Here is a 248764-nt window from a genome sequence, read left to right on the forward strand (position 1 = left end):
CTTGGAGACCAGGAGAGGGAAACTTACATTGCAACAAGAATAAGACGAGCAATGATGTCTACAAAGGAGTTCAAACTGTAAACATCGAAGGAACGATAATAAACAGTAGCGACTCCTGAACTGAATTTTAAAAACTTAAAACTCGAAACCTGGTCATAAATATAAGCACCAATTCTGTGAATTGGCCATATTTTTACTGTTACTTGTAGCACAATACTACTCTTAATGTCATATTTTATAAATTGCTTCCTGGTCATTGACCGTATTAAAGATATTTGATTTGATTTGATTTTGATCTCTGGATTCTTCAATATTCCATTGACCTCCTTCCTCTGTTTCAGCCTTAGAGTCTGAACTGCTCCCTGTCACAGGCTCTTCCTGCTCACTAAACCCTGTTGCCCCTTTGGCATGCAGCATCTCCTCCCACTCTCCTCCCCCTGACCTCTTCTTGGTGTCCCATCACCAACCCCTAAGCTCTGAGCTTTCCTCCTCTGGGGTTTCCCTTGGCAGTTCCCCAGCTGGTGTCATCCAGCCAGTCCCTGGCAGATAATGGGTTCATATCCGGAGGAAGCAATTTGGACACCGGGCCTCTATTGAGGCCCTAAATAAGAATTCAGTTATTGGTCTTAACATGAAACCATGGGCTAGCTAAATCGTTATTTGTTTCGACGTTCATACCCAAACCTGCTTACAAACCAGAGATTTATTGGGGGCAGGGGGTAGCAACCAGGATCTGAAATAATGCTTTGAAGTTGGTTTACAAATCCGTTCTAGGTGTGGATTCCAGTTACTGTAAGTGCAAACTCAAAACATTAGAGTCCGGAAGCTCAGACCCTTGCAAGCATATAAATACAATGCCACAATCACAACCGCTTTCAATAAGTAACTTTTAAAAAGACAAACAGAAGTACCAATTTTGCGCAGACGTTTTAAGGAACAGGAACAGAGAGACTGAGCTCCCGGTGGTATCATGCACACCCCAGGCATGTTTGACATTAAGGGAGTTGGTTGTTGTAGAAACCAAGTCCCATAGACTCATTAATTTTCAGCAGTAAGCACCATCCATCCCTCTTGTTGTTGTTTAAAAACTATGAGCTGTGCATATTACACTTATTATACAACAAAACACTCTTCCCTCTTAAGCCGAAAGAGGTGGAATACGTTGTTTCGCCTCTCAGTGCTAAATGGCTTGCATTTCATATTGTTCTCCCAGGAGAGGGTTTTGCTTAAATTTAAAATAGAATGAGGAGATCAGGAGTGGACTGAGGATTGTGAGTCCCCTTTTTCTCAACTTTCAGTGTCAATGCATTCTGTCACAGCCCTCCTGCCTCCTTCCCAAAACCAGTTCTGCCACACTTGACTCTGCTTCCTTGCCCTTACATCACTATTTTCTTGGAACAACTTTTGTCTGTAAGATTATACTGGTTTGGAGTCTCCCAAAGAGCTCTTGCACTGCTTGAAAAAGAATTCAGTGAAACCCCACAGATTGCACATTATTGATTAAAGAGTCCACTTCAAGGCTTCCCTCTGTTACTTTCTCTAGAGCCAACAGCACAGCAACATCCTGTAGTTACAGCTAACATTGCACACAAACCAGCTACCTGAATTTAAAAACCAAGAACCAAATCACTAATAACAAATAAAGTTTCTTCTTTCTCTTTCTCACAAAACCAATGCATGCTGCTTGATCTGCTAAACCGAACTTCATTGATTTAAGCCAGTTTGATCTCTTTGACATGAATTAGACTAAATCGTTTAAGTCCAAGTATGCCAGCTTATTTTAATTGTAAATTAGGTTAGCGTTATGAGAGATTTCCCCTTGAATACAGAAAAGTAATTTAAGTGCAGGATGTATCCTCTTCTGCGCAAGCCCCTTTGGAACACAATTTTTGCACAATTCCCATTTATTTTAATGGGGTATGTGCAAAAGAAGTTCCCTGTGTTTTGCGCCAAATGTCCTTTCGCTTCACAGTATACCAAAGTACTGAATTAATCACTCAGTGAATCAAAGAGTTCAGAGCAAGCACATTCCTGGACTTAAAAAAACACACCAAAAAACCACTCTCCACCTGGATTACATTTTAACCACAATTTTGGCCCAATCTGCAGCTGAACACTTCTTTAATTCAAGTAAACAAGGTTACCTTGGAGATGATTAATGGTTCCCCATGCTCCAGTCCACCTTTCAAAGTAAATCCCCATGGAGGACCTCCTTGTAGCAAAACCTCCAAATAAATGTATCTTCCTTTATGGGTTAAGTTTGCTTCCGAAGAAGAAATAATAGTCCTGTTTATATTGTCCAGCATCCTCATGTTTATGTTCTCAAGCACTCACTGAAGCCAAAAGCAGGGACTGGAAGAGTCTGGGGAGGAGGAAGAGGAGAGAGTAGAAGATTAAAATCCCTCACGTCCATGATGAATTGTCTCATAGTCTACAGGATCGCAGGCTGCTAGGATTGCCAGGAGGTTATGTTTTCCTTCTCAGCAGAAGTCCAGAAGGCAGAGCTCAATTTGCCCATCATTTCTATCTCAGAACTTCCAACTTTTTGGATGCAGCTTTTTGAAAACGAAGCATTTCTTCCCGTGCAAACATTGGTCCCGTGCAAGATCCTTCCTTTCACCTCTTCATTCTTTCCCTTAACATTTGCAATCGGTGGCTTTTCAGCATAAAAAGGGGAAAAAAAGAGATATTTAAATGCTTTGGGTAGCAAGCTCCTCAAATGCACACCAGCTCTTCATTATTATTTTTTTATATTGATTATCAGCCCTTTCTCCCCTTCTGTGAGCAATTTACCATTACAATGGCCGTTTTTTCCTCAGTTCATTGCATCCAAAGAATGAAAGCATCTCCCACCCCCTGTCTGCCAGCTCGCTTTTCTGCTAACTTCACAATTTTGTGACTTGTCAAAAGTAGCAGGGGGAAGGGAGTAAAAGCCTGGACCTTAAACAACTTGTTCCCTCGAGCTGGGGACTTGAAATAGTTTCCCAGCTGAGTTTATAAAGGGGGAAAGAGAGCGTGCCAGGAAAACAGGAAAGGCAGGTGAAATTAATCCCTTGAAAAAATGTTAAGGAGATAGCTTAGCTCTTTTCAGCAGTTTCTCACTGCACTCGCTTGCCCGTGTTGTCATGCCTGCTGCTAAATGAGAGTGTTCAACTGGGGGAAGGAGGGAGAGAGAAGAAGAAAACTTGTCTGCTTTTGCCACTGCATGCCCCAAAAAACTGTGTGGTGCCTCATAACTGAGGTTTCCATATTTATAAGGACCCCAGAGGCTGCTGCCGTCATGGAGTTTCTTCTGCCTTCTGGGGAAAACATCACTTTGCTAATTATTTGTTGGAAAATGCTTCAGAATCTCCACTCCAATTCAGTATTTGTTGGCCACAAATATAATCATGTGTTAGGCACCGGGTGATTTATGGGGGATCCCGCCCCAAAACGCTCCATGGATGTCATCGATTCATAGCATCACAGAACTGCAGAGTTGGAAGGGACCGCAAGGATCATCTAGTCCAACCCCCTGCGATGCAGAAATCTTTTTTTTTAATAATATTTATTAAAAGTTTAAAGATTACAGAAAAAAGAAAAAAGAACAACAACAAGGAAATTAACAGAACATACATTACAATACATAAAAAGAAAAACATAAAAAAATACAACAATACAACGAAAAGAAACAAAAACACTAAAACACACATCCAATATTCCATATCTTTGCCTTTCATTTATTTGTTTCATCGACCTCCTCGCACCTCCCTTTTTTGTATTCTAATTCAATTTTAGCTATTTCAGCAAATCCTTTCCATCTTACTCAATTTTTGTTCTATAATTTACCTTAACCCAATCTGACCTTAAATTTTACACTTTAGCCCATTAACAATCCATTTTTACTTAATTCTTTATAACATTTCTGCTAAAGCCATGTAACTTCATTCCAGCATCCTTCTAACATTCATTAATTTTGCTATATTTTTGTAAATATGCTTTAATTTTTTTCCAATCTTCTTCCACCGACTCTTCTCCCTGGTCTCGGATTCTGCCAGTCATTTCCGCCAATTCCATGTAATCCATGCAATGCAGAAATCTTTTGCCCAACGTGGGGCTCGAACCCACGACTGTGAAATTAAAAGTCTCAGGCTCTGTCCCAGCATCACATGAAGCATAACGTTAAGATATTGCTGACACTAAAATACCAGTACATTCAGCTCCAGCAATCTTTACACATAATCAAGTGACTGGGAGTGGCCGCCAAGACCATATAACCACATAACTCCGGTCTTGAAAGACCTACATTGGCTCCCAGTAAGTTTCCAAGCACAATTCAAAGTGTTGGTGCTGACAAGACAGAAGTACTGTTTTTGGGGGACAGGAGGCGGGCAGGTGTGGAGGACTCCCTGGTCCTGAATGGGGTAACTGTGCGCCTGAAGGACCAGGTGCGCAGCCTGGGAGTCATTCTGAACTCACAGCTGTCTATGGAGGCGCAGGTCAATTCTGTGTCCAGGGCAGCTGTTTATCAGCTCCATCTGGTATGCAGGCTGAGACCCTACCTGCCCGCAGACTGTCTCGCCAGAGTGGTGCATGCTCTGGTTATCTCCTGCTTGGACTACTGCAATGCGCTCTATGTGGGGCTACCTTTGAAGGTGACCCAGAAACTACAACTAATCCAGAACACAGCAGCTAGACTGGTGACTGGGAGCGGCTGCCGAGACCACATAGCACGGGTCTTGAAAGACCTACACTGGCTCCCAGTACGTTTCTGAGCACAATTCAAAGTGTTGGTGCTGACCTTTAAAGCCCTAAACGGCCTCGGCCCAGTATATCTGAAGGAGCATCTCCACCCCCATCGTTCAGCCTGAGGTCCAGCACCAAGGGCCTTCTGGCAGTTCCCTCGCTGCGAGAAGCCAAGTTACAGGGCAGAGGGCCTTCTCGGTGGTGGCACCTGCCCTGTGGAATACCCTCCCACCAGATGTCAAAAAGAAAAACAACTACCAGACTTTTAGAAGACATCTGAAGGCAGCCTTTTTTAGGGAACCTTTTAATGTTTAATAGACTATTGTATTTTAATATTCTGTTGGAAGCTGCCCAGAGTGGCTGGGGAAACCCAGCCAGATGGGCGGGGTATAAATAGTATACTATTATTGTTATTATTATTATTATTATTATTATTATTACTACTACTACTACTACTACCACCACCACCATGTCTTAAGCACCTCCTTATCCTGACCCTCAGAGCTCCTCTAAAAAAGCAAGCACCACAAAACTCAACATACACCAGCAAATACCACTTCAGGGAATCTATATCCTGAGATTCTTACAGGGGGTTGGTCTAGATCAGGGGTGGCCAGCTCCCAAGAGGCTGCGATCTGAATTAAAATCTGGCAGTGATCTACCCCCGTTTTTGGGGGGTTCAGGTCAGAGTTGTTGAGCTTCTGTGTGGGGAGCCAGTGATCTACCAGTGATCTACCACAGATGTCCAGTGATCTGCCGGTAGATCACGATCTACCTGTTGGACGCGCCTGGTCTAGATGACGCATGGGATCCCTTCCAACTCTCCAATTCAACGACAAATCAAAGGAGCAGCTCCCAATGTCAATATGAATGGAGTGCTTTCTTAAAATTCTTTTCTTACAGAGCCATTAAAGGGCCTCCATCTTGTGGTCATTTCTGCTCATCCTCCAAACTCCTCCCCCTGCTTTTGCTGGCTTAACTTCTGTTATGTACTGAGTTGAATAGGATCCAAAAGGCAGCAGTCTGATTGGTCCTAGAACAATAGGATTCAGAATGCAGCAGTCTGATTGGTCCACAGGAGCCACCCAATCCAGCTCCAGGTGGAAGTGAATCCGCAACCTGATTGGCCTACAGGTGAATTAGCCAATCACGTGGGGCCCATTGTGTAAATAATGTATATAAGGCAGACATTCTGGGGGAACTTCCATTCCTCCTCACTACTATGAGCTGAATAAAGAGCATGAAATCCACTCTCTTTTTTTTTTTTTTTTTTAGTTCTATAAATCATCTATTTTATTTTTTTTTGAAAAATATTTATTGGGGTTTACAATAAAAATGAACATAATCAACAATATAGCAAATCTTAACATAATTTCACATTTTCTTTGGACTTCCTCACATCTCCCGCTCCCACTTTCATCATTATAACTTTTTACCAGCAATTTATTATCTTATTTGCATTCTTATATCTCATTTATATCTTTATAATCTTATAATTCTCAATAAAATTTATATTTTCTCAATCTCACTTATTATCTTAACTCATCTAGGTTGGTGGTGCTCCATTGTTTATGATCTAGCATCCTGCTTAACATTCACTCAAATTACAATGCTTTTGTAAATAATTCTTGAATTTCTTCCAATCCTCCTCCATCTTCTCTTCTCCCAGGTCACGAATTCTGCCGGTCATCTCAGCCAGTTCCATGTAGTCTATCAGTTGCATCTGCCATTCTTCCAGTGTGGGTAGATCTTGAACTTTCCAGTGTTTTGCAAGTAGTATCCTTGCTGCTGTTGTTGCATACATAAAAAATGTCCGGTCCTTCTTTACCACCCCTTGGCCGACAATACCCAAAAGAAAGGCCTCTGGTTTCTTAGTGAAGGTATATTTAAATACCTTTTTCAGTTCATTATAAATCATTTCCCAGAACGCCTTCACTTTAGGGCAAGTCCACCAGAGGTGGAAAAATGTTCCTTCACACTCTTTACATTTCCAACACTTATTATCAGACAGGTGGTAAATTTTTGCAAATGGACTTCCGGGGGCGGCGCGAACGGCAATGGCGGTCCTCTTCTAACCGGGAGAGGAGGCTCCGCAGACATCGGGTCGTCCGCTACGGCAAAGCGGAGACCCACTTCGGAAAACCACAGGCGGCAAGAGCCTGTGGCCTTGAGGCTCGGTGGGCGCCAAAAGCGACCCTCCAAACGTCAAAGGAACCCCGTAAGGGGCTCCGGAGCGTGGAGGGGGGTGGCGGCGCTGTGAGCCGTTTCGCAATCTGCGGAGCGAAGCCGCGCTGCTGCTGCCGGTGAGCGCTGATCCCTTTTCCTGTGAAATTTGGATCCGGATTTAAAACCAACCAATTCGTGAGTAAAGACTGAATCACTTTAAATTAGAGGCTAAAAGCTGAATTAAAAGATTTGAACTTGGCCGAGAGCGGAGAGACGTGGAAACAGGAAGTCCGTCTTCCGCTGCCATTGAACTTGAAAAAGCAAAGAGCTGGAGGAGTGGAGGCTGAAAAAAGAACTTTTAAACTTTACTGATCTAAGCATCCACTGAACCTGCAATCTAAAGTAAAGACTTTAAGTTAATGATTTGGAATTACCATTTGTATTTGACTTTCCTTCTTTTATTGGATTACAATTAAAAGGTGAAACCCAGGGTCCGGAGCTGCCTGAGCTTTGAGAGACTGAGCTGTCAGTACTGCAGATTTGGATACTGTATATTGGAATTTGCAACAATCTGAGGGTATTTAGATTTTCTAACTTGAAACATTTTTTTTTTTTGGAGACCAGTAAGCACTGTTTGCAACAAAGTGATTATTAATATCAACTCTGCTAAATATTTGTACTTGAAGGTTCTTGGACATTAAATTAGATTCTGAAAGACATTTTAAGCTCCCTCTAGAGGATTGGATTAAAACAGTGACTTTACATTTACTTTCGATTCCCTGGCTGCTTGCTTTCTTTGGGCCTTTCTATTCCCATGGGAAATAACTCAGCGTGACCTTGACTGATAGATAACGTTGGAATGAGTGGCACAAGAAGAAGAGGAAGAGTTAGACAAACAACTTTGACAACTCTAACCTCAGCCCCACAGACACGCAGATCATCTGTACCTACTTTACCTTCAGAAGCAGAAGAAGTTGCCTTGTCACTGGCAAAAGAGGGAGAAATAGAGCAGTTACAATTGGAAGATATGGCCTCAGGAGCATCTGCTTCTGTTTTAGATAAAATTTTTGAAAAATTGGAAGCCTTGGACAAGAAAGCAGATGAGCAAACAGCAAAGATTGACCAAAATACAGAGTGCCTAAATAAATTAACTGTACAAGTGGCACTGAACACACAGGCAATTGGACAGTTGACGGAGGCCACAGCAGAAAATCGGAAATTGGCTGAGGACACCAGACAAAAATTAGAAAATTTAGAACAAGAGGTAAGACCACTCACCAAACAAGTTGGGGAACATCAGATTTATCTTTCTATGATAGAACTGCGAAATCGTGAGAATAATCTGAGGATTAGGTCGCTACAAGAGGCAGAAGAAGGAAATCTAGCTGAGTTCTTGACCAAAGAATTCTCCAAGTTCTGGAATTTGGAGGAAAAGGACTTTAAAATTGTGTCAGCTTTCAGACTTGGAAGATTCATAAAGAAGGAGAGGCCCAGAGACTGTTTGATAACATTGAGATCAAAGGAGGAAAGGGACAAGATTTTGGGCCTACACTACGGAAAGTCACTGGATATTTTGGACAGAAGAATTGAAATTTACAAAGATATTCCTAGACAATTGTTGGACCTTAGAGCCGCCTATTCTGAACTTGCCAAATTATTAAGGAGCAACGCAATTCCATTCAGGTGGGAATTCCCCCAAGGAATATCCTTTACCTTTAGAGGGAGAAAGGTCAAAATTAGAACATCGGAAGAGAGAGATAAATTTCTGTCTTCATACGGAGAGGACCTTCAAAAAGGAATTGAATTACCGCCTGAGCTTGGGGCAACGCCAGTACCAGTACCAGCACCTGTGGAACCTGAAGATTCTGTGAACAAGATACCACCCCTTGAAAAATAACCAGATTAATTCAGGATGTCTCTGCAACTGTTGAGTTGGAATATAAATGGCTGTAACATTCCGGAAAAAAGGAAGAAAATATTTCATATACTAAAAAAAGAACAATTGGACATTATATGCCTACAGGAAACACACGTGACAAGGCTCCACAGAAAAGTGTTAATAAATAAAAGATTGGGCCAGGAATTTATATCTTCGGACAAAGTCAAGAAGAGAGGCGTGGTGATATATGCGAAAGAGAGCCTGTCACCCAAATTTTTATTTAAAGATGAACATGGAAGAATTTTGGCAATTGAGATACAACACCAAGGAGAGAAATTGTTGATATTAGGAATCTACGCACCTAACGAAGGGAAATCGGAATTTTACAAGAAGCTGCATGAGACTATGCTGGATTATCTGGACTACAACAACATCATAATGATGGGAGATATGAATGGGGTCGTATCAACTAACATGGACAAGTCACAAAGTCAAAATGTTACAAAAGACGGCAGACTACCTAAAACTTTTTTTGAAATGACAGACAATATGGACCTGATTGACATTTGATGGACAAAGAACCCACTAGGAAGATTTATGGTATGACAAAGTTAAAGCAAATAAGGCCTTTAAGAACCATATTGTCAGAAAATCACTGTTTAATGTCTGGATAAAATATAAAGACTTGCTGGAAAATAAAACTCCAAGGTGGCTTTCACCTTTGGAAGCTAAGGCCCGAAAAAGACCCAATATGGAGGCTAAATGGCCTAAATATTGGGAAATACTAGAAAAAGATGGAGACAATTGGAAATTGCAGAGTTTGGAGAAAATGAAGGACAAAGTGCGAGACTGGTTACACTACGCTCAGATTAAAGAAGTTTTTAAAAATGACAAGAAATTAGGGTTCCAGGTGGAGAAATCGAAACTAGAAACAGAACTGTTAGAACCAAAGACTAAGGTACTTTCAAGGATGTATAACTTGCTGTTAAAATGGAATACACAAGATGAAATGGTCAAATCGGCTATGATAAGGTGGGCACAGGACATTGGGTATAATATTATGTTTGAGGACTGGGAAAGGTTGTGGAATACTGGATTGAAATTTACTGCATGTAATGCTTTGAAAGAAAATGTAATGAAAATGATATATAGATGGTATATGACCCCAGTCAAACTTGCAAAAATTTACCGCATGAAATCCACTCTCAATTCCAAGTATATTTCACTGATCAACAAACCTAGGTTACCGTTGCCACTATTTACTTGGATCAAACACCACAATGGAATGTCTGGTGGACTTTTATTTTTTTTAATCAGTGAAATTTACTCTTCTTCATTTCATTTCTATACCGTTCTATATTGTAAAGAAAAAATCTCAAAGCGGTTCACAACACATTAAAGCATCAAATCCAGAATAATAATAAAAAAATCAAGGTTCAAGGAGAATATTTCAGATCCTTCTCTAAGCAAAATTTTACTTTCCCCATATTTTTTTACCTACTTCAACACGGAGGAAGGGGTCTATTTTTGGTCTCCCTATCTCCATTTTTGAATGGGGGAGCCTTGGAGGTTGCAAGCCTTTTGGAGGGCATATTGCATGATTTTCCTTCTATTTTATAATCATTAATATTTATCATTATTAATTGTAAATACATTTTATTATCAAGCACCCATCTCATAGGAACAGATCTTTACCAGCTGGTTTCTGTATTGGAATATATATATATATATATATATATATATATATATATGCGCTCTGGTTGTTGTTTTAAAATGTGGATAGATAGATAGATTGTTGTTGTTTTAAAAATTGTTTCTATGTGTTTTATTGCATTTTAAGTCATCGTAATACCTTCTTATGCCTTATGAGGAACGGCTAAGAGAGCTGGGCATGTTTAGCCTGGAGAAGAGGAGGTTAAGGGGTGATATGATAGCCATGTTCAAATATATAAAAGGATGTCACATAGAGGAGGGAGAAAGGTTGTTTTCTGCTGCTCCAGAGAAGCGGACACGGAGCAATGGATCCAAACTACAAGAAAGAAGATTCCACCTAAACATTAGGAAGAACTTCCTGACAGTAAGAGCTGTTCGACAGTGGAATTTGCTGCCAAGGAGTGTGGTGGAGTCTCCTTCTTTGGAGGTCTTTAAGCAGAGGCTTGACAACCATATGTCAGGAGTGCTCTGATGGTGTTCCTGCTTGGCAGGGGGTTGGACTCGATGGCCCTTGTGGTCTCTTCCAACTCTATGATTCCATGATTCTATGATTCTATGATTCTTGTTTCTCTGTGGAAAGGGATGGATGAGATTTATTTTATGAAATTCTTATCATGTTCTTGTACTGCTAAACCATGGAACACGCTTCTATCTTTGATCATAAATATTTCAGTTTAAGATTGTGTATCGTCAAAGTTTTCCCCAGTTCCATAAAATGCAAGACAGTGATGCGCTTCTTCAGCAAAGAGCGACAATATATTTTTTTAGTGCCATGAAATCCATATACCAAGCTGAAACTCCTTGTAAAATAGGTTCCTCTTTCAGAGAATAATATGTAACACTTGAGATGTTCAAAAAGTAAGAAGTGGTGACAATATCTGCAGCAGTTTCTCATTTCAGCTTCCCATATGACATGATTGAAGACGATATGACAAATATCTCTTCCTTAAGGGGTTTCAAGCATATACGGTATATAAGCACCTTATTCCTGCTATTCAAATTAACACAATTACTTAATCTAACTGTATTTTGCTCTTTCTGTCGCTGCACTTTCAGGATCTGAAAAAGAACCCTCTTAGTTGTGGACTGAACACGATCAGTTTCTGTTACAGTAGGTGAAATACAAGCAAAGCATCAAGACAGATAAGTCTGCTACAATTAATGCTTGGCTGCATGCTTGATAGAACAGCTCTTCCCAACCATAAACATGAAAAATCTATGAACCTTCAAATGTGGTTTGACGCCAGTTGTCATCAGCTTTAGATGGTATGGTGCATGGGTAGGCAAATTAAGGCCCGGGGGCCTGATCCCGCCCAATCGCCTTCTAAATCCGGCCTGTGGACGGTCCAGGAATCAGCGTGTTTTGTGTGTGTTTTCAAAATTTTTATTAATTTCCCAAAGATTTTTTAAACAAACAAACATAAATCTCAACCGTATTTAAACCAAACTTAATAACATTGTTAGGTGACTTCCTCGTATCCCCTTGGTTGAATTTCAGTGTATATCATTTTAACGGTTTTCCAAAACCACTATTCTTATAAAATTAACTTAATCACTTAACATCATCATATTTTCCTTTCCAATTCAGTATTAAACATATTAATTCATCCCATTACCTAGTTATGTCCTAAGCCTATCTGTTATTTGCAAATGTCTCCAATTAATTTAACTTAACATATTTAACTAAATAGTTTCGTCCATTCTTCCTGATAATCCTCCTCCTTCTGGTCACGGACTCTTCCAGTCAGGTTGGCTAGCTCCGAAAAGTCCATCATATTCATCTGCCAATCTTCCACTGTTGGTACTTCTTGTGTTTTCCAATTCTTAGCTAATAAAATTCCACCAGCAGCTGTGACATACAAAAATAATTTAACATCCTTCTTGGGCAATTCCAAACCTGTTATTCCAAGAAGTTTCTTACTGAATGTATCTTACTGAATGTATATTTCAACATTTTTTTCAGTTCATTATAAATCTTCTCCCAGAAGTCTTTCACCTTGGGGCAGGTCCACCACATGTGATAAAAAGTACCCTCTTTATCTTTACATTTCCAACATAAATTATCACTGTTATGGTAAATCTTTGCTAATTTTAGGAATCAGCGTGTTTTTACATGAGTAGAATGTGTGCTTTTATTTAAAATGCATCTCTAGGTTATTTGTGGGTGTTATGTACTGAGTTGAATAGGATCCAAAATGCAGCAGTCTGATTGGTCCTAGAACAATAGAATTCAGAATGCAGCAGTCTGATTGGTCCTAGAACAATAGAATTCAGAATGCAGCAGTCTGATTGGTCCTAGAACAATAGGATTCAGAATGCAGCAGCCTGATTGGTCCTAGAACAATAGGCTCCAGAATGCAGCAGTCTGATTGGTCCACAGGAGCCACCCAATCCAGCTCCAGGTGGAAGTGAATCCGCGACCTGATTGGCCTACAGGAGAATCCCAGAATTAGCCAATCACGTGAGGCCCATTGTGTAAATAATGTACATAAAGCAGACATTCTGGGGGAACTTCCATTCCTCCTCACCACTATGAGCTGAATAAAGAGCATGAAATCCACTCTCTACTCCGAGTACATTTCAGTGAAGCATAGGAATTTGTTCTTTTTTTCTTTTCCCCAAAATATAGTCCGGCCCCCCACAAGGTCTGAGGGACAGTGGAGCAGCCCTCTACTGAAAAAGTTTGCTGACTCCTGGTATGGTGTATGGACAATGGTCAGGGGTGATGGGAGGCATAGTCCAGCAATATCAAATGCCACAGATTTCTTATACTGTACCAGTGATGGCCAAACTTGGCCCTCCAGCTGTTTTGGGACTAGAATTCCCATCATCCCTGACCACTGGTCCTGTTAGCTAGAGATGATGGGAGTTGTAGTCCCAAAACAGCTGGAGGGCCAAGTTTGGTCATCACTGCCTTATACAGTGGTACCTCTGGTTACATACTTAATTCGTTCCGGAGGTCCGTTCTTAACCTGAAACTGTTCTTAATCTGAGGCACTACTTTAGCTAATGGGGCCTACTGCTGCTGCTGTGCGATTTCTGTTCTCATCCTGAAGCAAAGTCCTTGACTCTAGGATGTAGAGTCAAGAGGTAATACTAGTATAGAGTTATTGTACATCTATTGTTATTAAAGTGTCACTATCATCCGCTTCTATTACGTTGCTCTTATTTATAGTCCATGGAATCTTGTATGTAAGAGGGAATCAAAGGAACAAATGGCTTACAAAGTTAATCCACAAATGTAGAAAAAATGCTAAAGAATGAAATTGTACCCTGAGGTACTTATTCCCTTTATGGATTTTAGGTAAGCTGTAAAAGAAAAGAAAAAAAAAGAGTTTTATTGGAAATTTATTATGCAAATATATTTGTTTCTCCTTTGTGATTTTCCTGAAATTCAGTCCTTCTTCTAAAACAAACCTTATTTCTATTACTGGCTTAATTTGCAGGATTTACTGAACCTACGTGATATGCTGGCTGACTTCTAAATGACATTTAACTTCAGTGTCAAAACAGAAGTGGTTTACCACAGCTTCCTCTGCTGTGACTAAGCTTGAACAATGTGATGATCCTCATGATTTAAATCAGACCAAGGATGCACTGCTGAGAGCTACGCACATCAACCCTTGTAAGTTGTTACCAATCCGTCTGTTCGACACTAATTCTAATACGAATCAAACTGTCCGATTTTGTTGAAAAGTCCTTACTGACCAAATTCTTGCAGCTGATAGTTATTTATATCTAGAAATTTCATCCGTGTAGATTTTGTGCTTGCAAGTTTTCCATTGGCATCTGGTTGGCCACTGTGAAAACAGGATGGCAGAAGCAAAAATGGGCGTGCAATGGACTCCGAAATTTGCATCGTAGGCTACATTCCAAAAGGTTTCTACACACAGAGCTGCACTTCTCTATCCAGGCAACCAAGAAGGATTATCACAGTCAAGGATATATCCTAGCCAGGCAAAAATGACTGAGGTGGGTTGGTGAAGGAAATTGCTTGGGGAGAGGAAATAGCCTATGCGGAGTCCTGAAAACTAAACAGAAAAGCGTGGAGGGCGACATTTGATGCTTAGGCCTGAGGTTCCTTGCTGCTGTAGATGCTTCAGCAATAAATTCAGGATTCTCCAGGGGTGGACAACTCCCAAGAGACTGCGATCTACTCACAGAGTTAAAAACTGGCAGTCATCTACCTTTTGGAGGGTTCAGGTCAAGGTTGTTGTGCTTTTTTAAGGAAGGAAAGTCCCATTTTGGGGGTGTGCAGGGTAAATGTGGCACTTTTTTTAGGGGAGCAAAAGTTGTTGAGCTTCTTTGGGGGGGAACCAGTGAGCTACCACAGACGTCCACTGATCTACCGTATTTTTCGCTCTATACGACGCACCGGACCATAGGAGGGGGAGAACAGGGGGAAAATTTTTTTTCTTGTTCTCCCCCTCTAAAACAACGTGCGTTCTGTGCGTTCAAGGTGCGTTCACCCAAAGCCTCCGGAGGCTTTGGGTTCCTTTCGACCTGCTCTTTGGGGCTGGCGGGGGGGAAGCGCTGCTTTCCCCCACCGCCAGCCCCAAAGACCAGGTCGGGGAGCAGCAGGAAGGCGGCGCTCCGCCTTACCGCTGCCCCCCGAGCTTGTGGGGCTGGTGGTGGAGGGAAGCGCTGCTTCCCCCCACCGCCAGCCTCAAAACCAGGTCACGGAGCAGCGCAGAGGCGACGCGGCACCTTCCCGCTGCCCCCAAGCTTGTGGGGCTGGCAGTGGGGGGCAGTGTTGCAGCCTTTCCCCCACCTTCGTACAGCCTTCGTAGCCTCCGCAGGGCAGCAGGGCTTTGCGCAGCCGTCCGCAAGCTAGAACAGCGAGACGGAGCGCTCCGCAGCACTCCGTCTCGCTGTTCTGGCTGCGGGGACAGCCTTTGTAGCCTCCGCAGGGCAGCGGGGTGAAGGCAGCTGCGCAGCACTCCGTCTCCCTGTTCTGGCTTTGGGCTTAGCCGCGCAGCCTGCATTCGCTCTATAGGACGCACACACATTTCGCTCTATAGGACGCACACCCTTAATTTTTGGAGGGGAAAAAGTGTGTCCTATAGAGCGAAAAATACGGTACCTGTTGGACATGCCTGCGAGAGGCTTACAACATGATGCAAACTCCGGATTTCAGAGGGACATTCCTGGAATTACGAAAGTCACCCCAGCTTCTGATTTGAACCTGGAATTTCTCCCACCAGTGCTGCCACCACCAAGCTTGGGGGGGGGGGGGAAGGGTGAGCCACAGTTTGTCCCAAGCAGTGGTGGCTGCAATGGAGCATCCCATTGCCCTTGGACTTTACTGCCTATAAAACCCAATTGAGAGAATGGATCCTGATCAAAACCTGGAAGGAGTCAAAGTTGCAGCCCACCTGTGAAAAGCCTCCTGAATAAAGATTCTGGATGTGGTGTCAGAGCCAGTTGGGGGTTGGATTTTACATTCCAATAGGTGGACGCGATAGGTATGAACTTCAGCAACTTTGCCCAGCCTTTATTATTTCAAAGGGGTCCAGGACCTAAGTCCTGGGGACCAGCATTTATATCTCACGGGGTGGGGGTAGGGAGTAAGAAATGTCCCTACTTTCATCTAAGTAACGTTGGAGAGTATGCAGTTTACAGATTAGTACTCCACCTCTTCAGATCAGCTTGGTAGTTCTTTTCCTATTCATGGATATTTTCCTTGCTGGAGTACTAAGATGGGAGCTATCTACTCTCTGACTGTTTTACTTTCAATGCCATCCTGAACATGTTGGTTTATAAGCAGCCGAGGCACTTTTCTTATTTGCCTTTGCATTTCTTAGTGCAGGAAGTATTGATCTGATGTGTAGGGATCTTTCCTATTCTACTTAATTCAAGAGGGTTCTGAAAGCTTCTCTGTGTGAAAGAAAGAAGCAGAAGCTTCCTTCAGAGAAGCTGAGTACAGCTGGTTTAAACTGGTTCTGTTATCTCTTCTGCCAAGGTCATGCTGACCATAAGAGGCCAGAAGGAGCCCGGGTTTCACTTTCTCTTTCTATCTCTTTTCCTTCTGGTGGTGTTCTGCACATAGTATGCTTAGTGTTAAGGTTTGGACTTACTATAAGTTATTGTAAGTTTAAGTTAAGTCTGCTGCAACTGGATTTCTTATGGATAGTGCCAATCCTGAATGTACTGGATATGTGACCATTATGCTCATTTGCCTTCACTAGCAGTAAAGTTCTGCTGGATGAAATACAATTGCCTCTGATCTATTCTATAACCATGTTTATAGAATACAATCTTACTCGGCTACAAGTGATTGCCAAAGAAAATGAAGAAGATGCTTGCAAAACATGCACCACTTATAAACGCCATTTCCAACTCCTCAAAAGATTCCATCAACGGTGTATCTGAAAAATTTTGCACATCACTTGGGAAGACAGGCGAACTAAAGCCAGTGTAGCGGAAGAAGCAAAGATCACCTGTGTTGAAGCAATGATTCATCAACATCAACTTGGTTGGACTGGTCATGTTGTGTGGATGCCTGATGATCGTCTTCCAAAGCAACTATTCTATTCCAAACTTAAAAATGGAAAGCATAATGCTGGTGGTCAACAAAATAGGTTTAAAGACTGTCTCAAGGCAAATCTAAAAAAATGTAGTATAAACACCGACAACTGGGTCACCAACACTGGCCTGCAAGCGCTCCAATTGGAGAACAGCCTTTACCAAAGGCGTCATGGGTTTTGAAGACACTCAAACTCAGTATTAAAGGGAGAAACGTGCTAAGAGGAGGGCACGCTTGGCAAACCCACACCGTGATCAACTCCCACCCGGAAACATGTGTCCCCACTGTGGAAGGATGTGTGGATCCAAAATTGGCCTCCACAGTCACTTATGGACTCACTGTTAATACCGTGTTTATGGAAGAAGAAGAAGAGTTTGGATTTGATATCCCACTTTATCACTACCTGAAGGAGTCTCTAAGTGGCTAACATTCTCCTTTCCCTTCCTCCCCCACAACAAACACTGTGTGAAGTGAGTGAGGCTGAGAGACTTCAAAGAAGTGTGACTAGCCCAAGGTCACCCAGCAGCTGCATGTGGAGGAGCAGGGAAGTGAACCCGGTTCACCAGATTATGAGTCCACCGCTCTTAACCACTAAACCACACTTACAATCTTACTCAGCTATGAGTGATCGCCAAAGAAGAAGATAAGAGAACAAGGGAGGTGATTTCCAGGGAAAATAGCACCAGCAGAGACATCACCTTGCCAACAAAGGTCCTTATAGTTAAAGCTCTGGTTTTCCCATTAGTGATGTATGGAAGTAAGAGCTGGACCATAAAGAAAGGCTGCTCGCCGAAGAATTGATGCTTTTGAATTATGGTGCTGGAGGAGACTCTTGAGAGTCCCATGGACTGCAAGAAGATCAAACCGATCTATTCTTAAGGAAATCAGCCCTGAGTGCTCACTGGAAGGACAGATCCTGAAGCTGAGGCTCCAATACTTTGGCCATCTCATGAGAAGAGAAGACTCCCGGGAAAAGACCCTGATGTTGGGAAAGATGGAGAGCACAAGGAGAAGAGGACGAGATGGTTGGACAGTGTTCTCGAAGCTACCAGCATGAGTTTGACCAAACTGCGGGAGGCAGTGGAAGACAGGAGTGCCTGGCGTGCTCTGGTCCATGGGGTCACGAAGAGTCGGGCATGACTAAGCGACTAAACAACAGCAACAAATACTTGTTCAACAATGAAGAGGGTGGGAAATCCTTTCAGAGAAAGATGTTTGGACAAGGCAGGCTAGTGGCAGTTGGGGGGGGTGTTTTTTATTATTTCCCCATCGGCTGTTCTTCTGAATGTGGTGGGGGATGTGATAGGAATTTTATGGTCTTAAGATATATGGTAATGTTCATAAGTGTACCAACCAAGCACGCACAGGAAGACCGACCTGGAACCATTTTGATTCCCAAACTGAGCAAATGTTTTCTCTGCAAGGTCAAAGTGGGAAACCTCCCATTGTCTCTTTCCTCACAAATCCTGTCTTAAGGGCACATTTAAGATATGAATAGGGTGTGAGCCTGTGACCTGGCCCAGGAACTAAGTATTTATCATTACAAAAGACTGGCCAGGCTCCCCAGGCAATCCAACCAAGTAACCTGCCAGACAGGAGATAAACAATAACAGGAGAAAAACAACATTCAAATTTTCTGTTTTAGACCGCCTTTTCTGTGATGTAGGTGTGATGTATCTGAGAGGTGGTTACACCCCTTCTGTGATGTATGTATGATGTTTCTGGGGGTGGTCTTGATCTACAGGGTGGCAATTTCAAAAGTCTTTATAAGGCCTCGCACGCCATTTTTCGGGGTTCCTCCTCTCTTCTGCGTGTGAGGGGAGACCCTGTTGCAACAGTTCAATAAAGATCAAGCTTACTAGCTGCTTTGCTTCTCAATATTCTCTGGTTGGCCTCTGTTATTTTCTCCTACCAATAGGGAACCTGTGGAAGGACTCTATATGGGCTCTTGGATACCCCATAAGGGAAAAGGGCAATTTTTGTTTACAACAGGGACAATTAAAAAAAAAAAAAAAGCTCCTATCTGAATAAGAAGGGGGGGGGACTCCAACGAAAAGTATAAATAAAAAAAGCTCCTTCAGAAAGGGCTCGAGCGTGTCGCTCTGCATCATTCCTAGCTCTGTGGGCTGCTTCTTGGTCACCCATTCCCTCTCGCTCTCCCTCTTTCGCTGCCAGCTATTGGCTGGCCCTGGGCCACGTGCTCGGTGACGGGCCCGGCTGTCCACCATCCCGCTGCCCGCTGCGTGCCAGCGTCCCGGCTTTCGCCCTGGGCGCCTCTCTCGCCGATGGGACTTTGTCGCTCACCAGGCCCAGCGCGGAGGGAGAAGCAGGGCCGGGTTCGGTTCGCAGAAGCAGCGTATCCCTCCGCACATAAAGCGCGGAGTCGTCGCCCGGCCGTGCAGAGGTAACGGGCAGGTACAGGCGGCGGTGATTGGCCCGGCTTGCTGCGGAGGCGGGCCCGCACGGTCGCCAAGTAACGGGAGGGCTCCCTGGTTCGGAGAGGGAGAGCAGCATCGGCAGCTGCGTTAGGCTGAGCCAGGTCATTGGCCCGCCTGGGTCAGCGTTGGCTGCACTGACTGGCAGGTGGGCACTGCAGGGTTTTCTCGGGTGGGAGGCGCAGCGTTTGGGGATCGAACCAGGGACTTTCTGCATGCGGAGCAGGCGCTCTTTCCCGCTGGGCTACGGCCCGCACCCGGGTAAGTTCTCCCGAGCAAAGCCTTATTGGCATTTTCTTGGGTGATTGATTGATTATTTGGTTGGTTGGTTGGTTGGTTGGTTGATTGGGTTATTTATTGCATTTGTTTATTTATTGCATTTTATTGCATTTGTTTATTTATGTATTGCGTTTTAATGTATTTATTGCATTTTAATGCATTTATTTATTTATTGCATTTCGTTGCATATATTGCATTTTCTCTACGGTGCTCAGGTGGTGCGCATGGTTCTCTTCTTAACCACCCAGCTGCTCCCCCTCATTTAATCCCCCACAACATTTGTTTATTTATTGCATTTTACTGCATTTATTTATGCATTGCATTTTAATATATTTATTTTTTATTGCATTTATTTACTGAATTTTAATGCATTTATTTATTTATGGTTCTCTTCCTAACCACCCAGCTGCTCCCCCTCGTTTAATCCCCCACAACAACCTTGTGAGGTGGGTTAGGCTGAGACGCCCAAGGTCAAACCAATGAGTTTCATGTGGTGGAGCAGGGATTTGAACCCTGGTCTCCCAGGTCCCAGCCTGTGTGACACCGACTCTCCTTGCCAGAAAAAGGAAAGTTCCCATTCACTTCTATAAGGTTTCCGGGTGGGTTGTGCCCTCATTGTTGTGGATTGGCACTCTCAGTCTCCTGCTCATCCTGATGCCCCCAAACTGCTCAGCTCTTAGTTAGGTTCGCCATTATGGACACCTGGGGTTGTGCCCCAAAAGTTCTGCTCAGAGTAGATCCATTGCATCTAATGGACCTAAATTAGCCATGTCTGTGAACTTCAGTAGGTGTACTCTGAGTAGGGCTGGTGTTGCTTACAGTCTCCTGTATTCGGCTGGTAAATGGCCAGTGATACAGATCTATGATCTCCTTTCATGCCCATCTGGCCTCTGTCTTTTTTTCTTTCCAATCTGCTGACCCTTTCCCTCACTTGCTTTGCAACTATTTCCCCCCATTAATATGCACAATCAGAAATTTCAGTATTTTTTATGTAATTACATCGACAAAGCAATATCATAATGATGGTGATGGTTCGTGAAAATAAAATTCCAGAAAAAGAAAGTGTGGCTTAGTGAATGCAGCTATCCTATTCAGTGTTTTGCCCTGGAGAATTGTAACAGGTTTGTGTGAATTGGATAATAGTTTTGGAGTAGTTGGAGACTAAATCAGGCTTTCCGAACCTCTGTATTTAGATACAGTACAATATTTTTGGCCCCTCTTCCAGATTCTAGGGGGTGAGAAGTTTGAGAGAAGAGGAGGGTTACAGATCTCCTTTTCCACCAGAAAGCACGAGGTAGAAAAAATAAGCAGCACTATTCCATCTCTTGCTGCCTTTGGTTGCATGTAAGTTGTCATTCTTTCATGTTATAGTTATTCCATCAGGCTACCTAATTGTTTCCATCCCAGCCAGTTTTCGAATTTTTAGATTTCTGGCCCTGCCTCTCCTATACATACTGTTCCCCCCCCCCCAAAAAAAATTTTCTTCTTTGCCTGCTGTAAGCAGCTCTATGTGTTGTTGTTGTTGTTGTTGTTGTTGTTGTTGTTGTTCTTCTTCTTCTTCTTCTTCTTCTTCTTCTTCTTCTTCTTCTTCTTCTTCTTCATCGTAATCTACCTTTTTCCCTTACAGGGACTCAAGGTGGCTTGCAGATAAAAATAAGAACAGTTAAAAACATGGGGGGAGGGAAGCAAACATTAAAAACCAATTAAACATTGTTAGAATTAAAACTCTTTATTAGAATCACAGAGTTGGAAGGGACTCTGAAGTCCAACTGCCTGCAATGCAGGAATGTCATCTAAAGTATGCATGACAGATGGCCATCCACCTCCTTTCAGAATACTGTACACTCAACGTACACTTTGCCCTGGTTCAGAATGAAAATCATAAATTCCACCCTGTTAAAAATGGGCTTCCTGGTGAATTTTGAACACTGGTTCCAAATACCACCTTCCACTCACAAGCCCTTGTGACCTTTTAAACACCCATTTTATTAATTAAAAGAACAGTTGCCTGTGAGTGGAGTGTTGCATTTGCTTAAGATGATGACTAGATTAGCATTGTGGAACATGGTTCAGGAAAAAATTGGCCGTTCATACAAGCCTCTTATGCCAATTTCTACCACGAGTGAGGTTTTTAAAACTGCAGAAGAGAAGTGTACAGGTGAAACTCGAAAAATTAGAATATTGTGTATTTATTTGTTATAATTGTGATGATCATGGCGTACAGCTGATGAAAACCCCAAAGGCTTGCCGTATCTATCTCATACATTAGTTTCACCTTTTAAGTTGAATTACTGAAATAAATGAACTTTTCCACAATATTCTAATTTTTCAAGTTTCAACTGTATATTGACAGTGCTGACAGTCACAGTCTTAACAGTGGTAGAACAATATATCTGTTAAAGCTATTAAAACCCTACAAATAATTACAGTAAAAACAACACAGCACCAACCCTTTCATTATACGTGCGCTATAGATGTGCAAACAAACAAACTGGAACCTTTAAGAACTGGTGCCCGAACTTGCCTCTTTCTTCCTCCCTCACCCCCATCCCTTTTTCGCGTGTCTTCTGTCTTTTAGATTTGTAAGGCTGAAGACAAGAACTGACTACTGGCTTTCGTACGCCACTCGAGCCTTTTCTAATAAAGCCCATTGGGACTCAAATGGCGGACAGTAATTGGAACTGGAGCTAATGAGTCAACAAATGAGGCAGAGTCAACTACAGTAGTACCTCGGGTTAAGTACTTAATTCGTTCCGGAGCTCCGTACTTAACCTGAAACTGTTCTTAACCTGAAGCACCACTTTAGCTGATGGGGCCTCCCGCTGCCGCCACGCAGTTTCTGTTCTCATCCTGAAGCAAAGTTCTTAACCCGAGGTACTATTTCTGGGTTAGCGGAATATGTAACCTGAAGCGTATGTAACCCGAGGCACCACTGTAATTTTAGTTTTCTCCCCATCTTCCTCTCTGTTGAAGTTCTTTGAGGGCAGCACTGAGGCTGAGGAAGAGAAAACCAATAGGCAGTGCTACCCCCTGGACTTGGGTGTAAGAAAGAAGGCAGGTATGGGCAGGCTGAGATGATGATGATGATGATGATGATGATTTTTTTTGTTTGTTTATACCTCACCCATCTGGCTGGGTTTCCCCAGCCACTCTGGGTGGCTTCCAACACAATATTAAAATACAGGAATTCATCAAACATTAAAAGCTTCCCTGAACCCTAAAGATGGGTGAGGTAGTGGCTCCTTCATTTTGGTGGACCAGCCTCTACTGGGTAAAAATGCTTTAAGTAGGTTAGGGCACCTGGCCATTATTATTATTATTATTATTATTAATTAAATTAATTAAGTTTGTATACCCTCCTTCATCTGTAGATCTCAGCTTAAAAATACAAGGGAAAAAACACAAAATACATAATAAAAACAAGAACAAAACAATATTCCCCGTCCCACCAAATGCATGTAAAAGGATATAGGATGTTATTCGGCCTGGTTGAAGAGGAACGTTTTCGCCTGGTGCCTAAAGGTGTGTAATGAAGGCGCCAGGCGAACCTCCCTGGGGAGAGCATCCCACAAGCAGGGAGCCACTGCAGAAAAGGCCCTATTCTCGTGTTGCCATCATCTGGACCTCTCGTGGAGGAGGCACACAAAGAAGGCCCTCAGATTATTATCTGTCCAGGACGGTTTATATGGAGAGAGTTGGTCCTTGAGGCATTGCAGTCCTGAGCCGTTTAAGGCTTTATAGGTCAAATCCAGTACTTTGAATTGGGCCCGGAAGCTAATTGGCAGTGAGTGCAGTTGGGCCAGGATAGGTATAATATACTCAAACCATGAGCAGCCTGGCCTCCGAATTCAGCAAAAAAACGGGGGGTGGGGAGGACACCAAAAACAGCTATTAAAATAACAGTAGACCAAACAAACAAACAAAAACAGCTTCAAAGTTTTGAAGTTTTCATGAAGGAATAAATATGAATGTTTTCCCCTTGATAAAGATATATCTGAAACACACAGTGAACATTTCACTCTTCGTAGCTGCTTTTTGTGTGAGTAAAACCTGCAATTAAATGGATGCTGTGTGTGTATTTAGTTCTTTTGAAGTACAATTCCTTTCTCGTTTTATAAAATGGTATTCTTCCACCATTCTGTTCTGAAGAAATGCACTTCTGATCTAAAAGAGTTCACATTTTAAAGGAAAGTGGTGGTTGTGCACATTAAAGTATTGTTAGATATGTAGATAAAACAAAAATAAATAATAGGTGTATCCAAAACTGGTGATGTTTGATATAACCACAAGCATGACTGTGAGACGAAATCATTGGAGAAAAAACAGTCTTTTAGAGCATTGAGCCTAAATGCTTTATTGTGGTGTAAAGCTATGAGGGGCAGAGACCACATTATCTGATACTTTACAAATCTTGCACATACTGTATGAGGAGACCCACAAGATGTATTTGCTCGTTTATTGCTTTCCTAGTCAGTAGCAGCAAAGACTGCTCACTGCAACATTTTGGTGGAACAGCAGAGCTATCTCACTTTTGCAGTCTGGCCACACACAGCAGAAGGTGAGCTGGCAGATTATGCCCAGCTCAGCCCCACCCTAAGAACACCCCATTTTGGAGCTTTCTGCCAGGCACTGCCAGCAGGAATATTAATTTTATTTATTTATTTCATAAAAATTATACACTGCTTAGTTGTAAAATACCATATTTTCCCGCTCTATAAGACACACTTTTCTCCTCCTAAAAAGTAAGGGGAAATGTGTGTGTGTGTTATGGAGCGAATGCAGACGGGAGGCTCTGCTCAGCGCTCCGTTTAAAGAGCCGTCTGGAGCGTGTGTGCGGCTCTTGGGGGCTTTTTCCCGAGGAGGGAGAAGGGCAGCCCGTCAGTCCCTTCTCCCTCCTTGGGGAAAAGCCCCCAAGAGCTGCGCACACACTCCGCACGCTTTTTAAAGGGAGAGCGGCTCTTGGGGGAGCCTTAGCCGCAAGCAGCCTCTCCCGGGCAGGGGATGAAGGCTCCCTTTGACTGGGAGAGGCTATGCGCAGCTAAGCAAGAAGCCAGGACAGCCAGCGGGATCGCAGCACAGCAATCGCGCTGGCTGTCCTGACTTCTGGGATTCAGAATCATCCCCCCCCTTGTTTTCCTCTTCCAAAAACTAGATACGTCTTATGGTCTGGTGCATCTTATGGAGCGAAAAGTATGGTAATACAGTGGTACCTCGGGTTACATACGCTTCAGGCTACATACGCTTCAGGTTACAGACTCTGCTAACCCAGAAATAGTGCTTCAGGTTAAGAACTTTGCTTCAGGATAAGAACAGAAATTGTGCTCTGGCAGCGCGGCGGCAGCGGGAGGCCCCATTAGCTAAAGTGGTTCTTCAGGTTAAGAACAGATTCAGGTTAAGTACGGACCTCCGGAACGAATTAAGTACTTAACCTGAGGTACCACTGTAATAATAATAATTGAACTGGTTTGCGCATTGTGGTTTATTGCGAATGAGCAGCTCATGGTCTGGAGAGAAGCAAAACTGCAAGTGCTGGTTCACATGTAATGCTAAGCCAAGGCTCTTGGTTTGTTGCCCCTGGCTGCAGGCAGGGTGGAGCAAAATGGGAGTGATTTATTAACCGGAAGGCATAAACCATGGCTTACCATCATGTGTGGATCAGCTCAGTGTCTGAGGCCGTGTACAGCATTCAAAATTTGCCAGGCGCCTGTTGTATCTTGCAGCTGGCTATTGGCGGCTTGCGACCAAGTGAAGATGCCTGGATGATGCCAGGATGATGCCCGCTGTCTCCACCATCTGGAGGTGCATGCCTGGGGAATCCTTGGATCTTGACTGTTTTCACATCCTGTCGAATTCTATCCGTTATATTTTGTATGCGCAATCGGAATGAATTTTAGGAACCCAAAAGTCATATTGAAAAATACAACTTTTGAGTCACCTGGCCCAAAAACGGCAACTAGGCATTCCGTTTTGGTGACTTTTAATCCTGGTTTAAGGGGTCATTTGGCTCCTAGCTTATATATCTGAATTTCTAACACTGGCTGTCTACACATTTCTGTTTACTCTTCATCCTGTGTCCTGCTGTCCTGGAAAAGCTTGTTTACACGATGTCAGCCACAATCCATATCTATCCTGTAGTTTCTTGTGAAATACTGCATTTTGATGCATTTCCCCCCAAAATCAGCTTTGATTTGAATTGAGAACTGCTCATTGGGTAAAGGCATTCCTGACTGATCTCTGCATGCCATTCACATGCAGTGAGTGATGTAGATACATCTCAGACTGTTCTTATGTGTACAACAGGGTGCAAATGCATTTAAAACACAGTGAAAATGACCTTTAAGCTAGTAGTGTGAACACAGCCATTGTCTAGAAGTTTTGGCATCCTGGTGTTGAAATACATTTATAATGTAACACTGGTGTTTAAAAATACAGTGGTACCTCGGGTTACAGATGCTTCAGGTTACAGACGCTTCAGGTTACAGACTCCGCTAACCCAGAAATAGTACCTCGGTTTAAGAACTTTGCTTCAGGATGAGCACAGAAATTGCACGGCGGCAGCGGGCGGCCCCATTAGCTGAAGTGGTACCTCAGGTTAAGAACAGTTTCAGGTTAAGAACGGACCTCCAGAACGAATTAAGTTCTTAACCCGAGGTACCACTGTAGATGGAACAGTGGTAGATATTTCCATGCACTGGGTGGGTTAACAGAATTTTGGCACCTCTAATGAGGGAGTTGCCATTGCTTCCTTTCCATTCTTAATTTATTACTGTCCTCTTAGCACTTGCTTTCAAACTTTGGAAACATTTCATAGATAAATATAAAATGCATTTATGCTAAAACACTTAGAGCTTGTACTTTGAAAAAGCCGAAGGCTTCTAGAATAGAGTCAGAGCTGTATCATGTTGCAAATATTAATTCATGCTCAAACAAGAGCAGTTAGAATGTTGCTTTCTGAGGCCAAAGGAAAAGGACTGGACCCTGATTAAAATAAGACACGAGGCTTTGACTGGCAGGCTCTCGGAGGAAGTGCAAAGTGTGTATCTCCACACACCCATCCAGGCCGTTTTATTAACAAAAGAACCCTTTACACAGTGTTCGTAAGAACCAATCAGATTTCTTCTTTTTTTCTCTCTTTTCAAAAATTTTTTTATTCAAAATTAAAACAAAACATATTATCCAAAAACATGTCATCCTTGTTTTCCCCCCATTTTTCCTCCCTCCCACACAAAACCCACCCGCCCCCGCCCCCCAACTTCCCTCAGTTCCAGTCTTTGGTTTCTCTGAGACTGCTATTTTCTGCATGTTACAAAGTTGTATAGCTCCTCAAACTATTTCGCTGATTATTATCAATAAAAAGTTTGTGAATGTTTATTCAAAACCTGCCAAGGAGTCCAGTTCACTTTGTTGCGTCTTCAAATACTTTGTAAAGGGTTCCCATTCATCTTTAAAGTCACAGTTATCCTTGTCCCGTAGCTTATATGTCAGTTTTGCCAGTTCTGCATAGTCCATCAATTTCTCTTGCCATGATTCTTTAGTTGGGGTTTCTTCAGTCTTCCATCCTTGTGCTATTAGAACTCTTGCGGCCGTTGTCGCATACATGAAGATGTTTTTCAGCTTTTTTCCAGCAACTGGGCTGTGTACTTGACTTGTCAAGCAAGAGAAATGGACAGTAGAGGAAATGGCCAGAGATGCAGAGGGTTGTGGGATTTGGTCAGAAATTATTGTCAATGACTCAAACCCAGTCAACTTTCATAGCGGACACAATGGCTTGATGCATATTTTATAATTCCTCATAGTAATCCCATCTGATTTTCGCACTCTGGATATTTGCACTCCTACATTAGAATTACCCTGCAAGCATGATGGGTGCCTAATAGATACCGTATTTTTTGCTCTATAAGACTCACTTTTTCCCTCCTAAAAAGTAAGGGGAAATGTGTGTGCGTCTTATGGAGTGAATGCAGGCTGCGCAGCTATCCCAGAAGCCAGAACAGCAAGAGGGGTTGATGCTTTCACTGCGCAGAGATCCCTCTTGCTGTTCTGGCTTCTGAGATTCAGAATATTTTTTTTCTTGTTTAGCTCCTCCAAAAACTAGGTGCGTCTTGTGGTCTGGTGCGTCTTATAGAGCGAAAAATACGGTATTTAAAAATACTTGAATGAAAATGGAACTTGAGAACCTGGCAGACATTTTTATAACTGCCTTTCAAAATGTTGCATACTCTGGTGTCTGGGTTCAGTTAATTCTTGGGTGAGCTGTGAGGCTGAGCAGATGCCTCTCTTGCTAAAAAAACAACAAAACAAACCCTACAATGCATAGTTTTCCTTGGGCTGGCATAGTGTGAAGATGTGGAGATGGCAGGCAGATGCGGGTGGTGCTGTGAAATCGTGGTCATGCGTGCACAGTTTAATAGCCAGCTGCTCAAGAAACCTGAGATAAGATTATCGAGGCAGAAGCAGACTTGATTCTCAGGGATTGAAGTCATTGGGTCCAGGCAGCAAATGCGTCAAATTGTGTCCTGAACACATAGCTTTTTGTTCTTCCGTATACGGGAGGAGTTGCTGTTATCTCTTAACAATACTGTTGCAGTGAGGATAAAACATGGCCTTCACTCCTGACTCCGTGTGGTTTTCTTCAAGGAGGTTTTCAGTATATTTCATGCGCAGAATGCAGGGACATATGCGCACCCACCCTCCAGGGGGTGTTTGCAGTTACAGGCTCTGCTGCCCCGTGGTGAAGACATAGCCCCCTCTCATTATGACAATCGGTATTTTATTTCTTTAGGTCCTTTATCAGTCAGTGATCTTGGATAGCTTTACGACACACAGTGGAATTCACTTGACCTCTTTAAGGCAGGTGGAGGGTATGATGCAAAGCAGTCATAGAGAATGAAAATACCCTCTCTCTTTTTAGAAAGGGGGAAAGCAGCAAAGTGTGAATTGTAAGTGGATGCCTTCAAAGCCCAGAAGTTGCTGGGAAATGTGTTAAGGGAGAAACACAGCTAATTATCTGGAGGGCGAAGGAAGTTTCATACTGTGCGGTCAACCACTTTAAGAGTTCATCATCTACTGACTTTAGTCACAGTTATTGACCTACTTAGAAACTCATATAAGCTAATCGCCAAATGGCACCTTAAATCTAGGTTATGGTCTCCACAATGGAATGTCTAGCTGCTTTTTTTTTTACAATAAGATTTATTATTATTATTGTTGTTGTTGTTGTTATTATTCCGTGCATTTCTGTATTGCTTATATATTAAAGAAAAAAAATCTCCAAGCAGCTTACAACACATTAAAACATCAAATAATCCAGAATCTAGCTCAGTTTGGTTAGATTCTATTATTCTGCTCCCAAGCCAGTCAAGAGCTTTCAATCTTCAGAACAAATTCAAGCCTCGAGGAAAATATTTCAGATCCTTCTCTAAGTAACGTTTTGTTTTCCCCACATTTAGTTATTTGCTTACTTAATTTATAAAGCTGCCCCATAGCAGAAGTGCTCTGGGGAGCCGGTGTGGTTTAGTGGTTAGGGTGTATCTAGGGTGCGTGGTTATTTTTTTGCCCTTCCCTTCAATCACTCCTGCCCTCTTTTTACCATTACAGTAGCTTGTTCTGGGAATGCACGCAGGTATTTCTGTCCCCATGCAGTTGGCCTGATTGTCTGCTTTAAGGGCAGAAGTTTCTCTCTCCCAGGGACCTCAGCCAGAACATATAACAACAAAAGGCTTGGCACGGTTTCAGTCAGGCTGAGATCATGTACCAGGATAAAGAAGAAGACATAAGGCTCTTTAGTCGCTCTGGGTGACCTTCGTGAGAATCCCTTATACCCCGATAAGGCTTGGGATAATGCCAGACCCTAGAACAATGAGGAACTGTTTCTGCAAGTGTTTGCCCTGTGAGCATCATCCCTGACCACTGGTCCCTGTTAGCTAGGGATGATGGGAGTTGTAGTCGCAAAACATCGGGAGGGCAGAGTTTACCTATGCCTGGATTAAAACAATCAACAAGCAAGAGAAGATTTCTGGAATGTCAGGGGAAAGGTAGAAGTGGCCTTTTCCTTCTCTGGACTCCATCTTCGCTTCATCTCTTTTTCACAGATGCTGTTTATTCTTGCGTCCTTTGATAGCATATATTCTCTGGAATACACACAGAGAAGAAAACTTTGCCTTTAGCTTCCATTCTTACTAGTTGTAATAATTTTACACCAAGTGAAGCTTATCCACCCTGAGCCCGGTCCTGGCTGGGGAGAGCGGGGTATAAATATATTATTATTATTATTATCATTATTAATCTGTGCAGAATTTTCCAAATCCTTTTTGGACAGCTCTTATTCCTGCTCGAGGTTCAGGCTTCACTATGGGGGAAAAAATTAAAACATTTTTCTTTAATTTTTACCTGTAGCCATTTTTCGTTTGAATTTTTCCAGGATCAAATATCCTGGAATAACAGATTCATTTAACTTCTATCTAAGACCACAGGAGCCTCTTCCCTGGAATCTAACTCTGGATTGGGAACTCTTAAACCAAAAGCCATATAGGTGAGACAGCCAGGATAATGTAGAATTCAGCAATGGTTAAGGCATAGTTAATTTTAATTTGCTAATAATAATAATAATAATAATAATAATTGATTATTTATACCCCACCCATCTGGCTGAGTTTCCCCAGCCACTCCGGGTGGCTTCCAATCGAGTGTTAAATATTAAAAACTTAAAAATTTCCCTAAACAGCGCTGCCTTCAGATATCTTTTAAAGATAAGATAGCTGCTTATTTCATTGACGCATTCCAAGAAGGCCCTCTGCCTGGTTCCCTGTAACTTGGCTTCTTGCAGCGAGGGAACCGCCAGAAGGCCCTTGGCGCTGGATCTCAGCGTCCGGGCTGAATGATGGGGGTAGAGACGCTCTTTTAAGTTAGGTTTAATAGTTAAAATATTCATATTTTATTCATATTTTATTTTGTTTTCCATATAATCAGTTGTATATGTTGTTCCTTATTTCTTTCTTCTCCAAAATTCATTCATGTGTAATGTGGTATTGATTTCTGTTTGATATTATTATAATCTTTCATAAAAACTTAGTTGGTCTATAAGGTTCTACTGGACTAACAAACTTAGTTGGTCTCATTCACTGGTCTTCTGCTGATGTATTTAAATACACTTTCTAACGGATTTTATCTTCTCCCAAGACTTGAGTCCTGTTCAGTCAGACCCTTTTGCAAGTTGCAGCGATGTAAGAACCTCATAATCGAAGGGTGCATTTTGAGCTAAAAATGTAATTAAGCTTTCACCATGTTATTGTCATGTTTTTTAGAAAATGCAAGAAATACTGTTTGCATGGAGGAAACCGTCAATTACTGTGGGTGGGTGTTTTCTTTTAAAGTGCAATGGTAACCTTGTTAACGGGATTTCTTTTTGCAGCAATGCGGAGTGAAGATCACACTATTAACCTGAAAAAGGAGTGCTTGTCTTCTGCGCCATGCTCTAAGGTACCTGCACATGAAGATGAAAAGGCCAAGTGGGTTTTTAAAAGGTACTTTCAAGTAAGTGACTCTGTCTATGATATCAGCCGTAAATTCTTGTTTTAACATCTTGTTTATTATTTCTCCTTACGGGGTAGGGTGTTAAAGCCTGACTGCTGGATTTGTTTTAAAAGTTATATTTGCCACTAAATCCTGGAATGTTTAAAAAAAAGAACACTACCCATGCTTGGTTCAGTGAAAGCACAAGAAAAAAGAAATTGTGCTTTGCTTACAAAAAGTTTCTGATTTATTCCACTGCTTTCTGAATACTATTTTCAGACTTAGGGTTTATCCGTACTTCCTCTTGTTCCACCGCATTCCTCTGGGGGGAAACCTCTCTTTAGCGCTCAATCGGAACAAATGGCAATTCAAGTTTGTCCCATTTGCCTTTTGTTCTGATCTATCGCTAAAGAGCAGGTTTTCCTTTGGAAAAGAACGGGGCAAGGGGAAAACCGCCCTTAATCCAGTGGCAGATTACCGTATTTTTTCGTGTATAAGACGCCCCCATGTATAAGACGACCCCATTTTTTTAACCCAAAATTAAGAAATTAAGTTGTTTACCCTCCCAATTGCCGCTGCCAATCTCCTGCTTGCTGCTGCCATTAACCACACGTCCCCCCTCTGCATTCACTATCCATATATAAGACAAAATAATAATAAAAATTCCTTCCGGTAGCACCTTAGAGACCAACTAAGTTTGTTATTGGTATGAGCTTTCGTGTGCATGCACACTTCTTCAGATACGTATATAAGACGACACCCAGTTTTTGCCTTTTTTTTTTTATAGCAAAAAGCATCATCTTATACACAGAAAAATACGGTATGTTGTTGATAATGTAATCAAATGGTCTTTTGCATTTTTACTCAAGTCCTGCTTATTTAATTGGGACTTAAACCCTAGTGAGTGTGCATTGGATTGCTATTTGGGTCTGTATTTTGTGTCAAGAGCTGGAGTCTTAATAATAGATGTGAATTGGGAAATAGGGGGACCCTATGGACGAGCCTCAGCAACCTCAGATATGCAGATGACACGACCTTGATGGCAGAAAGTGAGGGGGAATTAAAGAACCTTTTAATGAGGGTGAAAGAGGAGAGCGCAAAATATGGCCTGAAGTTCGACATCAAAAAAACGAAGATCATGGCCACTAGGCCCATCACCTCCTGGCAAATAGAAGGGGAAGAAATGGAGGCAGTGAGAGAATTTACTTTCTTGGGCTCCATGATCACTGCAGATGGTGACAGCAGCCACGAAATTAAAAGATGCCTGCTTCTTGGGAGAAAAGCGATGACAAACCTAGACAGCATCTTAAAAAGCAGAGACATCACCTTGCCAACAAAGGTCCGTATAGTTAAAGCTCTGGTTTTCCCAGTAGTGATGTATGGAAGTGAGAGCTGGACCATAAAGAAGGCTGATCGCCAAAGAATAGATGCTTTTGAATTATGGTGCTGGAGGAGACTCTTGAGAGTCCCATGGACTGCAAGAAGATCAAACCTCTCCATTCTGAAGGAAATCAGCCCTGAATGCTCACTGGAAGGACAGATCCTGAAGCTGAGGCTCCAATACTTTGGCCACCTCATGAGAAAAGAAGACTCCCTGGAAAAGACCCTGATGTTGAGAAAGATGGAGGCACAAGGAGAAGGGGATGACAAGAGGACGAGATGGTTGGACAGTGTTCTCGAAGCTACCATCATAAGTTTGACCAAACTGCGGGAGGCCGTGGAAGACAGGAGTGCCTGGCGTGCTCTGTTCCATGGGGTCATGAAGAGTCGGACACAACTAAACAACAACAACATGGGCCAGCAGTTCTCAAGTCTGGGAATTGGTTTGTGTACCAGCTCTGAGTGGAGTTGCATTTCCCCTGAAGAAGCAGGTACACAGTTTGGGGAGCTTCTAGATGCATTGCTGTTGCTAGAGGCCCAGATGGCATCAGTGGCTTGGAGTGCCCATTTCCAGCTTCAGTTGGTGTGCCAACTCTGACTGTTCTTGGACTGTTCTCAAGTTGTCCAGTTTCCATTTCTTGAAAATTGCACACAAAAATATACAATGAAAGAAAGCCTTTCTTGATTTTATTGGTATGTGTAATTTTCGTTTTAGTGTTGAATTGTGAATAAATATTACATTTATGGGACACCTTTTAGTGCTATTATGCTTGTAGAGAAATAACAAAATTTCTCCTTTTTTATTTTTAGACATGTCATCCTAGTTGTGATTGGCCTTTGCTTTGTCTACATGGTCAAATTAAGCTTTCATTCCAAAGAATGTGACATGGCAAGAATTCATTATGTCAACCCTGAGCACGCAAAGGTTAGTTATTATGTCATACTGAAAAATACAACTTTAGCCCCCAAATGGCAACTAGACATTCCGTTTTGGTGACTGTGACCCTGGTTTAAGGAGCCATTTGGCCCCTAGCTTAGATGCCTGAGTTTCTAAGACTGCATGTACAGTGGTACCTCGGTTTAAGAACGATTTGGTTTACAAACTCTGCAAAACTGGAAATAGTGTCTTGGTTTGAGAACTCTACCTCCGTCTAAGAACGGAATCCGAACCGTGGAAGGGCACTGGCGGCGGGAGGCCTCATGAGGGAAAGCGTGCAACGGTTTCGGTTTAAGAACGGACTTTCGGAACAGAATAAGTTTGTAAATCAAAGTACCACTGTACAGCTTAACTTCTGTGTCTTCATCTTCTAGAGAGCACAGAAGTATGCTGAGCAAATTGTTCAAGCTGAGTGCCGGACATCTTTTGTGAAGACAGGGATGGGCAGATTATTTATGGAAAAGTACAGTATGAACGCATCTCCTTTTGTAAGAAGAGACATAAAGACGCAAGAAGCCATCTTCAAATACAAACCGCCCTTTGGATTTCACAAGTTTTCTGAAAAACTTCAAGACCTGTTGGAACTTTTACCCGAATATGACCTGCCGGAAAGCTTGCAATCGAAGCCTTGTAAACGCTGTGTTGTCGTTGGGAGTGGCGGGGTTCTTAATGGACTGGAGTTGGGCTACGCCCTGAACCAATTTGACATTGTTATAAGGTATATATTGCTTCCCCCCCCCCTTGAAGGTTTTGAGTGAAACATAGAGCTGTGACTGAAATTCAGGATCTTTGCTGAAAAAAACATTGGCCTCTGTTAGATTTGTGCTTCCTGTGCTCAGTTTGTGATCGGTCATTTTCTACTTACGACCGTTTAAAATGTGATTGTCACTACAGTGGTACCTCGGGTTACATACACTTCAGGTTACATAATCTTCAGGTTACAGACTCCACTAACCCAGAAATAGTGCTTTGGGTTAAGAACTTTGCTTCAGGATGAGAACAGAAATCGTGCTCTGGTGGCGTGGCGGCAACAGGAGGCCCCTTAGGTAAAGTGGTGCTTCAGGTTAAGAACAGTTTCAGGTTAAGAACAGACCTCAGGAACGAATTAAGTATGCAACCAGAGGTACCACTGTATGCTTTTTCGTTTCAAAATGAATCATAGAGTTGGAAGAGAACACAAGGGCCATCGAGTCCAACCCCCTGCCAAGCAGGAAACACCATCTAAATCTAAAATTGTAATTAAGCAGGAAATACAGAGGGATCTTTTAAGTTTGTCTTTACAAAACTCATTAAGATGGGCACTCATTCATGCGATTTATTTTACTTCACAGGTTAAATAATGCACCAGTTCAGGGATACACAGATGATGTTGGTAATAAAACTACCATAAGGATGACATATCCAGAAGGTGCCCCCTTATCTGAACATGAGTATTATCCAAATGGCTTATTTGTTGCTGTTTTGTTTAAAAGTGTTGATTTTGACTGGATTCAAGCAATGGTGAAAAATGAGACACTTGTAAGTAATAGCCATATAAACACCTTATCAACGTTTGGGTTTCCTGTTACCCAGTGCTATCTTTCCAGAAAAAGGGGTGCCAGAACTGAGTTCTGGCTGAAAAAAAGCCCTGATATTACCTGTGTAAATAACATTGAGAGGGTTTTTTTAAAGCTTAGGACTGCCAGAATCAATACGGTTTTCATGTTTATTGTTCAAAATTCTTGGAAGTCTGCATAATCTGAGAATGTCTATCCCATTTCATGGAACATATTGCACTGTTCTCCCAATTGGTGGTGCTGTGGTCTCAACCACAGAGCCTAGGACTTGCCAGTCAGAAGGTTAGCGGTTCGAATCCCTGCAACGGGGTGAGCTCCCGTTGCTCGGTCCCAGCTCCTGCCAACCTAGCAGTTCGAAAGCACGTCAAAGTGCAAGTAGATAAATAGGTACCGCTCCAGTGGGAAGGTAAATGGCGTTTCCGTGCGCTGCTCTGGTTCGCCAGAAGCGGCTTAGTCATGCTCGCCACATGACCCGGAAGCTGTACCCGGCCAGTAAAGCAAGATGAGCACCGCAACCCCAGAGTCGGCCACGACTGGACCTAATGGTCAGTGGTCCCTTTACCTTTACCTTTACATAAGAACATTTAGTCCACCATGGAGGCAAAGCATTACCTCCAACATGGCTAGGAGTGACTTAAACATGTAAGTCCCATGATTTATACATAAATAGCTAGTAGGGACTATTACTATGTGTACTCTTCACTTTTTCCAAACCTAAATGTGTTTTGGGAGGGCAGTTGTATAATAAAAATTAGACTGTATTGTGACTCATAACCCTGGGAAGTGTGTGTTATACGTACGTTATGGATTCCAAGCTTTGTAATCATTTTAATATTCTTTTTCTTGCAGCCACTCTGGATGCGGCTGTTTTTTTGGAAGCAGGTAGCCGAGAAAATACCAGTGCTACCTAAACACATTCGCATCTTAAACCCGTTAATAGTCAAAGAGACGGCTTTTGATATTCTGGGGTATCCTGAACCTCGAGCAATGTTCTGGGGCTGGGACAAGGTGTGTGTATGTTTTGCGGATAAAAGAAGATGCTTGCATTTTTCTGCTGCAGTCCAGTCATTGTTAAGGATACATGAAAATGCCTTAATCCACTCCAGCTCTGTGTGTGTGTGTGTGTGTGTGTGTGTGTGTATATGAATGATATTTTTTATTAGTTTTTTTAGCATATCATTTTCAACAGTAATTAACCATACTTTTACATCTTATTCAAATTTTTGACTTCCATCAATCCTGTCTGAAAATTTTCTAATGTAATCTCTCAGTATGCATTTCTTATCTTCCCTATTACATTTCAAACTCATAACCAATATCTCTATCTTTTTCTACTTTGTAACACTTCGTATATTTCTCCTTACAAAACTTCTTGTAGTCCTACTAGCGTAATTTGTTGATTACAGTTGCTCTTCAAATAATTCATATACTTCTTCCAATCTTCTGTAAATCTCTGGTCCCGCAGGTTTCGAATCCTACCTGTCATTTTGTCCAATTCTGCATAGTCCATTAATTTTGTCTGCCATTCTTCTTTCGTTGGAATTTCTTCTTGTTTCCATTTCTGGGCTAACAATACTCTTGCCACAGTTGTTTCATGCTAAAACAATTTAACATCTTGTCTATTAATGTCCTCACCTATAATACCAAGTAAAAATGCTTCTGGTTTTTTTAAGAATGTATATTTCACCATCTTTTTCATCTCATTATATATCATTTGACAGCATTCCACTGCAATTTTGTTTAATTTGCACAGGTCTGTCTTAAGTTCCATTAGACATGGATACGGAAATGCTTTTTTATGTAACGTGCAACAGACACACATATCTCATCTATCGACAATATTTACATACCAGCTGCTTCCCCTGGGTGTTCCCTGTCAAAGCTGATAAGTTTCCAGAGGTGTGGCCTTGATAGTCTTGTGCAGCAAAAACAGCCAAGAATTTTGTTGCACCTGAAAGACAAATCAATTTATCAGCTTTTGGCCATCTTCCAGCTCTACAAATCTGTGATCAGCTGTTACAATCATACCTCGTGTTGTGTTAGGTTCATGTTGCGTCTTTTCAGCTTGCGAATGCGCCAAACCCGGAAGTGTATACTTACGGGTTTCCGCGTCCGCAGAAGCAGCGCTCTAGTTACAAACTTTTCAGGGTGCGAACGGCACCCCGGAACGGATCGAGTCCGTAACTAGAGGTACCACTGTACCTTTAACATCATTTGCTTTTATTCTTGATCAAAAGTGTGATTGTTAGTGTGGTGGTTTTGTTTTTAGTTTTCTTTGTTTGCTGTGGTCGGTTTTGTTTCTTTCTTTACTAGTTGCCATTGACTGCATTGGATGGCTTTAACTAATTTTTATTGATGTCACCTGGTGCCTTTGGCATTAGGTAACTTAAATAAATTCAGTAAATAACGATAAATCACAATTTCGCAGTAAAACTGCAGTTTCAAAACAAAAACCAAAAACGGTCACGTAAAATAGAATATTGCAACAGCCAAAAAAGTATCTAAAGGAACTTAAGACAGACTTGTGCAAATTAAACAAATTGCAGTGGAATGCAAAATATCAGAGATAGCATAAGAAATCATAATTGCATGCGCATTCTCCATGATTTTCTTCATTTTTAAACCAAGCAAAGAATATCAGGCATGGCTTAAGTCTAGGGAATCTTGTGGTTGTCAGGGTTTGGACAAGAAGATGATCTATTAATTTATTCCTTTACTATATTCATTAGTAATTAGTTGATTTTCAGCAGCAGTAGTGTGTAATATGGCATTGTCACCCTAATATAACAAGCATACTCTAATTTGGGAATGTCATTTCCTCCCCTTTAGAATGTGCCTACCATCGGTGTGATGGCCGTGGTTCTGGCCTCACATTTATGCGACGAAGTGAGTATAGCTGGATTTGGATACGATCTGAGTCAGCCCAACACCCCATTGCATTATTTTGACAATCTTTGCATGGCTGCGATGAACAGCCAGAGAATGCACAATGTGACTACAGAAGCAAAATTTCTTCAGAAGCTGATAAAAGAGAGAATTGTAAGAGACCTCAGTGGAGGAATACATTGCGACTTCTGCGGAAAGACAAGTTAGTGACTGAAAATGATCCCAAAGACTGGATTCTGTGTGTTCCTGCAGCCTCCTCCTCCCCAAAGGAGGCACTCTCAGTTTTTCCATCTTGCAGGATACCCTAAAGGACTTTTGATTACCGTGTTCAGCTGCTTTCCTTTTTAATTTTATGTTCAGTTGGGTAAGTATTTTTTAATGTACATGAAAATAACGTTTTGCTTCCCACAAGGATTTTGTGGGTAGTTTAAATTTCCTTAGTGCATATTTAATGGTTTAGTGTTTGGAAAGAGATCCAGAACCTTTTTATTATATAGGTTACTGTGCCTAGAGCTGTGTTTCTTGACTTCATGAAGGAAAAAATTCTCAATTGGTGGTTCATTCTCACGTCGTGCAGCACTTTTAAATGTGTGGATTTATTTTTATTAGAGAACATGAATATTGGGATATGGAAGTGACTCTCATTACTGGGTGAAGCGATCACTTACGGTACATTCCCTTCCTTAGACCATATTCCTGACATTTTAATTCTTCCTCCAGTCAGCCTTTTACACTGCAGAGCCAAAGCCCCTTTTCAGTGACATGGCCAGAAAGTGCAGCATCTACTCCCAATTTAGAGACCAATAATCACCAAGCATGGTCTGGGCTGGGGCTGTTTGATATCCGTCTTACTGTGAAGACGCTGACTTCCTTGAAACAAACAAATAAGAACAATTTTGATAACCCGGTACAGTATTACAGTATAGGTGTTTTTTAGGTGTAAAGTATTTCTCTCCTTCCAAGTCATGCATTACCTAGGGAGGTATAGCGATGATACGGCAGCTTCCCATAAGATCTGAATATCCCACGTGATTCAGTCTTTCAAATGTGGTAAACCTGTGGACCTGATGCAGCCCTCCCATGATTTTTTTTTTGGGGGGGCACCCCCAATGTGAGGGACGCGGGTGGCGCTGTGGGTTAAACCACAGAGCCTAGGGCTTGCCGATCAGAAGGTCAGCAGTTTGAATCCCCATGACGGGGTGAGCTCCCGTTGCTCGTTCCCAGCTCCTGCCAACCTAGCAGTTCGAAAGCACGAAGTGCAAGTAGATAAATAGGTACCGCTCCGGCGGGAAGGTAAACGATGTTTCTGTGCGCTGCTCTGGCTTGGCAGAAGCGGCTTAGTCATGCTGGCCACATGACCCGGAAGCTGTACGCCGGCTCCCTCGGCCAATAAAGCGAGATGAGCGCCACAACCCCTGAGTCGTCCACGACGACCTAATGGTCAGGGGTCCCTTTACCTTTACCCCCAATGTGGGTGGTTGCTGTGAATCGCAAACTCAGAGAGCTCCCTCCTATTTCTGATGCACTCATCTGTTAGCAGCAGTAGATGGGGACAGGAGGAGAGGCAAGATTTCGGCGCCTCTTTTTTTTTTGCTGCCCATTGCAGAATGCTGCTGCCAAGGGACCATTACACCAACAAACATCCTCTTACCATCCTCACACCAAGTGGTAAGAGTTGGAGTCCAGCAACGTCTCGAGGGCTGACAGTTCCCCAGTCCTAATGTTAAGGATGGCGTACGTAGAAACGACAAATGAAATAGTATTCACCGTTACGGGTTGGTTGCTGTGGTGTGAAATAGTAATTTCATGAAGAATGAGGTTTCTGTTAAGATGTGGTCCCGGTGGTGTGATGGGACCCACAGTAGAGATGCTTCTTCCTAACAAGAGAAACCCCTGCAGAAGATCATGTGGAAGAAGCCCAGTTTTCCAGGGGTGGTTCCTGGTGTACGGTAAAAGTGCAGTGTTGGCTTCTCAAGTTATTACCCTGATATGATAGCAGGGAGCGAGACTGTGGCAGTTATCATGGGTAACATAGGACCTAGGGCCACTCCAGACTGGTGTTTTATTGCAGGCATATTTTGCATCATTTTCTTGCCACATGAATAGTGCAAAAATAGTGGATGTGTTCTGCTTTATTAGTTCTGCGATGCTTCCCTAATGCCACATTATTGATCTCCAGAGGAGCAATAGGAGCATAAGAAGCTGCCTTATACAGAATCAGACCATTGACCCATCTAGCTCAGTGCTATCTGTTATCATTGTTTATTAAATTTATAGAGCACCTTTCATCAGGAGATCACAGGGTGGTTGACAACAAAACGAGGACAAGGAAGAGGTGGGCAGTCTTGATGGAGCACTCTTCTCAATCAGGGCTGTAAGTGCTTGTGGGAAAGGAATAATAATAGGTTTCCAGAGCTGCGTGTAGATTGAACACACTTAAATGGGAGGAACCCTGTACATGCATCTTCCCAAGAGCCTATGTTTATTGAACAAATATCTCAGCAAGTTCAAGGATTTGGCTACATCCAAATGAAAAAGAAGTCAGAAAGCTGACCAGCTTCATCTGGCTTGTGATGCACATAAGAGGAGCTTGCCCTCAATTTAGACACACTCTGTAAGAAAGCACCCAATTTAGATCATGCTTGAATTCATATAATAAGAATTTGAGGAGCACAACGTTCAGCCTTCCTAGTATTTCAGGCACGAGTCTCTCCCAACCCCTACCTAGAGATGACGGGGATCGAAAATGGGACGTTCTGCTTGCAAGGCAGACCTTCTGCCACTGAGCTTTGCTCCCTCCCCAGCACAGCCAAAGCAGAACAAAAATAAACCAGAACATTTGTGGCATAAAAGGTGATGGGATTTTAGCAGGACATTGCAGGATATGCACTGATTGGAAACGAAGCGGCAAGATCGCCCCAAAACATTTGCAGGTGGGAACAATATTGGAAAGGACACCCAAATTTTTTATTTATTTTATTTATTGTATTTACGTCCCCCTCCCCAATTAATTCCCACAACAGCCTTGTGAGGTAGGTTGGGCTGAGAGGCAGTAGCTGCCGCAAAGCCACCCTGTGAGCTCCACGGCCTAGTGAGGATTTGAACCCAGATCCCAGACTGACACTGCAACCACTACACCACACTGGCATTGCAAGCACAAATTATTATGAATGTGTGCAATAAAAAATGATGTCTGGAGGGGCCTACCTAAGTACTAATGAATTTTTGTATGAATTGCATCGGTTATAATAAACGTTATTTCCATCAAACTTTTAGTTGGCTTGTTGAAATGATGGTGTGTGTTCTTGATATCCGCTTATATGTACTGAAGACAGCCGTCGTCTGCTCTTCAGTCAAATGGTTAACAGCAAGTTCTGAATGAATCAGATCTGTTAATGGGATAGTAGACATCCAGCTAAAACACACAAGCTGTGATGCAAAGAAGGTAGTCTATTTTCTCAATATATTTGTTGAGGTGAGGGGAGGGCAGAGGGAGGATAAAAGAGAGGTCCTTGCCTAATACCAATGTCTCAAGATGATGACACTGGCAGTCACTAAATATAACATAAAACAAATGTTCCGTATTTTGAATTTCCAAAAGAATTACATGAACCCAATGACAAACAACAAACTTCCGCGTGTTCCTAATTCTCAAAAGAGGGTTTGGGATTTTTCTTAATTCACCTCTCAGGCCTGGCTCCAACATTGCACCAGGTTAAGTGAAGGAGAGTAGCGCTGTGGTTTGTCTTGTGGGTCTCAGTACATTGCACGTTGGACTCCACAGTATGCACATTCTGAATACTGAAAATACTGTGCAACATTCCTTTTCAGTATGAGACAGGGCATCCTTCATGATCCTCTTACCACTTTCTAAGGCGTTAGACCTAATTTTGTCTATTAATGTCCTCACCTATAATACCAAGTAAAAATGCTTCTGGTTTTTTTAAGAATGTATATTTCACCATCTTTTTCATCTCATTATATTTATTTGACTGCATTCCACTACAATTTTGTTTAATTTGCACAGGTCTGTCTTAAGTTCCATTAGACACGGATATGGAAATGCTTTTTTATGTAACGTGCAACAGACACACATATCTCATCTATCGACAATATTTACATACCAGCTGCTTCCCCTGGGTGTTCCCTGTCAAAGGTGATAAGTTTCCAGAGGTGTGGCCCTGATAGTCTTGTGCAGCAAAAACAGCCAAGAATTTTGTTGCACCTGAAAGACAAATCAATTTATCAGCTTTTGGCCACCTTCCAGCTCTACAAATCTATGATCAGCTAATACAGTCATACCTCGTGTTGTGTTAGGTTCATGTTGCGTCTTTTCAGCTTGCGAATGCGCCAAACCCGGAAGTGTATACTTACGGGTTTCCGCGTCCGCAGAAGCAGCGCTCTAGTTAGACTTTTCAGGGTGCGAACGGCACCCCGGAACGGATCGAGTCCGTAACTAGAGGTACCACTGTACCTTTAACATCATTTGCTTTTATTCTTGATTAAAAGTGTGATTGTTAGTGTGGTGGTTTTGTTTTTAGTTTTCTTTGTTTGCTGTGGTCAGTTTTGTTTCTTTCTTTACTAGTTGCCATTGACTGCATTGGATGGCTTTAACTAATTTTTATTGATGTCACCTGGTGCCTTTGGCATTAGGTAACTTAAATAAATTCAGCAAATAACGATAAATCACAATTTCGCAGTAAAACTGCAGTTTCAAAACAAAAACCAAAAACGGTCACGTAAAATAGAATATTGCAACAGCCAAAAATTTTGTGTCACGGAGACCCAAAATCTGTGCATATAAATTACATGGTATCACTCTAGAAGCAAAATACTGTAGGCACAAGTGCTTTTTGCTTCTTTTCACTCAAGTACTTGAGCTGAAGTGCTTGGTTTTGAACACTGGAAATCTGAATGTCCCCCATATATTAAATAATTGGATGAATGTGAAATGCAACAGGTGGTGAACTCTTGAAAAAGCTTGAAAATATCTCTGAGGGGAGACAGTTCCCTAATTCAGGAATTTGATAATGATCCTATAGCCTGACCTTTGATGACACTACCAAGCATCCCTCCTGCCTTTCTATTCTCTTTCTTTATTACCTTATATTTTTATTCAGCGTGGCAGAGGGTAAGGATAAATGAAGAATTGGACGGAGAAGATGTTGTGCAATGTGAGAAGGAGGTGGGGGATAGAGTATGATTGGAACGAGCCTGCCAAAAGCCTAACCAGTCCAGCACTCCGCTTCTCAGAGTGGCCAACCAGTTTCCCAGGGTGCTTCATTGCTGAGTGGGGATTCCAACCCTTGTCTCAGTCACAAAACTGTAAAGTTGGAAGGGACCCTGAGGATCATCTAGTCCATGGGTAGGCAAACTAAGGCCTGGGGGCTGGGTCCGGCCCAATCACCTTCTAAATCCAGCCTGCAGATGGTCCATGAATCAGCGTGTTTTGACATGAGTAGAAAGTGTCCTTTTATTTAACATGCATCTCTGGGTTATTTGTGGGGCATAGGAATTCATTCATTTTTTTCTTCAAAATTTAGTCCGGCCCCCCACAAGGTCTGAGGGACAGTGGGCTGGCCCCCTGCTGAAAAAGTTTGCTGACCCCTGAATGAGTCCAGCCCCCTGAAATGCAGGAATATGCAGCTGTCCCATACAGGGATTGAACCTGCAAGCTTGGTGTTATCGGCACCATGCTTTAACCAACTGACCTACACAGCTGAAATCCAATGCACTAACCACTATACCATGCGCACACTCTCTCTCTGATTGGTAATGAAGCTGTGCAACCGCCCCAAAACCTTTGCAGGTGCAAACAACGTTGAAAACATGTGACTGCCTTCATAGCATCAGGACCACAAATCACCAGAAATGTGCCATAAAGGTTTCCTGCTGCATTTCAAGCCCCCCACAGCTAGGGGAGGGAGTCATGACATAAAAGCAGCAAACTTGGGGATAATAAAGCGCCTATTCTGCCTCTTCCCAAAACTCATCCTTCCCCAAAGCAACTTCAACTAAAAACAACAGCTGCTGGGATTCTAATACTTTCTGTTTCTGTGTACAGTGCTACCTCGGGTTAAGAACTTAATTCATTCTGGAGGTCCGTTCTTAACCTGAAACAGCTCTTAACCTGAGGTACCACTTTAGCTAATGGGATCTCCTGCTGCCGCCGCACAATTTCTGTTCTCATCCTGAAGCAAAGTTCTTAACCTGAGGTACTATTTCTGGGTTAGCAGAGTCTGTAACCTGAAGCGTCTGTAACCCGAGGTACCACTGTAATGTGTAGATTGGCTGTGAAAGCCCAGTCTTAATCAGAGATTCTGGCCTTGTAAGCAGAACATATGAAATGTCCAGCGTTTCACAACAAGGAAAAAACAGTCTGTTCCTGGGTACACATTACCACTTCGAAGCGCGGCCAGGTCCTTTTCTCGGTTTGGGAGCCATCAAAATACTGCATGTTGGGATAGATACAGGATAAATATGGGGTGTGATTTACCTGATGTGTTCACCTGTGTATTCTGCATCCTGCGTGTTGGATAAAGAGTACACAGGAATATGTGCACAGTTTCTTTGTTGCGTATGTTACAAACGTGTGTTACAGTGGTACCTCGGGTTACATGCACTTCAGGTTACAGACTCCGCTAACCCAGAAATAGTACCTCGGGTTAAGAACTTTGCTTCAGGATGAGAACAGAAATCGTGCTCCGGCGGCAGCAGGAGGCCCCATTAGCTAAAGTGGTGCTTCAGGTTAAGAACAGTTTCAGGTTAAGAACGGACCTCCGGAACGAATTAAGTACTTAACCTGAGGTACCCCTATATTCTGATAAGAGATTCTAAAAATTCCCCCAACCCCAAGTGCATAAGGGCTTATGCTGACCAGCAGCAGAGAAGCACCAGCAAGCGCTGTAGCATGGCAGTGTTCAGTTTCCTTCCACAGCAATTACCGAGATGCATGAACAAAAGCCGTCTTCTGGAGAAACCAAACACCAGAAGTGGCATTCATTGGTTCCCACACACGCACACAGCAGCTACTATCAGAGGTGGAGTTTGTTGCCTAGGTTATTCCATACACCGCCAGCCGGAGGGAGGGCTGCTGACTCTCAACGGTTCTGCACTTCAGGAGTCCTGTTTGGCATTCAACTGTGGCCCGTGTGTCGTGTGCAAAAGAAGGAGGGAAGCATGAACTGCAGGGCAGCCCTCGGAGAGAAGCAATGTGGTCCCTTCTCCCCTTGTGTGTGCAGAGCAAGGTCATCATCGCGCAAGGCAGTTCAGCACAACTCCTGGCCTAACAAACGTTTTCACACTTTGCAAAAGACCGCAAAGCACAAACCCCGCAGGTGTCGCTCTCAGAGGTAGGTGCAATGCAACAAGTCCCAGGATGGGACTTTGTTGTTTGGAAATTTATTTCTCTCTCTGCACTTTTAAACATATCTCCTGCTAGCACTGCAGCGGGATTTTTCCGCCTGATACCCTCCCCCTTCTTGGATTCTCACACAGTGGCTTTTTACGGCCTTGGTTCCTTTCTCATGAAGCACACTGTGCAGAGATAGATAGATAGATAGATAGATAGATAGATAGATAGATAGATAGATGTCCTACCCTCATTGCATACTGTATCAGAGTCTGGGTGAATTTCTATTGCAGATTATTTTGGGGAACAACCCTAAGAGCTCCAGATTGAACACTCGATGGACCTGACACCTGCACATTATCACAAACATTACAGTGTGGCTGCTTTTTTCCTCGATTTTATCATTTTCGTTACTTTTTTGTAAACCCGCTTTGAAGGTTGGTTGGTTTGTTTGTTTCAGTCAAGTGGTGTATTATGAAATAAACAATCTTTTTAAAAGCCACCCTCCCTTGATTTTATTGGTGTGTTTTTCTTTACCTTTTTGTAAATCTGCTTTGAGGCCTGCGTTTTTTGTTTTACAATTGTATTTTATTAAGTCTCAACATTTTTAGCATATACAGACAGACCACCATTTCGTCTTTTCTCGGATTTTTTGATGACTTCTCATTCTTTTATTCTGTGGAGTTGCTGTTTCTCCCCTTGTGCTGTACCCGATCTCCTGTCTATCAAATCATAACCACAATATTATGATCTAATTACTTCTGTTGCTTTGAGGGGTTTTCTTTGGTGGTTTTTGGCAACCAAGCGGTGTGTTATGACATAAATAAAGAGCAATCTCTTTTTTAAAGCGTGACTGTGTCTACCCCCACCCCCACCCCCACCCCCAATTCTATTGCTTTTCTCCTTTTGGCAAACCTGCATTGAAGTCTTTTGTTGTAGTAGTAGTAGTAAAACAAGTAAACAAATGCCTGGGCCTGGGCCAAAGGGCCTGGGCCTAAGGGAAGCCTCTGCAGTTCCACCTCCCACCAGCAGGGGCTGCTGTGGGCTCCTAGTTCACCTGCCCCAGGTGTGTCCACTTCCTTCCCCTACTTGGATCCTCTTTCAGGTGAGGAGTGGGAAGAGGACAATCCGTAGCAGGTGGGACGCAGGCCTTGGGCCTAGGAGAAGATGGTGTTTCCGTGTAGGCCAAGGGGCCAGCCACCCCCTACTCTACCGCCCCTCCCCAAATAACCTTTACTGACCTTGCGGGTCTAAGGTTTTAAAGAATTGGAGCATCTCTGCCTAATGCGTAGTCAAGTGACTGCCACCATCTCAGAGCTACGTTTTGGGGGGGGTTACCTATCCGCTCGATTTTTGGCCTGGCAGGGTGTTCAAGCCGCCGGACAAGGCTTTTGGAGCATCCGGACCCACGTTTTCATATTTAGCAGGGGAGAGTGTTGGGACTTGAAACACAGGGAGGCAGGCAGCTTGCCTGCCCGGGATACCTTTTTCGGGGGGTTTTGCCCTTAGCTTTCCTGTTTCTGAGGAATGTCTAGTCTGGGGCGGATTTTGGTCATCTTTCATCATATGGTGCCCTGAGCGAGGCCAGAATCTGGTGCCCCTAAACGGATCTTCTCAGTTATGAATCTTCTCTGTTTTGTGCCCCTTCGGCTTGGCAGGGGAACCGCCCGCACTGCCCTAGATCTGGCACTGGTGGGTTTTCTCTGAGAGTTATTACAATACAGCAGGTATGGACTGTTGACAATTTCACCCCTTCCTCGCAGGACCCAGAGCATGCAGACTCTGTCAGCACAGCCCAGTCCTCTGGTCCCTGGGTAACTGCTAGTGGATTGTGGGTTAGGATGCCGGATTATGGATTTCTTGATTGTTGAGTTCTTAAATCTGCTGTTTTGCTCAAAGGGTCCGAAAGGCCTGGAACGTGCCTATATCAGTTTGTCAAGTCGCCTTGGTAGCTGCTTCCCTATATTAATTTATTTTATTTATACCCCACCTTTTCTCCTGAACAGGACGCGGGTGGCGCTGTGGGTTAAACCACAGAGCCTAGGGCTTGCCAACCAGAAGGTCGGCGGTTCGAATCCCTGCGACGGGGTGAGCTCCCGTTGCTCGGTCCCTGCTCCTGCCAACCTAGCAGTTTGAAAGCACGTCAAAGTGCGAGTAGATAAATAGGTACCGCTCCGACAGGAAGGTAAACCGCTCCGACGGGAAGGTAAACGGCGTTTCCGTGCGCTGCTCTGGTTCGCCAGAAGCGGCTTAGTCATGCTGGTCACATGACCCAGAAGATGTACGCCGGCTCCCTTGGCCAATAAAGCAAGATGAGCGCCGCAACCCCAGAGTCGGCCACGACTGGACCTAATGGTCAGAGGTCCCTTTACCTTTCTCCTGAAAGAGCAAACGGCATCAATAATAACATGATTTTTTAAAAAGTGTTCATAAAACATTAAGTGTTTTAAAACATTATCTCAACCAGTGAGCTCAGGGTTGCCAGGAAGCGTCTTTCAACCATCTAATGCCTAGGTAAAGGATCTCTAAAAAAATTCCAGAAAGTCAGGAATGTGGGAGACAGGCACACTTCACCAGGGAGAACATTTCACAACAGGGGAAGTGCAACGGTCAGCACCAACCAGGCAGTCTCCCCACCCCAGGGGTGGCACCACCAACAAGGTGAATATGTCACAAATACAGAAAATTCTGACATCCTGGTTTTAAACGATTCCTTCTCCCCTCCCAAATCCTGAGTGGTCCTCTTGGTGTTGTCTCTTTTTTCACCATTTCAGCCAGCTTCATTCATTCACTCTTTTCTCCTATGCATTGGTCTTATATGCTGCATTTTAAAAGAGAGTCAAGAAAGGCAGATCCCAAACATCTTATAGTACTCTACACTACCATATTAATAAATGAAAGAAGAATGTATTTGACATGCCCTAGAGAGACCTTGTTACTATAAAAGCATATTTAAACACTTCTAGTGCTCCTCTTTGCCTGTTATTGAGCTCAGTTGTCAGCTTTTCTTAGGTCACCCCTCAAAGCTTGATACTGAGTGTGGGGGAAGGGGAATAAAACCATTTCAAAAAGAAATAAATATATGTATTTCAGCCTTGTAAATAAGCCCCCCTCCCTAGTAGTAGCCTGCAAAATAAAAAATACTTGCCTTTTTTATGCAGCTGAAAGCACAGCAGACTCCCAAAGGAAGGAGAGAACACACAGGCTTTCCCCCCATATATTTATTGATTTTCAAGAATACAGTGTTATGTAAAGAAATAAAAGTTAAACTGCTACACCTTTCCTCCCAATTCTTCACCTGCCCTTGAGTGTCTAGATTTCTTTGTTATCTGAGTTAAGGTTAGCATAAATTCCATACTTTTGTAGCTGTCCATACAGTTTCTTCTTCACCAGCCTGTTTTGTCTTCCTCCATACCCAGTGGGGAAGTTGAGCAGGATGATGAAGGTGAAACCTGCTAACTCTCCTGGAGAGAATTCCACACACTTAGCTGCATGGAATTCCGGGTTGCCAATGGCAACAAGGTGAGTGTTTAAATACAAGACTCTTGTACACACTTGGGGATTTATATCCTTTCCTTACATGAATATACAGTAGCTAGATTATTCTAGACAATGACCCCTAATAAGTGTTCACTTTGTTCCAGAGCATCGAAGTTCACCCAGGCTTAGTTATTCTTGCAAGACCTCCCATTCATTTGTGGTTGCACAGGCACAAAAATGTAATTTATTTATATAAAAAGGTCAAATGTCTACAACATAGCAAAAATGTGTTAAACTGGATTGTGCCTTTTAGAGAATCAGCAAAGCCTCCCTTTTCCCTGGCGGATGATGCTGGGAGGATCCCCTGAGAATGTTCTCCTGATAAGTTTTTCTGGACAGTGCAAAGGCAAGATCTTAGCATCTTATTTTCATCAGTGCAAGTGCTTTTTGACACCCCTCATTTTTAATTAAATATTATGATCCTTCAGGACATCCAGGCTCCATGAAACATAAGACAATTGTATTATTTTCAATAACTCTTAGGCACCTCCCTGTCCAGCGCATCATTAGCACAAAATTAGTCCTGCTCTCCTTGTCTTCTGCATCTAGCCCCTTAGGCAAATTCCACATCACCACTGTTTGCAGCTCTTTGTTGAAACATCTAAAGTCCTCCTAACTTGCATGTGCATTTTTGAGACTCTGTGAGCCAGCAAAGTTGCTGCACTTTGCTGATTTGTCCTCCAGCATATTGAGCATGATGCGCTGATTGGTGATCTGACCAAAAGGCAAACAGGCAAAGCAGTCAAATGTATCTGGCTTAGGTCTGCATCCTCTTGTGTCACATCTGCATAAGCAAAGAGTTAAGCAAATTTATACTACATCTTTTAAACTTGAAATTGGAAGCTGTATCCTGAAAATGTGAAATTTCTTATCTTGCTTTTCTAAAGGTTCTGCCTTCTAAAAGTATGTGTGACTTTTGAATGCTGATAAAGTTTATATCTATTTAGGTTTGTCGTGAAATCCTTTTGCGGTTCTTGGAGAGGACAAACTCCTTTTGAGGTATAAATATTTTGGTGGTAGATCAGATTTTTATTGCTGTTATCTGGCACTGGCTGAGTAAGGGAGAGTGTGTATTTATTTGCCCTGCAGTTCCAGAATTCTTTGGGGGAAACCATCCACTTTAAATGTATGTTGTGGGTGTAACCACTAGGTATAATGGGGATGGTCTCAAATAAATATACTTCTTTCCCCCATCAATGCAACCAGGAAAAACACTTTTATTTAAAAGCCATACACTTATTTTCATTCAGTAAACTACTGTTCCCTTCCAACTATTCAGACACTACATAGAAAGCCTGAAAAGGCAAGGAACAATAAGGATAAAATGAACAGATAGGAAGTAATCATGATGGGATAGAAAGTTAGGTCAGTTTCATGAGGCTTGGGAGACCACGTAAAATGTGGTTGGTCCCTGTTTTCCAGGTTGCTCACCTGTTCAGTAGTACAAAAAAAAGTTATAGTAAAGAAGCTTTCTCATGAAAGGAGCTTTTCTTAAACTTTTTGTTTGTTTTGAAATGGAAAAGAGCAAAAACACGTAATTTTAAAAATACATAATCAGTTTGTTAAAATATGTAACATTTAAGAACCATGGATGGATTCCAAAATAAATGTATCCCATGTATACTTGTAATGCTCTTGCATTCATTTGTATATTTTATCAGAAAGGCTTTCTGAAATTGATTTCTTATGAAATAATTGTTGTTGTTTGCAGGTTTTGCAAAAATGAGCAAGAATATTAAAGAACTAAGGTAGTACCTGCTTGCTTTTACCCTGTTACAGAGGTGTCAATAATCTGCAGTTGACAATTTGAGCACAGGAATGTCCTTGATAATTAATAGATTTTCACTAGAATTTAATAGTAAAGTATTTATCTGTTAGTCGACATTATCATTTCTCAGAAAGGTCCAGCAGACAATGCATGTGTTAAGGTGTGAAGTGTGCAAATGCTTTTAACTGTCACTGTACATTTAGGAATGTGATCTGAATGAAAATATTAGGCCAGATTATGGAATTAATGTACAACTAACTCACATTTTGAGGGACGTGAGTGGCGCTGTGGGTTATAGGCTAGGGTTATAGGCGCTGTGGGTTATAAGCCTAGGACTTGCCGATCAGAAGGTTGGCGGTTCGAATCCCCATGACGGGGTGAGCTCCCGTTGCTCGGTCCCAGCTCCTGCCAACCTAGCAGTTTGAAAGCATGTCAAAGTGCAAGTAGATAAATAGGTACCGCTCCGGCGGGAAGGTAAACGGCGTTTCCGTGCGCTGCTCTGGTTCGCCACGTGACCCGGAAGCTGTATGCCGGCTCCCTCGGCCAATAAAGCGAGATGAGCGCCGCAACCCCAGAGTCGTCCGTAACTGGACCTAATGGTCAGGGGTCCCTTTACCTTTTAACTCACATTTTATGGAAGGGTTCTGTTTTGGGGTCAATGCGTAAATGTAAAATCACATAAAGCCAGGAAACCCCAAAACTGCCCCCCCCCCCGCAACCATCCTTACCTGTCTGGAGTGGGCCTTGCCCACCGCCTCTCTTAGCAGGCTCTGGGAGGAAGGAAGAGGGCTCAGAAAGTTCTTTCCACAGTGTGTTTTCCTGTAAGGTGCAAGTCAACTGTAGGTGGTGTAGTTCTTCTTTGGCGATCACTCGTGGCCGAGTAAGATTGTCTCCCATGAACACGGTCTTAACGGTGTGTCTGTAAGTGACTGTGGAAGCCAATTCTGGATCCACACGTCCTTCCAAACCTATGTAGGGAGATAGGGTCCCAGGCGGGAGTTGATCACGGTGAGGGTTTGCCAAACATGCCTTCCTCTTTGCTTGTTTCTCCCTTTTGCCCTGAGTTTGATCGTCTTCAAAACCCACAACACCTTTGGTAAAGGCTGTCCTCCAACTGGAGCGCTCGCATGCCAGTGTTTCCCAATCTTCCATGCTTATACTGCTTTTTTTTTTTAATAAAAGATTTGCCTTGAGAGCATCTTTAAACCTCTTTTGTTGCCCATCAGTGTTTCGCTTTCCATCCAGCATAGTCTCTACTCATATGCAGCCTTTTGACTCCACAGGGAAGCGCTGCAAAGGCAAACCCAAGAGACCTTGAAACTGCAGGAAGAAGCAACCAAATTCTCAGTGGAATCCCTCACACGTCAAGGGTGTTCCTCTCCTTCAAACCTCTTGACAAGTTCAGGTATGTACAACCTGCGTGTACATAAAGTGTAAAAATGGAGAATGCCTTGCAGTTGACCATAGAGGCAACAAGGTGATTTCAGAGCTACTAGTTGCGTTCAAAAGATGGATGAAAAGGTTAAGCCTCTTAAATTTCAAACTGGCAGCCCTGGCTAAAACTCTACAAAAAAGTGAGTTGATTAGATCAGTTTAGCAAGAGACTTAATTCCCCCCCCCCCCCCATATATTAAAAAAAATGGAGCAAAACTCACTTCAGATATGTTACTTACTCGAACCAGTTCTTCATTCAGACAATAAATACCCTCAAACTGATCTAGATCTATGCTCAAAAGGTTGGGATTTTTATACCATTCCAATAAATTAGATACCTGACTCAATAAGATAATCAAGTGTAATAAGCATCCTGCTTAAATTTTCATATACCCGATTCACTCTTTAAAACTATCCTCCCAACACTTATTCTACGTTATTCTACAATGTTATCTATTGCAACAGCAAAAAAAATGTTATAGTTAAACCCAATACAAATGGAAAATAGGAAAGGTTTATATGAAACACAGGAAAGTTAAGAGTCTGAGTTTCCCATCACATCTGTAGCTGTCATCCAGTTGATACTCTCATCAAGCCCATTAGGCAATAACATTACCCTTATCTGTGGGCCCAATACATCCTTTAACTGTTTGAATAGTTCTTTTCCTGAAGCTTGTGTATGCTCTACACACCACAATTTCAGAATCTTTCCTGCAAGTTGGTGTTCAAAGATTGTTTGGCCTATGAGCTTTGAAGTCTACTAGTTCCAGTGCAACTTCTACACTCACAGATAGGAGTTGTGGTTTTTTTGGGTTGTCATGCCTTCGTGCCATAATGAGCAAAAGCACTGCCCTATACTGATTGCTCCTTCAGTGCTATATGTATAAAAGTCCTTAATCATATATTCCTTCTTATTTCTAGGATTAATTCATCATATGGTTTCTCTTTCACAGAGATACAGTTTTCAGCACCCTTAACAAACTACAGTTCCCAGAACGCAGCCCATATCTTGCTGCAGTTCAGACAAACACTACAACTTCCACAAGGATATTGTCTCTTGCTGTTGGCATCTGCTTGCCTTGAGAGTTACTGGAAGAGTGACAGGGGGGTGAATTCAAACCATTGGAGAGTTACAGCGCCTGCTGTGGCTGTAGAGACCAATACGGGAGAGACATATTTTGTTGCAGCTGGGGCAGATGAAGGCATCCAGTTGTGCTGCTGCAGATGCACTGTGGTGTTTCATCTCTCTCTGCAGTCCTCACAGCGGTCATTCCTCCTCTGGTCACTGACCTGACTGCCTGTCTTCAGGCACTGCGGTCATTTGCAAGGGTTTCCCACATGGCAGGCTTGATGTCTGCCAGCCTTCATGTCACATTTGCACACATCTTTGTAGCACAGAATTGCTCTGCCAACGAGCCTGGTGGCTGAAGCTAGCTCCCTGTAAGGCGCATCCTTGGGGATCCTGCCATCTTCTACTCTGTGTACATGACTCTAATACAGGGGTTGGCAAGGTTTACCTCGCCAGGGCCGGTTCGCTTCAGCGGAGATCCCTCTGTGGGCTGGATCGCACCCGCAATTTTTGGTGTCTGGTCTACACAGACGCAATTTTCGGTGCTGTGGAAGCAAGTCCCCCTGCCACGCTGCGGTGGTTTAGTGGGGACTCGCCGAGCGGGTGGCTTGGTTCAGCAGCAGCTCATGAGCCGGTTAAACGACCCCTGCTCTAGTACAACAAACAATACAAGCAACATGCAGACCAGTATACTAGATAGCACTGTAATTCTTATTGCATAACATACCGTATTTTTTGCTCTATAAGATGCACCAGACCACAAGACACACCTAGTTTTTGGAGAAGGAAAACAAGAAAAAAATATTCTGAATCTCAGAAGCCAGAACAGCAAGAGGGATCACTGCACAGTGAAAGCAGCAATCCCTCTCACTGTTCTGGCTTCTGGGATAGCTGTGCAGCCTGCATTCGCTCCATAAGACTCACACACATTTCCCCTTACTTTTTAGGAGGAAAAAAGTGAGTCTTATAGAGCAAAAAATATGGTACATGATTTAGTAACAAAAACAAAATGTGTGCACTTGTAAATACTCTTAATTAATTTGAAATCAATTGAACACATGTCTGTCAATCTTTGAAAGTCCGCAGAAGTATAATAAGTCTATGGTTGAAACAAAGTAATAGATGCTATCCTGTGGGCTAAGCAGTAAAACTTTTTTTAGGCGTTCATGGTGCCAAAGTAGTAGGTGAATAACAATGGACAGTGATCCCGGATAATCTGACTGTTTCGTGGGAATCTACTTCAGCACAACTACAAAAGAATTCAAATATGAAACAATGACCTGTGTACATGAAAGCTATATAAACTTCACACATTACAATCCATATGCTACAACTACAATAAGAAGAACAAAGGTACATACCCCATAGATTAGAAAAATGCACAAAGAGCAGTGGTCATGTGGATATGTAACCACTGCTACCAGTTGCATGATACCGGAAGCATAAGTAACCATTCCCAGGTGGCGCTCATTACAGGGAGAATGAATTGCAGTAATTCAATTTAAAGGTACAAAGCAATATAACAACAATAAGAAAACATCAAATAAAACAATTTAAATCCAGTTCAGAATTGAGTCCTTCAGGGTGAATGGTCTTAAACATAAAAATGAACTGAGATTCTTTCTGTCGTAGCCGTTTTTCATGATCTTGTCTTTTGTTGATGGTTTTCTGATTCACCCACAGTCCTGTGAACAATAAATCCCTATCAGAATGATTCTGCGATATAAAATGCTCAACCAGAGGAGCCTCCAACACAGCACACCCTTCTCTAATAGCTAACCTATTATTTGCTCTCAATTTTTTTCTTCATGGATGTGAATGGTTGTGGAATAGGCAAGCAGCCAATCACTGTTTACTGCACTTGCTCCACTATTGCTACTGTTTCACTTTCTTCAGCTGCCCTGAACATCTTTGTTGTTTTCCATAGGCACTTCTTCTGCATATAAGAGCAACCCAAACGCACCATCTTCCAGGCTCGGCACACTGATGGAGGGCTCCACAAGTTCTACCTGTAGTACAGCCCCTGCTGCTGCTGCTGTTGCCACCAGCAGTAGCCCTCCCAAGATTTTATACACTACATATGAATTGGACATTGACATGGAGACTGGTAAAAGGCCCAAGAAATGTCCAGGGAAAGGGAAAGAGTCCATTGAGTCCATCTTGGAAGAATATTCTCAGCAAGTCAGAGATCTGCAGAAGAAGCTAAATGAAGTGAGTTTCAAGCTTGGCAGAAAGGCTCTCAGTGTACTGATTGTCATTTAACTGCGGGGGGTGGATATCACAACCACGGCAGTGTATTCCCTGCACTAAAGGTGGTGGCGGGAGAATCAAAACCGTTGACCAAGGTAACTTAAGTTATGCACCAAGAAAATCTGAATGCAGCAGATTGGGAACATACAGGAAGGGTTTTATAATTACCGTATTTTTCGCTCTATAAGGCGCACCAGACCACAAGACGCACCTAGTTTTTGGAGGAGGAAAACAAGAAAAAAAATATTCTGAATCTCAGAAGCCAGAACAGCAAGAGGGATCGCTGTGCAGTTAAAGCAGCAATCCCTCTTGCTGCTCTGGCTTCTGGGATAGCTGCGCAGCCAGCATTCGCTCCATAAGACGCACACACATTTCCCCTTACTTTTTAGGAGGGAAAAAGTGAGTCTTATAGAGCAAAAAATATGGTAATTATAATTTTTTCAAATTTTCATAATCAGCTTTTAGGAACTTTTAATAGAAACATTTTAATAAATAAATGCACACATTGATATTGGTTACACTACCAAAATGTTGGGAACTGTTTGTTAAGGGTAAGGAAGCCTCTCTTCATCCCAGTTCAGGAGCCCAGTTTAACTAGTTTAGTTTTTATTCTGCAGATACGCTTTCAGAGCCTGGATTTTAATCTGCAACTGCATGCCTTCGTGTGGTGCATGTTTGTGAAAATGAGGGGGTGTTGTTGAAGGCTAGGGATAGATCAGGCTCCCTTTTATGGCTGGTTCTGTTAAATGAAAATGGTCTGCCATGTCTAAATGATACCTTTTGCGCTCATCAGATTAGCAAAACAGCCAGAGCCGGATAATTCATCATGGAAAACTGCAGCAAGCCTTCTCTTAATTACAATTATCTGACTTCTGCAAATCGGAAGATCTGCCCTAGAGCAGTGCCGCCAAGATTTGCCTTGCTCCATTTCCCAAATTGCATTTTGTCTACTGTTAATACTGTTTCATGATCTTATTTCGCTTCCCGCAGGCTACAGAACAGCATGAGCAACAGAAATTAACTTTAAGACAGACAATAATTGAGTTGCAGACAAACCTTCGGGAGGTAACGAGGGAAAAAGAGTCTATAACTGATCTCAGGTGAGCACCCTCATGGTACAAACTAGAGAGGGTGTCATGGACTGGTTCAGCACAGGAATGGTGGGAGAAACCAGCTGAGGAACCCCCAATTGAAGAAGGCTCAGAGCCCAGGGAGTGGCGGTAGGAAGGTGATGAGTGGTCAGAGGGAGAAGAGGAAGAAGACTGGGAGGAGGAGGTGTGAGATGCTGAAGAGGTAACAGGGCTTAGTGAGCTTGGAGAGTCTGTGGCAGCGATAGACCAGGCTTGTGAAGAAACATGGGTGTCGCCGCCTCCTGCAGCAACAAGCTCCCCTCCCCCTGCTCTCCCAGAACCAGGAGAGGCATGAAGCGAGAGGAGCAAATACAGACAAGCAGGCACAGTCTCCAATTGCTTGGGGGGGGGGGAGGACCCAGAAGAGGAGAAGACACAGCTGTCTATGGGGAGGCAGGGACCTTTAGTCTCGGCAACTACTTCATGGGGGCAGAACTTGAGTTGCTGTGCTCATTAGGCCTCCCACTCCTGGGCAGATCCTGTTTTGCTTATAAGGAGTTAACTCCAGCTTGCTCAGTGTGATTTACTGCTGGCTCACTCCTGTCAGAGGGCCACAGTTCTAAGACCATTTGCATATTCCAATTGCAGCTTCCCAGCTAGGCTCTAAAATTATGACCTGGGATCAAAGAAAACATCTTGGGAATGGCCCCATGCCCTGTGCAACTCAGGTAGCTGGTATTGTTTTGCAGACCTCCCATTTTCCCAGGTAGTGGGAAGTTCCAGAGTCAATTTGCTACACGTTCAGTTGTCTTGTGACGATGGCATATCAGAAGTTTAACCGTGGTTTCTTTTTCATATTGCTGCGGGTTTGGGGGGACCAGGGGCAGAAAGCTTTTACAGCCCAAGAGCCACATTTCCTTCTGGGCAACCTGCCAAAGGCCCCATGCCATTGGTGGGTGGAGCCAAAAGCAAAAGTGGGTGGGGAGACCTATGTAAATTTTACCTTTGTACAATAGTAGGTCAGCATAGAAGTGTACCCAGAATAGCACTAAAAGACTGAAGCTGTACACCTGTTTGAGACTGCAAAAGAAACCACAAAACACAGTTGTGGGGTGTTGTCAGAGGCCCCTGAATTTGCACTGGATGCTTCCTTTTCTGATAAATAGGCGAAAAGAGTCTCAAACCCAAGAGGATCTCAATTGCAAGCTGAAGGCTACAATCAATGAGCTGCAAACAGCCAATCACCTTCAGGAGGAGATGCTGAAGGAAGCCAACAACCAAACAGAACATCTGAAAAAGATGGTACAGGGCCATGAAGACATCCTCCAGGAACTTCGCAATGTTCTACTGGCCTATGAAGAAAGTTCGGGAAAGAAGATCTTTGATCAGGAGAGCATCGCCAACCTTCACGTCTGCAACCTTCCCAGGGCTTTCAGTAAAGTTCTGCGAGATCTAGATACAGAGATATCCCTGCTCAAAGCGAGGCTTACTCCAGTAAGTGCCCTTCAACTCATTCTGAATGAAATTTAAGCATAAGATCACTGTGTACTCAAGACAGGAGGGAATCTGGTGGCATAACCAAGGTCATATTGACAGCTGGATTGTAACCAGGTAACGGGAGCACAAGCTCAGCTCACATCCTGTGGTCATTTTTACACTTGATTATCCTATTTCACAGGATAGAATTAGGTAACAATTTTGGATCTAACCACAGTGGCATCTCTTTTCGTTGGCCAGTGATCGGCCACATTTCTGGTGCACAGCCATGCATGCTCTGGTCCCTTTGAAAACACTGAGGCTTAAATGCAGATAACTGGATTGCACCTCTGATTAGGCTCTGGGGCAGACCTGGTATGAAAACGTCCATTCCATGTGTCAAAACTTGGGTCACCTCCCACTCCTCATAAGGCTGGAGTTTGGAGCTGGGGGGGAGATTCAAAGGGCCGCAAAGGCAGGTGGGAGGGGGCATTGAGCTCCTGCCAAATCTCACCCACCTCTGCCCAGAATGAATTCCTACCTCCTGTCATTTTTTTTTCTTGCTGGGATTTGACGAAGGCAGAACAATCAACTAAGATTTTAATGGGTGTTAAAGCCCTAACATGAATAAATTATTGTTAATAACCGCAACTATTATTATTCTCTTATTTATGCAGAACCGCTTTTTCCTCAGAGAGACTCTACCAAACTCCAATTAAGTTAAATGCATCGTTAGTTTGACCTTGTGCATTTATTTATTTTATATTAAATAGTCACAGTGAGCCCAATGTGGACCAGGACTATGGCATGGTGGAACAGGGGTGTTTTTAACCATATATTTCTTTGTCACAGACCCAGGAAAAATAGCAGCTTACGACAAATAATTCAGATGGCACCAATAAGGAGTTTTAAAAATGTAAACGGAGACCTTGAACCTCTTCCTTTTCTTCTGCTGGAGTTTTGTACATCCTCCTAGGGTGCTCCTCCTTTCCCTGTCTGCAGCCAACTTCATTTGCTTTGGTTGGAGTGCCTCCAAAATGATCCAGTTTCCAGTCCGAATGCCTCATCATGGTTTATTGGGATCCAAAGGCCATGGGAAACTCTCATTACCAAAGGCCATGGGAAACTCTCATAATTAATAGTTCAGTAGGGTATGTGAATACATTTTGGCCTGGATGGCAAATGGCTGCAGACCCCCCAGTGCAAATGGCATCAGTCTCTTAAGACAAAGTGACATCAGGTGTAGGACAGGTATAGTCACACCTCCTTGCTGAAAGCTGGATTGCAGGTGCTGCCAATCAGCTGATCAATGACACCTGCAAACCCCTGGACCTATGCCTTAGCAGTCTGGTTCCAAACTATACAGGAAAATGTCTCACCCAAAGGGGGTCAGGATCAGGTCGGTTTTTCCAGCCCAGCATGCAAAACGTCCCAGTTTCAATCATTAGCATCTCCCTTTGGAGAATCTTGGGTAGCAGAGCTGGGAAAGAGCCTGAGACCTTGGAAGACCCATTGCCTCTCTGAGGAGTCAACTAGGCTCATTCATACTCATGGTGTTATGCTGCTTACTTCAGCCTTCCCTAATCTCTGGTCCAAAACGTCCACATGCTTTGGACCACAGTTCATCCCATGCCATTGGCCATGCTGGCTGGGCCTGGCAGGAGTTGTTCACCAAAACATCTGGAAAGCACACAGCTGTGAAAGGCTGCAGCCAATCTCATACTTCCATAGAATGAGTGTTGAAGCCTCTGAACCACAGCAATCTCTTCCCCTTCCTGTGGTCACGGGCCTGGCAATTAAGATGACACTGCGGTGAATTGTGGAGCACATACAGGACAGTTGTTGAAGCCTGTGTCAGGTGGAGAAAGAGCCAAGTAGAGGCATTTTCTTCTTTCAGCTACTAGGCTCTGGCAAGTCCCTTGGAATAAGCAACCATGGGAGCAATAACCACAAGCTTATCTTGCGCAGATGTTGCTGTTGTTTGCATCCTTCTGTCTCGAGAGACAATGGAGTGCGACTCTGAGGGTAAACTTAGCAGCACTGATGTGAATTCCCCAGGGTACAAGCCTGGGCAGTGTGTATGGAGGTCCTGGGCTGACGAGTCAACAAGGCCACCCCCTGCCTTGCTGATGTGGTCCAAAGGAAAGCAGAACAATACGTTTGGCACCAGCTTGACTGCAGGAGTTAGCGGAAAGAGGCATACAAGACGCCATTCAGCTGTCTTAGGGACTCGACTCTGGATTTGTGTAGGGTTTATTCCTTAGCCTTTTCTTCTCCCAAAGATATCCTGCCAGGCAGTAGAGGCTGACAAGCCCCATATGCCCTCACTTCCCTCTACAGCAGCCTTTCTCAACCTGTGGGTCCCCAGATGTTGTTGAACTACAACTCCCATCACCCCTACCTAGCAAGGCCAGAGCTCAGGGATGATGGGAGTTGTAGTCCAACAACATCTGGGGACCCACAGGTTGAGAACCGCTGCTCTACAGCATGGGTAGACAAACTAAGGCCCGGGGCTGGATCCGGCCCAATCGCCTTCTAAATCCAGGACAGTCCAGGAATCAGCGTGTTTTTACATGAGTAGAATGTGTGCTTTTATTTAAAATGCATCTCTGGATTATTTGTGGGGCATAGGAATCCGTTCATTAGTTTTTTCCAAAATATAGTCTGGCCCCCCACAAGGTTTGAGGGACAGTGGACCGGCCCCCTGCTGAAAAAGTTTGCTGACCCCTGCTCTACAGCATGTGCAGAAACCACCTTCTCCACTGTTGTACCTACTATTTGTCTCATCTGCTCAATCCGCCAGAGCCTGTCTTTGCATGCAGGATAAGTCCCTATCTTGCTGAGGGTTTGAGACCCATCAGCTACCCTCACCTGGTTTAGCCGGCCAACCAAAACTATTCCCTGGGGTGTGGCTGCTTTTGCATGGTGACAGCTTCCAGGAGCCCCAGGTGAGAGTTAAGTGTCAGGTAGGGACCAAAGGTGGACAAACTACCCCAGAAGGAGCACAATGTGTCCCCCACCAGAGGTACTAGCCCTCTCCTGGCACCCCATACACCTCCCACCCCACCACAGATGCAGCTGGAGTTATTCAAAATACACAGTCAGCACTGATTGTATGTTAATGATAAACCTCCATGTGATCCTTATCAGTCTAAACATAGGAGTGCTGAATCAACAAACTTCGCTATCCCCCTTAATGCTTGTGTTCTGTAAATAGGCTGCTGTAAGGTCCTTTATGAAATACGTTTAGGTAAGGCTAATTGCTCACTTGGTTGTGACTGATGACTGTTTATTAATAACAGATGGAAGAGCAAGTGGACATGGTGAGGAGAGAATCACAGTGCAAAACTGAAGCTTTGCTTCAACAGCAACAAGAGAGGTACACTGTGCTCTTATCTTCTTCCTCTATATTTGTTTAGAAAATAATTCATAAGACTAAAATTTAGAACAAAGAACAGAAAATGACTGCATTTGTCAAAATATGCTGCCACCTTGAACTCTCAGAAGAAAGGTGAGATAGAAATCTAATAAATCAGTAAATAGTTAAAAGCCCATCCAGTTTCATAGGCAGGGAGAGTTCCCATTTCTTTTCCCACCTCACTGGACATCCAATCTTGAGTTAGAGAAGCTGGCCTGATCTGGAGACGGTTGTCAGTTGAGACGAGGTTGGCTTGGGAAATAGGTGCTCCCTCACTGCTACTACTCCTTCCCACTGCCTTAGCAGTGATAAATGGAAAGGTGAGTAGCAGGGATGGAAACTTCCAGCCTTCTATGTTGCCCTTTTGTAGGAGATGAATTGAGGATTGAATCTGTAGATTAAGATTAAAACCTCCTATCCTGTGTGTAGGAGAAAGACAAAAAAGCAGGCTGAGAGTTCTTTTTAGCAAACACTTCTATGTTTTTGCATCTTACTAAAGCTTAGGAATTAGGCTATTTCACCTTTTAATCCCTTTTATTTGCGGTCTGCTGACCTCCTCTCTTCACCCCTGTTGCAGAGAAGGAACCACAAGTTTTTAGTAAGATAAAACAAAAAAAGTTTTACTTACATTTCAATGCAGGCAGGAAATACAGCAAAATAGTATGCAGAAAACTACTTCCAGGTTACAGTAAAATAAAAGTTGGTAGTCTCAGTAAGTTGGCTGAAACCAGGAGCTTCAACAAAACATCTTTGCTTAGCTTGGAAGCATGATGGAAGAGAGTAACTCAGAGGCAGGAGGAAGTATGAAATATTATCTCCTTCGCTACATAATTGCTGCCCAGAGGAGTCAGGGGAAGTGGGCACACAGAGGGTCCTCTTTGGAAGTTTAAGAACCCTCTCTGTACTATCCCTGTGCTTGTCTAGCGAAACACGATGGCTGAACTCCCATCGGGAATAAATGGGGACTGGGCTGTGTGCAGAATCTTGGGGACGGTAGTTTACCCCTCACAGAGCTGCTATCCCAATAATAATAATAATAATAATAATAATAATAATAATAATAATAATTTATTTATATCCCGCCCTCCCCAGCTGAAGCTGGGCTCAGAGCGGCTAACAACAGTAAAATGATACAACATTCTAAAATCAGTTCATTATAAAATCAGTTCAAATCAGATCAATGGCAACCATTGGGCTAGAGTTCTGTGAGGATTGCCAAAAGAGGGGGTCAGGCTGTGCCCTGGCCAAAGGCCTGGTGGAACAGCTCTGTCTTGCAGGCCCTGTGGAAAGATGTCAAATCCCTAGTCTCTTGTGACAGAGCATTCCACCAGATTGGAGCCACAGCCGAAAAAGCCCTGGCTCTGGTTGAGGCCAGCCTAACCTCTCTGTGGCCCGGGATCTCCAAGATGTTTTTGTTTGAAGACCATAAGGTCTTCCATGGGACATACCAGGAGAGGCGGTCCCGTAGGTATGAGGTATAGGGCTTTAAAGGTTAAAACCAGCACCTTAAACCTGATCCTGTACTCCACCAGGAGCCAGTGCAGCTGGTATAGCACTGGGTGAATATGCTCCCGCAGCGAGGACCCCGTAACACTTAACAAACTTCAGTTCCCAGGATTATTTGGGGGAAAGATGTGAGGTGTGTACCCAGCCTAGATTGTCCCCGAACACAGAGCTTTACTTTTCCCTACAAGAATGTACGATCCCAGAGACATTAGAAATCAAGCCACCTGCTGTCTGCATTGCTCTAAAGCATGACTGAGGGCTTGCCCACACCTCTTCTTGTGCTGTGCCTAGAAGGCACGAGTTTGAGAGGTTTTCTGCTTCCCACACCCTTTTTAGGCATGAGTCTGAGCAATTTTCCCCTTGCCTTGTTCCCATCCAAGGGAAAACCCATTCTTTAGCAGTGGAACAAATTTTTCTCTGGGGGGCAGTGGGAAGCAATGAGACAAAGTGAAGTGTTGGAAAAGCCCTCTATTTTTGACACTGCCTTCTCTACAGATACATCACTGATGTCTTACTATTGCATCTCTGTTGTTTTTATTTTTTTATTTTTAATAACAGCGTTGAGAGACTGATAAGTGCGCATGAGCAGGAACTGGAAGCTCTGAACGAAAAGCTGAACAGCTCTCGCAGCCATGCAAGCAACATCGAAAGCCAGCTGGAGATCATCCAGTAAGTGTCTCAGTAATGCTGTTCTGCAAGTACATCACTGAAGAGTATTGCAAGCAAACACTGTCTGCTGAATATACAGAAACCCTTGATTATACCAATACAGGACACTGATTGTTTACTAGATTTCTCTTAGGATTCATTAAACCTTCTAGGGTGAGAATTCTGGGGTGGAAGAAAGCTGGTTAGGACCCCTGCCCACCTGCTTTCCCAGTGTAATGCAGTATAAATTTAAGTAGAAAAGAAATTCTAGTGACACAGTAAGAATGTGTAGTAGACCATAGCTGCAGCAAATTTAGGGCTCATTCACATTTTTGCTTGACCCATATTTTGAATGTATTGTATTGTGTATGAATTAATTCCCCCAGGTCCAATAACTTTTTTCATTGTTCCGTGGCTGTGTCATGCCAAAAACTGATCTTACCCGCTGAATTGAACCTCGGTTAAGCAAAAACTCTCTTCGGATTTTTCACACATCTGTGAAGATCCAATTCAGTGTGCAATAGCATATTTTTGGAAGGCACAGCTTGCAGAATAACAATAAAAGCTATTGGAAATAGGATAATTAATCAATAGCAAAGGTAAAGGTACCCCTGCCCGTACGGGCCAGTCGTGTCCGACTCTAGGGTTGTGCGCCCATCTCACTTAAGAGGCTGGGGGCCAGCGCTGTCCGGAGACACTTCCGGGTCACGTGGTCAGCGTGACGAAGCTGCTCTGGCGAGCCAGCACCAGCGCAGCACACGGAAACGCCGTTTACCTTCCCGCTATAAAGCGGTACCTATTTATCTACTTGCACTTAGGGGTGCTTTCGAACTGCTAGGTGGGCAGGAGCTGGGACCGAAAGACGGGAGCTCACCCCGCCGTGGGGATTCGAACCGCCGACCATGCAATCGGCAAGTCCTAGGCACTGAGGTTTTACCCACAGCGCCACCCGCGTCCCTTAAATAATCAATAATAATAATAAATTTATTATTTATACCCCGCCCATCTGGCTGGGTTTCCCCAGCCACTCTGGGCGGCTTCCAGCAAAATATTAAAATACAATAATTCATCAAATATTAAAAGCGGTAAACAATACTGTATTTTATCGCCCAGTAGTAAGCCATTGCAGGTGTACTGTAGTTATAAGTCTGTTTTATGTATTCCATTTCTGAAGGGCTTGGGAGCTGGGATAGCTCTGTTGGTAGAGCATGGGGCTCTTAATCTCAGGGTCATGGCTTTATGTCTGCACCATCATCTCTGTACATGTTGTACTTTCACATTGGTTTCAGGTTGTTCACTTTCTCTCTTTCTTCTACTATATTTTTTAGAGAGCAAGCAAAAAATCAGAACTCATTGTACATGCGACAGATCAGTCAGCTGGAAAGCACTGTGTCCTCACTGCGTTCTGAGCTCCGAGAATCAAGGAGGATGTCTCAGGACAAGGTGGGTTGCAAAATGATGTTGGCGAGACACTTGCAATTAAATTCTGTGTATGTGTTCTGTGATCGTGAATGTAATGCATTTAGTATTATCTGCCGGGACAATATAACACCAGTCCTAAAGGATCTTCACTGGCTCCCAGTACATTTCCGAGCACAATTCAAAGTGTTGGTGCTGACCTTTAAAGCCCTAAATGGCCTCGGCCCAGTATACCTGAAGGAGCGTCTCCACCCCCATCGCTCAGCCTTCTCAGGTCTTCTGCTGGTTCCCTCACTGCGAGAAGCAAAGTTACAGGGAACCAGGCAAAGGGTCTTCTTGGTAGTGGCGCTCTCCCTATGGAATGCCCTCCCTTCAGATCTCAAGGAAATAAATAACTATTTGACTTTTAGAATACAGTCCTGAAGGCAGTCCTGTTTCAGGAAGTTTTATAAGGATTGATGTTTTTATTATGTTTTTACATATGTTGTAAGCTGCCCAGAATGGCTGGGGAAACCCAGCCAGATGTGCGGGATATAAACATTAAAATTAGTAGTAGTAGTAGTAGTAGTAGTAGTAGTAGTAGTCATCATAGTATTTTAGGGTAGTGAAGAGGAGAAAATAAAAATCAGTAGCAATGCAGTATCTGTTTTTTTAAAAAAGGTATTACCCAGCAACAGAGTGGTTTTTAAGGCCCCTTTGACATGATTTTCATTGTAAAAATAATAAAATACGAACATAGTAATACAGTGGTACCTCGGGTTAGGTACTTAATTCGTTCCGGAGGTCTGGTCTGAACCTGAAACTGTTCTTAACCTGAAGCACCACTTTAGCTAATGGGGTCTCCTGCTGCCGTCGCGCCGCCAGAGCACGATTTCTGTTCTCATCCTGAAGCAAAGTTCTTAACCCAAGGTACTATTTCTGGGTTAGCAGAGTCTGTAACCTGAAGCGTCTGTAACCTGAAGTGTATGTAACCCGAGGTACCACTGTAAACAAAATTAAAAAAACCCTCTCCCAGTTTAAAAGGCCATGGATTATTTAGTTAATCAAAGGCCTGGATGAAGAGGAATGTTTTGCCTGGCTCCTAAAGATACATAACAAAGGCACCAGGTGAATACCCTTTGGGAGATCATTTCACAAGCAGCGAGCCACCACAGAAAAAATTTGTCCTCATGTTTCTGATCTCCAGACTTCTCACAGTGAAGGAACACAGAGAAGGGCCTTAGACAATGATTGCTTAGAGGAAGGTTATACAATGGTACCTTGGTTCCTGAACGGCTTAGTTGTCAAACAAATCGGCTCCTGAACGCCACAAACCCGGAAGTAAGTGTTCTGGTTTGTGAACGTTTTTTGGAAGCCGAACATCCGACATGGCTTCCATGGCTTCTGATTGAGTCCAGGAAGCTCCTGCAGCCAATTGGAAGCCGCGCCTTGGTTTTTGAACAGGCTCCCAGAACGGATTAAGTTCGAGAACCAAGGTACCACTGTAATTTTGTCTTTTAAAATTTAGAGGCAATAATTCACACATAGTCATTTGACTTCCATTCCCAACTGCAGCTTAGGTTACAAGTCACATTGGGCTGGGCAGGTTCCTTCTTCCAAGTTACAAATGAATGATGTTTTCTCTTATATAGAAAAGTCCAAGAAATCAAATAACAGGTAGGCTGATCAAGGTGACATGGCAGTGGATATCAAGAGGTTTTTTTTGTAAAGCGATGCAGTACGTGCTTTATTGAGTTCCACATGCCTTTCATTTAACTTTTTCATGTATTGATCACGGAAGTGAATCACTAAGCACATGTATTCTTACAATGAATGGGTGTTGGTCAAGACCACAGGTGAAGTTGTGCTGAGATCTGATTGATCTGTGAATTGTGCCAGTTTTCCAAACAAATATTTGGAAGTATTCTGTTAATATCTTAACAGCCTAGTCCACTTCCAGATTAGTATCAGATGTTGTTTTAGCAGCCATAGTGAAAACTAATAACAGGACTTGCTTTCTACCTCCACCAACTAAGAGTGTGTTCAATCAACCAAAAAGATTCAAGCAGGCAATCCAAATTATGCGCTGAGGAGGAAAAGAGAATTCTGAAAGCAGTGTCAACTTTGCAAACCAACCAGACTTGCATTATGTCTTGCTTTGCACTATTTATTGGTTGGACAGTTTTAATTACCGGTACTTTGCACGATTCTAGTTTTTGCTAATCAGAAGCAGCTAGTTGCTCTGTAGGATCCTGAAGGCCAGCCCCCGAGCACTGCAAATATCCACCCAGGCACCTTTTGGATTCCTGACAATTCAGGAGGCACATTCCATATACTGTCAAATGTGCCTTCAAAACTGCAGGCTAGAAAAAGCTTTTGTTTAAACAGAAAGGAGAGCTAAGGTTCCCAGGAAGCTGAGTTCTGCTCCTAGTACCTCATTCTGTGGTACCACATTTGTCCTGTTGCAGAAATTTGATCACAGCAGATATGCTACCCCTTTCTTCCTCGTAGAAATCTGCTGTAAGACCATTTTTGTGTGTGTGTGTCTTTGTGTTAATATCTTAGATAGAAGAACTGGAGAAACAGCTGCATTTGGTTCATTCTGAGATGGCGGAGGCTCAAAATGAAAGGGACCAGTATAGCCAGGAAACTGGAAACTTGGACGATCAGGTTCAGCAGTTGGTGGTAGGCATCTGAGACTGAATCACTTCCATAAAGTTTGCTTTTTGTAAATCACTTTATTAATGGTCCAGCTACGTAAGTAGATCAAATTCCAATCCTTTGTGTGAAACTGGGGGACACCAGAGCTTGTAACGAAGAGCCAGCTTTAATCTGCATGCTACATAAACCCACCACTACATAAAAAAAGGAAAAATCAGAAAATTCTTTGAGAAAGTTGAACAGTTAGCACAGATCATTCAGGACTTGGAAAATGGTGCTGGGGAGGGTTCTTTAGCTGCATGCAAAAGAACATCACACAGGCATAGTCCGAGGAATGCTGTTGACTATCACACAGGATTCATGAGAAGTCTGAATTGTTAGCTTCATTTAGGACAGGAATAATTCCGTTGTGAGTTGGGTGCATCAGTCATAAGTAAAAGACTAAGCAAGGGGTGGTGGTGAAAGGCAAGATGGGCATTGGGACAGGGAAAAGAGGAGCTTCCTATACCCTTACGCCATTTTTTTTCCTGAACACCCCCGCCTGGCTTTCCCAACTTGCTTTCCCACTCATTAGGGAAAGGGAGCTTGGGGTGGCTCTTTTCATCATGGTGGGGGGAGCACAGATGGAAAGTAATAGGAAACTTCTTAGGCTCCATCTCGTCTTCAGATTACAGCCTTACTTCGGGGCTGGAGAAACATTTTAAGGGAAGAATATATGTTGGCCTTTAGCCCAAATCAAGGATGACATTTCAGGTGTTAATAGCTAGCCAATGTCTGCCTGCCAGAGAGCCAGTGTACCTTTTGCATGTTCTCTCTCTCCCTCTCTCTCCCGATACTTTGGATACTGGAAATCATACCCTATGTTTAATTTGAGCTGGAGTTCATTGTGCATTTAGCTTACACAAATGAGTCACTCACCTAGGTCTACCCTGCAGGATTAGTCATTTATTATTTTTCTCAAAGAATTTAAAAGAAGGAATAATAACTATCGCACTCTTCCTTCAAAAAGGGCTCCAAAAGCGACTTACAAATAATTGAAACAAACAAGCAAAAAGCAGTTCGTGTCCTCAGAGTTTTACAACCTAAGAAGACACAACGAAACAGGAAAATGGATTGGGTGGGAGGAAGAAATGGCTGTTAATAAATAAGTAATTAAGCAAAACTCTGTTCTTGGTTACAAATTCTCATAAGGACCAGCTGTGTCGATCGAGACTTGGGGTTGCCATATTTCAAAAAGTGAAAATCTGGACACAAAAGTTCTCTCTTTCTTGGGAAATTTTTGCAATTTCCACCTGAGCACTGTTTCTGACAGCCGAGTCCTGGAATCCCAGCTCCTGTATGTCCAAAATATTTTGGATGATGGCAACCCTAGATGGAGTGATCTGGCATCCCTTCTCCTCTCTCCTCTGCTGCACCCTGCCAGAAAGGCTGCTGCCAGATGGAGGGATGGAACGAGGAGCCTGATTTCCCAGCAGTGCTAATTGTGATGCCACGTCCCTCCTCTCCTCTTCTACAGCCTATTGTAATGGCTGCCAACTAGACCCATGGAATACTTTTTAAAGCTTTATTTAATGCTTGGGAAACGCCCCGCCTTTCAGAGTGAGCTTCATAAGAAAGATATGGAGCTGAATCTGGAAAAAGAGCAGAACAAGCGGCTCTGGGATCGGGACACCGGCAGCAGCATCACCATTGACCACTTGCGGAGGGAACTGGACAACAAAAACATGGAACTGCAGCGCATGGAGTCCATTGTGTCGTCCATGAAGATGGAGTCCCAGGGGCAGATGGAACGTCAGGTCAGGAAAGGTGGCCAAAGCCGGGAACAGTGCAAACGCCCCCAAGCCAAAGGGAAACATCCATACTGCAGATTGTATAGCAGCGTTTCACAGGTTTCTGATAGCCAAGTGATGCTGCTAACTCCTTCAGTTGAAACTGGAGGTGTGCTTCACTCTTGTGCCTTGTGGCTTAGGGCCCTCATATTTATGGGACCGCCTCTCCTGGTATGCCCCGCAGAGGACCTTAAGGTCCATGAATAATAATAGTTTAGAGGTCTCGGGCCCTAAGGAAGTCAGATTATCCTCCACCAGGGCCAGGGCCTTCTCAGTGATGCCTCCGACCTGGTGGAATGCTCTCTCCCATGAGACTAGGGCCCTTCAGGATTTAATCTCCTTCCTTCGGGCCTGTAAGACAGAGCTATTCCACCTGGCTTTCAACTTGAACTTAGCCTGATCTTTTATTCCCCTTCCTTCCTTCCCCTTCCCCTTTTTATGAAGATTACCCGCTCTGGGATCCCACACCTAATTCTCCCCTGGCCTCCACGCTGGCCCAAATAGGACTAATTTAGCCAGCTAGCCCTGGTGATCATCTAATGTTTATTGGATGGATTTCCCCCTAAATTGATTTTTGAATTTATTGTTATTCACGTTTTTATACTGTTGTTTTATGCTGTTTTTTTGTTGCGTTAATTAACTGTTTTAAATTTGTTTTTGAACTGGGAAGGGTGGGGTATAAATAAAAATTTATTATTATTATTATTATTATGCCTGTAGGGGTTTACGTTGGGCAGCGGCGGAGGAAGCCGCTTGGGCGCCTGGGGCGGAGTGCCCAGGGGTGTGTTGAGCCGGCCAGAGGGGCGTGGTGCTCCTCCTACTCAGCCGTCCTACAACTGGGGCAGTGGGCGGACTGTTTAGGCAGCACGGAGCCTGTGCGTGCCCAAGCTACCATGTTTCCCAGTGGCTCGGGTGCGCTGCAGGCCCCGTGGTGAGTGCTGCCTGGCATTTTGGCACCCCCGCCCCTCGGTGGTGACGCCCGGGATGGACCGCCCCTACCGCCCCCCCCCCTTCCTCCATCCCTGACATTGGGGCTTCAGTTGTGGGCAATCTATGGGTATTTCTTCAACTGGCCTGCAGGTGGCATGATTGCTTTTGGAGTTAAAGCAAAGACCCTAGTGGGGCTGCAACTGCAGGGAAAATTGAGGCACTGAGCAGTTGTACCAGGTGGTACAGTAAGTACCACGGCCCTGAACATCTCGGATGAAATAATTTATTTTAATGCTTGTGAAGAGAAGTTATGAAAAATAGCAGTGGGGCAGCATCTGCTTAACCCAGCCTGAATGATGCCATCCAAGTGTGTTGTGAATGCAATGGTCAGCATGCTAACCCACTAGGATCAAGGAGATAGGCAGGTTCAAATCCCCACAAGGCTCATTTTGGCCCCATTGATCTCTCTGAGAAGTCGTGGAGAGAGCTATATACACTGCCTTGAGAGCCATGGAGGAAAGACAGGAGACAAATGTGATAAGTAAAGGAGGAAGCCAAGTTGATGCACTGTTAAAGAGAGCTTCCTCTCTTTTGGAAGCTTATTTAAAATTAAAACCTTTTTTGAATTCTTTGTGGCCTAATATTTCATGCGCTGCTGTGCGGGAAGGTCTTTCAGACATTTGGCAAGAGGGGTGGCTCAGAGCAGACAGCTTGGTGGGTGTTAAATGCCACAGAGGTGGCAAGGAGAGGGAGCCTCTGGCCCTCTAGAAGTATCACAAGATATATTTTTTTTAAAAATGGCTTCTATCCAGGAAACCACACTTTGCCGTAGAGAATAGATGTGGCTACCAGATATCCAAAACTTGCTAGACACTGTCTTATGAAAAGGGAAGAAGTGGTTGAGAACAGGCAAGCAAGAAAGAGATGGCAGGAGTGACAGGGTGATGAGGAAATCCTGCACAGGTGCCTAGGGGAAAGGTTCACTGGAGGAGAAAATGGATAAAGGCATTAAGCCCACCCCTCTGCTCTGAGGCTCTGTGGGGGAGGGGGAGACTACTGACTTGACCCCACATACACTTCAGCCCCCGTGCCTCCCCAGTCCCACCCCGGGCAGTCAAAATTGTAATAACCTCCCTTGAGACAATGAAAACATATGGAACATTTGTCCCCACCAGATGTCTGCAATTAAGGAAAAGAACGAAAGCATCGAGAGGATGGCGTCCATGGCCTCCCAGCAAGAGTCCACCAAAGAGATGCTCCGCAAAGTCGTGGAGGAGCTGACGGAGAAGAAGGTGAGTTTGGACGCAGCAGAGAAGCACGTGGCAGAGCTGACCGCGTGCCTGCAGGAGAAGGAGAAGGTGATCGAGGCGACCAACGAGGAAATCCAGAAGCTGCGCGGGCGCGTGGACGGGAAGCTGCAGGAGCTCCAGGTTCTGAAGAGCGAGAGCGACCACATGCGGAGCGTGCGCTCGGATTGCGACTCCCTGAGGCTGCAGGTGGTGGAGAAGGAGAAGGTGATCGAGATCCTGCGGAAGCAAGTCGAGAACATGACTCAGATCGTGGGCCAGCACAGTCGGACGGCTGGGTCGATGGAGATGGAAAAATGCCAGCTCGCGAAAGAAGTCAACGACAAGAAAATGGAACTCCATGAGCTTAAGGTGTGCATGTTTCGCTGTGTGTGGGGAAGTGTTGGTACTTTTTTAAAAAGATAAAGCTTTTCTTTTGGTCATGGGAATTCTCGGTCAGAAAACTAGACCAGAAGAGCTAGCTTTAAACAGAATGTTTGACTAAATGCACATTGATCTGGTCCAGGAAGGCAATTCGTATGGCATGTCTTTAGTGCAAACAATTATCAGTAATATCCAAGGCAACATGATGACCAAGTACAACAATGTAATGTCAATGTAAACCCTTTATATAATCTATACAGAACATTGAACAGTATGAAATATATGAAATATGCACTCTCTGCAAATCCAAATAAACAGAAATCTTATAAATCTCCAAAAGCCACAAAATATGCACTCTTGATGGATTCTCTTGAAAACATAGAACAATTGCTATGGAGCAGTGGTCATAAAGTTATGTAACCATACAATTCCATTTACCATAAAGATGGGTTTATGAAGCATTTCTGTATCCTTCTGCTGTGCTGAAGAAGAATTCCACAAAACAGTGGGTATATCCGGAATCGCTGTTCACTGCGTCTGTTTGCGGACCACTTCGGCAGTGTTGGACGTCATAAAACAAAGCTTTACAGCTTGTTTTCACCAGATAACAATCTGACCCATTGCTTCTTTCAGAGACTTGCATAGTCTACAAAGACTTCCAGAGACCTATAAGACTTATGTTTATTTGGTTCTATGTTTTTAAGAGAATCCATCAAGAGTGCATATTTTGTTACTTTCAGATATTTATAAGATTTCTGTTTATTTGGTTTTGCAGAGAGTGCATATTTCATATATTTCATACTGTTCAATGTCTTTAGTGCAGCTTTCACTAACATGGTGCCCTCCAAATGTTTTGGGCTTCAACTCCCATCAGCCCTAGCCAGTACTGCTGTGGTGGCTGGGGCAGATGTCACTTGTAGTGCAAAGCATTTAGAGGCCAGCAGGTTGACGAATGCTGCCTTAGTGTGAGGGTCAAACGGCCCTTCCCACAGCTGATTTTGCTTATTTTGTTCATCTAAAAAGATAGCTGTGCATCTGGATGAATCCATTGTCCTCAAGGGTTGAGGGGGTCTTGAACCAGGGGCCCGGGCAGCCAGAGTCAAGCAGCTTACTCTTTGCACCACTGTGGCAGTTTTCCAGAAGGAACTGCTCTCTGCTGCCCTTGGGCACCATCACTGCAGATGGCCTGAGGATGCTATTGCAACTACTAAGTCATCAGTGGTCAGGTAATACAGTAGGCCCATGGGTATAGCCCTGGCCATACAAAGACTCTTAACTCTCATCTGTCGTCTCAGTCTTGAGCGACTTGTCATTCAGACAAAGACTGTGCTATCAGCACCTTGCTGTCAAAGTGGTGTGTCTTTTCCCATTCTGTTCTCAAGCTTAGATATTACCATTTTCTAGTCACCTGTAAGAATTGCTTTCCAGGTGACCAGCTATGGAGGGAAGTTTTGCAGAAGTTGTGTCCCCTCCTCCTTATTTAGGCTAGCCCTGTGAAGGTCAAATGGGCTAGCACGTTTAGTCAAGGAGCATAAAGGAGAATTAGCTTGTTTTATCTAGATTTTGCTGGACAAGAAAGACATCCAGGTTCGTGAGCTGGAAGCCAGGCTGAGCGAGATGGAGCTGGAGAAGGTGAAACTGATGAACGCCAGCTCTGAGAGGCTCCGGGCACTGAAAGAAGTAAGCATGGAAAAAGAAGAGCTGATGGGTGAAGTAAAAAGCAGTCGCATTGAGCTCGCTACGCTTGCAGGTATGGACCACCAGACAGGATATTATTCACCTGCTTCATCTTTCTTTGGGTTGCCTTCACAACCAAACAGTACACGCCAGCAGGAAGGCCGGATTGGCCCTGCCGGTGCATTTGCACCGTGCTGACCTCTCTGCTGCCTCGTCCCTCACCTCTGCGGTGTGTAGCAGTGACTCAGCCAGAGGTAGGTCAGGTTAGCAGCAGAGCCCCACCACGGCATCCCCTGCTGCATCCAAACTCCAGCTGGGGAGCTGCAGAGCACACCAGAGTGGCAGATTCACCTCTAAAGCGCTGTTGCTCACAGAAGAATGCAGGAGGCGGTCTTGTCTTTTGTGGCTTGCAATGAAGTGACTTGGTTTATTCAGGGGCTAGAGGACCTGCCTTCTCGAAGGCAGAGAAAGCGCAGATGTTGCTCTCCTATTGTGCTATCTCAATTCTTCAAGGAGACAGACTATCCAGTGGTTCTCAACCTGTGGGTCCCCAGACGTTGTTGGACTACAACTCCCATCACCCCTGACCACTGGTCATGCTGACTAGGAATGATGGGAGTTGTAGTCCAACAACATCTGGGGACCCACAGGTTGAGAAACACCAATTGCCTGCCCGGGGTGCTCCGTTACTCTCTTTCTCTCTCTCTCTCCTACTGCTATTCTGTTTTTCCTTGTACGTATCTTTGCATTTATATTTGTGTGGTGTATTTTTTTCTCTGCTGAAACTGGATTTGCTCTACATGAGCTAAATTTTGCCTTTCTGGGGATCTGGCAAGAAAAAGATACGATTTATGCCTTAGTAAACCTCGACTAAAGACTTTTCCTGCATTCTGTGTCTTGTTGGAATTCACGTGCCTATCAAAGTTCCGCTGCTCTGCTGAACAAACAATGAGGCAGGGGTGTCCCAGGTCTTGGGGCACTGGTTCTCGACAGTGCCAACTCCAGGCTAATGCAGTTAATAGGCCTGAATCTTTCCCCTCCGGGAATATATTAACTTAAAATTAATTGGCCCCATAGCCAGCTTTGTACCAGCCCTGCTACACACCTGTAATACCCTGTTTTGAGGTCCTGCACTGGCTACTCCCCTTCTGTGTTATACTGTGTTATTTTCAGTTTACTTTATAGACCAGGAAGAGGAGGGGAAAGATATCTATATTTCTTTTATAAATCATGGAGTTCTGCAGATACCATCATTTTTAATTGATTTCTCCAATCCACACATCCCTCTTGGGAGTACTTTTCTTGCTCTGAAACGGCCCCAGTGGAGATCTGTACTTAAAAATTAAACCAGGAAGTTCTGAATAATAATAGCTCAGTTAAAGCTCAGACTGAGCTGGAGCAAACCAGGGCCACTGTAAAGACTATGGAGGGATCTGATGGCCACGGTAATCGTGGAAGTGTTATTTCATTTTATTTTGTAAGATCGTTACCTTGTGGCGCTGTGGGGCAAGGTTCTTAGGATTGCTTAGGAAATATTTAGGATTGCACGGCATTTACCTAGCTACTTGGGGAGTAAGCTCCATTCAATTCAGTGGGACTTGCTTTTTAGTAGACCTGTAGAGGCCTGCAGTGGAAGGCTCAGTTTATACACTCCACGTGTTCCTCTAAAAATTGCTGGCTGCTGAAACATTGCAATCAAATAATTTAAAGTGGATTGGTTACATTTTCCTTCAAAATTATAGGCAGGGATAAATACAAAGTGCTTTGTATGTCAGCTTCACCATCTCCTTCATTTGATGCAGGTATTTTATTTCCAATATAAACAGGACTCTGTTTTTGTAGCTGATTCTATACAGCATTGCCTACTTTGTGTATTCACATGGTGTAAACATGTTTGTTGTCCTCTAGCCTGAGAGATTCCTGAGGACCGTAGCTCAGTTGGTAGAGCATGAGACTCTTAATCTCAGGGTTGTGGGTTCAAGCCCCATGTTGGGCAAAATATTCCTGTGTCGCAGAAGGTTGGACTAGATGACTCTCACGGTCCCTTCCAACTCTGCAATTCTATGATTTGGTCCCTAAACCTGAGGATTCCCAGTTCTGTGTTACAAGCTTTAGAAGCTTCCTCCTCCCTCCTTGCTTCCTACCTGTCTGCCCTGGATCCTCACTTACAATTTGCTCTGTGACTGATCCATTTCTGATTCCACCCTCAATCCAGTTATGTCATACACTTGGTGCTGCCATGTAAAACCTTAAATACCGCTCTCCTCCAACTGGTCCCTGAGATATGTATGTTGTGTTCATTTCTGAGCCCAGCTTCAGCTGGGGAGGGCAGGATATAAATTATTATTATTATTATTATTATTATTATTATTATTATTATTTCATTCACATGTGTTTGGAGATACGCAACGCTGTGACTTCATTGTGACTCTTGTGCCTTGCAGATGAACTGGAAAGTATGAAGAGCAGCTACCGAGATAAAAGCGAAGAGATGGAAACCACCGTGGGCAAGCTGAGAGTGCAACTGAAGTCCGCTCAGATTGAGCTGGAGCAAACCAGGGCCACTGTAAAGACTATGGAGGGATCTGATGGCCACGGTAATCGTGGAAGTGTTATTTCATTTTGTTACCTTTCAGGCAGAATTTGTAAACCTGTTTTATTTCGTCATTTGATATTTCAGATAGGAAAAATGCCGTGGACAACACTTAATCAAAACCGAGTGTTCAGTGTAGATTTATAAAGCCATGGAACTGATGAATCTTGCAGCTAGAGACGATCAAAATTAGTGGTTCCCAAATTGTGAACGAGCATACATGTACTAGGCTTTAGAGCTTATGTGGGGTTTGCTGTCAAAATCACAAATGCATGTTTTGCTAGATAAGCACAGCGCTAGTACACAGAGAGTTCTTGATCTTCCTAGAGAGAACCCTCTGTGCATGGTCACTTCCTTTGTTTCCTTTGGGTGGGAACTCTATAACAAAAGAGACAATCCTTTATATTTCCTTCTGCCTGTGAGGAGACTCTCTCTTTTCACCATCCTTCAAGATGATCACACATTGATGACTAAGGCTCCTAGTTTCAGCCTACCAATAGTTGGTAGCTAAGACTACCAACTATTATTAGAAGGGACGTGGGTGGCGCTGTGGGTTAAACCACAGAGCCTAGGACTTGCCAATCAGAAGGTCAGTTCGAATCCCCACGAAGGGGTGAGCTCCCGTTGCTCGGTCCCTGCTCCTGCCAACCTAGCAGTTCGAAAGCACATCAGAGTGCAAGTAGATAAATAGGTACCGCTCCAGTGGGAAGGTAAACGGCATTTCCATGCGCTGCTCTGGTTCGCCAGAAGCGGCTTAGTCATGCTGGCCACATGACCCGGAAGCTGTCTGCGGACAAACGCCGGCTCCCTCGGCCAGTAAAGTAAGATGAGCGGCGCAACCCCAGAGTCGTCCACGACTGGACCTAATGGTCAGGGGTCCCTTAACCTTTACCTTTACCAACTATTAGAAGTATTTTTCTGCACATTGCTTTGCTGTATATGTTGCTTGCATTGAAATGTAAGTACTGTAAACCCCTTTTCCATTTATCTTACCAAACAAACCAAACAAAAAAATGTGGTTCATTCTCTGCAATGATGGTGAAGAGAAGTCAACAGACCACAAATAGAAGGGATAAAAAGGTGTAATTGTCTAATTACTAAGCTTTAATTAGCTGCAAAATTTATGTGTTTTAATCTGCTAAAAATTCTTCACAGCTTTTCTTTTTGTAGGTTTAGTTCTACATCTACAGATTTAATCCTCAATTGGTTTCCCACATTTTAACCATCTTCCCCCCTCTCCAGAGAAAACTGAAAAGGGTGGGGTAGAAATCTCTTAACAAAGAATTCTTAGTGTTCTAACCAAACTACAATTCCCAGGTTTCGGGGTAGATTTGAAGTGTAGATGCTTCTGTTTACATAAGAGCTCGGCAATGGAATTGTTGTTTTTTATTTTGGGCCCATGGATCAATCCCAGAATCTAGATTACATGCTAAGTAAAATTAGACCTACATTCTACACTGCCATTCCCTACTGCCAGCCTTATGAATCTTAAACACCTTCAAGCTATTTGTGCGTCCTGCCTACCATTTGAGAACAGCTGGGTTAGATCATTAGTCATTATAGTATAAATATACTTTAATTACGCACACTGTATTCCTCTCATTTCAGACATAGTAGAATAATGTTATTTTTGCCCAGGACAAGAAGCCTTAGGCCCTGCCTCTACCGAAAGCTCAGTATTTTACCCACAAGGCGTTTCTTAAACTTTGCTGTCAAACATGATGCCGCTAATGCTTTGGAAATCTTGTCTTTTATAGCAATGAAAGTTGCAATGGGGATGCAAAAGCAAATCACAGCCAAGCGCGGACAGATAGATGCTTTACAGAGCAAGATTAAGTTCCTGGAGGAAGCAATGACCAACGCAACTAAGGTCAAAACTGCTAAGATACATAATTTAGATAAATGTGTCCCAGTAGAATGACTGGACCAAATTCTAACATGCCAAAGCCATGCTAAAATGAGTGTTATCGGTGTAAATTTGCCTTGAACGTATGTATTTTGCACTAGCAAAGATTCTTACGGGGGGGGGGGGGGAATCAAATTTACTTAACTAAGCTCACAAATTCCACTGAGCATTATCTTAGGGTGGTCCTTTTGTATACTAAAAGAGCCCTCAGGGTACTTGGGATATAGCAGCTTTTGCTAGGAGAGTTCAGTCAAAATATGTAGGTTGTTTACATGAAACCCACATAGAAGCATCTTCCTTTGGCTAATAGAAAGGACAGAAGATCAGTCAAGCTGATAGGGCATTTGAAATGGAACAGTATGTCAATGTTATGATAACTTTTACAGGGAGGTTTTGAATTTGTTAAGTTGTATATTTCAATAATGATATATATATTTTTAAAGATTTCCCTCTGTATATTTGCTTTATCACATTCTGAGTTGGGACCAATGATCATGTCCAGCTAGAATATTTAACCTACCAACTAGTATGCAGATACAGAATTCTGATCAGTTTCTATGTGTTACCTCACAGAAGTGGGGTCATTGTCCATTTACCATATTTTTCACTCTATAGGATGCACCAGATGATAGGACTCACCTAGTTTGGGGGGGAGGTAATAAGGGGAAAAAAATTCTGAATCCCAGAAGCCAGAACAGCAAGAGGGATCTGGCTTCTGGGATAGCCTCTTGCTGTTCTGGCTTCTGGGATAGCCGCTGGGATAGCTGGTCTAGCTTTGCGCGAAGCCTCCGCAGGGCACGGGGAGCCTTCAGCCCCATGCCCTGCGGAGGCTTCTGGGACAGCCCGCGAAACCTCCGCAGGGCAGCAGGATGAAGGCACCCTGCTGCCCTGCGGAGGCTTTGGGCAGCAAAGCCCGAAGCTAGAACAGCGAGACGGAGCGCTGCACAGCGCTCCCTCTCCCTGTTCTGGCTTCTGGCGTAGTCGCGCAGCCTGCACTCCATAAGACGCACACACATTTTCCCTTACTTTTTAGAAAGGAAAAAGTGCGTCTTATAGAGCGAAAAATACGGTAATCACAGTCTGACTCAATTCCAGGAAATAATGATCAGAAATTCAGATTTTGAAATCAAAATGCAGTGCTGTGTTTACCTTTTCTTCAAATTTTGTTCTATTCTTTCAACTTTGTCCATCTAGGAGAAACATTATCTGAAAGAAGAGAGAAATAAGTTAAGCCAGGAATTGAGCTGTGTGGCTTCTTTAAACAACAAAATGGCTGGAGAGCTGGAGGTTCTTAAGTCACAGGATAAACGGTTGAGGGAAAAACTTGCTACCATGGAGGCAGCTCTGGATAAAGTAATAATAATAATAATAATAATAATAATAATAATAATAATATATTTTGTACCATTCCTATCTGACTTTGTATTATTTTGTCCCTGGTATTAGTAGACATTCTGTTTGTTTTGAGTTGTTATTAGATGGCATCCTTTTTTTATTTTCTTCCACATGTATTTATGCCAGTTTGTAACAATCTTTTGATCCCAAGCTTTTTTTTTAATCACATTTTCAGTTTGTTGAGATTTATTTCCTTTTTTGTACCACTCAGTATACTAGCAACCAAGCCCCCAAACAGGACTGTGGCTGTATTTAACTCAGTTTTGTTCAGAGTCGCCCCATTGAAATTGTAAGGGTATCAGGGGGTTGCTCGAGAGCAATCAGGCAAGTGCCTCCCTGGTCAGCTGTAAAGCCTTGTTATTGGTGCCAAAAAAAACCTTCACTATGCAGAGTGCCTCTATTCCGTGTCTTGCTCATTCATTGGCAGAATCTGTGAGTGGGCGGTCCTTAAACCTTCCCCAGCAGAGTAGTTTCTTGACGCCCAGTCTGCGCTTCCCCTCTCTGCGCGGAAGCCTACTGTGCAGGGAGGGCGTGGGTAACGGAGGACCTCTCTCCTCCCCGCTTTGCCCAGGCAAGGTGTCCTGGCACCGCCTCGCCTCCTCCGAGCCCTGAAGCTCCTCTCCACTGGAGGCATGGTTACTCTCCTCCGCTGAGGAGGTGCTGCTTCCCACGATCTTTGGGGGCTCTCTCTAATCCATCCGGCTTTTCCCCTCTCGCCCCTGAGCCGGTTGCAGTTCCCTGACAGATATGAATGACCATTAGCATTGGCGCCATTAATTTCAGGTGGGTCTGCTCTCTGAGCAAAACTTAACTGAATACCATCCAGTGGCTTTTAGGGTTGTTTCTTTTTGAAAAGCTTGTGTGAGTTTACCAAGAAAAACTCTTCAAGGGCCTCAAGTTTTACTACACAAAGTTCCCTCATGAAGCTGAATAATCTCCGCCATTTTCTCTCACAGGCTTCTATGCAGTTTGCAGAATGTCAGTGCATTATGCAGCGGCAGGAACAGGAAGCGATGCGCTTCAAGCTTCAGCACACTTTAGATGTAAAAGTAAGTTTTCAGCTTCATTGAAGAGGTGCACTGGGAGCATATCCTTTACAACTAAATTTATTTTTTGAAAGCCAAGCTTCTCTCTTACCCCAGAACATTCTTAATGTATGCCCACATTAGCTAATTATTGCGCACTTTGTCCGAAAGCATACTTTGGGGGCACGGGGCAGCTTGCAGTTTCCAAACTGCATCCCATATTTCCCTCAGCATCATAAAGTCACAGAATTGGAAGGGACCACAAGGGTCATCTACTGCAAACCCCTGCAATTCAGGAATCTTTTTGCCCAACATGGGGCTTGAACCCACAACCATGAGATTCAGAACCTTGTGCTCTTCGAACTGAGCTATTAAGTCCCCTAATGAAAGCTAGTGCCTCATAATTTGCCTGGTAATTAAAACTTGTACGAGCCTTTCTGCAACGTTGCTTATGCATAAATCCACTCTTGACTGAGCCCTAAATGAATAGAATCAGTCTGGTCTAGGAATTTCACAATGGAAGCTTCGTTCAGGTAAGCAGTGGCAAATCTCCTCCCGGTTTCTGAATATCAGCAGTTTTTATGTCGGATCTGCATCCGTTTATTCTCAACCAGTGTGGCATCTATCGCTTTGCAGGTATATGAGCCTTTGATGGCATGGCTGATGTTATTAGCTCTTATAATAGTTCTTCCTGCGTAGATACGGCGAGAAAGCACAGACTGGGATGAAACATGCTTTCTTAAAAATGCGCCTGAACTGGTCGTGTTTTATGTTGAAGAAAAAGTGACTACCGAGTCCCAGTTCAGAGTGTGCTGATCAACATGCTGCAGACACCCACCCTGCAAGATGTTATTTGTTCCTAAAGGTGCTGTTTGCACTAAAAAACACCTTTGGCTGGGGGGAATTGCACACAAGGGTGGGAATGTAGATGCATAGTCTGACATCTGGGTTTGTTGAACAGCCTAGTCCCCATATTTTATATTTCTATTAATTGGCCCATCATTAATCCTGGGCAGCTGTTGTAGATTATAGATTAGGGAGCACTCTGTAAGTGGGCACATGCCTAATGTTTCTCTGGCAACCTTCCATTCTGGATTCTTTGCATAAACCAAAGCCCTATGAACATAATTTTTATTCCGCTTACTCAGACGCTCCTTCGTCCACAGGAGCTGCAAGGACCAGGGTACCTGCTGGGCTCCTCTTCGGTCAGGCCACGCCTTTCATCCTTGCCTCATTCCCACTCTTCTAGCGCACCAGCATCCCAAGCCTTCGCTGGCCACATCGTAAGTATCACAAAATATCCCTGCCAGGTTTATCAACAGGTGGCGCTGTGGGTTAAACCACAGAGCCTAGGACCTGCCGATCAAAAGGTCAGCAGTTCAAATCCCTGCCACGGGGTGAGCTCCCGTTGCTCGGTCCCTGCTCCTGCCAACCTAGCAGTTCGAAAGCACGTCAAAGTGCAGTAGATAAATAGGTACCGCTCCGGCGGGAAGGTAAACGGCATTTCTGTGCACTTCTCTGGTTCGCCAGAAGTGGCTTAGTCATGCTGGCCACATGACCTGGAAGCTGTACACCGGCTCCCTCGGCCAATAAAGCGAGATGAGCGCCGCAACCCCAGAGTCGGTCACAACTGGACCTAATTGTTAGGGGTCCCTTTACCTTTACCTTCCATAAATTACTGTATTTTTCCGTGTATAACACCCCCCCCCATTTATAAGATGCCTCCTGTTTTGAGGACTCAAAATTAGGAAAATGGGGGGGATTGCCTATAGTTGTTGAGCTTTCGGGGGGGGGGGCACAAAGTTGTTGAGATTGCCGGAAATCGCTCACTTGTCTGCCCGATGCTGACACTTGCACACATCCCAAAAGCCGCAAATCGCCCGCCCTATTGCCACACCCTGGCAGCCAATCATCCGCAGCCCTTGCCACAGCCACCAATAACATGCCCAATAGCCACTGAAAATCTCTGGCTTGCGGCAGCAACCAATCCCACGTCCCACCTTATGCACTATCCATGTATAAGACGACCACCAATTTTTGGACATAACTTTTAAAGAAAAATACCTCGTCTTATACACGGAAAAGTATGGTAACTTGGTTAATACAGCAGTGCAGTTTAGGGAACATCCCTCCTCTTTGAAGGAAAAAAAAAAGCGAAGACATCCGTAGTATTTGGACGAGGTGGGCATCACTAACTCCTGTGGGATAACAATTCTCGGTAATTGGTCAGACAATATAAAAATGAAACTAGATGTTACTTTTAACTAGTGCCAAAAAAAATTACTATATTTATTTGGGGGTGTTTCGTTATGCTTCTGAAAAGTGAAGGCCTGTTTTCACAGTATTTGAAATCCATATTTCCATTCAGATACCATCCAGGGCCAGCTGCCCTGGCAAGGATGACCCATTACGAGATTTAAAGCAACTTCTCCAAGAATTGCGGTGTACCATCGATGAGATCCCCTCTACCATTCTCCCCAGAAGAGAAAGTGACAGCGAGCCCGATTCAATTCTGGAAGGCGCTAGCAATTTATTGTAAGAATGTACAAAAACACCATGAACATGCCTTTGGAAATGAGTGAAATCTTATTATCCATGGGTTTGGAAAAGAATGATTCGTTTCAGAAATGAATGATTCTTAGGCAAGGGACTTTCTGCTCATACAGTGTGCGACAAGTACTGTGGTCTCTGATTTACTGATACATCACCCATGCTGTGTTAATCCACTAAAAGGCTTCATATTGGATTCTAGTTTTGCCTTGCAGCAGGCAGGAGTGAAAGGTGATTGATGTAGTAGGTGAACTTTGAAATTCAGATTGAGCTAGTTCTTTCCAATGAACATGGAACTCCCTCACCCATGTAGCTCCATGTACACCTCTCATTTCTCCCTCTTCTCTTCTCCCCCCTCTTCTTTTTATTCTTCTCAGGCTCCTCTCTCTGATCTTCTCCTTTCTCCTGCATTTTTCTAGCCCCCTCCAAACACCTGTTCTCCCTAGGCTCTTCAGCCAGCCTTGCCCCTCTCTATGATCTCAGCAGCTGAACCACTAGCACCCACAGATTCCCTTCTGGGTTCAGGAGGGCAGCTCAGCCAATCACTGAGAGGCTTAATCACCACCACAAAATCTTTTAAGTACATTACATCAGGGGAGGGCAGAAAGTAGATCAGGATCTACTGAGAGATCACAGGGTGATTTGCAGTAGATCAACAAGGATTTCTGACTAACAATAGCCGCAACAAAATCACTCTCACCCCACCTTAAATTATACTACGGAAGAAAGCTTGGGGTAACCCAGATTGGGTTTTGGTATGGAAGGACTGTGTGTTTCATTCATTCTTCCACATTTCTGCAGCAATTTGCTGGGTTTTTGTTTTTGTTTTTGTGTTTTTAATGCCCATGGAAATTATTCAGCTGCTTAGTGCGAATTTTCATAATAAACATATTTCCGTATGCCGTTTTGTCTAACGCACACATTTTTGCAAGTGATTTCTAATATAACACACTTTTGTATGTTACATTCATTAATATGTTCATTTAATTCACATTTCCAGCATTCCGTGATTTTTTGTAAACACTGGTTAGAGAATTGTGCTGTAATATTCGGATAAGAGTGAATAAGTGCAAATTTTGAAGTATATCTGTGTTTTGGTTCTCATATTGTTTTGGAGCCTGTATATGTGATGGTTTCAGCTTTAAATGTAAACTGAACTGAATCCCACCCCCCCACCCCCCGCTGCTGCTGAATCTCAGGATTCTGGTAAAAACAACAATTCAAAGTAGATCCTTCAGGCCTGAAGTTTGCCCACCAACCCACTGTGCTACATTATAGATAGGCAGCATCTTTGGACAAAGGCTTAGCAATCCTATACTTACCTATTAGTTTCAAAGCATTCTGTTACTCTCCAGGGTGGGGGCAGATTAGGAATTTAAACAAGCACCTCTCATGCTGTATTTTCCTCCCACACAGGGACCTTGCAAGCAGAGACTGCATTGGCAGGAGATCACATGAAACTTACAGCAGGTGAGCCAATTCAGCCGAGGCTCTGAAATTCCTTTGAAGATCAAAGTTTCTGTGGTGCAGCCAGGTAGAAGAGCGAGGATGCATTTGTCACAGTTCTGTATTTCTTTTAATGTACAAGTTGCTCTTTAGTTTCATGAAAACCTACTGGTCACTTCTGTGATATCTGTATATCTATGAGCGTTACTTGGCCACTCAAAAAGCTGTTCCAGGGACAGCCAACAGATGGAGTTCCCTCCAGCCTGCCTTTTTGCCTTCGTGCCACGGTTACAGGTGTTTCTTGAGCTGACTCAAGCACAGCAGGAGCCAACATCAGCGTCTGGCCTAGAGGCAGGGTGGGACTTGCCCAGAAAATACAGCCTGCTGAGCAGCTCCCTTAGGGAGGAGGATTGCCCAAGCAAAAAAATATAAAATACTCCCCTGATTCTCCAACAGCTTTCATCCGGCATGGAAGAATGAACCACTTCTCCTTAAGGTGTGGGATAGAGCAGCTACCAGATAGGAAACAGTGCCTCTTTGAGCAATGCTTTTGCTTATGAACCACTGCTACCCAAGCAACTTGCTCAGGAAGAGCGCTGGTTGAGAAAAACAAGCATAGAATTGTAGAGTTGGAAGGGACCCCGAGGGTCATCTAGTCCAACCCCGGGCAATGCAAGAATCTCAGCTAAAGCATCAATAGCGGGTGGCCACCCAACCTCTGCTTAAAAACCTCTAAGGAAGGAGAGTCCACCACCTCCCAAAGGAGACCATTCCACTGTTGAACAGCTCTTACTGTCAGAAAGTTCTACCTGGTGTTTAGTTGGAATCTCCTTGTAACTTGAAGCCATAGAAGAAGAAGAAGAAGAAGAAGAAGAAGAAGAAGAAGAAGAAGAAGAAGAAGAAGAAGAAGAATTTATTATTTATACCCCGCCCATCTGGCTGGGTTTCCCCAGCCACTCTGGCCAGCTTCCAACAAAATATTAAAATACAGTACCAGACTTTTAGAAGACATCTGAAGGCAGCCCTAAGGAGTCTCAAAGTGGCTAACAATCTCCTTTCCCTTCCTCACCCACAACAAACACTCTGTGAGGTGAGTGAGGCTGAGAGACTTCAGAGAAGTGTGACTAGCCCAAGGTCACCCAGCAGCTGCATGTGGAGGAGCGGGGAATCGAACCCGGTTCACCAGATTACGAATCCACACATTGGTTCGAGAGTCCTCCCCTCCACAGCAGGAGAAAACAAGCTTGCTCAGTCTTCCATGTGACAGCTCCAGAGATATATGACGATGGCTTTCCTCTCTTCTCTCAGTCTCCTCTTTTCCAGGCAAAACATACCCAGCTCCTTCAACCGTTCCTCATAAGTCTTGGTTTCCAGACCCTTGATCAACTTGGTCACCCTTCTCTGCATAGCAGGTTCCAGCTCAGAGGAGTCTTAATTTTATTTTTAATTTCTATTCCCCCTCTAAAAGAGTGTTCTCCTTTTTCACCAAGAGGGTTTCTCCAGAGGGGCTAAAGTATTGCTTTGTGCCTGAGCATCATCTCTTCTCACCAGTGTGGTGTAGTGGTTAAGAGCGGTAGTCTCCTAATCTGGGGAACCGGGTTCGCGTCTCCGCTCCTCCACCTGCAGCTGCTGGGTGACCTTGGGCCAGTCACACTTCTCTGAAGTCTCTCAGCCCCACTCACCTCACAGAGTGTTTGTTGTGGGGGAGGAAGGGAAAGGAGAATGTTAGCCGCTTTGAGACTCCTTAAAGGGAGTGAAAGGCGGGATATCAAATCCAAACTCTTCTTCTTCTTCTAATGAGACCCTTGTCTCTCAACACAGGGAAACTGCAGTCCGGGACCTGCCTTCCGATGTCACCATGGGGCAAGAAAGTTTCAGCAGGTGAGAAATGATGCCTTGGGTTTGAGTCCTCTGACATGACAAATTTGTCACTCCTCCCTTTTTACACAAAGGAGAAATGTTTTAGGGAGAGAGAGAAAATCTCACCACTGAGACAGTGGCAGCATCCTCTTAGCATAGTTTCTGTAAATGGTTTTTTTGTTTGTTTTTCCCCGGCATGTGATAGGCAGTTTTATGTTGCAACATTATGCATTGGGGCTCCTTATCAGAGCTCAGGAAACCCAAGCTGGTCTTCCAGAAGTCTCCTGCCTCTCTGCTTGCCTTGAACCAGACCCAACAAATTCTACAGCAGCCCCTGAGGATCACACACAACTCCTGTAGCATATTGGCTTGCTGTTGCCAACAGCAACAGCAGTTGCAGGTCTGCGTGTAGCTAGAGGTAAAAATCTTCCACTGCAGTTCAATCAATAAATAAGGGTGTGTTGCACTGTACATTCATTTGGTCCATTCTACACACTGTGACATATCAGGCCCTATACGAAGACTTTACCCTTTAATTTAGAAAGCCATAGACTTGCTGGTAACAGAGCACAGCAGGCTGCCCCGGACAGCTGTCTCTCCCCGCTGAGAATTAGACACATGGAAATATTTTTATATCAGGAATGACTTTCTGAGACTAAGCGAAGTTGAATTGCTAGTAAAACAAGAACAACAACCAATCTTATCACAGAACAAAAATGTAAGATGAGATTAATACAAAAATTCACAAAATCATAGCACGGATAATACAAAACTTCTAAGAGTAATTGTGGCTTACCAGATTTATATCACACAAGTGGACAGCTCTCAACAAGAAAACTGTCAAACTTGCTTTTTATATCCATCTGTGTGCATGCTCTTAAACACTATTTCTTTAACACCCCAAATTAGCTGTTAATTAATACAATTAAAAATACTATAAACCAAAACTACAAAACAAGAATAGTTGTTTCAAAGGATGCAATCATACAAACTATTACTATTAGTAGAATGCTGTCCCCAGGGAGGTTTGCCTGGTATCTTCATTATACACCTTTAGGCACCAGGCAAAAACATTCTTCTTTAACCAGGCCTTTGTCAGCGGCTCCCGGCTGGTTGCCCAGGAAGTATAAAGGCAAGCAAAAGTTTCTTGCCATCCTTTTTTATTTCAGTCTTTACAGAGAGAGGCTATAGAACCCAGCCTCTTGGATAATGGCATTGTCCCAAGTGAACCCCCACCCCCGTCTCTCCCTCATTCGTCACTTCTACAGGTGCTGCTACGTGCCCTCTGTCTTTGAGCTCCTTGCTCTCCTACTTTTAAGGCTCGCCGGGTTCTGGGAGATGGTGGGTCTGGAATGCTTTCTAGTGACAACGTGTCAGCCAGCTGCTGCTCTGGTTCTGCCTGGTCCTTCTCTCCCTGTATTTCCCAACTTTCCCTCTCATCTGCCTCTGAGCTGTGACCTCCTGCAAATCACTGTTGTAAATCTATACTGTCTTCCTCTTCCTCCTCCCTGGGAGGGTCAGGATGGGGAGGCGGTCTCCACCATTCCTCCTCTGCCCAGTCCCTGACAGCCTTTGGCTGATTGACACCCAATGCCCTTTTTAAATGTGGGGTGGGGTTGTTTTTGTTATGTATTTTGTGATTTTATATTATGATAATAATAATAATAGTAATAATGAGACTTTTAAACTCACATGTATATGAGAGACATATTTTAATCTCAACCATTTTATACACCCAGCCATAATGCTAAAGTTTAATTGAGAATTGATGAATTTTTTTGTGTGTGCATATGTAAGAGTGTGACTGCTTCCAGAAACATAACCCCCTAGCACCTAAATCAGCCTTTCTCAACCTGTGGGTCCCCAGATGTTGTTGAACTACAACTCCCATCACCCCTAGCTAGCAAGGCCAGAGCTCAGGGATGATGGGAGTTGTAGTCCAACAACATCTGGGGACCCACAGGTTGAGAACCGCTAATGATGCTTTTGTGTACGAAATGGTGTGGCTGCAAAGTACTTCTGCCCCCTTGTGCTATTTGGAGCAACACGACTGCTTTCTGGACTTCTGTGTGGCTCTTGCACAGCTCTGCTTATCTAGCAGCTCTGCCTCTTGGAACGAAGGATAAGGCTTTTGAAGGCTACTATCCAAGAAAGCTATACTCCGCCTCCATGGTCAGAAGCCGTGTGCTTCCGAATACCAGCGCTGGAGGGGAGAGTGCTGTTGCTTTCAGGTCCTGCTAGCAGGCTTTGCATGGACATCTGGTTGGCCACTGTGAAAACAGACTCCTGGACTAAATGGGCCATGGACCTGATCGAGCTGGGCTACTCTTGTGTTCTTCTGTTTGTGCACAGGGAACCTTTAACGTTACATGCTACAGACCTCGAAGATTCAGATGCTACCCTTCCCTTCACGTCCAGTGGTGAGTTTCCATTAAACAATTAAAGAACTAATATTCAGGGAAAGCACAGTATCGGCTTGGAATATGGACTCGAGTTTTGTTTTCCAAGCCTTGATGTTGTGTTGCCTAACGTGCTCTTTCTATAAGGTTTGTTTAGTCTGTTTTTTAACTACCCTTTATTATTGCAATGCTGTCTTTGCCACATCCAGTGTCTAAAGGAATCTTCAGTTCCACTCCTCGTTTTACTTCTTCAAATAAACTGTCCCCAGAGGAGAGGTACAAAGACAGGTCTCCCGTGCACTCACTGTTAACGGCTCATCTGGATGACCTGAAGGTAACTCCTGCAACCTGTTCAGAACGCCGGTCAAGTCTGAAGAAGAGCAGCTCCCCGGAAGCTACATCCTCTTCTGCCTGTAGAAGTAAGTGCCAAGCTATAATCTAGTAAAAGGTAAAGGTACCCCTGCCCATTCGGGCCAGTCTTGCCAGACTCTAGGGTTGTGCGCTCATCTCACTCTATAGGCCGGGAGCCAGCGCTGTCCGCAGACACTTCCGGGTCACGTGGCCAGCGTGATAAGCTGCATCTGGCGAGCCAGCGCAGTACATGGAACACCGTTTACCTTCCCGCTGGTAAGCGGTCCCTATTTATCTACTTGCACCCGGGGGTGCTTTCAAACTGCTAGGTGGGCAGGCGCTGGACCGAACGACGGGAGCACACCCCACCGCGGGGATTCGAACCGCCAACCATGCGATCGGCAAGTCCTAGGCGCTGAGGTTTTACCCACAGCGCCACCCGCGTCCCACTGCTATAATCTAGAGCCAGCCATAAAACCACTGGAACAAGGGGTAGTTGGGGCTTCTTCATATGGTCTTCCCAACCCATACAGTGGTAACTCTGGTTACATACTTCATTCGTTCCGGAGGTCCGTTCTTAACCTGAAACTGTTCTTAACCTGAAGCACCACTTTAGCTAATGGGGCCTCCTGCTGCTGCTGCGCGATTTCTGTTCTCATCCTGAAGCAAAGTTCTTAATCCGAGGTACTATTTCTGGGTTAGCGGAGTCTGTAACCTGAAGCGTATGTAACCCAAGGTATCACTGTATTAGATTTAGGAGAGAGCCAACTGGATAGCTTGAAAGACCTACATTGGCTCCCAGTACGTTTCCGAGCACAATTCAAAGTGTTGGTGCTGACCTTTAAAGCCCTAAACGGCCTCGGTCCAGTATACCTGAAGGAGCGTCTCCACCCCCATCGTTCTACCCGGACACTGAGGTCCAGCACCGAGGGCCTTCTGGCGGTTCCCTCACTGCAAGAAGCCAAGTTACAGGGAACCAGGCAGAGGGCCTTCTCGGTAGTGGCGCCCGCCCTGTGGAACACCCTCCCACCAGATGTCAAAGAGAAGAACAACTACCAGACTTTTAGAAGACATCTGAAGGAAGCCCTGTTTAGGGAAGCTTTTAATGTTTAACAGACCACTGTATTTTAATACTCTGTTGGAAGCCACCCAGAGTGGCTGGGGAAACCCAGCCAGATGGGCGGGGTGTAAATAATAAATTCTATTCTAGAGCATGAAATTCTTTATCCCAGGGTCGTGGGTTCGAGAACTACGTTCGGTGAAAGATTCCCGGATTGAAGGGGGTTGGACTAGATGACCCTTGTGGCCCCTTCCAATTCTACGATTCTATAATTGCTGCCATGAGAAGGGCAGTTGTAAGATATTGCACCATCCCATCCCCCTTCCCCCTTAATTTTCAAGTGTTTCATTGCTGCTAATATGGCGGCAGTGCTGGCAGGCTCTCTGCCTCGCTGTGTGAGGGGGTCCTTAGAGTGAGGTGTCTGGGCAAAATGCCTCTGCCATCACTTTTCTACGATGGCTTGGAATTCTCTCTTAAACATCGGTTAAAGTGGAAGCTTGACATTTAACAAATATTTTTTTAAAAGAATTTCTAGCCGCCGCCACAGAACAGCTGTTGCAGTCAGCCACTCTCCCAGGTCCCCTTACCCAGAAAGTCTTGCTCTGGGTAAGGACTATACCGGAGAGCCTCGCAAGATCTGGATAGGTGGCAGTGGCGGCAGCAGTTGAGTGACAAAGCAAATAAGGGCTGTGAGGCCCACACATAGCCTGAGGCAGTTGCCTCGTTTTGCCTATTGGATCCCCTAGCAGAATGGCAATGTGCTTCAACAGCCAAGTACAGTGGTACCTCGGGTTAAGTACTTAATTCGTTCCGGAGGTCCGTTCTTAACCTGAAACTGTTCTTAACCTGAAGCACCACTTTAGCTAATGGGGCCTCCTGCTGCCGCCGTGCCGCCGGAGCCCGATTTCTGTTCTTATCCTGAAGCAAAGTTCTTAACCTGAAGCACTATTTCTGGGTTAGCAGAGTCTATAACCTGAAGCATATGTAACCCGAGATACCACTGTGCTATATATTATTAAAGGGAGACGACATTGGCTACAGGCTTGGTGATGACATCACAAGGAAAAGGGAAAGAACAGAAAATGTAGGGGCATACGGAGGACTCAGCCCAAATTTAGCTTTTTGGCATCAGAGCCAGCTACAGGCCTGAGGGAGCCATCAGCACAGTGCTCCCCTGTGGTTTTCACCAAGCAGCAGCGTAGCAAATGGTGTCAGCAAAGTGAGCGTTTTAAATTGCCCACAATGCCCCTGACATTCAAGTCACTCAGGAGCGCTCATGGCATGTTAAAAATGGTGGGTCTCAGGCTACTAGCCTGGGAGTTGCAGCCCCATTCCCAGGTGCCCAAGTTGGGCCTCTTTTGGCACACCAGTCAGTGCAAACATTCAAAACCTCCAGGTGTAAATAAAAGTCAAGTGGCACCTTTTATTGTCATGTAATCATGATCCAAAACCCCATTATCTTAACTGGGGTTTTCCTTCTTCTTTCCAAACAGGTATCTCCTTTGGCACCTCTTGTAAGTGAACTTTTGCTTAAACATTTTGCAACGTTTCTCACTAAATAATTCTGCTCCCACTGCTGTAATGTACCAGCAGTCTCCCAGCTCGCTGAAATATTGAGGAAAAGAAATTCTGCCTACTTTACACATTCCTTTTCGTCTTTGCCTTGGTGGTGGTGGTGGTTTTATTTCTTCAATTTATATACCATCAAAAGATCTCAGAAACACATTACAAAACATCAATGATAAAAACATAGTAAAAAGCGCACTGACAGACAGCCTAATAGTAAAATATTCATAATAGTAACATTCTTCTCCCCTACGCTTTCACAGGCCATAGATTATTTAATGGCCACAGGCCTGAGCTTGCTTTTAATTACTGATAGACAGATTTTGCTGATAGGAAAATGGCCAGCTTTCTGGAATGTGTTTTCCCCAAGCAATTGCTTTACATTGCTTCATGTCAAGCCAGTTCCAGCTGGGTTTCCCCACAGATGATGGTGAACATGGCCTGGAATCCGCAGGGTTTTAGTCGGCTCCCGTTTCATGTACAATCTCCCTTCTCTGCACACTTCTTTTCATGAAAAGTGTAAAGCATACTTCATTCCTGTTTTGTGAACATGGCAGAAATGTTAGCAGCATTCCCATTGCATGTGTTTTGGCCCTTAAACAACTAGGATTTCAAGTGTAAATGTGCTGATCTTCAGAAGATCAACATGACCACCACCATCAGCCAGTGTTAATGTGATACCACTAATAAATTGTGAGCTGGCCCAGTTCCAGGGTCTTCAACACTATGGTGGGCCTGCTTTCAGATGAACACTCCATTTATATCTCTGACTGTGATTTAATATTTTGTCTGCAGCTATTCAGGCAGGGGATGCCAATGGAAACGCCTGCAGGAAATTACAGAATAAGATGGAGAGTCTGCAAAACCTAGTGGAAACATTGCAGTTGAAAAACCAAGGTACGAAATCATACCCTGTTTGACAATTCAGTAATTTGCCTGGAATAAGACTTGTCTTCCTACATGTTGCTGCCAACAAAAAAGAGAAGACTTTCTACACAGGATGTACCACTTACTAAAAAGTTGTCAAGTTAACTGTTTTGCAAATCATTTTACTGCCCATTGCAAATATGTATGCTGTATCACTTTGGGGAGGAGTAATTCTGAGAGTCCTGGTGCAGCTGCTGCAAACTTTTAAGTAGACGCATCAAGAAAGGAACAGTTTAGGTGATTTTAAACTCTGGACTTAATAGTCGTGGGGATGGGGACACACACACCCTTTAGTTAGCAATGTGTATTACTTACCGTATTTTTTGCTCTATAAGACTCACTTTTTCCCTCCTAAAAAGTAAGGGGAAATGTGTGTGCATCTTATGGAGCGAATGCAGGCTGCACAGCTATCACAGAAGCCAGAACAGCAAGAGGGATTGCTGTTTTCACTAGGCAGCGATCCCTCTTGTTGTTCTGGCTTCTGAGATTCATAATATTTTTTTTCTTGTTTTCCTCCTCCAAAAACTAGGTGTGTCTTGTGTCTGGTGCGCCTTATAGAGAGAAAAATACAGTATTTCAAAACACCAGTTTATTAATCGCCTTCTGTACAATCAAGGCGACGTACAATAAAAAAAGCAAAAAGCATGGTAGGCCAGTCCTGCTATGGAGATGGGGGGGGGCTGTTCATTCTGCTTAGTAGGGTCCCAGACATTTACCCCCCCCCCATCCCTTCACCTGCTCTGGCACCACCCCTGCAGAGGAAGGGCAAAAGCTCAAACCACCCCTTGCTGACAGAATGTTTATGTATAGCGTGCCATCAGTATGTTTGAGTGTACAAGGAAATATCTCTACCTGGAGGGGTCATTTGACACAGGCAAAGCAGAAAACAGGAGTGGAGAATGCTGGGAAAAGGCACCTTCATTCCTTTGTGATGCACTGGGGACCGCCCTGCTGTTACCAACGCTGGTTGGATGGTACTTGTGACAAGAGGAACAAGCTCTGGTCATAAATGCAAAAGGTTCTTTGCCAACCTCATCCCTTCCACTGGTGCGCATTGTTGAATACGGTCCTGGGTTTCGTGAAGAGCCAGCCTGCAGGGGGACAGGAGCGTTGTTCTTTTGTGTTTTCTACCCTCCTTGGTTGTGTATTAATGTTCCTTCCCTCAATGCTACCTTCAGCAATGTCTACAATGATCCGATGCCAGGAAAAGAAGATCGAGAAGGCAAAGGAGAAGGAGAAGAAGCTGTCCAAATGAAATGTCGTGTGGTTCTCAGTCGCTCAGATGTATGTAGATTGTGCTCTGTTAAATGGAATGCTAAAAGCCTACTGTTACTGTTTAATAATAAAAGTTGCCATAGTTTTGTAATCTGCCTCTCTGTGTAGAAAAAGCAGGTTTGGCAAACAAAAGTGCCAGTCTCTTGTTGGCATAAACAAGGCAGTGGCCATATTCACCAAATGGATGTGCTCAGCTACAAACAACTCCCTAAATGTTCATACCATCTTAACTTGCACCTTATCCTTTATTATTTAAATAGGACTTTTATGAGACCCAACATGGTAGCTCAGTCGGTAGAACACGAGACTTTTAATCTCAAGGTCATGGGTTTGAGCCTCACGTTGGGCAAGAGATTTCTGCAATGCAGGGGGTTGGACTAGATGACCCTTGTGATACCTTCCACACACACACCCTACCCCTCACAGGGCATTTTCCAGCCAAAGTTGGGAGAGGGAGGGGCAGGTTGGAAATCTATGCCAGTGCTCAGAGATATTTATCTTGTTACTTTGTACGTTCATGCAACTCTTACTCAACGCAAACACAAGCTACAGTTTCCTTTCTCTGCTGCCAAGGTGGCTGGCTGTGCAGTGAATTAAGGGGTGCCCTGTTTCAAATGGAGGTGCCAACAGGTGCCATCTAACTGTATTCTGTGTTCTGCTTAGAAGGCTGCCTCTCCACCCACCCATCTTATGACCGCTCCTGCAGGCTGGCAGAAGCGCCATCAGTTCTCCCTTCCTCATGAAACCGCACCCCCTCGGTATATGTGTTTATGTTCAGTTCCTATGTAGACTTTGGTCTTTTGTAAGGTTGCACAGCACATTCCTCTTTCATTCCCTTTATACATCTCAGCCAAAGTAAACAGTGCCCATTTCCAAAGGGTTGCATTCAAATACAGGCGTGATTTTAAAGGTACTAATCCACTGGCAAGTCAATGGAGTAAATCCTACAGTTGGTTAACTAAGAAGAATGAAAATACTGACCCGGGCTTGCATGCTACCCGTTACTTCAGACTGATCAGAGCCTGCCATTTACTCAAACACACATGTTGATGTTCTTGGGTAGTTTAAAAATAAATCTAATATGCCAAGCATGCCAGACATTCAGAGATACATATATAGCGTACAGAACACTCTCCCTGCTGTCTTCTAGGTGTGTTTTAACAGGGCTGTTACCTTTTTTAGAAAACTGGAATATTCCCACTCGAGTCTAAGAATAGGTTAAGATCTTCCTAAAAACCGAGCTAGAGTTTATTAAAAAAAACAAGCTATTATATGCCCAGCCCCTAGATCTAATTAATTCATTAATCAGTTGTTGTACTAGAAAAGACAATCTGTTAATGTGCTCTAAGCACTGTCTCCCTAAACAGCTAGCCAGAAGCCCCAGCTAACTTCAGATGGGTACAGATTCAGAACAGGTTTGAGCTGGACTGCTGCAGCCTTACACAAGATGCACCTCCCTGTATTTGTCTGTTATAATAAACACCACAGCTTCAGCTGTAATGGGAATGAACAAGTCCTAAAAGAGGCATATTTGCAAAACCATGGCATCTTACATATACACCATTTAGCATGGTCAGACAGGTCTTAATTTTAATTGAAAAAAGGTGATCTAAAGGCTTAAGTACCACTTAGTTGGCTTCAAAATGTAGTTATCTGGAAGGTCAGTTCTCTGTTTTTGAGAGCAAACTCTCATGAACTCTGCTACAGCACCGTTACACTGCAAAACTTCTGGTTAAAGAATGACTATGTAGTGAGGCAGTAGTTTTCTTTCAAGTGGTAGTGCAGGTCTTTTGACCTCCCTGCTGCCTGTTGTGGCTCTGTGGAATAATAGAATTGTGGAGTTGGAAGGGACCCCCAAGAGTCATCTATTCCAACCCCATAAAATGCAGGAATCTCAACTGTACAGCATCCATGACAGATGGCCATCCAACCTCTGCTTAAAAACCTCCAAGGAAGGCGTACACAACCTCCCGAAGGAGTCCTTTCCACTGCTGACCCAGACCCCAGACAAGCTCTGCAGGAGCCTGCAGACCACCCAGTACTAAAGTCCAATATACACGTATGCTGTAGGAAATGAGATGTACTGCTTAGTATCTCTGGACTCTGAAACAGATTCCAGGTGGATTTTCCTTTATCAACTTGGACCAGCAGCACAGAAGCTATCTGCTAAACACAGCTTTGCAAATTGAGATTATGCGCCCAACTCCTGTCCATGCAAGAATAAACTCCCCAGAAACAGACACTGAGCTATTCTAGTGAAGGGTAAGTGGCTTTCAAATGCGAACATCTGAATCAGCTAAATAATGCAGATAATCCTCTCAGACAGGCCTCCAACATGCCTTTAAACCCATTTGCAAAACTTAAAAGCCCTTGTTAAGACTGCTTTAACCTTTGTAATGTGTCAGTCAACCAAAAAACTCTGAACACCAACAGAAATATTTGCATTCAAGGAAGCCCCTTCTGTCTTAGTATTTGAAGAGCTGGCAAGCTTCAGCTCAAGTATGTATTAAAGTCTTGATATACTGTACTTAAAAGCTGGTGGTGGTTATACTATATTACAAGACAAAGAGTATTGTATGTTTTTCTATTGAATGCTGAGAGCAAAGGAACTAGAAGGGGGGTTGAGAAAACCCACCACAGCAAGTGCCGAGGGACAGGACTAGGACCACAGTAGGTTTAAGAACATAAGAGTCCTGCTGGATCAAGTCAAAGGCCTGTTAGGCCAGCATCGTGTTTGAATGGTGGCCAAGCAGATACCTACGGGGTGAGCGCCTGTTGCTCGGTCCCTGCTCCTGCCAATCTAAGAGTTCGAAAGCACGAAGTGCAAGTAGATAAATAGGTACTGCTCCAGCGGGAAGGTAAACGGCGTTGCCATGCGCTGCTCTGGTTCGCCAGAAGCGGCTTAGTCATGCTGGCCACATGACTTGGAAGCTGTACGCCAGCTCCCTCGGCCAATAATGCGAGATGAGCACTGCAACCCGAGAGTCGTCCGTAACTGGACCTAATGGTCAGGGGTCCCTTTACCTTTACCTTTAGTTGTTCCATGCCAAGGTCCCAACGATCAGCTTGCCTTCCCACAACTGCTATTACATTATTAAAAGCCATAGCTACAATTGCATGAACACCATTTTGTCGTCTTTGGCACAAAACCTCATATTAATGGTAATCCCACTGACTTTAGGACTTCTTCAAAGTTGGGTACCGTGGCCAGGACCTTCCAATGATACTGCAACATTTACCATTTGGCCAGAGCATGTTTGTTGCTGTTTTCTTGCACCCTCTGCAATTCCTTGAGGAGAGAACAACCAGCTCTGAGGCACCTTTAAAGATTAATGAGTTCATTAAGTATGGCAGAAGCATTTGTGGAAGCCCGAAGCAAATTCCCATGGTTCCCTCCCCAGATAGACTTGCCAAGTTAAGTGTGGTGCCAAAAGCATTTGCAGTATAATACTGTACTTTAAGATGGTCTGTGGTCAATGCTAATAATATCCCCTGGTTCCTTTTGAGCTCTTCAGGAAAAGTATAGAGGCATCTTATTGAACAACTTTCATCTTCACTTCTTTGCAGCCAAACAAGAGGGCTGGCCTTACCCGATACCAGTACCTAGCCATTTGGAGGGTAAAAAACAACCCTAAGAACATTTTGTGCCTCTTATCTCAGCTGCATTCAAGTCATAGGCCCACTCAATCCTGCTTTGTATAGATCTTTTTCAAAGAATGCATGAAGTTTACATTTTAACATTTTAAGATGTATGCATTCCCCCCCACAACAGTTTTCCCATAGAATATGTGTTTTGTATTTTAACTGTGAAATACTGTATGCATTTTTATATGCATTTGTGCACCCAAACTGCACCGCAAAATCAAGGTAACTGCATAATCCAATTGGGAGTTTCTTTCTGATCCACAAGCAAGTTCTGACCCACTGAATTGCATCTGCTGCAAAAAGTGCACTGAATGAACTCTTCTATCCCTAATTTGAAGTCCATCAATGTAATACTGAGGTAAGGATCAGATTTTGTGCAGAAAGGAACACTTAAACATAAAAAAAATCCTGTAACTTTAGGCCAGGGGCTGAGTGGATCCTTCTCTCCCATACCTCATGGGCCATGTTTGACAGATGGGCTCACCTGTCAATCGCTCAACATTGCAATGATGTCAGCTGAGCCGCTTTCCTTTGCCCATTCAATCTGAAATCAACCCATGTGGACAAAGCCACAGATGATTGCCCTTTCAGAGCACTGTTGCAAACCCCGTTTCAGCCCAGCCACACCGTTACCTGCCCTACACTTGACATCATATCTAATAGCAGGTGTGCATGGTTGGCCAAAAGAGCCTCATGGGCCAAACAGGGCAGCCTCATTAGGCCCTGAAGACCAGCAATTCCCCATCGCTGATCTACACCAAGAAACAGTTCAACCTCCCTTCATTGTTTCCTTCTTAAGAGAGAGAGGGCTACACTTCAAGTCTTTCAACAGCCCCCTGTCAAAGACCCACCACTGGTTAGAAAGAAACCATTACCGTTCATTGGAAAGATCCACAAACTCTGGATATGTAGTCACAGATATTCCTGCTGTGCAAAGCAGCAGCAATTTTGAAATCCTACCAGGGGAGAAAAAGTCAGGGAAACTAGGATCTTCACTATGGTCAACATGCTTCTGTGACAGTTAACACATGACCCAAATATGTGCTGAGCATCTCAAATGGGAGGAACCAGCCCATCACCATTTCTCTGTTTCTCACAAAAGTACACTGTGAGAACAGTGGCAACGAAGGATTTCTGTCGAATCGTGAGGGCAACCTGGGAAGGGCAAAGGAGCTTCTGTTTAATTCCTACTGACTAGAAGGCAGAGACAACTTCTGCTTTAGGTCTCAAGATATAAAGGACGGTCACCAGTCTAAAAATAATCTTTATTGTTTCCTTTTGCAGTCATGATAAGTTAAGAACATTTTAACAGACAGTTACAGTGTAGTTTAACTGCACCTTCTCCTGCTCTGTCAGTCCAGTGTCCACACTCAATGCTCCTGTCTCCTCACATAGTACAATCTCAAGTTTAGGGATTAAAGCTTTTTTATGCAGGGAGCTGTTTTGAAACACCACCCACTAGACAGCTCTAACATGTCTGTCACTAGGAAGGCTTTGGTCTGATTCAGTTTGAAGAGTTTTCTTCATATCTTAAAAGCCTAAGCTAGCAGCAGAGACACTTTAATCTAAGGCTATTCTGGCAAAACATGCAGCACAGAGATATACTAAGGTAGGCAAAAACAGGAAAACTCCCTATAGTGAAATGGAATAAAAACAGAACCCCTGTGCTAGGCCAGATTCAGTGAAATCCCCACCACTTATGGGCCACTCGATCCTCATGTTCAGTCATCAGGGTTCGATTGTCACATTCTTCCCACCGCCTGACTTTCCCATTCTCCACCACTATGAACTTCCACTCAACTCTGGTATCAACTGGTAAGACGACAGAGTCCGACCAGAACCCATCCTTGTCACACCTGAGTGGTACATAGTGGTGCCACTGGCCTAGACACTCATGGTCACCTGTGATGGCAATCAGCTGGGCTTCTGAGTGAGTGATGTAATGTACCCGAAAAGTCACATGAACAGTCTGAGGCATTGGAGACACGGCAGCAACCCTCTTGGCTTGCTCTGGGTCCTTGCTGCTTGCGTCGTCCACGCTGCTCTTTCTCGTGGCCTCTCCCCACGCCAAATGCTCAGGGACGATTTCCCATTCCTCGTGGTCCACAGAGTGGTGGCACCTCTGTTCCGTGAATCTCTCCTCATGCTTGTCACTAGGGGTACCTGCTTCTGTTGAAGTACTCGCCTCATGAACTTCAGCTTCTGGGCTCTGTTGAGGTGCTGTCGTGGGGTAACCGAATGCTTCGTTCCTGAGATATTCCTTGTAGTTCATTAAGGGGGTCGTAGGCTCCTCGGCCGGTTGCTCTCTTTCAGGAAACTCTCCAGGAACATCAGGGGAACTGTGTTCCCCTGGAGGACCCAGCTGGTTCCCCATTGGCTCCTGGGGGCTGGACACATTGATTGGCTTTGTTTCAGGTATGGCAGGCTCATAGCTTCTCTGAAGGGATTCTAAACAGAAAAAAATGTTGGTTAGCTAGGAAGAACACAATTTCTAGGTCCCTGTCTGTGTCTCAGTTCATGTACTGTAGCAAGTTGGGCTTCTTTTACATGGGATGGTATTTGCTGTTTCTACCAACACCAGTCCCAGGTTCATTCATTTCAGTAGGTTTACTCGGAGTAGAATTTTGCTGAGTTCCACTCAAAGTAATTTAACCCCTCACAAATTGTGCTCTCCCCTGCAATCTAACACTAGCATACCAACATTTTTGTCCCCAGCAGCAACTGGTGAACATCAGATTTCTACTAATTCCCACCTTCCACCACCATGTGAGATCATCCTCATCAAGTTCCTCCTGCCTTTCCCAACTGCAGCACCTTCAGCCACACCTGTCTGTGGAATCCTTGTAAGTGTGTGTGCAAGTTTTTTTAAAAAAAAATGCTTTCATTGCACTTACGGGAGTGCTGAAAGGTTTTTTTCCCCAAACTACAAGGATAAAGCAAATTTAACTGCACATGAGTGAGCAAGCCAGAACCATTACCCTGATCTGGCTGAAGCTTTGCAAGTGAAACACTATACAAAACTAAAAATATATAAGCAAGAAAACTGGCAGAGACAACAAACCCTGGGGAAGAGCTCTAATGCACCACATACTGGACCGCATCCAACTATCTGCTGCTAGATGCCAGATTGTACTTGAAGCCAGTTGGCAGATGAGCAACTATAGTCATGGCAGAAGACGGCTTGGCCACGCAATGACAGAAATGGCCCAATGAAAGAATTTTGCCCAGATTTGGCTCCCCACAAATGTATCACTAAATCCCTCCCCTTCTTTTTTTCTGTCCTAGTTGGACAGAAGTTGGACACAGCAGTATCAACTCAGATGAAAGTGGCATGAAGCCATCATTATTTTTCCTAAACAGTAATATACTGACACTCATTTGCCTTTCTTTTTTCTCACACGGAAGTTTATTTTTAAACTCCTGGTCAGCAAATGGTTCCCCAGCCATAACCTTGCATTTTATTGTTTTGGACTCTGCTAGGTTTTACAAGATTCTTGTTCTGCTCCGACGTGAATATGCTTAATGACAAACATGCTATTCCCACACGGGAACTAAAAATAGCCGATGGCTTGATTCACATTAGCGTTGCCCATAAGTGTCCATCAGGCTAGTGCACAGCCCAAGTTCATAGGAGAGGATTCTCACAGGACAGCCAGAAATAAAAGACAAGAGCTCTGCCTGATGGAAATGCGGCAATGCAAAAGGTCACAACTGCCAATATAATTCTCCTGCCTGCCTTTCCATAGCAGCTGAAGCCATGCTGAAAAGTTGCTCAGTAGGCTAACAAGAAGCCAAGAGATTCCAGCTCACTCCTTCAGGCTATGTGCTCTGATCGTATCATCTCCTTTTCTATCACTGAGAACAAGCAGAAACAGAAGCATAGAGAGAGCAGGTTGCAGGGAGATTAACAGCTTTAAAAGCTGATTCATACATGAACGTGAATCACTTCTTTTCCCATTAGATGATTACTTTCACTTCCGTTTTCATTTAACGTGGTAAAATGAAACCTGTTTGCAACCACAACACTTCCACATGTGTAAATCTTTGGTACAATAATAATAATAATAATAATTTATTATTTGTACCCCACCCATCTGGCTGGGTTTCCCCAGCCACTCTGGACCGCTTCCAACAAAAGATTAAAAATACATTAAAATCAGCAACCAAGCAACATGCATAAGCAGCAGCAGAAGATCAGAGTTGGTTTTTGCAGTAGCTCATGTATGAAAGGCTGTGGCTCAGTGGTACAGCACCTGCTTTAATGGTTTAGGCTCAGTATAAGGCACCTTCCTGTGCATCTCTGAGCTCAGGAGATCTGAAAAGACTGAAGGGTCCATTTCCTCCAGGAGGAGAAGAGGAGAACACTCTGCACACAGGTCACCAAATCTGAGACAGTGGGTCAGACTCACTCAGGACCAAGCGCCAGCTGTAAGACTCTCTACTTCCTGCACACATAGCAGCAGAAGGAGGCAAGGAAAGGCAAAACATGGAACAGGCTTTTCAGATAGGGGCCTCAAGCAATTAAAGGAAGCAGGCGCTCCCTATTCCCTCATTACTTCAGATCAGGAACCATAAGGCATGTTATGGGAGGAAAATCAGGAATAATTACTGCGCACCACTCCATCCTGGGTAGAAGTGGCATCTCCTGAATTTGCACGCAGTGCACAACAGCGCTGCAAGGCAGGCTTCCCCAAGCAGGCGCCACTTTTGCACCGGGATAATGGGTGCTGTAGCCTAAAACATCTGGAGGACAGCAGGGTGGTTTGTGGAGGGGGGGAGGCTTCTCCAAGGAGTGTAGAATCACAGAACTGAAGAGCTGGAAGAGACCCTAAGGATCATCTAGTCCAACCCCCTGCAGGAATCTCAACCAGATCATACATGACAGAGGACCATCCAACCTCTGCTTCGAAACCTCGGAGGAAAGAGAGTCCACAGCCTTTCTGTTCCCCTGCCGTGCCGAACATCCCTTACATAGTTGCATGTGTTATATACCGGGGTGCAGGTATAAATCTGCAATATGCAAATTTAATGAATAAATTAAAAAATAAAAACCAAAGTGGAGGGGTTGAACCCCCCTTTAACTCACCCACCCTCCCCACAACACATACTTTGCGGGAGTGGATTGGGTGGGGGGGAGAGAAAGATTATAGCCAAAGGAGTAGGTTGACCTAGAAGCTCTCCAATGCACGGAGGGCAGATTTAATTTGGGGGTTTTTTTCCCTAACCCGACTCGAGCGCCCTTCTCAAGACCACCGGAGACACGTGAAGAAGGGAAAGCGGGGCCGGCGTGGAAAGCGCATGATGCACGCAATCCCTTGCGGGGAGAAGAGAGAAAACCCCAGGTTTTTCACACCCCTCCAAGACATGGGGCAGCGAGGAGAAACCCAAAAAGACCCCCTGAGGGACGAAACGAGGCAGGAAAGGAAAAAGTTAGGAGAGGAGGGGAGCCAGGAAAACTTTGCAACGCAGTCAGAGGGGCGGGGTAGAAAGAATAAAAGTTATTATTGTCATTCAGTATTATTAATTATTATTATTACTATTATGGAGTTCCCCTCAGGGAGGGAGGGAACCAGGCGCCGTACCTCGGTCTCCGCGCTGAGGGGACCCCCGGGCGGCCTCCTCCTCCTTCCCCTTGCCGTCTCCGCGGCCGTACCACAGCCAGGCGAGGAGCGCCGCCACCAGCGCCACCAGCAAGGCCGGCCACAGACCCGCCGCGGGCTCTCCTCCGCCGCCGTCGCCGAGCGGGTGAGGCGCGGGGCGCAGAGGCGTCGTCGGGGCGTCGCCGCCGCCGCCGCCCTCCTCGCCCGCCGCAGCCATGGCCGGAGAGCGGGGAGAGTGGCCGGGGAGACGTGAGGCGAGGCACGGCAGGCCCGAGCGAGGGCTGGAGGGGTCTCCCTCCCGCGGCGGGAGCCTTATATGGGCCCGGAGAGGAGCCCGGAGCCCGGCCCAGGGAGGAGCCTGCCGAGGCCCAGGACGGGCCTTCGGGGTGGAGCCGCCGCCCGCCGCCGCACCTGCTCGTTCCCCTCATTCTCCTCCTCCTCGTTTCAAGTGGAGCAGCGGCGAAGCGGAGTCACTCCGGATTAAGCTTCGGCTCCAGCTCCGAGGTAGCCGTTCATTCCGCGCGTGCACTCGCCGACTCTCCCTCCTGAGAGAAACGCAGCGGGGCTTTACGGCTAACACTGTAAAAAGTATAATAACTTGATTTATTTTGATTTGAATGTTTTGCCCCCATCTCTATGCTCTATAATATGCTGCTGTTTATTCATTTACTCGATTTCACAAAATTTATACACCTCTTGATTTGAGAAAGGGGAAGCACTGAGCGGGAAAACCGGCTCCTGTTTTCCGAAATCACTGAGATAATGTAACAGGGCTTTTTAAATGTTAATTGAATATTTTTCGTAGAATTGTAGACTTGGAAGGGATCCCGATGGTCATCTAGTCCAACCCCCTGCAAGGCGAGAATCTCAACTAAATCGTAAAAGATGAATGGCCAAAATTTCTAGCCGGGGCTTTACTCCTGAGGAGACTTTCCGTCCATTTCAAGCCACGCACCATTTATTTACATGAATTGTTTTATTTTATTTGTACCCCACAGCCCACCTGACTGGGTTGCCCCAGCGACTTTGGGCGGCTTCCAACATACATATATATATATATATATATATATATATATATGAGACACATGAAAAGGCTTCCCTTATTTATTTATATACCGCCATATTCCCGGAGGTTTCAAGGCGGTTCACATGAAAAGATCACAACATATAAAATCGAAATAAGAACAATAATCCAATAACACCCGCCGCCCCCCCCAAAAAAACAGCCATATTTTAAAAAGGTATAGTATGAAGTTGTTGTTTTTTTCTGGGGGGAAAGGTGGGGGAACTCACCACCAAGTTTGTTTGTGGAAGTGCCACAAACAAAAACACCTCCTGCAATGGCTAAATGCAAGATGTGATTAATAAAACACAAGCAAACAAGGATCTGGGTTAGAAATGGCCACAAATGTATTGATATAGGTGGGTTTTTGGCTGAGGCATTGGGTGTATATCTGTTCAACCCGCCCCCCCCCAATTAATTAGTTCATTTTTTAAAAGGTAAGAGAACTCAGTTTTGCCCAGTTCCTGCTTTTTTAAAAAGCCACTCCACTCCTCCATAGATTATTTTATTTGTATGCCACTTTAAAGCAGTTCAAGGTGGCTTATAGCATGAAAAAAGACACATAACTACGGGGGGGGGGGGATGATGACATAACTACAACATTAAAAGAATATATAACTGCAGCGTAACAAATGTATCCATAGGCAATAAATCAAATATTTTAAAAAAATTCCAAACTGAACAATTTCCACATAAATCACAGCATGCATGATTTTGTGTGTCTGACACCTTTCCGCAATTGGAACCATGTTCGAGGTGGCTTACAACATGAAAAAAAGTTACATAACTGCAGCATGGGGGGGGGATGCAAAACTGTCACCTAACAAAAGTAGTCATAGGCAATAAATTAAAGATTTTAAGAAACACAAATCCAAAATGAACGGGAAAAAATGTACACACCTCAAAGCAGTGTTTACAAACAGGCAAAACAATAAAATCTAGAAAAATTCACAATCCTGCAACACTAAATAACAACATGGCAGTAATAAAAAATGGAATAGGAGAGATACAAGTATTATTATTAGATTTAGATTTATTACCTCTTCTTCACCATTTGATACTTCTGTAAAAAGACAATATTTGAAGTTTTTTCTTGCTTCTCCCGGGCTTCTCCCGTCATCCCAACAAAACCTCATACTGTACAGTATTAATAAGCTAATACAGTAAAAAGTATAACTTGAATTCCTTTTTTATGTTTTGCCCCCATCTCTATGCTCTATATCCTGTTATTTATTCATTTATCGATTTCATAAAATTTATACACCTCTTGATCAGAGAAAGGGGAAGCACTGAGCAGGAAAACCTGCTCCTGTTTTCCAAAATCACTGAGATAATGTAACAGGGCTTTTTAAATGTTATTGAATATTTTTCGTAGAAGCATAGAATTGTAGACTTGGAAGGGATCCTGAGGGTCATCTAGTCCAACCACCTGCAATGCGAGAATCTCAACTAAATCATAAAAGATGAATGGCCGTTCAACTTTTGCTTAAAAACCTCCAAGGAAGGAGTCTACCATCTTCTGAAGGAGCCCATTCCATGTCAAACAGCTCTTACTATCAGAAAGTTATTCCTGATATAGAGTTGGCATCTCCTTTCTTGTAACTTGAAGCCACTGGTTCTGGTCCTATCCTCCAGAGGAGGAGAAAACAAGCTTGCTCCATCTTCCATGTGACAGTCCTTGAAATATTTAAAGATGGCTCTCATATCTCCTCTCAGTCTCTTCTTTTCCAGGCTAAACATATCCAACTCCCTCAACCGTTCCTCATAAGGCTTGGTTTCCAGACCTTTGATCATCTTGACCGCTCTGTCTGCACACATTCCAGCTTGTCAATATCCTTCTGAAACTGGAGTGCTCACAATTGGACACAGTATTCCAGGTGTGGTTGTTCTGACCATGGCAGAATAGAGCGGTACCATGACTTCCCTTGATTGGAACACATTTTTTATTTGCCATTTGGTCGGGAGGGGGATACCTAGAGATATTCTGGCCTTTGTTAAGAAAATTCCCAAACCCAGATCCACGGGCGACTTTGGGTCATTTCTCTAAGTTTTTATGTGTTGATATGCCTATCGCACTTTTAAACTTAAAATCTATTGCTGTATATTGTTTTAAATGTTTGTTTTGCTATTGGGATTGTAGTTCCATTTGTGTTTCTCAAGCTGGTCTATGACCATAATAAATTTCATGTTCATGATATTCTGGCCAATAACTGAGTCACCTTCTAGTGCCACCTCCCCCCTGCCCCTTCTTCTAGTGAAAGACTGAAAGACATTATCTTCTCTACTTTGCTGAGAGTCCTCTTTCCCCTCTTACTAAAACAAAATGCCTATTTGCTTCTTGTGATGTCCTGAGTAAACTGGGCAAATGGGCATGTATGCACAAGGAGGAGACATACAGACAGCCATCGTTCAATGAACTAGCATACTGATGTCAATGGGTTAAGTGGGAGAAAGGTCCTCAGCCTGTGTTATTGTAGGAATGGACCTGCTTGCTTGCAGCCCAGCTGGTTTAAAGACAAGGCAGGCAGAATTTTGCACAAGAGGTTGGGAGCCTAAAGTGTAGGGCCCTGGGTGGTGGTTGCCCAATATACCCCCCCTCACAAAGCCCCCCTCCATGGCTCCTTCCTGTAAGCAACAGTGACAAATTTTAATCTGTTCCCATGTAATAGAAGGGTTATTGCTTCTGTCACCCTCTCACAACAAGAGTGGCTGGGGAAACTCAGCCAGATGGGCGGGGTATAAATAATAAATTATTATTATTATTATTATTATTAAGCTCAGCATCAGGTGCTGTGATGATGAATTCCAACAATTGCAAGCAGAATTAGGATATTTATTAGGATTGTTGAGCTTTCTAAGTGCTATAATTAAATGCTAGATTCAAACCACCACCACCCTTTTCTCTTCTGGAATTCCTTTTTTTCTATTTTAAAAAATAGCTTCCACAAACTAGATTAGATTTCTTAATACCACATTGCCCTTCCTTATTTGTGATGAAGTCCAAAGAAATGAAGGATTTTGCAAAGAGTGGGCGGGTAAGTCTTGTCAGGGCTATCAGATCCTATTAAAACAAATTAGATTTACTAATTATGCTAATTCAATTTTATTACCCATTTTGATGCTACTCTTGAAGCAGTGATGTCAGATTTTAGGACAGGATTAAAAGATTATTCTGGTGAAAGATTAAACCAACAGCCAAGGAAGTTGACTGCAAGAAGCTTTGCAATACAGACTTTGCAGAGCTACAAAAAATGATAAATTAGATGTCAGTAGAGAGACTCTACATCAAGAAACTCATTTAGTTGTTGCTTCAAATGCTGGAAAACATACCCACATCCCTACTGAATAAAATATTTATTTTCAATCCATTATTTTTATCTTTCTTTAATCATGGTCATAATTTGAATTCTAAGACGCACTAATGAGATCTCATTCCCAGCTATCTCATTAAAAAAGGGAATGGCTAATTGGATGTCTCTGTGAATCTATTTCCAGTAGTTAGAGTTCTTAATCTTCCCATGTCATTCAGAGCTTTTAACTAGATGGGATATTAAATGTCATTTTAATTTATAGACACACAAGTTTCCAGTCTTCACAATGGCAGCATCAGACTTCTCATATTTGAATGCCTGCCTCTCCACAGCTCATAGTCAGAAATGAAACAATCATGTCTTCATCTCCATGTGGCTCAGTTCAAAGTAAACTTGTAGGATTGTGATGTTAGTGCTTATGGTTTTCTTTCTTTCCTTCTTTCCTTCCTTTTGCTATGATAGACTAAACACAGCAACCTTCCCTCCAAATTGGACTTCAGGTTGTACATGCCATTGTTTTGCGCAGCCAAAACAGCACTCCCTACGGACAAGAAGGAAATCGGCAGAGGTTTGCAGAAGTACAAACCTACATGGGGAGGGCAAAAAGAACTCAGCGAGAACTAAGCATGCTCCCTGCAGCTTTCTCCAAAGAATCCCAAGAACTTTAGTTCACACCTCACAGGGCTACAATTCCCATCACCCTTTAAAAAACTAGAATTCCCATGATTTATTTGTGGGGGACATAATGCACTTTTAAATGCGTAATATGGTGTTGTTGTTGTTCTTTAGTTGTTTAGTCGTTTCCGACTCTTCGTGACCCCATGGACCAGAGCACGCCAGGCACTCCTGTCTTCCACTGCCTCCCGCAGTTTGGTCAAACTCATGCTGGTAGCTTTGAGAACACTGTCCAACCATCTCGTCCTCCGTCATCCCCTTCTCCTTGTGTCCTCCATCTTCCCCAACATCAGGGTCTTTTCCAGGGAGTCTTCTCTTCTCATGAGGTGGCCAAAGTATTGGACCCTCAGCTTCAGGATCTGTCCTTCCAGTGAGCACTCAGGGCTGATTTCCTTCAGAATGGAGAGGTTTGTTCTTCTTGCAGTCCATGGGACTCTCAAGAGTCTCCTCCAGCACCAGAATTCAAAAGCATCAATTCTTCGGTGATCAGCCTTCTTTATGGTCCAGCTCTCACTTCCATACATCACTACTGGGAAAACCATAGCTTTAACTATACGGACCTTAGGGTATACTAAAATGTATGGGGAAAGAAGTGGAATGGAGTATCTTGAACAGGAGCAATATACAATTTTTGCTGCAGGGCCCACTTGTTCATTACATTCGGTATTTTGAGAAGTGGAAAACAGTAGTAACACTTGTAACCTTTCAGATTTTTTTAAAGCTACAATGTTAAGCTTGTACCATTTTGCAATTATCTGAATTTGTACAGCATCAATTTGAGGGCACAATCCACCAGAAAATTCTCCTGTGTAAGCCCCATGGAAATAGTGTTCTTGCACATCTTCCATACATTTCACTTGGACTTGTGCAGATGAAGTTCCCAGTGGATTGTGCCCCAGGAAGACATGGCATCCTTAAAGCTGTGTATCCATTGGGACCTCCCCACGGTTAACTTAGTATTGCACATTCAGATCTTACTTTTCTGCAAGTAGTGCTACGCAGTGGTCCTCCGTATGTTGCTGGACTCCAACTCCCAACAGCCCCAGCCAGCATGGTCAATGGTTGAGAATGATGGAGTGCACAGCAGCATCTGAAGGTCCAACCCTAGGTTTATTGGGTAGAAAGAGCAGGAAACGAATGGTTTTTCCCTGAAACCACTTAGAAATGATTGAGCAAGTCCAGAGCAACTCCCTACTATTGCTGGAACAAGAGGCCTAACCCTCTCATAATGAGTAGCGCTGCAGTTTATTTATCTTATGAAGCATTTAGCACCTTAACCATCTGTTACTGACTGTCAGGACCAATCTGCTGATATTGTAAAAGTGAAATCACAGCCAGCTTTCCAGGAAGCCTGTGCAGATAAAGGTGGCTTTCCTGCTGTGGGTGATTGTCCAGTTCCTGGACAAGTCTACAATTAGCAGAACCCTTTATTTAGGCCAGCCAAAATCAAACACCTGTGCAGTCCTGTATTCAGAAATCTACCGTATCTTTTCGTGTATAAGACTATATTTTCCCCTAAATTTTTGAAGTTTAAAATAAGGGGCCATCTTATACACGGATAGTACATAGTGCATTTTCTTAATTTTGAGTCCCAAAAAATAGGGGTCGTCTTATACACGGGGGCGTCTTATACACGGAAAAATACGGTATATTCAGAGTTCAGTGCTGTGTACTTTCAAGCAAGGAGTCATACTGTTCATTTTGTTTTTGCTTGACTGACTGCAACCCATTTGGTTCCAATTCAGGCCAGCAAAGGGCCAGTAACTGATTCAGAACATATAACCAACCAACTGGGCTATTATCGAATTAACCCAGAGGAGGAGGAGGACGAATGCCAAGATCCAGTGGAAGCTGCTTCATAATGGCAAATGGGGCACTGTCTCACCAACCTTGCTCTGCTCTCAGCCATCCCCCAGCTGCCTGCCCTGGAGGTGGCATTGGCTGTCCTCCTCCCCTTAGTGTTAATGTTGCAGTTGCAGAACTCGGGAAGGAGAATAAGGACAATAGAAGAATTATTTGGCTCATTGCTGTCACTATCTGTGGCTCCACCTACTGTTGGGGTGTGTTCACGTTAGAGAGTGGTGAAATCCTCACCCCAGCCTGTGCAGCTCTTTCCCCCTCTAGGTGTTTATTCACATCAGCATTGCTTCAGTTCGGTTCCGTTTGTGTACATACCAGGGGGCAGTGGTAGTGGGGTCAGGACAACTTAGGAACATTTAAAGGACTCCAGTTGATGGGAAACTTGTTGGGCAAACAACACAACAAACAGTAGTATCTCATAATGAAGAACAGGATAGATATGCATTTTGGATGTCATGTGAACATAGCTTAGAAATACAGAACTGGAAACACAGTGAGTGTGCAGTAAACAGGGGTGTGAACACAGCCTTGGTCTCCCTGCCCCCCATCCTATCAGTCTCAATAGGAACCAGCCGCTGCTGCTAGGATCCAATAATAATGCTAAGAATAAGAATAATTTAATATTTATACCCCACCCATCTGGCTGGGTTTCCAAGCCAGAGGACTGTCCCTTTAAGGTCCTCTGCTTCTCAGGGACGCAGGTGGCACTGTGGGTTAAACCACAGGGCCTAGGACTTGCAGATCAGAAGGTCGGCGGTTCAAATCCCCGCGACGGGGTGAGCTCCCATTGCTTGGTCCCAGCTCCTGCCAACCTAGCAGTTTGAAAGCACGTCAAAGTGCAAGTAGATAAATAGGTACCGCTCCGGCGGGAAGGTAAACGGCGTTTCTGTGCGCTGCTCTGGTTCGCCAGAAGCAGCTTAGTCATGCTGGCCACATGTACGCCGGCTCCCTCGGCCAATAAAGCGAGATGAGCGCCACAAACCCAGAGTCGGCCATGACTGGACCTAATGGTCAGGGGTCCCTTTACCTTTACCTTACTTCTCAGGGAAGGGATGGCGCCTACTAGGAATGATCTGGCCCCAGAATTAGAGAAATAAAGCCATCCTTTTGGGGAGCAAGCTACTTATTCAGAGTTCTTTAGGGTGCTGCAACTAATTGGTTCACCCTGCAACTTCATGGGTTGAAATTGGGACAGAACATATGTTTTCTGTCCCCATAATAATAATAATAATAATAAATATTCACACTACATTGAAGAACAAAATCAAGTAGTAATATTGGTCAAGCTCAGAGACAAAGCTTCTTTTATTAGATACAGCCAGTATTTAAAATGCAGTATGTAAATTATCGTGTTAAACAACAGTTACACTCATAATACATGTACTAAGTTTCTCCTAGTATATAATGTCTGAATAATTCTCTCTGCTACCCCTGTAATAGTAGACATTTTAGTGGCCAATTTTTATTTGAATTTTATGGCCTCACCCATTTCCTTAGTTAATTTATCTATGTGTGTAACAAATTATGCTTGTCTCTGCAGTTTCTGATGAAGGGAAGTGTGAAATCTGGAATAACTTTGGCAATCTCTTTACAAGTAACTTTTTGCCTTGGTTTTTCGTAAGGAAAAACAGGCACTCGCTGACCAGGATTGATTCTTAGAAGACTGAGGAGGAATTCAATCTCATTTCTTCAAGGGTCTTCATAGATAATCTCCTTGAGGAAGAGTCATCCTCCTCTAATAGCTTGGCAGAATTATTTGCAGCCAACATCTGCAGAAGGAACTGAAGCAGACAAACACAAGAATTATCATATTGCCATGGCAATAAGCTACATAGCGGGCTGCAACTTTTTCATGGTAAATCACAACTTAATTGTATTTTCTGTGGCATATTAGCCATTGTCTGATGACTACATCGGTTGTTGCATCAATGTAAGAAACAAACTTGCTGTGTTAAAGTAAAATTGGTAACCAGCTGAGACAGCTTTCACGGTGTGTGCGGTTGGATGGGTAAGCCAGTGTGGTCCAGTTAGTATTCTGTTGGTCTAGGGCAGCCTTGGCCAACTCCATGCCTTCAACAGGTTTTGGATTACAACTCTTGTCATCTGCAGTTGAAGCTGATGGGAGTGCTAATCCAAAACATCTGGACGGCACCAAGCCTGGTTTGGGAATTTAGGAATTTTTCTTTAACATCTTATGCTAGTCAGAGTAGTTGCAACTCTTATGCTGCCGATCAGCTTGCAGCCAGTGCACTGTGCATGTGGAGCCAGTTAGAGAACCTCAGAGGCAACAATAAACTTGAGTGGAAAGTCAGGAATGAAGAGACTTAATTAGGGCACAGCATGCTTCTCTCAAACAACTACTTATTTCTGATTTTTCTAACTGGGCTCTATGCGAGCAGCCCCCTCTACTTTCCAAGTTAGGTATAAACCTTTCCCCTTCCATGCCACTTTGCTAACAGATTTTATTTGTCTTGTGCAAAGAGATCTCTCTCTCTCCCTTCACACAGAGTATTCAAAAGCTGTGACAGCCTCATGGTGCAAGATGTGCTTTATGACTTGATTTTGCTGAATGTATAAAAACAGGCTCAAAAACGAAAGTAGTGCAATGAGACAGGATCAATAGGAAAGAAAATGTATGTGGTTATAACCACACATTTCCAAGAATGATCTAAAACATTATTTATTCATGTTATAAGTAGAGACCGGGTCGGGGGGAACGGAGGAAAGGTTTCCTTTTCAAATAAATGGGAGGAAAGCAAACACTTTTCTTGAACTCCTCTAGTTTAGCTTCATGCAGCTCCTTCAGGTTCTCGGATGAAGATTTGTTCAAGTCCTTTGCTCCAGTCTTCTTTGTCTTAGTTTTCCCTGTTAGATCGCCAAACCTTTTGGCTTTGCAAACAGCTTTGCCCTATCATGTATAAATGTGCATTAATATGGTCACAGGGAAGAGGTTTGGAAAGGAACGGGGAAGTTTTTGGTATCACATACCCCCTTAGTTTCTAATGGTAAGATACCCATTTAGCATATCTACCATACTGAAATGAAGTGGAGCATCCACACCAAAAATGTAGAAAGCGGACCCAAAACCTTATCTGCATAAGAAAGCTGCTGTAGGGAATCACTTGCAGGATTAGGAAGTGTTAGGCAGAAATGAGGACCTGAACAAGCATCTAAATGCAGCCATCTATTTCTATTAGGGAGACACATGTTCAAATGCACATCACTGTCCACATTCTGGCACAACCAGAATATTGTGGGGTGGACAGGTTGGGTGCTTGCCTTGATGCTTAGCTGAAGTGGGTACTAAGTTGAGCTGAGTCTTTGTTATTATTGATTGATTGATTGATTGATTGCCTGCCCTTCACCCTAAGGTCCCATCGCTACTTACAACATTAAAGCACAATATTAAATATTAAAATCACAAAATAAGGCGGGTGCTAAAAATACATAGCTGTCAATCTTCCCCCCCCCCTTTTTTTTTTGCGGGAAATTCCCTTATTCCAGCACCATTTCCCACTGCTTTCCGCTGCTATCCCGGATTGTTAGATATCCCGTAGACTGTCCCCGGGACAGGTGAGGCTGCTGATCCCTTATTTTTGAGGCTGCTGATCCCAAATCTGAAAGTTGACAGCTATGTAAATATATACACTTCAAGTGTCAACAGCCAGGGTAAAGAGGTGAGACTTCAGCATTCTCTGGAAGCTGTATAATCAAAGTGCCAGGCAGAGGGAAAGACGGAGTCCCACAGCTTAGGGGCTGCCACAGAGAATGCCCTCTCCTGAGCCATGTTTTCCCTCTGGGGGCAGAGGAACAACCAAGACTGCCCCTCTGCTCAGGGCTGGCCCAGGATGTTTTGCTGTTTCAGGTAAAACAGAAAATGCCACCACCTCTTCCTCTGTCGTGCCCCCGCCTCCCCCAGTGTGGAGGAAGAGGAGGAGGTGGGCACAGAGAAAATGGGAGTGGTAGCCAGGTACAGAGGTGGCACTCACCTTCAGAGGCTAGATCTTCCACCGAGGAAAGTGCCTCAGCTCACTTTGAACAGGGGGGCAGCTGGCAACAAAACAGGACATTACCGAGAGGCAGCTCATGGGCATTGCTAGTGAGGCCAGAGAGCAGGAGGCCCTCTTACACTGTGAGATTTTGCCGCCCAGTTTTGCAAGCCACTCAGTTTGGCAACCCTGCAGAACTGGCCACGGAGGAGGGGCCGCAGTCCTCCTTGCCCACTCTTTGTCCTCAGGTTGGCCCTGGGCACAGTCTTCCAAGGATAAATACTTAAGGGGCTTTGTTGTGTTGTGCAGGTGTCATCTCCAAGAGGAAGGTTGCTCGCCTGCCTTCTTCCCACCTGCTACGAAGCACTACCACACCAGAACATTGTGAGTAATTATTCCAGTTGGTGGGTCTTTAACTTGATGGGAGCAGCACAATTGCTGCAGCAGAGACAGACGGTGTGGGATGTTTCCTTCAGGAACAGCCAGGGGCAGGGCAGAGTGTGTGTCAAATCAGCCCATTGTGCCTTCAGGGCCCACAGGGACTTCTTGTTCTTCTTTGTGTTGGTTTTTTGTCCGCTTTGCAAAAATGCTTGAGAATGCAATTTATTCTGCTTAGGGCTGCCACTCTTTTATAAACAGGCACTTTGTGACTTTGGGAGCTGCATAACAAGCAGAATGACTGCTGGCATAGCATAGTGCAGCCTTCCCGAACCTTGTGTTTTGGACTACAATTCCCATCAGCCCCAGTCAGCATGCGTCCAAAACATCTGAAGGGCACAAAGCTGGGGAAGGCTGGCAAAGTGGTTTATGCTACAATCCTGTAGGGATGGGAGTTAACCTGACACCCCATGGATTTTCCCAAATTAGGTGAAAAAAGATAGGTCGAGTAGAGGAAACTCTCCACAAACACCTCATCTAAAAGCAGCTTAATGGGTGTAATTCCCATTAGAAAAATGGTATTGCGGGGGGATAGGGGAAGTTTATTTCCCCCCTTAATGGCTAATTTGTATTCTACCTTTCCTCTTAACATAGTAGCGTTAGGTGTAAACAACATTGAAAAGACAATAACCCATAAGTAATTAATTAAAATAATTAGAACCAGAAACAGCATGGCAGGTAATGAAAAGATCAGGTCATCATAAAATAGCAAGGGTGATATTCCTCTGCCCTCGCTGCTTCAGCCACAGTCCACTTGCCCCCATCCCCACATGCACAACTGCTTCAGTGCAAAGAAAAAGATACCCAATCCACTGAAATGTTGGCTAAACCCAGCTCTAACCAAAAATTTAACCCAGGGTTGATACCTCTTGAATACTCCCAGTCCAAACTCAATTTGCAACTGATAGTCGTGTTTTCACTGTGTTCATGATTCTTAATTGTTGCAATATTTCTTATCCTCACCATGAATTCTTAACTTTATTGTTTTATTGTTTTATTGCTTAATAGTGAGCGATATGGGCGGTTTACAATGAAATACGGTGCAGTAAATAAAATAAAATTACTCTACAAGAGTATCATAAAATATATACAGGCATTCTCCGTCTTAAAAATCCTGATTCAGAGAAACAGACTTGGACCACCTTGCTTCTAAAAGCCAACAAAGCATGACAGCTGAACTGTGTTCATCAAGGAATTACCCAAATGTGGGTGCCACTACCAAGAAGATTCAGTCTTATGCCAGCCCACTGTGCGTGTGATCAGTGTTATCAAAGGCTGGCGAGAGAGCCAGGAAAACCAGGAGGGATGTTGCTTTTTCTATCTATCTCCCGGCAGAGGTCATCCATCAGCTTGACTGTGGCTGTCCCCAAATCAGACTGTGATAAGTTCCTGTTCTTTGGATCAGCCTTGCAAAATTGTTTCCACCCTCCACTACTGTATACACCGAGGCCATTTCACACATTGTGTTGCAGCGCACCCACATTTGTCACCACTCATACATTTAGCAGAATACTGTTGCCGTTCATTGATCCTTATGCATATACCCATACAACGCATGTGCTTGTGGCCGTTGTACACTTAGAAGCAGAGTTGGAAGGGATCCCAAGGGTTCATCTAGTCCAGCCTTTCTCAACCTATGGGTCCCCAGATGTTGTTGAACTACAACTCCCATCACCCCTAGCTAGCAAGGCCAGAGCTCGGGGATGAGCTCACCCCCATCGTTCTACCAGGACACTGAGGTCCAGCGCCGAGGGCCTTCTGGCGGTTCCCTCGCTGCGAGAAGCCAAGTTCCAGGGAACCAGGCAGAGGGCCTTCTTGGTAGTGGCACCCGCCCTGTGGAACACGCTACCACCAGATGTCAAAGAGAACAACAACTACCAGACTTTTAGAAGACATCTGAAGGCAGCCCTGTTTAGGGAAGCTTTTAATGTGTGATGCATTACTGTATTTTAATATTTGGTTGGAAGCCGTCCAGAGTGGCTGGGGAAGCCCAGCCAGATGGGCAGGGTATAAATAATAAATTATTATTATGATTGTAGTCCAACAACATCTAAGGACCCAACAGGTTGAGAACCGCTGATTCTAGTCCAACCCCCTGCAATGCAGGAATACGCAGCTGGCGCGTATGGGGATCGAACTCGCGATCTTGGTATTATCAGCAGCACCAGGCTCTAGCCATGTGAGCTAACCGGATGGCCTCACTTGGGGGGTCTTAGGTGCGCATAACACAAAATGCAACGTATGAAGCGAACTGTAGCTTAGAGTGCAAGGTGAAGTGGCACAGGTGTGTGTTTGTGTGCAGTATCCTGGAGAAATGGCCTGGTTTAATACTCCTCCCCTCCTGCCCCTTTTCTGCAAATCACAGCTTTGTGAAGGTGTTTTGCAAGAAAGAAGCAGCTGCCTCTCTAATGCGACATGTGGCTGCATCGTAACAAGTAGGGGGGGCTACCCTTCGTTTCCATAGTACAGCCCTCCAATTTATTCCCTGCCAAATTCTGCATGCTTCCAGATACCAGCAGTTGTCCTGTTAATATCCTTTTGAGAAATGCATGGTTGTCTTTTTATCCCCGAAACAAACGCAAAGGGTTATATTTAACTGAGCTTTATGCAGAGTACACGCATTGAATGAACACCGGAAATCTAAATTGTACACAGCCGTGTGGACTTGTATTATTTAGATGGTGTTTTTGTTTGTCCTGTAGTTGCAAGTTTTTAAATATTGTTTTTAATCTTGCATTTTAAATGGCTGTCACCCGCCCTGGGAATTTAGAGGGTGATAATAACTATAGTAATAGTACAGTATAAATTAATCAAGAAAGCTAAGTTAGGCCCTCTAATTTCAGTGGGTGTACTTGAGTAAAACTTAGTTGACAACCATCCATTAGGAGAAGAGCAAACCAACACAACACAAAAGCACCTAAAACACACTGGAACTGTTGCGCTCAGGTTCTGCTTGTGAACTTCCTCTAGACATCTGGTTGGCCTCCATGTGAACAGCATGTTGGAGTAGATGGGCCTTTGACTTGTTCCAGTAGGGGTTTTCTTACATTGTTATAGTCTTATAAATGACAGTTCTTAAATAGGGAGAGGGTTATGTTAGGCGATAGTTTGTACTGTATATTGTTTCAGTCAGCAGCGAAACAAAAGGAAATGTATAGGAAGAGCCTAAGCTATGAATCAATAAGTCCCTGGTTTAAATCTCTACCATTACAGTGGTACCTCGGGTTAAGTACTTAATTCGTTCCAGAGGTCCGTTCTTAACCTGAAACTGTTCTTAACCTGAAGCACCACTTTAGCTAATGGGGCCTCCTGCTGCCACCGCGCCGCCAGAGCACAATTTCTATTCTCATCCTGAAGCAAAGTTCTTAACCTGAAGCACTATTTCTGGGTTAGCGGAGTCTGTAATCCGAAGCGTATGTAACCTGAAGCATATGTAACCTGAGATACCACTGTAATTAATTGATCTGATGGTCATTAGCACACCTCAGTCAGCATTAAGGGGATAATAATAAATAAAACTGCCTTGCCCTTACAAGGTCACTGGGGAAACCACTGAGAAAATATATATCGAGCACTTTGAGCACTCTTGTGCTATGTAAATGCTGCAAGTTCCCATACCATCTCAAATCATTATCTTATTTCTTCACATAGTGGATAGTTAAACTATGGAACTCCCACATGATATAGTGAAAGCCACCAATTCGGCTAATTCGCTTCTGGGCAACCTTCTGGGGGCCAGTGGTGGCCAGGGCCAGAGGCAAAAGGGGGGGGGGCAGAGCAATTAATGTAAATTTTACCTTTATACAGTAGGCTACTCTCTACACACATGCACACACCCCTCTATCCTCCATCCAGACAAGCAGCCGTCACAAGGCAAAAATACTCAAACGTGTGAAGCATAGCAGGTGAGGGGTGTGGCCTCAGGAAGGTGTGGTTAGATAGGGGTGTGGCCTAGGTAGAATCTCAAGGGCCAGACAGAGAGGGCTGGAGGGCCAAATCTGCCCCTTGGCTTGAGGTTCCCCACACCTGCTCTAGACCAGACCTATACAACCCATCAGCCATGCATGATGCCTGATTTTGCTGCCTTGACTGCAAAAACAAAGGGTTGTCAAGCACTAGTAAGTCAAGTTAGGCTTGGCAGGTCACAAATGGTTGGGAAGGTTTGATGTAGCCACATAAAAACACTGCCTTTACACAGCTGCAGCTGCTTCAGTTCTGATCTCTAGTTGTATCACAGAAAGTGGGATTTGCTCACCTGAGGCTTCCTGTAGCCTTTCCTGTCAAGAAATTGCTCAAAGGCGTAGATTGCATGGAACCCACTTGCCTCCTCCACCTGCAACAATAGATTTTACTAATTTCACACATGAAAGGAATGTTCAGACACTATTTCCCACATATTCAGGTTTACCTATATCATTGCCCCTAGGGACCAGAGGCACACCAGCGCACCTGGGTAATTTTCTTACAAATAAGGTAAACAAATTTTGTGGTGCATTTTCCATTCACATTTATTATTTTGTGTGTCAGTTTCTGAATTGCTGCTCATTCAGAAACTTTGGAACTGTTTACTTATACTTGTTCACTGCGACTTCAAAAAGTACTGTTTCTATGAGTGAAAATCTTAGCCACCATGCATCAAATTCCACTTACTGAACTTTCATATCACTTGACAACACATCAGCTAGAGCCCTGAAGCTGCATTGAGTGGTGAAATTCCAACCCACAATGCCCCCCTCTATAAATAGGGAAATCCTGACAGATACCCAAGGACAAAATCCATGACACCTCATGTTAGTTGTGAATGGCACAGATGCATTCAAATTACCACTTTTCATGCTTTCCAAAGGCCTGCTTTTTGTCACACACAAAAGGAGTTCCTTGAATGCATGTGTCTATTCAAAACTGAGGCAAAGTGAGTGCATTTGGTACCTATGTAAAGGTAAAGGGACCCCTGACCATTAAGTCCAGTCGCGGACGACTCTGGGGTTGCGGCGCTCATCTCGCTTTACTGGCTGAGGGAGCCGGCGTTTGTCCAGAGACAGCTTCCAGGTCATGTGGCAAACCAGAGCAGCGCAAGGAAACTCTGTTTACCTTCCTGCCAGAGTGGTACCTATTTATCTACTTGCACTTTGACGTGCTTTCAAACTGCTAGGTTGGCAGGAGCAGGGACCAAGCAACGGCCCTAGGCTCTGTGGTTAAGACCACAGCGCCACCCACATCCCACTGGTACCTGCCAAGCACAAAAACATTGCTGGAAGATGGCTAAAAATTACCAACATTAATTTACCTCATGAATGCCCTATAACAAGACTTGCCCAGCATAGAACACTATGGGCATTTTCATTACCTTTGGGGCCGCCTTCTTCTTCCTTAAATCCATAAAGGATTGCAGACATACAGGGATTTCTTCCTCATCTCTGACTTTTGTCTTTTTCCATTTCTTGGGGGGAAGATACCAGGCTCCATATTTAATCTTGTCCCATTTTGGCGGAGGAGGTGTCTGACAGGCAAAAGAACAAGGGCACGATATTAGGTGGGGTGTTTTGTGTGTTTTTTGCCATGTCTGTCATTTTATAAATACAGTGGTACCTCGGGTTAAGTACTTAATTCGTTCCGGAGGTCCGTTCTTAACCTGAAACTGTTCTTAACCTGAAGCCCCACTTTAGCTAATGGGGCCTCTTGCTGCCACTGCGCCGCTGCACGATTTCTGTTCTCATCCTGAAGCAAAGTTCTTAACCCGAGGTAATATTTCTGGGTTAGCAGAGTCTGTAACCTGAAGCGTATGTAACCCGTGGTACCACTGTATTAATTTTGTGCTCATGTCTCACCATGGTGGCATAAAAATTACTCACAATCCATTCAGTCTTGTTGGTTTGGCATGCAACGGAGGCTGATCCATTAGGGCAAGTGCAGGGAGTTGCCCCACCAACGTCACTCTGCCCCCAGGCAACCCCCCCTCCTGTTTGCCTTCCAACTTGCAACCAGCCCGTGGGATGGCATTGCCTGTTGGCTTCCTCCTCTGTAGCCTCAGTGCTGCCCTTGCAGAGCTCAGCAGAGAGGATGTTATGTTCTGAGTTGAATAGGATCCAAAAGGCAGCAGTCTGATTGGTCCTAGAACAATAGGATTCAGAATGCAGCAGTCTGATTGGTCCTAGAACAATAGGATTCAGAATGCAGCAGTCTGATTGGTCCACAGGAGCCACCCAATCCAGCTCCAGGTGGAAGTGAATCAGCAACCTGATTGGCCTACAGGTGAATCCCAGAATGAGCCAATCATGGGGGGACCATTGTGTAAATAATGTATATAAAGCAGACATTCTGGGGAAACTTCCATTCCTCCTCACCACTATGAGCTGAATAAAGAGCATGAAATCCACTCTCGACTCCGAGTATATTTCAGAGGAAGATGCGACAAAGCTAGAATTAGTTGACTCTGACTCTGCTTGTCCTTGACCTTGGCTCCGCCTACTGTTGGCCTCCTTGCCTTCCACTCTACCAGCCCCAAAGAGCACTACCCACCTTTGCTGGTATGGATGGGGAATATCCTGGTGCAAAGCTAAGAGGGAGGGGAACACAATGTTTTGGGGAAATATGTCCCTTTTCACCAAGGAGAGAACAGTCCCCAAATGTTCCTTTACAGGGGGGAAATATGGCAACATTAGGGAACCACCTGCACTTCTGTGATATCCGCAATCTTGATTGCACCAATCCTTGCCCTCACCTCAGACCTATTTGTGTGCCTAGAAAAGCAACCAAGGAGCAAACGTACTTGTGCCCATCAGGCTTGAAGGTTAAGGATCAAGAAAGGACACAGGGAACTACTGTGAGTCCCATTCAACTGCAAACCATCTTAAGGGCCAACTTTCCCTACATATTCCCACCACTTGGTGGACATTTTCCTGGTATCTAATGAAGAGAGAAGCCACCAGCCTGCAGATCTCTGCGTATGCAGTACTACAGAGTTCCCAGCAAGTGGCAATCTAAGAACACTGTTCTGAGTAGCAGAAATACCAAACAATTCATAACCCTCCAGACATCCTTTCGCTTGTGCATTCATGATGGCTTGTGATCATGACAGTATCAGGCCAGTTATATGCAATCTGGCTTTCAATACTGTTTTGCACCTGCAGAGGTTTCTGGGCAGTCGTACTGCTGCGTTTCCAAACACTGCATGTCCTGCAAGCTCCTGTTGAAATTATTTTTGTACCACAAATGTTCTGGTTTATTTTTTGTGCCACTTTTGTTGTGCTGTAGTGCAAGAGGGCCCCTCCAGATGGCAATAATATGGCGACACTGAGGAAACACTGTGGAATGATGTGTGGAAGCTCCAGTATAAATCCACAAGAGTTAAGCAACCACTCCTTTCCCCACCCATCCCACTGCCATTCCTTCGCTCAAACTCACAGCCTGCTGAAACTGGGATTTTCTTGCAATTTACCTTCATTGAGTTCTTGATGGTTTGCCAGTCCGGACGGCGCCCCAGGCACTCCTTCAGCTCTCCTGGCACATTGTAAAGCTGCACAATTTTCATGGGCGATGACGTCTTGGATTCTGATTCGTAGCTTGTGTCAAACAATTTCATGATGGTGGCTTCGTCAATGTTATACTTTTCGACTCCCTGGAATTGGAAGCCCAAGAACACTTTCAGAAGGCAGCCATTTCAGTCATTGCAAACACTCTCTAAGGAAGATAATAGCAGTGAGCTGCACATTTCAGCAGATGGGCAAGGGCCTGGAAGAAGACTAGTTGTGTCACCGGCTCTAATTGTCACAGCTTTTAGAGCAAAAACCTTGGCCTCTTGTTTTGCCACCGTTAAGTCACGCTGATTAACTGTGGGCATATGACTGGAGTCTTTTAGGGTGTTGTGCATTCACACATGCACTCAAAAGACAGCAGGTTACTTCAGCAGCAAAGAGTTGTTTCGTTGTATGGAGGAGTCACTGGTTCACATGGAGAAGCCATTTTCAGTGGTTCCCTGTGATGGAAGTGTGGGCAGCTGTATTGAGACAGCAACAAGTGTTGAAATTTTGCGCCTTTAACAATTTTGTGCTAGGGCAAGCTCCCCATGCTATAATAAATAATAATAAAAAATTATACCCCGCCCTTCCCGGTTAAAAAACTGGGCTCAGCGTGGCTAACAACAAATTTAAAACACTTTAAAACACTTAATTATAAAAGCAGCATAAATACGGTATAAAAACATGAATAAGAATAAAAATAAAAAATCAGTCAGATAATCCCCAGGGCTAGCTGGCTGAATTGGTCCTACTTGGGCCAGCGAGGAGGCCAGGGGAGAATTAGCTGTGGGGTCTCAGAGCAGGTGATCTTCATAAAAAGGGGAGGGGAAGGGAAATAAAAGATTAGGCTAAATTCAAACTGAAGGCCAGGCAGAATAGCTCTGTCTTACAGGCCCAATGGAAGGATGTTAAATCCTGAAGGGCCCTAGTCTCATGGGACAAAGCATTCCACCAGGTCGGAGCCATCACTAAGAAGGCCCTGGCCTTGGTGGAGGATAGTCTGACTTCCTTAGGGCCCGGGACCTCTAAACTATGGTTATTCATGGACCTTAAGGTCCTCTGCGGGGCATACCAGGAGAGGCGGTCCCATATGTTACTGCCCCAACATTCAAAACCATACTTTCCTTGCCTGCAACCTGAAGTGATGTAATATAAGGGGGGCAGACTTTACTTCTTGATTCTACTAGTCATCTGCCCTAGAGGAGATGACTAATAAGACCTGAACGTGAAGTCACTCCAAAGATTTCATCGGATAACACTATATCACCCACCTTCCTGCCTCCAAACCACGTTGCTCCAGAGAGCACCCAAAATCACATGCAGAGAGGGGGGAGAGACCACAAACAAACAAGTCACCAGTAGAGAAATAAGAATATAACCCTTCACAAAGCTCAGCTCTTCCCGTGGGACTGTTCCAGAATGTTATCTCTCTTAATTTGGAGGAGGAAGCATCAGTTCCTGTTAATTTATATACCAGAACTGGTTGAAAGCAAAACGTTTGTTGTATCCTTTCCCCTGTTACTTTTTTTTAAAGTATTTATTAAAGTTTTTGAACATGTGTGCAATAAATAAACAGACAACTACACGACAGAACTGTATGGCTCACATTATGTAAGCTATTGTTTATGCATCTAAGTACTCAGCTGTAATAAAGAAACAAGTGGGAAAATAGCTAAATTATACTGGCACAAAGAGACGCGGGTGGTGCTGTGGGTTAAACCACAGAGCCTAGGGCTTGCCGATCAGAAGGTTGGCGGTTCAAATCCCCGCGACGGGGTGAGCTCCCGTTGCTCAGTCCCAGCTCCTGCCAACCTAGCAGTTCGAAAGCACGTCAAAGTTCAAGTAGATAAATAGGTACCGCTCCGGCGGAAAGGTAAACGGCATTTCTGTGCGCTGCTCTGGTTCGCCAGAAGCGGCTTAGTCATGCTGGCCACATGACCCGGAAGCTGTACATCGGCTCCCTCGGCCAATAAAGCAAGATGAGCCCCGCAACCCCAGAGTCGGCCACAACTGGACCTAATGGTCAGGGGTCCCTTTACTTTATACTGGCGCAAAGGCCCACATGTGTCTGAGTAGCAGGAACTGTGAGACTGCATTGCCTTAAAATATGCAGATATGCAGATAAATAGAGTATTAAAGGAAAAATAAGGTTAGAATGTGTTAAGATAATTATAGGATAGAAAACAGAGGAAGATGGAAAGGAATTGCTGAAACAATTAACAGAAGTGGAATACAAAAAGGGAGGTGTGAGGGGGTCGTGGAAATAAGTGAATGAAAGATAAGATATTGAAATTGTTTGATTTATTTGATTTATTTTAAACTGTTTTTGTTTTGTCTTGTTAGTTTAATGTGTTTAATGTTTTAATGTTATGTAGTGTTTTTGTATTGTATTGTATTGTATTGTATTGTTTTTGTAGTGTTTAAATTGTTGGGAAAACAATAAATATTAATTTTTTAAAAAAAATGCAAATTATAAGATAACCAATGTTCCAAAACCACATCGTTTTTTGGGGCTCCACACAATGCTCTATTATACTGTATGCAGTAAGTTTTTTCCGCTAATGCTAAAGTGCAGACTTTAAACCACTAGCTCTACACCCTTCTGCTATTTTTTAGAACTTCACAAGACTGACCAAGTCATGCTGCACATGAATCACACTGGAGACTTTCACTGATGTTGAATTAACAAGTTTCTCAGTTCCTCTTTCCTTTTGCTTTTTACTCAGCAGCAGAACAAAGACTAAGAAATGTGTCAAAGTTCCCCTGACCATGCATTTTTGTATTCTGATTTCTGAAAGAGTGAACAATTCTCCTTCTATTTAGCATATTATCAATAGCTAAGGGTGCTTCCAGAATCCAAATGGGGGCTTAATATTGCAAACAAATAGTTCCTACACCCAATATTAAGGTTACTGGATTTTATGCCGAAAGAGTAAATCTGAATTAAACGAGGAAAAATATGGACTGACATTTTGATGCCAACAATGTTGTGTAGACATGCAAAAAATTGCCTGTATAAGAAGCACCCATCACACATTAAAACTCTTCTGGAAACACAGCAGTATGACTGCATCCCCAGAGGTGAACTCCATTGTCTCTCAAGACAGACGGATGTCAACAATAACAACAAGCACACTAAAATAAATAAGGATATTACAAACATATCCATTATGCTTAGTGATGTGGTGGTGCCCTATTCTGTGCTAAGTTTTAAATACTGCACAGAGACTGGTCAAAGGATTTTGCATTTATGGAAGATGAACGCAGAAACAGCTATCGGGTGGGATGCTGAAAAAATTCTGTGTTTCGTGAAAGTAGTCTGAATACACATTTTCAGCCTGAAAACAAATGCAAATATAAATCAGACCACATCCACCACACTTCAGAATGTTGCTCTATCTCAGGCATAGGCAAACTCGGCCTTCCAGATGTTTGGGGACTGCAGCTCCTATCATCCCTAGCTAACAGGACCAGTGGTCAGGGATGATGATGATAATAATGATAATGATAATAATAATAATAATAATATATTATTTATACCCCGCCCATCTGGCTGAGGTTCCCCAGCCACTCTGGGCGGCTCCCAAACGAGTGTTAAAAACAATACAGCATTAAATACAGCATTAAATATTAAAAACTTCCCTAAACAGGGCTGCCTTCAGATGTCTTTTAAAAATAGGACAGCTGCTTATTTCCTTGACATCTGACATCTACCGAGAAGGCCCTCTGCCTGGTTCCCTGTAGCTTTGCTTCTCGCAGTGAGGGAACCGCCAGAAGGCCCTCGGCTCTGGACCTCAGTGTCCAGGCTGAACGATGTGGGTGGAGATGCTCCTTCAGGTATACAGGACCAAGGCCGTTCAGGGCTTTAAAGGTCAGCACCAACACTTTGAATTGTGCTCGGAAACGTACTGGGAGCCAATGCAGATCTCTCAGGACTGGTGTTATGTTGTCCAGTCACCAGTCTAGCTGCCGCATTCTGGATTAATTGCAGTTTCCGGGTCACCTTCAAAGGTAACCCCACATAGAGCGCATTGCAGTAGTCCAAACGGGAGATAACCAGAGCATGCACCACTCTGGCGAGACAGTCCGCGGGCAGGTAGGGTCTCAGCCTGCATACCAGATGGAGTTGGTAAACAGCTGCCCTGGACACAGAATTGACCTGTGCCTCCATGGACAGCTGTGAGTCCAGAATGACTCCCAGGCTGCGCACTTGGTCCTTCAGGGGCACAGGTACCCCATTAAGGACCAGGGAGTCCCCCACACCCGCCCACCCCGTCCCCCCAAAACAGTACTTCTGTCTTGTCAGGATTCAACCTCAATCTAGATGACTAGATGACCCTCAGGGTCCTTTCGGACTCTATGATTCTATGACTTTTATGAAGTCCCTCATTCTGGATCAGCTGAACCCTTGACGGTTTTGCCCTGAAGTCTTCCATTGCACCTCTCTTAGCTTACCATTGAGCTGACCCACTCAACAAACTCCTTCGTTGCACGCTTTACATTCTCATCCAAGGGAGGAATATAGGCTATTTGGGCTGCCTTTTCTCTCTCACTCACTTCTTTTTTACTAAACCATGTATAAGGGTTCTTGCTCTTAGGCGCCCAGGGCCTAAAGAGAAATGAAAAATACATCATGATCATCAAGTTTCTGTCACACGGAATCGATTACATTTCCCTCCCCGCCCCCCCTGCATTTAGTTGAATGGGGAGGAATAACATAATGACGACTTTATTTCCATATGTTACATGATTTCACCACAGTGGATAGTGAGGGGAATAATGTAACTTTTTGGTGGAAGAACAACTGCAGCGGAACAGAAACAGTGGTGCATGTGTTGAATATTGAGCAAAATGGACAATTATGCCTTCTTATATCACAGAACAAATCCCTGCAAAACATTCCCAGAGTTTCATGCGCAGGATCTGGTACTGTAAATGATCTGGCTTGAGTTCTGCTGCTACCATGGGCTATGCCAGATTTACATATAAGCTGAACAAGCTATAGCTTAGGGCCCCACTCTCTTGGGGGCCCCCAAAAAAGTTAAAGGGGGGGGAAACTGGATGCACATTTCCAAAATATAAGACAAAAAAACAATAAAATAAAAACTACATACAGCAAGAGTGTTTTGTGTTGTGTTACTTTGATAAAATACATTTTGTTAAGTGCAAATGGCTTTAGATACTTATTAGGTCCATCAATTACCATATAGCATATATTCAACACAAAAACAGCAAAACAACAATTTGTTGTTGACAAAGGGCAGCTGGACATATAAAGTGCCCCATTACCTTCGGTAGCTTAGGGCCTCATCACACCTAAATCCAGCCCTGACTATGGGATGCCAGTTACCTTGTTCCCACATTAGTCATCAGAGTCATCCAGCTTATCTTTTTTCCTTATGTGGAAATGCTACAAGTGCTGTATGGCAAAGAAAGATGTTGGCGAGAAGTCATCACAATCATAGATTCAGGGGAAAGGCAAGGAGAGCGAAATGAGAAGTGGCAGATTTTTGAGAGATTTATTGTGCCTTTGCAGTAGCTTTAGAGAAGGGAAACTCTTGCAACATTGCCTGCTTATAGATAGGATCAGTTTCTATGGGTTGTGTCAAGTTCCCAGAGGATGCTCTTAATGAGTGGTCAATAAAGGTCAAAATAAGTAAATAAATATGGGCCTCAAAATAAGCTCTGCTCTGTTTATCTCTCTGTTGCATCTCTCTCTGATTACAGGAAAATAACGAAGCTGTGTGCTTTCCATGTGGCTATATGGGTTTGCAAGGCAGATTCAAAAACTGGGACAGGCGCTTAGCATGGAATTCTCCATCTTGACAATCCCAGCTACCATTGCCAGATCCCAGAATGGATGAAGGTAGTTGGTGTCTAGGAGAATAGCGTTTTTGCTGACTACACCACAAGCATTCTTGATATGTAGCTTCCAGGAATTCAGCAGTTTGTTTTGCAGCCTGGGCTAAGTAGGGTGGGTTGGAGCAAGCGATGGTACTGCTGACATATCCCTCAGCTACAAGACTGCCTGTTAAGCCATATCTCCTTCCTCCGCTCCTTACGAGAAGATGAGAGATTGCACCATCGTCATCATTATTTAAAGTGAGACATAGAAGCATCATACAAAATCGAATGTTTTGAGGCACACTTGCAGAAAACCCAACAGACATCAAGCTGTTTCTAATGGTTAACCTCTAAGAGAATGCACTTCTGGATTTCATCACACCCAGAGGCGTACCTAGGCTCACTTGTGTGCTTGGCAGTGTGTGGCGTTTGCCTCCTAGGTGGGTCATAAGGAAAAGGTTAAATGAGTGTGACGTGATTGGCCAGTGGAAACTGGTGGGAGTTGGAGTGATGTGGAGTTCAGTTGAGAGTTGGTAGTTGACGAAGGAAGAGGGAGGAATAGTCTGTGGGTTGGTCGCGTTGTGTTGTGAGAGAGAGAGGGGAATTGTTAGGTGGAGTCACGTAGTTAGTTGGGATAATCAGTTTGAAGTTGTTAGGAACGAATAGGACAGTTAAGGAACTAAGATTAAGAAACTGACAAGAAAATTAACTGAAACCATAAGCTTGTTCATGCCTATAAAATAAACTTGATTATTTGTTAATGTTAACAACTGACTGGACTCTGTGTGTACCTGTGAGAAACGGGTTGGTGGCAGCGAAGAAAGCAAACACAGTGGTGGCACAGGGTCAATAGACCGTCAAACATCCAGGGACCCTGTGTGATCACCACACAGTGCCTCCGAAGACCATGGACCAGAAACACAAAGTTTGCTTTTTGCCACCTTTCAGATCTGCCAGCGATTTCCTCCATGGCCATCAGGGTTGGGTCCGCTCTGCTCTGATCAGCCTTTCCTCCTCCTCCTTTATTAGTCCATCTGCCTGAGTGTGCAGACAGGCTCTTGGCCACTCTGAACCAGAGTGGAAAGCTGTGATTTCCATGCCCACTGGGCCTGTGCCCATGGGCATAGCCATGGGGGTAGCTTCCTCCCCATCAATTAAATCATAAAAAATACTTAACTGACTGCATCACAGATAACTCAGTTCTGCCCCCCTAACATAAAGCCTGCCCCCTCCTAAAATAAATCCTGGCTATGCCCATGGCTGTGCCATTGGTGAGGGCCACCCTCACCAACCCCTAGGTATGGCCCTGGTCACACCGCAGTCCATTTCAAAGGAGCAGAAGCTCCAAAGTCACCCCAGAGTTAACAGGAGATCAGTTTAGGGATGTATTCTTTTGCATTTCACCTCCTGCAATAATAATAATAATAATAATAATAATAATAATAATAATAATAATAATTTATTATTTATACCCCACACATCTGGCTGGGCTTCCCCAGCCACTCTGGGCGGCTTCTAAAAAAATATTAAAATACTGTAATACATCAAACATTAAAAGCTTCCCTGAACAGGGCTGCCTTCAGGTGTCTTCTAAAAGTCTGGTAGTTGTTGTTCTCTTTGACATCTGGTGGGAGGGCGTTCCACAGGGAGGGCGCCACTACCGAGAAGGCCCTGTGCCTCGTTCCCTGTAACTTGGCTTCTCGCAGTGAGGGAACCGCCAGAAGGCCCTCGGTGCTGGACCTCCATGTAATATACTGCAAAATACTGTACTCACGGGGTTACATGGCTGAAGCCTGACTCTGACTTTTTGTCGTACTGCTGCAGCCGATACTGAACTGTAGGGGGAACCACTTCTGTTTTGCTATAGTCAGGTGAGCCTCTGGCCAGATGCATCTCAGGGTCTAGGAGCTTCACCACGTCCTGAAACATCTGTGGGTAAAGCAAAGGGAAGGTGAGGCCTCGGAAACGTGGCTGCAGAAACCCAGACTTGGCCTTGCAATTACATATACATGTCATGTATATATTTAATCTCACAGCTTCAGGGATATGATTTTGAACAGTTGGTGTTATGTACTGAAGTTCTCACCCTGGGCCAGCAGGGGGATACTGTAGTGATTGGATAGTTTGTATGCAAATGAAGGATCGAAAGTGACGTTCAGTGATTGGATAGTTTGTATGCAAATGAGGGATCGAAAGTGACATTCAGTGATTGGATAACTTTAGAAAGCTGAAACAGTTACGCTGTTCTGGAGCTCTATATAAGCAGGCTGACTGAGCTCCTCAGTTCAGTTCTGTTCCTGCCTCTGAAATAAACAAGAGCTGTTTGAAGAATCGCTGTGTCGTCTGATATGTTCGCCCACAACATAACAGTTGGGGTTGGGTCTTTTTTTTCCTTTTCAATTCTCCATTCTCATTCAAGTGCACGGTTTCTCCTGCACTGTTGTTGTTGTTTTATAATATTTTTATTAGTTTTAATTAAAACAAACACCATATAAAAATATACATTGAAATGAAAAAATTAAAATAATAAAACTGTAACATTTTTCATACTGTTTATACAATTAATGTAATATCCGAATGTGGGATTTCTCAAATCCCTTGATTTCCCTCCGCCCTCTCCATGGTTCCGTTATTTCGTTATTAGTTCAGGCATGTCCAAATTGTATTCTCCATCTATTTGTATCTAATTCTATCATTTGGGGTTGAGTCTTGGTCCTTGCTAGGGATGCACAAATCTGTCAATTTTGATTTCTCTCAGTTTCTCATTCTTCAAAGCTTGAGTTCACTTAGCCACATTTCTACATGTTTTGTTTTAGTGTGAATTTCTCCTAGCATATATGCTAGGATGTAATGTTCCCTAATATAATGCATATTTGTATGTTCTTTTCACTAACATATGCCTTCTTATGCACACAATATACTGGTACATGTTACTCAGCTGGAGAACTGCACTGCAAAATCTGAACAATATTCTGAAGAAGGCTGTGTTTCATTTAGCAAATTGTTTCGGAATGTGCCAATTAGATAGGCTCATTTTAAAATGCAAGCTAAATCAATTCCCACCCTGCCTCTGCCATCCCTAGAGCCTTGTATAGCATTCCAGCCCTCTCCCAACCATTAATTTGTTTGCTTAAAAGATTTATAACTTGCTCTTCAGTGGCGTTTCTAGGGTAATATACAAAATACAAAATGAAATACAAAAAGAAAACACGTTTAAAAAGTAAATTAAAATACACTAAAGAGCTTTGGAGAATAAAAATATATTAGCCTGGCCCTTAATAGGTAACAGTGTTGGTGCCTGGCAGGCCTCTTGGAGGAGGGAATTCCACAAAAAGGGTGCAACGGCCAAGAATACTCTGTCTCTGATTGCCATTACTCTCGTTACTGGTGGCAGGAGTACCTGGAGGAAAGCCTCTGAAATTACCTGAATATTTGGGAACATTGGTATAGAAACAGACATTCGTTCAAGTACCTGAGTACATTATTTCCCTCAGTAGATACATATGTTGTAAAGGTAAAACAACTTTTAATATATCTACCCATTTTAAAAAATACCGTGAGTTTCTGTGTAAGCTTTTCCATGTAGGCTACACAGTCTTTTTGATACCAGTAAGTGATTGAAGCAAAAGTTTGGTGTGGTTTAACACAAAGAGTTAAAGTATTTGCTCCCCCCCCTTCCTTGGCTATAGGTAAAGGTAAAAGGACCCCTGACCATTAGGTCCAGTCGTGACCGACTCTGGGGTTGCGGCGCTCATCTCGCTTTATTGGCCGAGGGAGCCGGCGTACAGCTTCCGGGTCATGCGACCAGTATGACTAAGCCGCTTCTGGCGAACCAGAGCAGCGCACAGAAACGCCGTTTACCTTCCCGCCGGAGCGGTACCTATTTATCTACTTGCACTTTGACGTGCTTTCGAACTGCTAGGTTGGCAGGAGCAGGGACCGAGCAACGGGAGCTCAGCCCGTCACGGGGATTCGAACCGCCGACCTTCTGATCGGCAAGCCCTAGGCCCAGTGGTTTAACCCACAGCGCCACCCGCGTCCCTTCCTTGGCTATACTTTGGTCAAAAAAGTGAGAACGGGAAATGTGAAATTAAGGGTCAAGGAACCTGAAACTCCCCCTTGTGATTGAATGTATATTGGCTGGAAACTTGATGATGATGATGATGATTTTTTACCTCTGGGGGCAAACTGTCCTCCAGATGAGGATAAAGGGCAAGTGGATGTTCTGCCAGGCAGCGCTCAGTCTGTGCAATGTACTCCTTTTTGGCTCTCTGAGAAGCACTGAGCTTAGAGAACACAATGTCGCTTCTGGTCTTCAGTCCCGTGTCTGTATATGGCACAAGCTGTGAAGGACCTGGTTTTTTGTACTCTAGAATTACTGGTACGGGCCCCTTTTTGCCTCGGATGATGATGTTATCAGAAGGGGGAGGGTAGCCATTTCTGAAGTCATCCAGGCCACTTTTCAAAAATCTCCATCGCTGGCCGTTGAGGGCATCAGAAAACTTCTCTTTGTTAGCGACGCGCTCTTGAAAGCACTTGGTAGCCAATCTCTCCTTATACCTGAAAGCAAAGCATTATGGTCAACACCTGAAGCAAATCAGTCCCAGCCTGGATACCCCAGACTGTGCTAGAAATCAACTGGAGACTCTCAAGTGGCGTAGTGGGTCATTGGGTCTGCCTGATAACCAGAAGGTTGGTGGTTCGAGCCCATCCAGGGATAGCTGTGGACAGCATTGCATTGCATTGGGTTCCAACTGTACAATTCTAGGATTCTTTGATTCTATGGGTGTCCCCACAGTATTCACCTGAGCCATTCCACCACAGTTATTTTGTGTTCTGGTCAAAATTAGCATTTAATTGGACTAGATGACTGAGAAGACTGGAGTGCTTCCAGACAGTTGCTATTTCTGGGAGGGAATTCAGTCATATACCGGCAAACTAATGAATCACCCCACTCAGAACATTTCAGAGAAATATCAAGCTTTTACCTAGTCATTAGCTGCCATTAAGGAAGTATCTTCCTTATTACTGGATAGGCCAGTAATCTAGTAACAAAAGGCATCTACCCTTTTCTGAACAAATATTAGGTCTCCCTATCCTGGTCTTGTGTTTTTTTCTAAGGCTAAACATTTTCCTGCTAAAAAAAAAAAGAAATTAAGAAACAGGTTAACAAATACATGGTTGGTTAAGTCAAAGCACAAGTTGTTTCCCCTTTACTGAAATCAGTCCCCTTAAAGAGAAACAGTTAAAAGTTAACCCCTTTTGCAATTTCTGTTCAGACCACCAATGTTAACAATACAGAAATACAAGATTCAGGAGTATCACAATTCTTCAGGCTCCAAACCCTGTTTGCTGCTGACAGAGCACAAAAATCTCAGAGCTCACATGGTTCCTCTAGTACCCATAAGATTATGAGATTCATTGACATGGTTAAACCAAGGATATGAGAGTCCCACTTTGTGACATCAGAGCTGCATTGTGGAAAGAGGTAATTTACATGAGATAGTTCAATTGTCTTCACTCCTTCGGGACAGGAAGTATTCAAAAACATGTTTCTTGCTGTCCTAAAACACTCACAAAATAATCGCTGTCAGTTACACTCCTTTGTGAAGTCACATTTCTGGTGAGTAAATAGTGGGGGAGGAAATAGGCTTTATGCAGTGCTTTAAAAAAAAAGTTAAGGGGCACTCTCATTTTGGCTGCTACCCCTCCACCTCACCCCCTTCCTTCCCCCAACCCCCAGACAAGGGACTTGAGGTGGCGGCAGTGGCAGTGGCGCTGAGAGGACAGGGAGGCCCCTGGCGATGACGATGGCAGAGTTGGCTTGAGCGAGGAGAGACAAGTGTTCACTAGCTGGCTCTAGCCTGGCAAGAGGAAGAGGAGGAGCGCCGTTGCCTCCATCGCAGCCGCCCCAGACTCCCCTCCCTGGGCACCAGCAGGGAGAATGACAGAGCTCCAGTCTGCGCTGCTACTGCGGAGACGGCTGGCATGTCGGTCCGTTGGTTGGGGCAACACAAAATCTTTAGGGGTACGCGTCCCTCTGTGTCCCCCCAGAAAAAAGCACTGGCTGTATACCAGATCCTTCTAACCCCTCGATCCAGCTAGCTTCCTGTGTTGAGATGACCATCTGAGTGATGGGCAATTAAGAGAAAGGAAAGGGGGCTCTGTGTGAGATGGCAAATGTATGGGGCGCCCTTCCAACTCAGAGAGAGAGGGACAGCGTCTGAGATTGGAGTTGAAAGGGGCTGTGGCGTGACCTAGAAGTAAAGCAGCAAATTGGAGAGAGAGAACAACTTTGAGAGCAATGCTTGATTCCTGTTTGAATCCAAGGCTGGGGCTTTGGGAGAAACAAGACCTTTTTGGGGTGTTGATGCTGTGAAGCCCTCCCTCGGAGGATCAGGTTGTATATATGTGTGAATAAACCATTTATCATAAAGACACCACAGTCTCCGCTGTGCCTCATTCCCAAAAGGAAACACAGACCCTTGGTAAGCATATGGAACCCCTGGGATCTCACAACGCTTGGAGAGTGGAGTGGTGTACAACAGCATTTAAAATACAGTATTTTAGGCCTTTTAGTGACGAACCTCTGTAAGGCAGCTTCCATTATAGAAATGTTAAATCACAAACCAGTCACAATCAAATATTATGCATAATCAAACACAATCAAACTTGAGTCTCTGTGTGTATTACACACACACACACACACACACAGAGAGAGAGAGAGAGAGAGAGAGAGAGAGAGCTAGGCCTGCAGTCATAACATTTTGCACCAGACCAACCAACAGCTTAAAGATGATACACTGTTCCTAGCACCATGTAACTCATTGCACAGTACAAAATAACAAGATGTAACCCTCTACTCATGTCCATTTGGCTTAAGCCCAACATTTATCTATAGCTATAGGGTGTGTGCATATGTGCAAGGTAGGGTTGCCATATGTCTGGGGAAACCCGAACATGTCCTCTTTTGGGGGGGGGGTTTGCTGGCAACATGCCCATCCGGGCAGATTTTTTACATTTTAAAGGAAATGTCTGGTTTTTCAGGGCTTGGGCTCAGGCGGGGGCTGCTCTACACACTGAGGCCGCGTACAGGCACGGCGGCTGTAGATTTGCTGTCTGGAAATGCTTTTACTGTATGCTTTTATGTTTTTCTTGCTGTAAACCACCTTGATTTGTTCTTACGATATAGCAGTATACAAAGAAAATTAATAAATAGAAAAGAGACTTCCCAACTAGGGGAACGGATGTCTGAGCACCGTCAGGAAGAAGGCATCTCTTAAAGCAGCAGTTCTCAACCTGTGGGTCCCCAGATGTTGTTGGACTACAACTCCCATCATCCCTAGCTAGCAAGCCCAGAGCTCAGGGATGATGGGAGTTGTAGTCCAACAGCATCTAGGGACCCACAGGTTGAGAACCACTGTCTTAAATTGTTCTGGAATAACTGCCACGCCAGCTGCTCATCATCACAATACAAGCGTTTGGATCCCTGCAGAAACACATCTCGTTCAGTTCCGTGGAGTACTCGCTCCTTGCCTCACCCTGGGGGGTAGTTCATGGTGATGGATGCAAGGGCTCTTGCAACTGTGGATGAGATGAGGGCTCAGCTGCGAGCCTCTGCTTCTCCTTCGGCCAGGCAAGGCAGAACAAAGCAGCGCTGTGAGCCTCTAACTTCCAGCAACCAGTTCAAAGCCAACCATTCATTTGTTCTCACGCTGGAAAGACTCTGGTTGCCAGGAGACAGTGGTGGCCAAGCTGTGGCAACAGTTGGCGGACTAACTGCCACAAAGGCTCTGGCTTACATTCTCTGAACCAGTGCTGAAGCTAATTCCCCTCTTCCCCATATTCTCTCCTGCAAAGTTTGATGCTAAACGTTCCCTAGATATTGTGGCAAGTAAGTGGGGGACGTGGTAGAGATGTGTAAAATTAAGCATGGTGTGAAGGAAGGAGATAGAGAGAAGGTATTCCCCCCTCATAGTACTAGAACTTGGAGATGTTCTGCTAAGTTGAATGTTGGATGGTTCACGCCAGGCAACAGAAAGCACTTATTTGCACAGCACACAGCTAAGCTATGGACTGGCTGGATGTTGAGGAAGGGTGCGAGACACCAGCTAGGGAACCCCCAGGGGAAGACGACTCCAAGCCAGGGGACTGGTGGTGGGATGACGATGAGTGTCAGAGGGAAAAGAAAGGGAAGACTGGGAGGAGGAGGTGTCGGAAGCTGAAAAGGCAACAGGGTTTAGTGAGCAGGAAGAGCCTGTGCAGAGAGCAGTCCAGAATCAGAGGCAGAAGTGGAGGGGGACCAGAAGACAGAGATGAGGCTGGCGGCTGAAGAAGTCAGGGAGTCTGCCCCTCCTGCTGTAACCAGCTTCTCGCCTCCCTACTCATCTCTCAGAAAACACAGAGAAATGAAGAGGGCTGAGCAAAGAGAGACAAGACAAAGGAGCCTTACGCTGCTGGGGAAGGAATCTGGGGAGGAGCCTCGCTGAGGCAAGACCTGAGCCGCTGTGCTCATTAGGCCTGACACTCCTGTGCAGATCCTGTTTTACTCATAAGGAGTTAACTCCAGCTTGCTTGGTGTGATTTACTGCTGGCTTGCTCCTGTCAGTTATGCACATTTTTGACATTTCACTTACTTTGCATAATGCGGTCTGCAATTTGTAATGTGTTATACAGGACAGGGAGTTGTGCAGTACAAAACTGGAAATCTTGTTCCACTACCCCTGTGGTGTCTGAGAATTTAGCAGGCATTACCCACATATTATCAAGCATATTTTGCACCTTGATGTATATTCTTAGAAAGATTGATACTATACCCAATAGCACATTCTGGATTGTAGTTTTCTTGTGTTGCTGTAGAATGGTAACCTACACAGAGGCCTGATTATGCATGTATGCTCTTCAACTGATGCTGAAATAATTCCATATCTCATCTGCTAACAGGTTCTTCTGCTCTGTATTATTGTACGCTGCTCAGGCTGATATACTTGAGCTGCCAGTTTCGCAACTAGAAGTTGCCTGTAGGTGTTAACAGTGAGATAATGCAAATGACAGGTGAAAAGGGAGGGGTTTTTATAGAAAGTATCATTAAGGAGTTTCCCCTGCACATCTGGTTTGCTGACCCTTGAATCTAATGCACTAAGACTGCGTTATCGCATACATTATTACATACAGAATTAAGTCACACAAAACTCAGCTGGAACGTCTGAATAAAGATGACTAAGATTTCTCTGTGGTCTTCTTTGTCCCCTTTGGACTAGCATAAGACAGGGACATGGGTGGCGCTGTGGTCTAAACCACAGAGCCTAGGGCTTGCCGATCAGAAGGTCGGGGGTTCAAATCCCCGTGACAGGGTGAGCTCCCGTTGCTCGGTCCCAGCTCCTGCCCACCTAGCAGTTCGAAGGCACATCAAAGTGCAAGTAGATAAATAGATACTGCTCCGGCGGGAAGGTAAATGGTGTTTCCGTGTGCTGCTGTGGCTTAGTCATGCTGGCCACATGACCCGGAAGCTGTCTGTGGACAAACGCCGGCTCACTCGACCTGTAGAGCAAGATGAGTGCTGCAACCCCAGAGTCGTCTGCAACTGGACCTTACGGTCAGGGGTACCTTTACCTTTACTGTTATGTACTGAGTTGAATAGGATCCAAAATGCAGCAGTCTGATTGGTCCTAGAACAATAGGATTCAGAATGCAGCAGTCTGATTGGTCCTAGAACAATAGGACCCAGAATGCAGCAGTCTGATTGGTCCACAGGAGCCACCCAATCCAGCTCCAGGTGGAAGTGAATCCGCAACCTGATTGGCCTACAGGAGAATCCCGGAATTAGCCAATCACGTGGGCCCCATTGTGTAAATAATGTATATAAAGCAGACATTCTAGGGGAACTTCCATTCCTCCGCACCATTATGAGCTGAATAAAGAGTATGAAATCCACTCTCGACTCCGAGTATATTTCATTTACCTTTAAGACAGCGAGGACAGTTAGTGGCTATGAAAACAGCCTCTGAGCCAGGCTTTTGTCTTCTCAATAAAGTTCCCCTTTGTGAAAATGGTTCCACTGCCATCCACAAAGAATTGCTGCTCTCAACTGTGTTATAAGAGCTGTAACTTTAAGCATGTATGCTTGAGTTTGCTTTTTCCTCCTCCCTCCTGTTTCTTTTTCCACGTGTCATGTCTTTTTAGACTGTAAGACTGAGTGCAGGGGCTGTCTAAATACTGATTTCTGTATGCTGCTTTTTGTCCAAACAATGGGGTATAAATGCTGTAAGTAGACAAATAAGTAGTTGGCAGCAATAATATTAAAAGGGACAGGACACACGTGGCAGATGGTGAGGCTGAGGCAACAAAGAGAGAGGCTCGTCTAAAACTACCTAATAAAAGTGGCTGAGATATTATTTGGCTTAGGTACTTCGTAGCTCCTCATCTTAAGCACTATATTATAAATTAAGAATATAGGCATCCCCTGTATTCTGGGCTCGCATGCGTAAGTGAAATTGCATTAAGTAGGGAGCACCCTCTAAACACCCTTTAAAGGCCCTCTTTGCCACTCTCCAATACATACCAAAAATGCTGTCTCCAAAAATATCCACAACTAGAATTGAAGCTCTGGGGGCAGCAGGAGGCAGAAGGATGTACAGGGAAGCAGCTGCTGAGCTACCCACACACCAGCTGTTAAGCGGGGAGGCTGAGCAGCGTAAACAAAGTCCCGCTGTGCCTTTGGTCTCTTTGGGGCTTCCTCCGTTTTCACTGATATCCTCTTCGAGCTCCGGGGCAGATCTCCTTGCAGACAACTAGGACTCTCCAGCTCTCTTGCTCTCACGCCATTTCCAGCTTTGAATCAAATTATTTTATTATTTCCCGGTGCTGTGCAAATACCGTATTTTTCGCTCTATAGGACGCACCCAACCATAGGACGCACCTTGTTTTAGAGGGGGAGAACAAGGAAAAAAATCTCCCCCTCTCTGCTCAGCGTCCCTTCAGCAAAGTGGCAGGAGAAACGGAGCCCCTTCCATTTCTCCTCCCGCTTGGCTGAAGGGGCTCTGCGCAGCTCTCCTTCTCTGCTGAAGCCAGGAGAGTCTTGCTCTCCTGGCTTCAGCAAAAAGAACCTAAAGCCTTTGGAGCGCAGCGGGAACTCGCGCTGCACTCCGAAGGCTTCAGGCGGCTATCCGTGAAGCCTGGAGAGCAAGAGGGGTCCCTCTGCGCTTCGGAGGCTTCGCATTGCTGTCACTGAAGCCAAGGAGCCTGCATTCGCTCCATAGGACGCAGACACATTTCCCCTTAACTTTTGGAGGGGAAAAAGTGCGTCCTATAGAGCGAAAAATACGGTATGTGGTTGTGCACGTAAGTGTTGCCTGTATAAGAGCCATGCTGGATCCTACCAAAGGCCTACCTAGTTCAGCATTCTGGTCTCATACTGACCAACCAGATGCCTATGGAAAACCTACAAGCTGTACATCAGCGTTTGCTTTTCTTGTTTAGAGACTGAGTTGAGCACAAGGCACTCCTGTGATATTTTCGTCTCTTCACAAATATGCTGAGCTCATTATCTATTCTATCTGTGCCTCATCGAAACAACAATTTAAAAAAATGAAGAGACTTGCACACACCCTTTTCACACTGCAGTTAGAGAATGGGTGAGGCATGTGGATACATGTTTGGGAATAAAACCTCTAACGCCGCGCCTTCAGATATAGGTTTGTGGCTGCCAGCAATCTCACCCACATATTAAAGAGCGACTCTCCCAGGCTGCAACACGAAATAAGTCGGCAAGCCTGGAAACGTTCACTTGCCAGCAAGGTGCATCAAACTTAGTGGAACATCCAGTGAAAAACGCACACTAGAGTCTGGCTCTATTTATTTCATGCAGCGCACACCGGTTGCAAGGGTGAGTTAGGTGCAAGAAGCAACACGCTAAAAAATGGCAACGTAAAGGCCTTTTATTTCAAAAGAAAACAATCAAGACATAAGTCGTTTGGTTCTGCTAATCTGAGAATATTTATTAGGGTTTATCCTAGTGCTGAACAATTATGTTGAGCAAAATTAATATCCAGACAGGATTTATGGCGACAACTGAAAACAGGTGCGGCATGCACATATAAAATTATCCCATGCTGCCTTCATCCTTCTTGAGTGCTCTGTTGGAAGGCAATGTCAGCTCCATTGGTGAGGTGGGCTTTTCCTAGCATTGAGACATCTGGACTCCCTTGGGAGGTGGTAGACTCTCCTTCCCTGGAGTTTTTTGAGGTTGGATAGTCATCTGTTGGGACACGGGTAGCGCTATGGTCTAAACCACTGAGCCTCTTGGCTTGCTGATCGGAAGGTCAGCAGTTTGAATCCCCGCGGCGGGGTGAGCTCCCGTTGCTCAGTCCCTGCTCCTGCCAACCTAGCAGTTCGAAAGCACGTCAAAGTGCAAGTAGATAAATAGGTACCGCTCCGGCAGGAAGGTAAACGGCGTTTCCGTGCGCTGCTCTGGTTTTGCCAGAAGCGGCTTAGTCATGCTGGCCACATGACCAGGAGAAATTGTCTGCGAATAAACGTCAGCTGCCTTGGCCACTAAAGCGAGATGAGCGCCGCAACCCCAGTGTCGTTCGTGACTGGACTTCACTGTCAGGGCTCCTTTACCTTTTTAGTCATCTGTCAGGGGTGATTTAGTTGAGATTCCTGCCCTGCAGGGGGTTGGACTAGATGACCCTCAGGATCGCTTCCAATGCTATGATTCTATGATTCAGCATGCTTGCACAGATGAGTTGCCAGCCCTGCCTGAATATTCGGGATCCCCCGAGGCAGCAACAACAGAGACAGTAAAAGGTAAAGGTAAAGGGACCCCTGACCATTAGGTCCAGTCGTGGCCGACTCTGGGGTTGCGGCGCTCATCGCGCTTTATTGGCCGAGGGAGCCGGCGTACAGCTTCCGGGTCATGTGGCCACCGTGACTAAGCCGCTTCTGGCGAACCAGAGCAGCGCACAGAAACGCCGTTTACCTTCCTGCCGGAGTGGTACCTATTTATCTATTTGCACTTTGATGTGCTTTTAAACTGCTAGGCTGGCAGGAGCAGGGACCGAACAACGGGAGCTCATCCGTCGCGGGGATTCGAACTGCCGACCTTCTGATCAGCAAGTCCTAGGCTCTGTGGTTTAACCCACAGCGCCAACCGCGTCCCTAACAGAGACAGTACTTTTTTTTTAAGTTTTAACAGAGACAGTACTTAGGACTTAAAATAATAATACGTCACATTGAATTTTATTCTTAAACTCAGGGGTGCCACCCCTGCACAAATCGCTCACCACTCCCAGCCCCAAAGCAACCCCCCCATCCCTTGTCACACCCCGCCAAACCCCACGCGCTACTGGCCCATTAGACCAGGGGTGGGGAACACGTTTTGGCTCCCACCCCATAGGCCAAGCTTGACAGCCGGGCAGGGCAACCCACAGGTCTACCATTTGACATAACTTCAATGTCGCTTGATTGGCAGGTGGTTTGCCCAAATCCCAACATCGCTTTGAAAGCACGGGGAGGGTTGCGAACCCTGCCCTGTACTGACTCGACCTTTTGCCATCTTCCTCCATCTTTTGCTTTGCCCCCACCCATGGCAGAGGTGCAAAGGAGTGCCAACCCCAACTCCCTCACCAAAGCCCCCAGTGCCCATTGGAACTCACCAAACCTTTTGCCCCCTCCCCATGGGTATCATGGGCTAGGAGTCAGCTTCACCTGTTGAGCAGCAGCCTGAAGGAGCAGAAGGCGAAGTGACTCCGCCTCCTGCTGATCAGCCTTCTTGCTCCTGAGGAGAACCAGCTGGCTCCAGCTTTCGTAAGCAGGTTTCCAGCCTCAGTCAGTTGCTGGAAACAACATTTGTGGTTCCTTGCTGCTTCTTGGTTCTCGTGACCTTGGACCCTCAGCTTTCTTGACCCCCAGATCATCTGACTACATGAACTGAGATAGCTGATAAAACTTTATTCGCATTTGGCATTTTTGTTAGGGATTGTAGGAAAAGACCTGCCAAGGAAAATAAAGAATTTATTTATGTATGCGGCAATGGTAGCAAGAGTCTTAATAGCACAAGGATGGAAGAATGAGGAAACCCCGACAAAAGAACAGTGGCAAGAGAAATTGATGGATTATGCAGAACTGGCGAAATTGACATATAAACTGCGAGAACAACCGTGACTTTAAAGAAGAATGCGAACTTTTTACAAACTACTTAAAAAAACAACAAAATGAATTGGACTCCTTGGCAGGTTTTGAATAAACATACACACATTTATTGACTGTTAATATAACAGATAAACAATTTAAGGATTTTCATAATTTTATAATAAGCAGAAAACAACGTATGTTAAAAAATCAGAGAGAGGAAGTCTTGGGGGGGAGGGAGGGTTATTGGGGGGGAATTGGGGGGGAAATGATGAAGATGATATGTTATGATAATTTGTTATATTATTAATAATAAATATTTTTAAAAGAAAAAACTTTATTCGCATTAGCCAATGGCCATAGCAACAGTAAAACATTACAGTATACGCAGAAAAGGAAATTTGATATAAGAGCACAATTTAAAGTCCTGAATCAGCAGTCAGTTAGTGGCCGTTATTCTGATTGCCCCTGCTATGAACCTAGCAACCTTTGCTGTTATCTGCTCATTTTGAACTGATAGAAGAAAGGACATTGTGGCAGTGGTTGAGCGCCCTGGGATGGTTAGTACGAGTGGGGCGATGATCTCGTTCCTCAGGTCTTTGTAGAGAGTACAAGACAGGAGGACGTGTGCCGCTGTTTCGGTGCTACCATCTCCACAGGGGCAAAGACGTTTCTCAGGCAGGATCTTTTGGAATCAACCCTCAAGTACCACAGATGGCTAAACAACCAGTCTTGCAAGTGTAAAAGCACGTCTGTATTTTGGGATAATAAGTTTGTGCAGATATGGGGCCAGAGAATCAAAATGGAGAGGTGGAAAATGAACATACCAAGGGCAGAATTTCCTTATAGTGGCTAGGTTGTTCTGATGCTCGATATCTTTTAAAAGGTAAAGGTAAAGGGACCCCTGACCATTAGGTCCAGTCGTGGCCGATTCTGGCGTTGTGGTGCTCATCTTGCTTTATTGGCCGAGGGAGCCGGCGTACAGCTTCTGGGTCATGTGGCCAAAATGACTAAGCTACTTCTGGCGAACCAGAGCAGTGCACGGAAATGCCGTTTACCTTCCCACTGGAGTGGTACCTATTTATCTACTTGTACTTTGACGTGCTTCGAACTGCTAGGTTGGCAGGAGCAAGGACCGAGCAATGGGAGCTCACCCCATCGTGGGGATTCAAACCACCGACCTTCTGATCGGCAGGTCCTAGGCTCTGTGGTTTAACCCACAGCGCCACCTGTGTCCCTCAATATCTTTTAGACTGACCAGTTAGACTGTTTGCTTTAGTAGGGCCCATAGTGAGTAGGTGTTGTGGGGATAGGCCACGAGAGTGAACTTTTTGATAGACGGTTTTATACGTGAACTGAGATACTCCTGACCTTAGGACTGCACTGGACATTTTATACGGACTCTGCCTCCAGGCAAGTACCTCCCCTGAGACTTGGTTGGTTGGCTGCCTTCTTCCTCCACTGAGCTCAGCCGTGGTTGGCAGCACCAGACTATGACCATGAGGGTCACAGAGGAGAGGACTATTGATGGCTAGCAGCTGTGATGGCCATGATCTCCCTCCACAGTTGAAGGCAGCAATGCTTCTGAATGCCAGTTGCTATAAGCCATAGTGGGAGAGAGCTCTCTTGTTCTTGAATCTTGCTTGTGGGCTTCCCACAGGCATCTGGGAGGCCACGGTGAGAACACGATGCTGGACTAGATGAGCCACTGGCCTGATCCAACAAGCTCTTCTTCTTCTATTCTTTGGAGGAGGAGGAGGATGAAGGCACAAACAGGTGTGTCCAGGCACACCACACAAGAACAGTCACAGGTTGTGGATGCTCTGTCCTGCTCTCCCACAACCCACCACTTCCTCCTCCTCCTTCTTTTAATTTATTTTTTTATTTTCAATGCAAAATTACAACAGAAATTACAAACACCGAATCCCAAATAAAACAGTACAAACAATAAGATAAAAAGGAAAAAAGAACACAAAAGAAAAAAGAACACAAAAGAAAAAAATACACACCTACAAATAAAACCATATCATCATTCTAATCTCATCATTACATACATATACACATATAGACTTCCTTCCTTTGTTCTAAGACCTCAGAAATTTTACTCTTTCTAAGTTGTTGTGTCTAATGTAGATTACTTCTATCTTTATACTTTTTACACCATTTTTCTCTTTCTTTAACCCTGCAAAGCATCATTCATTACATACCGATATGCTTACTCCAGAACAATGTTTTTTCATATACTCTTTAGCACATCCCCATTCTTTTAATAATTTTTGGTCCAATTGTCCCTTTATGAATGCTGTGAGTCTTGCCAGATTTATATATTCACAAATTTTAATTTGCCATTCTTTCATTGATGGAATTTTTCTCCCTTTCCACTTTTTTGGCATAAGCATCCTGGCAGCTGTTGTTGCATAGAGGAATACTTTCCTTTGATTTTCAGGAATATCGTTTGTGATTATACCTAAAAGGAATGCCACCACTTCCTTCATGGTTGTCCTCTGCCAACTTGTCCAACTTACAGGATTGTAAGTTGTTTTTATACGCAATGACGGCAGCAAGAATATTATTGGCACAAAAATGGAAGCAAGAAGAATTACCAATGAAAGAAGAATGGCGGATGAAATTGCTGGACTATGCAGAACTGGATAAATTAACAGGAAGGATTCGAAACCTGCCGGACCAGAGATACTTAGAAGACTGGAGTAAATTTATGAACTATTTGAAAAGTAATTGTAATGAACAGATTACGCCAGTAGGACTGCAAGAAGTTTTGTAAGGATGATTATTTGAAATATTGCAAGAAAGACAATGCAGAGAATTATTAATGATAATTAAGAGTAATAGAGAATTTAAGAAGTATCACCACCTTCTAGTGCTGCTGTGATAGCCTGGCAGCTCTCAGAAGGCTATCCCTTAAGCTGTGGGTAGGCAAACTAAGGTCCAGGGGCCGGATCCGGCCCAATCGCCTTCTAAATCCGGCCCGCAGATGGTCCGGGAATCAGCGTGTTTTTACATGAGTAGAATGTGTGCTTTTATTTAAAATGCATCTCTGGGTTATTTGTGGGGCATAGAAATTTGTTCATTCCCCCCCCCAAAAAATATAGTCCGGCCTCCCACAAGGCCTGAGAGACAGTGAACCGGCCCCCTGCTGAAAATGTTTGCTGACTCCTGCCTTAAGCTGTAGTTCTCTGCGACACTTGTTAGCAGCCCAATAGCCTCTTGCATGATGGCAGTCTTAGGGAAATACATAACAGGAGATTTTCAGAAAGTAACAAGAGACATTTCACTGTTGCGTAGGCTATAAGAAAATAGTATTAAAACATAACATGCAAGTCTAATGGTTTCCTGCCTCTTTCTGACTCCAGGTCTGCAGTGCATCCTGACAACAAATCATTTAAAAGATGCTTATTTTTCAGGATGGAAAACAAACAGCAGGGAGATGGATAGAAAACAAATCAGCAGGAAGGTGTTTTGGCTTATTTCCTCCTCCTAGCTCCCCCATCTCTGTCTTGTGTAATGATCTTTAAATTTACTCTGTAACAATTAATGCTTCATCAATAAACAGCAGACAGGTAATTTATTGATCGTGGCTGTCCTATTTTTGTATATCCGCTATGGCTCATATACGCTAAAAAGACAGGCCATATATTTTCTCTCTATTATCTCTTACCCCTGCCTAGGACTACCATTGCACTCAGCCATTTGGCTCCATTTCTGCTGCTAGAAAGACAATTTACATCTGTTTGGGGGTACTTTAATGGTTGTAGAGGACACAGCAGCCTTCTACTTCCATTATGTACTGAGTTGAATAGGATCCAAAAGGCAGCAGTCTGATTGGTCCTAGAACAATCCAACTCCAGGTAGAAGTGAATCCACAACCTGATTGGCCTACAGGAGAATCCCGGAATTAGCCAATCACGTGGGGCCCATTGTATAAATATTGTATATAAAGCAGACATTTCAGGAGAACTGGCATTCCTCACCACTATGAGCTGAATAAAGAGCATGAAATCCTCACTTGACTCCGAGTATATTTCAACTTCCTTGCCTGAAAGTTTACGATCTGCAACAATAACAGATACTGATACATAAGTTCAAGAGGTGGGGTGAGGCAAGACAGACACCCTTTGAACAGGAGATCTGACAAGGCCACAGCAATTTGGGGAAATTTCGTATGGTTTCCAGAAAAGCGCTTGCTCAGTTTTTTTCCTTCACAACGGGGAAGAATGGCTTTGGTACGCAAAGAGGCGGTGGAATGTTTCTCCCAGGTCTTGACAATGCTTTCTTACAAGCTTATATTGATCTGTTCTTGTATCACTTCCTTCACGACTGGGAAAGAATTGAATGTCGGGTGGGGTCTGAGTGGGAAAATGTCAGAAAGCAAAAAGCCCTTGCCTCTGCTTCCGCCAACATTCTCATCTCCCAAAAGTCTGCCTTTCGGTTTATGTTTCAAAACCCAGAGGAAAAAAGACTGCCTAATAGGGTTCCTTCCTCAACAGCAAACCATCCTGGACCCTACAATCAGCTGGTGAGATCTTTTTGGTGGTGCCCCACTGGTGTTGACAGATCTGCAAATACCTGTTCTATAAACAACACAAGAAAAGCCTGCTGGATGAGGCCAGAGGCCCACCTTATTTTTAATTTTATGTTGAATAAGCTGCTTTTAACATCATGTAACATGGTTTTTGAATATTTTGAATATTAACATTGTATTGTAATAGTTTCAGCCAACCCTGGGACCCTATGGTGCAGGGTCACCATTTATAATATTCAAATATTGCATTTCAAATATCTAAAGGGCTGTCACATGGAAGATGGAACAAGCTTGTTTTCTCCTGCTCTGGAGGGTCGGACCCGAACCAATGGCTTCAAGTTACTAGAAAAGAGATTTGGACTTAGCATCAGGAAGAACTTTCTGACTGTAAGAGCTGTTTGAAAGGTTGTGGACTCTCCTTCCTTGGAGGTTTTTAAGCAGAGGTTGGATGGCCATTAGCTGAGATTCCTGCATTTCAGGGGGTAGGACTAGATGACCCTCGGGATCCCTTCCAACTCTACCATGCAGTGATTCTATGAAATAACAACAGTCCAGTACCAGGACCGGATTTAGGTTTGATGAGGCTCTAAGCTACTGAAATTAATGGGGCCTTTATATGTCCAGCTGTCCTTTGTCAACAACAAATTGTCACTGTTTTTTGTGTTGAATGTATGCCATATGGTAATTTATGGACCTAATAGGTATCTAAAGCCAATTGCACATAACAAATAGGAGCCTACACAACACAAAACACTGTTGCTGTATGTACCGTATTTTTCGCCCTATAAGACGCACTTTTCCCCCTCCAAAAATGAAGGGGAAATGTGTGTGCGTCTTATGGGGCGAATGCAGGCTCCTTGGCTTCAGCAATAGCAACGCGAAGCCTCCGAAGCCTGCGCTCCGGAGGCTTTGCGTTGCTTCCGCTGAAGCCAGGAGAGTCTGCTCTTTGAGGCTGGCTGTGGGGGAAAGCAGCGCCTCCTCCATCGCCAGCCCCAGAGGATGGGGGGCAGTGGGAAGGCGCGCGACGCCTTCCCACTACTCTCCAACCCGGGTTGGAGGCTGGCGGGGGGGAAAGCAGCGCTTCCCCCACGGCCAGCCCCAGAGGATGGGGGGCAGCAGGAAGGCGCGGGACGCCTTCCCGCTACTCTCCAACCCGGCTTTGAGGCTGGCGGTGGGGAAAGCAGCACTTCCCCCATCGCCAGCCCCAGAGGATGGGGGGCAGCGGGAAGGCGTGCGACGCCTTCCCACTACTCTCCAACCCTCCTGTGGGCTTTTGCGGGAGATGGGGGAATTCCCCCACCTCCCACAAAAGCAGGCAAAAGCCGCGCGCTCTTTAAAGGGGCTCCGCTGCTTCTGCTGGCTTTTCTATGAGGTGGGGGAATTCCCCCACCTCGTAGAAAAGCCCGCAGGAGCCGCGCACCCTTTGAAGAGCGCGCCGCTCTTGGGGGCTTTTCCCCGAGGAGGGAGAAGGGACTGACTTGCCATTTCAGTCCCTTTTCCCTCCTGGTCGAAAAGCCCGTAGGAGTCGCGCACAGCTCCTGTGGGCTTTTGCGGGAGGTGGGGGAATTCCGCCACCTCCCGCAAAAGCAGGGAGAAGATCTTGGAGTAGCGCACAGGCTGCGTGCAGCCTGTCTCCTGCTCCCAGAGCTGCGGGGGGGGGGGGAATCATATTTTTTCCCTTGATTTCCCCCCCCTGAAAACTAGGTGCGTCCTATGGGCCGGTGCGTCCAATAAGGCGAAAAATACGGTAGGTTTTATTTTATTTGTTTTTTATCTTATATTTTGGAAATGTACATTGTTGTTTTTTCCCCTTTAAATTTTTTGGGGGGCCCAAGAGAGTGGGGCCCCAAGCTATAGCTTGTTTAACTTATACGTAAATCTGGCACTGTCCAGTACCCTGTTCTCACAGTGGCCAACCAGGTGTTTCTGCGGGAAGCCTGAATGCAGGACCTGAGTACTGTATTTTAATATTTTGTTGGAAGACGCCCAGAGTGGCTGGGGAAGCCCAGCCAGATGGGCGTGGTATAAATGTTGTTGTGGTGGTTGTTTAGTCGTGTCCGCCTCTTTGTGACCCCATGGACCAGAGCACGCCAGGCACTCCTGTCTTCCACTGCCTCCCGCAGTTTGGTCAAACTCATGCTGGTAGCTTTGAGAACACTGTCCAGCCATCTCGTCCTCTGTCGTCCCCTTCTCCTTGTGCCCTCCATCTTTCCCAACATCAGGGTCTTTTCCAGGGAGTCTTCTCTTCTCATGAGGTGGCCAAAGTATTGGAGCCTCAGCTTCACGATCTGTCCTTCCAGTGAGCACTCAGGGCTGATTTCCTTCAGAATGGATAGGTTTGATCTTCTTGCAGTGCATGGGAATCTCAAGAAGAGAGTACAGTGGTACCACGGGTTAAGTACTCAATTCATTCTGGAGGTCTGTACTTAACCTGAAACTGTTCTTAACCTGAAGCACCGCTTTAGCTAATGGGGCCTCCTGCTGCCGCCGGAACACGATTTCTGTTTTCATCCTGAAGCAAAGTTCTTAACCTGAAGCACTATTTCTGGGTTAGCCGAGTCTGTGACCTGACGTGCATGTAACCTGAAGCGTATGTAACCCGAGGTACCACTGTATAAATAATAAATAATAATAATAATAATAATAATTATTATTGAGTGCAACCAGCGTCTCTCCCCACTTGGGAGATTTCCAGCAAGCGAGAAGAATCTGCCAAAGATCAATCTGCAAAAATTGCAAATCAGGGCTCTGCAAAGAAACAAAACACGAGCCGATTGTGTGGAGGGGAAAGTGCAGGCCATCGCCGGCAGCGCAGATAGCGGAAAACATTGCGTGACTAATCCGGCTAGTGTTTTCCTTGGATGGGGAAAGCCGTGGGGCCTGGCCGGCGGTGAATAGCCCAGCAGCACCAACAGCCGGGCCGCTTCGGGGCTTCCCTACCAGCTGACCGCCTCGCCCAGCGCTGAGCTCATCCCGGGCAGGCGCACCAGCCGGCGCGCCTTGGAGAGCCGGGTGGCCTCGCTGGGTCGTGCGCCTTTTCGGGAAACCGAAACCGAAGCGCGTCGCTCCGCCCCAAAACAGCCGCCTCCGCCGCCCCTCCGGACCCGGCTTCTTTCCCTCCGCCTTCTCGGGCCGAGGGAGGCGCTTGGCCGGGAGGCAGCGCCTGGTCGGCCCTGGGCTGGGAGCGCCCAGTGGGAAGGGCGCGGAGCTCGCTCGCTCGCCTTCTCCGCCCGGCGCATTTACGCAGCGCCCTCGGCCCGGCCTAGCCGCTCGCTCGCTCGCCCCTCTCGCCGCCATGAGGAAGCTCTGCCTGGGCACGGTGGGCGTGCTGTCCATGACCCTGCTCATCGCCAGCGTCGCCCTGCTCGTGGCCCGCGTCTTGCAGAAAGCCGTGGAGCTGCAAGTCCGACAGGTGAGGAGCCTCGGCGCGCAACTGCTCGCATTCACACGTTACGCTTAAAGGAGGGTTTGGGCCTTAGGGTTGCGCTCCGGTGGTTGGGGCGAGGCGGTCGGCGGGGATGGGGAGAGATGGTCTGAAGGCTTATCTGGGGATTGTTCTATATAAGCTTTGAGCTGCTGTATTTTTTAAAAGAAAAACAAAACGCGCCCTTTAAAATTCCCTCCTATGTTTGTCTCTCTTTGCACTTCGTCACTCTCGGGACAGAACTTTTTCTCACCATCACTTCCCATCAAACATACGGCACCGTCTCCAGGGGATTTAAAAAATAATTATTATTTGCAGGCAATAATTATGGGAGAAGACAATACATGGGGGAACACATGACTTCCCGTTAAACGTGGATGCTGTTTTTATTTATCACTTGCAGAGAATCAGGGTGTTCATTGGGGGGTAGTGAAAAGTTCACTGTAAAATAGAAGAAAGAGAGGACAGGGAATCAACACTTACCCAAGTTGTGCAGTTGCTTTGCTTTCTTTTTTTAGTTTAAATTTTAAATTAAGTGAATATTCTAAAGTGTCAAACATAAATTTAACCAAACTTAAAATATCAATGACTTCACTTCATTTTGCACAAGATAAATCCCTGCGTATTTTATATAAACTAAACCATTCAGTATTCCATTATTATATCCATCAAAACTTATTTACACTGTTGAATTTATCATAATGCTGCCCATGTTTTCAAATAAACACAATTTTCCTCCATATATTCAATAAACATTTTCCAATATTCTTTAAACATGTGTTCTTCCTGTTCTTTTATTCTATATGTTAGGTCCGCAAGCTGCACACATTCCATCAGTTTAAGTTGCCAATCTTCTTTAGTTGGGACTTTGCTCGTTTTCCGTTTTTGGGCTAACAAAATACAATCTGCGGTAGTGGCATACATAAATAACCTTTTCCAACACCTGGGAATTTCCATCTGAGTTATTCCCAACAAAAAGGACCCTGGGGTCTTTTTTTGGAAAAATACTTTTAAACATTTCCCCCCCAAGCTTCTTCAACTGCCCTCTCATGTATAAAACGATGGCGCTAGGAAAGCAACACAACTTGGGAATGGATCTTCGCATTTTCATCACAAGCATTGTGTCACCCTTTGTTGCGACAGCAGCTCCTTCCCGTTATGCATGGCATAAATTAAATCAGTCAGCACTTAGAAGCCAATATTTCTGTGACGGAATCCCTGCTCCTCAAAGCTAACACCACTTGGGTTGCACAACATGTGCCTTCCTTGGTTTTTCGTCACAGTTGCCCAACACTTAATGACTGGCAGGTAATGGTGTGAACTCACGGCGCTGAAAAAGTTCTATGTTCAAAGCTGTGCCAGATGCTGTTGAAGGATCTTGGCCAGGCATAGGCGAACTCCGGCCCTCCAGGTGTTTGGGACTACAGTTCCCATCATCCCTGACCACTGGTCCTGTTAGCTAGGGATGATGGGAATTGTAGTCCCAAACATCTGGAGGGCTGGAGTTTACCTATGCCTGACCTTGGCCCTGGTGGTTAAGCTGTGATAGCTCCTTTTTATGACCTTGTGGTTGATTGACATACATGTGTGAATTGCCCCTGAGCCTTATGGTACTTGGCGGTGAGCGAACGGCAGTTGGCACATCCTCAGAGGCAGTATGTTCACGTAACATAGTTCCGTTCTGTAGATCTGGCATAGTTTGGTGGTTACCAGTGTGAACTCGGAAGCGGGGGAGTCCTGATCAGCTTTCTTCACTGCCATGAACTCATCGCCATTATGAGAGAAGAATCACTGAATCGTAGTGGTGGAAGGGACCCCGAGGTGCAGGAATCTTTTGCCCAAATGAGACTCGAACCCAGGACCCTGAGATTAAAAGTCACATGATTTGTTAACTGAGGTTTCATAGTTTATTATACAGAAACAGAGAGGTTTCTCATAGAGGTTTGCAGTCTTAAAAGCGTGAGAGGAACAGAGAACTGGGAAATGCTCAGCAGTGGTTTGGGAAGAGAGGTAATGTATACAGTAATTAATCTAGGAGTCAGGGAGGGGAATCGTAAATGCCAAATAGAATACTGAGAAGGAAACGCATGAAGTAATTTCACAGGCGAAAAAGAGGCCCCGGCCAGATATTTAGAGGGAGAGAGTTTGTTTAAGTAACAAGATTTATATACTGCTTAATCAAAATAGCCTCTAAGCAGTTCATGTAAAACAATATGTAGCTCTACTTGGTCCTACTTATGGGTTTCCCACTCTGAGAACAGGATTCAGGAATAGGTGACCGCTGGCCTGATCCAGCGGGTCTCTTAGGTTCTTGCACATCTCTCTCCTGACGAGAGCTACTCCTGAATGACAGGTACTTTCTGTCGGCCTTCTTTTATTTAGCATCAGAACAACTCGCCACTCCAGAGTTGTTGTAAAAGTCCGTAATCTAATACCTGAGCAGTACTTTGAATTCTTAGCGCAAGAGCTAGACAAGTACCAGTGTTAAACTTGTGTCAGTGAATGTTGCTAAGCTGTTATACAAAATACAGTGGACTCTCGGGTTGCAAACGTGATCCATGCGGGATGCAAGTTCGCAACCTGCAGTGTCCACAGCGGCACGTCTGTGCATGTGCAGGTTGCAATTCGGCGCTTATGCACAAAGCGCAATTTAGTGCTTCTGCGCATGCGTGACCGCCGAAACCCGGAAGTAACCCGTTCCAGTACTTCCAGGTTTCGGCGGTCCGTAACCTGAAAAAACGCAACCTGAAGCATCTGTAACCCGAGGTATGACTGTACATGTGTACAGTATATGTATCTGTCGGTGTAGGTCAGGGGTTGGGAACCCCTGGGAGTCCTCTCTCTGGCCCCTGGGACTCACCCCAGGCCACCCCCCTCACCAGCCCTGATCCTCACTCTTCCGGAGTGCTTCTGCCAGGCACAAGTCCTTGAACTTTTGATAATGCTGCTTGCTTACTGAATGGATGGATGGATGGATGAAGAGGTTCCTGTGTGTACATGTAAGAGCTCTAGACTTTTGCACAGATTTAATGTGGGCTGCTATGCAAATGGAAGAGCAGAACCTTTTGCCCTCTCCTCTTTTACCTGTGACCCTTCTAGCAGGCCCTGTACGGTTCCTCGTGAGGAAATGCAGGCCATGGGCTGGAAAGGTCTCTCTCTCTCTCTCCCCCACCCCCAGTGTACAAAGCAGCAGTATGAGCAAGCACCTAAACTTGAAACAAGGGGTGTGGTATGAGTGGGTGAGAGTTGAGAGCCTTGGATGAGAAAGCAAAAATTAAGAGTCCCGTGCTCCACCAACTGAGCTATGCATTATTCTATGTGTCTGTGATGTTCCATTCTGTTCCACCATGTTACCGTTGTTCATTGTTTGCAAGCCACTTTGGGATTCATTAGAATGGAAAGCGGCGTAGAAATGTAATAAATCAAATCTTTTGTCCCAGGGTATGATCCAAAGGAACATGAGGCCACTAACTTACTGAAGCTAAGCAGGTCTGAGTCTGGTCAGTGTTTGGATGGGAGACCTTCTGAAACAGCAAACACCGTCTCAGGTTCCATAATAAATAATAATAATAATAATAAATTTTTATTTATACCCTGCCCTTCCTGGTTCAGAAAACTGGGCTCAGGGCGGCTAACAACAAATTTAAAACATTTAATTGATGCAACAAAAAACAGCATAAAATACAGTATAAAACGTGAATAACAATAAATTCAGAATTCAACAATCAATTTAGGAGGAAAATCCATTAAATAAACATTAGATGATCACCAGGGCTAGCTGGCTAAATTAGTCCTATTTGGGCCAGCGAGGAGACCAGGGGAGAATTAGCTGTGGGATCCCAGAGCGGGTAATCTTCATAAAAAGGGGAGGGGGAGGGAAGGAAGGAAGGGGAATAAAAGATCAGGCTAAGTTCAAATTGAAAGCCAGGCGGAATAGCTGTGTCTTACAGGCCCTGCGGAAGGAAGTTAAATCCTGCAGGGCCCTGGTCTCATGGGACAGAGCATTCCACCAGGTCGGAGCCATCACTGAGAAGGCCCTGGCCCTGGTGGAGGATAATCAGACTTCCTTAGGGCCCTGAATAATGGGAATGAGTTTCTGGAACCAAAATGCTTTTCCTGTGCAGCCTGAGCAGGAGCAGTCACCATTAAGAAAAAGAGGTCAGAACAGGCTGATAGATACATGGACTATCCCTGGATCGAGCGACTTTCCATCTTTAAGTTCTCAAAGCTCTTAATCTAGCTCAGGGTTGTCACCTGAACCAGCTGAGAGTCAATCACAGTCAGTCCATTATTTGAAAAATAAGACTCTAGAGCCGTCCTGTCCCCCAAAGGAAAACTAGACATTCCATGTTGGCGACGATAACCTTGGTTTAGGAGCCATTTAGCATCTTGAGCTTCTAACACTGCTGGAAAACAATGGCAGATGAAGGCTACTACTCTCAAGTACTGCTTGTGGGTTTCCCAGATGCACAAAGAGGAACTGGGACCTTTTGACCACACAGGCCTTTGGTCTGATTCAGAATAGCTCTTCTTGCATTCTCAAGTGCATCTGTGATGCAGCTGCCTCAACAGGAGCCATGTCACGGGGGGGGGGGGTGTAACCTAGACATGTGACCCTTTTGTCACATGAGCACCATGACACAGGATCCGATCCCACAGAATCATCAAATATGCCACAGAGATAATGTGCAAAAACTGTATCTTTGTAGCAGTGTTAGAAACTCATATACAGTGGTACCTCAGGTTAAGTACCGTATTTTTCGCACCATTGGACACACTTTTTTACTCTTAAAAAGTAAGGGGAAATGTCTGTGCGTCCTATGGAGCGAATGTGTGGTCCCTGGAGCCAAATTGCCGGAGTGCGGCACACTCTTGGACTGGTCTTTGGTAGTGGTGGTGGAGCCGCGCTCCCCTGCCGGCAGCCTCAGCTTCCCCCTGCAGCCCCGGGAAGCTTTGGAGCAAGGGGAGGGCTGTGCGCCCATGCCCCACACTCCTGGGCTGCTGAATGGGGGCTGGGGGTGCTGCTCTGCCAACAGCCTGCCCTTCCCCTCAAGGTTTGGAGCAGCGGGCAGGCTGTTCACTGAGAGAGGGGAGGAAGAGGACGGAGAGGAGAGGGACCAAGAAGCTGGGTGAAGGGAGATGAGGTACCATAGGTTGCCGTGAGTGGAGAGTCATGGTAGAGGGCAAAGGAGAGGGAGCAGCGAAGGGGAGAAATTGTAGACGTCACCTGAGGAGTTTGGGTGAAAGGGATGGAGAGGAGGAGGCTGGAAAAGGGGACTGTTCTGCTTGGGGGGGGGGGAGAAAAAAGTGGGGGAAAGGAAAGCCTCCCAAGCCTGCCGCTGAGAAGCTCTGCTTGACTGTTTCTTGACTGTAATTCAAGTAAAGGGAATGTTTGCGAGCAGCTGGCAGGCTGTTCGCTGAGAGAGGGGAGGAAGAGGATTGAGAGGAAAAAATGTGGCATTAGCAATGCTTTGGATGGATACGAAGATGGTATTTTACATGAAGATAGCGAAGAAAGTGATGTCAGTGACTGTGAGCAACTGAGCTTCATAAATTCTGACTTTAGCAGTGATGAGTTCTGGGGGTTCACAGAAGACTAGAAGAGTACTCAAACCTTAAAGTCTCTCTTCATTTGTTAATGACAGTGATGATGGTTCTTAATGCCATTGTTGACTGCTGTTCACTTTACATGGCTGTAATGTGATTCTGATATACCGGTTGTTTATTAAATACAGTAGTTTATACAACATTTGATTCAGAATATTTTTTCCTTGTTTTCCTCCTCTAAAAACTAGATGCGCCCTATGGTCGGGTGCGTCCAATGGAGCGAAAAATACGGTACTTAATTCGTTCCTGAGGTCCGTTCTTAACCTGAAACTGTTCTTAACCTGAAGCACCACTTTAGGTAATGGGGCCTCTCGCTGCCTCTGTGCCACCGCCACACGATTTCTGTTCTCATCCTGAAGCAAAGTTCTTAACCCGAGGTACTATTTCTGGGTTAGCGGAGTCTGTAACCTGAAGCGTATGCAACCTGAGGTACCACTGTGTGTGTGTGTGTGTGTGTGTGTGTGTGTGTATATATATATATGCACTTATACACGGTCCTGCAGACGCCGTGGTGGTTCGGAGTGTGTGCGCACGCATGCACTCATGCGCAAACACTGTTTCCGGTGCAGAGGAGGCGCGCACAGCTTCGAATTGGCTGCAGGAGCTTTCTGCAGCCAATGGGAAGCTGGCCAGCGCTGTGGAAGGCGGTCCCCGCTCTGCTCTGCGCTGGTTTAGCGCGGCGCACGAGAGCCCACCAAGCAGGCGGCAGGGGTCCATGGGCCGGTTAAACAATCCCCATGGGCCACTTGTGGCCCATGGGCCTTAGGTTGCCAACCCCTGAGCTAGCTCAATACTGTCTACTTGCTGGCTGGCTGCTGCTGTGTCCAGAGTTTCAGACAGATGTCTCTCCCAGCCCTTCCAGGGAGTGCTTTTGGGACCTTCTGCATGCAAAGGAGGTGCTCTGCCACTGGAGGAGTCTTCAAAAGGGCATCCACTTTATCTGCATGTGATTTCTGAGGCCCTCACATGCAGTTTAGACCTACTTTGGCACTGCCTCCAAGTTAGCAGTGCTGTTCCGTTGTGAAGGTGTGGTTTATGTGGGCGAGCAATGTCAAAACCCAACCTGGTCAAACACGTTCCTCTTACTGCAAGACTGGGTTCGCTGCTGCTTATCTTTTTTGCCCATCACCCTTATTTGGGTTTCATGTGTCCCTGCTTTGTGCAAAATCAAGCCGTGCATCTAATGCATCCTTTTATGTGCCAGGTTCATTCGTCAGCTGAGGAAGAGCCTATTTGTAACCTCTTCCCACCCTCGCAGACTTCTGCTGCTATCTGCACGGACTTGTTTGCTGTTTCCTGCTCTGTCCGATGAGAAAAAGAGGCCTTTGTTTTTTCTGAAGCAGCCTCTCTGAGCCTTCTGGAATGCAAACAGAAAAAGGCATCTTGGTCCATCGGAAAAACAAAATCTGCAACAGGACAGTAGCTTTATTAGGAACAACTAACATTTCACAAAATATCAAGCAAACTTTCAGGTTCTTCAAAACCTGCCATCAGGCTGATTGTTTTGCAGATTTCCCTTAGCCTTTTACGCCTGATGAAAAGTCACATGATGGAGACCTGAAGGAGGTTTGAAGACTTAAGTAGATTAGCCTGTATTGGGTGATAGCAGGATTGTACCAAGGCCGATGAGAGAAAGAAACAATTGTGGCAGACTCTCTAGTATTTTTTAAAAAGAATTTAAAATCTAATCCTCTACTCATCCTCATCTCTTAGCAAAATACACAGGTTCCTTGTGAGGCAGAAAACAGAAGTAAAGAAGAAATGAGGTTGTCTTTTATATTTGCAAAACTGGAGATGAATTGTAGTTGGTGCAATAGGTAAAAAGCTTTCAGATAGTATCTTGCTCCTTTTCTGTTAAGGGAGTTTTTCTTGGGATGATGGAACAGCAGGCTTTATGGCAAACGGCTTTCTTGAATGTGGGAGAGGTTACAGGAAAGGTGAAGGGAGGGAGAGAGACTGATGTTTAAGTTATCATTTTTCTTGGGAATTCCTTAGAATTCCAAGCAGGAAGTTTGACTGATTAGCTTCGATGTGACTGTTTGCTGAGGACCGTCTCATGCCTGCCTACCTGGCTATCTCACTTGTTAACGTCCAAGATAAAAAGGTGGTTCTTCAGTATATGACGAAAACTAGACAGCGAATGCCAGACAAACCTTTGCAAGGAGGGAATTCCACAACTCAGGGGAGGGTTTTTAAAAAGCTGTTTCGAACTGCAGGTCATGTTTCTTAATAGCACTTGTAGAACAAGGTACTGCAGAATATTTTATTATACAATGAAACTCATTAAAGCCACTAAATGCAGCCGAGCCCAGATTCTGTGGCACAGATTTTGGCAATCAGCACATCTCAAGATGTGCACTTGAAACCTAAATTTGAAAATTGCAATGAGCTACTAAGCATAATAGAGTTTCATCTCCGTTGCAGTGGCTCCTGCATTGAGACACACCCTTCAACATAGAGAATAATGGAAGCTGCCTTCTGGTGTCATACAAGTCATAGAATCATAGAGTTGGAAGAGACCACAAGGGCCATCGAGTCCAACCCCCTGCCAAGCAGGAAACACCATCAGAGCACTCCTGACATATGGTTGTCAAGCCTCTGCTTAAAGACCTCCAAAGAAGGAGACTCCACCACACTCCTTGGCAGCAAATTCCACTCTCGAACAGCTCTTACTGTCAGGAAGTTCTTCCTAATGTTTAGGTGGAATCTTCTTTCTTGTAGTTTGGATCCATTGCTCCGTGTCCGCTTCTCTGGAGCAGCAGAAAACAACCTTTCTCCCTCCTCTATATGACATCCTTTTATATATTTGAACATGGCTATCATATCACCCCTTAACCTCCTCTTCTCCAGGCTAAACATGCCCAGCTCCCTTAGCCGTTCCTCATAAGGCATCGTTTCCAGGCCTTTGACCATTTTGGTTGCCCTCCTCTGGACACGTTCCAGTTTGTCAGTGTCCTTCTTGAACTGTGGTGCCCAGAACTGGACACAGTACTCCAGGTGAGGTCTGACCAGAGCAGAATACAGTGGCACTATTACTTCCCTTGATCTAGATGCTATACTCCTATTGATGCAGCCCAGAATTGCATTGGCTTTTTTAGCTGCCGCGTCACACTGTTGGTTCATGTCAAGTTTGTGGTCAACCAAGACTCCTAGATCCTTTTCACATGTACTGCTCTCAAGCCAGGTGTCCCCCATCTTGTATTTGTGCCTCTCATTTTTTTTGCCCAAGTGCAATACTTTACATTTCATCTTGTTTGTTTTGGCCCAGTTCTCTAATCGGTCAAGGTCGTTTTGAAGTGTGATCCTATCCTCTGGGGCGTTAGCCACCCCTCCCAGTTTGGTGTCATCTGCAAATTTGATCAGGATGCCCTTGAGTCCATCATCCAAGTCGTTGATAAAGATGTTGAATAAGACCGGGCCCAAGACAGAACCCTGTGGCACCCCACTAGTCACTCTTCTCCAGGATGAAGAGGAACCATTGATGAGCACCCTTTGGGTTCGGTCAGTCAGCCAGTTACAAATCCACTGAGTGGTAGCATAGTCAAGACCGTATTTTACCAGCTTCTTTACAAGAATATCATGGGGCACCTTGTCAAATGCCTTGCTGAAATCAAGGTAGGCTACATCCACTGCGTTCCCTTCATCTACCAGGCTTGTAATTCTGTCAAAAAACGAGATCAGGTTAGTCTGACATGACTTATTTTTCAGAAATCCATGCTGACTATTGGTGATCACAGCATTCCTTTCTAGGTGCTCTAGGTGGTCCATCTTGCTCAGCATTGTGTATACCAGGGACGGGAAAATCTCTCGCCCATGGACCTTTCACAGCTCAGTCAGTATAGAGCATGAGACTCATAATCTCAGGGTTGTGGGTTCAAGCCTCACATTGGGACAATGGTTCCTGTATTGCGGGAAGTTGAACTAGAGGGTCCTTATGGTCTCTTCCAACACTACAGTTCTATGATGCTATGAAATCGGTCCTACCAGGCTGTATCCCCCAAACTTCACCCACCTGCCCTGGCGTTATTTGGATGTCAGGTACGGGGGCAGGTTGAGATGTGTCTGGATTGGCTGGGCACACACCTGATACCTGCAGGAAGCAGGATTGAACTCTCTACCTATCACCTGATGTTCAGTTCTGATGGTCACTATCTCAGCCCACCAACAACAACCCTGGCCAACTTGAGCAGGGAGATGGTCCCTCTTGCCTGTCATTGTTGGCCAATGGGTTGCTGGTGTGTGTGTGTGTGTGTGTGAGAGAGAGAGAGAGAGAGAGAGAGAGATGGTCTGCCAGGTGGAATATGTCCCCAGCCCTCATCTATATGGATTGGTAGTGCTCTGAGGAGACATTCCATGTCCTACTTGGAGATGCTGGGGGATTGAACCAAGGTCCTTCTGCATGCAGAGCAGATGTTCGAATTACTGGGCTATGTGTAGTTCATGGGACACTAATAAGAAGGCACAAATGAAGGTCGCCAGAACCACCTGCCCACCTGATTGCTTCCCATACTACTGATATGGCATGCAGTAGGAAGTGCGGGAAATTCCGCTGGAAAAGGCAAATGGAATCACTTCTGAGTAATTCACTTCCAAACAGTGTAGATCAAAAAGAGGTTTTGCCAAAGGCCAGATTTGATAGTACAGTGGTACCTCGGGTTACAGATGCTTCAGGTTACAGACTCTGCTAACCCAGAAATAGTACCTCGGGTTAAGAACTTTGCTTCAGGATGAGAACAGAAATCGCGCGGCAGCAGGAGGCCCCATTACCTAAAGTGGTGCTTCAGGTTAAGAACAGCTTCAGGTTAAGAACGGACCTCCAGAATGAATTAAGTTCTTAACCCGAGATACCACTGTAGTCAAAATAACTGACATTTGGGGGGGGGGGTCTCCAGCATATTATATTCCTCCATTTCACGGGTTTGGACTAGACCTTGCATGGCCACACCTGGCCCTCCAGATGTTTTGGGACTACAACTCCCATCATCCCTAGCCATCAGGACCAGTGGTCAGGGATGATGGGAATTGTAGTCCCAAAACATCTGGAGGGCCAAGTTTGGCCATGCCTGGAATAGGCGATCCTCAGGTTCCCTTCCAACACCACAGTTCTATGGTTATATCTTTGAAGAAGCACTGATAAGCAGAGCCTAGGTGTTTCTGCACTTGTTTTGAATTAGCTCAGTAAATGGCATTGGAATGTTTTGGAAAGTCTGGTGGAGGTCCGCTCCACTTGCGATCCCCACCCAACCCCAATAACGCCTCCTTTCACCTTATGCAACCGCTAAGCTCCCTTTTCATCTTCCCAACCCGCTTCTCTCTTTGATTCTGCCATCCCTTGGGCCCCTGCCAATACGGCCGGTGATCAGGAATTATGGAAGCTGTAGTTCAGCAATAGGGTATATTGGGTGTTAGGGGAGGGGAAAGTACCTCTGATGGGGACACATCATGCTCCTTCGGAGGTAGTTTGTCCACCTTTGGTCCCCACCCTGCGGTCAGCTCTCACCTGTGGCTCCTAGAAGCCGTCGGCAGGTGACAGTGGCCACACCCCAGGAAACAGTTTTGACTGACCAGCTAAACCAGGTGAGGGTAGCTGATGGGTCTCAAACCCTCAGTGTGTTAGGGATCTCCCCTGCATGCAAAGATAGAATTGAGCAGATGAAACTAATAATAATAATAATGATGATAATAAAATTGTATTTATACCCTGCCCTCCCCAGCCAAGACCGGGCTCAGGGCGGCTGACACCAGGTATAAAAACAATTGATTAAAATACAACTTAAAAACAAGATTAAAATACGACATTAAAATGCAGCCTCATTTCAGTAGAAACTCAAATCAAAAACTTTTTGGGGATGAAAACGTCAAATCTTCACCAAGGCCAACTATCCAGACTGGTCCTACGTGGGCCAGAAAAAAGCCAGGGAAGTCCCCAAATAGGAGTTCCATCACAGAAGGAGAAAGGAAAGAGGGGAAGGGGATCAAGTTGATTCCAAGCCAAAGGTCAGGTGGAACAACTCTGTCTTACAGGCCCTGCGGAAAGAAATCAGATCCCTCAGGGCCCTGGTCTCATGAGACAGAGCGTTCCACCAGGCTGGAGCCAGTGTTGAAAAGGCCCTGGCCCTGGTTGAGGCCAATCTGACTTCCTTAGGGCCCAGGACCTCTAGAGTGTTTCTATTTATGGACCTATAATAGTGGATCCAATGGTCAAGAAGGTGGTTTCTGCACGTGCTGGAGTAAGGGCAGATTGGGCTTGTCTGCCTGGGAAGGTAGGCCATCTAGGAGAAGAAAAACTCTGATCCTAAAATGGGACGTCTTCAGGAGAAGAACAGGCTCAGGAGTAAACCCAACGCAAATTTGGAGCGGATTCCCTAAGACAGTTGGATGGCGCCTTTTATGTCTCCTTCCGGCAACTCCTGCAGCCAAGCTGGTGCCAAACGTCTTGCTCTGCTTTCCTTTGGGCCAAATAATAATAATAATAATAATAATAATAATTTATTATTTATACCCCGCCCATCTGGCTGGGTTTCCCCCGCCACTCTGGGCGGCTTCCAACAGAATATTAAAATACAATAACCTATTAAACATTAAAAGCTTCCCTAAACAGGGCTGCCTTCAGATGTCTTCTAAAAATCTGGTAGTTGTTTTTCTCTTTGACATCTGGTGGGAGGGCGTTCCACAGGGCAGGTGCCACTACCGAGAAGGCCCTCTGCCTGGTTCCCTGTAACTTGGCTTCTCACAGAGAAGGAACCGGCAGAAGGCCCTCGGAGCTGGACCTCAGTGTCTGGGCTAAACGATGGGGGTGGAGACGCTCCTTCAGGTATACTGGACATCAGCGAGGCCAAGAGTGGGGTCTTGTCTTCTGTGCAGCCCAGGACTTCCACACATACTGCCCAGGCTTGTGCCCGGAGAAGTCACTTTGGTGCTGCTAATGCAGCAGTTTGACTTCACCCCCAGAAGCTCACTCCATTGTCTCTCGAGACAGATGGATGCCAAGACGTTCAGCAGCCTCTGGAGGACCATAGGTTAGTCACCTCTGTTTTCAAGTTTAAATGGTTTCAGTGGAGATATCTGCATACCAACCTCTCACTGAAACCTGTGGGTTTTTTAAGTAATTTACGAATACATCATGCCCAATTATTTACTTTAAAATATTATGGGGCTTGGGAGGAAAAATAAAACCCAATTAAAGATAAAGGGACCCCTGACCATTAGGTTCAGTCATGACCGACTCTGGGGTTGTGGTGCTCATCTCGCTTTACTGGCCGAGGGAGCCGGCGTACAGCTTCTGGGTCATGTGGCCAGCATGACTAAGCTGCTTCTGGCAAACCAGAGCAGCGCACGGAAACGCCGTTTACCTTCCCGCCGGAGCGGTGCCTATTTATCTACTTGCACTTTGACGTGCTTTCGAACTGCTAGGTTGGCAGGAGCAGGGACCGAGCAATGGGAGCTCACCCCGTCGTGGGGATTCGAACCGCCGACCTTCTGATTGGCAAGTCCTAGGCTCTGTGGTTTTAACCCACAGCACCACCCGCGTCCCTAAAACCCAATTACATGGGACTTATTCTCACTAAACTTAGCAATTACTTCTGAGTAATTGCTAAGTGTGTAAAGGTGCCCAACAAGACAGGTCCCTGCCCTGAGGATGGTACAGTCTAAAATGCAGTAGGGAAGAGATTCAATTCAAGAATTTTGTCCTGAATTCTATACCTTCTTACCTAGGAGTAAAACCCACTGAACTCACAGTGGACGTGCATAGGTTTCAACTGTTGATCTTAAATCTTACCAATGTGATTTTTTCAATCTTGGTCCAGTCGTTGTGTCAGTCTAATCTACCTCACAGGAAAAAAATGTGAGAGCGTCCTGTATTGCTACCCTGAATTCCTTGTGGAAAAAACAACTTACAAATGTGATAAGTTACATTTTGAGGGTCGTTACAGGGATAGTGGCTGGGTTCTAATATTTGTTCACCACAAGGCTGATTAAGTGGCCTTGGAATAGTCATTATCTCTGCACCTCGTCTGCTTCAAAAGCTTGGTGTTGCTGCCGCCGCTGTTATAAAAAAACTACCCAGAGTTCCTTGAAACAACTTGGGGATTTAGCACAAGAAGAGAGCCGCAAAGCATGCGTAAAATCAATATTTTCATTACTGCTGGCTAACTCTTTGCACAGTTCTTTAAGAATTGAATTTATATTGATCTTCTTCCAGAAAGAGGCAGTCGATAGTCTTCAAATGGACACATGAGAACACGTGATAGACAGCAGGGAAGGGAATAGAAAGGATTGAAAGGATTTTAGCCTCAACTCCCACCCAACAACTCTTCACAGTTAAGGCAGCAACCCTAGTTCAGTTGACCTGTGAGTTACTCTAGCACATTTGCAAAGCTAAGCAGGGTCCTGTATTGTGATGGGACGATGAGCTGCTTGTGTGTAAAATCCTAGTCCCTCAGAGTTTGGTCAAGTTTGCAAACCTCTGTCTGTAGCGGAGCCCCTTAAACATGGCTCCGTCAGTCGCTGGCAGATTCCGACAGTGGTTGCTTTCGGAATCGCTTCCAACATAAAAGCTCCTTAACGGAAACACGTCTTCTGGACTCTCTGCGTGACAGTTTCCGGCGAGGAGTGGGTGTCCCTACAGGAGGTCCTGAAACCTCCCCACTGTTTTCGCTGGAAGTGTCTCTGAGCCATCCCTCCAGCTCCCTTTCCCTCAGCTCAGCTCCTCTCCCCCTACTGGTTCCCTCTTCAGCTGCTGAGTCTCTCCCAACCTGTGTGAGCCCTTTCACTTCCCTTCCTTCCGATGGCAGTTCCCTGACATCCACCTCCCCTCCAGGGCCCCCTTCATCCCCTCTCGCCCCCTCCTCTACGGGCGGTGAGGAGGCAAAACCCCGGAATGAACTTCCTTCATCTTCCGATGTCCCGAACACTTCTCTCCACCTGTTGCGGTTCCTGGTCTCGAAGTACTCCTCCTCCTCAGAGTCCATCTCCCCTTCCCCTTCCGATTCCGAGAATCCTTCCAACTCCTCCTCCTCATCGGTGGTCCCAAAGTATTCCCTCCGGAACCTCTCCACAGGCTGAGGTTTCCTTGGGAACCTTTGATGGAACGTTTCTATCAATACCTCGTCATTGATATCTTCTGCCATTACCCAAGTGTTTTCTGACTCCGGTTCTCCTTCCCACGCTACCAAATACTCCACCTGATCCCCCTTCCATCTGGCGTCGAGGATTTCTGCCACATGGCTGCTGCATTCCCTTTCTTCTATGACCGGTCCCCGAGTGGCCATCCCTTCTCGTCCCCCCTCATACGGTGACAGTAACGACCTGTGAAATACTGGGTGCAGTTTCATGTGGTTGGGTAACCGGAGCCTGAAAGCCACTGGGTTGACCTGTTGAATGACCTCAAAGGGACCCAATCTCCTGGGTCTTAATTTCTTACAACCTCCTTTGAACGGCAACCCTTGGGTTGACAGCCACACCCTATCTCCCACCCTTATGGTTTCACCTTCCCTTCGGTTCTTGTCTGCCTGCCTCTTGTATTCTTCCTTCGCCCTTTCTAAGTTGAGTTGGAGCTGACGATGGATTGCTTCCATTTCTTCTACAAAATGCTCTGCTGCCGGGACACCCCATCTCTCCCCTTCTCCCCCTGGGAAAGCCCTGGGATGACACCCATAATTAGCCAAGAAGGGGCTCATCCCTGTGGACACATTCTCGGCATTGTTGTAGGCAAATTCCGCCAGCGCCAACTTTTCTACCCAGTCATTCTCTCTGTCATTGACATAACACCTCAGGTATTGCTGGAGGACCCCGTTTGCTCTTTCCGCCTGCCCGTTGGTTTCAGGGTGCCGGGCAGTCGAAAAGTTGACCTCCACCTGCAGTAAGCTCATGAGCTTCCTCCAGAACCTGGAAGTAAATTGTTTTCCTCGGTCTGAGACCACCCTCAATGGCACCCCGTGCAACCTAAAAATGTGTTCTACAAATAACTTCGCTGTCTCTTCCGCCGTGACTGCATGCGAGCAGGCTACAAAGTGGCACATCTTTGTTAGTAGGTCTACCACCACCATGATGGCTGTTTTCCCCTTGGACTTCGGCAGATCAGTCATAAAATCTATCGACACTGCCTCCCAAGGTCGTTCTGGGGTTGGTAAGGGTTCTAATAGCCCCGCCGGTGCCCGCCTCTCCCCTTTGGCTCGCTGGCATTGCTCACACCCTCTTACATACTCCCGTACATCTTCCCTCACCTTAGGCCACCAAAATTCCCTGGTGACCAACCACATGGTTTTGTGTTGTCCAAAATGCCCCGCCGTGGGGCTGTCGTGCAACTGCTTGAGTACCCTCCCCCTTAAGTCTCCTTCAGGGATATACAGTGCCCCTTTGTAATACAAAGCTCCATTTCTTTCCTCGAAACCCCCTGGTTCCTCTCCCTCACCCCTAAGACCTCTGAGCTTATTCTGGGCGTATTCATCATTCTCTGTTTCCTCTACCAGTTCTCTTTGTCCCACCAATGCCGCCCCACACACCCAGCGGTCCTCTGGAATGACATGTCTCTCTTCGGGTGCTCCCTCCCCCTCCAAATATTCAGGTTTGCGTGAGAGAGCGTCCGCCCTAATGTTCTCTGGGCCTGGCACGTAACAAATCTCAAAGTTAAATTTGGAGAACTCCTGGGCCCATCTCACTTGCCGTTGGTTGAGCACTCGTGCCGTCCTCCAATACTCTAGGTTCTTGTGGTCAGTGCACACTTGCACCTTATGTTGTGCGCCAATTAGCAGGTGCCTCCATCTCCGGAACGCCTCATGAATGGCTAGTAGTTCTCGGTCATACACCGTGTAGTTCCTCTCGGATTTGTTCAGCTTTCGCGAAAAAAAGGCACACGGTCTCCACTCTGACTCCTCCTTCCCTGGCTGCAGAAGCACCGCCCCAATAGCTCTGTCTGATGCGTCAGTTTCCACTCTCATCGGTTTTTGTAAATCCACATGCAGGAGTTGTTGTTCCGAGGCGAAGGCCCTTTTTAGTTCCTCAAATGCTCGCTCCGCCTCCTCAGTCCAAACGAACTTCTTCTTACTGCTGAGACAGTCCGTAATGGGCGCCGTCAGGTGGGCAAAGTTTCGGATGAACTTACGATAGAAGTTCCCAAATCCTAGGAACCTCTGCACATCCTTCCTTGTTTTGGGTGTTTTCCATTCCAGCACCGCCTGGACCTTGCCGGGATCCATGGCCAATCCCTTGTCTGACAGGCGATACCCCAGGAATTCCACCTCCTTGGTATGAAACTGACACTTCTCCAGTTTCACCCACAGCTGGTTGGCTTGCAGCCTGCTCAACACTTCTCTGACGTCTCTCACATGCTGCTCCTCATTCTCAGAATACACCAACACGTCGTCTAAGAAGGCCACACAATTCTTGTAAAGCAAAGGCCCCAGGACGTGGTTCATAAACGATTGAAAGCACGCGGAGCCTCCTTGTAGGCCGAAGGGCATAACTAAATATTCAAATGCCCCCAAAGGGGTGAACATGGTGGTTTTCCATTCATCCCCCTTCCTTATTCGTATCAGGTTGTACGCCCCCCTTAGGTCCAGTTTAGTAAAAATCTTTCCCTTCCTGACCCTTGTCAAAATGTCGTCAATCCTGGGCATAGGGAAAGCCACTGGTTCTGACACTGCATTTAAGGCCCTGAAGTCACACACAAGCCTCGGCTTGTTCGTGTTTTTTTTATCCACAAAAAACACTGGGCTGCCCCCCACCGCCCTGGACTCTCTGATGAACCCTCTCTTCAGGTTCTTGTCAATGAACTCTCTTAGCTCCTGCATCTCTCTGTCTGACATGGCGTACAGCTTGCCTACAGGGAGCTGTGCCCCAGGGAGTAAATTGATTTGACAGTCAAAGGGTCTATGCGGGGGTAGTTGGTCAGCTTCCCTTTCGCTGAAGACGTCGCGGAGATCTGCGTATTGTCGTGGTACCTTCACGTTCTCCGTTACTTCAGTCCCTGCTAGGGTGGCTTGGGCCCCTGCCAAACCCTTTCCCTCTTTGCAGTGTTCTAAGCAATGTGCTGAACCAAAAGAAACCACTCTCTGATGCCAGCCCACCAGCGGATCATGTAACGCTAGCCAGCTCATCCCCAATATAATGGGAGCTCCTCCCAAGGTGGCCACATTAAACGCTATCAGTTCGGTGTGCCTTGCCACCTTCATTATCATTGGGACGGTCTGCAAGCTGACTTCTCCTCCCAACAGCTCCCTGCCATCGATCGTGGTCACCTGCAGGGGGTTGCTTAAAGGGATCGTCTGTATCTGGTGTTCAGCTGCAAACTCTTTGCTCATGAAATTGCAGGAGCTGCCTGAGTCCAACAGCGCCTTTATCTTTAGAGGGTGTCCGTTTGGCAGCTCTAGCGCCACTTCTATCACTAGGGCGGGTTTAGGAGGTTCTGGCGTGGGCACTTTCACTGCTCTTTGGCCTGGCTGCTGTGCCCCGACGGTGGCAGCCAGGCGTTGGCTTTTACTTGCTTCGGTATTTCTTCCTCTCTTCCCTCCACAGCTCCTACCATCCCTTGCCATTCCTTCCTCTGGGGGCAGACTCTGGCAAAGTGACCTGGCTGTTGGCAGAGATAGCATTTCCGGGCGCCTTTTCCCTCCTTCTTTCCCCCCTCACTGGGCTTTGAAACTGCGCGCGCGCGCGCTGTTCCGATTTCCATCGGCTCTGCCGGCGGGAAAGTTGGCTCTGGAATGTCTGGAATGCGGAACTCCTTCCAACGTTCCCCCTTCCCTTCCCGCCTCTCCAATGCTCTCGCCTCCTGGCGCGCTCCTATGGTCAGCGCTGATTTGGTCAGCTGGTCCATAGACTCCGCCCTGGGCGCCCGGGAAAGTTCGTCTTTCACAGCCGAAGAAAGCCCTTCTTCAAAGAGCATTTGAATGGGTTCCGCCGATAGATCCCACCCCAATTTATGGATCAACATGGTGAACTCAGTCCAGTACTCACGGACAGATCGGCTCCCCTGTTTGCAAGCCATTAACTGTCTGCGGACCACTCCCTGTTCAATATCGCTGGAAAACATCAGATCCATGGCGCGAAAGAACTTCATCGTGTCCTTTAGGACGTCACTATTCGCTGCCATCAGGGGTCTAACCCAGTCTCTCGCCCCCTTTTCAAGATGCCCAATCACGAAAGCCACTCGTGATTCCTCGTCAGGGAATTCATCAAACTGCAGATTGAGGGCATATTGCATCTCTGTCCGAAAGCCATGATAGTCTTTGGGCTCCCCCCCAAACTTCTGCACCAATCCTGGTACCTTTCTGACGAGCTGGGTGTCTTTCCCCTTTTTGTCTGCATCCTGAGCCCTCCTCTCCTCAAGCCTCGCCGTCTGCAGCGCTAGCTGGACCTCCAACACCCGGTACCTTTCTTCCAGGCTTGGACCCGCTCCAGCTCCTGCTTCTCCGGTTCCGGCTGGGTTGCTCATGATGCCTTCTCCTGCACAAGCTGCTCACGAAGACTGTCGGAATGCTGTGATGGGACGATGAGCTGCTTGTGTGTAAAATCCTAGTCCCTCAGAGTTTGGTCAAGTTTGCAAACCTCTGTCTGTAACGGAGCCCCTTAAACATGGCTCCGTCAGTCGCTGGCAGATTCCGACAGTGGTTGCTTTCGGAATCGCTTCCAACATAAAAGCTCCTTAACGGAAACACGTCTTCTGGACTCTCTGCGTGACAGTTTCCGGCGAGGAGTGGGTGTCCCTACAGGAGGTCCTGAAACCTCCCCACTGTTTTCGCTGGAAGTGTCTCTGAGCCATCCCTCCAGCTCCCTTTCCCTCAGCTCAGCTCCTCTCCCCCTACTGGTTCCCTCTTCAGCTGCTGAGTCTCTCCCAACCTGTGTGAGCCCTTTCACTTCCCTTCCTTCCGATGGCAGTTCCCTGACATGTATGGTTTCAACTTGGAAGGGGGACCATGTGTTGAGATAGATGACCCTTGAGGTCCCTTCCAACTCCTACAATTCTGATGCGTTTAGGAATGTACTATACAGTGGTACCTCGGGTTACATATGCCTCAGGTTACATACGCTTCAGGTTACAGACTCTGCTAATCCAGAAATATTACCTCGGGTTAAGAACTTTGCTTCAGGATGAGAACAGAAATCGTGCTCCGGCGGTGCGGCGGCAGCGGGAGGCCCCATTAGCTAAAGTGGTGCTTCAGGTTAAGAACAGTTTCAGGTTAAGAACGGACCTCCGGAATGAATTAAGTACTTAACCCGAGTTACCACTGTAATGCCACAACCAATGACTTTTGTTATCACAGTTACTCCTGTGCGTGATCAATGTGGTTATTGTTCATATATTTCAAACTTTAATCAATTTTTTACAGACTGGAGTTTATGCGCCTCGTGGTCATTTGACCCTACCGTTTGTGATGGGTTTTCTCTATACGTGTGTGTGTACCTGTAACATTTCATGCGTCTGATGCAGTGAACTTGACCACTTTGTGCTATAATAAATTGATTATTCTTTACAGCACCCCAAGACTCTTCCTTGTTCCATTGCAGCAGATTAAAACAGCTACCCCTCTGGAATATTGAATTTCATCGACGCAGAACATAGAATCAAATGGTGCAGGGTTTGTTCTTGGACTCTACCATTCCGGCTGCATGTCGGAGATTGCATTTTGGAGAGCTCCTGGGAGCAGAGGAGGAAAAATCCCCGCATGCAGAAAATCAGAATGTCGGGGGGGGAAATATTCTAAATTTCTGCTGGATCTTTTTGAAGTGTTTTCTGACCACCACCAGGCAAGGCACAGTCCACAGAAAGCTACAGTATATCACGTGGTTCTGCTGCACATGTAGATCAATTCCCTTATTCGGTGCACATCCTGGAAGTATATCAATAATGTTCTTCCTTTCTTCTTCTTCCTTGTAGCAAACCGTGTTAAAAAATGGTACAGAATTTTTTGAAATGTGGGAGGAGCCTCCGCCGCCAGTTTATATGCAGTTCTATTTTTTCAACTTGACCAATCCTTTGGAAGTGGTTGAAGGCGAACCTCCCATTGTGAGACAAGTTGGACCATACACTTACAGGTATTTTTTGCTTCATTCATTACTCCAAGACAGTTTATAAAGAGATTGTGCTTTGGGTCCCAAAACAAGATTCAAGGGATGACGGTGAAAGCAGGAATCACAAGGGTGTCAAAATGTCACAACAACTTGACCACTCAGAGAAGTAAGAAAGGAGCTGGTAGGTGAAGGATTAACTGCAGAGTTGGGATCTGTATAAGTTTCTAGCCCTCATGGATATAGAAATAATATTGTATAAGTAATACAGTGGTACCTTAGTTGTTGAACTTAATCCGTTCAACTCCCGGAACTGTTTGAAAACCAAGGCGCAGCTTCTGATTGGCAATCGGAAGTCACATCGGACGTTCGGTTTCCAAAAAACCTTCGCAAACCGGAACACTTATTTCTGGGTTTGCGGTGTTAGGGAGCCCATTTGTTCGGGAGCCAAGCCAATCGACAACCAAGGTGCCACTGGTGGATTCTCAGAGAGCTTAAGGCAGCATCGTCAACCTTTTTGCACCAGTGGGCACATTAAAAAATTCAGAAAGCGCTGTGGGTGCCAGTCAGAAAATGGCTGCCATGGGAGTGTGGCAGACGCAACATAGGGCATGGCTTAGGGGTTCTGAGCTGGCACTGCTATGACCAGGGTGGGGAAGCAGTACTGGCAGTGACACCAGCGTCTGCCATGAAGGCATTTAACTTCCGGCGAGATCTTGTACCCTGTGGCCTTTGGCCTTTGGCACTGGCCTTTGGCAGTCGATGTACTGCACTAGGATGAACTGAGATATTTTTAAAATACTACTTTCCTCTCTCTCTTTCTCTCCTCTCTCTTTCTCTGCAGGGAACACAGACTCCACGTAAATGTTCACTTTTTAGACAACGGCACAAAAGTGTCTTCTCTGAATCCAAAGACTTACTTCTTCGAGCCGGAGATGTCTGTCGGGGACCCGGAAGCTCATCTGATCAGGACTATAAACATGCCTGCACTGGTGAGGTTTCTTTCGGGCAGCTTGCAAGGATTTTATTGTCGCTTTCGTGCTGCTTTAATTGGAGACGCCCATGATTGAACCTTATGCCTGTAAAGCGGGGGGGGGGGGACTTTGTTGTGCCAGGTGTTGCTGAACTGCATCTCCCATCATCCCTCACCATTGTTCATGCTTGCAGTGGCCAATGGGAGTTGCAGCGCAAACCGGCAAAGTTTAGCCACAGCTGCTGCATAGAAGGTGCCTGTCACTCCTTGCTGTTGGTTCCTGTAGTTTTAAACCCTCTGTGCACCCCACACTTGGATGGTGAGGGGTGAGTAGTCTCTTCCCTTTTAAAAATTGCAATCTGGCGTATTACCAACATCAAGAAGCATCACAAAACAGAACAAATGCAATGAAAAGCAAATGACATTCATACTCCCTAACCCCAAAGTGTGTGAAATCACAGTCCTGTGTGTCCTTTACAGCAAAATTACTCAGACAAATGGCTTTAAACTTGTCCAGCCTTGCTCACACAAATCTCATGGCTATTATCTGTAAAACTCAAAAATAAAGTTTCCAAGAACGGATCCTTTTTCTGGAGTGATTAGCCATGCAGGCTTCACCTGTGAGATTTTTTTCTTTGTTGCAGCCGGGACTCTACACTTGGTAGCCCATGGAGTAATTGATGGAAGCTTAACCTGATCTTCCTTTCTTTTTTCTTTCTTTTTGTAATTTGGATGCTCTCTGGTTGATGCAAATTGCTTCCTATCAGAGAGGAAGTATCACCTGAAACAGGCTGGGCCTGCTTGTCAAAAATCAGATCGTTCTGTGACAGCAGCAAGGGGGTTGTCAACTATTTGCCGTTTATAGAGTGCTTATTTAGAATAAGATCTTCCTGAACTGTAGACTTGAAGGCAATTCAAGGTGTTATGGGCTGGGGCTCAACCTTGTGGTGGATTGAAGAACCGCAGGCATTTAGGCATTCCATAGGCCAAAGTACACATTATATGTCAGGTGATGGGAATCTCTCAGGTATTTTTCTGATCCTAAAAAGAGCTGTGGAGCCATGCCTGGCATAGGGCTGATGGTGATGGCATTTGGAGTTTAAATGCATTAGCAGAAGTTGAGCTTAACCGGACCCCTTGCTTGGAGGGAGCACATTTTACCATTGCATGTAGTCACACTGAGACTCTTGAGTTTAGTAAGATAATAAAAAAAGCTAAGTTGGTTAAAGGAAATACATGCTTGACAGAAAATATCCTAGTTCTGTGTAGCCAAGGTGGAGATACAAAGAGGCATTCTTGCTCTTTCATCACTGCAGGAGAGCATAGCTGTCAACCGTCCCTTATTTGGCGGGAAAGTCCCTTATCCCAGCGCCGTGTCCCACTGCTGTCCCTTATTGATGATGTCCCTTAAATTTCCCGGGTTTCAAAGGAAGCAGCTCTTCTCCTTCCCTCCCTGCCGGCCAGGGAGGAGGGAGGCTCCAACTGTGTTGCTTGGCTGCGTTGCTCACCCAATAAGGAGTCTTAAGAACGACTGGGGGGTGGAGCTTGCATGCCTTGTGCCGATCAAATCGGCCACATTGCCTGGGGACTCGCCTTTGCTCAGCGCTTCCCAGCAGAGAGGTGACAGTGGTTTTCCTTGCTGCATCCCCTTTGCCGGGTTGCTACGCTGTGAGAACCATCGCTTGAGGCTTCATTTGGCTGCTGGCTGGGCTTTCTGCCTTTGGCTTGGAGGGGCTCAGAAGTTGAACATACCTGTGCTTGGAAAATCCCATATTTTGGCTGCTGATCCTTATTTTTGAGGCTGCTGGTCCCTTATTTTCAAATCTGTAAGTTGACAGCTATGCAGGAGAGACATGCAAATAGGGTTCCTTTCCCAAGGTAAGGACAAAGTAGGAAATGAGGTCGGCCACCCCAAGGGTGTCAGTCTGGCATCGTAAGAAGGTCAGTGCAGGTTAAGTCAGAAATACAGTCTAGGAAGTATGGAGGACCCCCTCTCTATCTACTCTCTCTACCCATGCAAACCCGCCAGTTTTCAGTACAAGCTGAGTTGCACTCAGCACTTCCAAAAGATGGATTAACTCTTCCTCCCCTTTCCTTTTGGACTACCATCAGCTACAAAAGGGAAAACATGCATGCACTCAATGTGCAGTTTTACCCTAATGATTTCTCAGTAGTACATTTCACAAGTTTAACACGTCTTCAAACAAAAACATCTTGGAGGTCCCGGGCCACAGAGAGGTTAGGCTGGCCTCAACCAGAGCCAGGGCTTTTTCAGCTGTGGCTCCGATCTGGTGGAACGCTCTGTCACAAGAGACTAGGGCCCTCAGGACTTGACATCTTTCCGCAGGGCCTGCAAGATGGAGCTGTTCCACCAGGCCTTTGGCCAAGGCATAGCCTGATCTCCTCCTTTGGTAACTCTTCACAGAACTCTAGCCCAGTGGTTGCCATCAATTTGATTTTAACTGATTTTAGAATGAATTGATTTTAGAATGCTGTATTATTTTACTGTTGTTTGCCGCTCTGAGCCCGGCTTCGGCTGGGGAGGGCGGGATATAAATAAATTATTATTATTATTATTATTATTATTATTATTATTATTATTTTAATATTCTTTGCAATGGCTCCGTGAGCTAGTTTGCTGCTGCTGCGTGCTCCTGAGAGAAAAATGACTTGCCTGTGGCCGCCTGCTTGAGTTTTATGGCTGCCATGAAATTTAAACTGGGGGCTCATGTTACTCGTTTTAAAACGTGCACCCTGTTTTTCATTATAAAAGACATTCAAAGCAGCTTGCAGAGGGAAGTTCTTAAAAGACACAGAATACTTTTTTAAAAAAAATAGCAGATCCAATTATTAAAACCAGTTCCCAATTTTCAGTTCAGTTTCATCTATTTCGGTTTGCCCAACACTCTGTTCCTCTTCTCAGGTGGTCTGCTACTGCAGTACATTGACTCCAGTAAAACGGTGCCAAAAGTCAGAGAACCCAAGATTTTGCCAGAAGGTGGCACCGCTGCCAGCGCTGCTTATCCACAGATGGTGGGATGGGGGTGGGCAGGGAGCCTGTGGGGGCACCCAATCTTGGGCCGCCTGAGGCAGCTGCCTCACCCCACCTCATGGGTGAACTGGCGCTACACCCCCTCTACTTTCCATTTTCTACCAGTTCCTGGGAGTCAGAACTACGGAGAGTTCTCTTGAGCTTGAGTCCTCCTTGTGGGTTTCCTGCAGACACCTGGCTAGCCCCTGTGAGCTCCACATGTTCACATGCTTTCCTTCTCCTCCTCCATCAGGTTGCAATGAACATGGCTACAGCAACGCCCATGCGTTTCCCTGCAGAGATCTTGCTCATATTATTTGACGAAAACTTGTTCACGACACGCACTGTCCATGAACTGCTGTGGGGCTACACAGACAAGCTGCTCAGTGCCCTACACAAATTCCGCCCCAGTATTGACCCAGACTTCGGCTTTTTTAAAAAGGTAAGGTTCTGACTGCACAATCCTACCTGTTCGCAGACTGTCTCGCCAGAGTGGTGCATGCTCTAGTTCATTGTTTTTCAACCACTGTTCCGCGCCACACTAGATGTTGCCTGGTGTGCCGTGGGAAAAATTGAAAAATTCGAAAGATTAAAAAAAAATATATATGTCAAATTTTCGCCCACTAGGCGGGCGCCGGACTGTGTCCACCCTATTTTCCATCCGTCCTGGGTGGGGATCAGATCGGATGGGATCGGATGAGAGCGGACAGGCGGTCCGCTCTCATCTGATTCCCCATAGAGAGCAGTGGGGCTCTGACATCTCCCTCTCCGCACACAGTGCGGAGACGGAGCTGTCATCCGCCGGCTCAGCGGGGATCAGCGGATCGATCCCCGCTGAGCAGAGAACGGTCCGCAACGTTCGATTCCAGCCAGAATATCAGCTTTGTGTCCAGCCAAACAGGCCCAGGTTGCGCACTGAATAAAGTATTTTATAATTTTTCATATTTCTGTTTACTTACTATTTCATAATAAACTAATTATAAAATACTTTTTTTGTGTTTATTTGATTCCTATTCAAGAGAATTACTTTATATACAGTCAATATAGGCACAGAGTTAAATTTTTTAACATTTTCTAATGGTGGTGTGCCTCGTGATTTTTTTCATGAAACAAGTGTGCCTTTGCCCAAAAAAGGTTGAAAAACACTACTCTAGTTATCTCCCGCTTCGACTACTGCAATGAGCTCTACATGGGGCTACCTTTGAAGGTGACCCAGAAACTGCAAGTAATCCAGAATTTGGCAGCTAGACTGGTGACTGGGAGCAGCCACCGAGACCACATAACACCGGTCTTGAAAGACCTACATTGGCTCCCAGTACGTTTCCGAGCACAATTCAAAGTGCTGGTACTGACCTTTAAAGCCTTAAACGGACTCGGTCCAGTATACCTGAAGGAGCGTCTCCACCCCCCATTGTTCTGTCCAGACACTGAGGTCCAGCGCCGAGGGCCTTCTGGCGGTTCCCTCACTACGAGAAGCAAAGTTACAGGGAACCAGGCAGAGGGCCTTCTTGGTAGTGGCGCCCGCCCTATGGAACACGCTCCCATCAGATGTCAAGGAAATAAACAATTACCTGATATTTAGCAGACATCTGAAGGCAGCCCTGTTCAGGGAAGTTTTTAAAGTGTGACATTTTAATGTATTTTTAATCTTTGTTGGAAGCCGCCCAGAGCGGCTGGGGAAACCCAGCCAGATGGGCGGGGTACAAATAAAAAAATATTATTATTATTATTATTTAATCCAAATTCAAGATCTGCTAGGGTGAGAGTTTTTGATTTGGTGGATTCTGGGGTTTCCTAGGAGAGCTGGCAAGAGATACACCAGCATAAGTTAGCCAGCACCCTGTCAGCTGGTATAAGCCCCCCACCAAGGGGTGATCCAGGGGTATGTTGGGGGCACAGCAGGGCAAGGAGTGATTTACACGTATTCCAAACCCTGTGCTTCGAGGAAGGTGGTGCAAGTCACATTCCTCCTGAATGGAGTTTGGAATAGGCATGTCTGGGATAGCTCAGTCAGTACAGCATGTGACTCTTAATCTCTGCGTTGTGGGTTCGAGCCCCACATTGGGCAAAAGATTCCTGCATTGCAGGGGTTGGAATAGATGACTCTGGGAGTCCCTTCCGACTTTACAATTCTATGATAACTTGGGCCAGCATTTTATAGGTAAGATTGCTTTGTTCCTTACAAGGCAAGGTCTTGCCTGTTTTCTTTGTTGTTTGGAGCCTTTGCAAACATTTTCTTCTGCAACCTGCCGGTCAGACGGAACAAGGCCTACTCGCTCACCTTGGATTTTGCTTCAGACCAGCAGCAAAGCTTGCAATTCCGATATACAAATCTGCCACGCATCTGTGTTTAGATCACTGCGTATGGTCTGTGCCATCTCAAGTAGGGTGGCTGAGAAAATGGGGGAGAAGGGTTTGCTGTTCTATGGGGACACCGTGGGGCTCGACTGGATGCAGCTGGCTCTTCCCTGTCCCCTTCTTCCTTCATCCATCTGATGTTAGATGAACTTTTATTGCCTGCAGGCATCTTCAGAAGCCCCTTTCAAAGTGTTGTTACAGTGCTTTGAAAGGGACTCCTCTGCAAGAACCGCTGATCCAGCAACCTTTTGGCTGAGGCAGGTGCAGGGCTGCTGAGTGTGCCTTAGCTGAAATGTTCTGGCCGGCCAGATTGAGAGGCTGGGCAGGCCCAGTTCAGTCTACAGGCCAGAAGTGCCCCAGTCCTCTCCCATCACAAGGCTTTGGAACCAGGGATGTTGGAGAACTTCACTCAGCCAGCGTCTGCAAGCAAACCAACCTGTTTAGCACTTCCTAGCTCACTGATAGGGACGCCGGTGGCACTGTGGGTTAAACCACAGAGCCTAGGACTTGCCGATCAGAAGGTCGGTGGTTCGAATCCCTGCGACAGGGTGAGCTCCTGTTGCTCGGTCCCTGCTCCTGCCAACCTAGCAGTTCGAAAGCACGTCAAAGTGCAAGTAGATAAATAGGTACCGCTCCGGCGGGAAGGTAAACGGAAGCGTTTCTGTGCACTGCTCTGGTTTTGCTAGAAGTGGCTTAGTCATGCTGGCCACATGACCCGGAAGCTGTATGCTGGCTCCCTCGGGCCAATAAAGCGAGATGAGCGCCGCAACCCCAGAGTCGGCCACGACTGGACCTAATGGTCAGGGGTCTCTTTACCTTTACCTAGCTCACTGATACTCAGATTGGCATATTAATCTGGGCTGAAAAGGTTCCCAAGTCCTGCAATAGGGTGAAGGATCAGTCGGTTCTTTCCTGTCCCCTCATCCCACCAATCACAAAAACGGTCATGTTTTATTTCTAGATGAACGGGTCCGATGATGGCGAGTACATTGTCCTAAGCGGGGAGAAGAATTACCTTGACTTAACGAAGATCGTCAAATGGAGAGGGAAAGAGTAATGTTTCTTTCTTTTCCTTTTAATTTGAGCGCTGGACTCTGTGGTTAATAATTCGCGTTTCAAATTTTGAAAGGCAAGGACGTGCAGAGCAAGAGCTCTTGGGCGATGATGGTGATGATTTGACAGAGCAGCATCAGCGTGCTAAGCCAGGGAGCACATTTTGAGTGGGTGCTGTGGGTGCCCATCACAAAACGGCCGCCATGGCATGACACACTTTTAAAAAAAAAAAAAAATATTTATTAAAATTTCACAAGGAAAAAAAAAACCCACATTAATGAAGAAAAAATTAACAATAAAAAGAAAAAATACAAAGGAAAAAAGGAAAAAAAAATTAAAAACAATTTCATCTTTTCCTCACTTCTTTTACATTTACTTGTTTCTTGGACCTCCTCTTACCCCCCTCTTTTGTATTCTAATTAAATATGTTAATCCAACAATTCCTTTCCCTCCTTTTTAATCCTAATCTTTAATCTTGATATAATATAACTTAAAATTTTAGATTTTAGATATTAAAACCAATTTTTAGATATTAAATTTTTAGATATTAAAACCAATTTTTCCATATTCTTTTAGCCTGTACAGCTAAAAACCCCTTAACTTCAATCCAACATCATGGATTGACACACACATCATGGCATGACACACTAAAGGGAGCCCCGTCTTGGGGAAGCTTTCCCCAGAATTGTAATTCCATACCAGAAGACTTTTAAACTTGTTGCATTTCTGCTTCAGAAATGAAACAGAAGCAGGGTAAAACGCATTAAAGGCGAGGGGGACCGCAGCAAATTAGGACCCCAAGATTTTCTGTTTCCAGGTGTCCAAACAAATCAGTCGCAGCTCTGACTTCACCCATTGGCTTAAAACACTGGCTCAGTTCACGGAAATCACTTAGAAGGGTACCTGCATGTTTGGGTCCATAACTTTATTTCTAGGAGGGATAGAGTCTTACTTTTTTATTTAAATAAAAGCCCGAGGGCAGCTAAAGAAACCCTTTATGAGCATTGTGGTGCCCATGTGCTCTGCCTTGGCGATGCCCGCACTAAACAAAAGGCTGGCCTTCGCCCCCCAAGAACTGGCAGCTCTAAATTTAGACAGGGGAAATGGAAATGGAGCTAACATGGGAGGAATCTGCACACATGGAGAGACAGGTGCTGAAGCTTCGTTTTAGTTGGGCGTAAGGATTAAAGCAGCTGTCCCCAAGCCCAATGCTCTCCAGTTGTTCTTGGACTCTGACTCCCATCATCCCTCACCATGGGCCATGCTGTCTGGGGATGGTGGGAGATGGAGTCTGGAGAGCACAAGGACACCAGTTTGGAGATTGCTGGACTTTTCAAAGGCTTGGTGGAAGAGTTTGGATTTGATATCCCGCTTTATCACTACCCTAAGGAGTCTCAAAGCGGCTAACAATCTCCTTTCCCTTCCTCCCCCCCAACAAACACTCTGTGAGGTGAGTGGGGCTGAGAGACTTCAGAGAAGTATGACTCGCCCAAGGTCACCCAGCAGCTGCATGTGGAGGAGTGGGGAAGCGAACCCGGTTCACCAGATTACGAGTCCTCCGCTCTTAACCACTACACCACACTGGCTCTCTTTGAAGGGGTCGTGTTGTTGTTTTTTAAAATAAAAAGAGGTATTTCTTCTTGTTGTCTTTTTAAAAAATAGAGGTGGCTTTTTGTCGGTTCTCTACGAAATCATTCCACACAGTAAGGGAGAATAGGCTGTCTCATTGAAAAGAACAGGATGTCTTACTAAGGTGGTAAGATTGAGGGAGCCAAGTTGAGAGGCAGGGATCAGTAGATAAATATATTGGGCTGTAAGTAAAAATAAAGGAAGGGGGAGTGGAGATCTTTAAAGTTGAGGACAAAGAAATTATTCTGCATATGGAAGTGGATAAGAAGAAACAGAGATGAGGTTCTGTCTGGGGCATGGGGAAGTGACTTGGGAATAATAGCCCTAGGCTGTTTTATTTGAGGCTACTGCAAAACACTGATTTTTCTATGTGCTCAAAAGCTGTTCCTCCTCCGTATGTTTTTCCTCTGTAGCTCACTAGACTGGTGGACGTCGCCAACTTGTAACATGATAAATGGAACCGACGGTGATACTTTTCACCCATTGATAGACACTGGTGAAACCATCTACGTTTTCTCGTCAGACTTCTGTAGGTAAGAATGGTGGAAGGTTTTCATATCGTAGTGCTTTTCCTACTGTCACAACAACACTTAGGAAGGAGCAGATTCAAGCAGGCCACAAGGAAAGTTAATTAGTGCGTTTCAGTGGGATATATGGGGCATCCCAAGCCCATAACTTGCTGGTGAACATTGCTAGCGTTGGATTATACTTTGTTTGGAATACGTGTAAATCGCTCCTTGCCCTGCTGTGCCCCCAACATGCCACGTGTGTGTGTTTGGTCCACGTGTGTGTGCTTGTGTTTGGAAGACGGAAGACGGAAGAGAGAAAACGGGCTGGAGAAGCTGAGCTGGAAGCAGCAAACAGGAGCTGGGAACCAGATGCCACAAACCAGAGGAATCGGAAGCCAGGAATACAAACTGGGAAGTCAGATCTTTAGTCCAAAGTCAGAGCCAACGTGTGTTGCTGCCCAGGCAACAACTCAGCCCTGCACAGGAAGCTTTTATCGTTCTTTCTAATGAGGGGATGCAATGGCCAGCCTAGGTGGGTGAAGTCCGACTGGAGCCCATTAATCCATTGCCTGCCAAGCGATGCTCTAACCTGTAGCCTTGTTGGCTCACTGAGTAGGGCAGCAGTTTCCAGCTCAATGGGTCCCTGGCTTTTGCCCCAGGAGTTTCAGTGACACAGGCCCTCCATTCACACCACAGCAGCCCTGAAGAGCGCACAGTGCGTCTTTTGTTTCCGATCAAAGCCCGCGGCGGAAGGCTTCAGGCTCTTCTTGTCCTTTCCAGGTCCATGTACCTCACGTTTCAGAAGTACGTGACCATTGAAGGGATCTCAGCCTACCGGTTTTCGCCTCCTGAGATGCTCTTTGCAAACGCCTCCGTCAATCCAGACAATGCCGGGTTTTGTGTGCCGGCAGGGAACTGCCTAGGGGCAGGGCTCCTGAACATCAGCGCCTGCAATCAAGGTATGTGAGCCAAAAGGGATGCTAGGGCAGAACAGACTTTGCACACCTCCCAGTATCATTTTGCAGATTTGTTTGGGTTTTTTTGTGTGTGTATGTAATCTCTGACTCGTGGAAACCCTCAAAATAGCCCGGCAAGGACTGTGCATCCTCGGTGGGTATGGAATGCCGACTGACAGTTGGAGGGAGCAGGAAATGGAAACTGGGAGAGCAGGGGGCATGCAGTGGAGTATCCTGGGAAAGGGTATGACTGGCTTGAAGGAATCCTGAACAGGAGCACCCCAAGGTGCAGCATTTTTTTGCCAGGGACCGTGCTGAGGAGGGGTGCGCTGAGGAGGAATGGTGGGAGTCTCCCCCTGCTCCGGATCTTGAATCTTCCCAGGAGCAGGAGGACAGTATAGATTTGGAACAGCGGTTTGCAGAGGGGTATAGTTCAGAAGGCAGAAGCTGGGAAATACTGGATGGGGAACAGCTAGGAGGAGAAGCACTAGGGGAGAGAGAGTTAACAGACTCAGTTTCTCTGGAAAGCGTTTATCCGCTCAGCCCAAGGTCAAGAAGAACAGAAAGCACAGTGGCTGAGAGATCAGGTTGCAAGACGCGGTAGTGACGTGGGGATCTAGGGAGGAAGTGGGGGGAAACCCTTAATTGGGAGCACCTTCATTCCTAGGAATGGATTCTTTGTGATCATTAAAATTTCTAACTGGTAAGAGACTCCTTTCTCTTTGTTCTGCTTATCTACTGCCAAAGGGGAGCGGGGGGAGGAAGCCCCTGAAGCCTGACACCACTTTCCCCCTGTAGGCAAAAGATTCTTGCATTGCAGGGGGTTGGACTAGAGGACCTTTGGGTCCCTTCCAACTCTGCAATTCTATGAAATACTGCTTTGGCACCAGTGAGAATTTTGTGCGCTGGGATGTCCCTGGTTCAGTTCTCACCTCTGGCTCGAATTCATTTGGTGGTCTGTCAGGGAAGCTTCTGCAGGAGGGGGATAATGACACTAGCCTGTTTTATAGTTCTGTCGCAAGGCTCACCGAGTGAAGGGAAAGACCTTTGAATGCTTAAAATGTTCCATATAAATGCTAGCTCTTATTATTATTACAGCAGCTTCGGTTGATTAGTTATCTGGCTTTTTAATTCATCTTCATGATGTTAAAACAGTGGTACTATTGATTATAATTATAATAGTGTAAAGTCCATGAGATTTAAAGGGTGAGCAAAATCAGGACACTTACTTAGTACTACAAGACTCAATTTATATCCTGCCTTTCCTACAGCAACCTGAAGGTGGCGTTTATGGCTTTGCCCCTTTCCATTTATCTTCCCAACAGCTCTGCGAGGGAGGTTAGGTAATGGCTGGCCCAAGGTCACACAGTGAGCTTCGTGGTTGAAGGCACTACACCACATGGGCAGAACTGTGGCTGTATGTCTGGAGGGAATTTTTAAAGGGAAATGTGCCCTTCTCCCTTCAGTTTCTGACAGCTGTTGTTCTTACAGGTGCACCAATATTTTTATCACCCCCACATTTTTACCTATCCGATGATAAGTTTGTCCAGGACATTGACGGCATGCATCCGAATCAGGAGGAGCACGAGACATATGTGGACATAAACCCTGTAGGTACCACGCTCTGCCTTATAGTTGTTATGGTTTGGCTTTCAGGAAGGACCTGTAACAACAACAACAACAACAACAATAATAACAACAATAATAATTTATTATTTATACCCCGCCCATCTGGCTGGGCTTCCCCAGCCACTCTGGGTGGCTTTCAACAAAATATTAAAATACAGTAAAGCATCAAACATTAAAAGCTTTCCTAAACAGGGCTGCCTTCAGATGTCTTCTAAAAGTCTGGTACTGTATTTTAATATTTTGTTGGAAGCTGGCCAGAGTGGCTGGGGAAACCCAGCCAGATGGGCGGGGTATAAATAATAAATTCCTCTTCTTCTTCTTCTTCTTCTTCTTCTTCTTCTTCTTCTTCTTCTTCAAACTCCAACGCTCCACAGGCCTCAGGACTCAAGGGATTGCTAGGTGCTATTTTTGTGCCGTTTTCACAGCTCTTTTAGGGCTGTTTTTGCTCCTTTTTGCGCCGCTTCCGGGTTTGCGGTTACATGTGCCTTGAACGCAAATGGAGAGTTTCCTGTATTCAGGATTAACAAATTCAGCAAGCAATTAACATGCATATGCGTAGCCTCCATAAGCAACAGGAGCCATTGCTTCTGCTGCAGCCCACGTGGCATGGCGAGGAAGCACCATAACGCAGCGGCAGGGCGCATGCTTTGAATGCGAAAGGTCCCAGATTTAACCTCCCAACATCTCCTGGTTGATGATGTCAAGCCCTGGCGAGCCTCTGCCAATCAGTGCAGGTAAATCTGAGCTAGATAGGTCAATGACTCTTGGGTTGAGCGCTATTCTCTGCTTCGTAGGGATGTCTCCTTTGGGCACCATTTTAGGATGGTTTATGATGATGGCAGAGGCTTAGATGCAAATAAATAAATACACTGCACACACTAATGCACGTCAATAACCAATTTCTAAAATCTTACTGAGTCACAATTCCTTTATCCCTCAGTTGACAGGAGTGCTGGTCAGAGCAGCCCGGCGACTGCAGATCAATACTTACGTTGAAAAGCTACCCGATTTTATGTAAGTACTCTGTTGGGGTTTTTAAATTTTTTAAAAATTCAGTATAAGAAAACCATTAGAATGAGTCGTATATAAAGCAGGATAGGAGAAGGGGAACAAAGGACGTTAAATTAAAAGGCGCAGTAGATACTTGAAAAGATGAACGAGATTTTTTAGGATATTTAATTATTTAAACTGTATCGCTTTAGCATTTTGATGTTCCCTGGGAACAGGGATTGAGTACTAAACCGCTCTGGCAATTGTAGCTCTGTGAGAGGGGAGAGGAGTCTCCTAACAGCTGGCAGCATCCTTAACAAGCTGCAGTCCCCAGGATTCGTTGGAGGGAAGCAATGACTCTTAAAGGTAAAGGTAAAGGGATCCCTGATCATTAGGTCCAGTCGTGGCCGACTTTGGGGTTGCAGCGCTCATCTCGCTTTATTGGACGAGGGAGCCAGCTTACAGCTTCCAGGTCATGTGGCCAGCATGACTAAGCCGCTTCTGGCGAACCAGAGCAGCGCACGGAAACGCCGTTTACCTTCCCGCCGGAGCAGTACCTATTTATCTACTTGCACTTTGACGTGCTTTCGAACTGCTAGGTTGGCAGGAGCAGGGACCGAGCAACGGGAGCTCACCTCATCGCGGGGATTCAAACCGCCAACCTTCTGATCGGCAAGTCCTAGGCTTTGTGGTTTAACCCGCAGCACCACCCGCGTCCCTTACAAAGTGACTCTTACAAAGTGGTATAATAGTGTTTCAAAGGTCTGGTGCTGGTTTGGCCAGGGATAAGTGCAAGGGGAGGGGTGACGAGATCTGCCTTTCTGCTGTCCGCGTGCTCCTCTCTTTTCCACCCTCTGACCTTGCTAAGCCACTTCAAGCAGCTTGTGGTATGAGTAGGAGAGAAATTGCATGTGTAGAGAGGTGAACAGCCTATTATGGCATCTGGATAGGGAGTGCCGCCCTGCCAGCCGAGCTTCTGACTAGGCACCTGTGCTGTACCATTGTGTTGTCAATTTTTAGCCGCACCTCTTGCACTCGGTACAACGGACGGGGCAGATACCGCATTGGGAGAACAGAGTTTCCAAAAGCTTTTATCCACTGGGGTTGGGGGTAGTGAAGAGAGCCAGTCTCTGATCTCATAGTACCTGAGAGTGAAGTGGCAATCTATATCGTATGCAACAGTTCTTTAAACTACTTTTCCACCTTCTTTTAGCCAAACAGGCAACATCAAAACCATGTTCCTCCCTGTGTTCTACATAAACGAGGTAGGCGTTTTTGCAAAACACCTTCTGCTGCTTTACCGCTAACCCAGCGTGTTGTGACAGGTGGAACTTATCTGGGGGGGGGGGGGCTATATACTGCAAGGAGAATTGTTGGGAAATAATGTGGATTCTGAAATCTCAGAAGCTAGAGAAGCTGCAGAATAATGTTTACTTGAAGAAGGAGAGAATGCTTTAGTGCAGGGGTCAGCAAACTTTTTCAGCAGGGGGCTGGTCCACTGTCCCTCAGACCTTGTGGGGGGCTGGCCCATATTTTTTTTAAAAAAATTAAAATGAACGAATTCCTATGCCCCACAAATAACCCAGAGATGCATTTTAAATAAAAGGACACATTCTACTCATATAAAAACACGCTGATTCCCGGACCATCCGTGGGCCGGATTGAGAAGGCGATTGGGCTGGATCCGGCCCCTGGGCCTTAGTTTGCCTACCCATGCTTTAGTGCATAGATCATTAGTCTTCCTTGCCTTGATTGCCAAAAACAGAATAAATATGACTTGGTCTACTTGCACGATGTGCGTAGGTTGCGGAATTCAGTGCTCTTTGTGCGGAATTTGCATTGCCTACATGTGGAGCTCTACGAGGGTGGTGGTGGGTTATCAAACTTCCAGGAAGACCTTCCTCTGATGTCATTGTTATGTTACTCAGCATACAATTAGAGAGCAGTACAGGGAAGGGAAGAACACGGCTGCAAAATTCGAACTCACCTGCAACAGCAAAAATATATTGGGTGTGGTCCTGAGAAAAGAAGACACTGAAAGGGTTCAGGGTATTAGCTTACAGATTTACCTTAGGCTGCAGGGGCAAATTTACAAGCAGGAGAAGCTTGATGATTATGTAATTAGCATCCCGCTTAATGCCAGGATAGCTTCTAAGTGGATCACAAAACATAAAAACCAATTGTGCAACATGGGTGTAATACAGATGGATTAGAAACGCACCGTAATTAAAATAAAAAAACGAAGCAATCTCAATAAAATGTTTATGCCCACGACAAAAAAAGTGCAAGCCTGCACAAATTACAAGGTATTTTACTTGGTACAATTGAATGTGCCTTTCAAGCCGAATTTCCTTCTGGGAGGGATGGAGCAGTGATGCACTTTGAGTTTCAGTGCAGCCCATCCCATTAACACATTAATGCAGTCATTAAAGCAGCAGACTCAGATCGAGGGAATGTCTGTATGAGAAGGTTGTCTCCAAGAGCCGGCGGAATGCCCATGCAGATGAGGCCTTTTGTATTTCAGCAGGGAGCTCATTCCGCAGGACCAGTTTGAGACACAATCTAAATCAGCCTTCCCCAGTCTGCTTGCCCTCCCGACTTTTTTGACTACATCTCCCATCAGCCCCACTCAGGCAGCATAGCAAGTCGGAAACATCTGGCAGGCGGCGTGTCGACAAAGGCTGATCTGAATTATATTTGACTAGAGTCGTGTGGATAACAGAATGAATCTGTGTCTCTCTCCTCCCTGCCCCCTTTTTATCCTCCAGAGTGTCGTGCTGGACAAAGCATCCGTGGCAAAACTGAAGACTGTTCTTCTTGAAACTGCGGTGATGACCAGTGTCCCCTATATTATCATGGCACTAGGGATTCTTTTTGGTGCTCTGTTCGTTGCGCTTGTCTGCAAGCCCTTACGGGCGAGGGAGGAGGTAAGGTAGCGCTTGGATCTGACCTTTTCCCTTTGCTTTCTCTGTACCTCTCTTATTTTGTTCATTTTCATAAAAATCAAAACCTTTCCCTTTTTTAAAATTTTCTCTTGATTTTGACTTACTTTCTCCATGCAATCACCAGAAAGATTTTGTGTTTTTGTTTTATTCCTTTCTCTGTTGTGTCTTCCTTTTATTTGTTTCTTCCGAAATGCTGGTTCTAGGGCAGCGAAGGTTTAGTAGACACAGAGTAAGCACCTTTCCGCAAACGTTCAGCAGCTGTCTTGAGACACATGGTAAGATCAGCAAAGTCCATATCTCTTTCCTAATCCTCCTTCCTAGCTACAATCCTTATTCGCTAAGGAGAAACGGTTAGCTAGTGAACTCCAAAGTCTTAAGGTCTGTTTCGCACATGTATGATGACCATCATTCATTGACGGTAATGACTTGCACATTTGCATGACTAATTAATTGCCAACGGTAGTTTTTTCCACATAGCCCAGTATCAGCTCAAACTGGGAATGGATGGATCATTCAATATATTCCCCATCTGTGGCAGTTTGCAATGCCCATCTTGTTCCCTTTTTGACTTAAAAAAAAAATCAGTCTGAAAACCACCTTTGTATACACATTTAAATACTTTCTTTATCACAAAATGTGTATTTTTCACTCTGCGTGAATGTGCATTTTACCCTAAAGCACACATCTTTTAAGTCGAGAACTACAAACACATGCATGTGTGAACCAGCCTTAAGGTCAACACTCCTCGCTTGAAGGTCTTGGCAATCTCACTCCTGCAGCCCAAGCAAGGTTGGGACGTTTAGGCTGCAGTTCTTACCCCACTTACTAGGAGTAAGCCCCATTGAATTCAGCGGGGCTTAACTTCTGAGTCGACGTAGTTTGAATGGCACCGTTGCTTGGTTGATTAGTCAAGTCGCCTTGTGAGCATGTGTGTGCTTGCGAGAGAAAGCGAGAGAAGGGGATGCCCTTCTTAAGGTGATGTCCATTCAGACATCTGTGTGCTGTGGGTCAGGGCCCCAGCTCAGTGGTAGAGTATTTGCCAGGTCCAGGCCCCATCATCCGTAGGTGCAACTGCCAGTCAGTGCAGACAATCCTGAGCTGGGTGAACTGTTGGTCTGACTGCATAAGGCAGCTTCCTGTGTTGCTGTGTTCCCCTACTGAATAAGAAAGCGAGCGTGGTCTTTTTCCCTAAGCTAGAAATACAGCTTTCCTCATGTGTGGATTTAATTCACTGACTAAAATTCTTCTCGTTCTACTAGACATTGACCGAAATAAATAATATATAATCCTAATCCTACAACACCTTAACTAGATTTATTTAGTCAGGAACAGTCGTCGTTACTGTTTTCTTCTTTTAATTTTATACACGTTTTCTTCCATTCCTCCTTCCCCATTAATAATAATAATAATAATAATAATAATAATAATAATTTATTTGTACTCTGCCCATCTGGCTGAGTCAATGGGTGGCTTCCAACAAAGATTAAAATACATTAAAATGTCACTCATTAAAAGCTTCCCTAAACAGGGCTGCCTTCAGATGTCTTCTAAATGTCAATTTAGAAATCTCTTCTAAATGTTTATCTCTTTGACATCTGATGGGAGGGCGTTCCACAGGGCGGGCGCCACTACCAAGAAGGCCCTCTGCCTGGTTCCCTGTAACTTGGCTTCTCACAGTGAGGGAATCGCCAGAAGGCCCTCGGCACTGGATCGATGGGGGTGGAAACACTCCTTCAGGTATACAGGACCGCGGCCATTTAGGGCTTTAGAGGTCAGCACCAACACTTTGAATTGTGCTCGGAAACGTACTGGGAGCCAATGCAGATCTCTCAGGACCAGTGTTATGTGGTCCAGTCACCAGTCTAGCTGCCGCATTCTGGATTAATTGTAGTTTCCAGGTCACCTTCAAAGGTAGCCCCACATAGAGCGCATTGCAGTAGTCCAAGCGGGAGATTACACAACAACCATGCAAGGTTGATTGGCCCAAAGTATCCTTGCAATCATTGTGGGCTAAGTGAGAACGTGAACCCAGGTCTCCCCAGTCCAAGTTGAGTACTTAGGAGCACGCCCAAAATCGAAGCCCACCCTCATTTGAAAGTTGGCGGAGGGACACCAGAGTGCTCCTAGAGTCTTTTCCCCACTCTGCCTGTTGTGCGGGCTTCGTTTCTGAGCAGGTTCTTGCAACCGCAAAAGCAAACCTGCGTCTGTGTTGGTGTGCGCCATGCGGCTTTGCTTGGGGTGTCCATCGCGGTGGTGGGTTTTGTCCAAAGCGAGAGAGAGAGGAAACAAGCAAGGGGTGTTGTTCTGTTGCTGGCCGGACATCGGTTTCTCAGTTGAACCTAGAGGCAGCATTACCCGGTGGGATGGAGCTGCAGTCACTTCCTCTCCCTGAAGCGAGAGCAGAAAGCAGTGGGGAGGTCAGCACGGTGCAGGTGCACCAGCGGAAACCCTGGGTTGGCTCCATCAGTGCTTTCACAGAAAGCGGCAGCGATTCTGCTTCGCCAGGTGAACCCCTTCTGCCCTGCTTCTCCCTGTCCTTCTCACTCTGCTCCCCCTGGAAGCAATTTTACCTACTGCGCTTATGGGTTAACTAAGAGACTGCATGGAATAGGGGTTGCCAAGTCTTGCGGCCATGGTGATGGGTTTTGGGGAGTGGGGGGGTGGGTATTGCCAGTTGTTTACTTTTATGTAAGAATTTTCAGTATGCAAAATGTGTCCAGTTTTTTTTGGGGGGGGTGACAGCAGCTGGTTTTTATCATAGGAATGTTGAGGGTACAATTCCCAATTTGTCAATTGGCCGGGGAGGCTGGAAGATTTGTCCAGAATTTGGATCCAAGGTACATTCAAGGGCAATACACTTCATCTAATGGAGAGTCATATGATCTTGACTTGCTTTCAGATTTCTCAGTTCGATGGTGGAGATGAAAACTTCCCCGCATGTAGAAATCTGACTTATGAGGGAGGAGGCTAGATTTAAAAGCCTGTCCCTGGTGTGCTAATTTTCCACAAGCAGGGAGATAATTGCTATAACTGGACATTCAGATGTACCACACCTCCAGTCTGAAATGGTACAGTCTTTAGAACATGGTACCATGTGCATTAAGACGCACAACTTTTTAAAGGAAAACCTATGACCATGACATGATAGATATCTAAGATCATTTCCCTAAAAGCCATATACATCATATCCCTACTGTAATTTTCCAAATATATGTGCTTGTGTGATCTTTTAAGGCATATACATAACACAGACTTCAACTAATTTCGTGAAATTCTCTGCCCACCCCCCCAAATTGTAATTCTGCGAGTGGAGCTGGGGATCTCTTAATACTCAGCACCCACCCTAAACCATAAGTCCCAGAATTATTTGCGGGAAGCTGTGACAGTTTTACAGGTATAAAACCGAGACACTTCTACAGTGTGAGGGAAGCGCATGCTGTATTTGTCAGCCTTGGATTGCAATATTGATACCTGTCAGGATAGCACCTTTCAGTTCTGTGTTTGTCTTTCCTACCTGTCTTAATTGCAGGCTTCCGAAGACGAGAGAGCGCCGCTCATCCGGACATCGTGACTCAATTTCCCCAGCAACAACAAGAACAACACTATTCAGAAACGAGCTTAGTGATGACTGAACTATGCAAACTGCTCTTAACTGCAACCACTACGCTGTACAACAGTCTCAACCATCTCCCCTGCACACTAATATATGTTAACATTCTGTTTCGGGTTTTGCGGCATTCAGGAAGGGTTTGCTTTGTGAAAAGTGGACTGCTGTTTGAAGAGTGGAGGTTGCAGTGCTGCCTTTTCTAAAAAGCTGGAACAAAGGCAACTTCCGTTGTCTTCTGAGATTGCAAAAAGCAGCGTTCTAATATCCCTGTGTGGCTATAGACACTTGCACTGGTGTTCTCCCATTGACTCCCATGGGACTGTAGTAGTGTAGGTGTCTGTGGATCGGCCCCTTTTGTTTGCCTGTTTGGCGGGCCATAGGAGTTTGTGTCAGCTGCAATGGGTCCGTTTTTATTTATTAGAATCACTAGGTACAATCCTGTCCTTCAGTAACCTGACTTACTGCCAGCCTCTCTGACATACCAGGCATTTTAGTTTCCTCCTTGTGTCCATTTTCACATTGCACAGCTGGGAATGTTTTGTCGGTCTAGCTAGCTCATGATCTTGATCCTACGATGCAAAGGGAGATCTCCAGCCTCCATCACATTTTTCGCGGGTATGGCTGCAGAACTAACACAGCCCACCCTTGTACCATCCTGCTCTGCATCCATTGGATCGATTTTGGGGTGGTTCCCCATGAATGCATACCTGTGAAAGTGACCTGGAGCCGGTCTAGCAGCGCCACTTGGGAGTCACAGATACCTGGTCCAGTGGGCTATTTTAAAAACGTGTCCAGTTCACCACCTGTCTTTTAGGTGAATTGGTGTGTCTTCCCACCGCCCGCCATGCAAATGTTTTCTAAAAGCTGGTCTGTGGGTAGAAAATGTTTCCCGAGAGCCGGCTCTCAAGTATTTGATAAGGAACACTAAGGGAGTGCATTTGAATCGGCACACCTGTAAAGATCACTGGTTGCTCTTTTTCCATGGGCTGCCTAAAATTGTCAAAGACGTGCCCCTCTTGCATTCTCTGTGAGGTCTCCCTACAGACCAAACCAAGCCCTTGACATGCTACCTCGAAGGGGCTAGGAAATGCAACGCTGTCCTTTTGCCCTCAACTCTGCCAGCAGGAGCCTCCCATCACTGCAAAAATGCTGAAAGTGCAGGCAGGTAGAAGCAACCATCGACAGTTACCTTCACTGGCGGCAGCCAACCTTACACTGCCCCCACCCCCCAGAAAACCAGGCATTTTGGGATGGGCAGGGAGAGCTGCCTTAGCTGGATCAGCTATTGGCAATGGACCTGATCTCTCGCCAAGCCAGCCTTGAGTTGGTGTAACAGCAATGGGCAGCTTTTATTGCCATCCTGTTCTGCGGTGGCAGGAGGGCTCTGTATGCAATGGTGGTTTTGCTGCTTGATTCAACCCCGGTGCTCCCAGCCTGGAGTTGCAATTGCTTCCCTAGTTTCTTTAGACATAATCTCCGAATAAGCCGGTTTCTCAGATCTAGCAGCATGTAGCGTTTTAAGAGACCTCTCAGCGAGAGGCATCTAGCTGTGCCAACCCTCCCTTCCTGTCTGCTTATCTAGAAAGAAACCTTTGAGCCTCCCTGAGTGTAAAAAGGCACAAACTCATATTGTGAGGTCTGGAAGAGGAAAGGACTGCGTTGCCTAATGGGGAGTTTATGGCACCTGAATCAGAAGCCTATGGAAAAAGAGCTGCAATGTTGTCTTGCACAGGTGTGCACACTGGAGAAGAAGGGAAGAGTTGGATTGCAAGCTACCTTCGCTGGAGAGAAGGTAGCTCCAACCACTAGGTCAAACCAACCTACGTTACTTAATGACCAGCTGAGTCTCTTCTGAGAGGCCCAGCTCATGCTTAGATAGGTATAGCAAGCAACATAACCTGCCAGTGTTCTGTACACTTTTTCTTCCTTATGTAATCTGCATTGCTTCTGGCATTACCTAAAATCTCATTCTGCCTGCTGACCAAATGCCCCATTATTATATTTAAAGATCTCTTATTGATTCTTCAAAGTAACATGGTATAACTATCTCCCCCCCCCCATCCAAACGGCCCATTATTGAGTTGATTGCATTTCCCCCTCCCATTGGAAAAGCAATTATTACCTGAAGCTGCAGTAAGAAAGCAGTTTCCCCATCTATTTTTGGAGTGGTTGTCAAGACACACAACTTTCTGTCATTCATAGTGTTCACTAAGAACAGTTACTCATTTATTTTGGTTGTGCTGGTGCAGGAACCATAGAATATGTTGCTGGAATTCCTTTTCTGGAGCAGCCGAAAGACCCATGTGGTCCACTGTTCCATTTCCAGCGGTGGTTTCACCAGTGGCCTTCCAGGTGTTGTCCAACTCCTGATTTCATTAAAGACCTCAAGTCTATGTAGGAGAAAGAGATGATTCTCCCATTACTAGGAACCTGAGAGTCATCTCATGGAAGGAAGCTGCCCCGTGGTTGGCCAATGGGGGCTGCAGGCATTGCAGATTCATGTGCATCCCTAATTGTTTCCTTGGAAGCTTGTGCAAATTATTTCCCTCAGTACATTTACAAAATTATAGCATGAACGTTTACACTTCCAGCAGTTGTCACATAGCATTGCTTAAAACAACTGGAAGGCAGCAGGGAGGCTGCTTGTATATATTTCTGAGGGTACAAAGGAACAAAATATAACTTAGAACCATGAATAGTATTAGTATAGTATTATTTCTGATAGATGCGCCTCTACAGCTAGGTCATTGGCCCAGATCACCTTTCAGTGTTCATTTATACTTTAAAAGGAATTCCAAGTTCTTGAAATTGCCCCTTTGATGCTGCCTCTCAGTCTTAGTATTATGGGGTTGAGTAGTGTTTAGGCCCTCCTAACAGTGCAAAGCCTCCCAGGCTGCTTAAGTTATGTTATGTGGGATTTGGAAAAGATGGCACTCGAGGTTTTGCTTCACTACGACTCAACGTGATCCCAGATTATTAGCCATGCTGGCTGGTGCTGATGGGAGTCCAACAACTTCCGCAAGGCCACAGTCTCTCCTCCCTTGTTTATAGTGTCTGGTCAAGGCAGGGAGATTGTGCGCAGTACTATCACAAGTGGCTAAAGCGAGGGCTGCGCAGTGTTTATAAAACACCGAGCAGCCCTCATAAAAGGTTGCCTGTCCCGTGTCTCTAAATTTAGGCAGAACCATGTATACAACAGGGTGGGCCAGCTGCTTGCTGTGAACGACTGAGTGAATGCAAAGTTAGTGAAAGAGCAAAACTGAAAGCTCCAGGATCCTTTCCTATTTTTGGTTTGAGGGGTGGCAATGGTGACATTTGTGGGCACTTTTATTTTTCTAGTTGTAGTGGAGACCGTTTGCTTCCCTGTTAAATAGTTCTGCTGCAAGAAACGTCCAACAGTCTCCTGAAGCTGTGGATGAGCCATCTTTCAAGGAAGCTTGTCATCTTCCGAGAGAGGAGCTTTGGGATTTCCTGGAACATAAGTTCTCTTGTGGGCTGCGCTGACGTAACTAATGGTTTGTAAGGGCTTATTAAATTGCTTGGAGAGCTTATAAATATACAGAATATTTATAAGACTGGTGTAAGCCAGGAAACATGTATTAGGCCCATATATGATGTGGACCTAAGTTTTCCCAAGGCCACAACAATAGTTGATGACGAGTTTATCTTAACCATCACACTGTAGAAGCAGTAAAAGAGCCTACTATCAAATCTCTCTTCAATAATACTTCTCCATATTTAAAACATGTTTAGTGGTGCAGCCAGAAAATCTCTAGGGACATGTCACAGTTGACAGCTTTTTAATGCAAAAAAAGAGGAATCTAGTATCAGGAGACAAACTATGGAAAAGATTCAGCTCTTATTTGGGGCAATTCTTTGTAGGTCAATCATGGTAGTTACTCCAAAGCAAAAAGAATGCCCTTTTTTGGTGGGGGGTATCTAACACTGACTCTTTACACTCAGCCCTGTTAGTAATGAACGAAGTGGACTGTTGTCATGTCAATGAACTGTTGTCATGTTAATGTGGAATATCACATTAAACGGCTTTTTTGTTTCATTGCCTTTTCTCCTTATTCTTGTAACTTGCATTTCTGAATATTTTTCTCCAAAGGAACATCTGTTTAGTTACTGAATCTCTATGTAAAAAAAATGCCAACCAGGCCTGTTCTAGTTCTGCTGCTTCTGAGAGAAGACAGTAGGAAATCCTGTCCATTTACAGTGGTACCTCGGATTACATACGCTTCAGGTTACATACGCTTCAGGTTACACACTCCGCTAACCCAGAAATAGTGCTTCAGGTTAAGAACTTTGCTTCAGGATAAGAACAGAAATCTTGTTCTGGCGGCGCGGCAGCAGCAGGAGGCCCCATTAGCTAAAGTAGTGCTTCAGGTTAAGAACAGGTTTCAGGTTAAAAACAGACCTCCGGAACGAATTAAGTACCGTATTTTTTGCTCTATAAGACTCACTTTTTCCCTCCTAAAAAGTAAGGGGAAATGTGTGTGCGTCTTATGGAGCGAATGCAGGCTGTGCAGCTATCCCAGAAGCCAGAACAGCAAGAGGGATTGCTGCTTTCCCTGTGCAGCGATCCCCCTTGTTGTTCTGGCTTCTGAGATTCAGAATATATTTTTTCTTGTTTTCCTCCTCCAAAAACTAGGTGCGTCTTATGGTCTGGTGCGTCTTATAGAGCGAAAAAATGTGGTGCTTAACTCGAGGTACCACTGTATATGCTTGGGCCAGGTGAGCAGATACATTCTTACCTGCCAGTTGTCCAGGTGACAAATGCTAAGACGAGCTGGACCAGATGCCTGTGGCAAGTCCATAAGCAGGAATGAACGCAGCCACACTCTGCCCATGGGTGATTCTCACAACTGGGATTCAGAGACTTGCTGCCTCTGACAGTGGAGGATAGAACATCTAGTAGTTACTGATGATAGCCTTATCCTCCATGAATTTGTCTAATTCTCTCTTAAAATTATCAAAATGGATTGCCATTGTTGCCTCTTGTAGGAGCAAATGCCATAGTTTAACTACTATGCGCCAGAGGCGAATTTAGGGCAGCAATGACCATTTCCATCGCTCTGGGCACAGAGCCTAGGAGTGTTGTAAGGTATTGCATTGAAGATGTACTCCACTAAGCAGGACGGAAGGCAGGGGCACTGAATGTTGGCCTCGGGTGAGGCGCCATTGAAATTGGAAAGACCGAAGTCTGCCCCTGTACGCACTGTGTGCTTTTTAGCTGTCCCAGAGTTCTGGGTAGTCATTTCTCATTAGTATGGCCTAAAACATACTTTCTGCAGTTTCCCTTGCCTCTGAAAAGGATCTTGGTATTATGGCTAGATTAAACGCAAAAAAGCTAAAGCAAAAGACCACAAAATCACTGAAATCACAATGAAGTACAGTGGCACCTCGGGTTACATACGCTTCAGGTTACATTCGCTTCAGGTTACAGACTCCACTAACCCAGAAATAGTTCCTCGGGTTAAGAACTTTGCTTCAGGATGAGAACAGAAATCGTGCTCCGGCGGCAGCGGGAGGCCCCATTAGCTAAAGTCGTGCTTCAGGTTAAGAACAGTTTCAGGTTAAGAACGGACCTCCAGAATGAATTACAGTAAGTTCTTAACCCAAGGTACCACTGTATAGCCATGCAGCAGCAGTAGAAAATACATTTTCAATACAGTGGTGCCTTGCAAGACGAAATTAATTCGTTCCGCGAATTTTTTCGTCTAGCGAATTTTTCGTCTTGCGAAGCACGAAATCCCATAGGAATGCATTGAAAATCAATTAATGCGTTCCTATGGTCAAAAAAAGTCCAAACAAAGCCAAATTTGGTACAACAAGAGTTTATTAAGTGCTCTTTAAAGTCACACATACTGTAAAGAACATTTCAAAATTCAAACCCAGAATTTTTTTTAAAAAACAGAGTTGCCCAATGGTCACAGAAAATCATAAAAATTCAGAAAAAAACACACAAGCTTCCAGATTCTTGCAAACCCCTCCCCAACTGTTCCCCTAGCCACCCAGCACACAGAAATTCAAATCCAGAATTTTTTTAAAAAAACAGCAGAGTGCCCCAATGGTCACAGAAAATCATAAAAATGCAGAAAAAAAAACCACAAGCTTCCAGATTCTTGCAAACCCCTCCCCAACACCAAGTCCTTGAATTCCAAACACCCCAACCCAAAATCCAAACCCCCCCAAAAAAGTTTTAAAAGCTTAACTTACCAAATGGCTGCAAAAGAAGTTTTGGAAAAGCTTCAAAAATCACCAAAGTCTTTAAAAACCTCAAAAAAGGCTACTATGTACACTGCGTTCTATGAGTTGCTCCTCGAAGTCAAGTCGCAACTGTATTAACGGTGTTAAGAAAAAGGAAACAAGCTTGCAAGACATTTTCGTCTTGCGAAGCAAGCCCATAGGGAAATTCGTCTTGCGAAGCAGCTCAAAAAACGGAAAACCCTTTCGTCTAGCGAGTTTTCCGTCTTGCGAGGCATTCGTCTTGCGGGGCACCACTGTACTTAGTGCACCTCACCCCTCCTGGACGAAGAGGCATGTGTGTTTACCTGCCAATGAAGAGAGAACAGAATTCTGGCTAAATGCACTGAAGAGGGGGAAGTGTGCAGCTGCTACAGACAAAAGCCCTCCCAGTGATCCCTGCACCTAGAATCATAGAATCATAGAGTTGGAAGAGACCACAAGGGCCATCGAGTCCAACCCCCTGCCAAGCAGGAAACACCATCAGAGCACTCCTGACATATGGTTGTCAAGCCTCTGCTTAAAGACCTCCAAAGAAGGAGACTCCACCACACCCCTTGGCAGCAAATTCCACTGTCGAACAGCTCTTACTGTCAGGAAGTTCTTCCTAATGTTTAGGTGGAATCTTCTTTCTTGTAGTTTGGATCCATTGCTCCGTGTCCGCTTCTCTGGAGCAGCAGAAAACAACCTTTCTCCCTCCTCTATGTGACATCCTTTTATATATTTGAACATGGCGATCATATCACCCCTTAACCTCCTCTTCTCCAGGCTAAACATGCCCAGCTCCCTTAGCCGTTCCTCATAAGGCATCGTTTCCAGGCCTTTGACCATTTTGGTTGCCCTCCTCTGGACACGTTCCAGTTTGTCAGTGTCCTTCTTGAACTGTGGTGCCCAGAACTGGACACAGGCCCAGAACTGGACTCATTTGCAATATTCTCAAGTGTGTCCTTTGCAAACCTTACTGCTAAGCATGCACTGCAGCAGACTCCAGGAGAACACAATGGTGGTGTAATTAAACATGTGATAAACGGGACTAACAGGTGACAAACGGGACCGGATGGCGCAGGACTAAACTTGCCGAGGCCTGAAACACACATCCTAAATCACCTCACAGAGTCATAGTTTGCAGTTCCTTTCATCATCATCATCATTTTTAATTTGTATACCGTCTTTCTATCTTACAATACTCAAGGCAGTTTACAAGCTGAAGAAAGAAAGAATGTACATTTTATAACAATCTAATGCAATACAAAAAGGGGATAATAAAACATATCTTTAAAATAGGCAACCTACATCAAAAAGTAATATTCAACAATCATTATAATAGTATTAAATAATAATAGCATATGAAAGTTAAACAGAAATCCGCTCAACAGTTACAATAAATAATTTCTAAACTATAATCAATAAAACAACGGCAAGCCACAGTGCATAGAATAATACAATACAAAATGAGAAGAAGAGACTGGAGGGTGGAGCAAGGCAGGTGGAAGGAGGCCTTGCCTGATGGAGTCTCTCCCCTCACAGTTCTTCCTCCAGGAACAGATCTCTTATGAGGACTCCTAGGGTCGGAGTCGGAATAGGGTTTGAACCTATTGCACACCGTATCCCGCATCATTAGGTGTGAGGATCACCAAAGCAGGTTGCCATATTTCAAAAAGTGGAAAACTTGTTGAGGTTTTTTTTTTGGGGGGGGGGGACGTTGTTGGAAATTCTCCCCCCCCCCCCAAAAAAATCTACATTTCCGACATGGGTTGCCCTACGGCCGACTTTCCCCATCAGGATCCCATCGGGCACTTCCCCTCCAGTCCACAAGGCGGAGCCTCTACCTTCCCGCAGCCCGCTCCCCAATTGGTGGCGCTTCAGGGGCCGGTCTAGGAATCCGCGATGGCATCTTACGTCGTCGTCGTCGTCGTCACCACAGCGCCTCGTTGCCGGGGCAACAAGCCAGCTCGAGCGTCGCTCTCCGGGCGGAGGCGGAACCTTTTTTTCACCACAGACGCACAAATGTAGAGTGACGCGCCACGGCGATTTCAAACCGGGACGCCCGGTGCCAGGTTTCAGCTAGTTTCCCGCTCTGATTTTTCGACACGAAATGCGTAAAGGGGAGTCGAAGTTAAGGGAGGCCGAAGGGCAGAGCGGCGGGTCCCTAGAAAATTGCGGCCGGCGCTAATATTGGGTTCCACTCTACACTTTTCCTATCTCTATGGTCTGGTCGCGGCCTCCCGCGTCGGGGTTGCAGTTTCCACCCGGACGACGACGCTGAGCGGACCTTCCCAGGGTCAGTGGGTGCTGCTGCTGCCGCCGCCGCCGCCGCTCGGGTTCCCTCATGGCTTTCAACTTCGGGCCAGCCGCCGGCGCTGCAGCCGCCCCAAACCCTGCGGGTGAGTGCGGGGAAGTGGCGGGGGGGGGCGAGCTCGGGGGGAGGGGCGTGGCCCTGGTCGCCCTGGCAACCGAGAAGGTAGCGGGGGGGGCGGGGAAGGGCAGCACCTGTTGAATCCCTGGCTGCCTATCGCGGAGCAGCAGCAGCAGCTTCGGAGGCGCAGGGCGATCTCGGAGGGGGTGGGAGGGAGGAAGTCAGCTTTATTTGTTCCAGCCGTAGGTCAGGACAAGCACGACAACACGCCCAAATGAACGCGAGCGCAAGGAAGACGCGAAGAAGCACAAAATGATGATGCGCCTTAAGGTTGCCTGAATGTCCGCTTGGCGCAGGGTTTTAGAACAGGAAGGGACCCTCGAGGGTCTTCGAGACCAAACCCCTGCAGTGCAAGTGTGTGTGTGTACACACACACATATCCCCAAGGAGAACCACCACCACCCCACACAAAAGAGGCACTTATTATTATTATTAATAATAATAATATCACAGGGTTTGTATAAAAATGTAGCTATATATATCCCAAAGGAGGACCCCCCCCACACACAAAAGAGGCACTTATTATTATTATTCATTAATATCACAGGGTCTATGTATAAATGTAACTATATATATCCCAAAGGAGCACCCCCCCCACACACACAAAAGAGGCACTTATTATTATTATTCATTAATATCACAGGGTCTATGTATAAATGTAACTATATATATCCCAAAGGAGGACCCCCTCCCCCACACACAAAAGAGGCACTTATTATTATTATTCATTAATATCACAGGGTCTATGTATAAATGTAACTATATATATCCCAAAGGAGGACCCCCCCCCACACACAAAAGAGGCACTTATTATTATTATTCATTAATATCACAGGGTGATTGTAGAGAGAGGCCAACGGGCTGCAAAGTGTGGCTCTCCCACTGCCACGCTTCTGTTCCCATCCGTTAGCAAAACTAGGTCTCTGGCTGCTGCCAGTCCCATGTTGCAGAGCCCCACAAATAAACATAATTAGTGCTAATTCCTCCGAAATACATAGGATTGTAGAGTCCTGTGGCTTGGCTTTTGAAAAACAGGAGGTCCACAGTACTTAGCAAATTGAGAAGTGCTGTGCTAGCCTGCTGTTGTCTGCCTGGTACTGCGAAGAGTATGTGTTTGTCTAGTATGTGGCTGGCAGGCTGCATTTGACTTGGGAATTCACAAATTGCATGATGATATGGACTGTTGTGATAATGTATGTGAAGCACTTTGAACAAAAATCCATGTCTAAATGCAAAGTATTCATATTAATCAGCCATGGGGAGAGTGTAATTCTCATATGGAAGTTTGGGGAAGGGAACCACTATCAAGTTTGTTAACGGTTCTTTACTTGGTCATTCATATCTACAAAATGTTAAGCCTAAGTGTACTGCTCAGCTCATTACTTCTAAACCCTTCAAAACGTAGACCATTCAAAACACCCTGCTCTCATACTGAGGAGGAATTTTTATTTGCATGTTTTTGGTGCAGAACTAATATTTGGCAGTGAAAACTTCATTTGTCCTATGACAGCAGAGAAACTCTCTTGTACTTTTTCTTGCTATGGACTGATGTTTCTTCTCCTGCGTTCTTTGAAATTTCTCATTTTTGCTAATCAGAAACGGTTTTACTGCTTACATGTTTTGTTTCTCACTAATACTTCCTTGCTTTCTTTTCTGCTTCCCACTCATCAGGATTTGGTGGGCTTGAAACAGCAAACTCCACTGCCAGCGGGTTTAATTTTGGGGGTTTTGGATTAACTGCTAATCCTGCAGTGAATTTTAATATTGGGAATTTTGGTGTGTCTACTACCTCGGCTCCACCATTCAATTTTGGTAACAGTCTGGCCAGTGCAGGTAGAGAATGCACACAAGTGGTGTTTGTAATTGCATTGTTGCTGGGAAGGGTCCAAGAATTTGCTTCAGGCCCCTGGGGTCTAAGCTCATTCATGTGGCATTGTTCCATTAAAATCAATTGAAGACCTCTTTCAGTGTTTAAGGACTGGAGTAGAAGCAGAATACCTCTTTTGCTTTTATTCTTGTAGCTTTTTAAATAACATTTGCATCGGACTCCTTAAATGTGTGACTGAAATGCTTAATTTTTCAAAGCTGTTTTATCACTGAAGTAGCTGCAAAGAGAGACTGCTCTGATCCAGCAATTGCTTATGGGAACATAAAGCTTCACAGAAGGATGCAGTCTATGCGTTCGTTAAAGAAATGATTGATCAGGTCCCTCCATTCAATAAATGAGGAAGTCTGCACAGTCAGGAAATCCATGTGAGAGGCAATACATACGGAACACAGCATTGTGGGACTACTAGCTACTTGCTGTGATGTAGAGTGTGAAGGGGAGACAACCTCTCCAAACATGGGATGAATTCATGGCAAATCATGCCTCCATAGTACACATCCACCATGTTTGTGCCCTATAAGCTTGGGAGGGTGTTGAATTCTCAGTTTCCTTTCACAATTTTCCCGTTTACTGTGTGCCTATGAAACAGTGTAATGTGCGAATTAACCTTGAATCCATGTAGATCTAGATTGAGTCATTAAAATGGCTTTTCCCCAAGGAAAATCAGCCAGAGTGTCTTAGCAGGCCAAATTTGCCATGTGCATTCTGCAAACAGGGATATAAAATTATGATCCCTTGGTAATAAAGTTGAATAACTTTGAAAAGGTATTTTTCTGTATCTCAAATTCTTGGACCCTACTGCATTTATGTTTCCCCCCTTTCCTACGTCTCTTCATTGGATTTCAGTCATCACGAACTCACCACACTTTTATCAAGGCTTAATGGAGAAGCAAATTTTATACGATCAGCTAAAAAAAATCAGCAATCCTAACTTTTGGTCTTTGAGAAATATCCTGGCTTTGACAAAAAGATTCTGACTTTTAAACATTCTCAACTATTTACCGTCTGTAGAACAAGTTGATAATTCAACTAGCTGATTTTGAACAGCCAGGCATCGATCCATCTTTGTATCTGAATGTGCCTGACATTAATATTCAGTATTCTAATATTCAGTATTTCTAATGCACTCATTTAGTGTTAACCTTCAGTTCTTGTGGCTGTTCGTATAGGAAATTATATCATTCCATAGTCCTGTCATTTCTGTACTGTAATATGCAACAGTTTCAATTATTTGTATAGTGTAACTCTCATCTCAGCTGTTAAAAGAAACCATTTGTTCACCCCAGTGACATTGTTTGCTTTGTGATTGGTCTGAATGGCTTTCACAATGTGAGTCTCTCGCACCTCTACCCACCGCATACAAATGCATTCACACTTCCAATCAGTTTTAAAATTCTTCTTGGAAAATTTCTGTGCAAGGAAGGGCACGAGAAAGAGCTCACCACTGAGCTACGATTGTTACTAGTATTACACTAAAATACTGTAATTGTTTTAAGATGGCAGCTATAACTGAACTTTAATCTTTTGAGTGCAGACAGGGATCACAAATTCTAATGCATTTATAAAAACTTGGTTTCACACTAGTATTTATTTATTTATCTGTTTATTTATTCTTTTGTTTAATACATTTACAATCCTGCACTTTCATCCAAAGGAGCCCAGGGCAGCACTGATTTCAGTGGGGCTAAAGCACAACTAACTTAGTCTTTGGGTCCATCCCCCAATTTTATGACTGTATAGGTTTTGAGTGCTTCAGGACAGGTTTAACCAGTGCATCTTTCACCCAAAAAGTTCAGTCAGGAACAGTGCTGGTCAAGGAGAAGAGCAGGGTCCATATAGGCAGCACAGCAGTTGCAGGGCCAATGTGTCAATGGCAGGCTGGAACCCTTCTTCTGATTGAAACCTATTCTGGGAGCTCCAGCAAAGCCATTTAATCAACTCTGTTGTGCCTGTTTAGCACAAAGAAAGGCATGCAAAGAGTGCTGGGAGCAGCTGGTTTCTACAATGCAAGGAAAATTCAGAAGACATATTTATGACCACATAAGGAGCACTGATGTTCTAGAGTAGTTTAAACCAGAGGCACTGCACTGATTAGGTTGTTTTTTAAAAAAGAATTTATATGTGTTTTCCCTCAAGTAACAGGATAGGCTTTCCAAAAAATAACAACAAAAATGTGCATCTGATATGATTTCCCAAAAGATGAAAGCGTGTTAGCTACTTTAGTGCTAGCCCCTTCTCTGCAATCGCTTCGGCTTTAAACGAGGGCAATGCATACGAGTTGTTTCCTCAGCAACATTCATTTGTCACCATCTCCCTTCCTAAAAAAAACCTACCGGCATGTGATCGTCAAAACTGTGGCCTCGTAAGAGCCTGCCGGGCTTCTTCTTCTTTTGACTTGTTCATTTTGGTTTCCTAGGGGCCTTTGGAGGATTTGGGACGGCAAACACCACAGCTGGATCTACGTTCAGCTTCTCGGCACCTACCAACACCGGGGCTGGTGGTAAGAGCGCATGAATTGCACTGCACATGTCTTTCCAGTTAAAGCATTGCAGGAGCTTAGCATGACCTTATTCACACTGTGTTGTCCCGCTTTTCTTCTTTCAAGGGTTGTTTAGTGCTACCCAGAACAAGGGGTTTGGATTTGGTACTGGCTTCGGGACAGGTACCGGCCTTGGCACAGGTTTGGGAACTGGTTTGGGATTTGGAGCCTTCAGCACCCAGCAGCAGCAGCAGCAACCAAGTAAGTACACGAAGGCTAAATAGTGCCAGGGGTTTTATCTAACCTCTTTATGTCATATTGGAACCCCTTCTTTCCTCTGTTCCCTTCTCCCTCCCATCAGACATCTGGGTGACAGCCTGATGGGCAAAAGAAGTGGACTTTATGAACTGTATTCTGGTTGGGTGTTTCAGGCGTCTGCTGTAGCTATTATTTTTGTCAGGCATCCACATATCTGCCTGAAGGAGATAGGATCTGCCTGTGTGATGCCCACCTGGTGGAAACTCTAGCTCACATGGCCCTTAAATGTAAAATGAATGATTATCTCCACCAACAATTTCTAGACCATCTATGTATTCCAACATGGAAACCAGAGACAGAGGTTATACGCTTCTTATTACAGGGGAGAGACCAGAAGCATACCAAGACAGTAGCTAAGTTCCTCTATTTGATTTTTTTGTCACCGAAGTATGCTACAGGATCCTGCCCTTGCTGGAGACCCACAGAGATGAAATAGATTGCTCTCCTCTTCTTCCCTTTGGCAAATGACTGTACTGTTGAAATGGCAACGAGATCGCACTGGCCTATTTATTCTGAATGTTTGTATGTGATGCCAATAAAGGTTTGATGATGATATATCTGCCTAAATTGCAAAAAATATAATAGCGATAAGCTCAGAAAATATGTAAACCCTTGGTCAGCATCTTATTTTACAAAGGGGCTACTTTGAGGAGAGGATAGTGGGCTAGCCTTGCGTGGTTGGATTTCATTTGCCATCTATCTTCCCATCTCATTTTAGCCCTAGGAAGCCTCTTCAGTCAGCCTGCTCAAGCCCCTGCCCAGTCTAACCAGCTGATAAACACAGCAAGTGCCCTTTCTGCACCCACACTGTTGGGAGATGAGCGAGATGCTATTTTGGCCAAGTGGAACCAGCTGCAAGCATTTTGGGGCACAGGCAAAGGATATTTCAACAACAGCATTGCCCCAGTGGAGTTCTCGCAGGAAAACCCCTTCTGCAGGTTTAAGGTATTACTGGTTTTTCTGAAGACCACCTTTTTGGAAACGGTTGGTTGGCTAGCTAGTCTTAATTGCTGCTAGACATTTAGAGTTGATTTCCTTCGCTACATTTCACGGAGTTGTGGAATCGTAGCTTTCATGTCTTTGTGTTGCTGCAGCAAAAAGTTTGGGTATCTTTTTGTTGGCTGAAAAGGCTGCTGTCCTTTCACAGGCTGTTGGCTATAGCTGCATGTCCAACAACAAGGATGAAGATGGCTTGGTAGCACTGGTCTTCAACAAGAAGGAAGCAGAAATTCGAAGCCAGCAGCAGCAGCTTGTGGAATCTGTGCACAAAATCTTAGGTTCAAACCAGACTCTCACAGTCAACGTGGAAGGTGTGAAGACCATGCCAGATGATCAGTAAGTAAATTGCATGGTGCATGTGTGTCCCTTCCTGGCAAGAAAAGGCCTCTTCATGCCCAAGGAGAGTAACATGCTTGATGCAGGGATGGCTAACAGGTGTAGGCAGACCCATTTCACCTCGCCTCCTTTGCTCCTCTCTGTGCCAGGTTGGGCAGAGGTGCTTCCTCTTATCTGGAAGACATCCCTCTCAGGAGCAGGCCCTCTCATTTGGAGGGCCATGTACAGAGTATCCCATCCAAGTTGCTGGTGGGTGGAAATTGATGCCATAGCAAGGCTCCATACATACATCGGATGAAGAGCCCAGCCAGGCAGATAATAATTGGAGGAAGCTGGCCAGACCATCTCAGTTGGTTAGAGCATGGTGCTGATAAGGGGAAGGTTGCAGGTTCAATCCCCATATGGGACAGCTACATGTCCCTGCATTGCAGGGGGGTTGGACCAGATGATCCTCAGGGTCCCTTGCAATTCTATAATGCTATGAATACATTTGGTTTTTTGAGATCAACCTTGAGTGTAACAACAGTAAATTCTTTTAAAATGTGTAAAATATAAGTGTTTGTATTGGCTCTTTTAGGACTGAAGTAGTCATCTATGTTGTTGAGCGATCTCCAAATGGGACTTCCAGGCGAGTCCCATCTACCACTCTGTATGCACACTTTGAACAAGCAAATGTCAAAAACCAGCTGCAGCAGCTTGGAGTCACCCTCATCATGGCCAGGACAGAGCTTTCTCCAGCGCAGGTCAAGCAGCTGCTACAGAGTCCTCCTGCAGGTAATCTGTACTGCAGCCAAGTGCTTTGGTTAGATCAGGCTTCCTCAACCTTGGCCCTCCAGATGTTTTTGGCCTACAACTCCCATGATTCCTAGCTAGCAGGACCAGTGGTCAGGGATGATGGGAATTGTAGTCTCGAAACATCTGGAGGGCCAAGGTTAGATGATGGAGGAACATGTCCTGCTGTAATACAAGCTGAAAGAATTGTCATGTTCTTTAAAAATAAGTGTTTGGCCAGCCATTTAAGGGGTTTGCTTTAGATATGGGATGTATTTTAATTGGACTTGGCTTGTAGATACAATCTGGAAAGAGACCTAAAGGACAAGTAAATAATCTTCTAACTCACTCATTGTGCAGTAGATCAGTGGTGGGTTGGTCATGAGACAAAACATCAGGACAGAAACAGAAAAAGGTACTTGCAGCAGTAATTAATGCTTCTTTAGGGGTGGGTTCTCACAAGAGAAAAATTGACTGAATTAATTGGAAATGGGATATGAAGAAAATATCTGAAGTGTGTTAAAATTGTCACTTCTGAAATGTAGTTCACCTGTTTTTTGGGGGGGGAGGGGGGCTATGAGTTATACATGTGTTAAATCTGGGTGTTTTTAGCAAGATAAATCTTACCGCCAACTGATCCTATTAAACAATGGCTGAGGTTCAATGACTCAATATTGTCCTCAGTGACGTACCTTGTTTTTCCTTTTCCAGGAGTTGATCCAATCATTTGGGAACAGGCCAAAGTTGACAATCCAGATCCTGAAAAGTAAGTCTGGTGGTTTTCAAGGTGGTTTTTGCATTGCTTGGATAATTTGAAATGGGAATTATGTGTCTTTCTGAGAAGGGATGGGCAAAATGAGCACCCAAGCTCCCAAAAGCAATAGCTGGAAAATAGTCATAACGCCACACTGAAATCTACATGGCTTTCAATTAGGAGGTGCATGCAAGACTGAACCATCACAAGAATGCATGTGGGGAAATGCATGCTTGAGTGTGTCCCTGTGTTAAAATCTTGCTTTGTTACTACCACATTGGGGAGAAGCTACGCTAAATTTGCAGGTTGAAGAAAGTTTTAGCTGTTGGTGCATATTCAGGCATGCTATCCCACATACGTACTCTTGAAGAGCTTGTTGGGACGTCAAACCCAACAGTCTACAGTGGAATCTGTTAAGACTTCCAGCTGCTGGCAACAGAGTTAGCACAATCAAGGGTGTGTGTGCATGTGTTTGAACCAGATTCATGGTAATTTACCAGAGACAAAAACCACCATCCTTTCCCCTTAAAGGGATGGTGAGGCCTCCTGACTCCCTAGTTAGAGTGCCTTGTTTGCTCCTATAGCCTAATCATTTCTATGTGTTGCCTAATTTCTACCACGTCAATGCTCTTACTTCTCTAGGCTGATTCCAGTGCCGATGGTTGGTTTCAAAGAACTGCTGAGGAGGTTGAAAGTCCAAGACCAAATGACGAAGCAGCATCAAACCAGATTAGATGTGAGCACCAGCTTCTGAATACCGCTGTTGTGATTATTTGTGGCCGACAATGGATGCTCTGGCTAAGAGTCTAGTTGCCTTTTGCTTTGTAAATCCTGTGTTCCAGGTTCCAGAAACTTAATACCATAAAGCACTCTGGACTCTCGGGGCCAGGGATTGGTCGCTTGCTCCACCTAGGCTGGGGTTAGCAATTTCCAAGTCCGTTGTAAAGAGAGTGGAAGATGCCAAACTTTGAGAAGTCAAGATGCAGAGCACATTCTACAATATTTCCACTGAGCTTCTACTGCTTGTGTGTTCCAGGGACACAAATCAACCCAGTCTATTCACTTTCACTGGGAGCTACACTTGAGATGCTCAAAGTGAAGTCTAACCTCCCTATTTTATTTTATTTTTCTAATTTATAGCTTTACTAGAACAATACATACTGTATTTTTCGCCCTATTGGATGCACCGGCCCATAGGACGCACCTAGTTTTCAGGGGGGGAAATCAAGGAAAAAAATATGATTTCCCCCCCCCCCCCGCAGCTCTGGGAGCAGCAGACAGGCTGCACGCAGCCTGTGCGCTACTCCAAGACCTTCTCCCTGCTTTTGCGGGAGGTGGCGGAATTCCCCCACCTCCCGCAAAAGCCCACAGGAGCCGTGCGCGACTCCTATGGGCTTTTCGACCAGGAGGGAAAAGGGACTGAAATGGCAAGTCAGTCCCTTCTCCCTCCTCGGGGAAAAGCCCCCAAGAGCGGCGCGCTCTTTAAAGGGTGCGCGACTCCTGCGGGCTTTTCTACGAGGTGGGGGAATTCCCCCACCTCCTAGAAAAGCCAGCAGAAGCCGCGGAGCTCCTTTAAAGAGCGTGCGGCTTTTGCCTGCTTTTGTGGGAGGTGGGGGAATTCCCCCATCTCCCGCAAAAGCCCGCAGGAGGGTTGGAGAGTAGCGGGAAGGCATTGCGCGCCTTCCCGCTGCCCCCCATCCTCTGGGGCTGGCGATGGGGGAAGCCCTGCTTTCCCCACCGCCAGCCTCAAAGAGCAGACTCTCCTGGCTTCAGCGGAAGCAACGCAAAGCCTCCGGAGCGCAGGCTTCGGAGGCTTCGCGTTGCTATCGCTGAAGCCAAGGAGCCTGCATTCGCCCCATAAGACGCACACACATTTCCCCTTCATTTTTGGAGGGGGAAAAGTGCGTCTTATAGGGCAAAAAATACGGTACATTTTACACAAACCAAACAAAACACAACAAACAACATCACATTCTCTTGACTTCCATTCATCCCCTTGGATTATCTAAACTTCATTTTCTACTTCACACTTTTATATTTCCTCTTTCTAAATATTTAAAATTGCTTTATTATTTGGTCCTCTCTTGTCTTGCAAGATTCAGTCCAGACCTGTTAAAGCATTTACATTTTTACAGTACTGTTTTATATACTCTCTAAAGAGATTCCATTCTTTATTTAATCTCTGTTTTGAATCATCTCTTAAACTTCCCGTCATTTTGGCTACTTCTGTATATTCGATCATCTTCACCTGCGAGTCTAATTTGGTGGGTATCACTTGTCCTTTCCAATTTTTTGCTATGAAAATTCTATCCACTGTTGTCGCATGCATGAAGGTTCTTCTAAAAAAAAATGGGATTTCAGTCTAACCTCCCTAATTTAGAGGAGGGACATAGCTCACTATAGTACATTTTATCCGCAGAAGGTCCCAGGTTCACTCATTAACATCTCAAAGTAGTGTTGGCAAAAACTGTCTGAATCACTCCTTGTAAGTGCAGACAATATAACTGAGTTGCAATAAGGCAGCTTCCTGTGTTTAGTCTTAAATCTGTCTAGTGGCTAAATCAGTAATACCTCTTTACTTGCAGGACTAACTTCAATGGTATCAAATCTGTTTTAATCTTTGAGTTCTATTAAAGTGTTCCCTGCCCCAAAGCATTTCTGCTATGGTACATTGCATCCATTTTTTCTCTCTGCAGTTGGCTTGTTGTGATTTTTGAAGCATGTGTTTTTGATTTTCAGGGGATTTTTAGAGCAGTCACTGTAGACTCACCCAGCTTTATAATTCTGTAGCTGGTTGTGGGCTGCATCTGCAAAGGATTTAAAAGGCTTTTGACACATGAAGGGACACTCAGGTGTAAAACTAGACTGATAGTTCACAACCTGTGCATTCTCTTTAAACAGTTGACCCAATCTCTCCCTGTCTGTAGATAATATCAGAAGACATAAGTGAGCTTCAGAAAAACCAGACTACAACGATGGCCAAAATAGCTCAGTACAAGCGGAAGCTAATGGATCTTTCGCACAGAACATTGCAGGTAGGCTGTTGCTTGTCCCTGTGGTAAAAATGGGTGGTGATTAAGAATGTAGGTAAAGTGCAGTAGCAAAGAACATGAGATGAAGGTCAGGAAATATTCAGGTCAAGTCTCAATTCAACAAGGGTTGTCTAAGGTGGTCCTGAGGCAAGCCCCTGTTGTCTCTGCCTCAGTCCTCCCATCTGCAGTGTGGGGGAAGATGGATAAGACCATAAAAAAAGGATCCCAGGTCCCTCTATACCTGCATCCTGATTCCATCTGGGGCCACCCCGGTGCTTCTGGGAAGTCCATAAGCCCAGGCCATGAAGGCAAGAGTGCTCTCCCTGACCTTGTGTTTTCTCCCAGACCTCTCTGCTACCTTAGAAGACTGAGGTTCCCTATTGCTGTCCTGGCTAATCAGCCACCAGTAGACAGATCTTCATTCTCCTCTTAAAGCCATTCAGACTGCTGTTTGGATAGGAGATCAAAGAAACTTTGGGTCTTGATCCCAGTTTAGCCACACAATGCCCCTTGCCTTTCTAGGTTCTGCTTTCTCATTCCCCTCCACTCCCTCCCCCCCCCCTTTTATAATTAAAAAACAACAGTTGATATGGTACATGGTTGTTTTATGGGATGGAATAGTGTACATTGGACATGTTTATTTTACGGTCTCTTAACTTTCAATTGTACCTTAAAAAATAAATTATTACACAACTAGGGAGAAAATGGGTTTATAAGCTCCTCTTTCTTTCTTTTTTTTACTCTGTAAACCTCCATGTGTATCTTATAATAATAATAATAATAATAATAATAATAATAATTTTATTATTTGTACCCTGCCCACCTGAAGGAGCGTCTCCACCCCCATCATTCTGCCTGGACACTGAGGTCCAGTGCCGAGGGCCTTCTGGCAGTTCCCTCACTGCGAGAAGCAAAGCTACAGGGAACCAGGCAGAGGGCCTTCTCGGTAGTGGCACCCGCCCTGTGGAACGCCCTCCCACAAGATGTCAGAGAGAAAAACAAACTACCAGACTTTTAGAAGACATCTGAAGGCAGCCCTGTTTAGGGAAGCTTTTAATGTTTAATAGACTATTGTATTTTAATATTTTGTTGGAAGCCGCCCAGAGTGGCTGGGGAAACCCAGCCAGATGGGCAGGGTATAAATAAATTAGTAATATTATTATTATTATTATTATTATTATTATTATTATTATTATTATATTATTATTATTAATATTAATATTATTCCAACAAAATATTGAAACACAGTAAGATATCAGACATTAAAAAAACTTCTCTGTACAGGGCTGCCTTCAAATGTCTAACTCCTTGACATCTGATGGCAAGGTGTTCCACAGGGTGGGCGCCACTACCAATAAGGCCCTCTTGTGGCTCTGTGCAAAGACACTCTGCACCTGTCCACTCCCTTGAGCGGCCTTATTGACCTCAGGTGTGTCTGAGGATGGCCTTCCCATTTCCAGGCATATTTTGCATCCCCAAGGCACCTTGGGAAAAACAGACCAGGTGCTCTACATTCAGCTGTGCTGCCCAAAAAAGGATAATCTCTTTTTTTGGGGGGGGGGGGGTAAGGGATAGCCTTCTAAAGCATCTTAATTTCTTCACGAAGGTGTTAATCAAGCAAGAGATCCAGAGGAAAAGCGGCTATGCCATCCAAGCCGATGAGGAGCAGCTTCGCGTACAGTTGGATACGATCCAGTGTGAACTCAATGCTCCCACACAGTTCAAGGTCAGCAATTCAGGACGCATAACCTTGCATACCAAACACAGAACTGTGCAGTAAACTGCCTGGTGCTTTGCAGTTGCTCCTTCTGTGCACTTGCATTTCATGCCTGTCTTACATCTCCCAAGTTCTTTTATGCTAATGTGGAAGGCTGTGTCCGCCTTGGACCTATGCCATGCTGTTTGTTCATGTTTAGATGCATTTTAGAGTTCCTCTTTGAAAAATCATACTATGACAGTGTCTTTGAAATGCATCAAGCTCCTTCAAACTAATCTGGTAAAATCTGTAAGTGGTATATTTTCACAGGCCTCCCAACCTGATCACTGGTGCTTCCTTTCAATAAAGCAGCCTTAGTGAGAGGTTACTGAGTCAAGTCAGCAGGGTGCCACATCATGAGATGCCTTGAGATGCTTGCTTGTTGGAGATACTAAGGCAGGGGTTGGCAAGGTTTACCTCGCCTGGGCCAGTTCACTCCAGCAGAGATTCCTCCGTGGGCCAGATTGTGTGCGTGATTTCTGGTGTCTGCGTAGACGCAATTTCTGGCGTCGCGGAAGCGAATCCCTGTGCCACTTAGTGAAGCGCACGGGGGCTCGCCGAGCGGGTGATTTGGGAGCGGCCCATGGGCCTTAGGTTGCCTACCCCTGTTCTAAGGACTGGATCTGCTTATAAATCTCTGCCACTTGTCCCACAGGGCAGGGGAAAAGAAACTGCTTTCTGCCCTGAATTCAGCATTGGTCTTCCTTTATTTCTTCCAGGGCCGGCTGAATGAGTTGATGTCCCAGATCAGAATGCAGAACCATTTTGGAGCTGTGAGATCGGAAGAGAGGTACTACATCGATGCAGACCTCTTGCGGGAAATTAAACAGGTAACAACCGGCAGGAATGGAAATTCCTTCGTCACAATAACATGAGAAAGTCCCGGATGCATATTTTGTGCTTCCAGTATTTCCATTCCCAAAGAAATGGATGTTTTTGTTGCGTGAGGTGAGGGAGCGGAGTGGCCAGTGAAATTTGTGCTTGATAGCATAGAAAACCTGGGGAACGGACTCTGCTGCAAGCCCTGGTCAACCCTAATTTTTGGCCATTTGCCACCAGGCAACGCTTACATGTTTCCAAGGTTGTCTTCCGAAACATAAGGGCTAGAAAGTTGCATTTAAAAAACAACACACCGAAACATAGTAAGCTGAATAAGGCAACAAGAGCTGTGACCTAACGCTGGGTCTGGATTCCAGTGTTAATGTGTATGAAAGGGGAGGTATCAGCATGTGACTTTCTGCTGAGTAACCCATGTCTCTCATGTAAACACACAGGGGAAAGATTGGAGCAGTTGTGATCTTTCAGTTGAGGACTGATGCCTAGCATTTTACAAACAGAAGGGCTGACCGTTGCCAGGAAATTCATAGGCTAGGCTTGGGAAGGGCAAAGCGGAGTGTTTACGTGGCTATTCTCTCCCCCCTTCCCTTTCTTTTAGCATCTGAAACAGCAGCAAGAAGGGCTCAGCCACCTGATCAGCATCGTAAAAGATGACCTGGAAGATATCAAGCTCATAGAACATGGATTAAATGAGAGCATACCTATCAGAGGAGGGGTGTTCAGTTGATGGACACCCTTCCGTTGTCCAGAGGCTTATGGAAGCTGTAATTTCCTCTCCATGACCAAAACTCACTAGGCGGTTTTATATATATATATATATATATATATATATATATATATATATATATATAAAAAATACATCTTAGTATGGGGCGAGAGGATTCCAATGATATTGGTGTCCTTTCCCCAATTTGGCCATCAAGTGGTTTGGTTTCCTAATGGTGCAGTTGGTTTTCAAGAACAGACTTTAGACACTTCAGAAGCTGCTTTGTGATCTAAACCTGCAATTTTGGCAATATCGACTGTGTGGGTTAGGTTTATGAAGACACCTTCCGTGTTAACATCTTGAGAGGAAATACAATGTTATTGCTTACAGCAAACACACCCCAAAATAACTGCTGGTTGTTTATGTGCCCATAAAACATTGTCCAATCTGTTTAAACAAACTTCAAAATAAAGCTTTGAACCTTCTACATTACAGGGGGGAAACTGGGTGTCTGATGTGCTTCTTTGAGACAGGTGATGGAAAAGAAGCACTGGATAAAGGTGTTTAAAAACATAAAAAACTATTGGTATCTAAAGCCTATATTTTTATATCATTTTAATTCAACAGAATATGCAAAACCTTCTTTCTAAGAGGTAATAAAATCAAATATTTACCCTTGTTATCTTGCTGTATGCTGTTTGTAATGGAAAACAAGGTTTGCAAATTTGTGCAGTGGATGCAATTTCTTCCTGAGCAGCATTTCAACAGTGTGATTTTTCTATTGTTGATTCCTCAGCAGGGCATCCCTCCTCTTGCATTAACATCACCGCTACAATTCTCTGTGTTTAAGCTATAGCTCTCATTTTGCTTATATACTTTCTATGTGCTGAAGATCAAAACTGAACTACAGCCCCGAGCTGAAAGTAAGTATACTTTTCCCATGTGACCCGACACTGAAACAAAGCCAAGAGTTTGCTTCGTGACTCTGGTCTGGGGGCAGTGCTGCTACAAAGCCCTCCTCAAAAATAGCAGTGGATGAGATGCCTGGAGCGGGGAGAAACAATTGGCAAAAACTGCAAGTAATGATTGCAGCAGGAGAAGCTGTTGCGATTTAATAAAAACAGCAACACATCCATCCAGCTGCTAGTACTCCGCCTCCTGTGCAAATGCATTTCTGTAAACAAGGGTTAACAATTTAGGTATGCCTTTTAAAAAATCACTTTAGATGCAGCAGCTGTGGGGGTCAACACCAGCAAGGACCTGCTGCAGTATCTGCAAGATTCCCTGCCCCTTCCATGAGTCCAGAGGCATTGTGGGAGAATCATGATGCCAAGTACTTTGCGGAATGCATGGCTGTCCTGTGCAAATGTTCTAAAAAGAAATATAAATTGAAGCGTATGCGGGAGGTGAGCAAACAAGGGCAACAGCACGGCGGGGGCAGGACAGCGGAGCAAGCAAGGCAACTCAGGGGTATCAGGCCCAGAGAAGTGAGGAAGCTACAGAGCCAAGTTTATCCTGGCTTCTTGCCCATGCTAGAATTGTGGCGCTTTGGGTGAAAGTGGCAATATCTGGCAAACTCCCAGTGTATTCACAACAGGCCTTTCTAACATAAGCCTATTTGACAAGGGAACAAAACAGTCCTTTAACACAGCTGCCTGCCTTGAAGAACTGTCAGGGTGGCCTATAAGGACTACAAAATAGTCAAAAAATGAGTCTGCATAGGAATAACACAGTTCTGAAGAAACCCCACAACACCCCTGTGAGGTAGGCCATGCTGAGAGGCCATGGTTCATAGCCGAGTGGGGATTGGAAGCCGCCTAGAGAGGTCAGGATCAAGGGACACACAGGGTGATAAACATTTATTCAATCCATTTTTAAGCTGGGCTGGAGAAAATGTTAAATACAGGCTAAGACTGACTCACCGATGGCTTTTTAAAAAGCTAAAAAAAAAAAAAAGCTACAGCAATTCCCTAATATTAGATGCCGTCGTTGGGATGGAACAGGGATGCAGATGTCCTGTTTTCCCCTCTCGCTCAACGGAAGAAATCTGAAAATGGCTGTATCAGTTGTGAGGCCGTTGCTAGGAACTGTCTTACCACTTAGTTGTGAGGCATGTTCTTAGGTTGAAAGATGAGCCTGGGTTGAGAAGCCACTACAAAGATGCTGTCTGTGGGTTGGTGGCGTCCGTGACACGGGGATTCCAGCTGCTAATGTCATCCGAGGAAGACTGTCGGACAATGCGGAAGGCCTCGATGAACTCGTTGAAATCTATGTTTCCATCTTTGTTGAAATCGATGCTGTTGACCAGGTTCGTCACGTCCTGGTCTGAGATTTCAATATTCATATGGGCACTGAACAATTTGAAGGTCTGGCGGAACTCGTCGTGAGAAATGTACCCTGAAGGTGGTGAAGGAAAAGCATTTTATTTGCTCAAATAGCGGGGGAATAAATGTAGCAGTGGTGGCTCACCTGTGACCCTACAGGTCGGGATTGGACCCCAAGCCCCAGCCAGCATGGCCAATGGTGAAGGGATGCTTGGAGTCACAGTTTAGAAACATCCAGAAGACCATTGGTTCCCCCACCTCTGATTTGTAGCCTGCTGCATCTCTCAGATGCATAGCAGATAATTCAAACTCACAAATTCTCATTATTCACAGCAGAACCCTCTATTTCCCTCCTACTGTTCTGGAACGGGAATTTCAGCATCCTGTTCGCCAGATGTCTCTGGGAACAAGCATGAAGACAACAGACCCTCCCTCCTTGCCCCTAAACCATGGCTAGTAACTACAGGTAAATGTCCAAAGTCCTCTTAAAGCTGTCTCAAGTCCATAGCCGCCATCTTCTGGCAGATCTAAGAACATAACCTTGACATAATCTTGACTGCTGTCTCACCCTCACAATGGAACCCCAGGCCTTGTAACAGTTCAATGACAGCAAACTTCAGAAATGTTAGGAGAAACTGCACTCGCTGCCACCAGTCTTTCAATTCACCAATTGCAAAAGGACAGAACACGATTTACCAGCTATGTGTCTGCACATTATTTACGGGATATCTTTTTGTTGTTGCCGTTGGCTTCTGTTGTCTCGAGAGGCAAAGGAGTGCACCTCAAACCGCAGTGTGTATGGAGGTCTCAGGTTGCCCAGGGAACTCATTGATGTGATCCAAAGGAAAGCAGAGCAATATGGGTGGTGCTGTGGTCTAAACCACTGAGCCTCTTGGGCTTGCCAATCAGAAGGTCGGCAGTTCGAATCCCCGCGATGGGGTGAGCTCCTGTTGCTCTGCCCCAGCTCCTGCCAACCTAACAGTTTGAAAGCACGCCAGTGCAAGTAGATAAATAGGCACCACTGTGGTGGGAAGGTAAACGGCGTTTCCGTGCGCTGCTCTGGTTTCTGTCACGGTGTTCCGTTGCACCATAGGTGGTTTAGTAATGCTGGCCACATGACTTATAAAGATGTCAGTGGACAAACGCCAGCTCCCTCAGTCTAAAAGCGAGATGAGCGCTGCACCCCATATTCGCCTTTGACTGGACTTAACCATCCAGGGGTCCTTTACCTTTACAGTGGTACCTCGGGTTACATATGCTTCAGGTTACATACGCTTCAGGTTACAGACTCCGCTAACCCAGAAATAGTGCTTCAGGTTAAGAACTTTGCTTCAGGATGAGAACCGAAATTGTGCTCCGGTGGCACGGCAGCAGCAGGAGGCCCCATTAGCTAAAGTGGTGCTTCAGGTTAAGAACAGTTTCAGGTTAAGTACAGACCTCCGGAACGAATTAAGTACTTAACCCGAGGTACCACTGTACATTTGGTATCAGCTTTGCTGCAGGAGTTGCTGGAAGAAGGTGTGCAAGACCCCATACAACCATCTAAGGGACTCCCCCTCCATTTTTTATGTAGTGCTCCTCTCTGATTACTCCTTTCAGGGGGTTTTTAATATAAAAAAGTGGGGCCTCTATTGCCCCTCCTATGTGATATTTATTCCTTTTTCAACACTGGGCTATCTAAAATTCTGAACTAAAAGCAATAGGGAATTATTAATGCACTTACCTGAATGGTCACTGTCTATAATATTGAAGAGAGTCTCCAGGTTGGATAAGTTTCGGTAAATGTTTTCCAGCAAACTTGATTGAATGCGCTGAAAAAAACAAGACTACGGCTTAACAATCTCACAGATAAACAAAACACAAAAATGGCTAGCCTGTTTTAATGTTTTATTGCTGTAAACAGCTTTGATTCCCCCTCCCCATGGCATACCACTACATGAATATTCTTTTATAAATAATAATAAGTAATTCAAAACACATCCACTGGCCATTTCATCAGAAACCTCCCTAATGAAAGATGTGCCTGGCAACTTAGCTCCTGATATTTAAGAATATTTGTGGTCATTCTGGCTCCGTTGCCCCCCTCCTGTCAAATTGCCACCCCCAACCAACCGAACCTAGGAACAATATTATTCCCATAGGAGCTAGCGCTATCATTTATCACATCCCCTTAGTTTATTTGCTGCTACAGGAAACGTCGGAACAAGCTAAAGGGTGAAATCTCAGTTCCAGCCCATAACCACTGGAGGCAGCATTCCACTTCGGATTTACCAATGTACTACAAAGTCCATGTTACCTCTTGAGAGGCTGACCACTGCTCCGTCACAAGGTCTTTGAGCCACAAATTGTAATCCAGCATCCCGTTGACAGCGTTGGAAACAAGGTGTGGTCTCAGCATCCTCCAGGGCAGCCCTAGATTGAGAACGGACTCCACCACCTTTGCCCAGTCATTTAGTGTGATCATTCCTGCCCGGAAAGGGAAGCCACAAGGTGATTTAAGGACAATGGGCTGCCAAAATTGCCGTAGGCATGAACCTAGAAAGATTGCTTTTGTGTAACTGGAATTAGCTGACTGTGCAGAGTTACATTCCTGGTTTTGCCTCTGACCCCACCCACCAATATGCAGCCCTCCAGGAAAGGTTTGCTCACCAGGGAATGTAACACTCAGGCCTAAAGCCAACACACAGGAAATGACTCCGTCCTCCTTCCCAAATCACTTTGGGGGTGATGAGAAGAGAGACACGAGGGAAAGAGTCTCTTCTACAAATACAGTGTGGATTATTTAGGACCATAGATCAGAAGCAGAAAGGGGGAAGGCAGCAACCATGCAGAAATAAAAAAGTGAACTCCAAAAGTGCAGAAAATGAGGTTTAATCCATAAGAAACACTTAGAACTCCACTCCTCTGCCCTCCTTTATTTACCTTAATGGCTCATCGCCTTTTCTTTCCCCCCCCCTTTCAATGGCCCATCTCTCAGGCGATCTCCTGAACACAATAAGCTGCTCTGTCTTACCTTTTAACACACACTAAATCTGTCTGGCACCGAGTACGACTTCAAGAATTGATTAAATTCTCACCCCTACTGGACCCAGGGATTTAGTGTTGTGGGGGGGGGGGTCTGGCACCCCAAAACTCATAACAGTATGGTGTAGATGTGGTTGAATGCTCATCTGGAAGCACCCAAATAGGGCAGTCAGTGTGGGGATGGCAGACAGAAGTGGACGCCTGGCTGTGTCATAGCCAAGCATGGAGGTCTTCCCATCCCTTTCCTGATTTACCTGTGGCGCCCCTGCTACTGTTTCACTACCAATGGTCGACGTATCCTGGGTTCACAAACACAGCAAAATTCATTGTCTGCACATGCAGAATTGCCAGTGGTTCGCAGAGCCTGCGATGACAAGTTCAGTTTTGGGGGGAGCATTTATCTTGCAGAGCATCCGTAGGGCAAACCTTGTTTTCTTATATCCAGCAGGGAGCTTGCACTGCCAGAAATCTCTCCTTTTTGTCAGGTACTTACATTCCTTATAAATAAATTCCTCATATTCCTTCTAAATACCCTTATATATTAGGTGTTTACCCTTCACCTTACCTGAATCCTGATCACATTGCCTGAAGGCGGAGGCAAGCTCTGACCTGTGAGCAAACAATCGCTCCCTTAAAACCTGATACGCTGATTCCTCCACCCGGCTGATCCTGAGGAGAGTAGATAAGCATTTCTGCCATGTAACATCATACACGAGGGATGAAAATACAAAACGCACACAAACGTCTCTGCCCCATCTGAGAAACAGAGAGCCCTTCTGGGCTTTGGGTGAAAGTACCACAGAAAGGAAATAATACCTAATTTATGACCTTTTAAATATTGTTTTGATATTTCCTTTATACTATAATGACTTTTAAAAGGTAAAGGTAAAGGTACCCCTGACCGTTAGTCCAGTCGCGGACGACTCTGGGGTTGTGCGCTCATCTCGCTCTGTAGGCCAAGGGAGCCAGCGTTTGTCCGCAGACAGCTTCCAGGTCATGTGGCCAGCATGACTAAGCTGCTTCTGGCGAACCAGAGAAGTGCACGGAAACGCTGTTTACCTTCCCGCCGGAGCGGTACCTATTTATCTACTTGCACTTGACATGCTTTCGAACTGCTAGGCAGGCAGGAGCAGGGACTGAGCAATCGGAGCTCACCCCATCGCAGGGATTTGAACTGCCAACCTTCCGATCGGCAAGCCCTGGGCTCTGTGGTTTAGACCACAGCGCGACCTTAAGTTACGTGACTAGATATGTAACTTAAGTTAAATAGTGGTCAGTGATATGAGCAATGTAGTTATGTGGCAGAAGATGAACTGCAGATGCATGGAAACAACAGAAACTAACAAGTACAGATGGGAACAGAAATTTATGCATTCTTAACTGGATCCCAAACCTGCATAGGGTTTTGTCTATATCAGGGCATGGGGAAGCTTTGGTCCTCCAGTTGTTGCTGAACAATGCCCATTATCCCTTGACCATTGACCATGCTTGCTAGGGCTGATGGGAGTTGTAGTTCAGCAACACATGGAGGGCCAACTTCGCCACACCTGGTATAAGTCACTATCACCCACTAGTTGGGTCTGCCCAGTTAGCTCTGACCCATGACAGGGCCTTGTCAGTGGTGGCTCCCCTGTTGTGGAATGCCCTCCCCTGGTAGTGAGTGGCTCCTCTCTCCATCAGTATTAACTTTCAGGAGGAAACCAAAAGTGTTCCTAGTAGCTGAAGAATACAGTTCCTGGCAACCTTGAGGCCATTGGATGGAAGTATGTTTTTAAACTGTAATTGTTTTTAGAATCTTGTCATCTTTTTTAGAATGTTTTCGCTTTGCTTTCGTTCCTAAATGGTGTATCTGCAGGAAGGGGCAGATATAAACAAGCATATAAATAAAAGCTAATGGGGCAAGATAGGGCCATACAAAGGATTTCTTTCTCCAATGGCCTAACTGATAGAGGGGGGAAGAGATGAAGAGGAAGAGGAAGATGCTTGCCTTTGAGTCATTGTCAGTTTATGTGCATCCTTGCTGGCTTGATACTGGATGATGTGAGGGATCAGGTCAGGCCCCAGTTTGAGGTAGGCACCCCTGTTACTGCCAACTGCATAGTAGTTTGAAGCGGAAAATACAGTGATTACCTAAGCAAGTAAACAGAAACAAACCGGCAATTTCAAATCGTTAAGAAGCACATATTACTTTACGGTCAGCTCCCTTCTCCCCCCAGCTGTACAGTCTCACTATAAATATGCCCTATAGATTTGCAAAAGCATTTCCACACACTTTCTTCCCCTTGAAAACTGCATTTACCATGCGATAAAACTCACATTGCAAAACTGAGAATAAAATCCTCTGAGAGGCTCTTCCTTGCCTAAGATCCCAGAAACTCTTCCATTTAAACCTATGGTGGAACCTCAGTTTTTGAGCGTCTCGGAAGCCGAACAATTCAGAACCCGAATGCCAAAAACCCAGAAATAATTGCTTCCATTTTTGAATGAACCTTGGCTTCCGATGTGCGTTTCTCACTTTCCCCCCATTGACTTTGCAGCCAGCCCCTTGATCCTCAGTTTTCGAACGTTTTGGAAGTCGAATGGGTCTTCTGGAACGGATTACGTTCGAAAACCGAGGTTCCACTGTGTTATCATTAAATGCCGCATTCTCCTTTTGTCCGATAGCAGGATTTCCCATTCATATTAATTTTTCTACCTCCATTTTCTGCCAGATATTAAATTAGACCTGAACATATGCCAAATATCCATTAAACGCTTCTTCCGGTCAGTCACATTGCCGCTGCTTACTGTGGAGGCAGACAGGAAGGGGAGGAGGGCCCGCAAGCTTGGCACAGTGCAAACACACTGGCAGAGCCAATCTGGTGCCCCTGCCAGTTCATTTGCACTACTCCACCCTCCACACCACCTCTCATTTCCCCCTATAACTCCCACTAATGCAACTGGGCTGGAAGTAATGTGACTATGCGACTGAGGACTCCTGCAAGATGCATGCATGCTCCCTTCACCCTGCATGATGAAGTGCAATCAGAAAATACCGTATTTTTCACTCCATAAGACACACTTTTTCCCTCCTAAAAAGTAAGGGGAAATGTGTGTGCGTCTTATGGAGCGAATGCAGGCGGGAGGCTCTGCTCAGCGCTCCCTTTAAAGAGACGCGTGGAGCGTGTTGGGGGCTTTTTCCCGAGGAGGGAGAAGGGCAGCCCATCAGTCCCTTGTCCCTCCTCACGGAAAAGCCCCCAAGAGCTGCACACACGCTAGGCGTGGCTCTTTAAAGTGCGCATGGCTCTTGCTGGCTTTTCCAGGAGGTGGGGGAAGGGACAGAGGGCAGCCTCATAGAAGGCAGCCCCTCCCAGAAAAGCCCCCAAGAGCCACACTCCCTTTAAAGAGCTGCGCGGAGCATGTGTGCGGGCTTTTCCCCGAGGAGGGAGAAGGGCAGCCCGTCAGGGAAAAGCCTGCAAGCGCCGCACACACGCTCCACACGGCTTGTAAAAGGGAGCGCTGAACAGAGCCTGGGATGCATATGGGCTCTGCTCAGCGCTCCTTTAAAGAATTTTTTCCCCTTGCATTCCCCCTCTAAAAACTAGGTGCGTCTTATGGTCAGGTGTGTCTTATGGAGCGAGAAATACTGTATATCAAGACATATCCTCCCACTCCCAGCTCTGCCCAAAGCCTTGATTGATGCTCTACTGAGCTACCTTTCGGTCGTGGCAGAACTCATAACCTTCCGGCTTGCACTCGTGGGAACGGATGATGAACTGCAGGTTGTACTTTTCCAGAATCTCCTTCGTCACATCGGGGCCAAAGTAGCAGCCCCCTCCTCGGTCCTGATTTACTCTGCAGCCGTTTTGAGGAATGGGGTCGCTCCACAATATATCCGTCACCTGAAAATGGAGAGGGGGGGAGCTGAGTTGTTAAGCACCGCTTTGGCGCGGACACAGATCAGCAGCAGCTTTGGAAACCAGAGTGCTGATCTTCACGGAAAGAAAACTATATGAAAATGATGTATCGGTGGTACTTAACCCCAGCAGAACTAGCAAAAATGTATAAAACAAGTACCAATACATGCTGGAAATGGAAAGAAAAAGAGGGTACCTTTTATCATATGTGGTGGAACTGTAATATAGTTTAAAAATTCTGGGAAATGATATAAAATGAAATGGAAAAAATTATTAGATTACGCAGAAATGGCTCTATTGACAGATAAACTGAGGAGTAATACTAAGCAATCATTTATTCAAAAATGGGATGTGTTCAAGAGATATTTACAAAAATGTAACAGTGATATAACATGTATGGCAGCGTTCGAATGACCGTTGTGTAAAGTAAATATGAAGAAATAAGGGGAAATGGTACAACAGGTTGTAAGAAAGTATTAGAAAATATATTAAGAGTAAGGTAATAATTACAGTGGTACCTCAGGTTAAGAATTGAATTCGTTCTGGAGGTCCGTTCTTAACCTCAAACTGTTCTTAACCTGAGGTAGCACTTTAGCTAATGGGGCCTCCTGCTGCCACTGTGCCGCGGCGGCAGCGCGATTTCTGTTCTCATCCTGAAGTTCTTAACCCGAGGTACTATTTTTGGGTTAGCAGAGTCTGTAACCTGAAGCGTCTGTAACCTGAAGCGTTTGTAACCCAAGGTACCACTGTATAAGTACATTCAATATTACAAATGTTAATTACATTGGGAAACGATGGGAAGTCTATTTTATTTTACTTTATCTTAGTTTATTTAGAAAATATGTGGAAAGAGTAATTTAATATTTAACTGTAAATTTATGTAAGGTTATTTATTTTATTTTATTTGTATGTGTGGATTTAAGATACTGTATGATATCTATGAATTTCAATAAAGGATTAAAAAAATGAAACAAAATGTTTAAATTAACTTTTGTTAAAAAAACACAACAGAAGCTTTTTTTAGTAGGAATTATAGGTACCAAGATTCCAAAAGATCCATGTATGCTACAACAGCCATCCAGATTCTGCCAGCCCAGAGATGGAAGGAAGAGACAACCCCAACCAAAGAAGATTGGCAGATCAAGTTGATGGTCTATGCCGAAATGGCAAAATTAACTGGGAGGCTCAGGAATCAAGACGACAAGAAATTTTTAAAAGGATGGGAAATGTTTATAATGTATATAAAATCATTGCAAACAGGTTAAAGCATTAGCAGGATTTTAAATACTCTTGTAATGTGATAGAAACTACAGATAATTTAGGAATTATCTGTATATCCATAAATTTAGGAATTTTTCTTTTTTTTCTTTTCCCTTCATTTTTGAAAATCAAATAAAAAAATTATATATATACAGTGGACGCTCGGGTTGCGAACATGATCCACGTTCGCAACCCAAAGCTTTCACAACCCACAGCACCGCGTCTGCGCACGTGTGGGTTGCGATTCAGCGCTTCTGCGTACACGCAAAGCGTGATTTAGAGCTTCTGCACATGCGTCACTGCCGAAACCTGGAAGTAACCCATTCTGGTACTTCCGGGTTTTGGCGCATAAAAAACCCGAAAAAATGAAACCAGAGTGCTGAAATCCTGGAGAAGTTTGAATTCATTGCTGAGGAACCTGTAGCCCTAGACAACGAGGGATGGATGGATCTGCCCTCTGTTTCTCATTTTACCAGTCTAGAATTCACACTTTGCAATTAAATAATCATTAAATAATTATTATTTAATCATTAAAAAATTAAATAATAAAACTCATGAAGATTCATCAGGGTTTGTTTGTTTGTTTTTTTGCGCTTCGTTCATTCTCCGAATCAACCCACCTGCTGAACGTCCTCGTCTTCAAGGATTGATGAGTCGTCGGATCTGGTATCCACAGAGGTAAGTGACATTCCCGCCATCCTGCGGCAGGACCGGAGCTCTTCCTGGACACTTGAGTGGGGCAGCTGAGACCTGCTTGATAAACTGCTCTTGCCACATCGGGATGCTTTCGATTCATGGACGCCCCAAACTCTTGACTGTTTTCTCTTCTGGGTCAATACAGAGAGAAGCTAAGAAAAGCAAGGCAGGGAGTCAGATATTCCGAATACAGAACTGTGAGACTGGTGCTATCCTGTCCCACCCCCCGAACAAAAATTTCATCTGGTTTTCGGATCACCCAGATCAAGTTAATGGGTTTCAAGCCGCACTCAAGACAAGGTGATGGGGTTAGAAGAGAAGAAGAGGAGTTTGGATTTAATATCCCGCTTCATCACTACCCAAAGGAGTCTCAAAGCGGCTAACATTCTCCTTTCCCTTCTTTTCCCACAACAAACACTCTGTGAGGTGAGTGGGGCTGAGAGATTTCAGAGAAGTGTGACTAGCCCAAGGTCACCCAGCAGCTGCATGTGGAGGAGCGGGGAAGCGAACCTGGTTCACCAGATTACGAGTCTACCACTCTTAACCACCTACACCACACTGGCTCTCTGGTTAGGGCCAGAGAGAGGGGTGGGTTTGCTTCATCACCCCCCATGTCCCCCCCCCCCAGATTCACTGTGGAGGCTGATGATAACGTGGGAATGTTGTAGAAACAGTTTCTACGCAGATGCAATACTGGTTCTAAACGCAGCATAAGGAGTCTCTATAGTATAATGTATTTTAAAATGGGGTTTCAGAGTTTTTAGGGGTTTTTGAATGTCTTATGTAGATTTTCAATTTCATTGTTCTGTATGGGACAATGACAATAAAGATATAGTAAAAATCGTACTAGGAGAGGATATATTGATTTAAGAGTATCCTTCCTAACTCACGCCTGTGAGTCAGCAGCAGAGCGACATTCCCCAATATATAGCAGGAAGCTAGTTGGTAGATTCGCTTGAATCTCTTTACTTAAGCAATCCAATCTGGGTTGCCTAGATTGAAGTATATTCCTGGTAAGACCCCTTTGATTCCCTCCTAATAAGAATAAAGACAAAACAGTCTTCTTTTAGAAGGATAACAAGTTTACTCACATTCAGTTCACAGTTGGATCCCTGAAGCTTTAGCTTGTAGTTACAGGTACAGTGTGGCTTACATCCTTGCAAGGATTGGCCCATGTGAAGAAACGGCCTCAAAAGAGGGAGATGGCTGAGTGACTGGACCTTTTGTGGGGTCTGAAAGGGTCACACCCACCTACCTGGTCACAGGCAGGGGGAGGATGCCCCAGACCAGGTGTAACAGGAAGTTCAACTGGCTGGACCAACCCCCCCCGTCTGTGTCCACTCTAGGCAAACAAGGAATGTTGCCCTTGACTGCTCCAATGGAATACCGTATTTTTCGCTCCATAAGACGCACTTTTTTCCTCCTTAAAAGTAAGGAGAAATGTCTGTGCGTCTTATGGAGCGAATGTGTGGTCCCTGGAGCCAAATCGCCGTTGCCCTGCGCTCCTGGGCTGCTCTTTGGAGGTGGGGGGAGGAGCCACGCTGCTCTGCCAGCAGCCTCCGCTTTTCCCTGAAGCCCCGGCAAGGTTTGCAAGCAACAGGAAGGCTTTTCCTCCTCTGTTCTTTGCTCAGTCACTCCATTTCCCACTCTTTGAATCTTCCTTTCAAAACAACCATGCCTATTTTGAGAAAACTTCACAGATTTAGGAACTGGAGAGCAATCATTTGATCTCTTTGCTGTTCCTCCATACTCCAAGCACTTCTCATTTGCACAGTCCTGGTTTCTCTCCCTGACTATTACCATTCTTGATTAATAACAGTAAAATGCTCAAATTTTAGTTTACGTGACCGCTGCCAATACTGACTTCCCAGTGATAATGAAAACAGCTACACTGTAATGGAATGTCTATCCTTTTTCCATTCTCTTCATTATATACTGTGGCTCGCTTTAAAGCAGCAAAGCGGACAGGAGCCGCCTGCTTTGCTGTTTTAAATAGTTTAGTACAACATTTGAGTCAGAATTTCCCCCCCTTGTTTTCCTGCTCTAAAAACTAGGTGTGTCTTATGGTCAGGTGCGTCTTATGGAGCGAAAAATACGGTACATCCCACAGATAGGCTGAAGAAGGAGGGGAAGAGGGGATTTGTCATGCAAACTCTCCACCCAAATCCTATTGAGGAGATGAAGGAAAACTGGGTTGAGAGCAGGGATGAGGAAGCTTTCCCAACCCAAGGACCAGTTTCCATAGGCAGGTCCTGCACGATACATTTTGGCACCTGAGGTCAACCACAAAACGGTCATCCCTCCCTCCAGCCAGGGAAGAAAGCATAAATGAAGATCTACATCAGGAGTGGGGCATCAAATTCATCTTATCCAACAACGGTTGAAGTGGGAATCATGGCAGGGGGCCATGTCTGAGTAACATTGGTCAGGTGCAAAGGTCAGGAGACCCCAGAAGGCAGCCCCCGCTATTTCCTCCCTATAGGTGTGAGGAGAACAACAGTGCCCCCTATTTGCCAAGAAGCTGCTGTAGAGGAAGAATTTGGGGCTGAGGGGCTGCCGAGGGCTAGCGGGTCCAGCCCCCAAGGAGCAAGCTACACAGAGGTGGCAGCAGGCAATGTATTCCTTGCTGCCCCTGTGGATCCTGCCGCCTGAGGCAGTTGCCTCCCCTTGCCTCATAAGTGGGCTGACTCTGCTCATAGGGAACCTTCCGAGGACCTGACAGATCTGGAGGGCTCTGTACCTTGCGCCGGTCGACCGTGGCTAGCCGCTCCAAATCAGTCATGTTCGAGATTCCTCCGTGTACAATCAAGACCTTCTGGTCAATCAGGGTGGCCAGAGGCAGGCAGCTGAAGACCGTCTTGAGCTCTTTCAGGATTTTGCTGCCGTGTTCCTAGAAGGAGGGCAGGAACAGTAAAGGAGAAAGAGAGAAAGGCCCACTACAAATATTGATACGTGGCACAGAAATGGAAACAAGAAGAATTACCGGCGAAAGAAGAATGGCAGACGAAATGAATGGACTATGCAGAATTAGATAAGATGACAGGAAGGATTCGAAACCTGCGGGACCAGAGATTCTCAGAAGACTGGAAGAAATATGCGGACTATTTGAAAAGCAACCGTAATCAACTGGTTACGCTAGTAGGACTGCAAGAAGTTTTGTAAGGAGTAATATGTGAAATATTGTAAGGGAGGTTATGATGAGAGAGTCAATAGATAAGATAATTAATAGCAATAGTGAAATTAAGAAAGGTAAATTAAGTGAAGAAATTGGAAAATTTTCAGATGTGGTTGATGGAAGTCTAAAAAAAATTGTATAAGATGTTGAATGACCGTTGAAAATGATATATTACATAATGAATAATATATTTATTATTATCATATATACAAAATATAAAATTATATACAATATATACAATAATATACAAATATTGATATGTATCCAGGACCCAGAGTTTGTGGGTGCAAAAGCACCCTTAATTCCTAGAGTCAACAAATGCCAGAGATTACTAAATATTCAGAATTACTAAATGATGGGAGTCTTCACCAGGGTGTCAGACGATTTAACAGTGTGAGAATACAGACTGAGCTTGTTTTTTTGTACTGGGGCATCATTGGGGAGATAGATCATTATTATTATTATTATTATTATTATTATTATTATTATATATACCACACTTCATCTAAAGTTCTCAGGGTGGGTGACAACATAAGAATACACAATAAAAGTACAAAACAACACCCCCCTAAAATACACATTTTAAAGGCCATAGAATATCATTCAGCCAAGGGCCTGGTTAAAGAAGAACGTTTTTGCCTGGCGTCTAAAGGTGTATAATGAAGGTGCCAAGTGAACCTCCCTGAGGAGAGCACTCCGCAATCGAGGAACCACTACAGAAAAGGCCCTGTTCTCGTGTTGCCACCCTCTGGATGTCTCATGGAGGAGGCACACAAAGAAAAGCCTCAGAAAGTCATCTCAGGGCCTGGGTCAGTTCATATGGAGAGGGGTGATTCTTGAAGTATTGAGGCCCTGAGCCATTATATGTCTGACTAAGGGAAAAGTCAAGGCTCCACCAAAAAGTTACTCATTTTAGATGTAACAAAGAAGGGCATATATCCAAATTCACAAACCAGCAAAATTCCTTTCATTTAAGCAACAAAAGTCCAAGGGACAAGGGAATCAAAACCAGAAGAGAAGAAGAAGAAGAGTTTGGACTTGATATCCCGCCTTTCACTCCCCTTAAGGAGTCTCAAAGCAGCTAACAATATCCTTTCCCTTCCTCCCCCACAAAAAACACTCTGTGAGGTGAGTGGGGCTGAGAGACTTCAGAGAAGTGTGACTAGCCCAAGGTCACCCAGCCATAGCTGTCAACCTTCCCTTTTTTTGCGGGAAATTCCCTTATTCCAGTGCTGTTTCCCGCTGCTTCCCACTGCTATCCCGGATTGTTAGATATCCCGTAGACTGTCCCTGAGACAGGTGAGGCTGCTGATCCCTTATTTTGGAGGCTGCTGATCCCTTATTTTCAAATCTGAAAGTTGACAGCTATGCAGCCAGCAGCTGCATGTGGAGGAGCGGGGAATCAAACCCGGTTCACCAGATTACAAGTCCACTGCTCTTAACCACTACACCACACTGGCAAGAGGCAAACAAGAGGAACAGGGACAAAGAACGCAATCTTCTTTTGCAATAGAAGAGTCCAGCTGTAAACAGCTGTGATACAAAATCCAACAAATTGATTCTGAATGTTCCTTCTCAGATGCGTTATGATAAATGTTTCTTTGGCGGCATTGAGAGTATTAACCCATCAGTGGAGGGCAGTATTCAAACTGCAAATGGCGATACCATAAATATTTGCAGCACAGGTTGAGGAACCTTAAACTGCAAACTAAGCAATCACCAGAAGGAACTGATACTTTAACCAAAATAGCAAAAACTAAAACATGGCATAATTGGGTGGGGAAGCCTCTCTTAGAAGGTGAAGGACTATCCTCTGTTCTTAAGATGGCTACATCTCAGCAGGATTGTAGCAGTGGATTTCTTGTGTTGACAGTGCAGATTGGACTAGATGACTTTTGAGAATGTCTGTGAGTCTAAGGTTCACAAACAAGCTTACCTTATATTTGCGCGTGACCTCCTTGGTGAAACCATAGCTAGAGATGAAGAGAAGAGAGGACTTGTAAGTAGATGCCCATTAACATAACCCATACATTTCTTAATTCCTGAAATGTGTGTTCAGGGGCCATACCGTAAGTTGATCATATAGTCCTCATGGTTCCCTCTGTTCAGGTGGACTTCCTTCGGGTAAACCAAAAGGAAGACGAAGAGGATGATCAGGACTTCTATGGAACACTTGCCTCGGTCCACAAAGTCACCGTTAAAGACATAAAACTTTTGTGGAGAGGGAATACCATTCTGCAATGGAAAAACAACAACAGTCATAAAGGAAGTACGTAGGTAAAGGATTCCTGACGGTTAAGTCCAGTCGTGAACGGCTCTTGGGTTGCGGCTCTCATCTCGCTTTACTGGCCAAGGGAGCCGACGTTTGTCCGCAGACAGTTTTTCCGGGTCATGTGGCCAGCATGACTAAGCTGCTTCTGGCAAACCAGAGCAGCACATGGAAATGCTGTTTACCTTCCCACCAGAGTGGTATCTATTTATCTACTTGAACTTTGGCGTGCTTTCGAACTGCTAGGTTGGCAGGAGCAGGGACCGAACAACGGGAGGTCACCCCATCGCAGGGATTCGAACCGCCGACCTTCCAATCGGCAAGCCCCAGGCTCTGTGGTTTAGACCACAGTGCCACCCACATGCCAGATGCTTACCAAATGCTAAATTTGGAGACAAAATGGTTGGAAGTTTCTACCAGCCGACTTCCGGGTTGGCGCCATCGCCGAATGGCGGACTCCCTCCGAGCTCCGGAGGGAGCCGGCTCGGCAGGGGCTGGGTCCTACCGCGCCGGCGACGCGGGGACCCTTAAAAACCACGGGCACGGGGCCCGTGGACATGGGGACTCGGCTGGTACCGTCAGCGCCCTCCCGACTCGTGAAGGAGCCTTTTTAAAGGCTACGGATCGGGTGCCTGGGAGTGGCGTGGTACTTTGAGTCTATCGCTTCCCCTGCCGAGTGCAGCCGCATGCCATTCGTCGGAGAGCGCTGGCTTCTTCCATTTGAAATTTGGACATTTAACAAAAACCCGTGAGTAATTGGGTAACCGGGTACAAAAGGAGGAGAAAAAAAAAAGGAATTTTTTTTTTTTCGGATTCGGCACGAGCGGGGGGGATCTAAAAAGGAAGTCAGTCCCCTCCCTGATTGTAAACATGCTAAAACAAGGACTGAGAAACCAAGATCAATTCTGAAGTTTATTGCTGACTAAAAATACCAAATTCCACGATGGAATCATTACAAGAATTGTGCTGGAGGAGAGTCGAGGGTGAGAGGGAAAAGGCAACCCCCCCCCCCGGGAACCGGGGCGATTCAGAGAACCTGGCGGAGAGAGATGGAGAGTTTGACAGCTGTCAAAGTAGCTGTCAAATCTTGAGAATATAAAGAGGACTTTGTTACAAGTATTTTGCTGGTGGATTTTGATACAATTGGATATAAATATGGATACAAAATGTCGGATGGAAAAAGAAACAACAATTTGACTTTTGGATGAGAGGACACAAAGTTATTGCAATCCCTCTAGAGGGGCTTTGGGACATTACAAGCGGCGTATATGGAAAACTACTCTGGGATGTGTATTACTGGTCTTAGCTCCTGGGAAAGTAGCAAAACTGAAATATTTGTTTTGTCTACAGAGGTGACAACACAATAGAATCTTTCTATTTAAGTAAGCTCCTGAATAACAAACCTCTGTAGAGATACTAGATTTCAGAATAAGAATGGTTTTGCAGCTGAACAAGACAGAAACCTGAGAAAGTAAGAAACAAAAGAGTAAAGGACCAACTACGCCACGGCAAGAACATTGGGAGGAGTAACAATGATCAAGGGAAATTAAAGGTCTCGATTAGACTGGACTTTTGAAATTAAATATTATCAAAATAAGTAAATTTAAAGAAAACCGGCAAGATGAATTGAGAAAGTTTGGCTGTGGACTTGAGACCTCCAGGCCGACAACATACAGACTGATGGACATAGGGAATCTAAACCGGGGAAGGGAGGGGGAATTCTAGAATCCAAAGGCTATGTAATCAACTTTTGGAATCTTCTTCTATTTTTTATCTTTTAAATTTTTTTTTTTTATATATATATATAACTTTGGTATTTTGATTTAACAAGTTTTGGAAAAAAAAGAAAAGAAAAGGGGGAATTCGTGGAAGGAAACGGGGTAGATTTTGGGGAAAAAAATCTTTGTTTTATTTTGTTAAAGGTGAGGAGTGATGTTAAGATTGTAATTTAAATTGGCTATTAGGCATAACATATTAGGTTAAATTGGGAATGAGAACTTGTGGAACCAACGTAGGGAAAGGGGAATACAGTCGGGAGGGGAAGGAGGGAGTCCCAGAAAGAAGGTTATGAACATAAGGGTTTAAAATTGGTCTCTTTTCTTTCTTTTCTTTTTCTTTATCTTTTCTATCTTCTTTATTCTGTTATTATTGGAAATTTTAATAAATATGATTAAAAAAAAAAAAAAAAAAGTTCCCGAGCGAGAAAAAAAAAAAAAAAAAAGAAGTTTCTACCAGCCACCCTCCACAGCTCCCACTCTGCAAAGCTTTGAGAAGATCTCCAGCTGTAAATTTAAAGGCAAGGGGACAACCTGACACCTTTACCCAACAACACAGGCAGAGCAATCCTACCCAGGCAGATAGGTCAGGGGGCAGATACACTCTTTTGTGGCCTAGGACCCACATACCTATGGGACCGCCTCTCCTGGTATGCCCTGCGGAGGACCTTGAGGTCCACAAATGACAACATTTTGGAGGTCCCAAGTCGCAAGGTGGTTAGATTGGTCTCAACTAGGGCCAGGGCCTTTTCAGTACTGGCCCCGACGTGGTGGAACGCTCTGTCACAAGAGACTAGGGCCCTGCGGGACTTGACATCTTTCCGTAGGCCCCGCAAGACAGAGCTGTTCTGTCTGGAAGTTGGTTTGGACTCAGTCTGATCCTTAAGTTTTCCTCCCCTTATGGTTTTGATCTATGGGCTACTTTTAAAATGAGGCTGCATTTTAAATTGTATTTTAACCTGTATTTTAAATTTATTTTTCCCCCTATTATGTTTTTATTGTAATTTTACTGGTGTTAGCCGCCCTGAGCCCGGCTCTGGCTGGGGAGGGCGGGGTATAAATAAAAAATATTTATTATTATTATTTTTTAAGGGAAGCATCTTCCTAACTGGTTCTGGCCTGGGGTGTGTGAAGTAAACCTTCATTTTTGTAATTTTTATTTCTCAATTATATTTAGTGGTAGTATGGTTGTAATGTTTTTTGTAACATAAAATCATTCAATAAAAATTATTTTTTAAAAAAGAAAATAAATGGCAAAGGTGACCGGAAAGCTCAAGAACCAAGAGAACAATTTTTTTTAAAAAAAAAGAGTGGGGGAAATTTATAATTTATTTAAGAGACCACTGTAAGCAGATGAAAACATTAGCAGGATTTTAATCCCACTTCTAATGTAACAAATACGAAGGATAATATGGATGGATACAGAGTATAGATTATGGAATAATATGCAGTTGTAAATGTTGACATTAGGACCCGTGGAGGGGATGGGGGCGAAGTCTCGAGATTCTTTTTTTTTTTTTAAGATATTTATTAAAATTTCAAAAGAAAAAGATTACATTAATAAGAAAATTAACAATAAAAAGAAAAAATACAAAATACAAAATACAAAAAAAAACAGTTAAAAATAGTTCCATCTTTTCATCACTTCTTTTACATTTACTTGTTTCCCGGACCTCCTCATACCTCCCTCTTTTGTATTCCAATTCAATTTGTAAGTCCAGCAATTCCTTTCCCTCCTTTTTAATCCTGATCTTTAATCTTGATATATTATAACATTAAATTTTTACGTATTAAAAACCAATTTTCCCCTATTCTTTTATACCATTACAGCTAGAAACCGCTTAACTTCAATCCATCTTCATTCTAACATTCATTAATTTTACAATATTTCTGTAAGTAGTCTTTAAATTTCTTCCAATCTTCTTCCACCCGAAGTCTCGGGATTCAGAGTAACTTCTATACATGGATTTGCATTTGGATTGTTATAAATTTATATATGTAAAATCAAATAAAAATGATTCCAAAAAAATATATATGTTGCATTTTGGCACGCGGCTGTACATGTAATGTGAAGGCGTATTCTTTACGTACCTTGTAGAAAATGAGGAATAAGTCACTCAGCTGCCCGTGCAAATCTCCTAATAAATGAAAGGGGCAAAAAGTCGGCTTTGTGGTTTAAAGTTATAAGCATTTCACATCAAGCAGTGTATTCCATTCATGGTGATGGTTTATTCACATTCCCACCCCCCTCTCACGCTCTATAGCCCACATTCCTTCTGCTGTGAAACTCAACGTGTTATTCGGTAGTTCGCAGGTCGTCCCCCTTCCCTGCACTGACCAGCCCCAAACCTGCTTAGCTTCAGCAAGCTGGTGGTGCCACGTGCTTTTGGACCATACCACTGTACCTGGGAACTGTGGTTATATTTCCCAGGGAACTGTAGCTTTTCTCCCCATGAAGGTCTGCCTGTCACCGTCTGCCAGAAGCGAGCCAGCAGTAAATCGCACTGAGCAAAGGTTATATTTCCCAGGAAACTGTGGCTTTTCTCCACATGAAGGTCTGCCTGGCACCATCTGCCAGAAGCGAGCCAGCAGTAAATCGCCCTGAGCAAGGTTATATTTCCCAGGGAACTGTGGCTTTTCTCCCCATGAAGGTCTGCCTGGCACCATCTGCCAGAAGCGAGCCAGAAGTAAATCGCACTGAGCAAGCTGGAGTTAACTCTTTATTAGAAAAAACACCATCTGCACAGGAGTGTCGGGCCTTATCAGCGCAGCGACTTGTCTCTGGCAGGTCTCGCCCCCATGAAGCAGTTGCTGAGATAGGTGGTCCCTGACTCCCCACAGCTGCCTAAGCCTCCTCCTCTCCAGGTTTCCCCCCAAGCAATCGGGGACTGTGCCCCTTCACATAGTCAATCTCTCCTCTGCCCTTATCATGCCTCTCCTGGTTCTGCGCCTTCTTCCCTTGGGGATTCCCCAGCTGGTTCCTCCCACCATTCCTCTGAGTCCAACCAGTCCACGACACCATCATAGGTTTCCTTTCTGGACCAGCAAGAGTTGTTTCTGCTCTACCAGGGTTTCTTCAATCGCAGTACTTTCCCATGGAAAACAAGTTATATAGTTTGTTAAGAAAGGTGGAAGGGGCAGTGCCTGGTTTCTAAAGACAGATGTTGGAACTTATCTGAATGGAAGCGATGTTCATTAGCCCTGCTCCTTATGTTTAAATGTGGAAGAAAGGTACAGACTACAGTTGGTCATTAATATTTGGAAGAAAATGCACTTTGTACGTTCTTAGAGGCACACTGCTTTTCATGTTAAGAGTGGGGAAAGGGCAGGTACTAGTATCCTAGCAAAGCGCACTCTGTTGTAGATGCCCAACCGGTCTCCCTCACCTGTCTCCCTTCTCCAGATCTGTTTCAGTTACACACCAGTTCCTCTTATCTCCAATTTGTTTGTATGTTGGAAGATTTAGGACAGATTGTCACCTCACAGAGTTTCCTTTGAGCCATTGCTGTGCTAATGGATCGATACCCCCACAGGATAACACCGCCAAGGAAATTAGGCTGAGTTAATTGGCTTTTAATACAAGCTGATTTCCTAGGCTTTAGAGGTGCCTAATACACAGTTTAGGAAGCTTGCCTAACAAAATTAGCTTTCCACACATGCTAATTTCAGAGGGTTTGGAAATACACAGGTCAAATACACCCATGGGTCCAGCCATCACCTCACACAGGAGACTAGATTATCCTAATTGGCTTCTGATGTCACAAGCCTTAATTAAATTCTAGCACCTACAAACTCGTAACAAGACATTAAAAACATCCCAGCCATTTCTAAAAAGCCACAGGTAGTTAAAGGCAAAAGGCCTGGAGAGAGTGAAAACTTTTAGCCCAGTGCCTGAAAATATATCATTATGGCACCAGGCAAATCTCCCTGGGGAGAGCATTCTACAAGTGGGGAGCCACCACAGAAAAGGCCTGTTCTTGTGTCGCCACCCTCCGTACTTCTCATGGAGCTGGCATATGAAGAAGCGCCTCAAATAATGAGCACAGGGTCTGGATTAGATCACATGGGCTGAGGCGGTGCTTGAGGCACGTACCTCAGCAGCGCTGGTAAACAACAGCACTTACCACATACAGTGATCTCCTCACTGTAACAGGTGGAGATGCAGGTGATGTTTGGAAGCTGGGCAAGATGCTTTTCAGTCTCACTCAAGAGTCTTAGGACATAGTAAGCGTGAAGATGCTACTGGGAGAAAGTGAGGAAATTACAGAAAGCCATCGAGAAGAGCGTTGGCTCGCCTCTCAAACTACAATTCCCAGGATCCTTCGGGGGGAAGCGATTAACTGTTTACTTGCGCTAATTTATACCCTGCATTTCTACAGAAACTAGGCAGTTCACAATGTAAAACAACAACACGACATTATGCATGCCCCAATTTTCCAAGTGGTGGGAGATTTCTGGGGCGGAGGACTTTAGTCAGATTTGGTGTCCTATGGCTTTTCGCAGCATTTGTATTCATTTGCAAACATCAAAGTTTAGCCTAGGAGCAGGTGCAGCTTTAATGCTCCAGCAGAAACCCCTAAACTCACTGCTCCTGTTTTGGACACCTATGGGTACCAAGATGCTCCCAGGGCAAAAGTCGGTCTTTCTCCAAATAGCCATGACTTCACACAGAGTGTGTTGACAACATCCTCAGTAAAGGCAGAGAAAGTGATGTCCCTTCTCTAAACCAACTCATGCTTTCCAGAACAGTTTATTCCCACAGATATTGCTAAGGTCGGGGTCTGAGAGCCATCAGCCACATGGCCCTGTTGCCGGCTAACTGGCTGTGGTGTAAAATACTGGGAAGCCAAATCAACAAAGCATTTTGGGGTTGGGGTGCTTATTGTTTATACCATGGGTAGGCAAACTAAGGCCCCAGGGCCGGATCCAGCCCCATCGCCTTCTAAATCCGGCCCACGGACGGTCCGGGAATCAGCGTGTTTTTACATGAGTAGAATGTGTGCTTTTATTAAAAATGCATCTCTGGGTTATTTGCTGGGCCTGCCTGGTGTTTTTATATGAGTAGAATGTGTGCTTTTATTTAAAATGCATCTCTGGGTTATTTGTGGGGCATAGGAATTCGTTTATTATTATTATTTTCCAAAATATAGTCCGGCCCCCGACAAGTTCTGAGGGACAGGGGACCGGCCCCCCGCTGAAAAAGTTTGCTGACCCCTGGTTTATACAAATAGCAACCTATGGTTTGCGCCAGGCAAAGTTAGGGTTAGTTACGGCACCTGCTCAGGTGTCAAAGGCCAAGGTAAAGAAGTACGTTTTTGGCATAGGACCAAAGGTGGACAAACGATCCCAGAAGGAACACAAACAAGTTGTAGTCCAACAATATCTGGCAGACCACATATTTCTCATCCCAGGCATACAATGATTGGCAGTGGTTCTCCAGGGATTTAAGGAGATGAGTCCTTCCCAGCCTGGACCTCACAAATGCTGTGTATCACTGAGCTACAGAAATTCCCCTTCAGTTTCCTTCTTTACCTAGCAGGAGCTTCTGCAAGCCAAAACTGAGGTAAAAGTAGACGGCTACTGTGAAGATACTTACTTGCTCGTGTTGGTACGCTTCCAGTAAGTTAGTGGCATCCTCAGGCACGAGTGGGAAGGAAAGGCGAGGCCCCACATAGGTGTCTGGCACCACAACGGATTCAAAGGTTTCAATGGGTTTTTCAAGCTTGGGGTCAAAGATGATTTCAGGTTCTGACAATATGCGGTTAAGGAAATCTCCTAGGGTGGAATGAAAACCAAGACGGTTGGCTGCTAGAATGTGGCTCTTTGCTTCTCTACATAGCCAGCAGCAGCAGCAGCAGCGTTAAGTTTTAGCTGAGATTCCTGCATTGCAGGGGGTTGGACTAGATGACCCGTGGGGTCCCTTCCAACTCTTTTTAATTTTATTTTATTTTTACCAACCACCAAAACACAAACAGTGAAACCCCCCAGGCGGCTGATACATTGGGCATACAATATTCAATAATCTACATATTCAATAATCTACATATTCAATAATATTCAATAATAACATATTCAAATTAACCATACGTACACTTCTATATACCTTAACACTCCTCCATCCACAAGGTTTATTTAACTTTTAACATTTTAATTGCCCCAAATTGTTCAAACCTACTCAAATAATTCAATATCATCTCAAACCAATCCTCCTCTTTCTCACTGACCTTAAACCCTTTCATTCTATGTATCTTCACAGTTAGGTATTCTAATATTATAATATTATTCAGTTTTTCCCTCCATTGGTTCACCCCTAGCTCTTCTGCATTTTTCCATTTACTCACTATAACGTGTTTGGCTGTAATTACCATCAATTTTACCCATTTGCATTCCTCTTTTTTTTTTAACTCAGTACTACTCAGGGTAATAATAACCATTAATTTAGCTATTTCCACGTGGAAACATGGGTCCCTTCCAACTCTTAACATTCTATGATGCAAAATAAGCACGTCGGTTTCTTAGATGACCTTTTTCCCAACCCCCTTCTCACATGCAGCCTCAAAGGCATCTTACGAGTATCGCGTAAAAGCCAGAGAAATTAAAACCACGCCAAAGCCAAAAAGACACAATTATAATAGAGACAAACAAACAAACAAACCAAATGCCAACACCAATTGAAAGCATCAGAATAGTCTGAAGGCAATGAAACAATTCTAAAGGCCACCTGCTGACAGTTAAAGAGGTGAGCACTTCATGAAAATTAACACACCTGAGTGCTGTGCAGTTAGCTACAAGTTAGTTGGCCTTGTATTGGCTCAAGAATCCTAAGAAACCAACCAATCAGAGCCCGTGGTTCAAGTCAGTGCCATTTGGAAAGGTTCAGTCAACCATCTTGATGTGATGGTATCCAAACGCAGACATAAAAACCTGCTCTTCAACATTGTGTCCAATTTGGTTAAACCCAACGGTTCTTAAAGGTGCAGCTTTCTGAAATATAAATCTGGATTGTACACTCCAGAGCATGGGTAGGCAAACTAAGGCCCAGGGGCCGGATCCGGCCCACTCGCCTTCTAAATCCGGCCCGCGGATGGTCCAGGAATCAGCATGTTTTTGCATGAGTAGAATGTGTCCTTTTATTTAAAATGCATCTCTGGGTTATTTGTGGGGCATAGGAATTCTTCTCCCCCCCCCAAAAAAAATATAGTCCAGCCTCCCACAAGGTTTGAGGGACAGTGGATCGGCCCCCTGCGGAAAAAGTTTGCTGACCCCTGCTCCAGAGCTATTCATCTAGGATTTGTAGGTACAGTGGTACCTTAGTTCTTGAACGTCATCATTTCTGGAAGACCATTCGAGTTCTGAAATGTTTGAAAACCGAGGGGCAAAGGGCTGTCTGCAAATTCAATTGAGATAATGGAAAAACACGCAGCAGAAACCGTTTGATTTCCGAGGTGTGTTCGGAAACAGAAGCACTTACTTCCAGGTTTTCAGCATTCGTATTCCGAAATGTTCATCAACAGAGATGTTTGAGAACCGAGGTACACTGTACCAACATTTCCACATTTGATAGGTTTGCGAAACACATACAAGGTCACAAAATTTAGTTGCCCTGACAAGAGAGTAATATATAATACAAACTGTATTTCCCCATTTTTGAGCTTACTGTCTTTGTTGTTGCTTGGCGTGAAGTAGGTCATAAGGTAGTCAAAGAAATGGTTGAGCTGCGGAAGACAAGAAGAATGCTGTCAACTTCTATCATTAAGCCATCTTTATACTCTCTTCCCCTGCCATAGCCTCTCCCTCCCATTCTGTTCCCTCTCCCATTTCTCATGCCACACCAGTGACGTAGCATGGATTGCCAGAGCCTGGGGCCGTGTGGAGAGGCTGGGATGGAAGGGAGAGAAACAGAGTACACATTCGCACTCGGCTGCCTGTCAGTGTCCACGTCCCCCAGGAGAACCCAGCCTCAGAGATAAGAAATTGAAATTCACGGCATGAAAACATTAGCAGGATTTTAATCCCACTTGTAATGTAACAAATATTAAGGACAACATGGATGGATACAAAACACAGACTATGAAATAATATGCAGTTGGAAATGTTGACAATAGGACCCACGGAGGGGATGGGGGGAAGTTGCGAGATTCAGAGAAATCTCATTTTATGGATATGTATTTGGCACTGTAACTAATTTGCATTTGGAAAAATCAAATAAAATTGATTTCCAAAAAAAAGAAAAGAAAAGAAATTTTGTGCCCCTAATTGATTTTGTGCCTGGGGCAATCAACCCTGTGCCCCCCAACTCACACTAGTCAAAATAAAAAAATCCTTCCAGTAGCACCTTTAAGACCAACTAAGTTAGTCGTCAGCAGGCTCATCTCAGCTATCTGCCAATCTCCCATTCCCACCACCCTTCTGAGTAATACCCCTCCCCACCTTCTCACTATATAGAAGGATCTGGCAACTTCTGTTTCAGTGTATCTGAAGAAGTGTGCTTGCACACGAAAGTTACTAACTTAGTTGGTCTTAAAGGTGCTACTGGAAGGATTTTTTTATTTTGACTATGGCAGACCAACACGGCTACCTATCTGTAACTCACACTAGGTCACTGTGCCACACAGGGCTGCATGTGATTCAGAGGGTGTGCAAAGCTGGCACATGCCATGTAAATTTGGAGTGTGCAGTGCTTCTCCTTCCAACACACACTCTGAGGATGCTCAATGGGCTGTTTGGGTTTGGAGTTTTCAGCCCCCTCTGTCTCCCATACATGCATACATATACGTATGGGAGTCGCAGGTCAAAACGAGGATAGCAAAGACTGAATGAGAGCACTGTTGGATTGAGTTATGCTTGCATGAAAGTACTTAGACAGAGGGTTTAGAGTGCATTTGGATCACTGAATTCTGTTAGCAACACAGATGGAGACCAGGGAGAAAATAAACCCTTATAACACTTGACTGTGGACAACTGAACCAAAACAGTATATAATTTGAGTGGGGAAAGATTTTGTCTCTCTTACTTTGGGCCTTGTACATATCAGAAAAATATTAAGTTCTGCGTACAAGAGGAAAACTCCCTTAGAACTAACCAGCCAATCAGCACGAGTTACCTCAGCATGGATCATGCCATCTTGATTGGTTGCTAGGCAACACCTCCACCCCACCCCACCTACTAATTATGAACAGATTTAACCCTTAGGTTCCAAACCGAATGCTCCCTGCTGTTGTACTTCCAGCAAAGTCTGGGCTGTGTTGGGGGCAGATGAGAATCAGGAGACTAATTCTGAGCGCTAAATTCCTTTTACCGCTACCAACAGCAAAACTAGAACAGGCAGAAGGAAGAATTTCCCCTCTGCCTTCCTCCTTTGCCATCATACCTTGAGATGATCCAGCTCTCCCGCATACTCTATGGACTGAAATATGCGCCATGTGCATCTTCGGCGCATTTCAAGCCGGGCCACATAGCGTCGATACCACGTTTGGATCAGGATAGCTCCTCTGAAGGCTGAGATACAAAAAGAGAGATGTGTGATATAGCCTTTCGCTTTTTGGAGTACAGAAACATGAAGCCCATCAAACAGCTGACATCAGCAGCCAGCAACCTTGGGCAGCTGTTGGGGCCAGGTATCATGGCAGAGTCCACATGACACAGAAGTTTGGCACTGCCACCCATCCATTTCTTCAGCCATTGACTTAACTGGTAGTAGGGATTGGGCCTAGGAAGCAGCCCGCCATTTTAAATAGCCCACATTGTGCCACAGCAGCGCACCACTGTGGCATTGTGGGTAAGTAAAATGGCAGGCAGCTCACAACCCTGTCCTTTCCGATTGTCCAAGAAGCTCTTTGGAGAAGGGAAGAAACATTAGGAGCTTTTCAGATGGGTAGAACGGCCCCGGACACTGGCAACCCACCCTATGCCACCGGTGTGGTATGAGAAATGGGAGAGGGAACCCTATGGTGCACTTTGAAGAAATTAAGATCTGGTAGGAGATATTCTTGCTGTTCATAGAATTGTAGGGCCACAAGGGACCACAATTCAGGAATCAGAAATCTCTGGCTAGCCAACCTCTGTTTATAAAATCCCAAAGAAGTAGAGCCCACCTCCTTCTGAAGTAGTCCGTTCAACTGTTAAACAGCTCCCGCCATTGGTTTGGTCTCCTTCCCTCTCCCCTCGCCCAAATGAGGGCAATATCTGACACACCTCAAAGCCCTCTACCCCCAACAAAGGCAGATCTAGGGGAGCGCAACCTGTTTGGCTCCCCTAGGTGCAGGAAGCAGCAGCACATAAACATATTTGCATGTCATGTTCAACAGTCTTGTGTTTTCCATTCTTCCTAGCACTCCATGCCCTCCCAACATTTCTCAGGTGGAAATGGGGACATTTCTGACTCCCCACCAACTGACCTCCGTATTCCCCGCCCCCCGAGCAGTTCCTATCAGAAGAAGGGCGAGTGCTGCCACCACCTCCACACTAATAGAAGAAGAATTTGGATTTGACATCCCGCTTTATCACTACCCTAAGGAGTCTCAAGGGATGCGGGTGGCGCTGTGGGTTAAACCACAGAGCCTAGGATCTTGCCAATCAGAAGGTCGGTGGTTCGAATCCCCGTGACGGGGTGAGCTCCCGTTGCTCGGTCCCTGCTCCAACCTAGCAGTTCGAAAGAATGTCCAAGTGCAAGTAGATAAATAGGTACCGCTCCGGCGGGAAGGCAAACGGCATTTCCGTGCGTTGCTCTGGTTCGCCGGAAGTGGCTTGGTCATGCTGGCCACATGACCCGGAAGCTGTACGCCGGCTCCCTCGGCCAATAAAGCGAGATGAGCGCCGCAACCCCAGAGTCGGTCACGACTGGACCTAATGGTCAGGGGTCCCTTTACCTTTTAAGGAGTCTCAAAGCGGCTCACAATCTCCTTTCCCTTCCTCCCCCACAACAAACACTCTGTGAGGTGAGTGGGGCTGAGAGACTTCAGAGAAGTGTGACTAGCCTAAGCAGCTGCATGTGGAGGAGTGGGGAAGCGAACCCGGTTCACCAGATTACGAGTCTACCGCTCTTAACCACTACACCACACTGGCTCCACATTGGCTCACACTGCTATGTGTGGGACTTAGCACACACACATTCCACCATACTAAGAAAACCCCTTAAACACACACCAATAGCACTTGCAGGGGAAATAGGGACATTCCAGGGTCAAATCAGAAGCCAGGATGGCTTTTGCAATTTTGGGAGTGTCCCTGGAAAATCGGGACTGGCACTCACCCGAAAAAGGGAAGAGCTTAAAGGATGGTTTATTTTCTTCGGCCAAATTCTTGGCACTTTTTTTCTTGTTCATCCCTCCCAACTGTACGACTGATTCAGCCAGAATGCTAGTGTGTTCTAGGGCTTTTCCTGGCTTCCAAAACAAGCCAATCAACCCATTTTGAGCTGGACGGGTTCATTGTCTGAAACCATCCAATGGGAAAATCGGATGCAAAGCAGGAAGAACAAGTCCTGACCTCATTGGCTAGAACCTTCAGCAGGAGTAAAGTTCCAAACTGAAGCTTCTCTCCTGCCAGAGAAAATTCAGCGGAATTGTCATATAATGTCAGAGACCAGGCTGAGGAGGACTGCTCTGATGAGGAATGGTGGGAGCCTTCCCCTTCTGAAGCTGCCCAGGAGCAGGGGAGCAGTATAGATTTGGAACAGTGGTTTGCAGAGGGGCATAGTTCTGAAGACAGAAGTTGGGAAGAACTGGGGGGTGAACAGCAAAGCGAAGAAGAACTGGAAGAGACAGAACAGACTCTCTCTCACTGGAGATTGCCAAGCCTATCAGTCCAAGGTCACATAGAGCAGATAGCTGTCAACTTTTCCCTTTTCTTGCGAGGAATCCTATTCAGAATAAGGGAATTTTTAAAAAGGGAAACGTTGACAGCTATGTAAGGTGGCTACACAAAAAGCACGGTGGTTGCGAGATCAGGTTGCAAGGCGCGGAAGAGACAGGGGTGACTAGGGAGAAAGTGGGTAGAAACCTTAACTGGGAGCACCTTTACTGTGAGATGGACTTTTTGTTCTTTCGCTGTGATCATTAAAAACTCTTTAAATGACGAGAAACTATTTTTGCTTTGTTCTGCTTATCCAATGGGAGGGAGGAAGCCGCTTCCTCGAAGCCTGACATATAGTGAGGGTTTGCGCTTTCAAAAGAGATGGGGAGCCAGTGGCTCTCCTGATATTGCTGGACTCCGGTTTCCACCAACCCCAGCTAAGATCAACAATAGTGGGCAGGAAAGAACTTCTTTCCTTCCATGCTTTCCACAGGAGAATGAACATTCTTCACATGCTCCTTCATTGGTTTTTCCCTTCACTCAGACTTTCTGACATGCTGTTCTTCCATAGACCTTGTTTAGATTTCTTTTTATAAATATAAATAAATTATTTATTACATACGAGATGCATAGTTAAATAAAACGAGAATAAAAGTACAGTCGTACCTCGGAAGTTGAACAGAATCTGTTCCGGAAGTCTGTTTGACTTCCAAAACGTTCGGAAACCAAAGCGTGGCTTCTGATTGGCTGCAAGAAGCTCCTGCAGCCAATCAGAAATTGCAGAAACCCCATTGGATGTTTGGCTTCCAAAAATAGTTCACAAACCAGAACTCTCACTTCTGGGTTTGCGGCGTTGGGGAGCCAAAACATTTGAGAACTAAGCTGTTCGAAAACCAAGGTACGACTGTAAATAATACTGTGTTTATGATTTGATGGAAAGAACATAGGGTGTAGCAGAAAGGGAGAAACAGCAACTCGATGGAAAACTGGGTGGGAAGTCGACAAAAATGAAAGACGAAATTGTGTTTTGACTGCATTATGTTAAAAATGTTGAAACTTAAAAATATATAATTGGAAAAAATAAAACAGCAGTATGCACAATGCTCAATTAAACGTTTCTGAATACAGAATACTGAATAACCAAGTTGTGTCAACATCTATCTAGCATCATTATTAGATATGAAACGATGTATAATAATGTGTGTGCTTAGATTGTTGACCATCAGTAAAATGTATTTTGCATCAACGACAATTTTAATTTATAGGAAGTAAAGGAGAAGCAGGACTTGACTGTCAACAACAGGGGTGGCTAACCTGTAGCTCTGCAGATGCTTTCTGAACTACATCTCCCAATAGCCAAAGTCAGGGAGTTGTAGTTTAGCAACATCTGGAGGACACCATATGAGCCACTCAGAACTACAAAGTAATCCATTTCTGCATGGCCAGTGTCCCCCCTGAATATGACTAAATGCCTGCCTTGTCTGTGCGTTGTCAAATTTCACAGGGCCACCAAATTTCCTACTGGAGAGATTATAGAACGTTAACTTACCAGGATGTGAAGCATCTGGCAATTCATGGCCTAGTGAGAAAGGAGGAACATAAGGATGTTTACTCAGAAAGGACATCAGAAAACAACACTGAAAATGTTTCAGAAAGGAAATAAATAACTTACCTCTGTTTGTCTTGGACACAAAGGTGCTGTGTGTAGAACTACCACATCCCATAGTCTTTGAGCAACACACCTATTGGATTGCAATTAAACACAGTATCTTAAATGTACAAAAGCTACATGCCAGTGGTCCCCAACCTGTGAGCAATTGCTCTCCTCTAGGGATGGGGAGGAAATTTGATTCACTCCCATTAAGATGAATTGACCTAATTTGCACTTTCTGAAACAATCCACAAACCAGAGCACAGCCCATACTTTGGAATTTGCACATCTCTGGATTTTGAGATGCTGTTGACTCCGGTAATGTGGACAAAAATGGCAGCACTGGGGTGGTGTGTGCATCAGAATGAATATATTAATGACAACGACATAAAAATGCATCGCATGAGGGGAAATTGTTTTGAAAAATTTGTGTTCGGAGAAATGGTATACAAAAATGTGCATATCAGGAGAAATTTGTACTAAGATGCTTAGGAATGTTTGTGAGAACTTCAAAAAAAAATATTGCAGGCTGATGAAGAAATACAGAGAACTGAATTTAAGATTGGAAAAACGAGAAATTGACAAATTTGTCTTCTCTTCCTCCATCGTTGGTTGAACTGCTGTGACGTTACTTTCAAACTGCCAGAGTTTCAAACTGCATGTGCAGTATTCCTTTAGGGCACATTTGAATTACATTCTTTCCCTCAAAGAATTCTAGGTATTGCATACCCTTCAACATTTCTCCGACGAAAAATTGGACATCCTACCATACCCTCCAACATTTCTCTGATGAAAACGGGGACATCCTAAGGGTAAACGGGACATTTTGGGATCAAAGCAGAAACTGGGATGGCTTCTGTAAATCTGGGACTGTCCCTGGAAAATAGGGACACTAGGAGGGTCCAGAGATACACCTCTTTGCCAGATGTTTGACACCTAAGGTATATAAGTTTAGGACCCACCCTATTCTTCTGATTGTAAATTGTTTTAACTGATTTTTATACCGTATTCTTACATAACCTGCCCTGGGATCTTATGGTGAACAGAGAGCATGAAATCTAACAAATCACCATGATAAATCACCAGTCATAAATTCATGACTGACTTCCGAGTGATCTTCTTACATACAGGCTAAAGAGGAGATGTTTTGGTCAATATGCCTGTACGTAAATAGAAATTCCTGAAAATTAAGGGGGGGGGGAACATACCTTAATCCCGATGCCTGCTATAGAGAGGGGTTCTTCTACCTTTGAAGCCTTGATGGGATGTCTACTTGATTTCGGAGGTTGGTTTTTCCTGCTAGCTGTATGCATTTATAAGACAGCTGTTAATTCTCAAGTGCTTCCAAGACAGCTTTCTACACTCCAGACTGAATAAACGATCTCCAGAGGTTTAACAAGATGAGCATTCTCTTCTAGATAAAGTCGCCGTTGGGAGAAAGGGCAAATTCCCCCTTTTTTTTTGCCCCCTGTATGTGAAGTGTTTGGTTTATTTACTCGATGTTGCTCTAAGAGGTCTTAAGAGCCTTCCCACGTGACAAGGAAAGACAGCAAACTGAAATGGATTAGGATTACTTGCAGGAGGATTAGGAACAAAGGATATAGTCCATTGCCCTTTCTCGTCTGAGGACCTGATCATGCACACCTCTGGACGCTCCTTCTGTTTTTGAAAAACCCTCTGTCATTGGCCTTCAAGATGTTGCTGAACTAAACTCCTCCTTTCCTGCCTGTGAGGGGAGCACCCTGTTGCAACAGTTCAATAAAGATCAGGCTTATGAGCTGCTTGACTTCTCAATATTCTCTGGTTGGCCTGTTATTTTCTCTGACCGATGGAGAACCTACAAAGGACTCTGTAAGGGCTCTTGTGTCCCCCATAAGGGAATAAGGGCAGATTTTTGTTTATTACAACATTAACAGCACTTTTGACCCCGGAAGAGGGCAGAACAGGGACGGAACAGGGCACAATGGACAACACGGGTTTATGCCTGACTGCTGACGCACACAATTACCCAAAACACAACCCCTGCGCAAACAGAGTTGCCTGTACTTATGAGCCGCAGGCTGCAATGCCTTTATTTTCAATGGATTTATCTAGTCCTTTTTGAAGAGTTAGCTAAGACATTATTCATTGCTACATCTTGTGGTACTTAAGACACGGGGGGAGAAATCCAATCAGTTTGCATTTAAAGGCGAACTTACTAAATTCTCACTTTCCAAAACAATACGCAAATCAAAACACAGCCATCCCTCAAAATTTGTACAGTTTCGCAATGCATCTCTCTAGTCAATAAATGCGTACTTGGGAAAGCGTGTGCAAAAATGCATGTAACAGTGAAAATAACACACAGTAATTCATTATCTTTGGGGAAATTGCTTGCAAAAATGTTTTGTTAGGCAAAACTGCATACAAAAAGCTGTTTATTGGGAGAAATTTTGCATTACAACGCTGACAAATTTTCATGGTCTGCAAATCGTCGCAGAAAAATGACAAGCTCAAGTTTAAGATTGGAAAAATAAACTTTGAGAACCAAAATGGACGGATGCATCCAGCTGCAGTGGTAAAATTCCACACTAGAAAGGTATTTAGGATGAATACTTTGTTTTGCTTGTCTAGAATTTGCTTCCAGCCCATTTGCATGGATGCCTTCAATTTCTGCACTGTTTACCTCATTAGGCACTTGTTTAACGCTAGTGAGTATAAACTGGGTCAATGCAAAGCTCCCTTAACCCTTTTGGGGTTTAAAGCAGAGCGTGTTGGTAAGCAGGTAGCGACACTTCGGGTGAGATCTTGATCCTATTAAAGCCCATGGCAACATGTTTGTTGTTGACTTCAAAATACAGTTTCACAGGCAAGGATTCTGGAGTGTGTGTGTATTTGTGGGGGGCGAGAAAGTATGTCCATGTCTGTTGCACTTTACCTTAGAAGCACAGAATTCACATCATTTTTAAAATATGAGATATGAAGTTCTAAAAAAACAGTCGCCCAGTTAAGACAGCATGGGATGAGAGACAGCAAGCCTGGTCACTGTATCATTTGGTGAACTACAGGTAAATGTGTTGCAATGGGAACAAAATGGTTAGATAATCGCTTCTCAATACTGAACACTTTTGCATTCTAGTGAATAAGAAAAACCAAGCAGAAGGGAGCAGATATTTTTGCCATCCAGCTAAAAAATGAAAAATGATTTGCCACGTTCTGACAGATCCAATACAGTGGTACCTCAGGTTACATACGCTTCAGGTTACATACGCTTCAGGTTACAGACTCCGCTAACCCAGAAATAGTGCTTCAGGTTAAGAACTTTGCTTCAGGATGAGAACAGAAATTGCGCAGTGGTGGCGTGGCGGCAGTGGGAGGCCCCATTAGCTAAAGTGGTGCTTCAGGTTAAGTACAGTTTCAGGTTAAGAACGGACCTCCGGAACAAATTAAGTACTTAACCCGAGGTACCACTGTACTTGAAATGTGCACATATATACAAGCAAGAATAACTAGCAAGATGTATCCCTTAACCTCATGTTCCTGTTTCAAGCCAGCTTCCCACCCTTTCAAATAGCACCTAGATCACCAAGTGAGTTGTGGGTTCAAGTCCCATGTTGGGTGAAAAATTCATGCATTGCAGGGGGCTGGACTAGATGACTCTCATGGTCCCTTCCAACTCTACAATTTTATGATATCCACAGGGTGGCGCTGTGGTCTAAACCACTGAGCCTCTTGGGCTTGGCGATCAGAAGGTCGGCGGTTCGAATCCCCACGACGGGGTGAGCTCCCATTGCTCTGTCCCAGCTCCTGCCAAATACCAGTTCGAAAACACGCCAGTGCAAGTAGATAAATAGGTACTGCTGTGGCAGGAAGGTAAACGGCATTTCCATGCACTCTGGTTTCCATCACGGTGTCCTGTTGCACCAGCAGCAGTTTAGTCCTGCTGGCCACATGTCTGTGGACAAAAGCCAGCTCCCTCGGCCTGAAAGCGAGATGAGCTCCACAACC

At 44.8% G+C, this 248764-nt stretch overlaps 8 protein-coding genes and 2 long non-coding RNA genes across 33 annotated transcripts in view; 5 read left to right on the forward strand and 5 right to left on the reverse strand.

Annotated features, from left to right (window-relative positions):
• The window catches only part of SHROOM3 (shroom family member 3), a 219849-nt gene extending 217080 nt beyond the window's left edge, over positions 1-2769 (reverse strand). Inside the window, exon 1 of the mRNA XM_081020646.1 lies at positions 2145-2769. Within this exon, the coding sequence (XP_080876772.1) occupies positions 2145-2312 (168 nt within the window). The 5' untranslated portion in view covers positions 2313-2769. The remainder of the gene's footprint in view (positions 1-2144) is intronic.
• A 16523-nt stretch (positions 2770-19292) lies between these two features.
• ST3GAL5 (ST3 beta-galactoside alpha-2,3-sialyltransferase 5) lies at positions 19293-41262 on the forward strand. 6 transcript variants are annotated; one of them, XM_081020998.1, is made up of 7 exons: positions 19293-19413; positions 31134-31255; positions 33425-33539; positions 33926-34269; positions 34883-35069; positions 35957-36115; positions 37937-41262. In XM_081020998.1, exons 2-7 carry the CDS (start codon positions 31212-31214, stop codon positions 38198-38200), a joined length of 1113 nt encoding a protein of 370 aa, XP_080877124.1. In that variant the 5' UTR covers positions 19293-19413; positions 31134-31211; the 3' UTR covers positions 38201-41262. The 6 variants fall into 6 exon arrangements, with proteins under 6 accessions (XP_080877124.1, XP_080877120.1, XP_080877121.1 ...); XM_081020994.1 differs by lacking the exon at positions 19293-19413 and adding an exon at positions 19424-19705 and having other exon boundaries at positions 31134-31245; XM_081020995.1 differs by lacking the exon at positions 19293-19413 and adding an exon at positions 19424-19592 and having other exon boundaries at positions 31134-31245.
• LOC308485495 lies at positions 21259-42361 on the reverse strand. Its single transcript, XR_013990570.1, has 3 exons — positions 42118-42361; positions 36958-37058; positions 21259-21363 (listed from the first exon to the last, which is right to left on the reverse strand). It is a non-coding gene; the product is annotated as an uncharacterized lncRNA (long non-coding RNA).
• A 2499-nt stretch (positions 42362-44860) lies between these two features.
• CCDC158 (coiled-coil domain containing 158) lies at positions 44861-94132 on the forward strand. Of its 12 annotated transcripts, none has more exons than XM_081020666.1 (27): positions 44866-45345; positions 49832-49883; positions 50596-50632; positions 51936-52057; positions 55083-55366; positions 56396-56505; positions 57642-57969; positions 61254-61330; positions 63434-63544; positions 64852-64966; positions 67487-67606; positions 69181-69378; positions 71517-71999; positions 73572-73761; positions 76133-76291; positions 78039-78151; positions 79382-79540; positions 80539-80631; positions 81774-81890; positions 82976-83142; positions 84574-84627; positions 86425-86484; positions 88816-88883; positions 89072-89281; positions 91767-91787; positions 92635-92736; positions 93945-94132. In XM_081020666.1, the coding sequence occupies exons 3-27, from the start codon at positions 50607-50609 to the stop codon at positions 94019-94021; spliced, it is 3564 nt and encodes a 1187-aa protein (XP_080876792.1). In that variant the 5' UTR covers positions 44866-45345; positions 49832-49883; positions 50596-50606; the 3' UTR covers positions 94022-94132. The 12 variants fall into 12 exon arrangements, with proteins under 12 accessions (XP_080876791.1, XP_080876786.1, XP_080876792.1 ...); XM_081020663.1 differs by having other exon boundaries at positions 44868-45345; positions 76133-76285; XM_081020671.1 differs by lacking the exon at positions 44866-45345 and adding an exon at positions 46425-46449.
• Positions 94133-98932: 4800 nt separating this feature from the next.
• Positions 98933-103518, reverse strand: STBD1 (starch binding domain 1). Its single transcript, XM_081021075.1, has 2 exons — positions 103269-103518; positions 98933-100134 (listed from the first exon to the last, which is right to left on the reverse strand). The coding sequence occupies exons 1-2, from the start codon at positions 103501-103503 to the stop codon at positions 99365-99367; spliced, it is 1005 nt and encodes a 334-aa protein (XP_080877201.1). The 5' UTR covers positions 103504-103518; the 3' UTR covers positions 98933-99364.
• Positions 103519-103659: 141 nt separating this feature from the next.
• Positions 103660-145699, forward strand: LOC308485459. The gene is made up of 3 exons (XR_013990526.1): positions 103660-103790; positions 114494-114568; positions 145485-145699. It is a non-coding gene; the product is annotated as an uncharacterized lncRNA (long non-coding RNA).
• Positions 111477-135824, reverse strand: LOC308485291 (protein FAM47E-like). Of its 6 annotated transcripts, none has more exons than XM_081020966.1 (8): positions 133369-133524; positions 132159-132543; positions 129758-129912; positions 126595-126748; positions 122061-122240; positions 119970-120122; positions 118878-118955; positions 111477-111976 (listed from the first exon to the last, which is right to left on the reverse strand). In XM_081020966.1, the coding sequence occupies exons 1-8, from the start codon at positions 133386-133388 to the stop codon at positions 111851-111853; spliced, it is 1251 nt and encodes a 416-aa protein (XP_080877092.1). In that variant the 5' UTR covers positions 133389-133524; the 3' UTR covers positions 111477-111850. The 6 variants fall into 6 exon arrangements, with proteins under 6 accessions (XP_080877092.1, XP_080877090.1, XP_080877088.1 ...); XM_081020964.1 differs by lacking the exon at positions 111477-111976 and adding an exon at positions 112007-113103 and having other exon boundaries at positions 133481-133572; XM_081020962.1 differs by lacking the exon at positions 111477-111976 and adding an exon at positions 112007-113103 and having other exon boundaries at positions 133369-133525.
• A 4077-nt stretch (positions 145700-149776) lies between the features above and the next one.
• Positions 149777-194430, forward strand: SCARB2 (scavenger receptor class B member 2). 2 transcript variants are annotated; one of them, XM_081020948.1, is made up of 13 exons: positions 149780-150065; positions 170563-170720; positions 171538-171685; positions 174951-175139; positions 178017-178108; positions 180151-180270; positions 181027-181205; positions 182694-182812; positions 183772-183845; positions 185035-185086; positions 186590-186748; positions 186970-187041; positions 190296-194430. In XM_081020948.1, the coding sequence occupies exons 1-12, from the start codon at positions 149949-149951 to the stop codon at positions 186997-186999; spliced, it is 1437 nt and encodes a 478-aa protein (XP_080877074.1). In that variant the 5' UTR covers positions 149780-149948; the 3' UTR covers positions 187000-187041; positions 190296-194430. The 2 variants fall into 2 exon arrangements, with proteins under 2 accessions (XP_080877073.1, XP_080877074.1); XM_081020947.1 differs by lacking the exon at positions 186970-187041 and having other exon boundaries at positions 149777-150065.
• Positions 194431-198636: 4206 nt separating this feature from the next.
• On the forward strand, positions 198637-213417 carry NUP54 (nucleoporin 54). Of its 2 annotated transcripts, XM_081020905.1 has the most exons (13): positions 198637-199006; positions 200710-200871; positions 203343-203426; positions 203532-203666; positions 204442-204668; positions 204871-205058; positions 205636-205832; positions 206541-206595; positions 207226-207319; positions 209511-209618; positions 211222-211341; positions 212091-212201; positions 212807-213417. In XM_081020905.1, the coding sequence occupies exons 1-13, from the start codon at positions 198952-198954 to the stop codon at positions 212933-212935; spliced, it is 1665 nt and encodes a 554-aa protein (XP_080877031.1). In that variant the 5' UTR covers positions 198637-198951; the 3' UTR covers positions 212936-213417. The 2 variants fall into 2 exon arrangements, with proteins under 2 accessions (XP_080877031.1, XP_080877032.1); XM_081020906.1 differs by lacking the exon at positions 200710-200871 and having other exon boundaries at positions 198644-199006.
• Positions 213418-214756: 1339 nt separating this feature from the next.
• PPEF2 (protein phosphatase with EF-hand domain 2) lies at positions 214757-242741 on the reverse strand. The gene is made up of 16 exons (XM_081020810.1): positions 242585-242741; positions 240704-240831; positions 238991-239048; positions 236930-237108; positions 235458-235572; positions 233425-233471; positions 229358-229524; positions 229226-229262; positions 226855-227004; positions 224039-224266; positions 221958-222143; positions 220250-220392; positions 218828-218931; positions 217535-217704; positions 216962-217049; positions 214757-215311 (listed from the first exon to the last, which is right to left on the reverse strand). Exons 1-16 carry the CDS (start codon positions 242655-242657, stop codon positions 215067-215069), a joined length of 2118 nt encoding a protein of 705 aa, XP_080876936.1. The 5' UTR covers positions 242658-242741; the 3' UTR covers positions 214757-215066.
• Positions 242742-248764: the final 6023 nt, after the last annotated feature.

Source organism: Podarcis pityusensis (genome assembly GCF_964106645.2).
Source record: "Podarcis pityusensis genome assembly, chromosome: 9".
Classification (NCBI taxonomy): Eukaryota; Metazoa; Chordata; class Lepidosauria; order Squamata; family Lacertidae; genus Podarcis; species Podarcis pityusensis.

Excerpts from the sequence above, each read along its gene's own strand:
- ST3GAL5 (XM_081020994.1), top strand. The coding sequence starts at position 19,660 with ATGCGGAGCAGGCGCTCTTTCCCGCTGGGCTACGGCCCGCACCCGG. Across the intron at positions 35,070-35,956 it reads TGGTGAAAAATGAGACACTT|CCACTCTGGATGCGGCTGTT; the intron begins GTAAGTAATAGC and ends TTTTTCTTGCAG. Across the intron at positions 36,116-37,936 it reads TGTTCTGGGGCTGGGACAAG|AATGTGCCTACCATCGGTGT; the intron begins GTGTGTGTATGT and ends CCTCCCCTTTAG.
- CCDC158 (XM_081020660.1), top strand. The coding sequence starts at position 44,942 with ATGCATGAACAAAAGCCGTCTTCTGGAGAAACCAAACACCAGAAGTGG. Across the intron at positions 67,607-69,180 it reads ATCAGGTTCAGCAGTTGGTG|AGTGAGCTTCATAAGAAAGA; the intron begins GTAGGCATCTGA and ends CCCGCCTTTCAG. Across the intron at positions 72,000-73,571 it reads TGGAACTCCATGAGCTTAAG|ATTTTGCTGGACAAGAAAGA; the intron begins GTGTGCATGTTT and ends TGTTTTATCTAG.
- STBD1 (XM_081021075.1), bottom strand. The coding sequence starts at position 103,503 with ATGGCTGCGGCGGGCGAGGAGGGCGGCGGCGGCGGCGACGCCCCGACG. Across the intron at positions 100,135-103,268 it reads CCCTCAGCGCGGAGACCGAG|AATCCCTTCAGAGAAGCTAT; the intron begins GTACGGCGCCTG and ends TTTTCTGTTTAG.
- LOC308485291 (XM_081020962.1), bottom strand. The coding sequence starts at position 133,388 with ATGGGTACTAGAGGAACCAT. Across the intron at positions 126,749-129,757 it reads GGCTTCAGCCATGTAACCCC|GCCCTGGGCGCCTAAGAGCA; the intron begins GTGAGTACAGTA and ends ATTTCTCTTTAG. Across the intron at positions 118,956-119,969 it reads AGAAGAAGGCGGCCCCAAAG|GTGGAGGAGGCAAGTGGGTT; the intron begins GTAATGAAAATG and ends CTATTGTTGCAG.
- SCARB2 (XM_081020947.1), top strand. The coding sequence starts at position 149,949 with ATGAGGAAGCTCTGCCTGGGCACGGTGGGCGTGCTGTCCATGACCCTG. Across the intron at positions 180,271-181,026 it reads TTCTCGTCAGACTTCTGTAG|GTCCATGTACCTCACGTTTC; the intron begins GTAAGAATGGTG and ends TGTCCTTTCCAG. Across the intron at positions 181,206-182,693 it reads CATCAGCGCCTGCAATCAAG|GTGCACCAATATTTTTATCA; the intron begins GTATGTGAGCCA and ends TTGTTCTTACAG.
- NUP54 (XM_081020905.1), top strand. The coding sequence starts at position 198,952 with ATGGCTTTCAACTTCGGGCCAGCCGCCGGCGCTGCAGCCGCCCCAAAC. Across the intron at positions 203,427-203,531 it reads TACCAACACCGGGGCTGGTG|GGTTGTTTAGTGCTACCCAG; the intron begins GTAAGAGCGCAT and ends TCTTCTTTCAAG. Across the intron at positions 209,619-211,221 it reads TTTCGCACAGAACATTGCAG|GTGTTAATCAAGCAAGAGAT; the intron begins GTAGGCTGTTGC and ends TTCTTCACGAAG.
- PPEF2 (XM_081020810.1), bottom strand. The coding sequence starts at position 242,657 with ATGAACAAGAAAAAAAGTGCCAAGAATTTGGCCGAAGAAAATAAACCA. Across the intron at positions 237,109-238,990 it reads GCCAAGCAACAACAAAGACA|GAGATTTCCTTAACCGCATA; the intron begins GTAAGCTCAAAA and ends ATTCCACCCTAG. Across the intron at positions 235,573-236,929 it reads AAGCGTACCAACACGAGCAA|CATCTTCACGCTTACTATGT; the intron begins GTAAGTATCTTC and ends TTCTCCCAGTAG.